Source organism: Folsomia candida, unplaced genomic scaffold (assembly GCF_002217175.1).
Source record: "Folsomia candida strain VU population unplaced genomic scaffold, ASM221717v1 Fcan01_Sc002, whole genome shotgun sequence".
Classification (NCBI taxonomy): domain Eukaryota; kingdom Metazoa; phylum Arthropoda; class Collembola; order Entomobryomorpha; family Isotomidae; genus Folsomia; species Folsomia candida.
In genome coordinates this window covers 16,538,852-16,783,030 of record NW_019091194.1, presented here as the reverse complement: position 1 = coordinate 16,783,030, position 244,179 = coordinate 16,538,852, and the positions used below count along the sequence as shown (strand labels likewise).

Sequence of the window (244,179 nt, the reverse complement as noted above, 5' to 3'; positions counted from 1 at the left end):
GAATACACATGAGACGAGCGTCGAGCGTGAGTGAGGAAGAGCAGCGACTCGGAACTAATAATAAATTACCCATTTAACTTGGAGATATACTGGGTTCAAATTTTCTCACCGTATATTTTAGTATGATATTTACTTCTTTTCTGGATTTCTCTACATTTGGGTCATGTCTTGTATGTAGTCACGGGGTCACTCCATGCCACACAATAAATAACGATAAATACATATATATCGTACAGTGCTTGGAAATATATATCATTGCCGTTTATTGATTACAGAAATCAGTCTGCCTTGTTCTTCTCCAACAATCGCAGCAATTAACTAATCGAAGAATTGCTGCTGAGCTAACCTATCGAGTAATCGATAAAATATGTGTGCGTGAGTCGGATGTCATTCAAAAGTGTTTAAATGCAAATTTACGACTTTCTACCCCCATTTTCACCATTGTTCTCCACGGGCTGAATTCCAGTCTTTCCTATGTATGGCCAAGCCCAATACATAGGACTAGAGAAATCTGGAGACATGCTTTTATGTGTTTTACCACACACGTGCAGAAGTACATGCATATGTACGTTGGTTAGTTTCCCACTTCAACTGAACATTGCATGCTTATATTATTGATTTAATGAACATCCACTTCTCCCACAGAACTTCATATGCACATGAGGATTATCTGGGTCGATTAGATTTAGCTCTTACGACAAGCGTTGGATGAATGCATGCTCACACAGAAGTGTTTGTTATTTTTTCGTCCTGCATCGCAAAATATTTAACATAACATAACATTAACTGTTTGAATCAAAGTTGCTTTACGTTGTCAGATGTCAGTTTTAATCTTTTTTGACGTGAGGCAACACAAGGTGCAGCTAATGTTAGCTTTACTTTCGCAAAGCTCGTGTTTCACTCGAATACAGAATGTTACGTAACTTTCTCCACCTTTCTGTGGTGTTTCATGACGTGCTTTGCTTACACGGTACGGCTAGGAAAGAACACTCTCAACTTCAACTTCAACTTTCTTATGTACCGGTGAATGTCACATTTTGAAGTCTAGTGTCTAACTCCGTCATTGGTTTATTTTTATCAGCTCTCCAGCAGCTTGTCTGCATAATTTAGGCTTGGACTGGAGTGGGTTAAAATAAAATGGACAAAAAAATAGTTTCCCATCGCAAGCTAACGTATGTTTAGCACAATAACGGAATTAGAGACGAGTTTGAAAATAAGTAGGATGTGAAAGCAGCTTATGTCGTGTCAATTATTTATCTGAATTCCTAAACTGCTCAACATGCTGTTTTCTTCAGTTTTCTATCTGCTTGGATTCACTCTCGATTTTTTCCTTCATTTTGATAATGTGCGGACCTCCGAATTGTCGCCTGCTTTTTATTAAGTTTTTCCTCGCATCTCTGTCTTTTTATTGGACAAGGAGAAGATAAAGAAACGAGAAAAATGAAGAGGAATGAAACTGAAATTGGAAGAGTTTAGCTGGGAAAAGGCATATAAAACTTTTCTCACTTCTTTCTCTTATTGTGTGATACGCGTCTCATATTGCGCAATTTACGAGACCAACACTTTCCAAGTTTGACATTCGGAAGGATTACCCGTCGTGGTCGGAGCACTATACGCCAAAGTAAATTAGGGTTTTTACGGTTTTGTCAATTCCATGACTTTAATTTGCTCACTGGTGCCAACACTGAATCGATGCGTTGAAACAAAAAACGGAGGGTGTAATAATTCCAGGGCAAGTGATAACTTGTTTAATACGGCATGGTTCTGCATAAATAAATAAATATGCATATATTTAATACATTCAGATAAATGGAATCGCAGGGACATGTATGACGAGAGTAATTGCAACGGTGTGGAATATCTGGCCCTAAAAATTGAATAATATTTGCATACATGAATGTCAAATTAATTAGTACAGTATTTTGGCCGGGTCTCGTTTGGTGGAAATATTTGCAAGGTCAACTGTCTATCTATCACCACATAAAAAGTAATTAACGGAAGCTTCAAAATTTTCCCATAGGATCGAATATTTATTTAGAAAAAGTGATGTCCCCGAAACCCAATTTATTTTCCGTGAAAAAGAAATGCAGAAAATGAAATTTCGACCCATTGAGCCAAAGACGTTGAAATGCTTTCTAAATAAACCAACCCAGGCCAAACTTTAGAGTTGTTGTCTCCCGATTGTATCAATTTCGCAGTGCTCTTTGTTTCTTAAAGTTTAGAAGGATGCTGGAAATCAAAGTTTGTGTTTGGCAAGAAATACATTCATTGAGTCGAGCAATAAATTATTCATTCCGTCAAGATGTTCATACATTCCACTCAGATTATGTGGGATGAAAGTTTAACTTTTAGCTACGGCGACGATGAAAAGACAGCGACGAACTTGTGCTGAGCAAAGGACAACTGAAAATCAACATGACAATGATAAAAGACTTGGAAAGAGCATTCCTTGGAACAATGTGAAAGCAGAAAGTTGGTTAAAACGACCTGAATAATTTTCTTCATCAACTGATTCCCATACGAAACCTTTGTCTCAAAGTTTGGCTCAAGATGGTAAAAATAGGGCAAATAAAAATAGGGCTGGTTGCTCATTCTCAATAAGGAAACGCGTGGGAGTTGATATGAACGTAAGTATTCGTGTACTTACTTAATGGCTTAGGCAGGAGGTTGACACATGAAACTTTTCTCATTAAAATCAATGGCTGTAATTAATTGGGAGTCTTTATTAAATTCTTCAATAATGCTTCAATACGTACGTACATCAATACTTCAGATACATTGATGGGCTGGATTTCAATACTTGCAATACTTCCCCCACACATTTCTTCTTCAATTTGTGTATGTACTTATTTATAGGCTTTACAATGCCCGAAAAAGTTACACTATTGCAGTCTACCAAGGAATAGTATAGTTTTGTAATATCTCATTTTTTACCTTAATTTTACTCTGTGAATACATTTGCAACTCTTTTGGTATGCATGCATGCTGTTGTCATTTATATTGCGGTGCATGGTTGGTTGTGCTATTATTTAAGTGATTCCAAAGTTATAAGTAATAATAACAATTATAGCATTCAATGGTACTTGCACAGGTTAAATATAAAAGTTAAGGATGCATTATTGCGTTCAATTTAATTGTGGGAATTATGTATTAAACAGACAATTAATCCAAACTGGTCAACTTCAATTAGTTGAGTAACATATTGTGTAAGGTACGAGAAACATCAACATTGAATTTGGTGTCACAGTTTTACAATAATATTGCAGGTGGCTAATAATAATAATAGTGTAGGAAAGTTAGAATTTATATAGATTTATGTTCACATAAAATTTGTAGATATTTGAGAATTACACACTCGTACATATTCACATATGTAAGTCACTGTACCCAAATTGATATAAATACATAAGCCTTGGATGTGTAAAATATTATGAGGCTAATCAAAAATTCAAGAGAACGTTATTCGTAAACTCAGTTTTATCAGTGCAAGATTCAGGATCAAGTTACGACTTATTTTTTTATGAACCAACAAAGCCAGGGGAACAATCATCTCCGAGCCTCAATCGTGCCGTACCTCAGATAACGCTATTCTTCATGTGAGATGACATCATATTTCGCCCAGTGTGTTTATCTTTGTAACGTTTTGTTTGAATATGTGATAATTTCAATGGCATTTTTGTAAGGTAATAAGTAATTTAGTTATGTATTTAGAATAGTGGTGCATGAAATGACGTATCTTCGTACATGGTGAGGCTTAAATAACTTCAACAGTATGTAGTAACACGGCTTTTCACTTTTCTAGATCTACAGGTAAATAATATTAATTGTGTGCACAATTCATTCCCAGCTTGTGAAATACACTTGGTTATCAAGGTGAGTTTACAAGGAACGCGTAAACTCTTGAGTGGTGATCAAAGAAAGATGAGGAGTCTGTCCCAGTTGTTTTTGTTCAATTCGCATAAAATAGTTCTATTAGAACTACATCGGCTAAAAGATGGCTCCGATTTGCATTGTTACTTGTTTTTCTCCTTGACGTTGGAAACCAACCTGAAATTAGAGATTCAAAGTTAACGCACAATCACATAATTAAATAATCGATAATAATAGAAAATCCATATAAGAAAGACGCGTAAAAAATAACAGGGTGGCGCCTCAGGAAACGTACTTACATCCGTCAAAAGACAATAAGTCATTGGTAAAAATCGGCAATAGCACTTCCGGACACCAAAAATCGATAGGTGATAAAAAGCTAAAGGAAGATTTGTGTGTAGCATTATGGATTTCAGGAACCACTTTTTAAAAATTAGTTCGTGAATCCACTGCTTGCCCCCAAGTTGTGTAACTCGTGTAAAAGGCATCGTAAAGGGAGAAAGGATCTCCTGGCCTGTGGTTTACTTTCAATTGTACCACACGCTTTCTCAGGACAACATCCATGCAGCTAATACGTATCTACTTGATCCCATAGGCTCCCATCTTCCCTATGTGTATGTGTGTAGCTGTCGTTATTTATGGCATAAATTGACACGCTCACTCAGCTCGGCACCCATTTACGATCTGACTTTTCGCGTGGAGAGGTTGATATTTCAATTCCAAAATTCCACTATTCCTACTTTCTCCAATACAGCTTTTCCACTTTTCCACACCATCATGAATGCTCGGTTGGAAGTGCGTCGCCAATTTACCAATTTATCCAGAGAATTTATTGCCCAACTTCACCCCAATTTCTATCCTATCTCGTTCAACTCCATTCAAGCTGGATTTTGCAGGGGAAATGAAAACTAAGCCCAGATAGCAAGTTTGACATCAGTTATTCACGGGATGTGTGGCTGAGATTTAAAGAGAATGCGAATTCGTCAGAGAGAGGTGTTGGTTCAAGGTTCTATTTTCACTGCTTTATCTCCTCTTTCTCTCGCCCTGGTCGAGGAAGATGGCTGCATGGAATTCAATAAGTTAAGAAGACGCGTCTGCCCCTGCCAATGGAAGAAATAGACTCAGCACCTAAATTCACACGAACAATAGGCAAGCATACATATGTTCCACTCGAATGCAGCATTCTCACCGAATTTACTGCATTGCCATCTCGACCTGAAGTTTATTTCATGACTTTGAACGTGGACGCAGCAATTTAGTGGAAGGTCTGCGATATGCATATGGCACTGCTTACATATTGCATTACAGTGTCTTGCGTAATCCAACGCTTCTCAATACGTACAAGTGGGTAGAGGAATCGGTTTCGTGACCTTTCCTTTCTGAATTGGACACATGAATATTTCATCCTGCGTAATAGGAGCATTAACCTTGAGACGATTGGGAGATTTTAATAAGTTACACGTAATGTCTAGTTCCCCACATTTTTAGAACATTGTTTCCCTATTCGTATGAAAGTTGATACACATTTGTATATTTTTGTCGTTGTCTGTCCTGCACGGTGTGTGGTCGGTTCAAACATATGAGTTTTCGCCACAAGAGCACTTTCAGTTTTCGATGGCATTTTCCATTATTATTTTGAGTAAAGGGAAACCTTCAGCTTGAGGTGACACCCGGGACCTAATTCTGTCCACCGTGTGATCGCTTTTGTGGGTTGGAGAGAGACGGGAGACACAAATTGTAAATTGGATCCAATATCGAGTATCAGTGTGGGAAAAGGGTTTTCCATGTCCCGTCGCATCTTCCGTTTCATTATAACAGAAATCACTCTGTTCTCTTCCCTTCCTTCGTTCACCTGCCCAACCCAACTTTCACCTACTTTCTCTGCAACAAGGACTTGCCAGGAGCAAAAATAGCCCTAGTTTTTCCTACGTGGAGTCACAATTGGAATTAATTGATTACAGACGCGATACGGTGCGATTCTCAAAAATGAAATGCTATTTTCGTGTCGGAACAAACTTGAGCACCTCCAGAGCCTGGGAATATTTTGTGGAAACAACCCCTTTAATTTCTATTCGAGATAAGATTTATCAAAAGGAAACTAGCGACCTGGGCTGAAAACTAATTAAATGTTAGTGCAAAACTTTTGAAAATTATCCCCAGTGCACAAACTCGTCTTCATGTCTGGCTGTGCGAAGGCTCTCATCTGCAATTCAGCGTCATGCCCATAATAATTATATAACGCTTCCATTTATGTACGTGCGAAACTATCTTTTTCTACGAAGGCGGAAATGTGACCAAAGTGTGTCACGCTATCCTGATAATTTGATAATATTCTTTTTAGAGATTATGCTGGGCGTTCAGTTCTCCGGGTAAAAATTCCGGGCTTAACTTGGAGAAAGAATGTACATGTTGATACATTTTCAAAAATATGTTTCTACTGCCACGCAGAAGAGAATGATACATATGAAAGAGAAAGCTATTAATAGCATGCATATGTATGTATGTAGAAATGGTGAGAAGAGCTCAAATTCAGCTTAATTTAATAAAGGACTGCACAAGAATGGATAGAAATGGAGAGAAAAGAATGAAAAATGAGATGCGATGAGCATTTAATGTGATAGTTGATGGTGGTGCGATTTACCAAAGTTGCATGTCGAGGACTTTCGCACATTTGACTACTATTGGATCGATGATGGTGGCTGTGCTTTTATTTAACCAGATTATCCCAGAAGAATTGAGACAGGTGGTGGGTTTCAGTCCATCCCATTCTAATGGAATATTGCTATTCTACCGACAGTAGTGTGGATTTGCGTCGTGGACAGCTCAAATAATTATCAAAGTTCATCCATCTTCTGTCAGTGTTATGTACTTTCGACTCAAAAAATCCAGACTTTCGAAATTCAAAAAACAAAATTCAGCTTTCTCTTTTATGTTTCGTTATCATACAAATATTCCAAAAATGCTATTGCATTACCAGCAGCTGTACAACATTTACATAAGCACCCATTACATATCCTCAGTATAGACGTGTAAGAGCTTATCTCCTGTGGATAACTTGAATCTTGATGGTAAAAAAGCATTAACATAAATACTTCCTTTCCAACATTTGCCATAATTTTATTTGAAATCAGCAGGGAAGGGATCTTGCTGAGCATACAAAGAGCGTTAACATTCAGTGCCAAAGCAATTTCAGCATGATTTAGTAACTGCATCATTTTTGCATACGAAGCCAAGTACGTGGTTCACAGCACAGCTCCTCATTTCACTGGTGGTGAAAAGTCCTTCTTACGGCCGTGGCTTCATACCCTCAGCAAACGGTTCGAATAAATGCAGCCCTTTCTGACTTGTGCCACGCATACGTACGATATTTATGCTTATGTCTGTCGTATATTGAATTGCTAATAAAACGGGTGCTTTCACAGGAACGAGCAGAACAAACAGCAGTGAGGAGTTTCATTTCACAATTTATGCCGACTACACTGTAATGCATATAATGTAGTATACGGGAAATTGGTGGTGGTGGTGGTGGGAAGAATCGGGATGAGATGAACTCAAAATGTTGTCACTAGAAGAGAAAGCTGACGCACAACTGCAGAACGAGGTTTTGTAACGATTTTCCCTGCATATTTCCTTAGCTGGGAAATTCGCTCGTCAGACTGCCTGACAAACTCTGCTGGTAGTTTAAACGAACGAACGGACGTCGTCTGAGATAAATATATCCGTCCTCATTAAAATCCACCAGCATGAGTCGGGATAATTTGAGACAATGCACCTCCATCAGTGGCAAGGGGATAATTATTACGCTGTATTTATCTATGTGTGGTTTGGAGAAAGATCGTATTATTATTGTAAAGAACCTTTCGTTTGACATTCATATGCCATGCTTAAATTTTAATTAAACTGTAATGAGTTGGACGGAGGGAGAGATTTTGTTCGTAAGCAAGAATAACTTGGTTCTTTGTCTTGACAGTCTAGCTGGGTGAAAGATTTATTAATTTATAGAGTACGTATATATGTAACTGGCCTAGATTTGCACCATTTTATGACTTCATAGAAATATGTTTGAGCATAAGAGACTGGCTGAAACTGTATTACCCTTTTAAAACTCGTAGTCTTATAAATTTTGCTATAATTAAAGAATTTTGAAATGTGCTTCACCTGGAAATACATTTCTTGGCTGGTCGGGTTTTTGCACCAAGGGGATCAGGATATGTGTAGCTCCTTGGTGAAAAAGAATTCATCTGACGTCACCACCAAGTTGGAATTGAGGCTGTGACCTGATTCCTGCATGTCTTACTTTCTCCACAAGGAACTCGACACGAGCTAACTAACCTAATCTGCCTATGGAATGATAATGGGAGCATGTTGAGCTTCCCTGTGTGTGGAGTGATATGTCCCTCCAACGAAAATCTTGGAACCACTCCAACGCTTCTGTATTCCTTCCACTTTTACTTAATTATTCCTCTGCAGTCCTAAGTCAACTTCACGAAGGAGCAGTGTCCCATTGCACAATCCTCCTCGACTGACAAGACGTCTCTCCCTTTCTCTCTGCCTATTCCATAGGTTAACTACGACCGTTCTAACGAGATGGATGGCACAACAAGACTGGGGACAGATGAGATAAAGACGGAGCTCAACTAACAATCACTGAAGCCTCCGAGAAGGAACATACTCCGATTGCGTATCTGAATTGGATTGGATACCCGTAATTTGCATGTAAGCAAACAACCAGCTGCTACGTGACTTGTGGGATTTTAATCGAGGGATCAAGGGGAATGGAAAACAATGTACTTTCACCCACAATATATGCTCAGCTATTTTAGTGTGCTTGTAGTATTAATTACATAGCAGGTCACATTTGGGAAGGACATAATTATGTATAATTTCGCTCATACAATGCGAGCACGAGCTAATAACAGTCCTCGTTGGAACCACCACAACCTTTGTTGTGAGACTGTGTAGTTTGTGCTTAAGAAAACAACATAAGTACGACAAGCACGATGTGCATGAAATATTTATCTGAAGTATTGCAAGTTCTTTTCTTACAAAAATTACATTTTGTTAGAAATAAACCCTTCCTCTGAATGGTATCTTGTTTAGCATATTCTGCACAACACTTTCATACGCTTATTATTTGTGAAAAAATGAGCCAGAGGGAAAGCTGACGTAATTATGTACGTGGGCAAAGAGATTTCCATAAAAGAACTTCAAAAATAAGCTTTCTCCTCTCCCACTTAGTTTGTCCTTTGGTTAGGAAAGTTCCTAGATTCCTGGAAACTACAAGGTTAATTTTCCTTCGAAATTTAAGTACGTAAACTGTAAAAGTTTTTTAATAGAATTTCATGCCTGCGGTTCTCGAGTTTCCCAATTTGCGTTGAAAAAACCTGGTTTCATTTTATTCAATTTTCCAAATGAGATTTATCCAACAAATTGGGCAATTAATTAATATGCACAAGAACTGGCAGGAAGAGTCGTATAGAGAGCTAAATGCTGCATGTCTAAAAGCCGGGACTAATAATAAGTACGACCATTCTATAAAAATTAACAATAGCAGTGTGATGCTTATCCAATTAAAAAAAATCAATAATATTGCTTCGTGTCGCAGTAATAACGAATGAGATTACAAACTTTTAGTTCAGTGTCCCTCAACTCTCTAATAGCAAACTTGCTTATCTAGCAACTTCCGTTCGTCCCACACAAAAGGAATTCAATAAATCATGCTTTCTTTCTCAGTAAATTGGATAAATCCTTCGTCTTTGTAGCATCTGTTCAAAATGTCACGAAATTAGGACTTCCCTGATTTCAGTATTACGTAATAAATACGAATATGTATGCACCGTGAGCTTCATAATGTATTTTTAGCACCACAAAGGCCTTACAACAGTAGCGAGGAGCGTGGGCGATACTTTTCTACAGTTAATTCTGGTCTGGTGAAAGACAGTCCAAGTATAATAACGGTTGCGTGACGATGACCAAGTCCGATGGTTAATTGTGATTGGTGCAAAAACTACAAAGGAACACGAACCCAACATTAAAGCAGATAATTTCTAACATTAGCTCAATTATGTATTATTTAGCAGCGCAAAACTACATTGTTTTCTATATAAAGAAAAGAAAAAATGCTAAACTTTGTGATCATTGTAGTTTTTGGTTATCTTACTAAAAACAGAACTGGCATTTCCCTGTGGTGTTCAATATTACGCTTATTCAAGCTAGAAACCCAGCTCACAAGTCAAGTATGCATGCAAGTACACTGGACAAAGTGGTTTTGCAAAAGACGGAAATTTGTATTTCCATCAGGTACACATTTTGGAATCCCATGATAGTTCGATTCCGATGTTTATTCCGTGAGTCAAATTCTGTGTGGAAGGTTATTGAATTATTTGTGCCACATAATCTATCGTGCTCGCCTTCACGTCTCGTTCTGATTTTGATTTGTTCTGGTGTATGTATGTCGAAGCTGATGTCAGCCAAACAAAGCTTAGGAAAAACAGGCACTAGGAAAAATCCAACCTAAATTATTCCTGAGTTGGACCAATACGCACACTTTTCAATTCCACCTCATGAATGAGAATTGGAACTGGATTGGGATTAGAATTGAGAATGAGATTACGTGGGACGGGCAAAAGCAGGGAGAAAGCGAGAGTGAAGCCAGGAAATTCCCTCGTGAAATGCTCCCTTCTTATTTCACGTGTACATACAGTGACTTTATAGGAAGTAGATAAGTAAATAGCTAAGTAGTACCGTAATCAGGTTGAACTTTCTCCAGTTCCGTTTAAATAGGCGCATGTTTATATCGAAATACAATTTGACTAGTAGCGCTGGTGTCATTACGCATATTTATGGGCATCTCTTACTGATCGTATAATATTTATTGCACAGATAAAATTTGAAGGCTAAAAGCCAGCAGTTGAACTTTATATACAAGGAACGAGTAAATGTGACAACTTTTAGTCACGAGGACTTACAACCACAAAATGGGATTTGCTTTGGAAGAAATTAGATTGCGGAAGTTGTTTTCTCTCGAAATTTGTCAATAAACTGAAACCCGCAAATCGTCTGTTTTATTCTCCAACGTTGAGTTCATTGTGTGGGGAATGCGAATGGACGTTAATTAAAACCATTTGGCTTTCGCAACTTTCTCCGTTCGCAAAATTGCGCTGTTTGTAACTCCGTCGATTTATGGACTGTTCATTGGCGTTATTGGTACCCATTTGCAGGACGGATGGGGAAATGAGTGTCGATTCGTTAATAATGCGGAACTCAGAGTCAGTTACAAATTGCACTGCATCAATAAATTGTTGGATCAAGTGATTGCTTTAATATAGTTGCAATGATTTAATGATTATTGATGATTTTAATGATTTGCAATGATTATGAATGTTTTAGTAGCAATATTTTTGTCGTTGCCCATTTTTTGTTGAGACGTTATTGTTTTGCATAGGTACATATTTATTAATCGATACTTTTTCATTCCTACTCAAGTACAAATACGTGAAATAGTTAGGGAAAATTGTAGTTAGCAATGTACATAGCGCGACACATGTACCTTTGTGTATCATTTATTTGCTACTACACGATGGGGTACGTGACCAAATAAAAAATCTGATAATTAAATTTCATTTCGGGCTCGTGATAGGACTCTGGATAAGTATCGACTTGATTCCCTCCGTAGAAAATGAACGTATGCATTATAAGATGTAATAGTTGTAAGTACTTATGTATCTCTCGTAAATGAACTAAATAAACAACTTGTATCAAGATTCATTGAATGAATTTAATGTTGCAGAAAATTAGATGGAAATACTTGTTTTAACCAAATGGACAAGTGGCTAGAACTGTGCACGGACAGAATAAGAAGACAAATAAATATTGACTCGATGATAAGAGGAGCAAGTTCTGGTGCTGTTGAACAAATTCACTGAAAATGGCCGGCACTGAGTCTGTTGGTGACATTAAGGACAGGAAATGTCAGGAGCAGTAGATCCGAGATAAATATGTATGTGAACAATGATGCTTTATCAAAGAGGTTATTGTGAAAAATTAATTGGAGTTATTATCTGGCTCCGCTCTTGTTCTATTCTGTTCCTTGATGATACAATGAAGATTACTTGATATATAAAAGTATATATTTTTGCGCTAAGAAGGCATTTACAAAAGGGGCAAAATAAATGATGAGACAATAAATAAAAGAAATGTGAAATTGCTTACCGAAATGATGGCGAGGACTCCAATCTTAAGGTCACCCATCATGTAATGTCAATCTTGTTTCCTTCTATAATAATCCTACGATTTATTGCAGCTAAGTATATCCGTGCTAGAAGAAGGTGCTTATCTTATGGATAGAGAGAAAGAGAGAGATCGGGAAGGATATTGCAGAATTGAGTGGTGGTAATATTATGGGGGCTAAGAAGTGGGACTGGGTGGAACTGCGGAAATTGCTTCGGAGCATGGTTTACATTACGGAGTATTGGATCAATTGGAAGAGGGCTCGTCCTTGGTTGTCAATGTCTTTCTAACCATGTGCCCCTTAAACTGAGCTGAAAGACAATTTATTAATGCAAGAGATTAGCATTTACTGTTATTCGTTTGTGCACTATTTTTATAACGAACTGTAAGTCTATGTATGTGTACCTTGGATTTTTGTGGCAGCCTTGTTCAATTCTGGATCCGACAGGTCCGGCAGTTCTTCCTCCTCCTCGGCTGCCTGTTGGCATTCAAAAAGTTGATTAATTTATGCTCCTTAGAAAATCTTGTTTCTCACAAAGATCGTTTATTGTTATTAGTATTACGAGTATAAAACAACTGCATTCAAACGAAAGTAGACTGGACTTTGTGTGACGGCTCCTTAAATCTAAGTAGATTTGACCGTTCAAGCTCGATCATCCCCAACTCTGCTGGTTAGCATTCTTGGCAGAGGCTCAACGAAATTATTTGAACGAGTCCATAGCCGTGACATGTTGATCCAATTCGCGATATTAAATTTATATGGAAAAGACAATAATAAGAAGACAATTTAATGGAGAAAAGCGTATTATTCTCCGAATGTGGGCCACCAGTAGAACCATTCTCAATACCACAAAAGAGCATCCGCGAGCAAGTATTATGGAGAGAATTACATTGTTTTTTTCTTTGTTTTGTTTGACCAACCTCATCCGAAAGGGCATCGGGGAATAGTCTCGCCTGCGTTCTGCATCGTCCTCGACTTTTTTCCGTCGTGTCATGCGAAGAACAAGAGGAAATATGGCTCACAAGTGGTGGAGAGTTGCATGTATCTCGATTTCTTGTGCAAAAAGTTGTTCAGTGCTCAACCTGAGCTGAAGAAACGCTGCGGAGCCCTTCTCCCCAGGTGACCATAAGACAGTCCATGTAATAAGACTAAGTGAGATGTAATGCTGGGCAATAATGATGATAATGCCAACAATGAGCCTGGCCAACTTGACACACCCACTTTGTTCACATCCTCCTCAGTTCCTCTCCGTCCGCCAACAACACGACGGCGTAGCGAATATTGTCTCTTGCTAGTTAAACTGAGCTTTCTCTAATGCTCCTGCTGGTCTGAAACAATCTCGGAAATGAAATGGGACGTCTGCCTGAGTGCCTCCGATTATTTCTGCTCTTGCGATGCGATACCCCACTTTTCATAGATGATCTCGCAGCAAAACTGCGTCATCATCCGGAATTTATACTATTCACGCAGGGACGAGATGCTGCAGACTCGAAAAGTTCCATCTTGGTTGGAAATGTCACGAGAAATCTCTCGAGTCATTTTTATAAAGTTCGGATTACCAGGTACGCACTACATTTTCGTGCCCTAATTTTCTGCCGCATAAAAACCAACTCATTCGGAGTTCTTTCTGAGAGTAAAAGTTTAGGGTTTTTCCCAACCATGCCGCGACTCTTGTTTAAGGCGTGTTTTCCATGTACAACTGGAAGACTAGGTCATAAAGGAAGGATGGTCGAGGGTTGTTGTGTATCTATCCAATGCAGACGAAGGGGAGAAAGTGGGTGACGCTGGGTAAGTTTTTTTCTGATGACGGGTGGTTAGATGGGCAGGAATAAAATCTGGGTCCGAATGAAATGAAAGTTTAAGTGGCAACAACTTTTTTTGCTTCATTGGTTGTCGGCTTCTTTGCCTTTCGTGTATGTTGCTCGTGAGCTTTGTGAGGAGGATTTTCTTGGAGAAATACAGCGCTTGACAGATTACCTCCGCCCAGCAAACTGAGGTAGACAGTAAAGGGGAAAAGAAGACCAAGGAAAACCAACACATCCGTCCAGCTTAATTCTATAAACTTCTAAGGATAAAATATGTTCTGGGACCAAAGTAGACACAAACTGTGTGTATCCAACTATAAGATTGTATATGCGTGTATATTTTTCTGGTTTTTAGAAAAATGGCATATTGTTGCCCAACCACGACGTTTGTATATCCCTCCAATTTCATTTGAATGCGATAACGAAATATTTAGTAAGAAATATGTATTTGTTTACCTTCGTTTTTAGTTTCTCCATTTGTTGCGTAAGCTCCGCGTCTGCTTTAGCCTTAGCCTTGTCCGCCTTTTCTTGCTGCCTACGGTTTTGGTGGCCTCTAAATGATGCTTGAATCAATGCAGCAGCATTTCCGACCTCTGTACAAAAAATAATCCAATGGCTGATTAGTAATTAGTTTGATCAGTCGATATAAGTTCGACACTTAGAAGTGTGATGTACTAATTACATCTACGCCAATGTCATCTACGCCAAGTAGTGACATTCCCCCATGCAATCAATAACCATGCTGATGAAACATCGCCACTTGTTAACACGAGCTAAGGAAACCCTTGCTGCTCGAACTTATGTGTGTTGTAGTAGCCTTTCATCCATGCATAAAGCGAAGGAAGGGATGCATTCCTATTATTAGAAAAGTATTTGAGTGAATAGAGAAGTTGGACAGCATTTCTCAGCCTTTGAAGCATGACGGAGATAAGTTATTGTTGGAGCTAAGACAGGTCTAGTCTGCACCAAAGAATGTGGGCTCACTTTCACCTCAACCAAAATGTGTCTTGATTAATGATGTTCCTGTTGTAATCCAAACACCTTCATGTTTAAACCAACTATTTGAAAGCCATGAGGAACCATTTGAACCAACACTTTCGCAATTTCCTATTAATCACTTTAATCTGGCTCAGTCATAAACAACAAGTTACCCAAAACCTAACTATTGTTAGCAGTCGTGTTATGTTTGCATATTTTTGGCCACGAAACATGCAAACACTTGATGGTTTGAAAATTAATGATTTCTTGGACTAATAGAGTTACCCAGCGTGAAGCTAGGCTAAAAATTCAACAACATTAATCAATTTCACTGCGAAAAAATATAATGGGCATTTACTCCTGCATGATTTAGCGCTTTGTACACGGATGTACCAAGAAGGGAACAGGTACGTGATGTGTGGAACTCGTCAGGCTGTAACAGGAATGCATAACGATGTGTAACGTATTTAGAAGCAATGGAGCAGCAGGGTAACAAAGTCAAACAACTTCCTCTGTAATTCTTTCTCTCGCTTTAATCTCTTCTTACTTTTGACTTGACTTTATCCAACCACGACTTATCCAGCCTCTCCACAAACACGCCCTGACTCCCTTCCATGTGCACACAAATATTGTGTTCTACTTCTTTCAGGGAGAAAAGTGCTGGTCTGCCTGCCTGAGGTCCTGCCTCCGCTTTCTCCCACTTTCTCCAACAAACCCACACACACAACCATCATCCATCATGTTGAATCAGGTTGATAGTTGATGCAATGCAAATGGAATAAAAATCGTCCGCTGGTTGGCAAGTTTTTCTTCTTTTTTCCCGTCAAATTGCCTTCTGAGTGGGGTTGAGTGAGTGATTGTGAATCATGAATGGCATTTCAACGAAATGTGTTGTGTTTCTCATGTATACGAGTCTGTACATATGTATATCGACAGGCTGTGAGCATTTATTTGTAGGAAAAGTTACTACACATGTGTATAATTTTGTATGTATGGGTTGTCGAAAAAGAACAGTTTATTTTGTGTGCGAGAATAGATGAGTCGTGATTGACTGCCAACCTCGGAAGTTAGGCCTTCAGGTGAACTTTATTTAATAAATTAGGTCAGCCAAGCAATTGTAGTAACGTAAGTTTTCTTTGCCATGTGCTCAATTTTAACATATGAATGCGCCAACGCCAACCCGAGTTTTGCAAAAATGGTTAAAGAAATCAATGTCCTTGGAGGATTTCGAGAGTCAATCTTATTATGAAAAGAGAGAAAGTTTTACTGGTCTGGTTTATGGCAAAACATTTCCTGGTCGTGTTTCGTGCTGAGAGAAATCAAATTTGTATGATGCAAAATTACATGAACACATGTCGTGGTAATTACATTACGTAAATGAGTAACACTTTCTGCGAATATTATGGCATGCAAATTTCAAACTACATGCAATAATATTACGAAAATATGTATGTACTGTCCACAATCAAAGCAAAGTTGGATCGATTGTATGTAACAGTCATGAATTTCGCGTAACAAAAACTCAGCTGCAGTTACGTGCTGTTGAAGCTGAAAATGTACACGTTGTTCAATATATATTTAAATACACGACTACAGAGCAAATGTACGTAAAAGAATCTGCATGCATGAATTCACCTTCGCCGGTTGCTTAGCCCTGTAATTAAAGGTTTGCCATGCATTTTAGATTTTTCAAATTTACCTGGATCGTTGAGATCTGGCAGGCCTGAAAGAAGTTAAATGTGGTAATCAGGCTTATCAGGAGAGCAATGAGGAGGTGAACACTTGACTTTTAAACAACCCCCATTCACCAGAAAAAATCGAATCATGTTAATATTGGAAAGCGAAGAGTACCAAGGAATCCTAAGTAAAATTCCTTTATGACGATAATGGAAATTCCTTGCGAAATTTTTTTATTTATAAATTTATTGAATGAGTTGATTTAGAACTCGGTTCTGCACAATTATTCAAGTATCGTAATGAACATAAATTGCAGTTACACTCGATAAATATATGTAAAAATGGAAGAAAAACGAGTTATTCTGCGCTTACCTTCTTCCTCTTGGTTCGACATTTTTATCGTCTTTCGTGTAGTGTACCCTCGATACGTCGCCTGGATTCGTGTAGCTGCTTCTTCAAGCTCTGGATCCTGTAGGTCGATCCCGTTCACTCCGCCTGCCAAAAAAGATAAAAAGAGTTGTAATTTCCATAAATACTTTAAATCCGCAGGAAATCACTCTCCACACGACAATTTGCACAGTCAAGGCAAATCATGTTTGGGGAACGATAACAAAATTAATTGAGGTAAAAAAAGTAAAATTTCTCTTTCCCTTTCCGGCAGAAAAGTGACGTGTTGTTTCCAATTATTCGCGTGGGCTTTGTGTAATGTGTGAAAACATTAACTTTGTTCACCATCAACAACATCTCAAAGTTGAATTGTATGTACTTGTGTCGAGATCCATCTATTATGCTTCTGTTGGATTCTGTTCTGATGACATTCACATGCATTCAACTAACTTTGGCCAAGCTGGAGTTAATTTGCATGCGTTATATACCTCTACATGTACATGTCAGGAAGAGAAAGTAATAAATTGTTGTGGGTGAGAATTCAAGACTAAAAGCCCAAACTCAGGCAGCTGCCACACCTTCGTATGTATGCATGCCACACGCTTAAAACTAATTTCGCATCACGACCAATTGGCCAGGCGAGCACTCTGGAGAATGAGTGAAAGAGGAATTTGTGCAATCTTTCATTTTCGTCGTCGTCGTCGTCGTCGTCATTGTGGTTGTACACACGGCGAGAGAATAACGCCAAGTTTTGAAACATGGCCACACCAACCACCATGCACCGCCCATCCGAAGAGGAGGAAGAGAGAAAAGGGCTCTTAGTTTGATGCGAAAAGCTAAATCAAGGCTCGTGTTTGCTTTTGTTGGTTCCATAAGTTGTTTTCATGATCATTATGGGGAAAGCGTTTTCTCTTCTAAACGTTGTTTGGAGATGAAAGCCGAAATAAATCCCAACCTGCACCTTCCACCAACCATTCAACCGCTCGCTGAACCAGTTAGTCCACCAGTGAAGGATGCCATCATTTATGTGGCAAAACACTGGCAACATAAAGCTCAAAAGCTGGGGATGAATTTTTAATAAAGCTCAAAAATATCTCTGAACAACATAATATTAATGCATTTTAATATTAATGTTTGAGCAGTTTCCCTCATTCTCTCCCCTTCAAAGGCTTTCACTTTGCGAGCACACAGATACAAGGAGCACCAGACAAGGCGAGGTATAAATGGAGAACAAAAGGTTCGAGCGTACTTTCAAGATTGCCTACCCATCTGGACGACTAGGGACAAAGCAAGGGATGCATAACAGGAAAAGGAGAGCTGTACCATCGAGGAGGAGGCCTAACATACAATTTCGGAGAAAGTGAGAGAGAAAATTTAAGTGAAACAAGGAAAGAGAAAGAGAAAGAGAGAGAGGTTTTAGTTGTTAAATTATGAAGCAGAATTAATAGGAGGCGAAACCTGCTGGCTCCTCGCAGGATGGATATCTGGACCAAACATCCTCTTACAGATCTATCAGGTTTTTAGTATCAGCTTGGGAAAGCTGGACTACTTACTACAGCTGGATTCTAGTTAATTAACTCTTAGTTGCCATTATTATATTGGAAACGAGCCCCTCTGCTCCTCTGCTCCCTCGAGTGAACGAGACTGTGCCTTAATATTACTTGATATTATCTCCCGAAACTGTTTTAGCTCGCTGAACTTTGTAACCGCAGCTGTGGCAGCGAGATACATGGGTTGGGATGGACCGAGTTGAATTAGTGGTGGGTTTAGCCCGTCATATTTGTAAATCACAATTTAACAGGAACAGATCCATGTGTCATTTCTCCGTTTGTGGGACGTCGTGAAATATATTGGGCAAATCTCACTCCCATAAATGAGCATGGAAAAAGCAGATATTCCGTTCTCCTGGCTTATCTAGATTGTCATTGCGAAGAGAAAACTAGTGTAAGATTATGTGAACAGATTACTCGTAGAACTCGTGTTTTCCAAGAAATTGTAATTCAGGAGATTTTGACGCTTGAGCAGTTTGAGTTTTCGCTATCTTCGAAATTGCAGTGTTAGGAAATGAAATTGCACCTTTCACCATTTCAAGACGTGATGAGAGAGAAATCTCAAATGATGATCAAGAACTTTATCGAAGGGCGAAGGCACGGACCATACTAAGCTCTCACACGTTATCAGACCAGACCATGAGACCACCTCATCACTGCTCCTCCACACAATCCGAGTCGTCCTAACACACAAATGGAAGGAAAGCTAGGGCTGATTTTTGTTGATTTGGAGCTATCAAAACACCAGGCTGAACCTCAAGTGAACGAAAACAAAGGATTTCGGGAAATTAAACGAAATGTAGAAAGTGCCCATAAATAAAAATTGCAGTTCTCAGTGTTTGGATGGCAAAATGACAAATTGCTCCCAGCCTGTTTTGTCAATGAGACAAAATGCGAATGTGAGCTCAGCTAATAATTCAATTATATATTAATTACATCCCAATATCGATTCTTCTAAAATTGCTGAATTCGTTGCCTTCGTTTTCATTCACGCCTCCTGGCCAACATCGTATACTCTCGAAAGAAAGAACGCAGCTATGTTGTTAGCTTTCTTCACTTTCTCCATTATTACCCGCAAGTTGGATCTATTTATATACACGATTCAGGTCGGAGGAGGAGGAAAGTTACAAACGATGCAAGTCCTGGAGGCACAATATATGTGCTGCTGCTGTCAGGCAGTAATAATGCTGGATATATACCCGTATCTATTCAATTTTGACAGGTTCATTAGCTCCTCGATCTGCGTTATGTTTCATCCAAAGAAATAAGAGCTGCAAGAGTTCCAAAGCTATCAAACCGTGAAGCGAAACCCACCCCACCACATACGCCAAGCACATACATACATACACGTTGTACATGTGGGCACATATAAATGCACGCGTCGAGTGGCTGTTGGCCAAGTGGAAAGAAACTCGTTAGCTTCTGAGGGAAAATAAAGGAAGATGAAAGGGCATAAAAATATAGATTATGCTTCCTCACCCTCCACTTGTTTTCATTGATTGAACTTTCTCTTTTCCCTCGCCTTTTCTCTTGTACATCCCCATCGCACGTATATACGCGAGGTTATAGAATTTGACCAACCTTCGTCTCATGCAACGTGGTCCAGGGGAGTGCTGGTCTACTGGAGAGAGAACCACGGGAAGTTGCAATTGGGGCCAGAGGAAATAACTTGAGGAAAGTATTGGGTCAACTCCAATGTTGAGGAGAACGAATCCTCGATGGACTGAAGGATATATTGCATCAGACCAAAATGACTACTCCTGCCTTCATTCTGCCCACAAAACGGACACAAAATCGCTGGGCTCACTGTGCTCAGCACACTTTGATGCTCAGGTCAATCGTAATGGAACGCTTATTGCTTGTTTCGTTCGTGATCAAGTAGCCCACCTTGACCAGAAATGGAGGAGTAATGGAAAATCAACCACACCTTTGGTTAAAATCGGGCATACAAGGAAATGGCATTTACGCTGCTGAATGGAATGGAATCCAATCCTTTAATACGTGTGCAATATGTTCTACGTGATCGATTCAGCACTGAAAATCCGAAACAACGAGGAAGAACAGCATACGACCAGGAGGGAATTCAACACAGTTGATCAATGCGAAAGTGCTTTTTCATTTATGAAAGGAAAAACATGTGGGGTTGGATATGCACACAGTTCAGTTGGCAGCAGGGCAGGAGGACGCCAAAATTTGTTTCAAAGGCCATAATGCCGTGGGCCGTTGAGAAGATGGCTTATATCATAGATTCTTAATTCAGTCGTTAGTGGAGGAGATTTTACATCTGTGATTTTACATACGGAAAATACATACGGAAAATACATACGGAAAATAGAACATTTTGATTTGGAGCAAATTTTTGGAATCCTTCTGAACGAGCTTAAATATAGGTCGGAAAAGACATTAGGTGGGGTTTCTCAGGGACGAAATGTGCGTTTTAGGTGCTTCCAGCTCCTTAAATGGCTATCTTCCAGGGTCTCGAATCTATCCCATCCCATTTAGTTGGGTAATGTTAGTTTGAGGAAGCAGCATGTACTGTATGTGCGATGAAAAGAATAAATATCTGATGCCCAGACATTTGTTACAAATTCAAATTTTCACACTACAGCACCTGCTGTGCAATAAAAAGTAATCTATGAGGAAAAAAGCGATATTGAATGGGCGTCCAATTTGCACTTTTCTGCCCGTGGTAATCCAGAGCACAATGATTTATTCCACCGAAATAACCCGTTATGCCGTTCAAAATGCAGTATCATAAAAGATATGCGTCTAACAATTGCTACAAATGCTCAAGTCGAGAGTTACATTGCGTGGGTAAGAATGGAGTAATCCCAGGGTTGGTTTAAATTCGAGTAGAATCTCTGATCTGTGGCTGGTAATCGGGCTTTGATCAACAACGGAGGAAGGGCCGGCAGTGGATATTTAATCCCACGGAGCGAATAACATGATCGATCCCCGTCTTCCCCGAGTCCTCGATTACTTACACGAGTTGAGATGTATTTCGATCTCCAACCAAAAACTTTTAATGCTCTTTCCTGGTCATATCTTATCTCAGAGTCGGAAATTGCTACGAAGGAAAGCACTTTGAAAAATTTATTTTGTTTCCCTCGTCCCTCCATTTGCAAAGCAGGTGGACGTGTGTTAAGCAATCAGGAATGATGACGAGTGAACTCAACAATTCTATCCCTGCCCTGCTTCCAATTTGTGTCGTCCTTTCATTTCCTAACGAATTCCCAGTTTCCCATCGCCGGAGGTGACATTTCCGCATGTACAGAAAGAATGAGAATTTGTCTCGTAGCAGCAGATACACATTCAAGGATACACATTCCGAATCCAGCAGCAGCAGCAGAAGAGCATTGAGATTCCAACCCAAGAGCTTAAGGAAAAGACGAGACCGAAGACGGAGAAACAGGACTCTCAAGTGACGGAAATACCCAAGTGACCATTTCCATCTGAATTGCTACAGTAATGCCATGTCGAGGCTTTCCAAGTACCAACTCCTGCATTGTGTTGCATAACAAAACTCTTCTACCCCACCCACCGGACCAAGAGGACTGAAGCGCAGACTTGTATGAAGCCTGTCACCTTGTGAATAATTCCACAAAAAGTAAAGAAACGAGTGATTTTCTTCCTTCATATCTGACAAAAAATCCCGTCAAACCACTTTACGGTAGACATTGGACTCGCACTTTCTTTGTCCTTCAGCTCTTCCGTTTCGACATGGTAGGAATATTAAAGCAGCCCCTTTAGATATATTTTAGATTACAAATGCACCTCTCAGTTTGTAGTTTTGCAGTTGTAAACATTTTTAAAAACCCTCTTGAAAATACTTGATATGTTATAAGGTTGCATCCGTAATGCGATCCAGAAAACTTTTAAATTGTGAAAAATAACCGAAATATAAGGAAAACGTGGAACAGGGTACTCTTATGCAACGTAATAATTTGAGAGGATCGTATTAGTTAAGGGTACATACACATAAAAGTCGGCATAACTCTGATACAGACGACGGGCTAACCCAAGATTGTGAATAAGATAGGAGACGATGACGACGACCTATACCACTTCCTTCCTCTACTTTCTCCTCGTTTATGGGACTGATTTTGGCACGGGGCAGCCAATCCCTTTTACAATGTTTTACTCGGCTGTGCCCATCCCCCCAGTTCCCGTTCCCTTCTTGCGAATGAAGCAAAAAGAAATAAAAACGCTGGTTATGTGTTTTTTGATGATGCAAAAAAATAGAGAATGGATATGGAGGAGATTGTGGCCGCCATACAGATGAGAACATGTTTCGAGAATTCAGGAAATTGAGAATGAGAAACCAAGCAAATTGGTGTAATATGCAGTACACAGAGCAAGTGAAAAGTTAACTTTCTGATGGCACTGTTTTTGTTTCAACTTTGAAGATAACGTGTTATTAAGACCTCCCTGCCGTCCATTAAATAGTGCTACATGCCTGTGCTATCTTTCACCATCTGTCGGGTTGTCATCCTGTGGTTGTAATGTCGTACTGCTGTATTGTTCTTCTGTCACTCTCACAGTCGAACAAATTTGCGACAAAAAATAGAACGCGTGTAATGCGAAATGAAATGGGGCATGATTGTGTGTGTACACAATGAGAATGGCAAATTACCCATCGCGTGTTTCTCTCTGTTCTGTCCATCGCTCAACACTAGGCACTGCTGACTGCGTTTGTTCTGTATGGGCGAAAGCATCACTCTACTTACTTGTTCGGAGACATAAAAACAAAGGGAAAATAATAATGCCAAGATCAATTGGGAGTTGGGACCAAGTTTAATTTAAGCCAGTAACGAGGCGCTTAGCATGCAGAAAAGGACCCTGGTAACACCGTAAATTAGTCCGTTAACCGTTGGAAGCAGTTGGTCACACAAGGTGGCAATTAAAGTGGAATCCGCCTCGTCCCCCAACTAACGATGCCAAAAACGATGTCGAACAAAACTAATTAGCTGCAGGAGGATGATAAATGGAGAAATGAAAGCAAAAAACGCCACGGTGGTTCATGGTTGGTGCTTTGACATGCCAATAATGTTTGCGGTTTGTGAGTGAATGGGTTGTCATAAGCTTAATGGGAGAAAGTTGGCGAAGTGATGGTATGGAGAATGGTCAGCCACTTATTATCCCCCCTCCGACCGTCAAGTGAGGAGGAGAAGGTTTGTCATCGCCATTATTATTCTCCCCCCTTTGTTGAGTTAGAGAGCTAGAAAAAATAAATATTGGGACAGCAGAGAAGAAATACATGAGGAGCGAGGTGAAAAGGCAGGACAAAATCCACAAAACAGGTTTCTTGTCCAGATGATAACCCACTAAACCGACTGTGGCTTAGCAGACAACGGTCTACAGTTATCGTCTACCTGCTGGCTGGAGTTCCTCTGACAATGCTTCGAGTCTATTATCAAATAGACGGATGCACAGATACTTAGCTCAACCTTCAGGTAATGGTACGACCTCATTGAAATGACTACTTTGATCCTGCTGGTTAGGACAAAATGAGAATGGGGACAAAGCGGCCGAGCAGAGAAGTAGAAACGGTACAAACCTCAATCAACTGCTACTCTGCAGTGGCGTCTTCAACTCCTTCAACTCCTTTCAACGATGCAGCTCCCACCCAATTAAGAAGAACAGAGCCGCAGACAGAGCTATCAAATGTCAAAGTGAGACTATCTTCTCAGTCGGTTCGTGTAGTTGTGTAACCACGACCAACGGTTCCTCCAACTTCAACAGGAGAAGGATTGATTGTATCACTTTTGTACCCGGGCCAGTTTCCGGATGGTTGTGAAACAGGAGAGTGAACGCCTTTCCCTTGCACGACCAAAGGCTGGCGAGTGAGACGGCAACTTTTCAGAATGGATGAGAACGTCTGTTTTTTTCAGCGACTGCACAAACTGAAGCTGTTGTTCGAACGGATACCCCCAAAGTGTTACGTAACGTAGTTCTGGACAGGCTGGAGGAGTGGAGGTGACGCGTCGTTGAAATGTGAGGATATTGTGATTATATTTAATAGTAATAATCTCGAGAAAGGCAGGCTCGAAAGTGTGAGACGGTGCGAGAGAAGGAGAGACCACGACGATGTTGCGTCTGCACAGGATGGAGACAGAATGAGTGGTGGTGGTGGTTGGTCGGCCACGAAGTTTGGGATTGGGTATTGAGAAAGCAGGCAGCTCAGCAGTCCATGCAATACGAGCGACGGAGGAGTCGGGTGTGCAATGTGTGAAGCAAGACCAAGTACAGATTTAGCTTGGGCTGGGAATGGAATGCACTTTCCCTGGCATTTCTACATGGTGGTGCAAAATCATGTGTGTCATTCTCCATCTCAAATTTTCCTTGTTTCATTTAAAAATATTGTAAGTGTAAAATATTTTTTGAAGGGGTCGTCAATATGCGATGTTTTTGCATGTGGATGTTATTATTGAGTCCCTGGGTAAGACGGGCAGCTTTTTCTGCCTGCTTTTTTGGAGGGATTTATGTGCACATGTTGGTGGTGGGCATGTAGTGGATAGAAGGCCCTTGGAGGGACGGGAGCGTTCGGAGGGTCTACTGTGCAGCCTGTGTGTTGAATCCCAATTTGCTTTCTCCGTGTATTTCGCACTCGCGAATCTAGTGGGGAACGAGCTATGCCATTAGATATTGCGGGAGTTGGCGCATAACTCCTCCGTCCCGACCACCGTCTCTCTCTCTCTCTCGAGCGAACAACAATGTGAGTAGGAATGTGGCACTTGCGAGAGGTGCAAGAGATACAAAAACGTTAGGCTTGGATCAAAAAATTCTTAACGTCTCATCCTGTGAGTATCAACTCTGATCTGCTACAAATACTGCCACTTCCTTTATCAGTGTCATTCCCACTTCCACTCTGCAGCTCCAATCATACTGCTTGCACTTTAGGAAAATCGACATCTTGACATTCATCAGATATTTATACGGTTTCATATCTTTTGAATTTTTTAATGAATGGCATATTTTTCTTTTTCTCTCTCTCTCTGCATATTCTCAACATATTCTTCTATCTTCGTACGTACATGTATGTGGATGATGCAAAAATTCTTTGGAAACTGCACACGTCCATGTATGCAGATGATCGAGTACGTATGAAGATGAAAGTTATTTTGGTCGATATTTTTTTTTAAATATGTTGAATCAACATTTTTCATCCTAACTTGAAGGCCCTTTGTGCTTATCAGTCACTGGGAATGTCAGCCTGAGAGAGAAAGCAGATCAACTTGAACTTCTTAAGCTCAAAGTTAATGTTTCCATTTCTTCTTTCGAAGAAGAGAAATAATACTTTCCTTGCTTGCTTCGAGTAGAAAAAATCAATTTTAAAGAAATGAAAAAGAATTCGTCTTTCTACTTTTGCTCTTCTGTTGATTTTGTAGTCGGGTTGAGTTTGGCTGGAGTGGTTTGGTGTGCTCGGAGGAACAGTGTAGATATATTCTTGCATGTAGTGTCGTGGTGTGGATTTTAGGATGTAGTAAAAGTTGGTGGAAGAAACTAACAGGGGAAAAGTTGATGGTTGACTTGGTGCATGCAGAGAAAATCGTGTCGCCAGCCTTAGAATGCGAAGGAAAGGAAAAGGATGATTCTCTCCAGCACGGAGCGCACTATGGACTCCCAGAGGTCCCTTGGACGTGGACTTGGAATGTGTTCTGCTGGATCGATATCACATCACTTTCTTTCAACATTTCCACTCTTCCTCGTCTTCACAATTTCATATCACTCCGTTCCCATCGCCTCACCAGACTCATCCCCACAATGTTCCACCCAGTCTCGGAAGACACAAAAGTAATTAGCGAGACTGACCTTCAGCATGGGAGACGACTAATGTACAATAAAAGTTTAACGACGACTTTTCCTCAACTTCAGATGTACATACATAATTGCAGGCGAGCTGTTGATAAGGATTAACTTTGAGATGAATGGAGTGGGTTGATCACATATGTACGATTATGTAAATGGTTACATATCTACCAGAGATTGAAATATAAATTTCACTTTAAGAAAACAGTAAAAATTGAAGGTTCATTTAATTCAACAAGTCTGCATTAATGATTCTCGTATAAAATGTGAAGGCCTTTTAATCCTCTGTAAACTGTGCAATTAATTCAAACTAAAACAGAATTGTTAAACGTAGCTGAGGACTAGGATAGTCATAAAGAATACTTTACGAAGAAATGTTAAAGTGAGTATTAAGAAGTAGGTGCATAACTACAGCAGAGTCGGTATAACCAGTGAGAATGGGACTGAAACATGCATATACAATGATACACACAATGAAACAGGAGATAAGGAGAAAGTTGTGCCGTTTTAGTTCCAACTCATCTAACCACCCACGTTCCGGGAAGCTATGTAAATGTGTGAGAACTGGGTCGTAAGGAGTACGACGCAATTTTTAACCAAAGCTAAATCCCCACCACGTTCGTTTTAATGATATCTTAAAAAACTTGCAGTGTCCATAAAGTCCGAGACTTTATTTATTAATGTTTATTTCTGCATAACAATTGTTCAATATTTTTCGCGATAGCGATTCTTTTTTGTATCGAAAACCCAATTTACAAAAATCAGCATGAATCATTTGGGTGACAATCTGAGCTCCCTGCTATTTTATTACTCAGACTCAACCCGAGCCCCATGCAAATTTCAGCTTTCTGTGACCATTTTCCAAAACAGTAGGACAACCCAGCTGGGTATCTCGAAATGATAATTTTGCCCTTGTACCACTACGCTCCAAGTTTATTCCTAGCTAGTAAGTGCGACAAATGAATCGGAAAATTATCCGAATTTCCTTCTGCAAGCATTCAAAATATTCAAATATCCAGCAGTAATGTGCACTATTATCCCCAAACGGTCAAGCACTTGACCATATCGCTTGTCTTTAAATTCGCCCCTTCGTCTTACCCAGACTACAATTTCAATTCCATCAGATAATTTTGGAGAAATTATTGTGGGTGAGATTAGTAGATGAACGGACAAAATCGTGCCATATGCCTAATTATTAATTAACTCGAGCTAAAAATTCATAGTAGTAAATTGCATAGCACATCTGAAATTCTGAAGGTGATTCTCCAGTAAAACCACGATAATAGAAATGGTAATAGGAAATGGGGTGATGTGAGCATGCAATTTTACTGTCACCAGCATGAACCTTCTGAATTATAAGATCACATCCATCAATTTTGCAATTCTGTTTCTGTTGTCACTGAAAGAATATTGTATCAGAAAAATGACAAGTTTCAAACGCGTTGATAATGCTGCTCCCACTGGCCACGGTTTTATGTCACGCATCCATTGGGAAGAGACTCTCTCATCTGCCTTCCCAAGTTTCCCGTTCCCTGGGAGCTGCAGAGCTTTCTCGATCAGCATACGGTTCGCCGGTTGGATGGGCATATATTTGAAATTTGAAATTCATAAGCTTCCTGTTCGACATTCCTGAGCTTGTGTCAGTTTTCCTCCTCGGCTAATATGACAAGAAAATCTTGATAGCATTTATCTGTCGGTGCATCTCTCGGTAGAAATACCGTATTTATTTACGACCTTGTTGGTGTTTGACGTGAAGTTTGCGGCATCGAAATGCATAAGCAGCTGAAATACTTGGGGATTATGTTATATTGATCTGTGTAGCTCGTGGCAAACCAAAATATTTCCCGGAAATATTGTTATCGTTTTATTACTACAAAATTTTGGTTGGTAGTTGGTTTGGTGGAAATCAACAAACCACTTTACCCGAATGACGCATTACTGGTTTCTTTGAATAACATAGCGCCACCCACGTGAAGGTCCACCCACATGCAAACCAGTAGAAACAGAGGACTTATTACGGGATCATTTTAAGCAAATTTTAGGCTCGTGATTCAAAGAACCATACCGGCGAGCATGAATACTTGTTAAAAGCTTATTTATGTATTTGAAGGACACAAAATACTTTTGAGCATGCAGAACAAACAAATTGACAGGAACGGATTGGAAGGGGGGCAAATGTCGCGAGGAAGTTGTTGGTGAAAGCAAAGCACACAACAACGGATGTAAATGGCTATATGCTTCTGCCTGCCATGTTTAGAAGTTAGCAAGCAATGAGCAATCTTCTTTACTTGGCTAACCCATTTTCTATGTGCTACTCCCCATAACCTCGACCCGCAACTTTTTTGAGGTTCTGTTCCACTTGGCTGGGAACAAACAAAAACTTACTTGAATTGAGTACATGTGGATGGAGAAAAAAGTCAATATATTTCCTCCAGTCATTAAAAATGAATATTTATTCCAAGGGCTCAACTTCAAAGAACTTTTCAGATTATAACACATTTCTATTTAGACAAGAAAGTTATAAAACCATCTTGAAAAATAGCTCAAGCAATATTATACACGATATAATATGGGTTTTTGTGCATGTTATCCCACTTTATGTACATTTAGTACAGTAGGATTCCTGCCCTTGGCGTATTGTCATTGTATTCTCCGTCTTTATTATCAGAACAAACTCAACGAATCTGTGTAATTACTGTTTGATCAGCTTTGCAGATAGCTGGTCATAATCCCATCTCTTCGGAGCAATTGAAAACAGTCACAGGGCTTTGGTGAAAGTACTGAACAAATGCATGTCAGTTGCATAAGCAGATATTGACATGAACATAATTAACGTCAGTGTTCGTACCTATTCAGCAGATGGAATCAATAGAGTGACTCCCAAGCGTTACCAAATAATAATAATACAAACTTTTGTTCTGTTTCGTATGATAATTACTGGCTCTGCACGAATGAATATATTGGTCTGGGCTGACATAAGGGGAGTGAAAGTATAACAAAAAATAGTGGAACGATTGGAATAACAACTTCTTTTTGCATCCAAGGGTGAAAAAGCAATACGAGAAATTCAGAGAATCTTACCGTTGGCAGCCGATTTGCCGTTTGGCGAAGATGGATCCACTTTCCCGTTAGATTTACCGTGAGAGTTTCCATTCTGCGTCACCGTGTTGCCCAGCACTCCAGCAGCACTTTCTTTGCTCACTCCGCATCCCATTCCGATTTCATCAGAATTTCGATAAAAAGATCAGAACGAAATGAAATTACGTTTTTTTTCTCTCTCTCTCTCGAAGAACTCAAATTTGTACAACTCCTACGTGGTTGAACAAGAAGTTATTTTGAAACTGCGGAGCTCTGGGTCTGTACGTCAGCAACATGTTTTCAATTTTTTAACAAAAACACAATAGGCTTCACATTTTCACGAATGAAGTGAAGAAATCCAGGAAACAGACTGGTTCGAATCAAAACTCCTTTTGTGTGTGATTAAATAAACATGGAAGGTCATTTTAGTAAATGCATTCTCATACGTAATGAGTAATGCTTAATGAGAGTATGTTTTGTTGTCGCAATTTGCGACTCTGTAAATACGACTCTGTCGACTGGAGGACGAGTGCAAGTCAATGACTGTGATTTTACCCAAGGTTTGCTGACTTGGCTGTTGAACGGCGTATGCACATTTTATTTTCTTAAACAGCCGTCTTCAATTCACCATGTCACGCCACGTATGTAAATACAAGACTAAAATGTTACCACCTGAACAACCCCCCAACAAATGAATGGACTCACGAACCACTGGGTCATAGCCACGAAAGAAATCGTTCAAGAATATCAGTGCAGCATGAGCCAGTTCGCCCAGTAGTTTAAGAAAATGAGTGGATTCCACACTGTTTATCGCTTCTCACTTTCACCAGGGCACACATATGCACACAGGTACAAACGTATAGTATATCTGGTAGAATGAGACTCACCCAACACGACGAATATCAGTATCATGAGACAGAGCTTATCTGCGAGTTTTTACATTAAGGGTAATTTACATGTGTGCAGCCATTGCAGTCACTCTCGCCAGCCGCCCCCTTTATTAAGAATGGCTGCATGGATAAAAGTCACTAGTGCTTTACGCCCGATGGACTGACCGATGATGGGGAAAGTCACGGCGGAAAGTCTCACACAAATACCGATACGTGTGTGGTACATGTGTGTGAGGTTAGCTGGATAGTCAGGTGAGGTGCACACAGTCGTCTCTCATTTACCAGGGGTTTCGTACCACCTTTCTCTCTCTTATCTCACCCACAAAGGTATTCTCTTTGTCCTCCAACAAGCCATGAGCACCAATGAGAACAATTGCAAGGAATGTTAATAATGTTGCATATTATGCATGTATACAAATTAGCGTACCACGCAGCCACTCTCGACCCTCCTTTAATCAGTACTCTTTATAATTACTCGCATATAGCAAAAGTCTACTTTGGAGTCGATATGTCTTTGCATGGACACCCTCAACTTTGACTTTTCAAACGACCATAACGGAGTGGATCGTGAAATCGAATCACACTTCACACATTTCTATCTTACCCATTCAACATTTAAAGCAATGCTAAAAGTGAGTAGACGAAGTGGACAGAGTTGATTTTCGAGTGATGTAAAGGAACGACGACGCCGGGGAGAAAGTAGTGAGTGACCTGTGCCTGCTACATTATTTAGAACCATTCACGGACATGTTTCCTATTCCCTTCGATTTACGCTGTTCCCTTGTCGAATTGGTAATTACATATTCCGTACATGAGCTCCTTGTTTGCTGTCGAATGTTTGATTGTCGCAGATACATCAGAATTTTCACCTTGTTTTTCTTCACTCTCTCAACCAAGAGCTGAATCCGGATACAGTTCCAGTTACAGGAGTGGTTGCTGTATGTTTTTGTCGTACGGCTCGATATGCTCACTGGCTGAATGTCGATGTCGACGTGGGGTTGATTAACAACCGTCTCACTCGACGCTCTTGAGCAGAACTACACTTGAGGTTAAAGTGCAAGTTTGTCGACCCGAAATGAGAATTGTGACGAACAACGTCACGTTTTGCAAATGAGTTTTCTATTGTAATTGAAAAGTTGGGATTCCCATGACTTTGAAAATGGCTTATACGGTGGCTGAGTTATTATGCATACGAAGAGAGAGCTTATTGGCTAATGTTCACCAACTCTAATGATGAAATTCAATTCAATTCAACTAAAAAGGCTTACATATATTGTAGAGATTGTAGAAATCCACTCAACTTTAGATCTTGATTCATGCAGACATTTATGTATGTGAATTAGTTCTGACCAGGCTTACAAAGCACAATTGGATACACTCGCAACCTTAACATGAAAGTCAACCAATAATGACCATCCAATGAAAATAATCTCGTGTTCTGTATCCCCCTTTGTTTGTTAAATTTATGATGACACTAGATTTTTACCATAAAGTAAACTTGTGGGGTCGTGAGTTGGATTTACTATTTGGACGGTTGTCATTGGTCTAGAGTAAAACCAAAACTGAAATAATTTTCGATCCACCTCGGCTTATTTATAATGCATGCAAATATGTATATGCAAACTAAAAACACACTGAATGTTTTTAAACGAAGGGGAAGTATGCAAGCAGAACTCAAACCTACATACGGTCGCAAGAAATTAATGCTGATTAAGGGCTAAATTATGCAGTATTATCTGTAAACTAAATCGAACTAGGCAAAGGTTGTCAATGTTTATTTTTCAAGTCTAAAAAATATTGAGCAGTAGAAAGCCATCAAAGAATGGGCCCACCAAACCAATAAGGTTGATTTCTTCCATTAAAATCAATGAAGTCAATCAATGAAGTCCGGGTGAAAGAGTGTTTCCTATATGACGATAGAAATAGCATAAAAATTTCATTCTTACAAAAAGGGCAACCAATAAAATATTATTATTACAATTTTGATGCATTTGATGGTTTTATGTGCAAATGAAAGACTGGCTGAACTAACTGAACTATATTAAACTGCACTAAAGAAGAAATTTAATAGCAGTGACCTCGAATCGTTCTCTCTCTGTATGAACGCATTAAAGTGGTCTATAATTATTCCGTGTAGTAGCTGGCATGGGCTTTCCGATAAAATTTTATTACTCCCACAAATTGGATTGCTTTTCAAATAAAAAGGGAGAAATGTGTGCTACCAAAAGAGACATTAAATTACGCTCTGTGTTTATTTCGCAAAGTGCATTTATGTATAAACGATTGGGAGGTACTGGACTTTGGAGGTTGCGAGGTTGACAGTACCAGATTTTCATGTTGTAGTTGATATTTTGTAGTACTAGCTGACTATGAGCCTACTAAAATCTCAAGGTGGTTTTACTCCATGGCCACGTTTACGCCCACCACACCCACTCAAAAGGGCCAAAAACGCTAAAAAATTCCTGTTCTCACCTGTTCAAACCTTCATCAAAAACCCAATTTAGTGGTTATAAGGCCTTTGAAGGGGTGTGGCGCGCGCAAACGGGCCATGGAGTAAAACCTTTCTTCACTTTTCTACACTCACTCATCTCGGACTACAAAATATCCAAAGGGTATCAAAATCTGAGATTGCATGGTGAACCTCTCCTCCTCATTTTCAGTCGATTAGTACGAAAGCTATTGTCTAATTTAGTATATATGTAAGCAAGTTAAAATGTTTGGATTAGAATAAAATCCTGGCTAAACTGAATAAATCCACAACTGCACAGGAAGTATGGTCGCATTCATGTACATATTTAAAGGCGTCTGGCACACATCCCAAAAAAAGTTGTGTACAAAAAGAAAATACGAATGCGTGGACAAAATGAATTTGTAAACCAATTCCATGCCACGTGTATATATGTGCAAAATAAATATTTTAACCACAACAAAACTTAGGGTGCCATTTTCAGTCATTCCCTTGACCGACTTTTTGCAGATGTCAAGCAAAATTACTAGACATTTTCCTGTCACAAGTCCACATGTGACATGACATTGCTTTTCTCCTGACAAAACTTCAATAATGCCAGAAATACTTGTTGACAAACATAGAACATTTGCATGTATCATTGAATTGCTAAAGAAAGTTTTGCAAACTATGTAAAAACTATTGCACGCAACGGTATTTGGGTATTTGTAGTTATGCGTTTATTCATGTGTGTGTAGGTATATATGCGTCATATATATATAAAGGCCATGCATACCTATTGAGAAAAGTACATGCTTTTCTTTACCAAACACAGAAATTTTAGCAAGAGCTACTTTTAAACAAGCGATCATTAGGTGGAGACGATGACGATAAAAAAGACTCTGTGGGAAATGTGAGATAAGTTTTACTTTCGCCAACGACTTGATCATACGGCAACAATTAGATGCATGGCTTTTGTGTCCAGCTCTTCATATAAATTGTCTTGTCATAATCAATTTGTATTCAGTCAATAGTTATTCATTATGGGAAACTAGATAAATCTGTTTGCAGAATAGAATAATGAGTCCCTCTATTTTCTTGTCGTTTCCCTCGAAAGGAGAGTTTTATTGCATTGTTTCATCTTTGAAAGAGACAAAAGGAAATATGTAGGTTGATCAATATGTATGTCCAGGTAAGAAAATTTCATGGCCATTCATCATGACTTGAGGCGTCCATGACCTGACGACAGAATTTTGCTATTGTGTGATGTTACAAACTCTTTTACAGTTATCTACCACGATTAATGCCACATGTTATATACAAATACCTAGTACGTATTATGTATGTAAGTAGGGACAACAAAACAAAGAGTATCATTTTATGACATTGATTTACTTGCTGTCATCTTTTCATTCAAGTGGCCGTGAGCACAAGTAAAAGGCTCCATGTTTGTCGATAATCCACAAAAGTGCATTTTCTCATGCTTCATGTGGATAAAATACATGAATATTTATTTATTACTTCAAGGTTTGTGCAAACTTTCAGTCTGATTTTCGTTAATATAAGGATGAGTTTAATGAAATAGTACATATATATCTGTGATAACTAATTTGCATAAAGGGGAGAATTCAGTCAAAAGCGGAATAAATTCATGGGGATTATTCACACAAAACACGATGGGCAAATCACGGCAGTTTATCAAAGTGTCAAGCTCCAATTTTATTATGACTTCCTCCATGGCCTAGATTTCATCAGTCTGGTCATCCGCTCCGTTTGTGGAACAAGGACGGACATGAATGGGATGGGATACGCAGCATGGATACTAATAAAAACGCGTTATGGGGTATGGGCATCACTTTTAAAGAGATAAACATAACAACGATAAGTGTTTCAGGACACACTTTAGTAAAGAAACATAAACGTGTCTTAAATTACATATTACAAAGTAGTTTTGAAAAGTTTCAAACCCACCCAACAAAGGAATCATACTTGCATATATCATCTAAAAACCATATAACTAATCATACATAATCATAACTACTTGGGTTTAGCAGCGAAGAATTTAAATAATGAATGTGTCCCTTTAGCAGCCTTTTGCAGTTCCTTGTCCTTGGCTTTCAGTTTCTGCAAAAGATATATATGTAATTATAGGCACTGTGCAACAGCAATAAATAAATGGTTCCATAATCAAAGTAATGCTGACCGGATTGTTGATGTTTGATGGTGACGAGGTGCCATAATCTTCGGTAGGTTGAACACATTCTCCATTTACATCAGCCACTTTTAACTTTTTGTTGTTTGAACGATCCGTTTCCAACTCACTTTTTCGTTTAGTGACCACCTTTTCTTGAACAAATGGCAATCCAAGACTTTCAAATAGTTTCTTCTTCAAATTATCTGGCAAGTATTCTCCAATAATCTCCGATGCGTATCTAGTGTATTCCTCCCTATAAAAGAAAAAAAGGTAAAATCTTGTACTGGATTTGAATTTTTCAAATAAAACATGTTTGACGTTTGATGCTCACTCTTTTGTCTCAGTGGTGACACTTTTTGTGAAATTTGAAGAAACAGATGCCTCAGACCCTGTAATGTCCTCAGACTTTAAAAATTCTGACGTATTATGTACCTTAGACTTTAACCACTTCAACGCCTTATCTTCAATAAATTTATACGCAATTATATCGTCACAAACTAAAAAAACAAAACATTTTGAGTCCATAATTAATGTAACACTTGATAATTTACTATTATTATTATTAGACGTTAAAATTACCAATTTTATTAGAAATATTTTCGAGCTGATTTGAAGTAGATAAACGTGAAAATACGGCATCAATAACTTTCGGTTCTTTAATGATTTCAAGCAAATGGTCCTTAATTTGCATAGCCCGAGTTGTCTGCAATGTGCAAATTAATAATGATTTTTAATGATTTTATTTCAACTCATTTACTTGACATACATATGCACGTTAATGTATTATACCTTCAACAATGCAGGCAGTACCATGAATAACGGATCCATCGGAGTGCAAACATAAATATTCCCATCGGAAATAACTTGGTCGTCAATAAACCAACTCCTGCATACATGAATTTTGATTTTGAATTTTATCAGCTAAAATTGAAGGACCAAATCTTTTACATCGTTTAACTACCCACCTAGTATCTTGTTCCATCGTCATTACTTCAAAAATAAATGGAGCCGAATTTAACTCTTCCGAAGACGGGGTTCTTGTATCAACAAAATATGTACACATTTTTTCACTTTTGGGATGACTTAAAGTCACCTGCGAAATGTTTTCCCAGCCAATGTCTAAAACACCTGCGTTTCAAATAGTCTAATTAAAGTTATAACTATTTAGTATGAAATTGTTCAGTCATCTGGAATCCAGATTCTGGATGGGTACCTTTATGAGTCAATATAATCTTTCGAATAGCTTTGCTCGAGACGGGAAAATCTCCTTCCTCCTTCTCTCCATTATTGTCATGCATCATGTCGCTGTCATCTTCTGTAATTTCCTTCATGGTCTTGCGCTATTTTATTTAATACGATTGAATTAAAACTTGCAATAATTATCTGAGTCTGGAGAGATGTCGGCTCCTTTCTTCCCTCCTTCTGTTTGTGTTGTCTGGCGCTCAGCCATTCGGGGAACATTGCACGCGTACGCTGTGGTTAATGCCAAATGCAACTCGGCTGATTGTAGAGTCTACAATGTAGACTAATTATCTGAATGAATAAGACATGTGTTTTATGGGTTACTTACACCGTGTTTATTACATTATAATATCAACATAAAATCACAGCTGAGCTTTATGTAAAACACACTACACTTTTGAACTTCACAAGGTAAAAAAATAATACATTCCGAATTTCAGAATCTGAATCAGAATTAAAAAATAATAACTGGAAATTATTGGAAACTAAAAATAATTACAGAAATACTGTTTTAAATATAGAATTATTTAGCCTAATGGAACAACATTTTGTGAGCACGGACCACTCTGGCCGTCATTCCAGCGACTACGAGATCGTGGCAATGAAAAATGACCCCCAGAATAAACAACACCATAATGTGACAACTTCAACCATACAATTAGCAGGCGGGGGTAACTCGTCGTCATCGTCATCAAATGTGACGTTTGAAATACAGCAAGTCCCAACAGGAACTTTTTTGAACGAGTCGTCAGTAGGTGCAGTGATCGACTCTGGAATTGCTCCGTCCTTTTTCGATAACCTTGAGCAAAGTGGTCAAGTCATATTCAAAGGGATCCTGGACCACAATGGAGCACTTGTTCTGGACCCTGCTCAGTTTGCTGCTCTTCTTGGTGGTGTTCAGATAGAACAGCAGCAGGCTGTTGTGGGAGCACCGTCACGACACCGAGGTCTTTTGCCAGTAGCAGGACAAGTCCAGTCCGCCGTAAGTTAAAAAAATGATGTACGACGGATACACTCATATTTATTTAACCAATTAATATGGTCAATCTATTCTAGGTACCTTTGATGCCTCTAAGTGAGAATAATAAGATGTACAAAGTATCATCGTCAAATCTGAGTGAAACATCTGGTTCTACAGAGCCACCGCCACTAATTATACAAACCTTATCGTCCGTAAACTTAACGAATCCGAACAATTCCATTAAAACCTTGTCGTCATTATCGTCATCATCATTAAGGGGAAGTATTACAACGACGACTGCGTCCATCTCCAAGTTGATTTCAACAACAGAGATTAATTCAAATTATAACGACATTTCTGGAAATATAGCAACACAACAGGGAAGTAGCGGTATTAATAATGACAGCAACAAACCTCCTAGCAATGGGACGGAAATTGAAAATCAGCAGCCAGAATGTTTCACAGAATTGTCGACGGCAGAACCAATAAATAGAGGACCCTATAAGTGTCAGGAATGTGATAAGGTGTTAATTTCATGGTCTCATTTCAAACGTCACAAGTCAGAACATTTAGACGCCAAAGCATTTCAGTGCTTACTGTGTTCAATGTCATTTAACTTTGAAATTAATTTGAAACTTCACGAAAGTATACACGAAGCAGAGATCTCGGGATGTCTGGAGTGTCAAATATGTCCTGCAAAATTTTCAAGGTTGGCAAGTTTAAGAAGCCATGTTCGAGTTCATGAAAAAGAAGAAAATCAAGTGTGTCCGGAATGCGGGGATGAATTTGCTACAAAAGCACGACTAGATACTCATCTAGGTAAAATAATAATAAAGTTAAATACTAATATTTATAACTATTTTCACTAATTATTTGGAATTAATTTACTGTCTCTCTGTGGATGTTTTTTAGAGGAGCACAAGACCACCATCTCTTTGATTTATAGGTGTAAACTATGTGGAACTTCTTTTGCTTCTGCTTCACTTTTAAGAGTAAGTTTATATTGGGCATATCCAAAACAGGGACGATATAGAGTAAGCTTGTGGTTGTACATAAGTATATAATCCAATTAAAAATTTATTAAAATTTAAATATGTTTAGTGTCATTCCAAAGAACATTCTGCCGTCCGGAACCAATTGAAACTTCTAAACCCTAGGAGAAAACGACCCGTTGTTCAACCGCAGGTCAAGACTGGCTTGACAGAGACTACAGATAACCAGGAGAGTCACGAACCTAGTGCTGCTAGTAGATCATCAAGAATCAAGGACAAGAAAAAGTTGCATTGTTCTATATGTTCCAAGCGGTTTGAAAAACCTAGTCAACTTACCAGGCACATGAGGATTCACACTGGAGAAAAGCCTTATTCGGTATTAATAAATGATAAGTACTTACTAACAATGTTATTTAATTATAATTATTATGACCATTGTTCGTTGTGACAGTGCAACCAATGTGGCCGGAGTTTCAACCAAAAGAACACACTAGACAGTCACATATTATCAATGCATGAAAAGCTGAAACCGTAAGTACAGTATAGCCGTAATTATTATTTGTTTGCTGGATTTTTTTAGCATTACATAGGCCTAAATATTTTTTTTTGTTTGCAGCCATACTTGTCATCTTTGTAATTGTCAATTTAGTCAACGTGGTAATCTCCGTGCCCATGTTTTAAAAGTCCATATTCACCCAGGAAATGGAGAAAAATGCTTCGAATGTGAAGACTGTTCTTGCGTATTCAAGAAATTGGCGAGTTTGAACACCCACATTGCCAAAGTTCATTCAGTAAGGGCGCATAGACTGAGCATACTAAAATAATTTAATGCATGATGTATTATTTGTAAATTGTATAATTGTATAACAGAAGACAAAACAGCCCAGTGGTGAACTCATTGATGACAATACAGATTCGCCTAGAGTTATGTTTATTGGGATGCCGCCAATCCTCCCTTCATTGATCTCGGCATCATCGTCTGGGTCGCTGGAAGCTAAAGAACAACAATTAGTTTTTAATCCAGTGACAAACATTTCTTATGATACTCTGCCTACCATTTCCGAGGTCAGTGTGATACATGAGGCTGCTGGAATTCCACGAACAGCGTATAACGTTAAAGTTAAGCGAGTGGGTCAAGACAAGTTTCATCTTTGTCCATATGATTGCAACAAGTCATTCAAGAAACCGTCGGATTTAATACGTCACATTCGAATTCATACCCAAGAGCGACCATATGTCGTAAGTGTCAATGAGTTTTAATACGTGTGTACATATATATTTTAATAATTTGTCTTGAGATTAGTAACTGATTTTCTGTGATATGTGATAGTGCACAATTTGTAGGAAATCATTTTCAGTGAAATCGACATTATCCATCCACATGAAGACACATGCCGACCAAAAAGACTGGGAATGTCGAGATTGTCATAAAAAATTTACTGTCTTAACTTCTCTTCGAGCACATGAGCGAGTGTGAGTTGATTAATTGTTTTTTTTGCATTTCAAATCACGATGACCATAACACGATGAAGCATTTATGTATTTCCCTTTGAGTAAAATTTTATTTTGAATTTTTATCATATTTTCAGACACACGGGTGCCAAACCTTTTTCCTGCATTTCTTGTCACAAATGGTTTAGAACATCATCTCAACGTAGGGTTCACATGAGAGTGCATTCCCGGAATTCTCAAGGATTAACTGGGAAAAGACGTCTTTTGCGTATCGGTGACACTGGACCTAAAATTGACCTTTCGGACCCGTTAAAAATTACCTCCGCTGGGTTAATACCTGTCCCTAGTCGATCTATCCAGTCAGTTGTTACACAAGAGGCTGGTCAGGACCCCAAATGTCGTCCTTATCGTTGTTCCATGTGTCCTTCTGGATTTAAAAAATCCTCCCATTTGAAACAGCATCAGCGGTCACACACTGGCGAAAGACCGTATCAATGTTTCCAATGTTTTAGGTTTGTTTGCCATCATTTATGTTATCTTAGTATAATATATATTTTATTGTTGATTGGTCGTTATTTGTATTCCTATTTAGTTGTACGAAATAATGTTTTCAACTTCTTGTGCAATTGCAGAAGCTTCATATCTAGTGGTGTATTGAAGAATCATATCAAAACCCATGAAGGAGTGCGTGCATACAAATGTAAAGAATGTCAATTGTCCTTTACTACAAATGGGAGTTTAACTCGACACATGGCGACTCACAGAGAAGAGAGGTCATTCATTTGCCCATACTGCCACAAGGGTTTCAAAACTAGTGTAGCTTGTAGAAAACACATTAAGACGCATCGAAGTGAATTCGTTGCTCTCCATACCAAAAGGGATCCTGACAAGAATCAAGTCAACAACACAAACGATAACAACAACGGTGCTGAACAGATTAGCGTAAATCAAGCTCACCAGCAAAAAGAAGATGATGATTTAGCAAGTAACGAGGAAGAAAACATTTCCGAGGGAAATGGTCACACTTTTTCCAGAACAGGTGAATGTATGAATTATCTCAAAAGCGACAATTGAATAAATTAAATAATCATTTTATGTATATTATGCAGTTATTACACATATTATTTATAATATTTATCATTTTTTCTATCTTATTCAGGGGCGTCTAACATCCCAAACCGAAATGTCGAACCAGATGGTCGTACCAAACTGTTTGAACCAGTTCTGCCTCCAAATAAAAGTTCCTTGCCCTCAACAACCTATGAATGCATCACGGGAGATTTGTCAGACAACCTTTTGCATCAAGAAAAGAAAATCTACAGTATGTCATCTAATGTGGTTCATATGAACAACAGCAGTGTGCATTTTGGAGATGATCGCAACAGCAGAACTTCTCAACCTCTTATTCATTATTCCGTTTCATCCATTGACGACGCTGTGACTCATATATCACTCGCAGATGCCCAATCGTTCGAAAATTCTATCTTTACGCTGCAGGTGATACCACTTATTTTTTTACTTTTGAATTATTCGTAAGTACAATAGCTAATACAATTACTTTTATTCATCCTTTCTTAGCATGGATCCACCCACATTGATTTACCAGTAGTGTCGTTGTCTTCCCTAATTACTACATCATCATCAGCCGTACATACAGATACGCGTCCTACGGTTTTCACTCAACCTGCTACATTTGTCAGAGTAGAAGACGCTAATCATAATCCTGGCGACAAAAATAATGATGACGAATCAGATATTCCTCTTCATGTGGAAACTGTTCAAACTGTTATTACTTCAGAGGACTGTGATGATGAAATCAGCAAAATTCGAGACAGTTCTCGTCCAATATCACAACAAATATACAATGAGATGCAAACCGCAGCCTCAACAGAAGTGCAAGTGAATATGACAGAGCTGCTACTGAATAATTTTGGCGAGTTAGAAAAGGGAAAAATGAATATCTGCACGCATTGTGGAAGAGGATTTAAAAAACGGTAATAAACATTGTTTGTCGGATGCTTTAACTTAGCTTTGCATTGGGTTTTACAACACTGAGAATTTTCGTATGTTTATCTGCAGGTCTGATTTAGTTCGCCATACAAGAATTCACACTGGGGAGAAGCCGTTTAGGTAAAATGAAAATCTCAGTTATTCGATCATACTTATTGTTTTTTTTCTATCTGAATTTTTCCAATTCTATGTTTAATAGATGTACTGCGTGTGGAAAAGCATTTCGTGTCAAGTCAACGAGAGAAGCTCATATGAGGACACATGAAGGGGGAAAGACAGTCGCCTGCCATGTCTGTAACAATCTGTTTTCAACGAAAAGTAGTTTGCGTGTGCATCTTCGGCTACACACCGGATCGAGACCATATAAATGTATGCACTGCGAACGCACATTTCGCACTTCAGGACATCGCAAAGCCCACATTTCGTCACACTTCAAGACGTCCAAAGAGTTTAATAAAAATATTGGAGCTCGCAAACTTCCTACTTCCATACTTCCACCGGTACAAACTATCAAGGAGAAACTCGAAATTTCTGGGTCTGTTGATAACCCACAATCTCAACAACACCAAGTCAACCATGAAGATCACCACACAATATACACAGTAAATACACTAGAACAACAACAAAGCGTCGTTCATCAAGGTTCATCATCATCTACTATGCAAGACCCTGTTCAAATAATAGGAAGTCTTCAAGTCTCAATGGATGGCTCACAAGTTCAAAATATTCATTTGGGAGGCCTAGATCTTAGTACGCTTCAAATCAGCGAAGAATTACTTCAAAGTCTTGGAAGTGTAATATTTGTAGCTCCACACACCAACCAGATTATCACCGCTGCGGATCTGAGTAACGTTAACCTTATCGGACCTGGAGTTACAATTCACACCGACTCAGATATTGTTGAAAATCAGCAAGGCATGCAGCAGAACATGGATATTGAAGTGAAGCAATCCTCATCAACTGTTGTCACACAAAATCATCAAGTACAACAAACTTCGCTTACCTCAATTGTGTCAATGTCTGATTTGGAAACACTTATTCCTGCAAACAACAATTTGATCGGACTCGCTCACTTTAGCTCAAACAATGTTGTTGTCAATAATTCCCCAATGCTATCGTCCACCTCAACAGCAATTTCATCATCGTCATCATCGTCATTACCTAATAGCAACATCAAAGATGGCTCAATGATAACAACAACTAAAGAAATAAGTAATGGGAGTAATGATAATGGAGGCGATGCCAAAGATAACAACGTTGTGATGGTCTCTCAACCTCAGCCTACGAACAACAAACAATGTCCAATATGCGACAAGATATTCGCAAAGCCTTCTCTTCGCAATCGTCACATGACGGTCCATACAGGGATCAAGCCCTTCAAGTGTGACATTTGCAGTTGTACCTTTAATCAGAAAAACTCCCTCGATGTTCACAAGTATACGCACTGCACGGAGAGACCCTTCGTCTGTACAAGTTGTCCCTTTAAAACTGTAGCCAAAGGGTCTTTAAAGACACATATTCAACGAGCCCATCCAAATGCAAACATGGAGGAAATGTTGAATGCCTCAGAGGTCAAGTTTTAGTTTAAATTTAAGCAGACTTCACAATTGTTTTATAAATTTTGACAGTAACTTGAATATAGAGAAGAGTTGTATATTTTTATGAAATAAAGACCATATTCGTTTTTTATCAACTTTGATTAACCAAAATTTTAAATCCGTCTTGTTTTTTGATCCACTAAAAAATCTATTAAATTCATGACATGAAAATGTAAAGTTGAGCTGGCTGCATCATGAAAGTTGGTGTGACCGACTAGTGAATGGTTCATAGGTTGAGATGCAAAAATTTGGTATTTTAAATGAATGATTTCATCATGTAATAGAGAAATACAATAAATTATTTCTTATGCAAAACTTGAGGCAAAAATAAAAAAGTTGCATGAAAGAAAGATGCAAAAAATTTGGTTTGTGGTCTGACTATATTGTCGAGGCTGAATGATGGAGGCACTCTCAGGAGTCATCCCGCTGCTACTGAAAGCGTTGCCTTTGAGCTGCTGGTTTTCACCCCTGGCCCGATTCGGCAATCCTCAACCAACCTGGATACACAAGACTCCTCTCGTGCAACCATATTGACTCGCAGCTCAGCTAGGGCCCCCAATCAACGTAACCAACCACCACCCAGTTGTTCCCCGACTCAAGCCATCCACACACACCGGCCTCGAAGTAGCTCGATTACAGGAGTGCGCCACAACTCCCAGCCATTTGACATAAGGATTTTACTCCTATTTATCCCTCACCCTCCGTTCGAGCCCACCCGGCCCCAACTTTACACCTTTTTGCTCAACCCCCCCACCAAACCCCAACTTTCTGACCACACCACATCTTCCTCACCAGCATGGAGACCCCACCCACCAAGTTTGGTGCAGATCGGTGTGGGGGTGGCCGAGAAAATTGAAGTTTTCAACAACAGTCTGTCCTCTTATGCCTGCATGAACATGTGCAAGTGGACTTATGCAAAACTCTCTCATCATGAAAATCATGATAATTTAGGGTTACCAGAGGAATGAAATGTGAATATCCTTGCAAAAGTAAGTCCTCGACTTTTCAATTGTCTTTTTTACAGCACAAGGAGACGGCGAGGTGGAAATTATTGACAAAACATTGACTTTTATCTAGTGACGCTCAGAAATCGATGCATAATTCTTCCACAAACTGAGGTGAACAAAACTAATAAGGTTGTCCTAGATAAAAGGGTTAATTTACTTGCTACCAACTACTAATTATTAACTGTCACCTTGCTTCTTCTGTATTGCAGAAGCATGAATTTTCAAACTACATACCAAGGAGGTCAGTTGGATCGAGCTCTGGCCAAGAGTTTGCCATGTCTTCCAGGATACAGCTTCAATTTGAATGTAAGCCCTTCACACAGTGTATGATTTTTTAGAATGCACTGAATACAAAAATGAGTATGGATATGTATGTTCACAACAGGTTGGAGCGGACCGTTTCCAAAGACCAGGTCATTGGGGGTTCAACCAAGATGTCCGAATAATTAGTGAGGTCGAAGGGTATCGACCAAGAGCTGGGATAGGATTGGATACTCCCGAACCACGCACACGACCTGGAATTGGAGGTATTTTGCCACCACCGTGGGCCCCTGTCAGGACAGGACCTGACCATTCCGTCTTTCCCCGAGGTCACGGAATGTCCAGAAAGCCTACGTGGTTGGAGTTTGACAAGAAAGTAAGCATTGCTACAAATCTTACTATGTACTGATAGACAGAGTGAATAATATCAAATATGTACACATGTATACGAGTATATGCATGGATAAACTATGAAAAGTGGCTTTTGACTAAAATCATGATCTGACGTTTAACAGGTCCTAACATTCGATACATATTATCAAGAGCCTATCCCAGAGTCAGGGATGGAAAATTATCGGATTCACCAGTGTAAACTCTATTTTTTCTTGGAGGATGACACTGTACAAGTGATTGAGCCAAAAACTCACAATTCGGGAATTCCGCAAGGACAGATTGTTCGACGCCACCGGATACCACTTCCGTCGCCTTGCGAGGGCCAATACTTTACCCTGGAGCACTTCAACGTTGGCTGCGAAGTCACTTTGTATGGAAAAGTGTTTTTCATTTGCGGCTGTGATGGCTTCACTCGAAAATTTCTCAATCGGCTCGGAATTTCAGTGCCGCATAATATGGAACTTCCCGTGGACCCTGCTACAGAGAAACTCGTTGATGTAAGAAGATAATAAAAACATATCGTGTACCCTATTTAGTATAACTACTAAATTAAGAAATTAAGTTGGTAACCATTTTTTAAATTTAATTACAGAGAAAGACGAGCCAGTTTGCTAGGAAGCCACACCACGTTGTTGATACGCGTGGGCCGTTTATCCGTCATTCTGATCATGTTCTCAGATTTTGGTCGTATTGGGACGACCGCTGTAAATTGTATGGAGACCTTCGACAGTTTATCATCCACTACTTTTTGGGCGATGACACAATGGAAATCCGGGAGATATTGCGCCCTAACTCTGGATATGAAGCGTACCCATTATTTCTTCGGCGAAGCAAAATTCCAAAGGTACGTATACACACTGTAGTAAATATTAAGTACGAAAGTATGAACTGGTTATTGTTGCTTGGCTCATTTTTGGTTGACATTTCTTTTGTGATTTAATTTGATTTTATATTACAGAACCCTGAAAACTTGGTTGGACTTCCGGGAGAAAAGACCCCTTTGACAATTCTCAACGTTTTTGGGTCAATGTATGGAACCAAAAATAAAAAGGCACACTTTATGGTGGACAATTTGGGAAGTTCTTCAAATGACAGTGACTTTTACAAAGACAATGATTTGTCAATTGGAGCTGTCTTAAATGTTTATGGACGCCCGTTCATCTTGACAACATGCGACGAGTTTACTAAGCAATATTATAAAGACCGATACCAAGTTGGTCAGTTCAATCATATTAATACATACATAATTAATTGCGTGAACTGCAGTGTGGTCCAAATTAACCATGAACTACTTGTTACTTATCTAGAGGATTTTACGCCCTTGCAGTTAAATGAAGCACTAGAACGGGAAATTCCGGCTCCCAAACCACCTCCATATTTAGGTTGGGGTCAGGAAGATGATCTCGGGATGTGGAAGAGCCTGGAAATGAAAGCTCATGTAAAAGATTACCGCAAGCAAGCAGAATTTGAAAAGTGACCAAACAACTATCCTATTTATTACTACACACACTATATCCATCAGCACTATTTTTAAAAAGGTGTCATTTTCCAGAGACATTATTCGCTTTGAAGCCAAGTTTCATAATGCCTTGCAAGGGGTAAATAAGTCGCGTCGGTTCGTCATCAACTACTACATGAGCGATGATACTATCCAAGTATTTGAAAAAGAACATCCAAACTCAGGTGCGTATAAAATGTGTGTAATGCGTAATGTATGACGCTTTCTAAGTATTAGTCAGTAGTTCAATAATAAACATTATTAAAAAACTAACGGCTGTGTGCATGCAATTTTTAATTTGCTAGGATTGCCAAAGGGGAATTTTCTGCTTCGAAATCGCGTCAAGAAACCTGGTCATCAACCAGAAATTGGCAACGACCCAGAATTCTATGCGCCTAAAGACCTCTATGTTGGCAACATTATAAACATCAATGGATACAGTTTTCAGTTGATTGATGCTGATGAATTTTCTTTATGCTACATGGAAGCCAACAAGCACCTCGTTAGTCTGTTTATGTATAATAACTGGAGACATACATGGTGCAAGTCCAAGTAAATATGACTGCAAATAATAGTGTTTATGTTTCTATTCCCGTTCAGTTTCCCCACGCCAACATTTGCGTTTGTCTGGAAAAATTCCGAGAAGCGATTGGGCCTTTGCAAGGAGAAGACGTCCTGAAATGCTTTTCCGAGCATGATACTTGCCTTCAAGGGGTGATGGATACCAGGAACTTTCGATCCCTTTTGCTTCAAATTTCAAAATGCGGCCTGAGTGAACATGAACTTTTGACGCTAACTCGATGCTATGCTGCCAAAAGTGAACCTCCCGGAACTGATTTTCAAACCCTTCAGTAATTACATGATCCAATATTTAAAAACAAATTATGTGGACATTCTCGTAATTGAGTACATACAGATAGTAATTTTCTTTCTCTCTCTCTCTTGCAGAGCCGTGGCGCAAACGGAACTGAGGCGATTCCACTTTGACAGGACACTCTTAGCCAGAGTTGAATATACCCTACGGTATCACGACCCTTGTCGGACTGGGCGAGTTGACAGAGAGACGCTAAGAGCTACGTTGAAAGGAGCAAAATTGCCACTTTTCAAGGAATTGTTGGATTACATGGTGGACAAGTATGAGAACTCTATAAATAATTTTCTAGCATATTAAATTAGTGTGTAGTATATCAATCGTATGCATATTATAAGGGTTTCTCTGTAAAGGTTCCCTGCACCGGACGATGATTTGTGCAACCGTGTTGATTACTGTCAATTTCTAAAATTCTTGGACTGGGAAATGAATGCTGCCCCAATTACAAAGCCTGCAGCTAATCAAGTATGTATAATATCCTCGGAGTATTTTTAAGTGACTTGATATTCCTAATTATTTAACTGATTTCAGTGCGTCATGAAATGGGTGGAACCGAAACCACCCATGAAAATCCTGTGCGTAAATTATCGAGCCTTTTTGGACGACGTATGTCCCAACATCAAGTGTTCCTTGCCTGCCGTCTGTTGCTGTTGCAACGAGAACAAAGCTTGCCCTCAACACCCTCGACAAACAGAGGATGAGAACACAAACTATTGTCCGCAGCCCGACCAAAAATGCAATCAACAAATGGAGCCCTGTGGTCCACAAGAGCCTGTCACCGTTTACGTTCAGCCTTGTAGCATCACTTACACGGAGGGGAATCAGCACAAGTGCGCACCAGGAGCGCAAAAATGTTTCGCTAATCAAGGCGAGAATAATGAAGATTGTGGAGAACCAATACCAACTTTTTCGTGTGCTCCTTGTGGAGGAACTAATTGAATTTGATACTGAAATTCCAATCTTCCTCTCATCTCTAGGTTAATTTATTACGACTGCTTATATGAGGCTGTGATGATGGGGTTTGCACATTTGTAAGTCATGTTAAGAACCAAATAAAATACACATACTACACACGCATATTATTATTCAATAGTAGTATTCATTTAATTTTGTATTACTATCATATCATACATATTTTTAAAAAAACTTCAAACTAAGAAACTCTCCCGAACATTACTCAACGTTTACTTTTACGAAGCATATCATGGGCCTTGCTTCCAGATAAGATCAAATATGCTGAATGAGTTTCCTTTTGTTTTTGTTGCAAAAGTTCGACGGTCCTCAATGGAGTATCCGTAGAGTTCATGTGTTGCATAAGCTTCTCCTGCTCGTTCTTTTTGCGTTTTTTATCAATCTTATTCTTACCAGAACCTTTTCCGTGGAATTTGTGCGACAATAAACGAAAAGCTTCCTTTGCTGAAATTGGTTTCCCATCCTCGTCATTATATTCCAACTTCACTTCGGGCTTATAACCGTCTTTTTCTCTGAAATCGGACGTAGGACCAAAGTACATGTCTCGCTTGCTAACTCTTTCCTCTTCATAGTTCTTGTCTTCAATAGTGTAATGCTTGGCTTCAAGATGTTTCATTGTCGTAGCTCCAACTCGCTTTACTTTCTCTTGTTCTAAGAATCCTTTCTTGTGAGCCAGTTTCAAGGCACCGGCAAGACCAACGCCAACATCAGGCTCCTGCTCCAAGATTGTTACTTCCTCTTGATCGGGTATACGGGTAATGTCCACTGGTGTCTCGTCTGCAACACAATGAATGTTTAACACAGTTAAAAGTTTGATATAACGTTGGTTTTTAATAAATCATATTGTAAACTAAGACTTAAAAATCGTACCAATATCGACTTCATTCCAAGCTCCCCGTTCCTCAGACACAGATTGATACTTTTCTTCTTGCTCAAAATCCTACAAAAAAGCATACCCCGATTCACAATAAGCATAAGTAGATAGATGGTTAAAATAAAATAATTCAACATTTGTGGTTTGATACCATTTCCTCGTCCCCGTATAAGTCCCCTGCATCAACACTTGGAATATCACCCAAAGTACGACAAAATTCAGCAGTAGCGTGCAGAACAATAGATCCTGCATCTGATTTCTCTGCTTCACTGGCTATTTCCAGTTCTCGCAATAGTAATTCTCCAACCTATTAATTTCATTAAAAACACATGAGCAACTAATCCAAAATTATCAAACGAAACATACAAGTAATTTTTATCACAGCACAATATGTATATGTCGACTTGTACTCACATTAGCCTTAGGTTTGGGCTTGGCCAGTTGCTTTTGTTTCATTTTCCTGGCCTTGTGCAATGCGCGTTGAAAGTCAATGTCAGCTTCATCCTCCAATTTGACATCTGATATATCAACCTCAGTAGCTGTAAATATAAAATTTGCATGACATGTTTCAAATGCTTCTAATATAGTACATATGTAGTAGCATCTTTGATATTCGGTACTATTTTGTATTCACTTACGAACTGCAAAGTCGTCAATTTCTAAATCAATTTCCATATCCATTGGTTCTTCTTTCACTGCTGTAGCAGCATGTGATTTTTTATTACGCGATCCCAAGTCGCGTTGGTTGATAACGCCGGCTGGTGCTTTGTTTCCATCCGCATCCAATTTCAGCAAATCATCAGCACGGAGAACTTTTCGTACTTTCCTTACCTGAATAAAAAATGATATGTTAAGAAACGCCAACCAATTAAGTGTTTTTCTTTACAAACCTTCTTTTTTGGCTTCTTGAAGGAAACCATTTCCTCAGGTGAATAAAAATCTGACATCACTTTTAAAGAAACACTGTCCACTGACTCTAATATTTTATCTGCTCTCTTCATTTTCTCTCGTATTTGTGCTTTTCTGGCTTCTTCTGAAATATTTTGCCCGATTACGAAGCTCTGTCGCTCCGGTCCTCCAATTTCTTCATCATATTTCCCAAGAAGACTTTTTGTTTTTAAGCTTCCAGACTCGTCGTATTCAATTTCATCGAGGGCATTGTACCCATGTAATTCTGGTCGTAATTGTTTATTTTTGACATTCTGTAACACATACATATTAGATGCATGTAAATGTTACAAGCTTATTATAATTTCGTGTGATATATATATATATATATATACCTTGTCATATCGCTCATCATCAAGCATATTGACATTCACCAGCGTATCATCTTCCTCGTCCAGCACACCTTTATCCTTCAATGTCAAGATCACTTGACCACCGTCTTGAATTCGAGACTATATATAAAATAATTGGAAACATGACGCAATTGAATTCCAAAGGCGGAATTTGAATGCTATAATTAAATACCTAATTAACTATTATTACTTACCTGATCGTGCAAAACTTTCATTCCTTTCAAATCCTTCTCTGTGTAAGCTTTGTTTTTATGTTTAACAAATGCAGTTTCAACCACTTCTCCAAGTCCAAACTCTGTGTCCAGCTCATCAAGTTCCTTTGCCTAGTAGAATGAACCATATCAAAAGTTATTATAAGATGTAGCCAAATGACACTACAACTTGTGTTATTTGGATTTAATACTGGATTCAATCGCGAATTAGAAATTTATAATGAGTATGATGCGTACCCTTTTTGCTGCTAGAGCCTTTTGTTCAGCCAATGTTTTCTGTTTCAAAACCCAAGCATGGGCATCATCATCCTCATCCGAGTCAGCCAATCCTTTGGATTGTAACATTTTGGTCTCCAACTTGCGCTTTTCTTTCATAGTAGTCAGTTTATCCTTCAATTTGTCCGACTTGAGCCTTGCAGTTAAATTTTCAGCTGGGGCGTGAACAAATTCTTGTGTTTCTTTCCAGAACGTTTCGCCTTCCTTTTCTCTTTCTGCACGAATACGGCGAAGTGTTTCTTCGTCAAACTCCTCTTCTGCTTCACCCTCTTCCACATCCTCTGGCTTGCCTGACCTTTTCTGGGGTGGAGGTTGTGGCCTTGGTGGGGGTCCGGAATCTACTTGAAGAGGTTTCAATCCCAGTTTCGCTCGAAGTTTATTCGTCTCGTGAATGGAAAGAACCGATCCATCTCCTGAAGGTTTCTCGATAGGAGACGGTGACCTTTCTTCATGTCTGGATGCTTTGGACAATGGGACGTCAGAATCTGAAATAACCAAAACATGTCACAATTTAGCATCGCAAAGTGTCGATTATAATTTTCAAAATCTATAAACTATGTACTTTATAAGCTATAAAATATGTAAGATGCAATGCAATCAGAGACTGGCGGATTAAAGATATCGGGATTAAGGATTAAGATTGAGGATTAAATTTTAAAATCTTGGGATTGAGATTGAGGATTAAGGATTAATTTTCAAATTTTGGGATTAAGGATTAGGATTAGGGATTGAATTTAATCTGGGATTGGGATTAATATGGGATTAAATTTTGGGTAGTTTTCTGGGATTGGGAATTAATTTAGTCCTGGATTAATTGTTTGCATTAAATTTCATTATGACAGATTTTTAAATTAATTAAATGAATCTGGACTTCGGAACAAGAAATATGTTTTAAGAACATTTCCCATGCAAAATTAGATCGTTTAGTAATAAAATTTTTAACAATTAAATATTTTTTGCACTAAAAATTATATACGGGAAAGATGCTAATTTTACTCTAGGTACTATTTTTAACGAAAAACTTTGACCAGATTTTGGAAGAGCACTGACATTTCTTTATAAGCCCACGTCAATGTTGCATTGTGCATTGAGGATACCACGTTACGAGTAGTTTTGCAAAATGATTTGTAGTATTTTAAATATGTGAAAAAAATGAACGAAATGCAATCAATTTTGGAAAAGGAGCGATCTTAAGAGAAGTTTGGCTTTTCGATTTTTCAGTCATTGTAAATTTAATCCCATTTTAATCCCATTCTAATCCCACTTTAGGATTAAAGTTGACAGAGGGATTGGGGATTAGGGATTAAGGATTAAAATTTTAGAACTTGGGATTAAAGATTGAGATTGAGGATTAATTAATCCCCAATCCTAATCTCAATCCCTAATCCTTAATCCGGGATTGACCAGTCTCTGAATGCAATACACTAAACTGTAAGGCTTCTCGACCTTTGGCTTTGGTATTACACTTACCATCTGAAGATCCAAAGAACTGGGGAAAGAATTTCAAGTAAGGAGAAAGTGACAGGGCAGTAGGAGGTCCACCGGGTAATGAAACTCGAATTCTTTCCCCAGTAATCCGCATTCAAGTCCTGTAACAATTTAAAGAAATTCAGAATTAAACTGTTTTTATACTAAGTTGAACAGCAAGAAAGAATGGGACGCATAAATGTAACGAAGATCAACCCTCTAAACGTAATTGCATAATAATAAAAATAGTCGAAGGAATAATAGAAATCTCCATAAATCCTCTCACCTTCCGAGTCCCCTCCTCCATGTCTCCTCTTCTCCTTGTGCTTCCTCTTGCGACCGCGCTCCTTATCCTTGCCCGCTGGGGGGGAATCGTCCCCGTATGCGTGTGGTGGGGACGATGGGCTTTTTGACCTCGACCGGTGCTTTCTCTTTGAACTTTTCGACAAAGAGTCGTCCTCGTCCCCTCGATGACGTGACTTTTTCTCCTCCCGATCTCTCACCTTGTCCTTGTCCTTCTCCTTGTGCTTCTTGGAGGAACCCATACTCAAAGGTTGGCAATTTATTTAACTAATATTTAATAGTGGTTATTATAAATAATAATATTTCTGGGGATGCAGCAACTTTCTTTTCACGAGAGGAGCTAGCCTAACGACAGGGAGCAAGTTGGTTGGTGGCGGTTGGCTGGGGCAGAAAGTCCATGCATAATTACTCCTCTCTGAATCCACGTCGACTTTCTAGCTCTCTCTGCCTGGCTGGACGGCTGGAAGAACTCGGATTTGCTTTCTTGCTGCTTTGCTTATTAGAAATATGAAGTAGAAGAAAGTGGAAGAAAGTTATTGCCAATCTTCCTGGCTTGGACACATCGGGCTAGCGATTGGAATATAGTTTAGTAGGTAATAATAATATTTTGCATACTTTGTTTATTAAATTATTTGCACATGCAATGCATACGTGGTTAAGTTGGGATTCTTAACCTGAGAAGTCAGTAATCGAATTGTAAAAATGTTATAAACTATCAAATTTTAATTGGGTGGGGAATCAAATATCAGGCTCCAACTCAATCGGTATAATTTTACAGTGCTCTTGAAAGTTTAATTGAAATTGTTTCTCGATTTATTTTCATGTACATATTACCCATCCCCCCACTGACTCCTAGTCCTAGCGTCATTATTTAATTATGATAATGACTTTAAAATTATTCTCCTGTTTTGCAGAATAGAAGGAGTAAGTACGTAAACTTGGAAGCTTCTATAAGTGGGTGAGTGATTGCATTTTGTATGAAATTGAGTGCACGTAAGTGTCGTTATCAGTAATTTCGTATGTATGTAGTGACCTTGACAAATAACTCCTCCGAAGTGGCCACCAGTCAGATGTAGAAGCGAGTTTGAGATATCGTAGAAAGAGAGATCCTCCTCTGTGGTGATTATCGGATAATCATTATCCTGTTTCCAACATGCCGTCGGATTTGTGGTGTTTAATCTTTCTAAGCGTCGGTGCTTATTTCGTCACATGCAGACTTATTGCAAAGTTTCGTGATGTTTTCGTTCGGGCCAATCTCTTTGGAATTGATCTGTGCAAATCTACCGGAGCGGAAGTGTAAGTATAAAGCTGTTTTTGTAGCCCGTCTCCATCAATTTGACTTCATTAGGTCATTACCTTTGTTTAATCTTGGTTGCGTAAATTAATGGTGAGAGGCATTTATTAAGAGCGATCTATTTCATTCCGTAGACTGGAATATCTCTTATGGTTTCTGTGTCATTGATCAGTTTGTATATAATATCCTTGATCTAATATTTCCTCCATAGACCGGAAGCAGTTGGAGTTTTGTGCGGATGTGTGTATCTTGTATGCATGTTTCTGTTCATCCCAGCGAGATTTGGACAAGATTTCATTCAACAAAAGGAAAATTTTCCCCATCACGAGGTCAATTATTAATTTTAACATTGTTATATCGAAATGTCAAGCTGTATAATATATTGTTTGTACACTGTAACTAAAAGATGACTTTTGTTTGCGCACTAATATTAGTTGGTGGAATATATAACAGCATTACTTGGAGTGACGTGCATATTGCTTCTTGGATTTGCTGATGATGTCTTGGACGTTCCGTGGAGAGTTAAACTCCTACTTCCGGCAATTGCAGCGCTTCCAATCCTTCTAGTCTACTATGCAACGTTTGACACAACGTTCGTAATGGTCCCCAAGCCCTTGCATCCTGTACTCGGACAATCACTAGATTTAGGTGTGTACGTACTGTATGCATTATTGCATTTGTACTTCGTCCTGTGTCATACATATATTTCATATTTAAAAAATAATATATTACAATTTTAGTTTATTGTTGTAGGGTGGGGGTACTATCTCTATATGGGAATGGTTGTGGTATTTTCCACAAATGCCATAAACATATTGGCTGGGATCAATGGATTAGAGTGCGGCCAGTCAGTTGTGATTGCCATCTCAGTTTTAATTTTTAATTCTGTGGAAGTCTTCATGGGCGAAGTTTCGACACATCCACACATGTTCTCCATTCACCTACTGCTGCCGTTCATTGCCACGTCAGCCGCCCTTTTGCGCTATAATTGGTAATTTCCTACATGATAAATGATGTAAATATGTAAATTTCTTCTTTGTGTACAACGATCACGAATGTATTTTGATCAGAATATCTTTCTTATTTGAATGGTTAGGTATCCTGCTCAAGTTTTCGTTGGTGATACTTTTTGCTACTTCTCAGGAATGCTTTTTGCAACTGGTAAATCTCACTTACAATACCAAAAAATGAACTCACTATTCAAACAGTTAGAAAATAATCAAATTTTTTTATAGTGGGGATTCTTGGGCACTTTAGCAAAACTCTGCTTTTGTTTTTTATACCTCAGGTGAGTATCCAGCGGTTCGATTACGTGTGCTAATTGTCAGATTGCGTGTGAGATTGTGTTTGATGACAATCTTACAGTGCAGTACTGCTAATTTTTTCATGCCTAGTAGGCATTGCCTAGTATTTAGGTATTAGTAGTATTACTTACTCTCATAATATGTCAGGCATGTGACTAAAGCCTAAACAATCAGAGTTTACATACATACTACATAATACATACTAAAATGATTTGACTGTATGTTCCAGGTTATAAATTTTGTATACTCAGGTAATGACAATTTATTTATTGTGCACACGATATGACTAACAGATAAAATAGTTGGTATTTTAAAATCAATCTTATTAATTCTTGTTGTTTAGTTCCTCAAGTCTTCCGTTTCGTTCCATGTCCTCGACATCGCCTGCCAAGGTATGTACTATCATATATGTATGTGCAAGCTAATTATTAAATATGGGAGATTATGATTTTTAATTGAGTTGTATTTCTATTTGTTAGATACAACAAGGTGACAAATAATATTGAGATGAGCACCGTGAGGTTCAAAGAAAGCGACTTGAAGTTCCTTGGTCGGGTAATGAATAAAAACAAACAGTTGACAGTGTCATAGACAGTTATCATATGCAGAAATATGTTTTATTTTCAACAGGCATCTGTGAGTATTCTAGAGTCTTTGGGCTTGCTTGCAGTCACCAGAAATCTGGGAGAAAATAAAGATTTTATCGAATGTAACAATTTCACTTTGGTGAATTTAGTCTTGAAATTTTTTGGCCCGATGCACGAGCAAAGCACAACTATCATCATCTTATTGATTCAAGTATGATTATTAAAATGATTAGTATTTTGTTGAAACTAGAGTTTAATGATTGCTTTCTTTTTATTCCAGCTCCTTTGTAGTTGTGTTGCTTTTGCCATAAGATATCCTCTGGCCCGTCTATTTTATGATGTTTGATGATGATCGTGATGATAGCACCTGTGAATATCTAATCGGAAACTCCTGCTTGCGTCGCATACCAATTGCTCTACCGCTGGGATACACGTTAATTTTTAGATAGGCTTTAGTGAACCAATATCAATTCGTAATTTTGTTAATGTATTTTATTGTGAAGTTTTTTTCTGACTACTTTGTTTTAATTTTGTGTCCACTACCCTGTACAATCAATCGTGTATAATGATGTTTACATGATCCTTTATTATTAGTGATATTCTGTAGAGTTGTTATTGTGATGCAATTTGAGCTTTTCAAATGCCTCTTTTCTGCTGCAAATGCAGTTGACCTAATGATAATACATCACAAGCTTGTACCTGCTATTTAGACCATATATTTATATAATGAATGATGCGACCAATAAGTCACTTTCACCGAAACAACCACGGAAAACCCTTTTCTTTTGCACTTACATATGAATACCAAGACTGAGCACATTTATTTCAAATTAGTCCGAAAGTGGTATTTACTGTTACCCACCCAAAGAAATCCCAAAAAATTATACGTAACATGTATGAACTTACTTGTGTGTATGACAATGTTGTTTGAATTGAATAATAGTTATATATATATATGTATGTATGTATGTATGTAAATTATTATCATAGAATTAGTGGAGCTCAACCTGGCCCTTTGCTGCTAAACTAACTGCCATTTAAGGACGAATAAATAATAGCAATAATAAATACCATATTTTCAAAATTACTGGATATTTATTATTCATAGCGATTATCATAAAGTCTAAACTTTAAAAATTATGACAAAAGCACTTATCTAATATCCATAATATGCGCATTAAAGATTATGTAATATATTTATGACTCGATTCATTTTGAATTTTCCAACCCGTCTCCATTAATCATCCCACTGTTACAATTTTCAAGGGTTGATGAGTTTAATACTTTACTGTTGGGATTAGGATTTGGCAAAAACATTGGTAAGGCTGAGTCGCAAGTAAAATGATAATCCGCACCGTTACTGGATGCCACAAAACCAGAATGAATAACTTTACTTTTTAATGATTGTTGTTTTTTACTGGGAGACTGATGTTTGGGGGAGGAATGTTGTTTCTGTGATTTCGAAGTAGTTGAACCTGGAATCGAAACTCCAGAGGAGCACGAAGATGCGGAAGAAGAGTGCTTGGCGTCACTAGAACTAACTGAAGACTTGCCACTCTCACTGCTGCTCGTGGTGGTCACCGCAGCCAAAACTTTCTTGGGAGATTTTGATCTCGATCGAAAAAATCTTGCAATTTTCCGTGATTTACTCTTACTTGGTGATTTCCCATTAGTTTCAAGCAATTGGATTGGAATTACTTCCGGGGACAAGGATTGGGGGGGAGTTGCGTCGCTGTGGTGGAGGCTGCTATGAATGCTGAGAGTCGAAGAAGCCGATCCATTTAGTGTTGATGACGATGCATTTGTGTTATTCAGATTGGATGACGACAAGAGTCCACCACTACCAGTTCCATTATTGATGTTTAAAGTCTGGTCATTTTGACGATGATTATGATCACAACTGACGTGGTGAAGATGGTGTACCGATAGCTTTGGTTGGACCTTAATTGGACAGTTATTGTCCATAGGATGGCAATTGTTCTTGATCTGATTCACGTCCAAAAGGTCCATCGGAGGGATGCTGATTGCGTCCTGCTCCGCGTCACTCAAGTCCTTTCCCCCCGTCGACTTCCGGCTGTGCACTGTTAGTGATGAAATACGAGGTCGTGTTGGTGGACCAGGACTCTTAACAAAAACAGTGGCGTCGTTGCTGCTCAGGACTGGCGGCTCTTTGAGGATCAATTTTCCTGTGGGAGGTTTGTGTTGCAAAGGTGGTTGATCTTCGTAGCACTTTGTGTGAGGGCCATTTGGTTGCGGTTGAGATAATGTGAAGGGGGTAAGGGGCATGCAGAGGGGTTCCAAGGGGTAGTCATTCAGATTGTCCAAGGACATTTGTGACAATGTCACCAAATTTTTGCATAAGCCATGACAAATTTTCATTTCATGATTATCTTTGTGATTAGCATCGTGAAAGCCGTTGTTACTTTGCCAGAACCTTTCCAAATCGCCTCCACTTATTGACAAGGAGTCTGAAATCCGTTAGAATTATTAGTTTGTTATTAGAACCAAGTTAAGTACATTATTGATACGGATTGTGGGTGCTACCTGTGAATGTGTCCACCACAGTGAGACATTCCTGGCTTAAAACACGGAGTGGGTGGTCAGACTTGTCAAGGGTTGGAAATGATGAGCTAGAAACATGCTCGGGGCATTCAGAGAAAGATGCACTTCGAAATTTGTCAAGGAACCCTCCCGAGCTCATCACATAATTCTGGTCAGATTCCGGAAGTGGATTTTCTCTATTTTCTAATAGGAAACTTAGCGCAATATCTTCTTCCGTCACCTAAAGAATAATAATCAGACATTTTTTGGTGGAGGTACAAATTCACTTTTTGGTAAGATATTATCCCGTATATGTGCACATTAATTTAGATTTGCCTGCATACCTGAAGACAGACATCATTAGTCGGAACCGGAACTTCCGGCTCAACCACCTCGATGAATTCAAATTCATATCCGTCTTCATCTCTTCCTTCATCAGGATCCTCCTCGTCGCACGTCTTGAAAACGGTGAGAGCCTTATACTCAGGTTCCGGGTAGAAGCTATTAAAATGTGCGTCCCCGCTGCTGTTGCTGAAAAAGTATGGAATATTTCCACCAATCTTATTTTGAAGAATTTGGGAAGGTGGTCCACTGAAAATGGACCCAATTTGACTAGTTCCCCCAAAGAATGAGTCGTCCAATTTTGAAATGTCGTCAAAGAAAGTGGGCGAGTGGGTTTGGTTGGAAATCCATTTTTGAATCATTTCAGCCTTCGTGGAAGTCATGAGACAGGGGTCGGAAGATGGTGAAGCATTACTGCAAGATCCCACTGCTGCCAGCCCCCCTCCACCTCGACTCGTAGCTTTCTCCTTGGCTTGGTTGACTGACTTTTTCGGACTTGGAAAGTTGTTGGCTTGATGATTAACTCCTGGCCCGTCGATCTGAAACAATCATTCGCCCAGAAATTGGACACAAATCACTATTTGTTTTACGTTGAAATTATGGGGATATATGTACAAGTCCAACAATAGCCAAGTATAGATTAATGACTAGAGGTCAATGGTGAACTCACCCATGTCTCACAACCGCCGCCCTTCTTTTTAGGAGAGGATGGTGGCTGAAGGTGGTTCTGTAGCTGACGATGGTACTTTGTAACTTTAGGACCGTCAACCCATTTCTCTTCGGACTTGTTCCCACCAACTCCACTACCATTCAACCCAGAAGCAGCAGTGGCGACGAAAGAAGAGCTGTCCGGCAAAATTTTATTTGATGACTTTGGCTTTGGACTTTTTGTTTTTGGATTTGGCCCATTCACAGACGAGCCGTTATTCAGTGGGGGACATTTGGATGGAATGATTTTCATGTTGCATCCGCTGAAATAGGAGAAAAAAAAACATTAGGATTGATTACGCGAGTGATAGCTGCGCATTTAAGCTATTATTATTATGAAGCACACGAAAAGGAGAGAAGGGAAAGTTGGGGAAAGTCGTGACTAGTGGTGCTGACTGGGGTTGTGAAACGCATGGTAGTGCAGCACAGCGTCTCTCTCATCCATCCCTCTCTCTCCCTCTTCTGCAGACGTGTAAATGTTCCACTTTCCCCACTCGTGCCCAATCCCTTATGCGATGCAGTATGCAGTTTATCCACCCATTAATCGCCCGATTTTCCAAACGCTTATTTTCAAACAACTCATTCTTTTCAATCATTATCATAAATAAGAAATAAATGTGGTGAGTGCAACGACGGAGGAAGGAAACAAATCTGGATGGGGTGGGAAGAGTAGGGTACGACTCGACATGGAGAAGTTTTTCCAGCCAAACCACCAACTATTGTCATCTTACTTTTCAGTGGTCTCCAGCGATGGGAGATAGACTGGGTAGGATGGAGGGTGTTCCCCGTCTGTAGCCTCGTCGATAGATGGTCCTAAATAAATTACGGTATCACATGACTGTTCTGATGAAGAGGGGTCAATATCCGAACTGGTTTCGCCTTCGCCAACTTGATTAGTCGTCCCAAGCCCGTTCCGCATTTCTTCACCTGATCCTCCAGAACTTCCACCAGAGCCCGTCCCACTCCCAACGCTTCCCATCTAAAAAAAGTCAAACCAAACAGGACACCAATTTAGTATCCTGTTCAACTGCCACTCATACATACACACGTGTTTTTTTCGCTTTTGTTCTCTCTCTCTCTTTCCCTTTCTTGACTTTTGTCTGACCGGAATAATAAATCAGGCAAGATCAAGACCAACATGAAAACAGAAGGAGGAAACTCCAATCATCAATTAGCTCTTCTCTGACCGAGGAGACTTTTTTTGTTTTCTGGGATTTTATTTGTGGCTCACTCGCTTCCTGACTGACTCGACTTTCTCCGTCTTCAATCATTGTCCAACGCATCTCAATTTTTACGCATTTTCTTCACATTCCTCTGACAGCAGCCTGACGACCAGAAGCAGAGTACATACTGGTGAGGCCAAAACTCTATTTCATTCAACCATGCTTTACTATTTGGCCATGGTTAAACTGATCTCGTATGAGGGCTGTCTGCTTGTTTATCTGTAGTACGTGCGTGGAAAAAGCAGCCTCCTTCAGTCCATCTATTATTCTTCCATTGTCAGAGGACTGCATGGAAGGAAAATGATAATACGTCTTTCATCGAAATCCAAGCAGGCTCACCTTCAACCTCCGGCTTCGACGAAGACGATGGACCCTCGAACCCAATTGTAAGGCTGCCAGCGTCTCTGCATACCGGGAATGCGAGTTGGAAATGTGAATCATCACAACCGCTCGACATGTCAAGGAGCCCAGACCTGTTTTACATATTAACAACATTTGAACCACCACTCCACATAATATGGAACCCATCTTTAACTAATAATTCAATGTAAGAACTAAATCAATTCGAATAATTTTTGTCTAGTAAACTTGATTATTGTCGTTGATTATCTATTGCATAGATGAAAATGTTGTAGATTTGGAATGTAATGGAATTAAGGACTTACATTCGCGTAAGATAGCACCCAGTTTGGAATGATTGCTGAAAAAATAGATATACCATCGCGAAATTAGTTGGCATATTCATCAACGCACGAAGCTCTATCAATGACGCATCAAATTCATCCATCAAATCTACGGTTTTGAGGGAAATGGGAGAATGAATGAGAAAACCTCACGGACAAAAGTGGTTACGGTTAGTTGGTCGTTCAGAAAACGACGGCGTGAATGGTAAAGGTTATTCGGATGGGTTTTATGGGCAGATGACTTTTACGGATAATAATGAGCTGTGTGGGAAGCCCTTTTATCGGGATAGTGAGCTGTTGAAATTCTATATCCATTTTAAGTGAGGGTTTTGTTATACATGAATAATTCGTGTCTACTATTAAATTTTAAATGCCATTTGCTTTTATTTGGAAAGTGTCTCAGCTTTTTAGTATATTAGCGAAATAGACTGGGAAGTGGGGGTAGTTGGTTGGTTAAGCTCACAAATGACCGGATGATGTGGAAGTTTGTAGGGAAATTGGTATTCTAATTCAGGCTTAACTTCATTTGGCAGTCAAAACCCATTTCAGTTCAACTTTGTCGCTTGAATTTACAACATGAACACAACTCAACTTTACACGAATTTGTCTACTAAAGAGTAGCAGTTGGAGGGAATGATTGCCCAAATTACAAGGGCCAAACTGGTCGAACTTCCTACCTGGAAGGCAAATGACGCTGACCATTGAGGACGGCCAAAAGGAGTCCACTCAAGACCGAGATCGAAGGAGACCCATTCCCGAGAAGAACACAGTGCAATTTGCTTCTCCCTCCGACAACTGAAAAATTTATAGAAATGGTCAATGGATGATGGAACCGAGAACAAAATAAAATTTCAAAATAAGTGCGAGTGAATTAGCTCTTTTGTTCTGTATAATAATAGCCACACAAGAGTACAATGAGGGACAAATGGAAGAAGTGAAAGTGGCAATAAACACTGCATGGCTATGTATTAGGTATATACGGTATAGAAAGTTAGGAGTGTGTGAGAGGGTGGTGATGGTGGCAATAATGGTGTTGGTTGGCCCAAAAAGTGATGAGATTGAAATGGGAATCATTCAACTGGAACAATAAGACCATCAAAAAACGATTCATCAACGGTTTCCGTTCGAGCACTTACTCATTGGCCACTCTTCTGACACCAATCAAATCAAACAAAACAAATTTTCTGGTAGACCAACCATACATCTAACGACGATAGCGATAATACAAACTTATGTACATTCAACTATCTAAACTATCGTAAATATACAAACACAATTGGCTATCGTAATTCTGCCTGAATTAATGTGCAATGGGATTGTAATTTATTTTCAATATTGTAAAAACCTCTGAAAATTTAAGACAAAGATCATCACACACAAATACGTATAAACATGTGTAATAGCGTATCTTTGTCTTGTGCAGAATGTAGGAATTTCGTCTACATGATCGAATCCTATATAAGTTCATTTCAATTCATGCTCATTCCAGCAGCCACACTACAACAAATATTGTTCACTGATTCAATCCATCAGTTTTACATTGAGCCCAACTTATTCTCACCCTCTCTCACAATGGATATAAGAAAGACGGATAGTTCGTCTTTTGACGATGGGCTGGTCTTTCTGGGCGGATTGAATTACATTTTATTTGCCAACCAACTGATATGTAAATTGAATCTGAGAACGCAATTGACGACTCACCGCCCTTGCCATTCTTATCGATGGAGTATTGGTAGACGTGAAGGGTGAAGACGATGTGCCCGGCTCCTCCACTTCCTCCTTCAGCCTTGGCGTTTATGGCGTCAAGAGCAGAATCCAAGTAGTATCCAGCAGTTTCCGGATTGGGGCTTCGCACTTCACTCACAGAATTGAGAACTGGGGCCGTCACACTTTTGGCCAAAGTCGACCCTTTGTGTCCGTTGACAGCACTTCCGTTCCCATCCAATAAATACGCTCCGGGCGGCTGATCTCCGTCTGCAATATCAAAAAAGAACAGATAATCAGTTGCCAATTTAGATAGCATAGCGAAAACCAAGACTTGGAAACATATAGCAAAGAAATAAAGTGGATATTTTGGTATCATGTGTGTAGCAAAATTTAAAATGAAATCAAACACAGTATTGAAGAAAGACTTGACATAACCAAATCAATCGAGATCGGTGATATTGCATTTGAAACTGATTTGCATTCAGAGCACGAGGGGATCGACGTGGAGAAAGGTAAATTGGATTTATAGAGAAATAGGTTCGCATTATTATGTGTGTGGTGATTGAGACATTCATTCCATGCGTGGTTCGAGATTCATCTGCACGTTGTGTATCATTATATGGTGTTGCGCTCATTATTACTGTCACAGATTCCTTGAGTTACAATGATTGCATTGGGTCATAGTTCTGCATTGCGATGTAATAACTCTGTCAAAAATCTGATCAGTTTCCACAGATTTCCTGGTTTCAAATGTTTCCAACGTGCTGCTACATATATACATAGGTTGTCATTCATATATGCTACATCTACATGATCCATTTGTAAATATATCCACGCATATGCGTGATCACGTTTTTCTATATAAAAGTACCCATATTTTTATATTGGTATGTAATTAAAAAAATATATATATACTTTAGAAACCTAAACAAGTCTTAAAAAAATTTGAAATACTAAGGAAGCTCAGTAACAAACAACAATGGAATCACCAACTGTGAGTCGAGACGAGGGTAAATCCTAGTTGAAAGCTTGAAGAATTAAAAGAGTAGTTGGTTGAGAGGGCTGTAACTTAAATTGGGTCTTTGGCTATACATACAATGTACATGCATACATAGGCACATATGTATTCGTATAACAGATATGTACTTATGCCAGTGTATTTTCATGCCCAGTTGTTATTTAGAGTTTACGATTGTACCAACTTGTCCTCAACAACCACCACTTTCACTGCTTTCACTTAACTCGGTACATATTTTTCAATAAATTAAGTGCTTTCACTTTCTTCCCTGCTTTGTTCGTGGATCAATTTCTTCAATGCGTGGAATGCAAACCTCACACGCATTTCTAGCATTACTTGAATTTCTTGGCTTTCTCCTTGGAAAGAAGTCTGCGTGTCGTCGCATCCAGCCTCGTCTCTTGGAAAACAAGTCTCCGTTCTCATCTCTGGAGTGAACGGTGGTGGGATTCAATTGGAATCGTAATCGGGAGAGGAAATCTTTCCCCACATCTTCCCGTCTTAAATGAACCGGAGAATTACCCAGCTCGGCCTAGAACGATATGTAACACCGGAAATGCATCCTTTTTCTCCGGTTGGTCTCAAAAACTTTTCTTCCACTTTTAAGATGCAAACTCGTGCATGCAACTTTCACCATCGTGAAAATTTTGTCTCTTCTACTTGTGACGAAATTCTTCTCAAGTTGGATCAGAGCAAAATTACAAATTAAAAAAGTCTTACCGTTCACGAAGGGAAGAAGTAAATCAGTGATGGTTTCATGTACGGATCCCCCAGTAACTTCAAGAGCCGAAACGCGGACCTGTGTTTTTAATTGAATTTATAAAATTGTAATTTAAAATTGGGACCATAAAGATAAATACATCGGATTCCTGCCAAAGTGTAAAATAAAAATATAAAGAATAACTGCTGCGTCAGAGCGGTTTAAAGTTTTGATGAGACGAGTTATTATTGCCTGGTACGTCAGGATTCATAATGCATCATTTTTTGTCAGGAATCGAATACGCATTTGCAAATAAATGATGAAATTTAATAAATAAATCTACTAACCGAGAAACGAGAACCAGTTTTCTGCTTCTGTTCCTGAATGGATTTAAACAACCAGGAAATCGCTGTTGGAATCATTCCTAGCTTTTGGGTGGAAGGTTTTCCAAACATGGTCTGTTTCTTTCCTACATAAATATGTAGAGTTAAGTTCAGTTACGTTCAATTTTGTAATTAGACCATTCTTATAAAACACATGCACAATGTGTGCATGGACGCGTGTACACATGGATCTTTGTTGGACGATTACCAGCAGTTAAAGATGGTTGAAGAGAAAAATGAGCTAACTCGAGTTTAATGGATTAATGAGGAAAGACAGTTTAAGACAGCACGACGACGTCTTGTCTTCCTACTCCCAGATGAGTTTAAGATTTCAAGGAGTCATCACAATTAAGGGGAGTGCCAAAGCTGTCTTAGCTTTCTCCGCCTAACTTTTAGCAGCTTCATTAGCATTTATTACCCTTGTGCACGAACGACAGAGCGACGATAGCTCGACCCTCTCATCGCACATGTATTTATATATATCGTAGGAGGAGGAGGAGAAGCTGCATAATCTGTTGTTGACTGTTCAAAGGAAAATAAAGCTGCATCCTCCTTTTTTCGCGAAATGGAAGCTTTAATTATTATAAATACGAAATAGAGCTCTGGATGGATAAGCTCAGGTCATGAATAAGTGGATAAATGGGGTTTAATAAATTTTTGCTGTAAAAGAGAACCAACCTGCGCTGCAGTATCCTAATGCAACCAAACATCCATCTTCTCCACTGAAATACATACGTAGTAAGGTTAGTTTGCTTAATTTTGTAATATTTTCATAGTTATAAATACATGGCTTAATAAAGGCCAAAATATTTGAATTTACCTGATGACAGACGCAACCAGCTCTGCAGCAGCTGAAGCACATATTTCCGCCTGTTTTGCATATTAAGAACACTTGTTACATTTTCATATTATAATTCAACTTCACCAACCACAGACAAAGCAAAGTTTTGACAACAATTAGTTACTCAGTTGAAGGAATAAGTAGAGCATTTTGCTTCGCTGGTCTTCTTAGAAATCTACTTTCACCTATCTTAACATTAACGCGATCATCACGAATGGATTTGTGTTTTCAGGTGAAGTTAAGTTCTGGTTACACTGGATATATGCATGTATGTATCTGTATCTGTATCTGTATCTGTATGGTTAATCTACAATACCATAATGTGTATGACATATACTTAGGATCAGTAGGTAAATTTCATGGAATATTAGAAATGTCACTCATATTTTTTTCAATTCGACACGAGACCAATCTTTCCCAATCGCTGCTGCATTATTTCTTTCGTGAGCCATTGTCCTAAGAACAATGAAAACGTGGAAAACGCGTGCAGTTGAGTCATTCGGAAATTGCAACTACAACACTCGTAATCCGGAAGAGGAAACCGGAAAATGGGACGTAAAAATTTTGAGTGGGCTTCTTTTTCGCCGTTCGCAAGCTGTAGGACGGGAGAAGGAAAGAGTTGGATGGATGGGCGGAGAGGGGAAGGAAGAAAGCAAGTCGGACCAAATTTCTCTCCAGATTTCAGATGGTTCATTTCTGCAGCAGATAATGGAGCACCACGCCACACATTGTCTTCCCAGTGAAAATTGCAGTTCGGAAGGAGGCAAGTGCAGGAATTACGATGCAACTCACAAACTTGTGTGACGACTTTCCCCAGAACTCTGCTTGGGTTGGAAGGGTTGGTTGGACAAAGATGAAGTCGGAGCAGAAGTGGCTGCTTGGTGGCTGGAGGTAGTTTATGATTTGGTGCAATAATCTGTCTCTGGAGGACAATATTATTCGTAATGAATATGCGAAGGACACATCACATATTGAATCGGGACAGGAGGGGCGGCCCCGAGTTCATATCTTTCTCAACATAAATCATGCCCAAATTGTTCCGTGTCGCATTTATAATTTGTGAATCTTGGGCGAAAGTGGGATGTAAAGAAATTGTGGTTGAATATAAAGAAGAATGTCGTGTCATAATGTGGTGCTTATCTCAGAAGTATTTTAAAAACACTTTTTTATTCCCATCTTTTGTCTTCCTATTTTTCCCAAGTGCGAGCATAAATTGCTGCCTTGCTGGGGTGGGATTCAGACGGGCCTTGCACTATGAGGTTGAACTTTGGCCTGTGAAATGCAATTTAAGAGTAGTCCTCGATCATTGCGTTGGATGGATGTGTCGAGTGCATAAGGTCGCCCTCGCTCTTTATACATGTTGCAATGTCCCTATTAAAAATGGAAATCGTTAGTGTTCACTTTTCACTTCCAACGTATGTGCATGTGCTGGCCCTGACCCTTCACATCGTCGTCAGCTTGCACTAAAAGACTATAAAAAATGCGTGCGTCCAGCAAAAGTCGAGACTCTAATATCGATGTCACGACGGATATTGAAAGTTATAACGAGGGAATGAAAACCATCTATTATTTGGTATACGTATGCACTCATCTTTAGGGGATGATGATCAGGGAAGGAAGGAAATGATTGTGCAAATACAGATCATTCTTTTACTGCTTATTGGTTTCCGAGCACAAATTGAATATGACGAGACAGCCAAAAAGTGAGCACAAGAAGTTGAAGATAAACAAAGGAGATCCAAATACTCCGTACAACAATAAGACAATGGGAGGAAATGGCTGTGAAGGCACAAAATAATGGGCAACAAGCTCCAAACTGGAAAGGAGGAGATGAAAATGGAGATTTTGCAGTTTGAATTGTGTTGAGACAAAGGGATGATGGGAGTAAAAGCAGAGTGATTGAAGAGTGAGAGGAGAGAGAGCATAATAATGGATGGGAAAATGATAAGCGGGATTTCATGTGTCATAGTCATCATTTTGTCATACAAACTGGGATTGACTTGCTTTCTCCCTACTGCCTTCGCTTATGGGGACTCCAAAGCGAGAGGTGGAGGCGGAGGTGGTGGTCGTGGTATCAACCTTCTCTTAACCAACGCATGCATAAGTAAATGCAAGGACGTTTCGATTGGGAAGGTGGGTGGCATGAAGAACTTGCACGGACTAAAAATGCCTTAAATAAGGTAGAGAGCAGTAAAAATGGAACCCCATTCTTCCCGTCTTATGCTGTTTTATATACTTTATGACATTGTGTGGAGAGGAAGCGGTAGGAATAAGAAGACCACGTTATCAAATGATGAGGATCTGACTCGAACGTAAAATCGAAAATGGTTTAGTTTACGAGAGAGAGAAAGAGCAGAGTCAGAAGAGAGACATTTGAGATTTTGGTTTTGGTAAAAGTCAACGGTGACGAGGAGTAGCAGTTGTCAAGAAGACGACGACGACGACTTTCCCGTTTTATCATCTCTCATGACTTCAAGTTATCCAATCAAGTGGGATTTCGGGATGACGGGGAGCTATAGGGCTCCACGAGACCCAGGGACACGAAATCTTCTTTTTGTTTAAGTTAAACCTACCTACGAAACAAACTCTCATCACTCCCGTTGCTGCAAAACTTGGCATTTCTGATATTGTATCGGGACCGGCACAGGTACTTTTGATGCACATAAATAATTCCTTCTTCCCCAGCCGCGACGTGTTTTTAGAACTTTACGAGATTTATCAAAGTATCGACTTTGTGTCTCTCGTGATAGAAAATGATAAATGTCACAAATCCATCCATTCATCTAATAATAAATCCGACTTGTCCTCCTCTCCCTCCCCGAACTTGTGTTCATTGTAATGTTGTGATATGTGCTGATACTTACATATACGTATATCTACGTGCTTATAATATTATTAAATTCACGCAGTGATTTACGAGTCACGTGGACATGATGCGCTGCACCATTGGGGGCATTAGTAAATACGGAGGAATTAAATGTAGCGAAAGATTTGGGAAGACGGACCTGGTCATCATCTTCACTGAAAATCCCGTCGAATCCGAACATTTTTGGGGCCGAGACTCCGACACGTCGTTCCTCTGGAGTAATCCCATTAGGGCCCGTCCCCCCTGGGTCGATCAGGGTCACCTATAAATTCCATTAATATTTATGTACCAAATTACTGTTGGTATGATGTGGACAATGCTTAAGCGCATGTGCCGTGTTATATAAATATTTAATTTTTAGAGGGTTATTGTTTCTTTAATTTACAGGAATTATTGTCTACTTTAAAGTTCAAACTTATATTCGAATATGTAAGGTCCACTTACTTGCTTGCGTCGCTGGTCCACGCCCAGAATTCCAGGCCCACTCGCTTCCTCTGGGTTCTCGCACACTCGAAGCATGACTTTCACCTAGAAACCACAAATATGTCGTAATCATTAACGTCATAGTCTTATCACTGAGGATGAGATGTCGTCCATGCACTTTCATTGACAAAATTGGTTCATGTGTGCATAACTGCAGAGCTGCATTTTCTTATAGTACCACTCCATCCATGCAAATATCAATTAACCTGATCTTAATTAATGCACTCCATTACATCCTTCGCTGCGATTTAAATAATTTAGCAGGTTAACTAAGCCAAAGATAATCTGAGATTCAACTTGCAGTCCAAAAACATATTTCAACCGGGATGAAGCGGGTCGAGATAACAAACTAAACAACCAGCAGCAGCAGCGTCCTCATGACGTGCACTTAAATTCCCTCTCCTGCAATCCACTTCCGGAAATGCCCATCTCGCTCAACCAGCAGTGCATGCAGTACAAACTACACAGGCAATCAAATGTCCCATTCGAATGCCACCAGACTGCAACCCCTGAGCGAACAGAGTGCAAGACACAAGTCACACTGTTTACAGAGAGACAACATCAGCAATAATAAGCATGCCGGCATCGGGAGGAAGGGAGCGAGGGAGTAACAACCACTTTTGAAACTTTCACCAGAATTTACGCTCATGGCCACCATCGCATTGAATTGAGTGTCTCATTATTGATTCTAATGATCATCGCAATCCTCCCACCAAATTGAATGAAATGCTCATGAAGTGAAATGGAAAATGTCCAACGGAAACATATCTACGAGAGGACAACGGAATCCTCAAAATGTGACAGCTTTCTCCCTTCTGCCATGGATTCGACCCTGGAAATGGCGACTTTCACTTGTGATTGCAACTTTCTGCAAACAGATGCGTTCACCGCACACACATTTCCTCCTCAACTAAATATGTAGTAGTTTGGCCCTTAATGGGTTCCATCCACTTGTACCGGAGAACTCATCTAAAGGGTGTTAATAAAGTCCGATCCCATGCATTTTTTGGAGCGTGGTTGTTACAAATTCAGCTGGAACTTTTGAACCAGTGAAGTTATTTATTTCAAATTTTTACCATGGGAGGAACAACTAAACGTGTAAGTCATGAGCATCTTAGAGTTGAGATACAAACATTGTATCAGCAGGGGCTTAAACCTACAGAAATTGTGCAAAAATTGGGCTGCAGCCGCAGAACTGTTTGGAAATGGAAGAATAAAAATTTTGTCCACGACAAAAAGCGACCAGGGCGACCCAGAAAGGTGTCACCTACCACAAAAAGAATGATTAAAAACAGACTTTGCAAGAAAACCGGTAGTTCATTACGTAATTGAGCAAGGGAGTTAAATGACTCAAAACGCTATAAAGAGAAGAAGAAGCAAATTAACTGTGTGACCGTGCAAAAATTTGTGAAAACTACGAAGTGGGGTCACACAGCTTACAAACTAACCAAAAAAACCTCTCATGTCACAAAAATATATCGATGACCGTCTGAAATTTGAAGAACTCCTTCAGAAAAGTGCCCATTTGAGTGAAAAAAGACTTGGTGAAGAATTGCGCAGTCACATCCTTTGGACTGACGAATCTATTATTGAGCTATATCCAAAATTGAACCAACAAAATGTTCGTTACAGGACAGAAAACAAATCGGATGTACCATCAAGAGTAGTCCCAAAATTCGGGCTTAAAGTTATGGTAGCGGGTGGATTTTGTGCACGTGGCGTGACTCCTCTACATATCATACCAAAAGGCCAAACAGTCAATGCAAAGTATTATATGGAAAAAATATTACCTATCTATTTCGATAGCATGGGGAACAAGGAAATATTTCCGAATGAAAGAAAAATAGTTTTCATGCAGGATGGTGCTACAGCCCATACAGCAAAAGCGAGTTTGAGTCTCATCAAGACGCAAGTTTCAACGGTCTGGAGCAAGGGGGTGTGGCCCGGAAACAGCCCAGATTTGAATCCCCTGGAGAACCTGTGGTCCATACTTAAGGAAAATGTATACAAAGAACCACAACCCCGGACGAGGGAAGAGCTAGTAAAAAAAGTTCAAGATGTATGGAATTCGATTCCCACAGACACATTGGAAAAATTAGCACAGAGCCTTAAACAAAGAGTTGAGGGCATGGTTAAAGTAAATGGTAACAAGACCAAATACTAAGGTAAATATGTCGAACATTTTTTGTAAGTATCACGGGTAGTTTTTTTTATACTAGCCTTCACTTTTTTATAGGAAAAATGGGATCGGACTTTATTAACACCCTTTAGTGCAGCGTTGGCTTTCCAAATAATTGTAAAATCGGCTCGACTTCAGCAAGTATCATCCCCTCGTCTTCTCCTCCTCCTGCTTTCTCCACTTTGAAGTAACCTAGGATTTGTCACGTCTGGCGGTGTGCTCGTTCCTTCCGCGTTCTCCACTCGAAAGTCAAAATACATTCCCCATTTGGTCATTGCTTTACTGTGGAGAGATTCAGATTTTACTTTGATGGGGCTAGTCAATTTGATTTTCGTCCGTGAATATGGAAAAATGGGGAGTAATGTTGTGATCATCAGCGACGAAAACTTAAAATAAATAATGATTTAGAGAATCTTACAGATCTTATGGATCTTATGAACGACATTTAATGATGACAAGTAATAATTGTCATTTTTTGAGGATTATATACTATTTGGAAAGCATCCCGTCTCCAATATTTCGGATAGTAATAGAAACGAAACAAGAGAAAAGATATAAAACATGGCACAAACTATTCTCCAATCATTTTGGACAGGATTGGACAGGAAATCAGAAACCGAAAACACGGATGTGACAGGACGCGACTGCAATGCATAATGTGTCACATTCGTCACGGAAGCAAGAATTCTCTTCTTCGGCGAGATTCACGGCCTCCTCGACTCAACTTGAGATCAAATGTGGCCCAAGGACAAGAAACTTTGGTTTGTTCGTAAATTTCCCCCTGGAAGATGCAACTGCACTTTAGTGCGCTTCCAGCCTAGAATTTACTACAACTGAATTGGAAACAATGTAAGTTGAAATCAAAACAAGACCGCAGGGAACTGCTAAAGATATAATATAACGCGGTGGAAGTGGGAGGAAAGAGCATCATGCACCAATGAGATCGGCATCAGATGGTGGAAACAAAACCCAAGTGTGTACTTGTGCTGTTCTGTTGTGGAAGAGACGACCTTGTGTTCTGGGATGCACTTTCTGATCCAAAAAATAATAATAATAAGACAAACATTTTCCCCCTGAGCAGAAGAGATTTCAGGAAGATGCCTCCGTTTCAGAGGTGTTTGGGTCCAGCGGAGGGATGAAGACGAAGAGAAGCTTAAGCAGTTTGTGGAGGCCGGACGGGAATAAAAAGTTTCAATCTGAGCCCATAAAATGGAGACCCCCCGCTTTCGAGATTACGACCATCTGCGACCCACCACCAGAAGACCAGAGGAGGAGGAGAGTTTGATGACGGGATGCAGCTTACCCACCAAGAGATGCAACTTTCAAAGGGACAAACATGGTGCACCAGCTTTCATCTCGTCATCACAATATTCGCTCATCGTAACCATCGCGTGCATTAGCATCGTAGCTCCCACTCTGCAAACCTTTTTAAAATGTTTCAGAAATCATCAGTTCCTTTTTCCGATATGTGAATAAGGCTGAAAAGATTTGAACCATCTGATATTTCTGCCGACAATTTCTTGGCAATTTGAAGAACCAATCACGCAGACTATGTGAGCCGGTGCATTTTACGAATACGCTAATACATGATGGCTCTCACCATTTGTAGATATGAGCTGACTGGTTATTTATTGGCGTGCTAGATACTTCTTCACAATTCTGATTTGCTTTTACTATTTTGTGCATCTATAATTTCCGAATCGTTCGAAAATGAAAGCAATGAAAAAATAGGTTAACACTTTCACCAAAATTGCATCCATCTTACTCAAAGGACAATAAACACATTTTCATAATTCATCACACATCTACATATCTCTCTCCTATCTGTATGTCCGTAAGTGTATCAACCAAAGTTCTGCCCCATCATTGACATCGACAATTGACGCTCAGAAGAGTGAGCTCGTAAAGTGAAAAGCGTAATTTTTCTAAGTAAACATAAACAACAAACTCAACGCACCCCAAACCCCACTTTACACCAGATGAGAGAGGAGTGAAAATGAGAAATGATCCACAATACGGGAGCTACGGCGTGGTGCACGTAGGGGAAAGTTTGACGCGATGCAAGCGATGCATTTTATTTTAGTGCCAATTCTTCATCATCTCACTCAACTTTGTGAGCAGCAGCAAGTCATCATAACTTCGGACCCCAGTTGCAGTTGGTTACAGAGAGAGACGTGAAAATGGGAGGATGAAATGTCTGACTGGCTGCATAGGTAATGCAAATGCAAGTCTTGCCTGCCTCGTCGTGTCAAAATATTTCAAATCCAACCCATTCAACTTGAGCACATCGTTGCCGAGTGAGAGGCACAGTTTTTATTTTTATTCTAATATTTCAATTTTTCAGCTACGCCACCAAACCACGATCCTCACACTCGCTGTTATGCTTTCACTTGCGACGAATGCAAGATTGCATTGTGCTTTCCATCCGTTCTAAAAACCATTGTGAAATTTGAGTCTCTCCAAACAAACCAAAGGCAATACGTGTCTGCTGCTCCCTTCTGCGTCTGGATTAGTTGGAGTTGGCATTGCTAAATTGGACGCGAATGGTGCTGGGTATTCTGGAGTGAATTGTACTTTTGATTTTGAATGGTGAAAACTCCTGCTCCCATTGAGGTAGGATTCCTGATTCATTTTGCAGAGAGAGAGAAAGAGAGCGTTTCTTTCGGCTGGCTGGTGAACAGGGTAGTTTACTTTGTTGGACAGGAATCACCATTGAAGAATATGATTCATCTCTCTCCATTCAGCTGTCATCCTGCAGTTGTAGTTCAGAGAAATGACGGAGAACCTAAATGTTTAGATTGGGCAAGTTGGAGTTCGAAAACATGGGATCCAAAATCTCAACCCTTTCCTACCTCGCACTTCCAGAGAAATAGAGAAAGCGATGGTTAAAAGACGGCCAAACTCTCAAACCATCAAATTCACCATCACTCACTCGTAAATTGCATGTTTTATCCAACCGGCAGTATTTTTTTCAAATTTTTGAAAATTATCCATCAAAATCCTAGAAATTTGTCTCATCCCAACACATAGCTAGTTACATATAACTTTTCTTATGAAGAGGAATTGGAGTGTCTGTGCATACATAGTAATTCATTTGTGAAGCTAATTTTAATTTTACGGTGAGATCATGCCTGATTTACAGCTGATGAGTTCCTAATTTATTTTTCTCCTTAGAATCACACCCGCATCGAAATGACTTGCTCTCTCCAAACGTAGCCAGAAAAGTTAATGTACTGTGATAAAACACATTCTGCATTGCCACGCTGCACATTGTATTCCCCAGTAAAACAGGTGGAGGGAGGTGGGTACGTGCATATTCGCCTTGGTTCCCTTTGCGTAATACATATTAACTCGGCAGGTTTTGTTTGAGTCTCTCTCCATGGGCTTTGGTTTCACTGATTATCTTTGGGACCAAGGAATGCACACGAACTATCTAATCAACGCCCTTGTCTCCAAAACCATCCTCGCCACCACCTCCTCGTGAGAAACTAATAACATGCTCAAGAAACTATGAGCCTTATAAACTTTAAATGCATATCAGCTCTGTTTCCTTCATCCGCATTTTCACGAGTTCTTCTCTTCAAGAAACTTTCTCCCCTTGTCCCGATAATGTCTAATTTAAATTGGATTCCTATTTCGATTGATTGAGTAGAGCACTCCTCGCTTGGAATTTTATCAAGATTACCTGCTATTGTATTTTACAACCTTATGTATTCACCGACCAGGCAAGCTGCTCTATTACCTGATCCCGCCTCGGTGAAAGTAATATGCATAATAAGTAGCTGAAGGTGCATGCCTGTAATCCCGACAAAAGGAAAGCAAGGCGACGCAGCAAGCGGTGGAGCAATAACGGTGGAAGAAGGAGGGATAAGATGGCCATGATTTTGCTTATCCTTGCACAGCCAAGTATATTAAGCATGCAGGAATTTGTGGTGGGAACCCAATCATGAAATGGGGGAAGGTATTTACACTTTAAATGCAAAGTCATGTCGCACCAAACTTGTATAAACTTTCGCCGAGTTTGATAGAGTTTTACTCCCATTTTGAGTAAAGTGCATATGCATTTTGCATATAAAGAATGGCTCAACGATGTCACGAAAGGAATTTTACAGAGTAAATTTTCAACCTCAGCAAATACGTGTCACTCTATTTTCTGCTCAATACTTTCATAGTTCGATTATGTGCTGGTTGCATATGCTACATTTCCGAGTACCGTGAATAATGTGCCCATAAGCGTAACTGGTGTAGATACGATTTTGGATATATCTATAACCTGACGTTACGGTTTCTGGAAAAGAAAACAGGTGCGAAAGTTGTTCATGCTGGCTGTTAAATCGAAAATGCATTGCGTCACATTTTGTTTGACATATGGAACAACTTTCTCAATGGGATATGAATTTAAAATATGCAGCTCTCACTCTCAAGAAAAGTCAGAGAAAACTGTGAAAACGCAGGAGAGGAAATTCAAGACAAACGCAAGATTTATAGGATTGGGAGCAAGCTTATGTTTTACGCACCGGGCAGAAAGTAAATCCTTGGATGCATTTCTCTGGATTTTTATGGGATAAAGATGCAATGCATTTCCACTACGCGTAGTTTTTCCACTCTTCATGTGTCCCTGAATGTTTGGAGAAGCTACGTCTGTTCGGCTACACACTGTTGGCAAGAAACACCACAATTCTTTCCCCATTGAGACGACTGACTTTCTTTTCTTGAAGGTTTTGTGTTCAACTTTTCTGTAAGCAGTGGCTCCTTCGTATGTATTTCTTGGTTTAGATTTAAAAGCGGTAATAGACTTCTGTCAAACTTAAAGAAGGAGCTCGAAAGGGACATAAAATAAAATGCAGTTAGTCCCAGTGCAGGGAATAAATGCTATAGACGGAGCCAACTCGTGTGCTATCTGCGATATATTTTTGGAGCTGTAAACGCTCTAGAATTTTAAGTAGGCATTGTCTTGAGTACTTATGGAGTTGATGTCGATAGAGGATGAGGACCGTCTCTTTTTCTCTCTGTGCGTCGCTTTCTGCCAAAAAAAATCCGGATCCAAAACTCGGAAGTTTGAATTTAGACAAAGAGTGGAAATGAGTTCTTTCTTCCAACGTATAAAATGCAGTGCTGAAGTAGAATGCAATGCAGGATTGAATACAAATGTGCAACGCCACTGAGACAGCAGGGAAAACCAAGTCAATCTCAATCCTGAGAGTTGGTTAGGCTCCACAGAGAGGAAAAGGGAATGAAGCTAACCTCATGTTTACGAAATGAATCTCATGAATACAATATTCTACAATTTCTGTCTATTTCGTTTAGATTTACTTTGACTGTAGTTGGACTTATATATTTGCACACACACACACGCACAGGTCTTCTGGCAGACAAAGTCAAATGTGCAATTACACACTCTGGGGAACACACTCTGAACTCGGAATTGCAATTCGTTTGCATTGCACCACACGCGTAATATTTATCCATCCAATCCTATTCTGTCCTGATGGGGTTGAGAGATAAATCTGCACAAAAGTCACGTTACAGGTACGTCCGGATCTCATCATTGTGAAATTGTTGTTGTAATGGAGTTTCTGATTTTTAGATCAAAATCTCGTACGCCGTTGCATACTGGATGCTGCCAAGGGACTTATGAATCTTTCTCTATGGATGGAATTTGATATTCACCAGGCCTGAGAAATAAATGACCCATGCGAGTTAGAATTATAGCTGACCCGACTGTTTCAGCTACCATGAGGTCGCACATATGTACTTATTACAGCCCAAAAACCATTCATCATCCTCATGCATATGTACATATATTCACGATGCAATTGACCTTTTCTCTTATGAATGGATCAGCCATATCCTACAATTTACGCTAAATTAGCAAATGTAAAATCATTTTGTAACTCTAAGCAAATTCCTTTGAAAAAATTAGGATAAAACCCAAGGTCGTTCTTTGATCAAACTGGTTAGAAAACAGGACGAGACACCTTTCTCAGCTTTCGTCTCAGAAGCAGAGGTAAAGTGCAGAGGACGGCAAAGTGGATTTCCACATTCCGAGTAAAAAGTGGTAAAAAATCTCGACAACACATCACATCACATTACTGCACTCCTCGCCCAGATGAAGCACATTTCAAACATTTCCTGCATCGGGCGTGGTGTTGTGGGGTGAGTGATATGATACGAATTTAATAAGACGTGGAGAAAGTAATTCAGCTTTGCAATTGCACTTTCCTCATTCCCCTTGACTTTGGTGGTAATGGACCTTTGCAAACCAAAAAAAAACCCAAACTTTTCTTGTGATCTCTCACAAAGGCAGGCACGACCATGGCATTCACCAAAATGCACTACACAGATTTGAGCATGCCATGCCACAAATGATACTTAAATTACCAAAGAAGAATCATCCATAGTTTATCACTTTATCTGAAGAAGCCAGCAAACTTCTGCTGCTTCCGTGCTTCACTATTTCGATCTGCTCAACATCCTCTTCTCCCCTCTTATTTCTTATTCTGCTTATGGTGATCACTATCGCCATGAGATCACTGCCTCCCTTGCCTACAGTCCTACTATGTAGAGGGATGATGGTGGTGGTATATCGGGGGTATTACGGTATTGCCCCATGTTCTTAAAATGACATTGAACCGAATGTCAGCTCAGAGGAGTTTTGTGATGTTTGTTATCTACCCTTCCTAATTTTACGCTCCTATTCATTCCACAGTCTTGAGTGTAATGGGTTATGCTTGAGACTTAATAAATTTTTCAGGGAGAGAAATGGTTTTATGGGAGGAAATAAGGTGGAAGGTGGAGTAAACCTGATGCGGATAATCATCAAACTTTTGAATTTTAAATGTTGAGCACCAGACGGAGCACCCCTTTGGCCTTTATTTGCGCTAATAAAACGAGTCTATCATGATATCTAAAGTGCTCATCGTCAACTATTCTGTGGAATCATCAACATTCAGCATTAAGATTATGCGGTGCTTATCCTTCTTGCTTGCATACTCTTTCCTACCTCGCTTGAATATTATATAAATATGTCGCTATTATTTTTTAATTGAAAATGGAGGCTAACGATTATTTCGTGTCATAAACAACGACATACACTCTCATTATTGCGATATTACCTTGTTGTTTGCAAAATTACAGAGTAAATGGCAAAACGGACATAACCTATTTTTTATAATTTGCATTTCACAAACGTTGTGCTCATATCATACCATGAAATGTCTGTTTATCGCCACGGATTAATGTCTCGCCATTTGCTTGTGGTGGTTGGAGACAAAATTTTGATATCGCAGGGTATGTTATATGCAAGTAGTAAATTGACCCCATGGAATAATATAATGTTAGTTGGTCCTCTCTGAATAGTTAGTAGTTAACTACGCTTCACTGAATCTGCTCATAATAATTCGGGAGAGTCGTCTGAGTGCAATTTTACCACCGATGCTGGCAGGATGAGCATTTTGGTGAATTGTCAGCCTTTGAGCCTTCGATGACTCACGAGCGACTGTGTTATCGTCATCTCATCCAACTTGCACACAAGAACAACACATGAGTGACACATTCCAGAATCGCTTCAAAATGATTATTATTGTGCTCCCCTCTCGCAAACCCTTGAAATTGAGATCAGATCAACGGATGAGCAGACGCATCATGACGACGACGACGACTTCATAAAATGATGTTGGTATTTGCAAATTTTACGAGCGCCATAAAAATTTTGCGAAATCTGGGGGAGCCTTTTGTACAGATTTCATTTCTCGGAAGACAGCTCGACACAACCCGGTTTATGTATATCACTTCCCCGTTGTCTGTACGAACTCCCCAGACATTGGTGCGTGAGTGGCACACGCAAAGTGTACTTAATATACGAATAAGTCGTAAAACTATGTACGTCTATTGTCCCAGGTTTAATATTTGCCAGAGTTTGGTCCTTACATAGAAATGTTGACCATAAAATGCACAATCAGGTTGATGATTTTTTGTATGATCACGATTAGCTTGACATTTTGGATCCACGAATAGTATTACGAGTGGATGGGTGGATGGAAGGGACTGATTTGGAATGACGAAAGTGAAAGCAATTTACAACTTCCTTCCGACTGTCCTCCCAGTCTCCACCCCACACACTAATAAAACAGTTCCCCTGTTTCAATTAAGAGACCACGTCCACTTTTACCAACGTCTTTAAAACAATCTTACATGCTCCAGATTCTGTATTGTATTATGAGGAGGAATACAAATTGAAAAGAAATCAAAAGTTCTGTAATTTCGCGATTATTAATGCAACATCCATTTTGAAAAAGCAAGGCAAGATTTTTCAATAACTCACCTTTCCCAACGGAGATTCTGATGATCCACGTCCCAACTTTCTGGAGAGCGCAGGTGGAATGGGGGTCGCATTCGATTTCTTCAAAACTGACGCGAAATCCACACGACCGTTTTGGGAGTTGGCCAGCGAATTGCTTTTGTTACTATTGCTGCCGAGGCTGCCGTGGCCGTTATTGCTGCCTCCCTGGTATGAGGACGACGACATGACGGCGTTGCTCATCATGGAAAGTCTGATGCAAGACGAGGTGACAGCTGCTGCACAAGATCTGGAACCAGTGATGAAAAGTCATTAGGAAAACACAAGTCTCCAAAAACATTCCAACTTTTTAACAAATGTGTTTCTCATGCAGCAATTAATGTAAATGAAAGTGTGGAAAGTCTGGATGTTTCCACGCGATGAATGAGATCCTTACCGAGATGTGACATTTAAAAGCGGCGAGACAACATATTTATTCAAGAGCGTTTCAAACATTTTGTAAAATTTAAATTGACTGCTTGCAACCATTTAACTGTGGGCTAGTAAATAGTGCAGTCTTAGTCGTAGGTATGTATGTATGTAGTAGCGTTACGTAACTGGGATGGAAGGGGTCGATGTCGATCTTGTACGGGATAAGTTGGAATGAAGTGATTGCACCACATGCGGGCTCGAACCCTTTCATCGACATATTACTCCTTGGAGAGTGGTTCAGTAGACAAAGTGTCTCTTATTTCACAGTAATTTCAAACTTTTACAAAGAACATGGACAAAAGTGACTTGTTTTCAATTTAGTTCAGTTGAACATGGCCATTTATTTTGAGCGTGTAGGCATGTCGAAGAAGAGAAGATGGACGATTTCTATAAAAAGACGCAAGAGTTCCAGTGTAATAGTGAGATGAGTAATTAAGGCAATGTCCACGTGATCAGTGTATTCTACTTTTGTTGTATGTACATATTATAGCAAAATTCTTTAAAATACGTATTCCATGAGTGAATGGTTGATTTGAATAGATTTAAAATCGGATCTCATCCCAATTTCGAGCATCAATTTAAGAGCAGAGAACGATGGGAATGACAGATCAAGATAAAAGACTTCTTCTTTCTCTGCAAAATCCTTCAAGCACCGTGAAATTCTCGAGAATTGTACAAAATCCTCGCAATCGCAACTCAGCTTAACCTACCAACCTGAGAATTTTAGACTTTGGAGAAGAAAAAAATCGTATATCGTAAAGAATATGCACACATTGCCTTCCAACCTAATCTTGATCCCCGATAGTTAAATGTCTTTCTAACCAGTCACAAGCAGAATGCTGGATCGTTGGATATTCGGCATTTTATCAAAATGTCAGTCCTGAGACCATAATGGGCTGAAGGATCAGGACCATCAGTCAACCCAAAACATTATTCTCCATGCGGTTTGGATCAGTTGTCATTCAGTTTGGGTCGAGAAGCATGGCAGACAATCGCCAAATGTAGAATACGGGTAGATACTCATACGCATATGCATAATCTGCTTGTAACCAACCTGTCCGGGTGACATTTTCTCGGAGTTGGGTAGTGGCAGTTGGTTTTTTACACTGCGGAGAGCGATGGGATAAACCTGATTGCCCAAACTTAATATGGACAAATGTCGGCCTGTGTCAGAGAAATCGTAAGTCACATATTACATGAGTGGATTGTGGGGTGAGTCAGGGTGGAGGTGCCCTGCATGGCATTCAAAGGTTGCTTTTTACAAGATTCCGTCTTGGGTTCTGAGACCAAAGATTTCAGAGCGGAAGGAAGAATACTCCTCTCAAAGGGAAGATTTGAACAATAAATTGTGGTTTCGATTTTGCATCCTGCTGCACCACACGCATATACCAATCCATTCCTCCGTCCGTCCGCATGTGAATGTACGTACGTGGAATGTAAAATGCAGATTGTGACAAGAGCGGAATCCAAATCCAATTTAACAGGGCACGCATGAAGGAAAGACAATGAAATCCAGATGCCTTTTCTTATGTTCGATTCTACCACTGGTCATTGCACAACAAATATTCATAGCCACATCACAAACTCCGACATGAACAATGGGGGAGCAGTCAGAACTCGAAAGTAAAATATGAATTGTATCGGATTCGGATTTGCGCCGTCCCCTCCTTTTCCTGCACCATCAAAATCTGAAGACTTTTCAATCCTCCAAATCCCTCCGTCCATTTGTATGCTTGACCACGGCCGTGGCTTTCCAGACAATGCATGTGCTTGTACATATGTGTGTAGTACCACTGATGCAGGAGAAAGGAAGAAAGGTGAGGGTAAGCAAGCTGAATGGACAGTGTATGCGACGCGACAAGTATATTTCAAACCGCATGACAATGGAAGCAACGTACGTTTCGTATAAAAACGACGTGGACAATATTTCCATTTGAATTCAAATTCGAGAAGATAATGACAAAATGAAATGAAACCCAAATGCAATTTCCACAAACAAAATATTTTTCTTTGTCACTGTCGCTGAATTTGGAGGAGAGAAAAGATGGTTTGAAATAGATGCAGTGCATCCATAAATACATATGCATTCACAAAGGCTGGTGAAGTTTGATCCGAAACTGCATGTGAAAGTGGGAGAGGACAGGAAGAGGAGAAGAAGAACCGCCGATGACACCCCTTGGGCACACGGGGATTTGTAACAAAGCTTTTGAACGTTTGAATTTAGGGTGAGTGAGTGAACGGGTGGGAGCCAAATAGCTTTTCCAGGTCGGAGTGTCGATGTCGAAAGAAATCTCGGATTTGGAAAACGCCACGCTGAATTGCCACCAGTGCGCGTACATTCGCCGAGTAAGTTGGGAAACTTTAAGGGCTGAGAACTGAGATCATCCTGTGAAGAGTAATCTTTTCTGCATAAGTTTTCGCTTAGGACGGTCGTGGAGGGTGGTGGTGAGTGGGTGAGTAAGAGATTCAGAGAGAAAGCTCAGACTTTCCCCCGTCCTTCCCACTTATTTTATTCATGATGGGTTGTGGTGTTTTTGATTACGGAATAATCATTAATCCAAGATTCTTAAAGCATAAAAAATTGTAAAAATAACAAAATAGTAAATAAATGTAAAATCTGCTAAAATAATCCCATCATTTTTGTATGCGTTATGAAATTTTGACAGCACACAAAGCATTCCTTACTCAAGAACTGTAGATATGCATATTCTCCGACTAATGAATTCCGTTTCAAAGGGATGTACTTCAAAGAATGGAACGCACAGTATTCTTAAATCTATCCTGATTCATCTCATACCACAGCAAAACGCTCCAAAAATGCAGAAACTATTCCGTCAGCATAGTTTCATGTATGGATCTTACTCCTGCCTGCTCTTCAGAACTGGAGCTACTTACCACCATCGACCAGCCTCTCTGAATATAAAAGTGAATAGCCTTAGCTCCTTTTTGCTTGGCTGAGACTAGTTCATAAAGAAGCCATAACAGATAAAAGGCCTTATTAATGCATTAAATGGCTCTCCATTTCGGAATCAATTCGTTAGGATTGAGGAAATAAGCAGCTGTTTGTACTTGAGATATTTTTCGTCAAGGGGAAGGTTAACAAGATGGCTTGGCTTCGTAATTATATAGTCAACGGCAGGTACCGCAAAGGGCTTTGTGTATTCTAGCCATGATTTTTATAATCCCACCACCACCAGCTTTTCCTCCTCCCTGGTCCACCAGATACTAGTTTTCAAACTCTCCGTACTTTCTTTCTTCCTCTGCAGGAGGAGATTGGATTCCAGATCTTGAATTTTAAAACTGTGGATTCTCTAAAGCTCCAAACTGCAGGTTTAAACGTATCCAACGTGGTCGCACCGATTACAAACATAGCAAAGGCCAAATCGACTTTCTCCGGCTAGCAAAAAATTGTGCAAGCTTATTTAACGACATAAGTCAGCCACGGGCAAATAATGAGCAGATTTCATTTCACAATACTCAATTCGTTTTCCAAAAACCAATCTAAATTTAGAACTGAGGAAATAATATCCCGCAGTATGTAAGACATAGAACTGCGACTGTTTGGGGACCAACATCGACATCGATATGATTGGCCGTAAGCAAAAATGGCGAACAAACACCACTTTGGTTTATTCATGATAACTGCAACCGACAACCGAGTTTGTCTATGAAATGTTTTTGGGCGTGCAATTCAGATTTGGATACAAAGATTGAGAGAAAGCGAGTGAGTGACTCTTATGCAGAACAGTTCTTGCAAACCATGGCGCATATTGGATGGTGCCTTTTTTGTTCAATATCCTTTGTCTCGGCATTATTGCTTCTCTTTCGCTTCTTGGCAAATCTTAAATGTCAACTTTGGTTTCATGGTATTAAGAAAAATGACAATGGTGTAATGTTGATACGTAACCTTAAGCCAGGATAAGGTTGCTGAGAACATAAAATAAAAGTAGATACAAGCAGATACCTTAAATAGAAACATCGGCATGCCTTAATGGCCAGGAGCTAGTAGTCGTGTCTGCTCTCTACATGCATCTACGTATGAACTACATTGATATGGATGGGCGAGAAAAAACCCAGCGAGAAACTTTGAGCTTTATCTCAGAAGGAAGGATGAAAGTGACGACGAGGACAATGCGAGATTGTGACATTTTAGGACAAAGTTTCGTTGCATAAATGCGTAATACATACTTATTGGTGTTCATACGCAAGTACATACGCACTGATATGATCCAGACAAAGTTTAGCATTTTGGTACAAACTTTCCGAGGTTTTGGCACTTGCAGAGATTTCCTCGATGATAAGGTAATGCATAAGGATGAGCTTGGTTAGCATTTCAAGTGATGCAAATATCGTAGCTACTTTTTGTGAAAAGTGTTCAGATCTGACGACGACCAGCACTGCTTCGCCTGGCTTTAGACTTTCTCCCACATGATAATTATCGCCGTAACACTGTATAAGGCATTAGAAACATCAGGACAAAACTTGAGAATTTGGAGCACAGGACACCAAGAAAAATAAAAGGCTGGATCGAGAATGAGACGAAAACATCAAAATCCCATTTGTGGAAAAGGGCTAAAAGGCATTTTTGTTTTATCACGAATTTCCATTAGAAGGTCGGAACCAGGAACACGTTTTTCTTAAGGGCAGCGAATCAAGACTGAAAAATAGTGTCAACAAATTCAATCAGTTTCTGAGAAAACTGTTATTTGGAAAGTGAAAGTTGGTGGTTGAGTCCCATTCATCCTCGAAAACTGACCTGACAGTATTTGGCAACAATAGTCGAGTTTCTTTCTGCCACATTTTGCACTTGATTCTATTCTCAGCTGAAGTGTTTAGAAATGAAATATGAGAGGTATAAAGAAGCCGTGTCAAACTGTTCCGGCACAACCACCATAAACCGATAATCGCTCCAATTCTACAACATCCCTCGTCATAAGTATGTACAAAAACTTTACGGATGGCAGGCCATAAGGAGCGGCTGAGTTTCCACAAAATTCGGTAAAGTGCCATTTATTTCAGCAAACAAATAAATCCTCTCAAGGAAGACAAGTGGGCTATGTTCTGGAGGCATTAAAGTCGCCGCAGCTATTCGCATTATTATTTGGACTAGCACCAGCAGAAGCATGTGGCGAGCAGCTCGCAAACTTTCTCTCAATTCGGACAATAGACTTGGTGGAGTGGTCACTATATATTTTAAGACTTATTGTATCCACTCCTTCGCAATCCAACTCCAAATCCTGTGTAACTAGAGAGAGAGAGAAAGCGAGTGAAAAAATTATGGTTTAGATATCCGAGAAAACTATCAACTGACCAGCGCCAGTGTAATAACGCAATTCAACCCGGTCTGCATTGCACACTTTCTCCGTAGTCTCATCTAAACCAGAGTTTACAATGATATGCCCATTACCAACCACCACCAAGCAAGCTGTCAAACTCTCACCACGTTTTGCAGCAGTTGTTGTTTGTTGACCACCCAACCCGAGCACCCGACTGGTTTCGCACTGGTCCTCCAATGACCATTGTCACATCACATCACACTAAAAATACTTACTCGTGGGCCAAGTAACCAACCGAAGACTATGCTCAGGCCACAATGAGACCGCAAATTCAAACTGCTTATAAGAATTTTCACATGTTTTAACGCTTATGTGCATGTTAGACGGAGGTATAAAGAGTAATTTTAGCTGGGAGGTCATCACTTCGAAAAACATGGAAAAATTCCTCCCAGACAAATATATTATTATGCACCTGTATGCAATACTAATCATCGGCGTACCATATTATGTGTAAATATTCTCAAATGAACTTCTGTCTCTAAAAATAGGATCGCCAATTACATGAAATTGTTTGGGCTTCATTTTATTATTTGAACAATTTTATTATCAGGACAGGACGTGCGGAGTGAGTGAGTGTGTGTGGTCACCAAATTGCTCCATGCACACATTTATGCCTTCCTTCACATTATGCTCGGCTGAACATGAACATTTGCTCGCTCACTACTCGCCCCATATTTTTATCCATGAGGAATTCACTTTATTGCAGATTTTTCCTGCGAAATAACTCCATTTATGTCCCCATATGATACCACAAAGTAAGATGTGCACACCATAATAACTAACAGCCATTCTTGAAACATGTCGGTCGTCTCGGCGTGACCGTTTTTTACTGAGGAGATAAACAACTTGGTCTTTGTTCTTCTACCCGGAATGAAATGAAAGAGCCCGGTTCAAGTATACATTTATAAATAGGAGGGCTGCTGCAAAGGGAAAGAATGCATGAAACTATTAAACCACATTTTTAGCACAAACGACTCACATAAGGAGAAGAATTATCTAAACGTGTCATTCTCCGACTTTTGTTTTACTGCTCAGTCGTAAATTTAGGACCACCTCCGCAAAAAAAAACCTTATTAAAAAATTCCGAAACAACCCATCATTAATTTTTATGTCAATACAAAACCAAAATCAACTCCTCTGTCTAACTCTCTAATTTTCGAAAGAGATACATATGCACATGGATTGGAGAGAGCAGGGTGAAGGGGACGCAAGGAGGACTTGGACATGGTGTAAATCATCATTTGGAGGAAATGTGAAAACTTGTTCAAGAAGAGGAAACTAATTGGAGTGGCTCGACAAATTAACTCAAAAGTCGTGTCACCTTGTCTCCCGTTCAATTTAGTAAATAGCCCAAAACTTCTTCTTCTTAACTTCCTTCGAGTCAAAGTTTTAAAGTTAGTCTGAAATGTCAAATGTTTCAAGTGTGTTTTAACAAGATATGCCTCCACGAGGAACAAATGACAGTTTAAGGATTTGTAGGAAATTCCCCTCGTCACATATTAGAAAATGAGTCGAGTTTTCTTGAGAATGCCATGCCGGAGATGGAGTGGATGGAAGCCATGGTCCACTAATAGGATGATGATGACAGAGACAAAAGGTCAGCAGATCTGGGAGTTTGTGTGCGAGACTTATGAGACCAGACCAGATCATGAGCCCCGAGTTGCCTGGCAGGGGAGGAGAAAGGAGCTTTTGTAGTTAAGTTGTACAGTTTAATCTTATCATGATAAATTCTGGGTTAAAATAGCCTTATTTATCTTCCGGATCTCCTTCATCTGCAGTTGGGAGACGCGGAGAGGGAAAAGCTGCGAAAGATCCGAGAGAGGCCCAATTAAATTAATCCAGCTATAAAGCCACCCTGTCAGTGCAGTGTTTTTCTATGTGGGCTCCACACATTTCTGGCTGCAGGACGCTGTGCATATTATGAGTTTGGGCCCATCCTCTAACAGAGATAACACATTTCTAAATTAAATGATGGTGAGAGCATAGCTGAATTGCAACATGTACATACCAATGTTGGTATTGGACCTTGCGATGGTGTTTAGGAAAAGAGTAGGTTTATCTATCAGATCTATTTACCATTAACCATTTTCTCCCTCTCATTCTGGTTACTTAATGTAATGATAATGTCGGTAATCGTCATTATGCTGGGATGTACCTCAAAGTCTTTGTTTGATTTTCGGCAGAGTTTCTCAATTTCATGGAAATTGTCCAGCTAATAATAAGTTCGAGAATTCGATGATGATGATGTATTATTTTGTAAATAAATATTTCATAAATAATTAATACCGCCTTGTACAAGCGGAGGAAGGATAATTTATTTATTTCCTTCCGTTTCCACCATCAAATCTCTGCAGTCCGTCACCCTCGTCGTCCCCCTCGCCTCCTTTCTTAATGCTAATGGCATACTCTTGTCTATCTCACATCAACAATGTGGCTTTGAAATTCGGGCTTCAATTATCAATCATTCAATCCGCACTTCAAATTTCTCCTACAAACCACAACCACTCATTTGAATAGAAATTATTCACAAGTATTTTGTATTTGATAATTTCGTATGTTTTAAATCACACTAATTTTACTATATATGATAAGTAAAACTTGTATATAAATTCTTACCTTCAATCAGAAAATTCCGCTATTTCTCTCATTTTTCATACACCGTTATTATTACAGTTTTTACAGGATTGTTTATTTTCGGTGTATATTAGTCCTACTTTTCCACGAGTCCGATAATGTTGTCAAACGCGACAGACCAAGCCCACTACTAAACTAAATACAGTGTTTCTCTGCGAAACTGTGATTAATGAAAGTCTCAATTTCACAGACTGTTGGTTGGCTGAAACAACCAGCAACTACACTGAACAGCTTTATTTACATGGACTGAGCCAAGTTAATCTTTGCAGGCGTCAACTGTCCCATCACAACAAGCCCGTGATTGTGATTATGAGTGACGTTTGATATTACTGACACCCGTCAACTCGTCTCCCAGTTTATTTGGGAGGGGAGCCAAAAGCAATGAATAAATGCAGGTGCTTTCTCTCCTCGGAGCAGGAACGTCGTACGGGCGGAGGTGAAATGAGACACATAGAAGATTGAGACAAAACGCGTGTTTGGGTAATATTTCTGAATTCCGGAGCAATTCCCTCAACTGCTACTGACTACCACCGGTTGTTCTTAATGTTGTTAACGTGGGCTGGTGACAGGATGCAAATTCTAGCGAGGAAAACGTGAGAATTGGACACTGAAAAAATTGTCTCCACATTCGATGTTCTCGCAGAGAGAGAGAGAAACTAGAGGAGAGAGAGAATTGTCTCAGAAGACGGCCAGATATGAACAGAGAGAGGTTTGGAAGTTCTCCCTGCTTTCATAAGTGCTTTTGCTCTGCCAAAACAAGCGCATGGCATAGCTCGTCACGAACCCAAGCCTGGAGTTCGTAACTCATGTTTACGCACAAACCGTGCAACAAAACCCGGGTTATTTCCCTGCACTTACAACAAGAGTATTTAAGAGCATGCATCGATGTAATGTTTCAAAATGAGGTAAGGCAAGCTGGAATGTAAAACGGGTGCCGCAAATAAGCGCAGTTTTATTCTGCTTATTAAACATATTTGCTCGAGTGTTTATGGAAATGCGGAATTGCTACAGGAAAGGTGAAAACTTTCCTCCGCAATGGAGCAGTCACACCCAAGCACGCATATTAGCCGACACGTCCAAATGAGCGGAAAGGTGCGTGGTCTCAAATGTCAAAGAATATTTACAAAGAGAAACGACATAATCCGTTTAGTTGACGTTCCACACAAAATGTTTGCATTACACTTCGACTCGGGCCCTCAGTTGACAGTTCAGAAACATGTGTGACAACTTTGGCCGTGTATGTGCACGTCTGTAATGCTTAAACGCTTTACACTCTTATTGTTACTTGTACAACACAAACAACAGACTTCCTTCCTTCCTCCTACATCTTATGACGTGTGTGTGTGTACCCTGCCCTCGAGTTGACTTATTCTCACCCTGCTGAAGTGAATTTAATTACAAGTCTTTCTGCCTTGCAACTTCCCCATCTCAACTCCATGGTTTAAACTTGTACGTACGTATTTATATGCGTCGGAGACAATTTTGAGTTATTTTATTACAGGTTTGGTTGGTGCATGAGACGCAAAACGAGTTAATGAATTAAATGTGCAAAGTAAAGTTGAAAGTAAAGGGCGGCTGCACCTCTCAATTGCTTCGTGGAATGAAAACAATCCTAAAATCCTCAAAGTTCTCTCCTCCCAATTTAATTTACCAAGTTTAGTGCAAGACGAATGTGCGGCATCAGGATTACTTTAACTTTGCATTATCATAGCAGAAATGTGCAAGTTTTAGTGAATGCGGTATGTCTGGCTGACTGGTTTGGTGAGGGTTAATTTAGAAGATGCAAAATTTTATTAGTTTATCGATTTTATTTTATTGTCGGAAATTTACAACTTAGAAATAGTTCCATTGCATTAAAGTCGTATAAAATGTAAGGAGCCGTCGTAAAACCTGGACTTTGCACATAGTTTGCTAAAGTACATGCATGCACGAGGAGAAAGTGAGTACGAGGTGTTTTGCTTGGATGCTAACGAGTGATTAGCCAAAAAGGAAATTCGGCTTGAATTCAATCTCACAAATGTTAACGAATAGCTACATATGTGAAAAAATAATATACACAAATCCTGAAAGCAAGCAACAATTTATATAAAAGACCAATTTATCTTTTTATGACGAGTATCATGTTTTATTGCAGTTTCATATTTTATGAAGGGGACGTGTTGTTCTTACTTCTCACACAATATACAAATTAATTGCAAGAAACCCGCAAAACGATAAGTTACACGAGATCCTGCAAATTGCGAATGACGATTATTTACATGCGTAATTTTTTAAATTCTTCTTGACTTTGATTTGTTGCTACTGCGTTAGCATAAAAATTCGTAAACCGATTCTCAAAGTATTTGATACAAACTTTCTTGCACAGAGAAACAATTCCAGAATTAAAACAAACAATGGGCAACAGAGTCAGAAAACTGCAAAAAAGTTGTATTGGTTTATTTTTCTCTAAAAACTTGCTCCCACATTTTGTGCTGATGAAAAGTTAATGCCAAACTTGGTTTCAGATGAGGAATGCAACAACATGCAGTTGAAGCAATGGAGTGGGTGGCAGTAGCCGTGGATTGTGTGTGGTGAAGTTCAAAGTCAATTTGGATCATTCGCATCCCTCTCTCCATCCATCCAACTTTCTCCCACTTGCATCTCACGTCCGTCCCTCACGTTCCTCTGCATCGGCACAACTTTCAGTTTCTTCGCTTCAAATTTCCAATAGAACTTCAGTCAAGTAAAAGAAAAAAGTCTCCGTCTGACAACACAACAAGGAATCTGTCGGTTATTGAAATTGTGCAGTCAGTAAATTGCGGTTCTTTCTTTAGCTATTTATTTCAAATGTCCACAAATTTTAAACTGACCTGGAGCAAGTGTGAACCAGTTGTAAATAGTACTAAAATATTTGGATATTTTATTCATCATTATTATGTTAGTTATTCATCATTATAGGTCTGAAAGCAAGACATTTTTCTTTTCTGTTTTCAAGAAATTTAATGGAAAAACCCAATACGCGAGATGAGATCGTATTGTATGCAGAGAAGAGAGAGAGACACTCTCTACTTTTTGATTGTCAGTGCCCATACTGAATTCGAATCACGTAGTTGGTGGGAGGTAATAAGATGGGATAAGATGGGATAACCCTTCGCTTCACTCTCCGTCGTCGTCTCCGTGCCGGCCAGGGAGTCCAATACCATCTCTCATCTCTTTCTCTCCATTTTCCTCCTTCAAGTATCTCGAAGAAGGCGAAGGAGAAAGAAGCAACAAAGGACGAGGGAAGACTAAGAATTTTTCTTATTCATCATCCCGTGTTCATTCTACACCAACTTTTTTAGAAGAAAGTTGAGGCCAAGCGCATTACGATGTGTTCTCTTAATGGAAAATATACCGATGAAAGCATGAATTGACCACAACATAATTTTGCAAATATGTAAGGACTCCTCATCCATTATTCGAAATAATTTATTTTCGGCAAATACACACACATTCGGGAACATTATACGAGCAAAATACAGATACACGACCAGTTATGTGAGTGGTTCTCCCACCGTGCATTGCATTAGCCTCCCCACACGGTGGCGAATTCTCCTGCAGTGTCTGTCTGGCCAAACTAGATCAAAACACGGGAAGAGAATGCATGTCCAGCGGATCCTGAAAGGTTCGACACTCATCTGAAGAGAAAAAGTGTGTTCTTGCCGTGATAATGAAATGTGAAGGCCCACCAACTGGAGGAGGAAGATGCAGTGCGGGCACTTTAGATGAGATGAGAGGAGACTAATAATCTATCATTTCTGTCCAGTTCATACATGTCGATGGTGGCCACACAAGGCAAGAAAAAGACCAAGAAAGTTGGGCCAAGCCAAGCAACACAAAGTTGGTCGTGGTCTCTGTGGAGAAAACCAGTGCTTGGTGCAAATGACGGGATGCACATACTTGCTCACGCACTTTTACCATTATTGTTTTTCCTCATCATCATCATCATCCTCCTCCTCGCACTGACTGACCAACTGCAGCGTGGTAATCTTCCCTTGTTGCTGGTGTATCTTGATTATTGCCTCGATGATGAGTAATTTAGCTTATCTCCCCACTTATTAGTGCAAGCTGCACTAGGCGAAGATTGCTCTGGGTTGTGGGTGTGTAGTGTGGTGTTATTTTTATGATTGGATGAGAGGGTGGCTGGTGGAGGGAAAGAACTATTCATTGATTAGTATCAGATTTTGTCCCTTACAAATAGCTTTCACCCACCACACACACTCTCACTGATATTTATCAACGGGAGATTATGTACGTGTGTGCTCATGCGAACGTCGCGATGAAAACTAGGACCCGATAAAAATGGTCGCTTAAATTTTTCGTTAAATGGCTGCAGAGATTTATACATGGATAAAATTTGGAAAAAAATCTAGGCCAGAATCAGACTTTCATTCCAGAAGCGACCGCTGCTTGAGGGCACGGCTCCCTAAAATAAATTACAAGTCAGTGTCAGTCCGCTAATAGATCTCGATCCTGATCAGAATCAGGATGGGACGAAAGCGAGGCACCACAAATATTGGAAAACTTTTACCAACTTTGTGGATACCCAGTTGGTTAAGGGAATTTGACCCAGCGCATTGATAGTGAAAATGGTTGTGGTTGATTTACTGAGAATTTCGGTCTGGAAGAACGGTGGCTGAGAAGAGAGTGTGTCCTCTGACTAACTAGTGGGCATACTAATAATGCTCGTTTTCTTTCAATCCCGTCGCTCGCCGTAGTATTTTTGTTCCCTGTGATAATTACATTGATGATATTGGCCACATGCCAGCCAAGTCGGGAAGTATGTGAAAAAAGTGTGAACACAAGTTCGTAGTTTCTCCATCTGAATGAACAGTTTCTTGTCGCAGGAATAATAATGTCTTATCGAGTTTACGTCCTTGATATGCCTCGATTGTGTCTTTGAAACGAGAGTTCACACAGATACGCGGTATCTTTGCATTCTGCATTCTTAACGTGCATCTTTGTGAACTCATGTATAGTCTGATGTCAAAAAAGTTCCCGTTTGTAACATCTTTTCTCTCTCCCGAAATTGTCTTGAGGAAAAAAAAACCCTCTGGAGACTCGTAGCCTTGATCGAGCAAATAATGCGTGCAACTGAACCTGGAGCACATCTGGAGTTTCGGAAGTCTTTGGGAAAAATTGGTGATCTAATTAAGGTCCCTCCCACTCCGTTTAGCGTTAGGACGTACGTCGAGACTCTACATACACAACCTGAGCTGGGTGAAGGTTAGCGAGACCGGTAGTGTTCTGTGCTCTCTATGTTTACTTGCAGTGTTATATCTTTCCCAGAGAAATCAATCAATCGATGGGGTCACATTTGGGAGTTGAAGAGCTGAAGGCAACATCCACCTCCGAAATTTGTAGTACTCGAGTTGTTAGCTTCCGTTCTTGTCTCATCGTCAAATAAGTGCGGAAGGCGACCGAGGCAACAATCAACGGTTCGACTATTGACAGTGACAGCCCCTCTGCCAACAACCAACGTAGTTTAGTTTAGTGAGGGGACCCTCAGCGTTGACTTGGGCGATTAGTCTTAAGCTACTTGAGCTACTTTGGAGGTGGGATGGATGTTGATGGCTGATACAGCAAGAAAATAAAATTTCTCCAAAGTGGAGAGGGATGTTCAAAGGGTTGGATGAATGAAATGTGTTGTTACTGCGGTTAGTGCTGGTGGATTTCTAGATTTTGAGACAATCCTCATGAGATTTTAGGCAGCCAGCACAGGCGGAGAAGGAGAGGAGAACACTTGATTTGCTTTTCTGTTGTGTTATGTTATGTCAGCTCAGCTATTCTAAGTGCTTTATTTACTTTGCTCCCACCGAGAGCAGGCCAATATCTCCACCCCAAAACCAACTTAAATTTCCAGAGTCCAATCCAATCCTTTACTTTTTCTCTCCTCTCTGTTGATCTTTATGAAGGAAAGGAATGAGATGGATGAGACGATGTTTGGAGCAAAAGTGTGGCATTCAGCCTCCTACTACGAATTGTACAATTCTGGAAATGAGACTGACATTGAACGAGATGTGAAAAATTGTTCTCAAAATCATGACATTCTCTTAGAAAGTAAAATACAGTTAAGGTTTTAAGAATTGTCAATTGTCCAGGAATAATCTTCAAAATCTCAATCTACCCACAACTGAGGAGTGAGTATTAAGCAGGGTGAGAGGATCTGCATTTGTGCATTATGCTAAATAAAATTAGAAACACTTAATTTGTTAAGTGTCAATTTAAGTCAACTACCAAAAACTGATACGATGAATGTGTCAACATAAAGGAGGAGGACGAGGGGAGCTCTGAATCGTCACTTTGCTCTTGCCCTTGCTCGCACCTAATTAAAAAGTTAATATGCAAATCAAGTCCAGTCAATTAAAATTCCTAAAATGAATGCAGGAGAGGAATAAGAGTCTCACAGGAGAAATTTTCAATATCGCACACGTTGAGTTGAGTGGTTGTTTTGTTTTTGAGTGCATGGTTCGCCTGATGAGTTGGAAATATTTCAAGAGCATTCCATAGAATTTTAAGCAGAATTATGGAAATGAGTCGTGAGGGGGACGGAGGACCGTCGTCACTTATTTACTTTTACTTATCTTATTAATAAATTCCTGTGGGATACGGGGAGCAAGATATTTTGATACCTTATTCGCCGTTGTCTGATAAAATTAAACGAGAAAACCAACAGATCCGAACCAATTGTCATATTCTCAATTTAATTACACAGGACACGAAGAACCCCAGGTTTGGATTAGCAGTAGTGTGACTTACAATATTCATCAGTCTCACGTCTTGTGGGAGGTCGTTGGAAGGGGTGACGAAATAATTGTTCCATAGCTCACACCTTCCCCCCAAGAACATGGGAAAGGACTTCAATTTCTCCAGCGAATACAGATCACTATATGATACCATGATCATTGCAATTTCTCACCACCACCTGTCTACCCCTTTGTGAAGTGCGTAAAAAATGGTGGTGAAGTAGTGCTCAGCTCTTGACACGGAATGAATGAAGTCATAATTTTTCATGACATTTTGGAAGTCAAAAGTCGCTGGAGTGCGAATACTCAGGACGAGAACTCCAACCCTTCCATTCAACACCCAGATGATGCATTCGAGTTGGGGTCCATAGTTCGCATTGTCACTCTCTCCTCCTCTTCTCCTTGCACCACAGTTGCTCATTTCTTTCAGCATCATGTTCAAGCATTTCCCCTTTGCATCTCAAAATCGAGCAGGGTCTTATTCTCGAAACCTGAGGTGTCCTCAACAATTTTTACAGAAATACATGAAACATGATTGTATGAAAATAAGTTGTAAACCATATTAAGTTTTATAAGCTCAAATATGGACAATGATTAAAATCTAATTTGAAGAAGGTACAGATTTCAAGAAAGGTAGAAGAAAGTATGTCTTCGTTTTCTCTCAATTCGGGCTTGTTGCAATGATAATGGGGAAATCGTTGCCAACTTGCTACACATTAATGCACACCAACTTTAGAGGTGGAGCTAGAACTATAGTACAAATTGCATAACTCCAAATCTCTGAATATTACTATGATGCATTACTTAATAGGAAATCTTTGGATTAATGTAGAAATGGAGAAAGTTTACGAGTAAATTAAAATGTGTGTTTAATACTAAAGCCGTTCATCTTGCACCTGTGTTCATTTATTTTGTCCACATCGCGCAGTAAAATTGCAGGGGTGCAATTATATATTTCACTATTGTTTGCTTTCTCCTTCTCCCACTGCACAATGCACACCTAGCCACCCACAAATCCCCTCTGCAATAATGACTGAATTAAAAGGCATCAAGACAATTGTGGAATTGCTGTTTAAATTAAAACTGTATTTTTAACCCATTTCAATTGTCATTATGTAAACTTTACTCTGGGGAAGAATTCTTTCTCTGTCTCTCAATGTTTTCTTTGTGCTTTTCTTGCTTAATTCCACTGCATTTCCGGCACCTTCTACCCAACCCGATTTTTTCGTCTTAAATTCCCTTCAAAAAGTGCATCGGGGAGAGTGGGTTGCACTGCATTATTATCGTGAGCTGCATTGCTGGGAAGGGAAGGGTGGAGTGTCATTTAAACCGGAGACATTTAAGGAATATGTAGCAAACCATTCCAAGAACGAAATGAAATGTGCCGCTACATTCATCTCGACTTCTTTTCCTTTCTCTGGATGACAATGCACCGCACCTTTCTGTTCCTTTATTCTTCAGAGATTTTTACGTTGGTAAACCCGGCAGCAGGCACGGAGAGGAAGTTGATGTTAATGTTATTGTAATGCAGAGAAATCTCCGTCGTTGGGGTGCGCCATGCAGCCGAGCACAGGCAACGGCCGTGACGATTTCCTAAAATCTAAATCAGCCTCCCCCAAAAAAAGCAGGAAAATTTGTGAGATGACAACACAATGCGGGCTGTCAATGGAGCATCACAAATCACAGTTCCTTGTTTTCTTAATGGAACTTGTCGATTTACCAAGGATCGAGTGTTCCACCCAGAAACACGACTTCATAATTCAATTAAGAATGGGAATGTCATCCACGTTGTTTTCAAAGCATATTCCAAATCACGGGGAATTCTCGTGACTGTGCGGTGATCGTCGTATGCATGTAAGCATTAACTGTTGACATTTTGCAAAATTCACCATAACTTGGATGGAAGCGGGTCATTAATAACGAGGGCTAAATCAAATTAGGATACCCTACAGTATCCGGAGGAGCAGAATGAACGAGTAGAAGGAAGTGGAAAATTTCTCCCGAAAAAGAAATACGAGATATGTACCCATATCCACAGAGAGAGAGAGAAGAACGGAGCCAAAAATAAGTTGACCGTATAAATTCAGTTTTTCCTTTAGCTCATCCGGAAGCCGTGTATCTGCTTGGCTAACTACGCATTGTATATCCCAAACCTTCACCCGATTCAGTAAGCCAGTGACTTGCTCAAATCTGAATCTGTGTGAAATTGCTTCCAAGAAGTGTACTTCGCAGAACAACTTGCACAGGAAATAAACTTTTTTTCCCTCTGTTCTTCCAGAAAATGAAGTAACTTTATTGCCACGTTTAGTTCACTGGCTACCAAGAGCAGAAGCAGGAGGAGAAGAAGATCGAGAGCAAAAAGTGAATCGTAGGTCAATATTGCCACCATAAACGAACTAAAATTTCCAGAGTCCACCCCAATCATTCACTTTTTTTCTCCTTTCTGTTGATCTTTACCAAGAAATGAGATGAATGAAACGATGTTAGAGGTAAAATGTGGTATGTATAACTTCTGGATGCAGAATTGTGCATAGGTTTGGATTAGCAGTGGTGTGACTAATATAATTCATCTGACGTCTTATGGAAGGTCGTTGGACGAGGTGACGAAATGATTGTTCCATGGTTCACACCATGGGAATGACATCTTGCACCGGTGCAAATATTAACACCGAATTGACCGTTAATTTTTATTTTTTCAATTAGTTGGAGAGAGAAAATTAAGTATTTTAACGTCAGTCAGGAAATAAGAAGAGAACTTCTGAATTTAAAATGAGCGGGCTCAAACTCAATGATTTTTTTTATCCAACACAAAACATGAGACCTCTGAACTGACTCATGCGGCTTGACTGACGCCGTTTCGAGCAAACAAGTTCAGACTTGTTTTGTTGTGGAGTTAGTCGAGTACCGACAAGTGATAAACGTTCAATCATTCTGAGTTTGTTATCCGAAGGATCCAGTCGACAAGAAAAGTGCTCCAGAAAATAAAAATTATTACTCGAAAATCAGATCTCAGAAATATTTGTGTGAATAGCGAATATGGAGTCGGACGCCAACTCAACAAAGTCCATCAAGACGTAAGTAATCCCCTCTCTTCCACCCCTTCCTTTCATATAATTACTTAAACTATTATTAAATCTTGACCGGTCAAGTTAATTTGTAAGCATGTACATTTACACCGTTCAACTATGTTGATTGTAGAATAATTTTCATTTTGCTTTATACATTTTCAGATATGTAGACTTGTCGGACAGTGACGACGAAAACGTGTTTACAGTTTGCAGCCGGAAGAGGAAGGCGCTTCCAATTGTCTCTTCAGATGAGTCAGAGTCAGAAGATGAAGAAGACGATGGTGATGATATTCTGGACCGGTCCAGCCCGGATCCTCAGCCTGAGTCATCCAGCGATATGACCGCGGACTTGGACCTCCCACAAAATTTTCATCTCCGACGATATGGAAGGGTAAATTAGTTATTGTTTTATTCTGTACTTTGTCCAGTATGAATAAATGCAAATAACAATCATTTGAACCGGTTCAATAAATTTGTTTACATTTTAGCTTTCATGGAATCTCCGGGAATTGGAACGTCGTGAGGAGTTAATCGATTGGTTGAAGGAGGTGGAGAAGAATCCATCAGCAGGTATGGCAGCATTTGATCCACGACGTGAGGAGCTTGAGCTTGCAGCAAATTGGAGGCAAGAGGACCGAGAACATAAGGAAGTGTATTTTGATATTCATATAAAAGGTAAGAAAATCGGCTTGATATTTGTACTTTTAATTGAACCAGTTCAACAATTTCGCTTTTCTAGGTTCACGAGTAAAGGGTTACTGGGTACTAAAAGCTGATGGAAAACGAAATGTATTGTCGTCTTATTATGGACTGGTCATGAGAGGTAACGTTTCGCAAACTACAGACAACAAGAATGCCGAATATAGGGATCCGGAACACCCTCTTCATGATGTAATTAAAGACAGTAACCGAACATCTAACGAAGCTAAGCCCCCTATGGACATCATATACGCAGCATCGCTAATTCATCCGGATAACATGGGTGTTGATTTGTGGGAGACTATTAAAACAATTGAATCGGTTCAAGTTGGGAATAAATTCGAAGATTATATTGGGAAGTATAACGGGGATAGAGGTCATTTTTCTATTAGAACTTCGAACTTTTCCCCGAAGGGAAGTAACCAGGAAATTTTCAACCGAACGGTTGATAGCAACGACCCATGTTATTGTATTGAGAAGAAGGTGATCCTATGCGACTCCACCTACACAAAGGAAATTGGGGAAGGATTCCTTATGGTATATATCATTTATTAATTACACTGCTCTCAACGTTAGACCGGTCTAAATAAATATTAATTCTTTAAATCCAGGCATACGGACAGAAATACAACAAAATCCATGGAGTCGAGCGATACATCATAACGGAAACCTCAACCCCACCATCCGATCTGATTAAGAAAGCGCATAAGTATGTCGTCGATGGAGTCCCGATGTTCGAATTCGTGGAAGATGAAGATCTGGACCGGTCCAGCCCACCTCTTTGGGCTACTCTCGACCAAGTGACCACACTCCCATACACCATCTGTAAAAAAGATCTGATAATCCGATACGATCCAAACTTTCCTGATGACAAGCGTCACTACAAAACATTCAAAAACTTTGATCGACTAGTTGAGGAATTTGGGTATCCTCCTGAAGAGTATTTCGTGACCGTTGATGGTTCTCGAGACCACCTCCGATACTAATTTTATAAGATGTGTGCAAGACTTTCAAACCCATCAAATGTTTTTTTTATTTTTTATGAACTATGTTATGCAAATTAAACATTTTTCTGCTCTTAAACTATGATTTTTTGTATAATAGCAATAATAATAGTAATAATGCAAAATATGATAATATAAATATAAAATAAATTATAATATAAAATAATAACCGTTTAACTATCACTTTATTTGGATGGTTTGGTCGCCCTTTTTACTTCTTTCGCTTTCTTGGCATCGGAATCTTTTGGGGTGGCTGTTACATACAAACAGTAAGTCACCACTACCGCTGTCGGGGTTTGGACAGTAATTACCCCTCCACAAGTCAGATGATTTATGAGTCTCAATAAAGAGAGAAAATTTAATAGAGTTTGCTCCATTAATTGCTATCAATTTGGGAAATACCTTTCAACATAGTCCACTCTGTTTGATTCTGCACTTGATTGGCTTTCACATTGACATTGCACTACTTACCAATGTTCAACTGCGACTACTGCACTACGATGCTATGAAAATAAAAGAAAAGTGAGACTGCATGCAACTTATTGAGCCGAGTGTTGGTTTCATAGCAGTAATCCTAATATTCAATTGTGGGGCCTCACTGGGGGATTGCTATTCTTGGGATGAGGAATAGAAAAGTTCAACTTTTCCATCAGAAGTGCAGCCGACTTATGTTTATTGCCAAGGAGGGGAGTCTACCAGCAATCATCGATTGCCCTGCTATTAAGTCGCCATTTATCCAAACGGTCGGACCACTGGGCAGCCCCATTGCATTGGAAGGCGAATGAAGAACCACCACATCTCACAATAACGGAAGACTTTCCAAGATGCAGAACTAATAATTTTTTGTGATTCCAAAATTATCAAGCAAAACATCCCACGAGAGAACTTTTATTATGAACTGAATGAGTAATTTGAGCCCAAGACCACCAACCGAAATCACTAAATTACAAAACAAAACCCAAAGGTGAAAGTTTGACAACATATGCAAATAGGTTTTTGGGAAGGGCAAATTGCTCATAAAGCAGTAGGTGGTCTTTGTACTGTATTTTGACGTGGGCATGCAATTTTGAAAATAAAAGGAATGAACTCGAATTAAAATATAAAAAACAGCAATTTGCATGTCACTTCTCATTTACCACAATAATGATTTCCGTGCCACCGTGAAACCTGAGCCGGGAAAACTTTCTCTTTTTTACCTCTATTTTGAACGGTATTAGAAAAAATAACATGTTCAAATACATTACAAACCATTCCTCAGCACTGAGCAAGCCCTCCATGGCCAAGAGTAAGCAGGTTGGCATTCGAAAAAGGTAGTCACAAAATGTTTTCTGGATGGACGAGAATGTCACTCAATTACGGGGCCGTTTCGGTTTAAACAATGGCAATAATGATAACTCATAATAATTCGTGTACGAATGAACGAGTGGGAAGTTAAATCAAGAGATAAAAGTGTTGAAAAATGGGCTGTAAACACGCCAAAATTCCTCTGGCTAGACACAGACATCCATTATAATTCCTACGCACAACATGCATGCACAAATGCACTTCATTAATACGCACTCTCTTCTGCATACATACGCACATTGCTGATTCCTAAAAAAAGAACTTCTAAACACAATGTACACACGCACAAAAAAATTCTCACGCGTGCCCTCTCCACCAACTTTACAACCTTTATGGTTAAAAGTATCCCATAACAGTCATGTAAATAGGCACGAAACGAACCATAAAAATTGAACACTAAAGATTTGAGATTTCCAGCCCCGGTTTTTGCTTTAATATGGTGTAATGCATGCTATGAAATCCAAATGAGCACTTTACTTAATTTATTGATGGGAAATAAAGGGCGTGTGGGCGGAATTTGCGGTTCATTGCCTACAGTATGTAACAAAAGTATAGCTACGATGACATATTTTTTATCTCGACATGATGCCGTAATATTTCAACTTTGAAACTCCGTACAAAAATGTCAAAACTATCTGCCGACAATTTCCTCGTCGCCGATTTTTAATGTCGCAGATAGGTCAAAGGTCAGGATTATTTTTCTAAAAAAATTTGAGGCGTCGAAAAAAAAACTTCGTGGGTAATTTTTTTTGAACTTTGCAATATTTTTTACTGGATGCGGCATGCGTTTTGAAGAATAATGAGCTTTGGTCGGACTGTGTACGATTTTTTTGGCGCCCACAGGAATTTTTCGCCCAGGACAGGTTGGAGGTCTAAAATCGCCGCCTTGGCGAAAATTAAAAAACTGAAATATACGTTTGCATATCCGGACCCTCTATATGCAAACGTATATTTCAGTTTTTTAATTTTCGCCAAGGCGGCGATTTTAGACCTCCAACCTGTCCTGGGCGAAAAATTCCTGTGGGCGCCAAAAAATCGTACACGGTCCGACCAAAGCTCATTATTCTTCAGAACGCATGCCGCATCGAGTAAAAAATATTGCAAAGTTCAAAAAAAATTATCCACGAAGTTTTTTTTTCGACGCCTCAAATTTTTTTAGAAAAATAATCCTGACCTTTGACCTATCTGCGACATTAAAAATCGGCGACGAGGAAATTGTCGGCAGATAGTTTTGACATTTTTGTACGGAGTTTCAAAGTTGAAATATTACGGCATCGTGTCGAGATAAAAAATATGTCATCGTAGCTATACTTTTGTTACATACTGTATATATTTACTCGCTGTAGGAGAAGTGTGGGTATTGCTGAGAACTTTGGCTGCTTGAAACTAGGTGATGATTTTGGTCGTGTCATCATCGTGGTGTGATTTCAATGTACGAAAGAAATGGATTAGCTCCATTAATTTTATGACAGTTTTACTTTTTTGTGCAAAAGTTTTGGATGCCTGGTTATGTGCAACATCTTCCCTTTCAACGTCCAGGTGCCGCCTATGCTACTTGTCCCGAGTTGTTCTAAATATGCGACATGTTTCGACTTTTAAACTTTTATACATGATCCAAAGTAGTCGTGTTCATGTGGATCGCTAGTTCTCAATATATTTGGGTGTCATATTGTTTGATATTTGATGATGCAGTCTCATGCATGCATTCCACCAGTTCCAATTTGGAAATGCAAGGAGCATCACCTCGTCTCGAATGCGGATGATCAAAATGCAGTGCGCATACCTGTTTTGAGAAAAGACAGCCGTGGCCGTGGCAGTTGTCGTCGTCGTTGCCAATGCATCCGAACTGTGAAGTAATTTGTCCACAAAGTCAACTCCTCCAACTTCCAACACTTGGCTCCTTCGATGATGGTGATGAATTCGAGCTTCTGAAGTGAAGACGAACGGCGTCGGCACTCTTTCACAAGGGAATGACGTGCTCTCCATCTAAATCATTGCACAATACAGAATCCAGCATTAGAGAAATAAGGCTGAGGCGACGATGAGCAATATCTGAGAGAGAAAGTTGGATAACTTTCTCTCGCATGATGCGTGACTTGCTTTCTTCAGTCGCTTTCACCAAAGAAAGCTTTGCTAATCTGACTCTCAGGAAAGCCGGTTGTGGATGCTGGACATGTTGTAATTAAAGGGTGTCAACGGGGGATGAGAGAGTTGAGAGTGGGAATTAGTGAATTTTCTTCTCCTCCTAATTACTTTGACGGCGGCTAATTGCGTAACCAAAATTTGCAATTATTACGAGAAACCCAACAGCTGGATGCATAGTCAGTGCTAAATTAGTCGCAATATCCATGCATCTGGTTATATCTGGCTATTGCATATTGGTGGGTAAGTCTTCTACAGATGAGTGATCTCCATTTCTGTGAGAGGTGTGGGGACTTTGGGTACGTGTTGGCTTGTGTAAGCTGATCATAATCTAATAAGGAGCCGTAGAATAGAACTTTAGCACCCATAAGAAAAGAAAAGTGCATTAACTGGCTTAAGATGGTCATTCAGAACGCACACACTGCGATGGTCAGTCGTTCTCATATGTAGACGTCCAATGCCACTTCGCTGTATGAATGTACCCTTTAGCATCATACGTATTAAAGAAAGTTGCAGCTCTGCAGAATCTATGTGGCAATGAAAACGATGATAATAAAACTCTAGTTGGTTTTTACTGCTTCAGCTCAAACTGCATTCAATTGGTGCATATGGTCTTGCCATCAAAATCATTTGAATTGACGTACAGAGCCAATTGAAGGAGATATAAATTCCTACGGTCAAAAAGTGAGTGAACAGATGCCGCATATCAACAAAATGTGCACATTACATTATGTAACAAAGAATAAATTATAGGCAATAAGGATATAATCAAAAGCTACTTCTGACTTTCTCGTGTCGTACAATTTTCAGTGTCACACTGATGACAGTCAAACTCCGGTATGTACTCAACTACTTATGTTTCCCCAAAATATAAAATTATGAAACCTTCTGCTAATCCAATGTTGAAAGGATAAAGATTTAGTTCGGGTAAATTCATGTAGGTTTGTCTGCATGTGAGAAATTGCGTCTATACGTAACCATGCTCCTCGTTCTTTACATAAGTCAATAAGGAAGGAAGCTTTTGTACTTGCAGTCATTCTGTGTTTGTGCGAAAGGGAGAATAATAGAGAGAGAAAGTCGGATCCGAATAATGCAGTTCTTTATTTCCGTCTCTAGTTTACTCAGCCAGTCGTCGGTTCTGGGGAAGAATCGGTTGCAACTCCCCCAGGAAATTGATGAAATGTCATGAAAAATTATACTGCATGAAGAAGTAATAAAATGACAAGAAGGGAAATACCGGAAATATCCGCGGTTTGATGCAGTAGTTCCGGACATTCTCTTCCAGAAATCTTGTAGCCAATTCTGCTACTGACAAAGAAGAAATCCGTGGCCGAGATAAAGATTGAGACGATGACGACGACGACAACAGCAACGATGATGGTGGAAGAAGTTGAAGGCTTTTGTTGAGACTCGACGGATTGGAGACCATTATTGAGGGTGACGACTGCTGCTGCTGCTGCGGATTCTGAACTTGGTAAGACTGGCAAAAGTGGTGCTGTTGCTCTTGTTGAATTCGTTGCTGCTGCCCGTGAATTCTTTTATAAATTGCAGTTTTATTTTTATTATTCGCCGTTGTTTGAGCTGTTGTGTGTGTGTTGAGTGATATGTCCGACGACATTTGGGATGGAGAACCACTTCTGTCCAGATATGAGGGCAATGAAGAAGGCTTAAGTCGTCGGAAACCCAAGCCATTGAGAGGAGAAAGTTCCTGCTGCTGTTGCTTTCTTATCGAGATTGGGCCGGTGGGGATTCGAGATCTTGGTGGAATTGGTGGACGCGTTTTCAAGTTTATTATGATTTCACTGCCCATTTTTTTTTTATATTTTTACAAAGTAATTCCTATTGATACAAACTGTTATAATGTCCACAGGGAAATAATTAGGTCACGATCCAATGTTCACTGTAATTTAACTTATTTTTAAGCTAGCATAGGAAAGAATCGTACTCTTCAGTTTGGTGAAACCTAGGAAAGAACACGTCCGACCAATTAGTTTTTACAGCATTTCTGCTCATTTACCCGAAACGACAACACGTCCTTCTTACTTTCTCAGGAGAGGAGAAGAATAAAATAACACAATAACAATACTTATTCCAGGACTCTGGAAATGTTTGTAGTAAAATTCATCTAGAACAAATAACCATAACTCACACTGGTAACGAGAGGGGAAAAGGGCGATTCTTTAATTCTTGTACACAGTTTTGCAGAGTTGTGACATTCGTCTCAACGTTTGAGCGTACACCTGTCAAACTTACGTTTACACCGAAGCAGAAAGTGAAGTAACACGGATGATGAGTTGCTGTGAGGGTCGTAAGTATTATTACCAACACTCGAATATTTTTAGTTAGTTATAGTTCACCTCATTAATTTTCACTGCTCCAAGCCGGACACTTATCTACTTGTGTGTATGTAAATATGTATGTAGACTGATACCCACACCACTACTCTCCTACTTTTAGAATGAAATGTTGCTTCATGTCAGAACATTTAAAAGTCCAAAAGTGACAACTCTGTTGCCATTATGTTTGCACTCAATGAATGTCTTTAATGTTTCCACATTTGGTCAAGAGCATTTACAGAAGCAGCAGGACTTGGTTTTCTCTACGACCGTTCACAGCCTTTCACAGAATGATGACTAAAGTTAAGCCTCCAAAAATTATCTTGACTCCCTACTGCCAGCCCGGCCGTTATATCTTCGTGGGGATTGCAGAATAAATAAGTACAGAAAATGCATCAGAATTAGAATTAGGGAACAAGTGCATAAAAGATGTATTGAAATGGACGCATAAAACCACGAGGGTGAGCCGGTTGGGCGATCTCTGATCCATAATATTTACAATGAATCTCCTCACAGGGAGATTGCATTACACATTTACGTTTCGTCCCTTCCCTGTAAATGATAAGTTTCAATAACATAAACACGACATGATCATCATAAGGATGTCCCTACATACATATATCGAGGAATACGTATTATTTGACTTTCGAGCTAATCTCATCCTCGTACAAAAAGGCCAATCGATCCACACACTTGTGAAGAAGAAAGAGTACGAGATGACATGAAATCATAAAATGTGCATTTAAACTGAAAGGCCCTTTTCTTGCAGGGTTTCGTATGTTGTTCCCCTCAGGGGTTGCATACATTGGTCGGCAGTTTATATTACACAAGAGGGACTCCCCACACATTTGGGATTGCTTTGCTGATGAGAAGAGACCAATGCAACGATGTGATGAGATGAACCGAATGGATTTCCTTGTTTAGAAAGTCAACCCGACTTCATAAACTGCTCAGAATTCATGGAAATAAATGTTGCATGATCGAAGCAGCCGTATTATATTTAGAAATGAATGGAATTAAACCCTCGTGATTGCCCTTTATTTATGTCGTTTCACAGCTTCACTCAGTTCACTCCGTACTGAAGCTGCACAACGGAAGGGGTGAAAACTTATCAAAATCCACATGCTGGATAAAATATGTCACGTATTTCTGTGCAATGCATTCGATTTTACGGGGGCAAATAAGAATATTAGTTTAAAGTTTGAACTTTAGACACAGCTAATTTGAGCAGGATTGCAATATTACAGTTTATGCTATTAAGTTTTTGTATGTGTGTATCTGGCCAATTACAATTTTAATTGTGTACCCTTCCTCACAGCTGAATAAATTGTAACGAATCAAATTACGCTCACGAATGAATGAATGCACAAATTGTCCCTTGCTTCTTTTGACAAAGGGACCGGGATTAGGAATTTGTGCGATGAGTTGTCCCTTCCTTTATCTGAAGATGATCTCATTCCTGGGATTATATGCAACTAATCGGTATATCCTTCCGTCAGTTCTTTACATCTCTACATCGCAGAGGTCTGCAGGACGAACATATTTAATATTTTGTACACTTTGCGACTTTGCCCATGCTTCCAGTGAGGAAATAAATGAATCTGTGAATCTATGAATCTAGATGAAACGCAATGACAAATGGCCAGTCAAACTCCAACTGTCGCCCTATTCTCATGTCGCTCCCGTCCCTACAATGCACTTGCTGCGCTTGGTCGTGTAATATTTTAATGGTTTTTGCATACAAAATCACACACATCCACCACTACGAACCACCCCAACGGACCTTTCACTGCACCAACACACACACCATCGTTCCCATTTCTTGGATGGCTATGATTACGCTTCGGCACTGCAGGAAAGTTTGTTTGGTTGGGTGTAAACTGTAGCAGCCTCTGGCTCAGTAAATTGTTATGCTAATAAATCATAATGTTTTCTTTTGCATTTGCTGCACCAACTTGAACTCTACCTAACAACTTCTGGTGTTGATGCATTTGGGGGATTGCAGACGAGGACGAGGACGAGAATTAACCTCTCCACTTTTCAAACTGCTCCTTGTGCGACTTGAAAAGTTCTGATCTCGACAGAGCCTCCGGATCATGTAAAAGTGCATATGCACCAAAGTGGGGAAGCCCTGCTGAAGGTGAAGTTGAGACAGATTTATTTGTCAAGATTTAATAATTTTCACGAATTTATTAAACACGAGAACCTTTATTCAGCTTATCGTCCATAATAACGGGAACATATTATATTTGCACTACTAAAGATAGAAAGGTGCACGTCGGCCACAAACAAATCCTAATGTTGAAACCACGGTGTTGATCTGAAACGTATAGCAGAATGTGTACAATATTGTAATTACATTGTAGGACAAAAGTCATTATGTCACGACACTTCCGTCCCAAACCGCACTGAATGGAATCGTGTAAAAGTCACCCATTGTGTTCATTGGATTTGTTTAATGTTATTTATGCACATACACGAGAGCAAAGAGGTATTTGCCAAGATCTTGCACATTAACTTTCTCGGCTGCATAGCCAAATATACAGATCTGCGGATACACAAAATCTCACTCGAGGAATTTCTTACTACTTGTGTACATCATTAAATTATATTCAAAAGAAATGAAACACACATATATCCAGCATTTGCACACTGTTTTTATACACAAAGAATTTAGATTAAATGGTTCGGGATCAAAAAATAACTGCTGAATGATTGCAACATGCTTGCAGACCCAGAAGAAGAAGAAATAACTATGATTTAGATTTACTCTTTGGAAATTATGAATGCTTATTAGTGAAGGCGTCAAGCGAAACTGAAACTGGAAGGGAGCCCATGCATTCAGGAAACACAGACTTTGGGAAGATTTATGTGCGTACCTTTTGCTATTTGCTTATTGACTTTTTGACTTTATTTCTTTTAGGCCTGAACTTGTTCATCATGTTTGACTCATCTCCAGCGTTTAGTTGGAGGAAGCGTTTTTTCGAGATTGAGCCTCTTTCTTCCAGATACCACATGTCCATGCCTGTCTGATCCCTGTTGTAGCAAAATGTCGTGCACAAGCTTCTTAAAACTATGCAATGCATAGTGTGCATGCATGTGCGTAGATGTATGTGTGTGTGTAATTGAGTCTGTGTGTGTGCTTCTGCTAATATCAGAGAGAGAGTTAAGACTGGAAGAAGTAAGAAGAATCATAAAATTAGGAGGAAACCGGAAGATTCTTTTCTTCGTTTGTTTTAAAGGAAGATTTGTTACGGGGCTGGGGACGCAGTCTTAAATAACTGGCAGAGCTATTAGTCGCAATAACAATTTATGGGGAGAACAATGCTGCATGACATTCGGAAGACAAATGCATGAGAAATGATATTCTCTTCGGGAGAGAGACGACTCGAGACGTACTTGGGTTTCAAAATGTGTAACCTGAGAACTTGGTGTGCAATTTACTCCAGCCATGTTTCAACCCATTATGTCTTATGGGTGTCATTCCCATATTTGTAAACTTGACCTACCCTCAAAGTTTTAACGATTTTGTAATTCTTCTTAAGTTACCAAATGAGTAACAAGGTCGTCAGTTGTTAATAACGGTGTACACGTTTCACACAGTTTGCACGTCTACAAGTTTACCACTCCTCTGTTGAAATGAGAAGACAACAACGATACCAATTTAATATACTGATTCAGAGAAGGAGCACATTGCAGTTATAAAGTTGGGATGAGACTGTTGCAACTATTTTGAGATTATGATGATGATGAGGTGCCAAAGGTGCTGAAAGTGTTCACACTCGAGCTCTGTCTTCGGTACAGTTTTTTTAGAACTTGGGGCTTGGTTGCATATAAAATTACTTCTTATTTGTTCCTGTGTATGAAATGTTCCATTAGCCATGATGTGTACAACTTAATACGCAAGATTTAGTAGTACAAATGCAAGCAAAGAGTTTGTAAAGTCAACCCTTAAAAAAAGTTGTAAAAAATTAAAGATTTTAGTACAAATCGGTATTAAAATTGAAGGTGTGTCAATTCTAAATGTCATAAATTAAACATCGCTTAGATATTCGCTGGATATCGACCCATTGCAGTGGTGCAGGAAAAAAGATAGTTAGAAAGGAGATGCACATGTGTGAAGGATTCAAAAATTAACGGAACGCTGTCTCCACTTAATTACGACTCCGTTTTGCTCTTTATTAGTAAATAAAAAACATTTGTAATGGAACTGAATGATTCAGTCTGAATCAGACTTGTTTTGTATTGAGTGAACTGCATTAAAGTTGGTCGAACGTAAAATCTCGTGATCACACTTGAATAATTTTGCACATATGTACGAGCTTATAATAAACTTATCCTCCAGTTCTCCATGATATTGCAAAAAACTTTCAGATTTATGATGCAGAAAAGAAGAATAGTTTTTCAATAATCAATGTACTTAGGTTTTTATTGGTCATCAAATTATTCTAAAATAGTTGTTTTGAAGGTTTTTATACTATTGCACAAAATCCGCACGGAATAAAATACATTAAGCACGAGGCTAATGGTTTTACATATGCAAAAGTGTCAGGAAGACAACCAAAACGAGAGTATTACTTAATGAGGCAAAGCACATGGCTAGGGATACAAGATTGATTGGCTATTCCGATGATTTTTCAGCCTCGCTTTCCACTTTCTTTTCATTGTAAAAAGTCTCTTCTTCCGACCCTGACTTTTCTTCCGCAGAAAGAAATTCGTCAGTCAATGACATTTGACTAGAAAGTACTTGATCCGCCCCCCTTATATCACGACTCTCTTCTTGTTCCAATGCCACAGGGATTTCTATTTCACTCTTTTGAGATGCTGATTGGATTTCAGTCGCGGTAATGTCTTGATTGGAGTTTGAACAGTTATCTTCACTGTTTGGCCGGTCGCTGGAAGATCGTAATTCTGTGGTGGTGGAGGTGGGTGTGACGGGTGGAGGTTCCTTATTAGGTTCCAAATTGACATCTTTGACCAATTTACTTATAACCTGAAATGGTTGAATTATATGAAATGCATGCATGTATACAAAATTGGGATGATGCTATCGCATTCATTTCTACATCATCATTAGCATGGTAAATGAGCCATGATTAAGAAAGTTTGTTCGTGAAGTGAACTCACTCAAATCTACCCATAAAGTAGGATAGAATATGCACAAAGTGCATCAAAGACTTAGGAGGAGGAGGGGGTGAACTATTCTTATGTAATCCACTCTAGCTGCAAACTCAGAATGAGTAGAAAATGATAATACATGGCAATGTATATGCAATCGAGACGAGTTTGTGGACCGGATAGAGTTTTAGAAGTCGGGGCTTAAATTGAGAAAGTACATGCAGGAAGAAAGTGCAAGCAAGGCTAGTAGATTTAGGGATAGACTGATACAAGGGACAGGAAACGGGAAAACCGTCTTTCTTAATTGTTGTTGCAATCTTTAATTTAAGCATAAGCAATATCCTTTGTTAATTTACACAGTCGATAAACTTACTACAGGCTGTAGTGGTGCCGGGAGAGAAGGTTGGCTCGAGCAGACGTCTTCATCATCAATATTTGTTGGGACCTTTCTCAGCTTAAACGTTAATGGAGTCCTCTTCAAAATCACATTCACTTGCTTCGAAACCCATTCCTAAACCAGATTACATCCAAACATTAAATCTCACGAACTGCATGGATGGATTAATAAGTTTCTAATCTAGATAAACTTTATTAAACTCGCAGTTTATATACATTGTCTACCTGTTTTTGTTGCATATTTTTTCGTAGGACATCCACATTTCGTATAAAGTCGTCATGCCGGGATTTCATTTCAATTAAATCATTCGACATTTCCTCCATTGAATGCAGAGATTCAGAAAAATAGTTATCCCAACTCTCAGAGGGGATAGTTCTTCCACTAACATAGTCTTCAAATTCTTCTTCTGTCATTGATAGAGATTCTCCCTTCATGTTTTGAATGAAGGAGACAACACAACACTGTAACAAAAACAACACATAGAATTATTTACTTTCGAAAGTCGAGGTCAAAGACACGTAAAATAGAAATATGAAGTTCCAACCAAATTTGTAAAGAAGTAGCCTGATTCACCACTCATTAAACGAGAAGCATTGCAGAACCGAGTAATAAAGTTGATATTACTCTGCAGCCGGGTAGGATTTGCTTTAATCACAATATAAATGAGGGTTGGAAGAAAGTCATCAGCAGAAGTTGGAGCTTGTTTGGACATCCCTAGCGCTTCCAATATGCGGTGACTACACTGCGTTATACACAGCAACTTTTCTTGCGGTGGCTTCACAGAATCCATTCCAATGATAGCTAATAATTACAACCAAAAATTAAATAATAGCTTAAACAGCTCCATAGGAGGGCACAAATTAAAGTTAATGAAAATATGTAATGTACCATTTATAGACTGAAAGACGTAATCGCGAACTTGCTGGTCTCGCTCATTGAGTATAACATCTAAATGTTTGCAGGTGATCCAATTTAAACTTCGAATTCTAAAAAATATACATAGTCATAAAAATATTGTCATTAAGTATTATTTTCAATGGTCATTAACCTATTTTGCAACAGCAAATCCTTATCTTCGTCATCCGTCGTGGTATTTATTGGACTAAAAAGCTCTTTATATAGACTAATTGTGAGGTACCTAATGGAAAATATACACAAAATATATTACGTGGCTAATTTTAACAGCCAAAAGTAGACAGCAATGATCAATGACTCACTTTTCGATTAGGTCCATTAAAAGTTCTTTGTCATCCGCCGTCATACTTTGATAACAAGGAACCATGTCCACTTTCCCTTTGAAATTCCGGTAAAAGTCTTGAGCAATGTCTGAGATCTCTTGATATATGAACACAAATTGATTATAAAATTAAACTCAATTATTTTGCCTTCTGCAATTCAACAGAAGATCTCTAGTCCGACATTATTTTATTTCTCATAATATGTTCGTATTTTTATTGTTACCTTCAACGGCCATGTTGCTTGTCCTGCAAGCCCGTGTCAACTCTGCTTCACATTGTTTAACCTTTACGACAACATCGTGAACAATTTGCTTGGGAAACTGAAGGAGAAACGTGTTTATCTCATTTCGAATTTGTTCCTTCTCCGTGTCTTGCGGTCTCTGGGGAGACATTTTAGGTGAACTGGACCCCAAATGGTTGGGTGTAGAGGATGCAGAACTAGGCCGCTCTTTACTGCTAGTCGCCTTTAAATCTGGAGACTTTGACGGAGATGGGGTCGGACTTTTTCGAAATACTGAACGAAATGATTTTGATTTGTGACCAGCCTGATGCCTTTTTTTCTCTTCAAACTTTGCAAAACCAGACAATGGCGAGGAAAGACTGTCAAATGATCTAAAGCAAACAAAGAATCCGGTTTTTATCCATTTCAGTTTATATTTATAATTATTTTAGATATTAAACTACAGAGAGAAACATGAAGACAATCAAGATTCTTACAATTTTGCAGCTTTTGGAATGGTAGCAAATCCTGATGAGATAGCAGACCTTCCAAATATATTAAATGAATCATTATCACGTGGAGACTCGGCATATTGCTGTTGGCGAAGTTGTTGTTGTTGCTTGTACAATTTGTAGCAAACGGAACAATAGCCTTCTTGAACTTCGTTTCCATAATGTCCACAATTGTTCTTACACATTAGATCTTGAGCACTGATTTTCAGTTTAGAACCTCGAGAGTGAGATATTGAGGATGCGGCCTGGTTATTGTACGGACCACCTCGTCCTCCATGCCCGTACTGGGAATTCATTGCTTGCTAGTTCTGCTAGTATATTAATAGTTTGAAATTATACGAGAGAATTATAGAATAGTTAATACTTATCCAAAACTCAAGAAGGTTACCTTAAACCTCTCAAAACATGCCCACCACCCTATGGCAAATTACAGATTGCACTCGACTGTCTGCACATACAAAAATACAAATTTTAAAATAAATTTTTACAATTTCTACAACCGGTTAAAGATGAAGAACATGGATAAAACTCATCCTTTCTTACCTTTCACCTTTGTCTATCACGATCTGGCTCTTTTACGAGGTCGAGAGAGTAGCAGTAGAGAGTAGCTTTCCCAGAAAAAGTGGTCAAAATCAAAGGATGATTCGATTAAAAAATGGTGAATAATTCCTCTGTCACAAAATGATTGATAAATGTGATGACTGATCAGACCGATGCGAATAAATAATCCACTTTGCTGGGTGTGCAGCTGATTGCGTTCGTGTTATTGGTGGGCGGGGGCAAATTGAGAACTCTGACCTCACTGAATGATGCGCTGTCGTTTGTTATTGCACAGTCGGCACGTAAAAGAGCAAAGGAAATGTGAGGGAAAGCTTCTTTTACTTACGCTATTTCTATCTGGCTACTTGCTACCCCACCGCAATACGACAGCAGACGTTACAAGAGACCATCTACTATTTTTTCCTTTTGTCTTCGCCCCCCTCCCGACAATTTGCTGACTAAGGAATTTTGGTAAGTTCCGCTCTGACAGCTGTTTGATTCTGACTTTAATGTAAGAAAATGTTTTGATCTGTCGGTGATTGTGTGTGATCAATCAAAACTGTTCAGTATTTAAAGAGCACAGTTTCTAGTTTTTTTGATAATTTTTTTTCTAATGATGATACCCTTTCAGATGATGACTGTTGTTGACCAATGAATTGTGACTTTGTTTATCGATATTTGTTGTGGTGAGTTGTGAATGTGATGATTTAATAATGTTCGGCCTTGGCGATTTACTTATTGATGGTCGGTTGGATTTTTGATAGGAGCCTGGACATAAAATTGTTCGCCGCCCGATGGACTGATTTCATTTACTTGTGTTCATTGATTTCAGTTCAGGAGAAAGTGACGAAGATAATGTTTAATATTATGACTTCAAGGAGAGTGAAATATAAAGTACTGACTAAATTAAAAGTGTGACATTAATTGTCTTCTAAAATAATAATAATCAATATAAATTCACCACTCGACAGTGACAATTAATTAATAGTAATTTGTAATCAAGTGTAGTAATTATATACATATAACTCAACATGGCGTCCACAAGGTCACAGTCGACGCGGAGTACGAGAAGCAGTAAACCTTTAACAACCCCGACAGAAACGTCCATGGAAGTTGACGAAGTCGTCAGCGGCCTTCAACAGTTGGCGAGAGGAGCCACAGATTTTAGCAAATCCTCACCGACGGATCATCAAAATAATAAATTAAAAGAAACCAAGGGAGGAGATAGCGGGACAACGCCAGGAGACAGTAGTGCCACAACGACAACGACGGCCGACTGTTCTTTCCCAAATAATTTACTCGACGCGGCGGCCAGTTCGACAGCAATGGAGACAGACCCCACTGTAGAGTCCTCCTCTGACTCGAGCAGTTCTGACTCTAGTGATTCCTCTGACTCTGAAGATACCTCAGGTATTAATTTCTGTAAATTTGTATCCTAGTTTGAGTTTTTGTACCGTAAGAGTCTAATGGTATTAAATCGGATATTTATTTCCAGAAACTGATGAGGAAACTGCAGCAAAAAACAAATTGCAAGACCAAGATGATCTTCAAATTCTAGAAAAGATGTTTTTATACACCAGAGAACAGTAAGATATGAGGACTTATTTTGCATTCATGTAGCGACGTAATTTAATCGTATGTTTATTGTGCTGTACAGGTCCTATGACGAAAAGATGCGTGCTGTCAATACAAAACTAGAAGAAGTTCACTCGGGTAGGGCCCAGGAATATTTGAGACCGTTGGAGCAACTTCAGAAAAACATGATGGTGAAAATAGAAATAGCGTCCCAACGGAGAAGGTATCGGATTAGTAATGTTAAACATAAATCCGAATCTGAGAAATTAGCTGCACCTCAGAATTTAGAAGTAAGTTACTCAATTTAATCTAATCATATTCAGTCATAAAAATTTGGATTTTACGGGTAAAAATTATTTACATGATTTTTTTATTGCAGAGTGACACCCAGCTACTTTATGATAACATTAAATTAGATTTAGAAGATAATATGCGTAGATTAGAAGAGGATCGTCATAATGATTTCTCATCTGATTTCTGGTATGAGGGAATACTAAAAAAGAAGAATAAAAAATCTATAGACCTTTTTGGGGAGAGGAAGAAAAAGCCCTGCAATGTCAACGGTCCATATATCGTGTACATGCTAAGTGACGTAGATATTATGGAAGATTGGAGCGTAATTAAAAAGATCCTTGCAGCTCCCAAGAGAAAATGCATTGATCCTCTTGTTTTTTAACAAAATGATTGATTACTTTGTAGTTAGTGCGTCGTGTATTTAAATATATCATTTTATATTACATATTAAGACTTGTGACAAACAAATTTAGTTTATAAGGTTGTAATTTTTAGGATATAATTTTGAACTTATTCTTGTAATATCACTCAAAAGATCATGCTTCCTGTGTACCACACAATACATTGAAATTAAATTGTGTATCTGAAAAACTGTACATGCATGTAACTGTGTCACCACACATTCATTATTCCTAACTTTTCAGTTTTAGAATGCAATGCCTTTATTTCTGAACTAATGAGTTTCTAACTCTTTCAGTTCAGTCATTATAATATCCCGATTCGACAACTTTCCGTGTAACTTTCAGTGAACTTAATTAGAGTGCTAAATAAAGATAAGACTACGTGATGGGAGACAGTGGAGCAGAGTACGCATTCTATAGCATTTTTGATTTCACAATAGCTGAGCGTAATGCGAAGTAGAGAATCGAGTTTGTTTAATTGGAAAAACATTTTTTCTCTGCAACACTATGCAATCGTTTGTCTTTCTACAATAATGACCTTGCGGTCCGTATTATTAAACCTATGCATGTGTATTACTAGGTGGTTATGCTAATACGTATAGATAGACATCCAGCAGATGTACGGGTGTAAATCTCTGTGTGTATGTATGTAACTATATTTATCTATCGGGTAAGTGCAGTCAAGTTAATCAGGTCGACCAAGCGTTAGGTGTAGTTTATATGCATCATGAGCAACTGCCTTGTCACGTTCCAGGGGCATGTTAACAACCCTAATGACATTTAAGTTATCATTTCATAATTAGGATATTTTTGGAAATATTGATTGTGCTTTTGTCGGACTCATTTGTTTGCTTTTATAAGTGTGACTTCATTCGTGCAGCATTATTATGCTAATGAAGTGCTGAGATTAGATACTAATTTATCTAGTGCAACGGGGCAAATTCATGCATGCATGCAATCAGCTCAGCATAGGTTTTCCTATACATCCATGGTTTTAGAAGAGAATGATTGTATTTAATTATGGACGTACATATGTACATATGTACAAAAGTCGATTGTATGCTCGTACAAATGACAGAGAGGAGAGCAGAATTTCCGCAATATATTTTGCGATAGTATGATATGTGAGATTTTATTTATATGGATATTTCAACAGGATGTCATTTCATATCTATCCGTGAAATATTCTTTGGTCCTTTGATAACAGAAACCCCGCAGGTGCCAGTTAGTAAATCGACCTATGAGATCAGTTTCCGAAACAGATGGAGAAAAGATTATTATTTCCTCGAATTTGAACCACGAGAAGCATCTTTTTCAGGGTCATGTCGTTTTACGATGTCAGATGGTGACATTCCCATCTCATGCGTTTCGAATCAAAAGTAAAGTACACAAGAGGTGTGCTTACTCTCTGTAAAAGTTCTCATACATGTGTACACAGTAGTGTTCATGGTTTTGTGGTAAAATAAACCGTAGCTGGGTGTCCTTCTGGTATCATTGAATTGGAAAGCCTTCCGGATAAATGAGAAAACACTTCTCGACTATAAAGACTTCTTGCAATGCATAATTCCAAACTTGCGCGTGTATCCTAAATGAAATTGTCATGATAATGATACAGCCCACCTATGTTCATTCGGGCTATTAATGTAAAGGAATATTATCCCATCGAAAACCAACGTTTTTAAATTTTGGTATAGTTTTCTGCGGTGTTCCTCGTAGTCAGACCGACAAAATCCATCCATGTTGTCCCGGTTCTATAGGATTCGGATTAGAGTCGGGGGATTTTATATACTCAGAAGATCTCGGCGTTCCATACCGTCCCATGTCATTCTCCTGATCCACATTCTATCCACATCTCTCTCTTTCCCTCTTCGCTACCAAATTAACGCCAATACTGACTCTAGAGTTTCGGATAAAGGACGTAGCAATGTAAACTTGAACTAAAAACACATGGAGTTTACCATCAGAAGAGAACACAAAAAACCTATATGACAACTATGAAGAAAGGGGTTCATGCGAAGGTTACGTTCGTATGAAAACTTGTCAGCAGTGTTAATGACGAATAAAATAAGGAGTGGCATTTACATGGAGAAAATCCTCCATGAACGGGTGACGAAAGGAGCAGTGGACAGGAGCGTGCGAAAAAAACTTGGGAAATGACTCAAATAAGTACATATGTAAAAGCTGTAAACTTTCTCCAAGGAGAGGTTGGTGAGCAGCAGCCTTGGGCAACCTAATGATTATAGGGTGCATGTAAGTAATAAGTATGCAAGCCTGTAGGAAACTAGGAATGGCTAATGGCAGAGGTGACAAGAAGGGTGATAAGCCCTCCGCAAGCAAAAATGCACTTGTTCTCTCATCGTCATAGTTGATACATGTGTATGTACGTCTGGTCTTGGTCTAGATCCCTACAACTCGGTCTTTGGTGGTCGGTCATACTGTTGCTTTCGGCATATCAATAGCAAAGTAGTCTCATTCTCATCAGTCGGGGATTCGTTGGTTCGAGTGCTGTATGTGAACACAAGTCACAATGAACAGCAGTCCAATTATAAAAGTTTTGACACAATTTTTCACCACAGAGTGAGTGAGATGTGTGTTCGTTCAACACTTTCCCTTCCATTATTTCATCACTTTGACACCGTCCTTCAGCGATGATGATCAAACACACTTTCACTTCCAGAGAAAGATAGAGCATGTTTCCCTTGTAAGTACATACAATCAGTAACTCACGGAGTGTGTATCCAATCCTTGCAAAGGAGGAACATGCTAATTGAGACGACAGAACAACCTACGGTCACGGTCTGGTATGAGCCAAACAATGCTCATCACACAAATCCATTAACTGTGCAATGGATTTGAGGATCTTCAAACAGCAATAATCGACATATGCATAACGTGGCAGCAGGTATGTTACTTAACTCTTGAAATGTTTTCTAAGCCATTATAGATAATTGTTATTATGCTAAAGCCTGTCATCATTATCCTCGTAATTATATTACCTGCCCGTGTATCTATCATCATTGATCAGACGATCATTCATGGCCTGTCTATGACATTTACAAATACATATATCGAATGTCGTTCCAGGCAATTAAGTTTGTAGTCGACAATTCGACATGTGTGTACATATATTGATTAAATAAGGCGTTCTTTTGCTGATTGTGGTGTGTGTTGCAATTTTATTGTGTACCGACAAAAAGAAAGCAGGGCAGAAGTTGGCATTTTGAGAGCACGAAAAGTGGTGAAAGCAGGAGGGAGACTGCGAGAGAAGGACTATGAGAAGAAAAGTTCAGTGAGTGAGACGAGTTTTGTGGGAAGAACGACCACAAGACAAACCTCAAATAATTTTTGTCGCTTGAACCCAAATTATTTGTGTCCATTATTCACACCAGTTTTATTCAGCAGGGGTTTGAAAGTGGTCGACAATAAAAATTAGTAATCGGTGAATGGTAGATGGTATAAAACGTTGAAAGTATGAACCTTGCATCATTTAAAACAGTTTCTGTTGTATTTACTACTATCTACATGTGCTGTGCCACATATTCAATATTATATTTTGTATTCTTCTATTCTAGGTATGTCACCATCAGTGTCTTTACATTAATCGAGCCGTGGTTAAGAACGGGTAAATTAATTGGTGAAGCTCACTCCTCATCCGACATCACAGATCATCACATCTTTCGATTACTTATTTTGTAGTTATCACAATTTACTACAATTCTGCTGAGCTGTCGTCGGGTCCTTTATCATTTGTGTGTGTGCCTTGTCATCAATTCGGCTGACAAATTTTTAGTGACAAATAATAACCAAAAGTGAATTAGTAACGCAGTGAAATATAACACAAGTTGTGACATAGTGGGATTGGATATTGGAACGACGTTGACTTTGGACCTTTCAATGGTCGATACTTATTCAACTGTATATTTCCGTCAACTTTGTGAGTTAATTGGTGGAATTAACCTTTCCTTCCGAACCCCACAGTTCGCTATGAGTCATCACCGCGACGGTGGGCTGGTGAGACCAAGAAAGAAAGTTTGGTAAGAAATTCTGGAAGAACATTTAACGAATCCTCATGCAAGGTAATCCATCATCTAATTTGCACTGTAAACTGCTTTCATGTGGCTGATGTGGCGTCACGTTACATTATTTTTTAGAAAATCCTAACATTGACTAACCATCAGACTCTTTGTCCACAATGAAACATTTTTATACGTCTCCTCAATGAAACTTATACGTCCACATAATGTGCATAAGTGGTAAAGTTGAAAATTTGTTATGAATTTGCAGGACACCTTTCACAATTTAATTGAAATACTCAATACCAACATCTCGTCGAACTTCAAGTGTACTCAACTAAAGAGCCAATTTCCACTCATCCATCCATGCGGATAACTACTAGTCAATAGGAATGAATCAAATCTGATTTATCATCATCATCACTATCATCTTGTAATATAATCTGTCTACACAGCATTTTGTAGTCGGTATGTTGAACCCAACCAGACTCAACCTTCATATCGTATCAATTTAGGATGGTGAAAAAGTTAAATGTAATGTGTGCTAAATATGTCTATATAATATCTTGCAGGTAGAGGAACGTCCTCTCATTCATCACATCATCACATATTGAAATTGTGAATCACATCACTACCAATTAGCAGTACCAACCTACAACACAGGAGATTTATTCAGTCAGCTTCCTTTTTCATCACTAAAACGACTAAAACACACACAACTAAACTACTACATTTGGTATTGTTCTTCTCTCTCATTGAGAGATTGACATAGTATTATCGGGATACCCTGCTGCTGCTGGTGTAAAAGTATTATACCTGAATCTGAATCTTGTCTGGAGTTTGCCAACTACATATATTTTAATCTTCGCATGCAGCAGAAGTAAGTATTGCTAAAGTTGATTCATTCATATTCAGCTCATTTGCAATTGAAATTAACATCATCTGTAATCTGTGGCTCTTTTTGTTTTTATTATAGGAATGGGTGTCGAATGCAGAAGGAAAGAGAGTGACTTTTACTATGTTTTGCACTCTCGTTATCTAACCATTTTTACTTTATTATCAGTTGAATTTTCTTCATCTTTTCCGTTTTGTATAAATAAGACTAGAAATTCAGACAAGTTTGATCAATTAATATTTTGGTGTTGATTTAATTAGATATTTAATTTAATTTGTTTTTCTTGGAGTAATTTTCCTTAGGAATTCAGTTTAGTTTTTTACGGATAGCATCGTTGTGGTTTATAATTTATGTCATTTAATTATTATACTCCAAGTTGTTGATTTTTAAATTACATTTTGTGTCTCGTCCATTATTTATCTCTTGTAAATTCAAAATGAGGGTCGTAGCTTTAATTAGTGGTGGTAAAGACAGTTGTTTCAACATGATGCAGTGCGTAGCAGGCAAGTAATTCACACCCTTTACATTCACCCATGACATTAAATTTGACCAAGTCATTTTTTTCTAATTTCACTGTCTAAAATAAAAATGTTTACTTGTAGCTGGTCACGAAATTGTAGCACTTGCGAATTTACAACCGGCGGCGTGCAACGGCAAAGGTGAGGAAGATATTAAATTCTAATAAATAGTCGAAACTAACTCTGCGTTACTTGCAAATTAAATCAATGCGTCAATAGAGATGTACAATAAACTTGTTTTTTTTCTAGATGAGATTGATAGTTACATGGTAAGTCCAAAGTATTTTTATAATTATTATTATTATTAGTAAATGACACAAGTAAATGATAAAACCCTTTTTTATAGTACCAAACGGTGGGTCATGATGGAATAGATCTATACTCTGAATCGTTGGGCTTACCACTGTTCCGAAGAGTGATTGCTGGTAATGCAGTTGTTCAGGACAAAGAATACTCCCCAACCCCAGGTACTGATTACTTTTATTAGCATTGAATTATTATTACCTTGGGTTTACGAATTGCAGGAGATGAGGTTGAAGACTTGTTTGAATTGCTGGCTGATGTTAAGGTGGTTTTAGTAGTAGTAATAATACTGGCGTGGCGTAATACCATAGTGGGAGAGAGGTATTATAGTACTTAAATGACTCTGAATGATTTCGTTTTTTAGAAATCAATTCAATACGATGGGATTGCTGTTGGTGCTATTCTGTCGGACTACCAAAGAATACGCGTAGAAAATGTGTAGGTTACAATTTGCTATACAATTTCTGACTTAACTAGAGCCGTATAAAAAGTAAACTATTGAAGATATTGTATTTTTTATATTGCTCTCTTCTTACAGATGTAAAAGACTAGGATGTGTTTGTCTGGCATATTTGTGGAGAAGAGATCAAGTGGAACTACTCCAAGAAATGATTGATTGTGGAGTTAATGCAATTATAATTAAAACGGCCTCATTGGGTCTGGACCCAGATGTTCACTTAGGACAATCGATTAGTGAAATGCAAACGCATTTGTTAGAATCTGTGCGTTCTTTTATGTATATATTTACAAACTCCATGTATAATGCGTACACGTACGCGTATCACATGTTAACACATATGTCACAAAAAATTATCTTACCTTTCAGAAGGGAAAGTATGGAATTAATGTTTGTGGTGAAGGTGGCGAATATGAAACTTTCACATTGGACTGCCCTCTGTTCAAGCAAAAAATTGTGTTGTAAGAACATATACTTAATATTGTCTGTGCTGATTTCGGTTGGAAAAAATTGAAATTTGCGTGACGAACGCATATTTGCAGAGATGACTATGAGAAAATTATTCACTCAAACGATGCCTTCGCTCCTGTGGGCTACTTGAAGTTGAAAAAAGCTCATCTGGTCAACAAAAATGTAATTTTTTGCTTCCTTACAAGATTTTAGTCAATAATGTTTTTATAATGTTTTTATTCCATACTTGCAGGATGAAGGGGAGAGTGTTTCCCCCGATTCTGAAAACCGTGTTTCTGATCTGAAAAAAATGTACCAAAAGTTTCGCCTTAATGGTAGGTCGGAACTTCGGCTTTATCTTATGTTTTTAATATGTAAAACGGTGTCTCATTAACTTCTATTAGGACTACCTGTAAAATCACCTTTGGATTATCTCAAGGATTTAATAGAATGTACCAATGCTGATTGCTGCGATGGACACGTTGAGCTTTGCACTTTAGAATCTGGGGATAAACCTCATGGGCTTTGCTGTAAATCATTAGACACTCATCAGGACGAAAAACATTTATTAAAAGAAGGAGAGTCTCACAACAACGGAGATTTAAGAGACGTTCCTATCCCTGTGCCGCACATTGTACCATTGTGTCAGCATGTCAGACAAACTCTTCCATTTCCCGAGAACACCCTTCGTGTCACTGGTAATACAGGTGGATGGTTATGGGTCATGGGAATACAAGGACGTAACACAGAAACTAATGCACCAATGAAGGATGCGTTGAGGTCTTTGAAACGTAAGATGATGCAGACTCTGATATTTTATGTACAAATTGTTTTGCCGTTGTCCAGTAGTTAAAGTTGGTAATTTTGTTATTGTTCAAACAGACATTATTGAAAATCGCGGAATGAGCTTGGCGGATCTTATTAGTATTTGCATGTATGTTTCCGACATGGACGATTATGCTCAATTTAATTCAGGTAATACAATACGCAGCATTATATTTGTACATACAAACAAAGACTTGCCATGGTCAACTCATATTCCAGAATACAACGAATTCTTTGAGTCTCAACCACCTGTCCGAGGTATTTAACACAATTGCAATTGACAATGATTAATTGTACTAAGTAATAATAACAACAACAACAACAACATTATTAATGATAATTTTGATTTTTAATCAGTTTGCGTTGAGGCTTCTCTACCAAAAGATATCCCAATTTTGATGGAAGCTGTTGCGTATTCAGTTCAACCAGGTAGTGATGGAAGTATGAGACAGTGCATGCATGTTCAAGGTAGGTTTCTGTTTCCGTTTAATTTTCTCTAATTTCCATTTAATACCAATTCAAAGTTAATAAATAATGTGTGCAAAACATATGCAGGCATTTCTCATTGGGCACCTGCTAACATTGGACCATACAGTCAAGCTATTTGGGTAATAATAAGTTTATGTAACTTCTTTCAAATTTCGCTTTCTTAATTTAGTCAAAATCCTTAGTAAATAATTATTCAAATATTTTTGCCTTGCAATTTATTTAGGTGGGTGACATTATTTACGTCGCTGGCCAAATCGGTTTAGTTCCTGGTAGTATGACGCTTGTCCCTGGGGATGCAAAGATGGAATGTAAACTAGCTCTAAGAAGTTTGAACAGGCAAGAATATGAATTATTATGTATCATTGGATCGTACCCAGATGATGTAATTTAGTGAACTAATACCCAACGTTTTGAACAATAGAATTATTAAAGCTACAGATCACAAAGTTGAACTGAGGGATGTTGTTCAGGTAATGCTTCCATATTCTATAATCTTGTTGATAGTTAAGTTAAAGATCGTGCGTAAATACCGAGAAAATTATAATTATTTAAATTAGTTAGACTTTACTTAACTTGGCTTCTGGTTTACAGGGGATTTGCTATGTCACGGATGTCAGCTACATTGCAGACTGTCGTCACGAATGGGAAAAACTTACGAATAATGCTATCGTTGAGTATCTAGTGGTGCCACGATTGCCTAGAAATGCTAAAATAGAATGGTTTACCTGGATCCATAAGCATAATGCTGCATTTGAATATGAAGAAACGGGGTGCTATGTTGGCAGTGGTATCAAAATTCGAATCATTCGACGTTGGAATTACGAGAACAGGGTTTCGGCTATTGTGTGCAGAGCAACGATAAGTAATGAAGAATCTGTTTTTGGACGTCAGGAATTGAAAGAAATGATCGAGTATGGATTAAGTAAACTTCTTAGAGATGCGGAAAAATACGTCGAATGTTCTGTTAGACTATTTTACAAAGCTGTTGATCCACGTAGAGCCGTTGATCCGTCTGAAATTTTTAATACACTTGAAGAAGAATGTTCTAAATATTCAATTGCATTCTCAATTTTGCCAGTTAGTTCATTAATGGTGGAAAACACCCTAGTGAGTCTTTGCGGCGTTAGACATTAATTTGCAAAAAAATATCTCACGTGCAAATTATTTTCAAGTTCCGATTACGTAATTAATATTATATATATATAATATAATATATATATGAGAGGGTGATATTGTGAAAAAATATATAAAACCTTTTGTATGCATGCCAAAATCCGAGTGAAATTAAGGCTGAAGGATATAATCCTGTGAATCATTTAAAAAATTATTTTTCAGTTTGTATTTTCTAAATTAATTAAAAATACCTGCATAATTTTTTGGAAAAGTTGATAAACTCATTATTTGGATTGTTTTGAGTGTACGACGGTAGTGAATATCGATAATATTAAAATGCTGCCGATCTACGTTGTCGATACTTATCGTTAGGCCCGCTCAATATGTTCCGATTAGTGATACGATATTTACATATATAGTCAATACAAAAAAATATATGTACCAAAATAATCAATGTACTTTGAAATCAGAGTAATCAAATTTTCACCTTTATGAAACTATTGAAGTGACGTGAGTGATGTTAATAATTCATTCACTACAAGATCGTGTCACAAGGATTTGCCTTGAATAATTGTGCGGTGAATTTGGTGACGACGACGTGATCATCATGATGATTTCCGAGTGAAAGCCTGCTGTGCTTGGCTTGCCATTGATTCATATAAGAATTAATAATATTATGAAGGTTATAATAATTATATAAATTTAATTGCGTATGATGCCAAATTGTCAGTTAATTCTCCGTCAATTATATGTTGCCGAGTGTTGTTGAAACTTAACAAGTGCCTTTACTGATTTTACACCACTTATAAAAATGCCAGAAAACTCACTCTTTCTTTGTTACTTGAGATATGGCTTTTTTGCTTTTCCTTTTCAACTCTTATGACCCTCTGGGATTCATAAAAAGAAATAAACTTGTAGTGAAAGGATGAGGTGTCACGAATGGCGTTGGTCTTATTGATTTTTGTGGTTTCAGACTCACTATATTACGCAATCATGACCAAACACATACAGCGCATATAGTATGCAGATACGTTTTTGATTCTTCATATAAACAATCACGACTTACCAAATATGCTAAAAAAACTATCTAGCAAGTTATTCAATCATCATAATGCACGAGTTTTACCCACCAGGATATTTGCAATTATTGTAATTATTGGGCAAACCTGTACACACCCTGGTCCTGTTTGAATGCCTCTATATAGCTGCATCAAGTGACCACAACTTAGGATAAGTGCATATCCTTATTTCCATATGCATCAGTACCAATAAAATCTGTTGCAAATATCCACACTAATTCATTTCTTCATTTGAGTTTGGCATCATCAGACGTAAAAAAGAATGTCAGAACTTCATCTGGATTTATGTCGACAAAGCACGAAACACCTCCACGACACCATCGAGTCCATAAAAGACAACTTACGACTGCTGGAAATTTTCGTAATTTCTGGCTTATCTGAGGTAAGACGAGGCTATAGACTGACATAATTTATATGCTTACTGTGCACCAGATTATCTCGGTTGTGAGTGTAGGATGGGAAGAGCAGTGTGGCGCTGACGAACAATGACGACTCACAAGACAGCGGGGGAGAAAGACGGCAAGGAAAGGATGTGACGACCGCATCAACTTCTGAGGAGAAAGGTCTTCACAAGTTCAACCGTCACAAGCAGTGCTGTTGCATGTGTCCGGTCAGACTTGGCGGAAGAGGAGTCGTCTGCTGCAACTCGGGTTATCATCATCATCGTGGGGTTTGCATTTCACCTACTTCAACGTCCAACAGACGTAGTGTTAGTAATTATAAAAAATGCTTAGGATACGATAGATGTTTGTATATTTTTATGCCTTTTGTTCCATTGTATCGCAGAGACCAGTATCGATGCCACGTTTAAACAGAACAGCAAGTTTGAGACGGGAAACGGCATTGGAAAGAGCATCCAGAGTTAGTACCACTACAAGATGATTTCGAATAAAATGCAACATTCATGCACTTTTGATAAAATTCTCGTTTGTTCGTGTTCAGCGTGTTCATTCTCAACTATGCATACATAATTTGACTCGTGTAATTTACAATGTGCAATAAACATTTTCTTTTTCAGAGATTGGGCGAATCTTAAAACTGTGGTTCGCCGTTGATGATTTTTGTATACAAGCAATAATTTAGCATTTGTAAGTAATGCAAACCTTGTATTCACATTTTGCAATTATTTATTCAGATTAGACGCCTAGGAAGGAACATTGTTAACGCCTCATCCGAGGAAAGAAATGTATTGCTTTCCTCAGTATGTCAGTTATTCACTTGACAAGATTGAGTTCCACATTGAATGAGCACTGGGACCCCTCTTGACCGTTTGACCTGTTGTCACTGCTGGGTGTGAAGAGCCATCCTGTTCTCACCTTTCCCTACATATTTCAAAAATAATATAAACATGTTGCATCCGACCTAACGTTCGTCCGCACGAGCTGGCTATGATTACTATCTAGAATCGCACTGTTGTCTCTTTGTTGCCGACAGTCCTCTGAAGTTTGGGGTCAGCATATAAGGTGGACTTAAGGGTGTAACTCTGATTCGATGGACACTCACTCCCTTCTGAAAAATCCTCGCATTTGATCCCATCTGAAGTAGCCAAATTGGTTCCATAAACTCCATGGCCGGGAACATTCCAGTACGGAGCAAAGGCGTTGAGGTCCACGTAATCTATCGTTTCGGGGGCTGTGAAACTGAAGTCAATTTCGAAAGGAAGTTTGGTTCCTTTCTTCAGAGTGCATGGTTCTCTCTTACATCCTTGAATTCGAACCTCTGAAATATTTGCTCGCGAGCCTATGTAAAAAGTGGTTCGTCACATTACAATTCTTGATTTAATAAAATACGATATTCATGCATCTAATAGTAGTACTACATTACATATGTATGAGTTAGGTATTTCTGTTATAGCTGCTTACAAAAAATGGGTTTCCCTTGGTTAACGACTGTAGCTGATGCCATCACTACAATGGTGACGATAGGGCAGAGAACGATTGCCATCCGATTGCTCATTGTTTTAAATATGTTATGGACAGTTAAATAATTATACAATGTCGAAGGTGAAATTTGTCCCAATCTGCCTGGGTTATATAGTCGATGTTTTCCCATTAATCAGTCAAGACATGTCTTCATGACACGTGGCGAACCTACTCATAAATTCCAAAAATTCTGTGCACCTGTTGCTCACTACATTTTGCATAAGTAGACGTAGGCACATATTGCCTATTTATGAGGGTTATGGAGCTATAATTCGTTAATATTGACCACAAAATAGCGACAATTGAAACAAATTCACAGGAATTATTACATATGTAAAACATGTGGGCATTATGAGCACATATGTAATAACATACTATGGAAGACAACGTGCGGTTAATTAAATTTATTAAGTACATTCTCATTATGTATTTGTAGAGACAGTAAAAAAAACTTCAGTGAATTAATGTGGAGAAGTTGGGGGTTTATTGGTAGTAGCTTGTTCGATAGCATTAATTTTTTCTTCAAGCGCTGAAAATGCGACGCGAAGGGATTCAGTTTGCATAGATGAAGGCTGCAATGTTTTCAGAACGGTTTCCATTCGAGTTGTCCCCAGTTTATGACACACGTTGTAGACCAGTCGAAGGAGATGTTTCGTCACATTTTCTTGTGGAAGTCCAGGACATAAAAATTCGTCAAAAACAACTGTACAGAAATCTTCAGCAGCAAACTCATCTTCGATTCCGATTAGTAGAGAAATCTACAACAGGCAATAATTTATTATTATCAGTCGTGGTACGTCAATTGTGCCTGGTTTATGACAAAATGTATCATCATCTTACCAGTGAATGTAGATAAGGATCGTCATACGAATGACTTCTATACGAAGTGGATAAGCAACCCAATACCCGCATCAAACCGACCTTATCCTTTTGACGAGCTAGTTGTAAGGTGTAGTACATGGCCAAAGTAGCCGCAACTCCAGAATCATTGACATACGCCTGGAATGCATCCGGTGGAGGCCCTAAAACAAATGTAATGGATGCTATTGATGCGTATGTACATATTAAGTATTAAGCAATTAACCGATAAAACAAATCAGGGGACGCACCCGAATGTTCAATAATTGCGATGGCGGATTCACGCTCGTCAGGAGGTAGTTTGGCATTCAAGTTTCTGACTTGATCATCCACCATAAGCGACAACAGTGCAGGAAGAAATTTGGTGACTATTTGAGAATCAAATTTGGGCTCCTTAAAGTGCTGAGTAGTCAAGATGTCAATGGCGCTTAGTCCCAATGACAGCATACGAAGCAATAGGATTAAAACATGGTTTTCTCTGGGATAACTTTCATTGATCATAATGGTCTATGAATAGAAAAATATGCACAAACATATCAATTGCCAATATGTATATTTACAATAATTTACATAAAGGACGATAAGATTAAAGTAAAATTACCTGCATAACTTTCATTGAAGTCTGAAAAATAATATTGAAATACACGGGTTTTAAATTTGATTCTTCTTAGTTATTTATTGTCATAATAAAATAAGCATTTGAGATTTACCGTTGCCAAAAAGTGGATGGCAAATGGATCACAAAGAATTACAGACAGATCTCCAAGAAGCTTATCTTCTCCCTTTTTGATGCTATCTAGAAAACCCTGCAATTCCCTGGAACGTTTGGCATCCATATTCTTCTCCCTGATACAAGCGTCCATACACCACGTAAATTTGTGGCACGGGTCAACAGACATAACCTCCTAAAACACGACAGAACAGCAGTGATTTAGTACATATTTAACAAGGCGAAATAAGGTTGGTACACTATTCTCGCAAAAAAACATACTTGAACTTCAGCATCGTGAAGTGCCATGAGTAGTTCCGCACGGAGAGAACAATAATGAACATTCTTTGTACGTACGAATAGTGTTCTCAAAAATTGTAGAACCATGTCATATAATTTGACATTGTTACCAATCATGTGCGTCAACTTCTTTACAACTTCACCTTGTCTTCGAATCTGTTGCAAAGGACAATATTTTTTACATTGTTATTGTATCACAAAAATGCATAAACGTTCTGCTATATATTTATACCTTTGGGGAATGAGTAAAAAACAAATTGACTTTGTTCTCATAACTGAATAAACATTGCTCTTTCTCCTTTGTGTATTGTGTAAATAGAGGAGTGACTTGATCCCCGTACAACGTTTGGTTATCCTTCCAAATCTGTCTCTTTACCTCTGTGTCGCATTGCTCATATAAATCTTTATCGTTGAGAATAACGTCTAAATATTTGTCGTTAATTGTGGTCATGTTCTTTAAAATTGATAGAACCTGCAAATCAGCAACATTAACACCTACCAATCAATGATCCATACCTGTGACCTGTTGAATCAAAATTCTTACCACTGGTCGTAGTGGTTTAATTTTGATGACTGGAAAGCTTTTACTCAAAAGTTCCTTCAATTTTTTGTCCTTCTCCTTCGGCTCCCATTTCGTACCAATTTCATTAATCTTCTTTATCAAGGTGTCTCTCAATTCCTGTTAAAACGAGGACAGGCATTTTAGATATGATACTCACATACAAGCCTTATTAAATTTACAAGAATTTGAGTACCTCCATGACGGCTACATGAAAGTCCAGCCTTGATGTTCCATGTAAATCTAGCAAAGGGAGCATGGGTCGAAGGGACGGCAGTAGAATTTCATTTTCAGACTACAAAATATAACAAAAAATTACTACCGAATCGATGTCGAATTGGCATTGACCTAATACTCGCAATACAAACCAACCTGAAATTCCTCGATTGCTTTGAGTGGGTCGGAACAATTAGTCAGGGCTTCACGAAGATAATCTCGTCCAGGTATCCCGATCTCCTCCAAACCAAACCCGGTTCCCGTCGACATCTCGAATTAGTATTTTTATTATAATATTGTTTTATTTGGCACCGTCAACCGTTACCTCACGTAAATTCTTCTTCAAATTATGTATTTGATGATAACCAATACACGTGTTTTATTTATTTATTTATTTATTTATATGCACTCATTATTTTTCCGTGAATAAATATTTTTATTTTATTTTACCTCAAGTTTTCAAGTTCCACTTGGCGGTCTGCTGGCCAACACACCGCCAACTCGGCTGCTCAAAATGATTTTCGAGAAAAATTCACCTGTTGTTTTTTAAATTTATTGTGCTAGTCGAAATTCAAAAATGGTGCTTTTGAAAATACTTCGAAAGTTGAAGCAAAAAGAGAAGGAGGTCCGTGTCTTAATGCTGTGCGTGACTTATTTTGCATTTTTCCCTTAATTTTACTTGTTATTTTCTAATAATTATGCATTCAGTAAAACAATATCTTGTTTATTGTATCAGAGGTTTGGATAACGCAGGAAAAACTACAATTTGGAAAAAGTTCAACGGTGAAGACATCAATACAATTTCTCCCACGTTAGGATTTAACATCAAGACTTTGGAGCACAACGGGTAATTAATGTGTAATTGCGGATTAAAAGCTATACCGTGAAAATGATTTTCAAATTTCAAGTGAACTGGAGCATTTTTATTTTTAGTTTTCAGCTAAACATTTGGGACGTTGGGGGACAGAAGAGTTTGAGGTCAGTTAAATGCTAAATTCAAGATGCTGACGTAATTATATTGCCAATTGCTTAATTTGTTCTCTAGGTCATACTGGCGAAATTACTTTGAGAGCACAGACGGACTCGTGTGGGTGGTCGACAGCGCTGATAAAATTCGACTAGAAGATTGTAAAGCTGAACTGCATAGTTTATTGAAGGAAGAGGTAAATAGCATGAATAAATAGGAGAGGCATTTATGTAAATGAGAGTCAGAAGACTAATTCGTGTCATTTGGATTCGTAGAGATTATCTGGAGCGACTTTACTTGTTTTTGCAAACAAGTGTGACCTCCCAGGCGCTCTGAGTGCTGAGGAGATAAGAGATGCACTTTCTCTGACTGAAATTCAAACCCATCACTGGCAAATTGTTTGGTGTAGTGCTGTGACCGGCTCTAATTTGTTGGAAGGAGTCAATTGGATGCTGAATGACATTGCTGCCAGAATTTTCACGTTGGATTGATGGATATTTAACAGTGATTTGTTCGCTATGAATTATACTAGTTTTGATAATCACACTAATCAAGTAAGGCCTTAACTTGTTATGGCATGATTGATTGCTCTTTTAGTATTTGCCGATTATTTTTTACAAATTTATATTAATGATGTCGAAGAGATACCAGTAAAGTGAGTAAAAGTTACCAATTGATTATTATTTTTACTAAAAAAAGTTTAATTGTCTGACATTATTATTACAAAATTATTTGCCTTTCTTGGCTTTAGTCTTTGGCTTCTTCGAAGCCTTTTCTTTGGCACCCTTGCCACCACCACCAGCCGCAGTTTTAGATTTCGATTTGGCAGCTCCCTTCCCCTTTCCTTTGGCTTTTCCTCCCTTAGCTCCCTTCTTCTTTTTCTCCTTTTTGACTTCCTCCTTCACTTCACCCTCAGGTTCAGGGTCTGGAATTACCCTCTTGCCCGGATACTCCTTGTCAAATGCGGCTAAAATGGCTTCACCGTCAACTTCTCCAGAAGGAGTTGCAAAGACGTTCTCGAAGGCGTCTGTTAAAGATTTATCCTTGTACAGGTTGCACTGTTTGATGAACTTTCGAAATGCCGTCTTGCTAAGTTTTTTAGGTTCTTTTGCAAGTTCTTCCATGAGCATCCTACATAAATATGCATTTACTAGCTAAGTGAAATCTGCAATTCAGCATTGTTAAATGTATGCGTAAATAAGTTTCCTTACACAAGTGGAGTTACAAAATTTTCGCACACAATGTTTGCCCGTCTTATTACGAGAGGTTTCTCATCCGGACCTTTGGCTTTCTTCAAACCGTATGGTTCTCCATGTATGATTTTCATTTCGGGATGAGCTGCTAACGCTCTGTCTCGTGCCTAGAAAACAACACATTACAAGTGTTGCTTCATTTGCTTTATATTTGTTGCATGATCTACTTCCATGATTTGTAATTGACGATGAGCTTACGTTAAGAAAGCTTTTGTGAACGTCTAGCATCCACCCAAAGTCAACGAGCTCAATGGGCATCATGTTCTTCCTGTTGCCCAGAGGTCTTAAAATGGTTCCGGCCGATTCCTGGTGCCACCATTGCTGTTCCACGTGAAGCGTTTCCAGGTCTCGTGGGGCTCCAGTGCCCAGACCACGAGCCAAATTGGGTCCCGCTCCCTCTTCCATGCTTTACACATTTTACAGATACATTTTTTGGCGCAGGATTATTAATTATTTGCAATTTATGAAATTACATGTTAAAGGACAGATCAAGGTTTTGGATCCTATCATTTTTGTACAAAATTCTGGAAAATCCATTCGAACCCTCATTTCGGATTAAATTGTGACTAAAGTTTAATACTCTGAGTTGTGGATGAGTTCCACAAGATGTGAAGAAGCGTGCGGCTCCTGAAATTAATTTTTATTCATATCCATACAGCAATATAATGAATTTATTAGTATAAATATACTCACGATTTTCTCCTCTAATTTTATTTCGTGATAAATCAATTTCCAAAATGGATTTATTTTCAGAAAGTCCAACACCAAGCTCTGCCAGACCTGCATCACGAATCTCATTTGATCCCAAGAATAACTTTTTCAAAGACTGGTTTTCTGCAATCATGTTCGAAATGGGACTCATGTCTTGATCAATGAGTTCATTCTGAAAAGAAACGTAAAAATTTGTACGCAAGAAATGAACATGTTCCATGTACAATCTTGTTCACCTTTGACAAGTCAATGCTTATCAAGCTTGTGGTGAGACTCACAGCCTCACATATCTCTTCAAGAGACTCCAAAATTCTGAAAGAAAGATTCACAAGATAATCTTAAAATCTGGATAAAAACTAGAAATTAGCTGCACACGAACGAACTCTGTATTTGCCAGACTTAATTCTTCAATCGTGTAGTTATCCTTTATCATCTCTGCAATTGCCAACCCTCCAATTTTTCCACAAGCATTTCCAGACAGTCGACAAATCTCAATGTGTTTATCATTGCATAGGGTCATGCATATGGCTTCGATCTCCTTATCGGATAGACCATGATTCTATAAGTAGATTATGTACATCGAATAAATGTTAATGCTACAGTTTGAGCGCATAAAAAATTAATATCATGGTGAAATAACTGTCAAATCCAAAATAGAAGTCCCCAGAGATTGAAGAAATGTTGGATTTGGTTTAAATCCTGCATTCTTGCAAAGTTCTTTGTATTTGTCCCTTTCCGCATTCAAGCCCTTGTGATGTTTTCCACTCCTGCGAGAACTTTCTCCATCTAATTTTGAGTCATGTCAATAAATATAGTACAAATTTGAAAGTAAATAGTTGCTAAATACACGAGAGAGCTTAAAAAAGTATGTGCACCTAAATGAGCAGGCACCAAGGCGTCTTCAAGCTGTGGATCGTTCAACTCCAAAAATGAATGTGTGCCCAACAAATATCGTCTGTCCTTCCGAGACTGGAGGTCAGACTCTTGAAAGTCTTCCTCGGAAGGATGATATGCAAATGGGGATTCCTGTAATTCCTCTTCTGACAGAACATCGTCGCCTGTACACACAACGATAAATGGGTACAAATTGTTCTTCATGACAGACAAATTGGAACCAGACCACTGATAATTACTTTCGTCATCATCATCCGCATCTTCTCCGTCTTCGTCTTCTTCATCGTGGTCACCTTCTTCTTGACCATCAGCCTCCACTACTTCATCGCCTTCATTGGCTTCATTATCAAGTTCCTCTTCGTCAATCTCTTCGGATTCTGTGATTTCTTCTGTGATTTCATCCTCCAATGGCGATACATCGGTGGGCACTTTTTCATGGAGACACAACGGTCAATCACGTGGATTCATCTAACGAAAATTGAGTACTTATTCATACCGTTGGTAGGGTCACTTTCATGTATAGAATTCCTTTGATGTCTCTCAACAGCAGGCTATGAATGAGGATGCACAAAGGACAAATTTTTTGATGTTTGTGGTCTAATGTATTGAATATTTTTATCAGGCTTACGTCGGTGCCAGGCATAATTCGTTGTTGTTAAAATAACTAACGGTAAGCTACGATGATCACGGGAGATACTGCAGGTTGATACAATTTTGATACAAGAGTCTATTTTCCTGGAGATTAGACCGGATGACAAATCGGGTACGGTCATAATATTTTATCTGGGACACCTATAGTAACAATTTGATAGTATAGATTCTGGTTGGAATTGTGCATGATTTGTCAGAAATTCGACCGTCAATTGGTAAATTACGGCCATTTTCTGCAGATATGACCGGGACATGGCATTTGCAGAAGCTTGGGATAACATTCTTGCAACAGCATCAGTTTTTCAATCACGCAGATAATAATAATGTACATAAATCAAACTTAATTACTTATTTGTATTATTCAGTAAGAACGTAGATGTTTATTTTCCTCTGAAAAATGAACCATAGCAAGATAATAAAATCATGTACCTGACTGGACGGATGAAGGAGAGAGATACATATGCATCGTAATATTAACTTTCTATGTAATAAGCAGATAAAATAAAGTAACGGAAGCGAAGTGACGAAAATCCTGAGTCGAATAAGCTACAATATTGAGATTATGAAATTTCATAAAACAGATTTAATATCTTTTACAAGCGTCCTTGTAGATTTATATGGTTTGGTACTAAATAAATACGAAAATTAGGCATACATTTTACCATTTAGATCAAGTTCTGAAGTCGCATACCCTCAAATCTTTCCGTAAAACTTGGAAATCAAACTTCGACATCTTTTGCCTATGACTTCTCCACACTGTTACCGGGTCATGGCAGATCCCTACCACCTATGAGGTCGACAAACGAATTTCCATCAGGAACCTCACCTTCCTCAGTCCTGACCATCTAAACCAGTTGATTCGTTTATCATGCTGACGACGGACCAACGGTCGCAGTAAGTGCATAGTTGCTCTCGCTACTTAATAATAAATATCTGTTTTAGCTTCATTCGAGATCCATGTCCATTCATCATGCACGTAAACAAATAGACTTCTTTACCGGACACAAAGCCTACGTAAAGGGTAAAGTCTTTTCAGTTTTCATGACGCATTATCCGAGGGGTTCAATTTTGCCTCAAGCGGATAACATTTAACACTCGCACAGAGCCAATGGATGGGAGAGGACCCAGCAGATCAACCCTTTTTAGGGGACAAACCACTATATCTAGATATAGGCCGTATTATTACCGTACGTAGAGAACTATGTGGAGCAACTTGCTCAAACGCTTTAATAACGAGGCTGCGTTCATGATGATGAGGGATCATTCAGTTCTTTTGAAACTTTTAGAACCATAAAATGCCAAAGTAAATGTGAAACATAGCCAACGAAAACCTGGAACGATGTTTTTGAGATATGTAACTATTACGAGACTCGATTAAAAACTCTGCCGTGGAAGAAAGTTATGCCGTCATCTTTTAATAGTTTCTTAAATGCAGTGCTACTGTAGCATTCGATTAAAGACAATAATGGTTCATCCCTCACATAAAACCAGACATGCTGCATGCATTCACCAAATAGCTCATGTAACAGCAGATGCCCGTGGTGCATATGCATGTTAACTGGCATTTTATGATTATAACTTTTACACCACCATATCAACGAGTATCCGTATCTGGCTTAAATACAGCACCACAGCGGTATCATATTGGAAACAAGTTGAAGAAAGACGAGGTTTTCTAATGGTTTCGTTGGGTCTTGCTTACGACGATCCTCTTCTTTATTCCTTCCTTGGTTCTTAAATGCGGGGAGCGAGTTTTGTCAGAGAAAGAAGACCAAGGAGGTATTCCAACATCTGAAGAAGAAGACTTGCCAGATATTGGACAAGCAAGACTGTCGTTACTTAACAGAAGGCAGTCTTGAGTTAACAGCGCAGAGATTCTTTGGTCTCTCGACGCTCTTTGTGAATTTGAGTTACTTACTTTGCATCAACTCCAGTTCCCGTTTCACTACTGCTCCGAGGAATTGAATAAACACATTATTTTCGGAATTTGAAATGCAAATTCAGTTTATAAAAAACAGATTATACAAACCAACGTAACAAGGTAATCGCAAGTTCTGTATGACCGATGAACAATGTGGAAGGAAATTGCAATAAAGTTGTATTGTTAACTTAACGAGAACGCTACTACTCTTATCAAAATAAACGTTAATACCATAATTGAGGAATGTCTGAGATAAACGGTTGGGTTCAGTGAGGTTGTAAATTGTGAAAATGAAGTAAACATGTTGTAAAGTTAGTCGTGAAGAAAAGTAATAAAAGACGCCCGGTAATTGGATTACAATGAGAGGTAAGCTGAATTATGAATGACTAAATTTGGCTAAAATACGTGTCTTGCATAGGTTAGAATGATGCTATTTTTGTTCTGTTTGAAATCCAAAATATGAAATGTAATGAATTCTTAATGAAGTACTTTATCAAACGATGGGCATATCTGCTGGTAGTGCTGGTCAATTGGAATCAAGCTATTAGGTTGCAGAATTATTGCCAACATGTTATCACGACGTTGATTCGTCATAGAAGATAATTTGTACCAACAAAAATTGTCGTATTACTGAAGACAAATATACACTGGATTTGGCCAAATTATAAAAAAATGAAAGTTTTCACTGCTAACAATCTGAAATCATGAATCTATTAGATTTGCGTATATCTTATATTCTTATACACACGTATATAAGTAAGTACAAGATTTAATAACTTTAGTCTATACTAAAGTAATTGTAAATTTTTGTCGCCTAAAGAAGTTTAAGTTGCATAATACATATTTTCGCTCCCATATCTATCGTCAAGTTGTGAATCGTCTGTACCCCTCAGCAATGTTTCATAAAAATGCTTCGTAAAATTGAGTTGTATGTGACGTGCTGAGAATTGAGAATGTGGAACAGTAACAGGACTGCTAAAACTGACAAAATCCGACAGATTGCAATTCTGTTGGATGAAGAATGTAGGTAATTAATTAATCTTTGTGCTCAACACTACAATGGAAAGACACTTCTCCCATTCTTTAACTGATGCTCTCCACATTTCAAGTAATCAAAGCCTTGGAAGCAAATTCTTTTGAACAAATCGCCAAGGGAAATGAATACGCCATCATTTCCTCAATTGACGAACATATTATTATCGCGTATTTAGTCAATGTAAATTCTCTCTTTTTTGCATAATAACCAAGCTGTTGCATTGCCTCCTCCCTCGAGTTATTTAAGTCCTACCCGTAACGTAATACATGGTTTTCTTCTATTACGTTTCTTTCACCTCGCATCATTAGGATCAGAAGCGTAGAATGTAAATAAATTCGTGATGCTTCATGAATGCAAAAATTATTTCATCCTCACTTTTAGATACCATTTGGTCACTTGAGTAAATTAATTCTCATTTCAACTTTAATGCCTTCCTTCAATAGCAGCAGTATGTTTGGTATTTGGATTGGTAGTAAATGAAGAAGTAATAAAAAAGCGAGAACTAAATGCGTCGTGTATCAGAGAGAGGCATTGATCGCCCGTTCTATTTCAAACCCATCTCCATACGTACAGGTTACACTAGATCCGTTGCTTTTGTAAATTAAACGGAAAAAAAATATTTCGTGCATTACTTACGAACGTGTTGACGTGAACGAGCAAAGCAAAGTTTTTGTAATGGTTGGTTGGTTGGTTTCCATCAGTTCGACATTTGATTATGCCATGTCGGTGTCTGTGATCTTGGACGGAGCGAAGATGAGCTGGTGATAGTTGATTGTTCCCCGGTGATAACACCACAGTCACGTTTATATTGCAGAGATTCAGCATAAATCCAATGCCTCAGCCCTCTGTCCAGCTAATAACCAGCTCTCAATTAACCTTCATCCTCTTAATAAATTAAATTTTTGAATTGAAAAGGAATTCCTGGCAAATTCGGCCGTCTGTCTGTTAAGTTATCTCATCCCCATCATCTATCTCCCACTGCTGCTGGGTTATTGTTATGCATTCCTTCTACTGCAACGTGCTAATTAGCAATATGTGTGTGACGTGACGTGAAGTGATGAGCTTTTTCATTAACATTTGATTGTCTTGGGATTTGAGAAGGGTTCAATTCAATTTATTTGCAAACTTTAATCCTCTCACAATTGGCAGGCAAGCATTAAGCGGATGTGCACATATTCGTTTGGGGCCAGTGTGTAATTAAGGTCGGGTATATTCGTTAGGGGAGAAAAATACAATCATAGCATGGTAATCCAATCAACTAAATTCCTTGAAGAAATGAAGGTGGGGTCCACAGGGTACTGCTTATATAGAGAAATGTCTTCTTGTTTGTTTGCCACTTAAATTCGACATATCGACAACATTTTGACCATCCATTACGCTCTCAGCATACAATCAAAAATCAAATAAACTAGGAAGAAATTAATTTAACGCCGCCAAAAATTACATGGTGGCTGATGGCTTGGCATTTGTTAGCTGAAGGGCCTGACAAATTGTTGTGTGGTATTATGTATGTAAAGTTGTGCTGTGATTCACAACTAAGTTTCATGAACTATGATAAGCTTCAACGGGTTTGAAGGAGAAGAAAACAAGGGTGTGAAACCAATTTCATGCAACTTTTTCCATATAAAATTATTAGTTCCAATTTTAATTGCATCTTGGGAGGAATACGTTGATAATTTGGCAATTTAAAATCTAACCACTTTCACACTTTTGTACCACCTTCTTCGTGCTTCCACACATGTTCGAATTAAGTCTTCTCACAGCGAAATGCATAATGTATAAAGTAATGCAACCAAATCACCACTTGATAATTCCTGCATGACATAACGGGCATTTTAATTTAATCTGAAAACGAAGCTGGATTGTGGATGAGTTGGCGAGCATGGAGCAGATGCACGTAACATGACGGTGGGGAGAGTTTTAGTTGTAGTAGTGGTGCAAAATTACGATTTATTGTTTGCCTCGGTGGCGTCTTCTGTCCGTCCGTCCGCCGTTCGTGATGATTATTGAGGGTGTGGTTTCGTTACGAGATGAACGAGACGAGTCTAATTCCTTTGAGCTCTTGGCTATTTTCTTGTGAATTTTCCATCGAGTTGGTTGGTTGCTGCATGAGAAGCTCGAGGGGGATTTTTTCGTCTCGAGAGAGCAGAAAATAATAATAACAGCAACACCAGAAATATTAGTGGAACAAAATCTGCTGATTTAAACGTTCGAGTCAACAACATGTCGAGTCAACGCCGTTTTTCGTTCCTTGTCGAGAAATTATTACAAAAGTTGTGCTGCTTTCTTTATTATTGGTTAATAAACGATGTGTACTTTGGTCGATGAACTAGACTCATTCATTAATAAATAGCGTGACTGCAATAATCAGGCCTGATTCCGTTTGAACAGAAATAAGTGCAATCACGGCTCATTAATCATTCTCTGACTTTCCCAGGAAGATTACAGAACGTTAGTGGCTTGTGGTGATGGTGGGATCTTACTTAATTCTCGCGTTAGTGTGTGATGAATGGCTTTCATCATCAAGAAAAGCTCTTAATGGATCTTCCAGTTTTCTAGTTTCAAAAATAATAGGAGAATCAATAAAATTGTTTCTTACTGCTCGTGGCTGAAACATTTTAATATGGTCGAATTTTATTAATGCAATGAAATCTGATAACATTTTCTGACAAACTTGATAAATGGTGCGTTTATCAGGCTTTTAAACTTATCTCGCCGTGTGTTGTTGTTGGTGTTGGTATGCACATAAAAGAGGATGGCCGACACTTTTACACGTAGCTCAAGAAAATGCATTAAGATAGCGGAGGCATTATGGCAACGCCTTGCCCATGTCGTTTGTGGCCATTCAAATTTTATTACGCTTATTTTTTATTATTCATATCATGTCTGATTCTGCAATTAGCCGGATGATTAGGTGGTGGCAAATTAGCTTGTACTGTAAATACATAAATACATTTATTTACGATGAGAACGTCTTCTTCTTCATGAAGGATTGCATTAAGAAATAAACCACGTTTATACATACACATGTGCACACACATACAAGAAGCCTGTGCAGTTTCTTGCAATGAGATAACGGACATTAGTCAACACTCTGTTGATTCTCGACAATATAAATAAATAAACAATCGCAGCGTTTTATTATCACCAATTGCAACAGGAAAGTCGAGACGACACATTACGGGCTCTCGTCAACAACAATCCTACACACATACCAACAAATAACAACAATCTATAACTCTATGCACACCTTCTTATTCAAGCAAAGAATAAGAAAAGCATTAGCGTTATTTAGCCTTTGGGTTCAATTTATTGTACGACAAGTCACAGACTTGCCTGTGTAAGTACATGCGTCTGAGTTAGCCAGCAGTGTGGGTTTTTATTGCTGTCCTACGTACGTACCACTCGCTGTTCACTGGGCGCTTGCGGAGCTCAACTCTGGGTTTATTTTATAGCGTCGTTTAATTGTTTATTGTGCGAAAGTTTAGTTTAAGAATTCCGATTCAGTGATAAAATTTTAGTTGAGCAAGCGTGTCATGGGGAAATAAATGCTCCATGATACAGGATTTGCACCATCAAGATATTGCTCGACAGGGAACGACGGACGACGACGACCAGGGTTGACAGGACGAGGCGACAGACTTTCATAATTCCAAGTAATTTACGAACCTGCTTCTTCATTTGATCATCCTGTCGCCCTCTTAAGCTTCAAGTTTACACAAACTGTGCAATAGTTTGCAGATTCCTTGGGCTTGGGAAAAGTGTACGAATCCTAAGTATTTGAAAATGCTACCCAATTTACACCAATGCATAACACGCAGATATGTTTGCACAATTCGTTCACCAACAAACGCCGACTTTTCCCATTAACAAGTACACAAGTACAACTCTGTACATGTGCTTTGCATATATTTTCATGAGCTAAAGTACAACAGCTATAAATATAAATGTGAGAACGAAAGCGACCGTTTCTGTTGTGGGAAATGGAATTTTGCTAGGATAAAATAAAAATCAGAAAGATTCGCCACCGCGATTATGCTAAACGAATTAAAACAATCGTCAGTTCCAACACATTTCATGCTTTTATGTAAAAGTTGCTCTTACTCAACCAACCTCTATTCAGTGACAAATTGCGACAGGAGACTTAGCTGGGAAGCTTAGTTGAAGCAATTTGTATTCACAACCAGGTTAATGAATGGCCATTACTCTCAGCGTCAACCTCAGTGTCGTCTTCGTTCGAGTTAACTTTTTAAGCCGTATTGTTTCAGCTACATACGTACATGGAGGATGTATAACTACATAAATAAATACGACAACTAACTCACTAAAATCTACGTACAACATTGCATCCTGCGTTTAATCTGAAATCTCACCCAGCGAGGGGAGGACTGCACTGGGTTGTTGATGATGATATTGCAATTTTATTTATTTCGCTTTATCTTATTTCAGATTCCTGCACAGCTTGACGACGAGTTGGATGTGCAAGTCTAAAAGGCAAAAAATGAAGATCAAGATTAAATGAACAATTCAACAATCACTTCTCTGTATCAAGTTAAAAGTTAACAATTGCCACAATCAAGGATTAGCCATTGTGCGAGTAAACGATCCGGGGCGACCATAACAGCTCGTCGTCTTCTTTTCCATTTTCTTCGTCCTCCTCTGTGACACAAAGCACAATCCCACCCATTCTTATTCTTCCAACTATTTTGCATAAGAAATACTCGAGTCGAACCAAAAAAAACACTACTAAATTGCATCTATAGTCCGTTCAAATCAAATCAAAACAATGAAAATGAATGCCAAGTCGTCTTCCCTTTTGTGGACCTTGTCCATTTTTGTACTCTCGAACTCGGTGGTGCACAGTTTTTCCGCCACGATGCCCGGTGCGGGTGGTCGTGACCGCAGTGACGTGGAATTTGGGCATCACCACGATCATTCACAAGGTTCAAAAACTGGAGCGAGATGCGAAGAAGTGACCATTCCAATGTAATTTAACTGTTTCATAATAAGGATTTCCAATTGACAATCGCAATTTTGTATCTCTTTGTTGATTTTGTAGGTGCAAAGACATGCCATACAATAAAACGGTAAGGCTGGTTATTCTCTTGATCTGCAAACAAGCAAAATATATACTTATATAAATCCCCACAAGCGGTCCTAAGAAGTTTTTATTCATGTGGACAGATTTTACCCAACTTGATGGGCCATGCCACACAAGAAGAAGCAGGTTATGAAGTCCATCAATACTATGCCTTGGTCAAGGTAATAATAATAATAATTCATACCGAGAGCAAAACAAAAACCTACAATTTTGCTTGCATGACGCCAACGGAAGATTGCAAATCCACCCAATTTGATATCAAATGACAACGACCAGCACGCTAGAGTAGCCGGCTTTGTTAGCCCGTGAGAGATTTAATCGAAAGAAAAACACTTTTTTCTTCTTCCTTTGAATGTATTGCTTGTTGGCTTATCCTTCGGATCAAACATGTTGTAACAGTAATTGCAACTACTTACTCTCAATACATTACATATTTCGTGTTTTAGTTTCAATTCACTCCAGTTTTTTTAAGACTTTTTACTCCATTTTTCCCTTTACATGTAATAACAATAATTTCTCGAGTCGGTTATTGGTTTGCTTATCTCTGGAAAAGATGAGATGAGACAAAAAATGCATGCATGCAATATTTATATATTTCTGCTGTTGTTGGGAAAGAGTCATAATTGTGCAGATTGTGAAGGGATATATAGTGATTGAAAACTGTAGACTTATGAAATTAAATTATAGGTTCAATTTTTTTATAGGTTCAGTGCAGCCCGTCTTTGAAGATATTCCTCTGCTCACTGTTCTCGCCTTTCTGCAATATTTTACATGAGGTAAGTCTTCTGGTCACGCAATCCGTTCGTATTCTTATCAATTTCTCGTGATACATACATATTTACAAATGTACCCAACAAGAAAAATAATATTTAGACTGGGTTCGGTGAGATAAAAAAAACCATTGGAATTCTTCCACAGGATTCCTTGTTGGTGCTAATGATTGCTTCTCATGTTGCAAACTACATAGTGGTCTCTCAGAAAAAAAAGTGTTGTTGGCACAAAGGGAAGACAAGTTCCAAATTTGCTCGAGAATTCATCAATTGAATTCAAAATACCCATTAAAAATGAAGAAAAGATACCAATGCGACTTGTTCGGCTCTTTATCAAAGCTCGTTATAATTCCATATAATCATGGCTCATGATAAAATCCATCATAAAAATTCAGAGATGAAGTGTTAATGGGATCGAATTTCACTGTGGTAAAAAGCTGACCCAAGAATTCGAAACAGGATTATTCTAATTCGTAGTCAAAGTCTAATTTTCATGTCATACTTGTAACTTCTGGTCATTATTGATAAATCGCTGTTGCTCACAAGTTGAGAATTGTAGAAGTTGGGGTTACCCACCTGGAAAGCATTATACTTTTTAGTACGAGTAAATATCTAACAAGAAGCTCACCGAGTCAAATACTGGTTTCATTACCATCTCCAACCCCTCCAACCAACCATCCATCCATCCACAACAATAATGAGAGCAAAAAGAAATGAGACAGATTTTAGCAGATCGAGATAGTCAAGTATGTACTCGAGGTTTATTCTTTTGTGGTGGTGGTGGTAAGTACTTATCTGCTTTAGTTTTCGTGAAACACAAACAGGAAGGGACCTGCGTTTTTTACTGTTTGACTGTGTACAAATTATAGTTTTTTTTTCCTTTTTCACATTCGCAGCAAATTATCGACATTATACATTTGCCACTGATTGTTGGTGTATTGTGGTGCAGCAGAAGCAGTAAAGGTGTAGCAAAAAATGGATGGATATGTAGTATGAGGAGGTGATGGGACTTGATGGAAATTGTGCTGGTTGGTGGTGGAAGATTTTTTCGGACAGATCAAGAACAGGTTTAGCATTACACATTACACAGGACGCTACTTAAATACTACTGTTTTCAATTGTATAAATGTAATGTTGAGCAAAGAACATGGATTCATTTGTATCTGATTGATGACTGCACGGAGGGTAAAGCTGTAGAAAGCAACATGTTCCCACTGTTATTATTCCCACGCTGTCACGCCACAGCTTCTTAATCAGTTATTCCAAGTTGTTCTGCCCAAAACTTGAAAGTGGTATGCAATGCACATGTATATGCACGCATGTAGGCAGACAAACGTGTACTACGGCAGAATAAATGACAACTCGGATGATGATGACGATGATGATAATGCTAATGCCAGTTCCAATCTGATTGATAAAGAATCACTTTACTCCATTGTAATTGGGTGACAGTGACACGACGGAATCTTCTTAATTGAAATGATTTTGACTGTAGCCACTGCCTCCTTGTCGAAGTCTTTGTGAAGCTGTCCGAAATGGATGCGAACAGTAAGAACACCCACAATTAACCATTTTAATTTAAAATTATTTATTTTATTATTTATTTATTTATTTTAATTAAATATTTTAATTTACATTAACGTGATATTATTCGCAGTGTCCTCCTCACCTTTGGACTTCCTTGGCCAGATTACTTTGACTGCTCTCGATTCCCGTTGCACAATGAACTCTGTGTCAATGGCGACATCCCCCCGCAAATCCTCCCACCAGCCGGGTCAAATGACTCCTATAGCCATCATGCCATTCCAACGACGGATTCTCCGAGAGGCTACTCCCGTAAGTTCATGCCTCTCCAATAATGTGCATATATTTGTTTGATGCATGCACCGTAGACAATGTCAAGATTATCAAGGTTTAAGCAGAGTAAATATTAAAATTCTATAGCTCAACATTTAAGTTGCCCCTCTGACTGGTCTGATCCTGAGCATTCTATCTCATCTGTGGGTCACGAGCTTCAAGAATGCGGGCCTCCCTGCTCCATATTTACTCCTCATCAGAAACAAGTCGCTAGCTACGTTGTGGGAGTGGTTGCAAGCGTCACCCTGATTTCATCACTATTCACCGTTTTCACGGCCATTTTGGACCCCACTAGATTTCACTACCCAGATAGAGCAATCGTCCACATTGCCGTTTGCTATGTGGGTCTAGGTAAGTATTTCCGCCTACCAACAGCATTAAACTCTTAAATCGTGTCTTATTTTCTGGAAAATGTGAATTAACAAATCAATAATTTATTTTATTTATTTATTTCTTAGGAGTCTGCTACATTATCGGGGTAAGTGAATGACATGACATTTCATAACAAACTCTGCTGCTGTTTGAATATACAGTTGGCAAATAAATTTACCCAAAAGCGAAATGAAAGAAAGCAGAAGACAAGTCAGTCAGTCTTCGCTCTCGACCCATGTATTCATCTCTAACCTATTTAACGACTCGTGTTTATTTGTCTTCACAGGCGTTCGGAAGCAGTGAGATTAGTTGCAGCAAAGGATTCATTGTTCTTGGACCGGGTTCTGCCTCCTGTACGCTTCTTTTCATGTTCACATACTTTCTGACGTTTTCTTCTCATATTTGGTAATAAAATCCGCAATTTTATTTATTCAGTCTTATCTGCTTCGTTCCGAAAATAATCTGAATGTTGTTGCCCCCAAATCATGTGGTTCTCCTTCCATTTTTTGCTTTAGGTGGGTGCTGCTCTCTCTGACCTGGTATTTGTCGGCCGGTCTGACTTGGGGAGGTGAAGCCATTGCAGACTATTCCCTCTACTTTCACCTCTCTGCCTGGGGTATTTCCGCCTTCGTGACGATGGCTTCGGTAGCTCTGGGTTATGTGGAAGGCGACCCACTTGCCGGACCGTGTTCACTTGGAGTTCAACGGTCCACAGAGCTCCAGTATTTCATGTAAATAATTTCATGCGTATAATTAATTTAATTTAAGCGATATCAATATATTGCCAGGAATAACGTGTTTTTAATTTCTCTCTTTTCAGGATGTTTCCACTAATAGCTTTAATTGTTATCGGGACAATTTTCTTTGTACTTGGATTTTTTGGGTAAGTTCAGATGATTAGTTAGTGGATTATATGTAGAAGGAGAATTGCATAAAGATTATGTACGATGAAGTTGATCGAATAATAATAATAATCTTCGAAATAGAGATTCATTACTTATTACTATCCGACAATTTGAATAATAATTAATGTTAACGATGACGCGATGTCACATATAACTTTTAATTTTGATTTCAGTCTCTTTCGCATCCGTGGTGAAATCAAAAGATCTTCCACCATCATGTCCACCGCTAGTGACAAAGTCTTCGTGGGCAGTGCTGGTGGTCAACGGTCCCTTTTGGGATGGGATCAGCAACATCAGAACATCACAAGTGAACAACCCAGCCGAAGAGGACCTGCTGCGGGGTTTGAAATATTAATGGTATAATGAATGGCTCATAAGAGATTTGTTCCACTGCCAATAAATACTAATGCTAATAAATAAATATGTTATGTGCCCATTTTAGGCGAGGATTGGAGTGTTTTCAGTTTTCTTCCTCCTAACATCGCTCGCATTCCTCGTAGCATTATTCTATATCTCGACTCCACTCTCGGAAGGTAAGACAAGCTTTGACTAATTTGTTTGTGGTAGTGACCATGATGAAAAATATAAAAATGTTGATGCAATTTTAAATATGAAGGCGGAGTATTGATGCCCATCATTGGATCTCAATCTCACAGAGACAATCAATTATTGTTTATTATGTACCTCGTTAGGTAAGTCCAGACATGTGTACATATTTATCTGTTGTATAAATGTGTATGAAAAAGTTTCTGTTGGATGTTTAATTTCATGGCTGGGATTCGTCTTTTTGTGTTTCAGGTACATTGCAAATCTGGGGTTTGGCTGTGCCCTCATAATTTGGGTTTTGAGCTGGAAAACTCTGATGACGTGGAAAAGAGCGATATGCGGCCCAACCGTTAATAAATAACTTTAGAAAAATACAGTTAGACCATAACTGTCATTTATAAAAGACTGCTCACTCCAATTGCCATAATTTTTAATGTGTATGTGAGTTAGAGTAAGTTAGTTAGCTGTGAAGCCCCATGGGTCTCAAGAAATTACGTATATATTTACTTTGTTAGTTGAGATTTACGATGAAGAATCAAAAAGCAGCTACAAAACCCATAGTTAATGTACAAAGTGATAACTTGTTGCCTTATTATTGTTATTATTATTCTTGGCCTGATACTTATATTCCACTAATCATGTGTTCCAAAATATAAAATTGAACTTGTTCTTCCATCTTGTTTGTCATCTTTTAGACACGTTCAGTTTTGAATCATGTAGTTGAAGTAAAGATTGTACATTTTATAAATTTAGTATGCAGCTAAGATTAATTTTTAGGATTTTTATTTATTTATTGTCAGTATGGGCATGCGTAGCCATTCATGTTGTAAAGTATAAATGACTAATACTTAATTAAGTAACAAACAGAATATTTTTAGATAACATTAGAATAATAACAACAACAACAATGCTCTTTTACTTATACACATATACCTAACTGAAATAAATCATAACGATGATCAACAGAGCAAATGTTGACCGTGATCAAAAAATATAGACTGATTTGTTTGCTATTTTTAGATTTGGCTTGGGTTTGAGGATCGTAAGGCTTTTTCTCTTTTATCATCTCTGCGTCGTCCAACCGCATACTCGAAATAACTCAAGTATCCGTCCTGCAATTAAAATTGATTGACCACTTGCATTTCGCAAAGTAAAGCTTGTTTTCTGCGCATAAATTACTTTGTTAAATATGTTAAATAAGCTTACCCTGTTCAAATCATCCTCCTCAAGTACTCGATCAATTAGCTCTGCAAACATTGAACCAACGCCATGCGATAAAGTTCAGAAGCATTTTGTGTTAAAGAAAAAAACAATATTTTTTAAAGCTTACCAATGTAATAGTTAAAGTCATCGTCCGTTTGTTTTTGTCTCTCTTCTTCAGTGGTCATTCTTTTTTGATTTTCTGCATTGATAGCTGCAGATCCTTTGCCCAGGTCCACACCATCCCCATCATCAGGCATAATGTGAGAAATCGCTTGTAAAATTTCGAGGCCGTCGAGCAGACTGTTGTTGTCGAAGTCATGCATCCTGTAAGTTTATGACCAAATTTTAATACTCCAATACGAAGCTGAATTGAAGTTAATTGCTCATTATTGTCCAAAAAACTGGACCTGTGGACATGTACACTCACTTGAAATAGTGAAACTCCATTTCTTCCGGAGTCATTTCTTTTCCATCAGCGGTCACCCATTCCCCGAGATCTTCCTTAATATGTCTGTGGCCAAATTGAGTGTGAAAACATCAGAAATTAGTATGCAATTAGCCATATTACTTGCGTAAGCATGTATGTACATAAAATGTTATCCCTAGTTGTGAGTTCTGGTAAAATGGTTTACATGCATTACGTCAATTGCTTTTAATTAAAAGTAGCGAGTCCGCTTTCCAATTTGTAATTGTCATTTTGATGAAAAAATATTTACATTTGGATGCATCAAGTCCTGGTTGGTTAATCCGTCGTGCTGATGCCGAGGCTAGTGTTTCAAAATGTGTGACGAAACAAGTCATCATCATAACAAGAAAACTTGGGCCACCAACCAACCAACCAGAACCAGGTTTAGCAAAACTTTGTGAAACCAAATCAAGTCGACTGCTTGTTGCTTGGCCTGTCTGACCTGTGTAACTTATTACCCAGTTTTCTCGAGGCAGCACTTATTTATTTATTTCTTTACGTTTCTTCTCATTTCACGGCCAGTGAGCAGCAGGATGGTTATTTATCTCCCTGTTGTATGACTCAATTGATTAAAGCAGCATGCATGAAATTGTCGAGAGTTTTTAAGTGAGCGAGTGGACGGAGGGAGAAAGGTGTGAGTTGCATGCAAATTAGACAACTTTTTCTAAATCCTGTTTTTGCAAAGGGAATGGATTGTCTTAATTTTGCATAAATTGTTGCCCTCATCAAACCCAAGATTATCTCTATTCCCAAGTTTGGCTTGCTTTTTACATAATTGTAGGAAATTGTACAATTAAGTTGTACCCGTTGACCCAGGTATACAGGATTTTATAATGATATACTTAAATATGGGAGATGGACATAGGTACATAAATAAATGAGTAGTACAACGATAAGCATTATTTACTAGGTTATCATTTTCTTACTCTTGATCGTGAAGCACGTTCTTATCGTGGGTGAGGATGGGGGCTGGCTGGTCCGGACTAACGCGGGGCACGTAATGGTTGTGTTGCTGGCCGTGGGTGTGGCCTGGACTGACAACTTTGGGACTATTTCGTGGGTGGTGTGGTCCGCGCATACCCTGCACAGTGTTCGGACACGACGTCAACAGCCCCAGAAGCAGCAGAGCTCCAGTGGACAGGTTGACGAGGATCTGCCCCATCGTCAAAGTTGATTAGAAAAAAATTCTGAAAAACAGTTTTCCAGAAATATTTTGATTACAGCCTCTCTCGTTATTGCCACAATTTAAGAGTATTTTCCATGTGCTCATTAGTACTACATGCAATTCATAAAGGGCCATAAATTTTTTGGCAGTGTCAATTTGGTGCGAGGGATGTGACTTTGCATTATGCCCATAACAAAGGTCAGAAACCTGACTGGTTATTGATTTTATTGGAGATTGCACGATACCATCATCGGCAGCTCTGAGGCACTTATTTGAGACGTCTTGTTAAAATGAGAGAGATGAGTTATGACCAATTATGACCAAAAGAACCAGATCAGACCCAGTTTATGTGGCAAATTGTTATAAAATGTGACAGCTTCACTGAAGCACAAATATGTATTGCAGGGAAGCTTTTCTTTAGTTTGCATATGCACATATATACATTACGCTCCTTTACTAACTAAGTATTTCTGCTGAGGTTGTTCCTTTTCTGTAAGCATGTCTTATTATCTGTATCTGTTTATGCATGAATAATTTATGTGATGAGTGCTGGCTCCTCTAACCGAAAACCTAGCCTATTTGCCAAAACAACGATGTAATGATTTCTTATCTCATCATAAAATAAGTTTGTTAATTTTTTCAAACTGCTTCATTTGGCAGTGTAGGTTCGTCCCTTTTGTGATATTTGCCTGCCTTCAAGAGCTCATTAGCTCTTATTAAAAATCTGGCGGAGGAAAATGCCGCATGGAAAAAAGGATTGCAATTTGTATCGTATTTTTCAAATCTACACTTTATAAGCACTCAGGATATCGCGCTTATCCTTGTGAGGTCATGAGCACTTGTGTTGAGTTGTTTTTGACCACGTATTAATTGCGGGTATTATTTCTGCTACTTTGAGTTAAGAATCAGTAAATGTTGACGAAACATTTGGGTTGTGATCAAGATCTACTACATATTTATCCTCATCTCTCTTCCACATCTCTGCATATGCACATGAACGGACTATGAATAACTGCATGCAATGACGGTTTTGTCACAGCAGTTGTGCATCCCAATATGCCAATTGGACCAAAAGACAATAAATTATTCCGCTCCATTTTACTGTTCGATGGTGCAAATTATGTATGTATACAGTATGAGATTGTCGTTTCGTTTGCTGATCAGGATTCACGATGCGTTGATTGATATACGTTAACCACGGATAATGATCATCATCAGTCTCTGGCTGGACCTATTGAGTTTCAAAAGGGTGATGGAATCGGATAATAATTGAATACAAAGCAGGCAATCCGAATCCACTTGTTCCGGTGCTGGTATACATGCATATGTATGTCCATGAAGAACCAGAGATTTGGTGGGGTGGGGATATGTAAGTATGTAAAAGTGCAGTATGTGTGTTTAAGGTTGTCAATGGGGTCCCTCCAGGCACTCGGCTTTGTCAACTTGTCACCATTAGAGGGCTTTTAATGGACTTGTCCCTTGTAACAACTCCATTCAGATAATCTTTCTATCATCATCATGATCATCATGGGCATTGCGGATGAGTTTATTCATAGCACACATGACGAAGACCTAAACATGAGTCATTGGAATTGTGCTAAATTTTTCATTATGCAAAAATTGGTGACAGTAGAATATCTAATGAGCAGAATGACCTACGGAAAATTCTTTGATTCTACGATTCTTAAATTCCTAGAACTACGATTTTGATGACAAATATTCACATGAATTAGTCCATCAAATATGAACGCTGAAAAGGTGTGGCAAAGTAAAGCTCTGAGGAGGTAGTGCTGTCCGCCATATGGCTTGACACATAGGGAAAGCTGTAATTCGGGTTTTAGCATGGTCGCCATATGTCAATGCGATCATCTAACGCCAACCTCGTATTTAGCAGAAAGAGAGAGAGACTGACAGATTTCCAGTCTTTGATCCACTTTCATTTCATGAACTGCTCCATTGTTGGACTTTTCTATTGTTGCTGTCTCACACCTTCTTTGTTCACTTGTCCCAAGTGCATAAATAAACAGGGATAAAAATTTGTTATCTTTTGTCAACATTTGCTTGGTTTCGGAAACGGATCTTTTGTCCTCTAAACTAACATTTGTAGTATTACAACAAGTTCGAGTGATTTATTCAAGAAAGTCTACACATGCAATTTATGAAACATTTAAATAAATACTGATTTCTTACCTTTTTCAGTCCTGAATTTTTTGCACCTTTCACAATTATCCAGAATATTATAATCTCATTTCAGTCGGAAGAGCAGACTTTATTTGTCCAGACCAGTAATAAACTACCGGTTAGAAACGATCACAGACTTTGTAACCTAGTATTAGGATCTGTACATATAAACCCAGTCACATGCACATGGAGATGCACGGATGCGTAATCTTAAACCATTATGTTATCAACGAAAATAATTTAGTAGCTCTTGAGCAGAACTAATTTGATGATTGTCAGGAGAATGAGGAAATATGTCAATGATTTCAGGCTGAGATGGAAACGCATCGATCTGAAGCATGTGGTGGGGCTGCTTCTCGGTTCCCCGACTCCTTCCATGCCGGAGAAAGCTTCCGACACGGGGACAACCGGTGAAAGGAGTCTGCTCGAAAGCAGCAGAGATGGAGATGTGACTTCCAAGAAGATTGGCCGCATTTCACTCTCTTCTAAATAAATCCCTTCTCGAGGACAAATTGGTGAGCTTCTGTGAATGGTGACACTTTGCCCCACAATTACAAAATCAAGAAATTTACTAAGCTACATTTTAGGAACATCATTTTGGTAAACTTTTACTTGCACTTCTATTTATGATAAACATATATGCAAATTTTTAGCAGTATGCATAACGCGAGATTCAAAAATTTGGATAAAGCATAATTATTTGAGACCGACCTGGATCAGTTCGGCACTGATCATGATGATGAACCCATTTTCTACCCGTTGACTGAACCTAATTTCAATGTCATTTGCAACTGAATACAATTCTGGGAGTAATCTAAATGCATGTTCATGAACATTTAAATTAGTTTTGCATAACGAAGTCAGGCTGACTCTTTTCATACCAAGATGAAGAAGGTTGAACCCATAATTCAAATTTGTTGTCCCTGTAATTCCACAAACTCGAGTTCAACTCATGTCACCTCTGCCGCTAAACGTGCGTATCTAGTTCCTAGAGAACGGTTCTACTTATGCAGTTAGATTTCCCAACGACTCTGAATGTGCACTCAATTTGTGTGGATTACTTGCACACCAAAATGGCATCCACTTGTGTAATAGTTGGTCGCACTGGGTAATCAACTTTTTCCCCGAGCTGAAAAGGAATCAGGTCGGACGACGGAATTGAGTCGAGATTGAAAACTCAATGAGAATGAAAAATGGAAAAGATATGATTTTGAGAAGATAACGAGGTTTCTTCTCCCACTTTCAACCAGTTTCAAGCTCCAACCAAGCATTTAGTTAGATTTATTTACTCCTCCTCCTCCGTCACTTTCTCTCCCATCAGCCGTCCACCCCAAAAATGAGACAGTCAAATTGAGACATCTCTCTCTCAGCCTGGCTCTCTCTCGTCGCAGCCAGAGATTGGCAGGAACGGACCCCTGCGGAGTTTAGAGTCGGAGAAAACATTTTCATTTTAAAAATTGATTCTGTTGCTCCGGATCCACCGAGAACTCGAAAAGGTGACCCTCGCTCTCCGAATATATGTGCGACGTCTCCTCTTCGAGTGGATGATGGGAGAAAGCGTTGGGTGGATGGGAGATGGGATGCAAGAGAATATATAAACCTTGGGAAGAGAATCTCATTTCCTGTCAATCTGCCTCAAGTATCAAATCTGGAGCCGCAACTAAAACGGTCCTCGCAAATAGCAGCGGAGGAGAATATTCGGAACAGCGTGAGTGAAAAAGAAAGAAAGAAATGCAACTTTGATTGAAAATGTTTCAAAATAGAAAGCTTTTTTCTGCTCGACACAATTTCACTTGAGAAAAATGTAGAGAGTATACTTCAGACGTGCACACATATATCCAAAACTAATGGGTTTTGGAAGGTTACATGTACAGATTGTCATTTAAGGAATAATTAAAATTCCACTGCCAAGTTTCATGCGCAATTTTCTATCCCTCCATCGTCAACGGTGTAACTTTATGTGTATAGGAGGGAGAGGTGTGTGATAGGAGAAAGCAGCCGCCATCCAGAAATCTCAACCATCTTCTGAGTCTACTTTTTTGGTCGGTTGCCGTTGAGGACAAATTATGATTTGGTCTTTTTCTTCCGTGGTGGTGGTCTTCAGCTTCTGAGAGATGGGAAACGAAATGAGGATCTCGGATCTCATATCCTTTCTCATCAAAAGCAAGTTAAAGTTGATGGGATCACTTATCTTTCTCATTTTCAGAAATATAATGACATCCTTCTTCTCGTTTGTTCATTCACCGCTCGTCCTCGTCGTCCACGCCGTTTCAAGGAGATATGTACGAAATAAACGAGCCGCTCCTACGTGTGGGAGTACAATAATATGCTGGCTATTATCACCCTCAAGGAACCAAAGTAAATATATCTGCGCATCATTTTCTCCAGTATTTTTTAACTACTATGTATTTACTTGTGTCGATTATTTAGTAATTTTTTTTACTTGCGCTCGGCTACATTTCATTCGATATGTAAAATTGTACGGATGAGAATACGAGCGTAATTGGTAATGAAGTACACGGAACGGGGCGGAGAGATGGAGAGAATAAAAAGGGAGACAGATGACGATTCCTGTGTGATCTCCTCGTGTCTTTGTGATGCTCCCCTCTAACCGAACCTCGACGGGCAGAAATGTGGATAATATTTGTATTTTGAAGAGGGGGTGTCCATAAATTAGCCTACAAAGGACTACTCCCTTCCGAGTCCACGCAGATAAAAGGAATATGGCCTGCCCACCGCTGTGATCATTCCTTTAAGGGGAAAGCTCGGCTCGTACATAATCCCATTCGCATAATGCATATGTATCCTCATCTTCTCCAACCCATCGTCCACGCTATACGGATGATGCGATGGTCAAATGTACCAATTTTTGTCACTGCCGCACACTCCACCTCGAATAATGTGACACTCGCTTGTCATCCAAGACTGCTGTATAAAATGTGGGAATTTGGGTAAAATATTCATGAAAAACATTGTATTAGACTTTTTTTTCTTACTATAATGCAGTATTCCGCCATGCACCATCTCCTTGAAGAATATTAGATCTGAGAATACACTTTGTTGCTGGGAAATCTTGGGGAAGGACAAATGTCGCATTCAAAACCAACCTCACCTTTGAGAGATTTGATGAAATTTTCCAATTCCGATAAATCCAAAATTGAAAAGGTTCAAACGTGTCTCCCATGCAACTCGGCAGTTAAGTTTCAAAATGAAATTGGAAATTGGAAACTGATGTTGATCAAATAAGATTTTTCAAAAGTCCCGAAGGAGGCTCAAACATTCCCTGAAAATATATGTGCGTGCGTATGTGATGGCTGATGGGATGTTGCATTGGATTTCCACCCTTTCCTTCCAATATTTCAAATTTTAAAGTGCTACCTGGATTGGATTTCTCTTATTCCTCTCCTCCACCGGTTCTCATATGTGCACTTGTCTGTCACATTTTATCACATCGCACACTCAATACAAAATCAATCAGCTCCACTCTGTGCAGAAGAACAAAGGATGAGTGACGGAGAGGGAAGGGACATAAAAAACGGTTTTATTTCCCCTTTAGCCTCCTACATACTCGTGTAGCATCAAATCAACGAGCATGACATGCAGTGTGTAGGGAGATAAAAGTGTCTTCTTAATGGGATGTAAATCGCGCCCCTCTTGGGACTCTTTCACTCCAAGCAAGACGACCGACCAAGAATTGCTGCTGCTGGTAAATGTCGAATTGTAATTTGGAAATGGTTGAATTCGATTGGAAAAAGATGACGGCAATGATGACGACTTACTTATTCGTGAAAGGATACGTTTCATCCTGCCGAATAAGATGCTCATGTGCGTGTTGCTGCTACAAGTGTGATATTCTTTGTCTCTTTTGTGCTCCCTGAAGAGTTCAGTCTTTTAACTATTGTCTCATCTGACTTTGTGCATCAAAAGGAAGCCATTCGTGTAGAACATAAGTGTATTTTCATTTGCAGATCTAACGTATGCAAAATTTGGAAAAATACTTAATATGATATGAACTTTGACGGAATTTTAAACAATGTAAAAACTAAACTTTAATGATGAATGGAGAAAAAAACTTTTATATTTCGTTGAAAAATGATTCTGTGGACTTTCTTTTTATTCAGAACAAATTGAGTGGGGGCCCTTGGTTTTTGTAAAATTGTGCATTCAATGAGTTGGGCGAGTTGAAGTATCTGAGGATGGATCTTCATCATATTTGAATGGGCTGATTAGCCTCATAAGGGCTCTTCTGCTGCACTTTCATCAAACCCTGATTCAAATCTGAATTCGCTTTCAGAAGATTCCTATCGCAAAATAAAGTAACAATATGTATACGTATGTATAAGCTATCGAACTTATCTACAGATATATCTGAGTGGAGACTGGGTTGTGCTACAGTGTTTGTGGATATGCGTATAAACATGCCTGACAGTTGGTGACTCGGTATTAGAACTGGACACAAAATTGAATCAATTTCACCAATTCGAAATAGACAATCCACATCCATGCGAAACCATGTCAAGCAAGCAGATAATATTCAACTCGGTTAGTTAGAGCTGACGTGATTTAATTCCTTCTCGGTTTCTCGTTTGGTTTCCGAATTTAGCAGGAATTCAAATGTTGGAATATTCAGATCGGGATGTAAAATCTAATATGGCACTAGCTCAACCATGGATAAGTCCATTATGTGTGGAGGGATAAGCCATTTATTTACCTGATCTGATTTATTTCGGGGCACATTGAGATTTATGAGGTGCCTGTAATTTGCGGCCCATCACTTGTCTTGTACATACGTCTCTATTAATTTATGATGAGCATGATAATGTTGTCATGCTGTGTTGAACTTTGTGACAGGTGTGCCAGGGGGAAATGGTGGCATAATTTGTCACTCTGGTCATCGGAGCATCGCCCATTGAACACTGACAATTGGCACAGCAGGAGTCGATTTAGAGCAAAGGATCAATGCAACCGTTCGTAGTCTCCCTTTTAAATTTACTCTGTTCCATAAATGCTGCGTCTGTCATGTGCGTATTCAATACGTGCCTCTGCGAAATAGGATTTAGCATCTTCCGTGGTTAGTTTATCATGATGACTGATTCGTTCTGGTCCAGCATGATTCAAGTTTTACGCCAAATTGACCACAATCGAGTGCCATAAGTGTGAGGAGAAGCCACTTCTTGTTGTTCCTATGAATCCTACCTACGCACGCAGGCTGCTTGTTTATCTGTCGACTCCGCGTTGTCTTCTCGCCCCACGTTGAATCACTGCATTGGTTTCGTCCCAACGAGTCCAATGAGCTGTGAGATTTTTGGACACCGGATTCATAAACTAATGGCACGATTTATATGTGTTGTAGGCATTGTTGTGAGGTCTGTACAATGGGAAATCTCAAAAATGTGTTATAAATTGGAGCATAATGTGGGACGAGATGCAACGTACCCGATGGTTACGAATAATAAATTTCGTTTTAATGAGATAATCACCAACATTTAACCCAGGCTAACATTTAAATTACTCGATCTGATTATTATAATTTCGACGTATTTATTTTATGACCAGAATCGAAATATGGTTTGGTTTCTGGCTAGAATTCGACGGGTTTGAATCAACTACATGACAAAACACACGTGCTGCGTAAGTGGGAGTCGTTTGTTGAAATACGTGTCCTCTAATTGACACTCTTATACGAACACACGCAGACCATGTTGTCACTACGACACTTGCCCATCACGTGTAGGAAATTAACCAACAACACCACCCATCATTTTAGATGTTTAAGTTTGGGGTGCAGAGTCTCATTGTTGAGCCACGTCGTCGTTTATTTATTTATCATGAGCAGGGATTACGTATTATCCTTGTAAATAATAAATCGAATTGACTCACTGTACATTTATTTTCAATATGCGCAATAAATTCCACTTTGTTTCTGTATTCATAAAGGTTCAAGAGTAACAAGTTTGATTACGGAAAATGTAATAATTCTAATTCCATCAAACGGTGGGTGATGGCATCACAAATAAACTGGGTGAAGATTGAGTTTGAGAAAGGAAAACTACGTAAAGTGCATTACACAGATTGAAATTATTGAATTACTTTATGAGTGAGTGAATGAATGAATGAATGAATGTGCAGCACGGGTTAAGTTTGTATAATTTATTGAAACTGAACTGATTGAATTATTCCCGTGAAACACCGTGAAAAATGCGCTTATTACAAGTCACAAGTGTATGAAAAGAACTGGGATAGAAGAGGACGAACGACTCATAAGCTTTCTTCCTACTCATCCTCGCACTCTTTATTTGTTGCCATCTCTCATCTTCCGCCGTGCTGATGGAACTAACTAATCCGATCTGCATATCATTTCGACTTTCTTTACAAAAATTTAAGCTCTCACGAGTTCAATGGGATGCATTCAGTCATTCATATATATACTGATATCCAAAAAATTACACAAATTCAATTTCCGCCAAACAAAGGTGCTACTCAAACCTGTTTTGATTTGCAAAATATTTGGCAGCATTTCATACCCAGCGTGGATGGGTTATTATTGTGTGCGAGGGATAAAGTGGCAGAAAAGAAGTTTTGTGTGGATAAGTGAGGAAATTATCAGAGGCAGAATAAAGAGATCGTCGTGGTGAAAAGAAGTCATGAAGGAGATGAGATCAAAGTCGTTTCCAAGTGAAAGTCCTTTCTGTCGGCCGTGGTGATGGTGAAGACGAGGCAGCGTGGAAGTTGTTGTAGGAGAAATAGTGAGAGAGAGAGTGAGTGCTGGGAGAAAGTGGAGAGTGGAAAACGCAGGCGTTTGGCTCCCAGAGCGAGGCGAGTGGCTGGTGGGGGAGTGGGGGGAGATTGCCAGGGAGACGACGGGGCTGGGAGAGGATTGGTTCTTGGGAACGGAAAGACGGGTGCGAAGGGAGGAGGGTGCTTTCCCCACCACGACGAGGAATAAGCAGACGGACCGACGAAGATGGACACATCTTCCTCTGGAAAAAGCAGAGGGACGCTTTTGCCTTATTTCTCCCGGTATGCGAAAAGTTATGGTCTTGGTGTGATGTTGTAGACGGCAAGGAAAGAAGCGGCATCGGTGGGGGAGATGCAGAGATGAAGTGATAGTTTTTTGCAAAAGTGAAAGCAACAAAAAGTATAATTGTGGTATGATTGCGATTTAATGGCACTACTCATTGCTTGTAAGCTTGCATGTTTTAATTGTGGAGAAAGTAGTGTAAAAATGAGCATGGGTCACAGGTAGGATTTACTAGAGCTGCCAACAAGCTGTGGACAATCCGTCCCAGAAGGTGGCTGAATATTGTCATGTCTTTTCTTTGTATACATATTGGAACAAAGTACCGAGATGCATATCAAGGCACTAGCACTGCTGGCGTTTAGAGCATGGAATCCCTCGACTGCTTGCATGGAGTGCAAACCCTGTATTTCAGACCTTTCTCTGGTCTGAAACTGCTTTGCCGTGTCTGTTCTGAAGCTCGTCGTCTGCTCCGCGGATCAGCACAGAGTCAGGGACGGTGAAAGCGAGGGATGGATAACACAATTCCCGAAAAAGGATCTCCCAGTGCGCACGGAAAATCTCCCTTATAAACCTGTATCTCTAAACTAACCTCATTAGTCACCTTTCGTTTCGTTATCGCTTGTCACGAGCCAAAAAAAATTCACACATTCCACACTCAAAACTCACAACTCACTTTGATTGAATAGGTGTTACAAATTGGTTAACATAAATCACTCCTCATGAATACAAAGTAGTGGTCCCCAGCCTGCTCCTCCATTTTCAGCCCGTCTGAACCTAATCCTTTCTGGTCCGTCGTGGTGTCGTACGCCAACAAAATATTTTCCCCGTCTTGCCGAGCCCACGACCGCATTATCATTCACACATATAGCCCATTCACTCCACGAGGGAGAGGACAGTTCGCAGTCACCTTTTGATAAATCAAGTCAAGTCCGAGAAAAAGTTTAAAAGTGAATCTCCTTATTCAATTCCCTTAATTTAACTCCCCTGCTATACTACACCTGATTCAATATTGGTCTTTTCGTCGCTCTCTTCCCAACACACCGGTGTCCGGCAGCCTAAACCGACCGCCATCCAGACCGTTATACATCCCAGACTCCAACAAACCTATACAAGTTACCATAATCAGTTTGCTTGCGAGTCAAAGTAATAAATTGGAGCAAACTTGTTGATCTGTCCAATCTGATTTTTTCCATTTCCCGAATGCACACACGTAATAATAAATAATACGCGACGTGTGTATGAATGAAGAAGGAACAATTTTTCACTGCTACATATTTACTTACCAAGATAGCTCCAAGTGAAAGTGAAAAGAAGGACTGAAGCCGCGTTAAACCCTGCGAGCATATTTTATCGGGTGAAAGCGCACTTGATTTTATCAGCAGCGACACGAAACTACTATAACTCGATAGAAAAACACTAGCGAAACGAGCTGTATGAAGCAAGTAAATAAATCTAATGCATTTCGGGACTAAGTTAACTAATCCTAAGTGAATAAATGGCGAAGATAAATATAATCAACTTGAGTAATTTTGTTTCGGTCGGAAGAAAGGATATATGCACATCCACGTCTTAAACTATAGCATCACAGCACATACTTTTGCTACGCGCACATATACGGCGGGAGGTATACTCGTATATCTCTGAAGCGGCTAATTAATTGAGTTTCCCAGAGTTTAACCTGCTTACGTACATTATCTAATTGAGTTCACTCCTATTAATGCAAGTGTCACGACTCGTCTCAATGTTTGATACACGTCTGCTGTGTGCATACTGCTGTTTTACGTTGTCATAATGCGTCTAATCCCTTAAATGAACTTGATTTGAGTAGGGAACAAGTCACGATTGACATTTCAAGTGGGACTACTTCAGACTCATAATTTCGCACAATTTTTCACAATATTATCATTCAAAAATGTTAAGCCAAGCTTCCTTTGCCAACGCAAAGATGATGGAGGACAACCGATCCATGCACGAGGACCGGCTGGACATGAAGCGTGGGGGCGGCGGGGGTGTAAAATGCGAGGACTCGTTCGCCACCCTCTACAGCCTCCACTCCTCAGACGCCGCCTTATCAGCTGCCGTCGGAGGGCCCGGATTGTCCAGAACGCTTTCAGACCACTCTGGTAAGTCCAATTCTTTCCATTCACATGTTATCTGTGCGTGTTGCATGTGTGTAAGTCAGGGAAAAAGTCAACTACTTTTTGAGCACATGTTCCCCTTACCAAATTAGCCTCAGAGCCCTTGACACTCTAAAAACTTGAAGGATTTTAAAAAGGGAGTGAGGATTGGAAAGAGATTTTAATTGTAGAATCAGCAGGTAGCGTTTTTCATTTATTTGAATGCATGTAAAAAATGCTTGGAACCTCTTAACTCTGCTGCATACTGAACGGATGGATAGGGCAGGTTGCATTATTATTGTGATTTCAAGGGTCACTAGCTGTACATATGTCAAGCTACATAAAGAGCTGGACAAAAGGTTACAGAATTGTCATCACCCTGAAAATAGATTCTGCCCACAGCAACACTTGTCACCATTTGAGTTTTAAACATGGTAGATTAGCTGTCCTTACACATGCCGAATCGAGTGGAGGAACCCTTTATGAAATGTTGGGGCTGGAGGAACTGAATGGGCGTAATCCTTTAAGGCTCCCTTTGTTATCCCTGCTAACCCACCCGGTAGGGACTTGCATTGTTTATTGTCACTCGCAACACGTGCCCTTACCACTTCAAACGCTCAAGCCGTCAAACCTTGCCACACTCGGGCATTCAATCAGTAGCTATTGACTGCTGATCATTGGCTCCAAGGGCTCGTGTCCTTTCTCCGCAGGTTTCCTTCCCGACAGTCGTGCCTTGTTGTTGGGATCATCTTTATGTACATAAATCGGGAAGAAAAGTTTTGTTGAAGAAAGTCATTCACTCATAAAGAAGAGAGTAAAGAAATGTAAATCGAAAGTGACATTTTATAAATTGATCCAAGATTTGGCATTCTTTCTTTTGTAGCAGTTTGATTTGATGATCATCACTTTCAATTAGTTTAACAAGTGTTGTGAGATTGTGGGTGGGTTTATTATTAGTCCTTGCAAGTGAGCACACGCACATATAAATACATATAGGCATTGAGCAACTTTACAAGTTGCTTGAACAGGATTTCGTCTTATCCAGCACGGTAATTGTAACTTTATTTGAGTTTGATTTAAAATTCTTGGAAATGGTAATTAAGCCAGAACTGGACTGTCGCTCAGAGCCACTTTACAGCCACTCTGAACCTGCTTGGACTAATTGGAGAACAACAAATACTGAATCAAACTATTGGCTGTGCATATTTATACGTATTACTTTGTTGCTAAATAGGTAGCTGCTGGTTATTATTGCTTCAATTGCCCCATTCGACCTAAAGTTGATAACTCTGAGCTAATTAGTTCCTTTTCAGCGGTGAGTGCAACTTGTAATTGCATTAATTAGCACCACTACCAAACGGAATATTGAGTTAAAACATTGGTTCGCTTCTAATTCAATTGGTTCATTATTTACCTCATCCCAGGAACGTCTTGAGAATGGGACGAAATAAAGTTGTGGACAGAAATAGGAGTAGTTTGTTTTTAAATTTACGAGTTTTTGGTTTGGGGTTGGAGATTCGATAAAGCAATTATAATTAGGACGCGGCCCACCCCGTTTGCCATCCAATTGTGGAGAAATGATTTAATTTTGATTCACCAGGACAAGAAATCGGTGCTTTCAAGAAGTTGAAGTCGGAGAATTCCTCAGGCCTGGGAATGGGCTCAGGTGGGGCGAACCACAGCCATACTCCAACGTCCTCCACCTGCCCGACCCCTGCGAGACGAAGGCATCGAACGACTTTCACCCAAGTATGTCCTCCCAATTTTCACCCTTTTCACAATACCGAGAATGAGCTAAAAAATGTGATTAATTTGTTTGCCAGGAACAATTAGCCGAATTAGAATCTGGTAAGTTTATTTATGAGAAATGGGGATTCAAAGTTGAAGGAAATTCTTTTAATCTAATCCAATGTGGTCTCTTCCCAATATGCTAATAACTCTTAATCTGTTTCAAGCTTTCTCCAAAAGCCATTACCCAGACATTTATTGCCGGGAAGAGCTTGCTCGGACCACGAAGCTTAATGAAGCCCGGATACAGGTAATTAACAACTGCTGCTCATCCTGCTCTAGCTCTCAATATTTATTAGAGGTCAATAATGGTAATAGTCAAGCATATGCATGTGCATATTCTACAATAATCAACGTTGGGGAATTTTGAGACTTATTACGATGGACTATGAATAGAAACAATGTTGCAAGAGTTTGTAATGTACATCGTAGTCAAGTTGGGAGAGAATATATAAATATTTGACGTTTGGCTTAGAGAAAGGGGCATTATGGAAATAGCCTTATCGAGCCTGTTTTGTTCTTCGTCTCACGTAAACTGCTAAATTAATCTAGTGCTGACTCTGACTCGTATTAAACAAATGATTTCCATACTTCCATTATTATGATTATGTCTCTTGATAACTAGGGATCCTCCTTCCTCCACTTATCATTATTATTATTATTGCTTGAAAACTCTTTTGCATCTCATTTCAAATTCATGGAACAATTTCACATCGTCCTTTCGGCAAACTGAGAGAAAGAGAGAAAGCACAAGTAAACGAACAATTGCTATTTGAACATTCAATTTAGAATTTGCATATGGATTATATGATATGAATCCAAAGTGGGAGGAAATATGCGCAATCATGGATTCATGGGTTTCAAAGACGAAATGGATGTCGTTATTTATAGAGGACGACGAGGCCTCCCGTATTATTTTGCTGCATCCTTCACGGCAGGGCGTACAATTTGGAAAAAATAAACATTTTCGAGCATATCCAAAAATGGTAAAGCTTTCTCCACATTTCGCTTTAACAAGGCATTTCCCAAGTTTATGTAAACCTTGTGTAAAATTTTAAGCGGAAGTACATCATTTCTCTGAGCTGCATACGTAGACATGTAAGATTTCAGGAGGAAGATATAAAGCGGAGATCCCTCCTCCTCTTCAGCATTTACCTGCAATTCCCCCCAGGCTTGAACGTACTCACAATTTACATCCTTCAGCTTTTGTGAGTGCAAGATGAGAAACCGCAGGTAAATTCCTAAATTGTATGCTCTGGGAGAGGAAATTTAATATAGTCACGACATACGGGTGGGTAGCAAAGCAAGAAGCAGCGGATGAACTTTCAGAAATAAAAGCCATCTCCCTCTCTCACATATTACTCCACTTTCACCTCATAAAAAAAGGAAGATGGGAGACGACAAGGCTGATTTTCTAAGATCTTAAAATTCTTATGAAATGGAGTCTGGTAAAAGTGAGCAAAAAAGTGTGGGAAATTTCTACTCTGTTTGAGAGGCCTTTCTTCTCTCCACCGCTGTTACCGTTATTGCAATTTAAGTTTAAGTGAGCCTTCTTCTTATTGATGTCGAAATTTATGATGGAGCAGAGAGATGTTTCATTTTTGACGGGTTATGTACATGTAAGGAGAAGAGGAAATTGGGAAATATTGAGGATGTGTAGTGTAGCGAAGCTCTGGAGGAAATTGTAATTTGGGTGAAAGCAGGACAACTTTCTTTGGTTATTAAGTGCATGTCATCTGTACAACATGTTTGAAAAATCTGAGATCGTATCTTCCAGACTCCTTGTTCCTGAAAATGATTAAATTCTTGTGTTTTCAGAAAGAGTAAATTTTTTCTTTGACATGCCAATTTCTGAATGTTTTTAGTTGGCTCTTGGTGGTTATTTCGAGTTGACATTTCTGCTTATCAGAGTAATAACCTGGCATGTGGCTACACATGTCAAAGTGAGTCATTGCGTCCTACTCATCATTTTGGATTTCGGTGTCAACGCAGGAGTTGGTTTCGGTTTGAAATGCTAAATATGCTGCTGCTGGTAGGTAATGGCAGCCTTGGTTGGTTGGTGGGATGGATGGATGGATGTGGAAATTCTGAGTGGAAAGTAGAGAGTAAGAGGCTTTCATGTAAATCTCCATTATTCCTCCCAAATCTAATTTGCCTACGTTAAAAGCCCTGCTGGAGAAAGATGAGGCTTGAAGTTGGGTTGGAGATGGGCAGAGTGGAAAAGCTGATGCCAGGCAGTCATCTTTGAAATACACACTCACACGTAAAAACATGCCAGTTTGGTTTGAATTCAGCCAATACAAAATAAATGCAAAATAACATGTTTCGAAACAGGCTCATCTGCAAGGTACTTAGGAACATATAAAATAATGCGAGATTCATGTTCTTTAATAAAACTTGGGAAAAAACTTTAAACTTTGCTAAATTATTTTCTGATTTTTATAAATTGCTCGTACTTCAAGTTCGATTACATCATATATTCCTCCACAAATTCATTTTCGAAGTTCCATAACACATATGTACATGTATGTATGTGCATGAAAAACAAGGGAGTAAATGTCTCCAGTGTCGGGGATTCAAGGCTATTACCAGACCCCAACCTGGCTGCCAATCATCATTAGTCATTTGAGTCTCAAAGTGGTTGCTGGTGCTCAGAGTCAAAATATCTAGTCCGTCCCCGTCGTCTTGTATTTGACGATCGTTCGCCATGCTGGCTGGTGGACAGTACAATTGTTGTGAGAAAATGTGTAAAGTTTGAGGAGGAACAACTGACAACCCTCCTCGCCGTCGTCGACGGTCTTCCCATGTTTCCTCGTTTTCTCTCTCCAACTTTGGCATAGCACACATCAGGCAGTTTGTATGTACTATTGTTCGGTACATCCGGGCAGAGTTTGCTTTGAGCGAGGGGAAGTCACTCACGACTCCAGCAGGAGGAGAGGATTGCATATTAGCAACAACGAGAGAGGGAGGCCACCCTCTCTCCGTCGTTGTAGAGCTACAGAGCTGACTTCCCGTCAAAGTCAAGAAGACTATGAATTGAATATGCCAAGTTACATTTCATGAACAATGGCGGAAGCACCCACACGGTGTTGTAGTCGTAGTCGTGCTAGTTGGCCAGTTAGTTTCCGCCTCCATGATTTTCCGGTTGGTGCTAATTTCCGTTGTAAAGATTGGGAGAAAGTTTGCGTGTACTTGAAGGAGTACAAACTTCAAGTCTGATACGCCGAGTCTTATTACACGGCCACCACAAAGAACTATCAGGATGAAGGAGTGGGAAGAATTTTCATTTAGTGACAGAAATACGAAAGAGAAAGCGAGAGGAAAAAAAAGAAGTGTAAAGACGGTGGCGATAATGATGATGATGAGTTACAGTAGTCATTCGACTTTTGCTGCTGATCTGGTCTCTCTCCTATAGTTATTGACGTTTCCTAACTTTGGGAAAATTTGAGATGTTCGACTTGAGCCGGAGTTGGATGATGATGATGATGGCACCGGAATTACAAGAGACTTCGTTTAGTGGTGGACACATCATGCGATGCATGTACATACGTACGTACGTATATCTATATAAATACGTATATCTATCAGAGATCCGCGATACATAACAGGAGGAAACTCGCTTTTCGTCACATTCCCTGAAAAACGGTGGACATCAAATGCATCAAATGGAGTCTTTGATACTCGCCAGCAGAAATATCTCTCTCGTCGTCGTCGTCGTCGTCAGTGGTGGTGGTGTCTGTCAGTTTTGTATTATTTTGGTGGCTTGCTTTGGATGTTGCTGTTGGCTGGCACAGTGAACAGTGATAGGACACATAATTCAATTAGAGCTTCCATTTGACGGTGTGTTTCCCCAGAGAGCCCAACACGGACGAGTTGGAAAGTTGTTCAAGAGCTGGGTTCGCTTGGGATTCTTCTCTTGTCGTCGTCACCAGCTTTGCCATCGATATTTGCTGGGGAGGAGAAAGGACGCGATGACATTATCCAACATTTTCACAATTTGCTCCTCTCCTCGGCTTTGGTTTTCCAAAACTATGATGAGCCAAATAGAGGAAGATATTTATATATGGATAGATAGCAATGTGAGTCAGACCAATGTAAAAAGGCCTCCTCCTCCGACAATGAAATCTGTCCAGTGCTTTATATCATCCGTCTGAAATATTTACTAAAATACCAAAATAAATATTATTGTAAAACCCAAAACTGTTCCGTCATCGTGACACATTTTCCTTAAATCAGTCACGGTCTCTGCAACATGATAAAACCTGACACAAATAAATGGTTAGTTAATACAGTTACTTATTAGCAAATTGGGTTGATTGGGTAAGTTGCTGGTAAATGGAACAGTTAGGAGAAACAGAGATGTTTGAATGAAATGAAATTACAAAATTTGTTCATCCAGTTTCCCGTTCCCATTCATTGTTGGATGGAAGGCATACATATAAAAAATAAGATCACGGAGGAGGAGGAAGAGGCAGCCGAAGAGAGAGGAAAGACGGAGAAAGGAAGCTCTTAATTCTCCATTGGGATGTTCAATTTAAGATTTCCACAATGGAAACTGATATTATTGCATTACCTGAAATTATTTTACAGGCATTTCAAGCTCGGTAGAGTTCAAATTGTGAAGGTAATGAAGAAAATAAATCAAATGAACATCAGAGTCATCAGATTAGGATGGATATGTCATATAAGAGGAGGGCGAGCGGGTGCTATGCTCTTATATCTGGAGAAAGTGCTCCACATTCTACAGGGACCAGGTCGTCGCTTTCTACTTGCGTCCCAACAGAGTTGTTTTTCAAGAGATTAGCTCAGAAATGTCGTGATGAGGACGAGTTTCCCAGCTATCTAGGAAATTATATCTGTACACAAGGATGGCAAATTTGTAAACTTTCTCCCACCACGGCCTCCATTCTCTGTGAACACTCCTCGCCCCGTAACACTAACTCTCCACAGATTCAGCAATGGAAGCAGAAGAAGAAGAAGAGGCTCACTCGGTCTCAATGGAGTGAATGCGAAGTAGATTTCTTCTTTGTATACTTCATCAGCAAGAAGAGAGTGGAGAAAAGCAAACGAAGTAAACGAAGTACTTGCACGTACTTCAACTGAGGAGCACGACTGTCGGCAAAATGTTGGAATTTGGAAAACGTAGAAAATAGTTCCGCTTCTTCTCAAGTCGAAACTAGTTCCTCTTCCTCGGATACTTTTTTATATCCTCTCGAGGAGCCCACACACCAAGTTCTGTTTCACATCGCGATGAAATCAGTCATTGTAGATCGGTATTTTTGTCTAAGGCTGAGAGTAAAATGGAAATTATTTAGAGGTTCAATTTCGTTGAGACTTTTGTAAATCTTAAAAGTCAGTGATAAAGATAGATCACGAAACAACGGGAAACGACGGGGTAAATAAATGCCCGATGATGATTTTTATATTGAAAATGCGAGCTTGTTGGGTAAGAGATTCTTCATCGCTTGGCTGCTTGGTTTTCCACTTTGAGTTCGCTCTGCTGAAGTGCACAAAGGAATTCACACAAGTTGAGCATGATGTGCATATCAGTGTGTACAAGAGTTGAAAGTTGTGGAGGAAGGGGAAAGAAGAGTTGGAACTTGCTCCTTCGTGATGATGAGAAAGTGGACGGAGATGCATTAACAAACTGTGAATGAATCTGAAACTTATTTTCTCGGATAAGCACTCCAGAAATGGGGATGAAATCCTGTTTCCGGAGGCATAAAAGTCAGCAGCTGGGTAGTCTTGCCTTATTCTTGCAATAATTTCAAATTCACTCGGAAACGAGGGTGCTGAACGTAGCTTTGTGCATATTTAGTTGAAAAAGGTTTATCAAAATGGAATGATTTTGATGACAAATGGTCCTCGGCTAGACTTTGGTTTTTCACGGCAGCTTTTCATACGTATTTATTTGACCAACATTTTCAATGAAATTTTTAGGTTTGGTTTCAAAATCGTCGAGCCAAATATCGAAAGCAGGAGAAACAGCTCCAAAAGGCGCTGGCCCCTTCGGTCCTCCCTTCATGCAATGGGTCGATGATGCGAAATATATATCCCACAGCCAGTCGTGGATACCAGCACTACCCACATGCTAACATCAACTCCATCAACACTATGAATCGCTACCCTCAGGTAATTTTTTTATTCTATGAAAACACTACAACCACAAAAACAACGCATAAATACTTCTGTTTTTAAAGAAAGTGGCAAATTTTAAGGTGGAATACAAAGTTTGCGAATGAATAACCGTGCAAAACTGATGATGCACAATGAATTTTAATTTTTTGCCGGCTAATAACATGTAGAATTTATGAAATAATAATCTGAATGAACAAGTAACCAATTTGGCATCTCGTTATTGATTGCGAATCTTCTGCCAAGCGACTCATAACTCAGTTTGCCAAGAAAGAAAACCTGCATTTCAGTATTTGATTCAAATGAATTTAGTGAATTCAACAAGACTGCATGTTTAAATTTCCATAAAATTTCTCTTAATATTTTGCAAATTAGTCGTATTTAATCTTAGATATTTTTTGCGGTATGGATGTTATTAAAGTATCATCAAATTCTGATGAGAATCTTGATTTTCTAGAGCGACAACCTATTTCGGCAGATGACGACGGGAAGTGGTTATCCATCCATGGCCCATTCTGCTCCTTTCTCGATGCCCCACTCGGCCAGCAACATGTCCTCCGTGTCGGGCATAAGACAAGATCCCATGGGTAAGTTAACACATTCTGATCAGGGGCGTTTTGAACCAGAACCAAAAATTGGACGCCATTGGTAAACTGTTTTAATAAAATCTCGAAGCTTGGTTTACATGCAACAGGGATGAACCCGGTGGAGGAAGAATGGTACATCAACAAGAGCCTCTCATCTCTCCGTATGAATACTTCTCATCATCATCCAAACTTGGCAACCACCCCGATGTTACAATACCAGACATAAGTCTCCCTCCCAGCTACGCCGCCATCGCCGCTGCTGCCGCCGCAAATGTTTCCGGAAATGGAGGGGGTGTGGGTGGTGGGATGAACGGTTCTGTTGGCACGAACGGCAATGGGACGTCCTCGTCCTCCTCCTCCTCCACAAATCCAGTCCCAACCTCGGCCACCGGAGGCTATCCTCTCTACTACCACGAGTACTATTTCAACAAAGAAGACAGCTCCACGTCCCCACCCAACAGCAACGGCAGTGCAGCGTAATGGGCTACAAATCTCCTTATCCAAACTACAGATATGCTAATCTTAAGGGCAGTAAAAAGAATAAAAGAGTAATGTATCGGCAGGATTTTGTAAAGTGTGTGGTGAAATATATAATTTAATCAAATTGTATTTTAAATATGACAACCTCCTAGTTTGCAAAATGACAGCGTGTGTGAGTGTGATGTGATTTTTCGTCAGCAAGTGTAGTGGAGAATATGTAACTAAAACTAAGTATTTAAACTATAACCTCTGATCTTTATTACGATTACCTCTTGTGGTACTAGTCCTCACTTATGTATTCTTCTATTCTAGTCTAAATAGTCCGACGAGTGACAATGGTTTCAATTTTAGCAGCAGCAAAACTACAAATGCATTTGGTTCCGATTCACATCTTTTTATTTATTATTTCCTCCACGTTTGATAATAATTTGATCACCAACAAGGCTCACATGCAAAATGTCATGTCAGCCAAGCAGTGGACACTGAAATGGTGTGTTACGTCGTGCGGTGCGAGTGATGCACAAACGCTTCAAGAGAAATTTTGAAAGTGAAACCTCTTCTTTTTTTGCAATTGATTGGATTTCGCCTCACAATCAAATTCCTGTATCTGCGCATACGTTGGAAAGTTATGAATTTTTGAATGGTGGAGTAATGGAATGTATGTAGACAGATGTTTGTCTTGTTCCTGTCTACAACTTCTCAAAGATCAATGCTGTAATTTCAGCTATTATTTCATGATCAAGTTTTATTGGGTAAAAACAGGAATGGAGTCACATAATAGATATGCTCACCCACGATCTCAAATCCTTTTAAAACAACCAAGTTTCTACAGTATTGCATTATTTATTGTTGTTTATTTTACAAAACTACTTTATGCTAAATGAGCCATATTTTAGTAAAATTGAACCAATGGCATCAGGTCACAGTCAAGCTAATTTCCATCCTGGTTGCCAAATATTTGATGTTTGTAGCAAAAAAATACGTAAAACTTACTTAATATATAATGTCCAATGTGTAATTTTTACTGGAAAGTTAAGATAAAAGAAAGTGAGGATTTGCAGTTGAAGACATTCAGTAAGTGTAATAATAACTCTGTAATAGGCGTAATTTAAGGTTTTACTTTGCCGCGTGGCAAAAATTTTCTAATAGGTTCTGCATTTCCTTAAGTAGTATCTAATTATTCAATTGAGGCATAATTAGCTCCTAAGTTATTGTAATCTAAGGTACGTGTAATGTACTTAAGTACTAGCAATAAGTGAATAAAATTAATATTGCCCAATTATTGGTATTTAAGTTTCAAGCTTTAATTGAGAAATAACCACTGCATACTTTTACGTAGATAAGTACATTTGTAGGTATCTTAAAAAATGTAGACAAAACAACCGGATATTTGTTGAGGAGTAGACTATCGATGATAATGCACCCATGCAGAATACTAATCAGTCTTTTTTTCTCTTGGCCAAATATTCCATTTGATTTATATGCAGATCTGATTGTTGTGTGAATTTAATGAATGTTGCAAATTTCCATCTGAGAATCTTGTGTCTTGATTCAAGTTTTACGACTCAAGATATGATTAGTCATTACCAAGTGTGGAACACCTGAAATAATTTTACCGATTTTAATTTTGTACTACATTTCATTTTATCCCTAACTTGCATTCAGAGAAAGTGCAAAAAGCATACTCGAGACCATATATATAGCAGAGTAATACATACATAATATATACGCATCTTCGGATATGCATACAGGTACATATTTATGCATGTCGAAAATGTACATGCGGATAATTTTCTTAGAAATCAAAACCCCACCCACAAGCCACGATGTTTGGATGCATGTACGTGACCTACCTCTACGCATAAAGAATATAAAGATGTTGCACTTTGGGACGATTCAATCAACTGGTTCAAGTCCCAAATCGAACTATATTTATCCGTGGTTGTTGCAAAAAAGAAAATTATAAAGCTCATGTAAATTAGGCACGCTGATTACACTTTATTATAAATATTGGGTCACGTATGTCATGCTTTTGGAATGTTTCATTCATTGGACACTTGTGTGTATCCGCACTCGGTCTATCGAAAAAGCTAAACAACCACATTCAAGACAATTCATTAAGTTGTAAATATCACTGTGTTGTGGACGGTGCAATTCAACTGGTGGGCTAGTCAATCATCCCAATAAGATACAGTTTAGGTTTAAAAGTCGCCCTGCAACTTTATCTTCCCTCTTCGTGTGTATTAAATAAAATCGTCCATCTTGTTGATCCGACTGACCCATAAAAGCACAGGTGAGCAGTAATAATAATCAGTGGTGGTCATTCATATAGGCAAAATATCTTGAAAATCTTGCTCCTATGAACCAAGATGAAGATCCTGTCCGACTCTCAATCTGATGGTGATGGTGATGACACAGACACAACCAATGTCAGCACGCCGACACATACACAATTTTTAGTTTGAAACTTGGCAAAAATGCATATTCATCAAGGTATAAATTCCTGTTTTTGACTTGTTTAAACGGTTGATTGTGATTACAATTTCATTTCATTGCAGCTTCATATTTTCATATGACGCTTTGCATTGCACATATTCCACCAGGGACTATCATCATCATCGTTGAACAACAAATAGTGATGATGAGCCAATGACCCACAGAATTATATACGAACCCCAACTACATATATGCATACAAGTAAATTTCAACTTTTTAATTATAATTGCGAAATTATGCTGTGCCGGTAAATGAAAAGAGTGAAATTATTATGAATACAGAGAGATTATTGCAGAAAAGAAAAGAAAATTTTTAAACTCATGTTTTTTTTTATTTTTAGCATTTTAACACAACGTCCTTTGTACAAAGTATGGAGTTGAAGAATACATTATCATTATTTATCATTTACGGTCAACAGAATTACTTGAGCTTTCACAACCGAATAACAATGTTATTATTTTGCAATTTAAATCTGTAAATTTTCTCTTGTTTCTCGTTTTTTGGTGCAAGTGTAATAAAGCAAATTGTGTCCAGGTCAATGTGTCAGAGATAAATTACAACAAAACAAAGGTACAAAAATAAATTTCATAAATAGATACAAAAATCAACAGATAACAACAATGAACAAAAACGTGGAACAATTTCGAGGTGTTTTAGGTTTGCAATAATTTTTCTGGGAGAAAAGATTGTGTGCTCTGGACAATTGTGACTTTGAAAAATTGCATTTCTTATTTAGAAGGTGGAGACTGCATGCATGGTGTAAAATACTTGTGTTGACTTTCACCTCTTCGTACACGTACATAGAATATGATTAATGACCTCGGAGGCAGGCCCATGGCATTTTGAAAAGCACAAACAAATCTCACACAATGTTGTATTGTAACTGGCTTCAAAGAAAAAGAGAGGTAGGGAATAGTGTAATAATAATAGGACCCCAAACCAAAATCGTTCCCCAGTATTCATAAAAATAGTTCTCGTAAACTTAACGCAGTATTTAAGAGGAGAAATAATTTTATGCTTACGTGATCATTAAGCTACTTAAATTTTCTTGAATTAAAAGATATGAATCAACAATTACATTCATCCCACACTTTTACTAACTACTTATATAATGGAGGCCCGTAATATGGAAATTTTGTCTGGAAACATTTTGAATTTTGAGTAAGCAATCGCACTGGTAGTGTCTCAGAACATTGACGTTTTCTTCTTATTAAGTGCTAGTCAGCCTGATGATTACAAATTGGGGACATCCGAACAGGTATATCGGGCCCTGCACTCTCCGCCATTTTTCTTGTGGGCGACGGCATCATGAAGTCCTCTCACGACATCCTCGTATTTGGGGTTGTACGACAAGAATCTGCAAATATTCAAGAGTTTTCATTAGACTCAAGTCGAAATTCGGACATAGTATTTATCTGCATACACCAAATTTACAAAAATGCTAGGGTCAAATGTATCTGAACTGTTGTACATATGTAAATCATATGCAAGCATATGAATAAAATTTAGCGTGATGATAATTGTGGTGAATTATCTGACTTACTTTACATCGCCTACTTAATGCACATGCTTATGAGCTGAATACGGGTGAAATGATTGCAAACGAAACCAAACGTTTTTCTGGCAGAGTTTGTGATATTTGTTGGAGCACATTCTGGTACTTCCGACTCTCATCAAGTGAACGTGAACCTCGTTAAAATGCTCTCCCAGTTAATTTCTTAATTGAATTTTCTTTCATGTGACTCACTGTAACATGGAGAAAGTTATAACGGAAAAATGCAATTTATGATGGATACATACATTAAATGCACAATTTGAAATATGCTTAAAATTCAGATGTTGTGGTTCACCTTTGAAAATGTAAGTCAGCAGATCAAGGTTCACACAAAAGTGAGTGAAGTAAATAAATACCCAATTTTTTCATACTGTACACCCAAATACTAAACTATCTACCATTCATCGTGCTCTACTCCGAGTAAGGTTTCTGATCACACCGAGTCCGACGTGTATGTGAAGTCGACGAATAAGTAGAATAGCGTAAACCTAGTTTTGTGATTTAGAGGGGGAAGAAAAAGTTGTCAATCCGGCTTTTCCAGGGGGCAAACAACTCTCTGTATCGATATCCACACTGCATTCAAGCCTCGCCATAGAAAGAATTGGGTGATGCACACTACCACAACAGGAAGATGATGAACTGACCCTAACGGACCACCTTCCAATGATGCAGGATGGGATTCAATGGCGTAATATGCCGACCTAAAATTCAAAATCAAATCCGTCGTCCACTCCACACCTTGCAAAAGATGGCCACCATTCGAACCTACCACGACCGATCGTTTCACCAAACAGTTTAAATGGTCAACATACATGCATCGATTCAACTCCTCCAACAACCCATTTTCGACACCAAAAAGTCGGCTGGTGTGCATCCACTTGACCACAAAACTTGTATTCCACATTTTATCAGACAGAGCTCACTCGGTGGTTCAATCTACATTTCGTAATGTTTTACAAGCAAATGACCGACTGACTCTCTACAGTTCACCATTTATGACTATCCCTTTGGCATACATTAACTCGTTGGCCAATATTTATCTTTCTTTAGCTGTTTAATTGTCTTTGTAATTCTTTAAATTAGTCAGGTAAAAAAAGTCACTAAACGATTACCGTATTCTAATATTTTTACAGAGATTTACTCCATAATTATGGAATTGCTAATCATTAAAGATGTGTCAAAAAATGCAAACACTGAATATTATTTCCGACATTTATGAATCTAATAGGTGCGTGAATATATTCAATAGGTAGACTCATCTGCAGGCGTCATTATGATAATTCTATCGAGCGAGTATAATTATGGTAATTTTATATTTGTAACAATTTAAAAATTCGACGGGGAATAATGATGCTTTTCACATATATGGTTCGGATAGGTGCATGGCTGTGAGCATATCGTGGGAAAGTGGCTCTCAACGCATTCCGGAAGAAGAAGGAGACGTATGTGTGATGAGAGTGAATCTATAGTTTATGTAGACCGACAAATGAGACAGAGTTGAGAACTGGGGAAAAAGGACATGTGATGTGGCTAGAAAACGCAAATCTAATCCCAACAGTGCCTGCATACGTATTAAACTGTTACATATGAGACATGAACGATGGCTGTGACGCGAGGCATGTGAAAGGCTTTATGCAGATATTTTGCATGCAGGAAGAGGAATAAAGTAAGAGTAAAACTCACTTTTTAGCATATTTGGCACCCTTAAGCAGCATGTTGGAAGCATTCAAGTAGTCCTTGGCCTTAGCCGGATCCTCACAGGCTACTCGGTACATGCAGTCGTAGTTGTCTGTGGAGGACCCCAAGACGTAGGTGAGCATGAGGAGGAGTTCACTCTGGGTCATGATGGAGGATGGGTTCTCTTTGCCCTCCAGGGAACGGCCCCACCCATGACCGTGGTCGTGACCTCCCTTGAAACTCACTCCACCAAAGTAGAACAACCCGATGCCAAAGATGATGGCTTTGAGCACAACGAGAATCAAAAGGTTCGTCAGATTGAGGGTGAGCACTTCAGACGTCGAGTGAGAGCGAGCCAAGGCTTTGGCCGTCTTGATGAGCGCTCGGGTCGTGTCAAATTGAACTTCGTTGTCCTTTGGATTCACATTTTGAGTTTGGGAAGAGGAGGATTTTTCAGTGAAAACAGGACTTTTCGATTTTAATCTGCGAACTTTGTTTCCGGTCTGAGTTGGTCCGGCGAATGCACATGCCACGATGCACAAGGTCACGAAGAGGGTCAGGCCAAGTCTTTTGTTCATTTTGAATTTGATATCTGCAAGAAAGAAAGAACAAAAATGAAGGTGATGACCATTTCGGTTTTGCGGAGTCTAAAAATACGAGAATAATGTGAACCCAGTAATGTCCACACAGCGGGATAGCAATTTTACGATTTTCATGGATTAACAGAAACATTTTTAGGCTACGCGTATAACTTTTTCATTCTGAGGGCAGAGAAATGAGATTACAACTTGTTGACAAGACACGATCTGACCGATCCACAACAAGATAAGAACATAGCGTTGTTTATGTGTGTATATCTTGGCGAATTTCGCATGCTCATGAATCACAAATCTTAAATAGATTTCTAATTGGCGAATCTACGACTGTAAATTCACTACGATGGATAATGCAAGTGTCTTGGTGCATAATTGCCTGTCAATCCCAACATAATGACCGAAGCATATTAGTTCGTCTTGTTACTCTAGAATGATAAAGTTTTCAGTCGACAAGTGTGCACCACACTATTCACTCGTTACCACAGGTTCAGAAATTTATGACCATAAACCGATTATAGAGAGATAATCCATTAAAACTGCCTCTCACCTATTCTACGAGGGAGTAGTGTTGTGTGCGTGTGTAATCCGACTTAATGTCAACACGACGAATCACTTTTGATTTTTTTTTGTCAGAAAATAGTCCAAGAAACTCCGATTTTTGAGATGCCCACTTTTTTATGACCACCACTACTTGCGTATTCGTATTCTAGGTTATCCTCCCAACCACGACTGATCCTGGTGAACTGAAAAGGTGTCCACTCTGGGTTACAAAGTATGAGGAACTGAACTTTAGTCACTTTAATCAAAGACCGGTTTCTTTGCAAGCCTCCTTTTTCTTCTTCTTCCTACGTGCAAAATATGTGAATGATGGACGGTGACCAGGTTATCACTGATACCCAAAAGCACAGTTATCTCACGTTAAAGGCAGACAGGTTGCGGCAGTGTTACTGCGACGACCAACATCAACAATCAGAGTCAGTGAAGAACAATAAGCGAACCTGTATTTGTAGCTTTGAATTGGCTGCTTGGTACTCTTATTAATTCCTCAGCGTCGTCGTATAGTCCTCTTCTCAGCAAATTCCCAGCAATGAAAAAGTCGCCTTGACAGTGCACTTACACATTGACTTGTCGGAGGAAGTTTGACTTGTACTCCGTACTACTCATACATTCGTACATATTTACATGCAGCACATCGCAGAGAGACCTTGCACTCTCCCCCAACTAATTGTTCTTACCTAGACGGGGATAACTTGTGCAAGTGTTTAAAACAATTCAAAATGCAAATGGTGTAAAGATAGCCCCTTCTACCCGTGAAGCTCTGGTGGTGGAATTACCTGAATATATAAGTAATTCGAGTCATTCATTAAATTTTACGATGCCTGTGCCATGCCATAATCTGCTGGGTATATGTGCATGACCATAATTCAGTGCATTCGCGTTACGCTAAAATTATGCAGGTTATACGAGTGGGCAGAGAAAAAAACTCTATGAAATGCTATAAACTGGGCAGCTTATTGCTATTGTGTGGGGTTGCCTCAGAAGTGCAACTTTTCCTTTTCAGGTTAATTTGATTGAAGTTATATCAATTGCCGTTAGTCTCTGTTAGCCTTTGCCTGTAACATGTGTGCATATTACATATATGAAATCATCCGTTTATATGATTGCATCCAGTCTGAATAACCTGACATATTTTTCATAGAATTAAAGTACAATTATTTCTTGAAATGATACTATTTGACGATTTAATTTTTTTAAACGAGCTAGCATCCATTTACAAAGCGAATAAATAAATCCATCACTAAATAGTCGGCACCTTTCTAGTCATAATTTACTTCTGACTGCTGGCTCGGTTTAATCACGTCGAGTTCAACGATACATAATGCTCTCTTGGACACACGCATGGGTGAAATTACGGAAATAAAAGTAAGAGTGACCAATATTGGAAAGGTCTGGCCACTTTACTGACATAGTTCGGTGACTCGAGAAAAAATTCCATTGTGCATCTGTCAACACGCATCACTTTTGCTACCGATTATTACGATCATAATATATGACAGCAATTATTGAGGTGCCGCTAAAGTTATGGGCATTAAAAAGCATGATGAGGGTTTACAATGGGAGAAGACATGCTTGGCTGCCTACTACATAATTGCACGTCATCATAATTTGTCGAGCAAATTCATAAACGCCGAGTTCAACAATGTCAACCAACAATACAAAAATTTATTATATAGCGCACAAGACATTGTTACAGCATGTTTTGAGAGCATGACATCGTTGACTCGACGATGCAGTTGGGTAATTAAGATTATCAAACTCAGGAGAGTCATGGGTTGGATCACTTATTGTATCACAATTAATTGTCTAATATCACAAAGTCATGCGAGTTTCCTTTGTTTCCCTTTTTGATAATTTTGAAGCGATTATGAAAATAAAATCTCTAAAATAATTTATTTAGTAAACTATATGCATATGTGGTTCATGTTGGAAAATATAAGTTTGATATTATGTGTACACGTGATTTGTAATTTTCTATTCTAAGAACTGTAAAACATTAGTACTTCTTGAATTTAATACTGAATTTTAATATTTTATTCATCTCAGAGTATCATATGAATAATGCCAATTCATAGAACGTAAACATTTCATCGCCATGAGCAAACTATTTTCGTTGAGCAATTGGATTAAATAATAGCAAAGCCTTGGAGTAGTTCCTTAATTCCTTTCTCCTTATGTGGGCAAGGATGGGTGATCCTTAATTAATTTTCCACTACGTGCTCCTTACACAATTCACAATGAAAACGAAAGTTGGCATCATGGTTTCTTTTTTGAGCAGTAAATATAAATAAATAAATAAATAAATGGAGTTGACTGCCGGAATCATAATTGTATTTTTGCAATTAGACACACTTACACCGTGATGAGGACTGACTTGCAAATGCTTACTTAATTCAATCCAAGCTCAACCAGCCACAAAATCATCCCTCCCATTCTTGTTATTTATGAGGTTGCTAATTGAAAAATATTACCAGATCACTCCGTAGTAATAATTAGCTGTTGGAACACTTATTCCTTCTTAGATAAGTATCGTCACAAAAGGCATTGTTAATTGTCGCTTCCAATTCACGGGGTGTGAATATAAATGGAAGGAAATGCAATAAGGAACCATTTCATAAACTCAAAAAATCTCCACCTTCAACATTGCGCAATGTTGATAAAGGAAATCCAAAAAGTTGTGGAGTATGAGTCTAATTAGAAAAAAATGATTTTGTAATTGTTTTGCTGGTTGGTGAAAGCTATGATTCGATATAATTGTCTTGTAGTCCAACTATAATTGTATGGATCAAACTGCCAATATGCACAAGTGATGTAACTCATCTCGATGGGAGATGTTGACTTATTTTTAATAGTTTGATTGATATAATTACGAATAATATGTACATCAAAAAATGGCAACCCAGGCGAGCCTATAATCACTGTCGGTGGTAATTGTACGCTATAATGCTACGCTAGACCGTTAACTTTCGTTTAGCCTATTACGTAGGAAATTATGGAAATTAAAAGAACAACCCATTAGTCAATCCATAGTGGGTGGGGATCAATTATTGTGTAGTAGCCGTCAAACGATTAAACTATAAAAAAGTTCATCACATTCCTCAAAGTTGTTTCGTTGTGGTTTCATTGTGGTTTTGAGACTGTTGTAGGTGGGTCCAACAACTTCACCTGTTATGAATGAATGAACTGTTAAATCCCGTTAACTAATTGAACAGCTTGATCAATTCTAACTCTGACCTTCCTTGATTTTAAAGCATTTAAAGTTTCACTAGAACAGGAGAAAGTTTCCCTGCCTGCGGTTGGAGGATCTATGTATTTGTATACACATGCATGATTTGTGTGATGAAGCCTTCATGCAAAAATAGAAGCGCTGAATATACATATTTATATAAACATTTATGTGTATATAGATTATTTCAGTGGTAGAAACGTCATTGTGCTCTAAATGATTAACGCTTTTTAAATTGGCTTCTTTTTTATAATACATATTCCGTCAAGTCATAGGGCGCATGAAAAACTCGACTTTTTTCTCCTTTTCACACTCAACCTTGATATAATTTTTCTGAGAGTGCAATGATATAATGGACTCCTAATAAATATTGCTACCATTAAAAGGTCGATTGATGGGAGGTAGGATTTTGGCAGGATAGGCGACCAGTAAAATCAGCGGACATTAGAAATAGAACCCCCCATTACCAGGCATTTAGTTTAAATAAATGAGCTATGAAAGAGAAACTGAGCACAAACTACGCATATTTAAACCAGTCACAACAACGGACCCTCTCATCAAGACGATGAGCAAAAGTATAATTTATTTGTGAAATGCTACTACATCATTCTTGACATTTACTTTACTCCCTCACCCCAATTCATTGCATTACAAAGGTGAGCATTCCTTGACTACCTGCGACGAGGAGAGGATTATGCGACTATCATCATCGATGTATTCAACTTTGCAAGGACTTTGTGAATATTATTATTATTGATCGTAATCATAAGCTAAAAGATGATCAGCAACATCAGAAACATGAGAAATCACAACAAGAAACGCACACGAAATGTCGATTTACGTGCTCCCTAAACTTTCTCACATTTGCTAAAAGGTAATGATTTCAAGACTGTCGTTTTTACTGGTTTTTTTAATTTTTCTTCTTAACTGCAAGTCTCGAAATGTGGTGGAAAATTAATTTATTATCTTTTCATTAATAGTTTTATGTTGCACGCCTTCACAAAATCAGGAAGGACGACTCATCATTTCAAATAGTACATATGTATAGTAAACTTATTTCAATGAACGTCTCTCTCGACAAAGTTGTTCTCGCTGAGAAACTTGTTGCAAGATCACTTCAAATCAGCGGAAAGAGATTTCTCTCGTAACTCGCAATAAATGCAGGCAAATTTCTGGTTTTAACAAAATGTGCTCAAGTTATAACTGATGATGCCTCTGGGATATGCAGTTTAGACTCATTAGTCCTTAAAATTCAGTCAGGGTATAAAATAATTAGCTACATTTTTAGCCTGAACCATGGCTTACGGAACCGCCATGCTCATCTGTTTATTTGCAATACGAGTGTAAAGTTATAATGATCAAACTGTTAAGAAAGGCCTTGTAGGGTGACCCCCCTGGTTTTCAACAACGATCGTGTGTACAATGCTAAAAGTTGGCTGCGCATACGTATGTAAACGAACTACATATGGGGAAATTAATGGGAAATAAAGATTATTTTTTGCAAAATAGGGATAATTTCGTTTTCAAAAAGACGAAGAACATGACTGGCTGCACTGTCAACTGTTTTTTCTAAGTAGATGAGTCATTCAATTTTTTAAAAATTTGAATGGGTGAACAGGAAATGATGAAATGCACTTAATGATGACATCTCAAAAGTACATAAAAATTGCTTGCACATATGCAATTAATAATACATATATGTATGCAAATATGTCGTAGAATAGGAGCAACTGTAACACATAAAGCCATCATGCTATATGATTTATCAACCGAATTGAAATAAATAAACATGAATAAACTAATGCATCCACGCCAAATCCAGAAATTACAAGGATAATCCATTCCACTAATGGACTTTTCAAGATAGTGTCAAATGTGGCCACCAATATCAGAAAACTCTGCGAAAACATATTACTCATCCGCAGGGTATACTACGTCAACGTGGAATGGAAGCATTTCCTACTCATGATAATTGTGCTACAATTTCTACTATATATTGGCCAATTTTTATATGTATCTGTATGTGCGTTAATGAGATTAAGACAATTCAATTTCTAATGAAAGTGACAACAGTTAATCCTTGCAAAATATATGCGTAACACAACACCCTTTTACCCGTTATCAATCTAAAGTACCTCCGAATGTGTGTTAATGAATGCAATTGAAAGTAATTTTTGATAAGTAAATGTTGTTTGGCATGCGAGATTATTGGAAATTAGTACTTAAGGTCATACAGTATAGAGTGTTGAAAATGGCGAATAAATCCACTTGTAAAAAGCCCACATTATGCAAAAAATATTGTCTCTTTATTGGGATAGTTTCAAGAACTTTTAATTTGTTGCCATCAGTCTCAATGGACAGTCAGGCAGGAGGAAATTGAAGTCGAAATGCATTCGAAATTCATTCAACGTAATATCCCTGCAATCCTGCTCTTAAACATTGTGTTTTTGTTATTGGTGAAGAAAACAAGCGGCGAGAAATCATTATTTGACGAGGTTCCCTTAAACGGGGCTCTTTCCCCAGCGGATTATAATTCCGTAGAGTCGGAAAGCTTCAGTGATACCAAACTAGAGACTACCACTAAAGGTCCTAAACCATCATATCGACAACATCAGAGGAAAAAGGAGAAAGCTTCGTTATTTGACGAAATTCCGAATCAAGGTGCATTTCCTGAGGAAAGCAGTGCAAAAACACGGACTCCGCGAGACTCTATTGATTTCGAGGTATCGCATATAACTCCCACAAATGAGTTTGACATGCCGTATTGGGATAAGCGTTTCCTTGTCCCCATTGTGAACTCTATTGCTGGAAGACCTACTTCACCGGAAGAAGTTGTCGTTCCCTCTTCAAGATTTCCCACTCTGAATAATAATTTCAACTCTCAACGAGGTCCTCCACCGTTTCCACAAAGTCCAAAAATCCATTATGGCCCACCTCCAAGAAGGAATCAATACCCCAACCACCACCCCCGTCAACAACAGCCTTATCGACATGGTTGGGATCACTCTGCATCATATCCCGCTAAACGGGATGACGAACAGCAGCAGCACGCCAATAAAACGCTTCACGTGTCTGCAAACTCTGGAGGTCCCACGGTCATCGTTTACACACACCCAAAAAAAGATGGACCGACTCATCCTCAAAGAGAAATTCCTGAAACCACCGTAGCTCCACCTAAAAATGAAATTCACTATCATTATCACATCCAAAATGAGGAATCCCGACCAAAACCCCCACCGTATGGCCGACCCCCCTTCCCACCACCTAGAAGAAGACCACCCCCACCACCTCCCTTAAAATCCTATGGAGTTCCACCCCCAAGTAGTAGTAAAGGAGGAGGAGGATACCCACCCTCCGTCATGGTACAGTCCAACACATATCACAACACAGACTCAGAAAAGGGCTCTTTTCGTTCAAGCTTTAACGATGATGGGCACAACAACCAGCAGCAAGAAGACACTGAAGATGATTTTAGTCGACGGACCTTCGTCACCAAAAGTAGGACACCTCCATCAAGTTATAATCCAGCAATTGACTCTTACTCTAAGCCTCCTTCAACCTCATACGAGATTCCCCCTTCATTCAATGCCCCCAGCAGTTCCAGCTACGCTACGCCACCTCCTTCCTCGTCACAATATGGTCCAAAGGGTCACCATCATCATCATGAACCGGAAACCAGCTACGGACCGCCCCCAACGTCGCCGGCAGCCCCTCCAGCTCCACCTCCACCACAATCGGACGCAGGAGGAGATCAATATGAAACCACCATCACTTTGCAAACAATCCCCATAACTCGTCAAGTAACAGAATTGGTTCAGGTGCCGAACGTGGTTCATAAAATCTCTTCAAATCGTCCCGTCCAGACCGAACAATCTTCCTTTGCAGACGATTTTGTCCAACAACCTTCAAGCGCATACGGTGCTCCAGCACCACCTCCCTCACGAATTACAATAACCACTCCGCCACCCTCACGAATTCGCGATGATAACAAGGAAAGACCTTTCGAGTCTCATCTTTCCCAAATTCTTGGAGTGAATAGCAACCCAACACCTGCCCCACAAAGGGAATCTAGCCTTCTTCAAGAATTACTTTTAGGTCAAGCTCGTAATCCTGGATATGACTTAACTCTCAACGACCTCGAGTTGTTGAGTTTATTACAAGGATCGAAAGGCAGTGGTGGTGGAGGAAGTTCTGTTGGAATCCTACAACCACAAAATACACGATTAAATCTGTTTGGGGGGTTGTTGGGAGGTGGCAGAAGTCAATTTCCGCTCTCTTCCTTTGGTCAGCAAAACCTTGGGTGGGGAAGTGCTGGGAGCGATGGTCTCACATCATTGCGAGAAGCGTTTCGAGAACAAAGGTTACAAATTGCCCTCCAAGATTTGAGGAAGCAGGTGAGAGAACAGGGTCGGGACAATCAAAGAGAACGGACGGGTTATCGAAGTCTCTTTACGAAGGGCGCCATGCTTCTCAGTGCACTTACCCTCATCCCTGTAAGTTGATATGTTTGTGAGTACACGAAAAACGTTGACCTATTTAATAATCCATCCTATTTTTATTTTAACAACATAGTCAATGATGAATCCGATGACAGCAGCCGCAGGGTTATCGGCTTCGTCCGCAGCAACTGCATTTCCAAATTTTATGCTCCCCGTCACAGCGGCCGCAGGAGGAATGGGTCGAAGGAGACGAAGGTCACTCCATAGCAAACAGGGCCTTCCTTGGGAACACTGTCCAGGGGGATTTTACTACCACCCTTCGCAACAAGAACAGCAGAACACCACTGTCACTTCTCCCCTTAATACTGATAGCTATCGAAAGTGGGTGGAATGTTCATTAACAAGGTCGAATCCTCAGGATGTCCACTTTTCAAATGATTCTTCTATAATCCAGCCTACGAAAATGAACAGCATTTTCAAACCCTCCGACCTTCGCATAGTTTCTAGCTGCATCCAAAAAGATTTTTGTACCAACATTTCGACGACGAACGCGAGAGAACGAGACATCCTACTTCACGAGTTCTCATTGTAAGCCTAATAAATGGTTTATCTAGTAATCCCGACAGATCTACATAATAATTGTGTTTTTCTCCAGATTGTTTCATGATTTGAAGACGAATCCGTGGGTTCAAGAGTCCATTCGAGCCGCAGAGAAAAATCAGTGTCATAAATTTTCTTGTCCACTGAAGGCAATATAAAGTCGAGCAATATAATAATTCTACTCAGAACTGTGTTGGTTATCCAATAGAGCACTGTTATATATTTTTTAATCAATAAAACAAGTAAACTCCACTTAAAAACTGAACCTACTTTCAAGATTGCTTGACAATTTATCATAATACAAGGTTACGACAGTTGCTTCGATAGCCTCAAAAACCTCCATTTTTGAAGTGCTAATTATTTGGGCCGTCGCTAATGGTAATTAAAGCACAAAAATTTCTACCATAACGCCGAAATAGCCGATTTCACATTTACAACTGCACTGATTCTTGTATCCATGGTTAAAAAATTAATTCGTGACAAGAGTTACATGAATTTATGTCAACTTTTAATTTATTCATAAATTGCTACCAAACCCAGCCTTATATTTGCAGCTTTATAATTTTGCATGTTATTTTAACATAATTAATTGGCACTGTGTCCCTTCCCATGATGTCGCAATCGAAAAACTGACCTCGGATTCGAAATCAGCGACCAGAAAACTATAAGAATCAACATTTTCCCACCCCCAACAATGCTGATGTAATTAATTGAATTATTTGTAACAATTGTAAACACGGAACATGTGAGATGTTCCTATACGCATGTTAGCCATACCCCACCCCCTCGTTTTGAAAACCCCCACTGACCTTTTTGAAACTTTTAATGCACAAAATGCAACATCATACTGCCCTACTACCAAAAAATAGGCTGATTTGACCAGTTTCAAGTCCGGTCATTGAACCATTTTCTTGCAAAAGTGGCCACATTTAGTGATTAGGGGGACAAAGTTGCCTAGTACAAGTCTCGTTCCGCAAATTTTTTAGTCTGCGGGAGGCGCTCGTGGGGGACGTGTCCCTGGGTGAGCTCCCCATTGCAGCTGCGCCCTTGGACCGCCCTGCCTCTCTGGGGAGTCGGGTCCACCCGTGGTTTGTCCCACAGCCCCGACTCTCTTCCCGTTGGAGGGGTGGTCCGGGGGAGCAACGCTGCAAGGGGAGAGCCTTACGGGAAGGTCCCCCCTCCAATGCTCCTCCCACCCAGCAGACTCACCGGGTAGGGAGCCGGCGGGGCTTGCCAAAAGTGCGGGTGGCGCTTGCCAAGTGAGAGGGGCTCTCTACCTCCAACCCTTGGGTGACCGGGCTCTTTAGCTTGCACTCCCCTTGGGGCCGACCGGGTTCCCGAGTTCGAAGCCTTAATGGGGGCCGATTTACGGGTGCGCTCCCACCTCGTAAGGCGAGGGTCAGACGGGCCCCCTAGGGGAACCCGGTTGCAGAGGCGGTGACGTGGGCAGGGCTTTCCCGGTCGGTGGAGGTAGACCCCCCTTGCGCCTCAGGGCGCAAGTGGGGGCCCGCCCGCGTGGAGCACGAGGGAGCGACGTCCTCGTCGTGTGCTCTGGAAACGCCCTTCTTAGGGCGGCTAACAGCTCCCCCCCTCATAAATGCATGGCATGGCGACAACCTTTGTCGCCATGCCATAACTTCGCCATTTCGCGTCCGATTTGCATGACATTTGGTACAATGCTTCTTATTGGTGTAGTTGACATGTCGCAAGGTCCCATCCGACGCCACTCCCTTGTTTTCGACAAATTTCGTCGCCATGCCATAATTTTGCCATTTCTCGGCCGATTTGCATGAAATTTGGCACAATGCTGCTTATTTGTGTTGTTGACATGTCGCAAGGTCCCACCCGACGCCACCCCCTTGTTTTCGCCAAATTTCGTCGCCATGCCATAACTTCGCCATTTTTCTTCCGATTTGCATCAAACTTCGACAGAGACTTCTTTTTGGTGTTATCGACGTGTCGCAAGGTCACACTCATCGCCACCACCTTGTTTTCGCCAAATTTCGTCGCCATGCCATAACTTCGCCATTTTTCATCCGATTTCCATCAAACTTCGACAGAGACTTCTTCTTGGTGTTATCAACATGTCGCAAGGTCAAACTCATCGCCACCACCTTGTTTTCGCCAAATTTCGTCGCCATGCCATAACTTCGCCATTTTTCGTCCGATTTGCATCAAACTTCGACAGAGACTTCTTTTTGGTGTTATCGACGTGTCGCAAGGTCACACTCATCGCCACCACCTTGTTTTCGCCAAATTTCGTCGCCATGCCATAACTTCGCCATTTTTCATCCGATTTCCATCAAACTTCGACAGAGACTTCTTCTTGGTGTTATCAACATGTCGCAAGGTCAAACTCATCGCCACCACCTTGTTTTCGCCAAATTTCGTCGCCATGCCATAACTTCGCCATTTTTCGTCCGATTTGCATCAAACTTCGACAGAGACTTCTTTTTGGTGTTATCGACGTGTCGCAAGGTCACACTCATCGCCACCACCTTGTTTTCGCCAAATTTCGTCGCCATGCCATAACTTCGCCATTTTTCATCCGATTTCCATCAAACTTCGACAGAGACTTCTTCTTGGTGTTATCGACATGTCGCAAGGTCACACCCTATTGATCATCAATGGACGATCCGGATAGCACCACTCGAGGCTGCCCAAATCCTTATCAAGCAACATTTCAGTAATCAGTCATCGTTCCTAAAACAAGAAAGAAATGAAATGGTGATGTTTAACGCCAGTTACAAACTGAAGAATTATTTTTTAGCATTATGATAAAGTGTGTAAGGTAAACTATCAAAGACAACTTGACCTTTTGACCCACCTACCGCGTATTATTTTATTCCTTCCCTAACAAATCAAGTTTTATGTTCCTTCAATTTTTTGTCGACAGGCTCGTAAAAACCCTTCGATAATTTTTTTTAATTAGAAAAGACAGTTTTCTTATTTTCTTCTAGCAGTCTTTCAGTGAGGAGAAAAGACATTTTGGTCTTTTCTGCTCACTAACTTTGAGTGCAAGATTGCTTGACAATTTATCATAATACATCCATGATTAAAAAATTAATTCCAGAATCGAGAGCACGAAATGTGAATGTTGACAATTTTTGTGCGGTTTGTTTCTGGGCGACAGTTTGTGCGACGCACACTGGTTCCAAAAGGTACCAGGGTTTTCGAAAATTGAAGTTTTTTAGGCGTCGAAGCAATTGTCGCAACCTTGTAATTATTACTAAAGTTGTCAAGCAACCTTGACCTACTTGCACCCAGAGCTGGGAATCAATCCGGATTAGTCAATGTGTTTAAATGGCCAATCCCAATCCCCAATCCCCAATCCCTCTATTCTTTAACATTGAGTAATCCGGATTGATTCCCAGCTCTGCTTGCACCCTCACAAAAATTTCAACTGCAAAGGAAATAAATTCATAATGGATGAATGAGTGAGGTGAATGACCTCAGTAAAATTTTGTCTCATTTTCTCCCCTTTCGCCTTCGTTTCCTAGGTGGTCATCGTTGCCTCGTTTCGGTATTTTAATTTTCAGTCCAAGTCTCCCCTCCAGCTGACCGCATCAACGCCCTCCTGATTGAAGGTTATCATCATTTAATTTCAAGGCTTATCGACTCGTGAGACTCCTCTGCAACATAGTTCCTGGACCACGGTAATGCCTGAGCACTTTTGGTCTGACTGGTTTTTAAGGTTTCGCATTTTTGCAATTTCTTTGAGCAAATTTTGGAAGGTCAAGGTGGAGTTAAACATAAACATGGGTGGACCACTGAGGGAAGAGAATTTTGTTGATTAATGTAACGTTATTATTTTGATACACATTTATTATAGGCCGCTTGTCACGTAATTGGGAATGGGAAATCATCCAAGTGCAACTTGTGATGAGCCAAGAGAAGAGGCAAAAATGATGAGACGAAAGGTGATATCTCCCCATCGAATCGAGGGTGATGGAGAAGATGTGGAAATTCCGGATATTTCCGATAGTATCAGTTCCATTGATGATGAATCACCTCGCCGAGGTTGTGGTGACCTTTTCCGGTTAATGGACAACAAGAATAAGGAAGATACAGACGAAGAGCCGGCTCCACAAGTTCCAATAAACTTTTCTTCACCAGCAGCAACTACGTCCATTTCTAACACAACTGTGTCCCCCCGGATGAAGAGCAAAATTACGCCTTCTGTTTCTGCATCAACATCCTTTGATGAACGGTACAAGTACAAAATTTCAATCTACAGCAAAGTGAGTGTTGCATCTTAATTACTATTCTTTATTAATGTTGTTGTACACCAATTTATTTACCAATTAAATATTTATTTACAGGTCAGTGGGTGTCGAATGACGAATTTGCCAGATTATACGGTTGCTTTTAATTTTAATCCTTTAACTTGACAAGTAAAAGTATAACCACTTTGAAAATTTTGCAGATTGTTAAACAAGTTCGTGTAGTGAGTTTGCAACATATCACAGACGGGGATCCAGTTGCCGTGCTTAACATCAAGTTTGCATATGAAAAAATGAAAAATGGAGGTTTGCAGGTAATCACGGATGATAAACGTCTAGCTCATGCTCTCAGTGGACTTGGCTACTTTGCGACGGTAATAAAACTTTGCACAAAATGATTACAAAATGATTTAAACGTTACCAATCTAACAATGTAGATACCTTGCAAAATGACATTCCCCAACAGCCCCAGAGTTGTCGGATTTGTTAAGGACTTGCCAATAAATATGGAACCTGCTGAATTAAAGCGTGAAATTAGAACAACCTTACCAGAGGTAAGGTACTTTTATTAAGGAATCTGCACCTAGTGATTTTACCGTCTGTAATCAGTATTATTTGTACTATTATTTGCTTTTCTTAACGCAAAAGCCCTATCTCTTTTGAGTTGCACTTTCTCTCGGCGCAATTCTTCATTCTCTGACTGTAATGTCGTGATGGTGGTAGTGGCGTTTCCTTTCTCTCGGCGCAATTCTTCATTCTCTGACTGTAATGTCGTGATGGTGGTAGTGGCGTTTCCTTTCTCTCGGCGCAATTCTTCATTCTCTCGGCGCAATTCTTCATTCTCTGACTGTAATGTCGTGATGGTGGTAGTGGCGTTTCCTTTCTCTCGGCGCAATTCTTCATTCTCTGACTGTAATGTCGTGATGGTGGTAGTGGCGTTTCCTTTCTCTCGGCGCAATTCTTCATTCTCTCGGCGCAATTCTTCATTCTCTGACTGTAATGTCGTGATGGTGGTAGTGGCGTTTCCTTCTACAATATTCGGAGTTGGACTTAACGCCAGCTTTTTGGGGGGGAATTTGATTGTTCCTTGGACGTCCGGTAGGTTGGGCCGTTTGAGAGAGAAATTTGTTAAATTGGAAAAGGGCAGTTTCCGAGGGAGGCTGCCAGAGGCAGATTCAGTTGGGAGCGTCTTGTTTTTGGTAGAGGAGGTCCTTTATTTAAAAAAGTATAATTACAGCATATACCTTAATATAATGATCGCGAAAATAATAATAAACATGTTCACCTTCGTCGTGGCCCAAAAGACACTTTTCCTACTGCCTTCCCCGTTATTGCTGGGCAGATAGGTTGGTGTCTAACCATACTTCCCTTGGTTGTGAATTGTGCGGGACACCCTGGGCACTGGAACGATACCTCTTTCGTATGAGTGTTTACATGTCTAGACAAAAAATTAAATTATCCTCTATATTATATGGGTTTTGAGAAACGTAAGACGTCAATTACGTTGTGAAGTTCCATGTGTCGGAGGTAGCAAATGAACAACCGTTCACTTTGCATCTATACCGCTTAGGTCGGGGCTTTGATGATTCCTTTTTGGGAACAATCGTCACTACCAATTCTTCTTCTTTCTCCTTCTTGACATGTGTGAGTAACCCATTCAATTTTCCACTGAAATGAATATTAACAACCATACTCATATATTTTCGTCCAACACATAAATTTCATTGATTAGAAATTATTAGTTTCTTACTCGATTATCTGATTGAGTTGTGGAGCAATATTTTGAAATACTGCGACTGTCGCTTTGCTTTGAAATGATCCAGGAGATCCATCCTTTTGCCTTCGATACTGTTTGAGCCCAGTGGCTGATTTAAAATTTACAGCAAAAATAGGATACACCACGTGATCAGTCTTAACGGCTGTGAAACTCGGGTCAATTTTGTCCCTACGAAAAAATGTACACATTTACATACTTGCATTATATATACGTGTAATAGATTTTAAAGTTTATCAACAATGCTTACAAAATGGAACAAGCTCCTGAATACGCATAGTGTATAGCATTATTCGCGGCAACGAGAGGGTCACTGTACACTGACACACCAAATGTTATCTCTCGAATCCTGCGATGGGGGTCACGCCAGAGTAGAGCGGTCATCGAATGTAAATCAACGGTGTCAGCTAAAAAAATGGAAACTTAAAAAGTTCAACAATGTTTACGTTAGTTTGCTTGTTTTGCTACTAACCAGACATATTCATGACCTCTTCCTTCGTAATTTTTACAGCATACAATTTACCATCTTTCCTTCTTGCAAATTGAAGATGAAATCACGGTGGCTTAAATCATCTCTCGAAATGTGTTTAGATGAACTTATCTGGATTTATTTAAACATACAAAATTTACTATTTGAACTTCGAGTATGACATTAAAAAATGACATTATTCGTGGCTGTGATACTTACATGCGAGCACACCTCCTTGTGCAGTCTGTCCCGCAAATCTCTGACCTGAACGATAGCCTCAACTTTTATATGGACTTGTTCCCTTCCTGCAAAAAAACAACGAATATTTAGATATTTATTTATAATTTATTTATAATATTTTCTTACAACGGCAAAGTACTTACCTGTACTTTCTTCCAACAATTCTTCCTCCATCTTACCATCACGCAAAAGAAACCGCCGAGACATACCGAAAAATAGCACCGACAACTGACTAGGAATTGTTTTTCTTCAAATTAAATATTTTTTTAATTCCACCATGTGACTAGTATTTACTATCCAAACGTCAATGTTTGCTGCAAACCCAGTTCATCTGGTTCGACTTGCCCCACATGTCAAAAGTTGTTAATAATACTAATAGTACTTTATTTGTACTTTATTATTCAGGTTTACAGTGTGAGGTACATCACGGAACGGTGTGCAGGAAAAAGTCGGCCTTCTCAACGCCCTTGTGCCTTTGTCTCCTTCAATTTACGGTACCTGCCTGGATTCATTCGGGTCTATGCAAAAGATTATGAAATTCTGGTACATATGTCAATAACAACAATTAGTTATCATTGCGCCTATACATAATTCAATTTTATTTAAATACGGGATTACTTGAATATTTATTATTACTTAACAGGTTCCTAATCCAATGCAGTGTACGAGGTGCTGCAGATATGGACATCAAGGAAAACAATGTCGAGCGGAAATTCGATGCCCAATTTGCGGAAAACCTCATGCCAAGCAATACTGTAACTCTCAGATTTTTCGATGCGTCAATTGCAAAGGTGTGTATCTCTATATCTATACGTAATTGTCATTTTTTTGGGCTTGTGAATTAATGAAATATAAATAAATCAGGTGGTCATCCTTCCACGTCTCACGAATGCTTAGTTTGGCAACAAGGAAAGCTGATGAATGAACTACGGTATCGTGGTGGACTTACTGCAGAAGAGGCAATTGACGTTGCTAGCAATGGAACAATTCAGCACAAGAAGCACTCCTTCATCGCCCCTACTAACGAATATTTCGGTAAATAATATTATTAATTGTCTATCAAATTAACAATTAGAACTACATAACATAAACTATCATATTTATTTTCTGTGCAAAACTTTTTTGTTATATGTATGTATTTTACAGAAAACTTGGAAAGCTTTTATTTGGGAAGTGGAAGTGGAGATGGTAGTGGAGAAGAAATTGATGTCAACTCGGGTGTTGACTCATCTGCAAATCCGATGGTCAACGTTTCAGACGATCCACACAACAATGATTGTCACTACAATGAGGAAAATGTCGTCTTCCATCCGCGTTTCATAGCTGGTCAAGAATTTCTTGACATTATGACGGATTTCTTCCTCAAGCTCGCAAATCCTACAAAGAATTACACTAGTGCAATGTTGATGCCAGGATTTGAAGAGGACTCTGTTGTTCATCGTCGTACGTTCTTGCATTTGGAAAGTTTTTTGTGAAAACTGGTGATTACCATGTTTCAAGTTTTTAATAATTGCAATTGTTTGTGTTTTAGTAAACACTTGCAGGTTAAAGAAACCTTCACGAGTGGCCCAACAATTTAAAATCAGCGTGTTACAGTCACTGGAGGAAGATGAACGCAAAAAACTTGGCGAAATGGAACATGACTAAGGCCACCGATAACTTCATTAAACTAATATTATCTTGTTGAATTCGATATATTAATATTTGATTATTAGTAATAGTATTAGTCCCAGGCTGAGACCTGGTAAATTTCAAAATTATTAGTGATGTCAATTATAGTTGTCTTTAAAAATCTTTTGCTAAGAGATTAAGCGTATTGTACTACTGTTGGAGTACACGCCGTTGATGTACATAAGTAAATGTTGTGTGTATTATGTCGCAATTCATTAGAAATGTCAAACAAGTTTTACATTGCACTAAAAATAAATATGTTGTGTTGCCCTTCAAAGAAGATTAAGGGGGTAACCGTCTCCGATTCGTTTTATTTTTAGTGTAAAAATTATATACATTATTATCTGTTCAACTTAAAATTTAATGAGGATCGTAATGACGCAAATTATCACTATCCAATCCCTTATTAGCAGAAAATTAATTATTCCATTCATATGGACATTTTATTCATCCATTATATTCTTAGGCATTATCATGATATTAGAGCTACTCTTCGATTGACGTTCGTATAAAATAATCTACTTTGAATTGTAAGCAGCAACCTTATCCTTATTCATGGGATTATCCGGGCTCTTTTTCCATTCCTCAAATATCTTTTGTTTTAACTGAGTAAGACGCAAACTTGGATTTTCGGCCTTAAGGATGGATAATCTTGCTTCCTCAAATGCGTTGTAAGCGGCTTTCACTCTTCGTTCTGGGTGACGATCAATCCCATCTCCATCGGCGTCATCACTAACAGTCAACATTTTTAAAGCTTCATCCACCGTAGTAGCTTCTTCCACGGCTGTTGAACGATTGAGATTCTCGACCAATGGAGCCACTTTGGGGATGGAAGCATTATTTTTTGCTGATTTTCTAGCTGCGGCTTCTCGCCTTTCTCTTTCAGCCTGTACATTTAATTACCAAGAACAATACTAGTAGATAGATACATAGTTTTGGAAATGGTACCAGACTCATTGCTTGCTGACTAACCTCAATCTGGGCCTGTGTGACCTTCTGCACTGCGGGAGTTTTGCTGACTACAATGGATTCTTTTTCTTGTTCTTCAAGTGCTTTACTTTCATTCTTGCGCTGAAGTTTCTCCAGTCGCTTCTTTTCTTCTTCTGCCTATTTTCGGGGGCAAAGAATCATAGCATTAATCAGCAGTACTTTGAGTACGTTCAAAAATGTAGGAAATACCTTTCTATTTTGTTTTCTAGCCAAGTTCCTGTCATTATCTTCCCAACTCGCGTCCTCTGCAGCTTTTTCTTTTTTATCTTTAACCTGCTTGGCAGCCTCTGCTTTCCTCGCCTTTGCCTCCACTGCCTTGCTATTCTCACCCTTCTTTGGCATAGTCCTGCTGTCTTTTTGCTTGACTTATCTATAGCAAATACATTATTTCTCAATTGTCTTGTCTTTTCCCTTTGCAATCTTGCAAATAATAGGTACACACAATGACTGATTAAGTAGTTGCAACTCGTATCTGACTTGTAAATGTGTTTATTGACGTAATTGCTAGTATTATCGAGGGGATTATTTTTAGCTAAAAATATTTAGGAAGCACCTCATTTGCAGTATATTTGCAAAATATATCTCTTGCAAAATATGTGATCGTCGTTTGTTACATTGTGCTCCGCCGTGGGAAATCATCATGGGGCAGCTTGGGAGGTCGTAGTCGTATTTCATTTCGCAGGATTTGATGTCATTTGGATTTGTTGTAATACTAAATACGTGACCAACAGGAAAGGGGATTTTATTCCATATTTCCGCCCGCCACACCCACTCCTCAAAGAGGCGAAAAACACGAAAATACCGTTTTGGCTCTCGTTAAAATCTTCACGAAAAATCCAATTTAGCATGAGAAACTCTCAACTCGCTTTGTGGTGATGAGTGATTTTGCTTGATATTTTTATTACACCTAGTATGCAACTTGAGATATTTTTCTAAAAGACTAAACTATTGCGGTTCCACAATTTATGAATGTATGAAAATAAAAACGCTTGAAACCTTAGTTTTGAATCGATTCCTTCAACATATTTATTTGTGTCATTACTTTTTTATTTCATTGAATCGGTTTGCTTCTTTTGTCATTTTTTGCGTGGTAGCCAATCGTCTATAGCTTTTTCAGTCAGTAATAATTCATTTTGTTTTTTCAAAACAATAATTTTCGCTAAATTGAACAATACAAAAAACAAAACAAATGGAATTAGAAAACAACACCTACTACACGGCAAACGTGCCTCTTGTCTATAGTCTATGTTTTTTTAGAGAATATTAGCATTTACATAATCTAAGATACTCATCGTCGTGGGGTTGCTTTGCTAATCAATTTTCAGTTGAGTTCCGTTATAATCACTAACTACACACATAAATAATTACTCACATGAGTATACATACTCGAAATACAAGAGGTGACCAAAGTCGGTCTCGTATTTACCATAGTCTACACATTTTACAATAATGACGAGAAAAGTGTTTGTAATTTTTCAAAAGAAACGGAGCGTACATAATAGTGCTGTAGTTAGTGTAGATATTCTACATAAAAACAGAGAACAACCCTAAAAACGACTTGATACAACTAACGGAAATACTTCAATTGAGTTGATTAAACTGCAGACTAATATTACTTTAGAGGAGTAAGTAATTAATCACATCAATTTGGTTTACAATAATTGATAGAAATTCATTGAACATTAATCGCACGTACATAGACAGACAGACAACAATCAGCTAAACTCAATCGCACACCCCCATTTACATCATCGCCTTATATGAGAAATTAATCTTGGACAATTGTGAAATGAAATTAATTGTTCGGGCTTGGCATATTGGCTACTAAATAATTTATGGGATAAGAATATGTGCGAATGTCATCGTCTATCTCTATAATATGCTATTAATAATGCCTGCGAATTACACAAATTACCACCATTTGTAACAAAGCCAACGTTTGTGCGAACAAACAAACTCAAAGTTATATCACAATTTCATTGAATTCCATTTGAATTCTAAAAACAATACAGTTCATCTTTAATTAATTTGATTGTTTGTTAAAAACGATTTCGAATCATTTCTATATATATACACAGGAATATTTATGTCTACCCAATGTACAATATTAACCACCGACAACCGGTATCCTCCAATAAAATCAACCTATTCGCGCAGCGTTGTTATTACACTACATAAATACACATAGTGATATAGTATTAAAATGGTGTAGTTAAATTATTAAAAGTTGTTGTATGATCTAAACTGTTTCGATACTTGTACAATTTGTATGAATTAAATTTTCATTGAATTTTAAAAAGCTTGGTTTACTACCACTATATCTACGCTTGATTCTCTATACTGTACAACAAATAATAGTAATAAAACTTTAATACGTTACGTAGCGAATAGGTTTGATTCAAGTACTAGATTCTTTATCGGTAGCACTAATTGTATATTTAGTGGTAGTAGCCTGTAGTAGTAGTAGTAGTATGGTGAACGTGAAGTGCATTATTAAATTAAATAAATAATGCATGACTATTAGTTCTAGTTTGATTTGTCCCCATCGGCTTTAAGTTCATTATTGATAAGGGTGGATGGAACTGACGAAATCATTGGAGTTTGTTTGGAATTATTTGTTGATATTTGTTGGAGCTCATCATCAACTTCCTTGTCCCGGGTGATAACTTCATCCACTGCTGAAGAACAATTCGAGGAGCTATCGGATGACGATGATGAGGTGTCGCCGTCCTCATCGTCATCTGGATCATAGATTTCCTCAGCACCTTCGAAAATATACTGTCGTTGCCTCCAGCTCAAGTATGTATCGGCTAAAATTAACAAAACATAAATTATCCTTATTTTTCAATCCACTTTTGTAGTTTTTCCCCTTCATATTAAAGATACGGAGGTCAGTATGAACAAGATTTGTATATATTATGACTATATAAGGTACTCACATGGCAATCGGTCGACCAACTTTTCGTTGGTCTTTGGTTCCCAGCATGCTTTCAAAAATGAATGCATGTCGTGCTCTGATGTTGGGTCCTTTATGTCACCATCAGTCAAATTAGCTCCCTTTGGCAACTTGTCAATTTCCCTGAGTTCTGGTCCATCAGTCAGTTCCGTGAAATCTGATCCAATCATTTTGCTCAATTGGGCTAGGATGTGGTCACAATTTCCTAGTAACTCGACATCAAAGCGACAATGTGGAAGGGATTCACGGTTAATTAAAATCTGTGGTACTTCAGGTGGGACCATTCCTGGAATAAGGAAATAATACATTGCATTTAGTATACTATTTGTGAATAAATTAATATCTTGATGTTGTATAATACAAGAATATATGTATGTACAACAAATCAGAAAATAAATATATTTAGCAGGCAATTGGAATCGTCACATATCTCAGACGCAAATTAAAACATCATTTTAATCTAGGACTTTAACTAAAATATTCATTTCAAAGTTTGGCATAAGTTTTACCAGGAATCAAAGAGACTGGTCGAACCCTCAAGGATGATCCAATAACAAGCAACAGGTCACAGTTTGGCTTGTCCAGTTGTAAATTGTTATGAAACTCGTCTGGAATAATGCCAAGTAATGTAATCTTATTTCTTGCACGGGCAATACAATTCTGAAATGAAACGTTTATTGCAAAAAATATATACCTGGAAGATCCTCGCCAAAGAATACAATGTCAGGTTTGACAACTGGAGGCAATGGAAAATTTTCTCCAGTTGGATACATCTCTTCATCATCGTCTTCCTGTTGAGGTCCAGCTCGAGTTTCCTCTGAATCGCTATTGGGTGTTACAGGGGATACTACAATAGGTGGTTGTCCCAATGGATATTTAATTTGACTCGTCTCCTCTTCAGTGGAACAAACTTTGCAATATGGGATTTCGCCAGATAAAACTTTTTCTTTGATTTCATCCGCAGAAACTTTGTGTTGACATCGAAGACATGTTGCAGTAGCAAAAGAGCCATGACACATGGTGACATTCTGAATTCCAGCAATTGTTTCTAGTGTGTCAATATTCTGTGAATAATTGCGTAGTAGTTGACCACGTGATTCCAGCTTGCTAATGAATTTGTGAGAGAGTGAGGGTTGAAACTGGCCAGGATAAAGTTCTTTAGCAGTGAGGAAAAATGGTCTCGGATCCTTTCTAAATAGTCGAATATCAAAGACGCTTTGTGGGTCCCTTAGGTCTGGGAATACTTTAGCTACACGAGAATACAAGCCGTCCTTTGACCGGAAGTCTAAATAATAAACAATTCAACAATAGAGTAAATAATACAACATACTAATTTATTTATTTTTAATAGGCACATGCCTGGAATTCCGCATGACACAGATATTCCGGCTCCAGTCAACACCAAAATTTTCTTGGAACATCTAAACATCAATGCAATGATAATGAAATTGTTTCGATTGAAGACGAGTCGAAATGTTAAATTTATGTTTTGCAAGCATACTTCAATAGACGTGCTGCATCCTGGATCGACGTTACATGTCGCAGTCTATGTCGCGGAGGAGCGAATTCTGGGCCTGAGAGTAAAAGGGCTAGGAAATGTTGGAGTTGTGCATCATTGGGGTTGCTCCTCAAATGGGAAAGGAATCGTTGCATCATAGCAGCTCTTGAAGAATTTCCAGAGATTTCCTTCGTATTCAGCACTAGGTCGATAAAATTGTCGTCAATGGGTTGAGATGTGTCATCATCTTCTTCTTCATCATCTTGGTCATGGTTATCATTGGCTGACGACGACCTGCTACTGGATGAGCTGCTACCTCTGCAACACGGTTCACTATTGCTGCTCAAATGTCTTTGGGACTCTTCCGGTTGTTTACAAACATTCTCATCATCTTCTTCCTGGAGAGCAGTAGGGGATAGTTTGCTTAATTCTGTAATATAATTACACTAAAGTCAGAAACAATGTATATGTATTATAAATATGATATGACATTAGCAACTGTTGGATGTTTTTCAGTCGCAAAAAATAGCAGGCAATTTGAATCGTCACCGAAATTCGGACGCAAATTATAAATCATCATTTACATCGCATAATTTGTACAAATCTAATTGAGTCTATGAATTTATGGAGCCGAGTAAAAATAATAATAAATAATAATAAAAATCTCAAAATGCCCCACACCACAATGGTAAATATTAATTGAACAAAGAGAATTTATGGGCAAGTGGGTTATCTAGCGGTGGTCGGAGAACTAGTCGAGGTGGTGCAGCGAGGTGCGGAATTTGGGGAAGAAGCTGGCCCCTGAGCCGCTCCCTCGTGGGGCTTCGGGCACGAGCCGTGGCTGTGGACCAATGAGAGGAGAGAACGAGTGACGATGACTCACCCGAGCTGGCCAACTCGAAGAAGGAGGACACTTCCAAGTCGCCATTTTCCCCACCACTCCCCAGAGACGACGAATTCGAAATGGAGGGCAGGTCACCAAAACCCGAGTCACTGGGGTCCTCAGCGCTGAGGTCAGAGGCGAATCGGATGCAGCGCTTTTTGGGCTGAGGTTCCTCGCAGATCTGGTGGCCGTGGTTGCCAATGATCCCGTGCTGGCTGTCCTCCATCTTTCCTTTCTTCGCAGCAGCAAAGTGAACGGAGTGGTTGGTTGAGAGGGACTCGTCTGTAATGTTGCACTCACTCACACTCGCAGCAGGCACAGCATACAGACAAGACGAGAACTCAGCAACTAACTGAACACACGAGCAGGAGAAGACACAGAGAGAGAGGATATTATTTGTATGGTGGTGGTGGTAGCGGAGAATGCGCCTTTTCACACGAACTCTAGTTTTCAGAGCTGAGCAGGTATTCCGAGAGCGATGTGATGTGCGTGTGGCAAGGACGGTAGTGAGAAACTGACAGGGAGGTAACACGAACGACGCGAAAATAAAGGATGAGAGAATCGAGTGGAAAAATACTCATGAGTCAGAGAATCTTTCTGTGTGACGCAAAACGTGAGAGAATCGCTGACGTGGACTTGGCAATTCGACCGACTCCGCCCAGCTCCGTGGCGGATATACAGGGCTAGAAAATATCTAAAATCTAAATAAATGTACTAATATTATTATTTGCGTGATAACTCGCATTAAGGGTGGAGCTTAAATAGTGAGAAACCCTGGTCTTAATAAGAGAGTAAGGAGGCTACCGGTTTATCACCATTTAGCGTCTAACCACGCAAAATATAACATACCCAATGCGAGTAAAGCGATTTAGTTAGGTGCTGTGCGCCTGTGCGGCTGAGAAAGCAGTAGCCTCGCCTCAGTTTTTCCAGTAAAGCTGACGTTTGGTACTGGTTCCTCGCTATTAGGCCCCAGCAGCACAGCACCTAGCTAAATCACTTTGTTACACGGAAATTTTAGTGGGGAAACTAAGAAAAAACTTACTTTATTTGTAAATATTTCGAATGCTATCTGCCAGTCATTATCAAGACATGCGCAGAAAAAGATGAAAATTATAGTTGATGAGTTATTCTAACATTATTGTCCCCAAATAACAATTTGTTTTGAATGTAATCATTGAGGTCAAATCAGCTAGTAAATCGTGTCAGTAATTGACCTGCTTCGTCGGTAGTCTCCAAAAAATCGATGATGGTGCGAAGCCTAAGATATTACTAGGCTGAATTTTTTAAGCACAATTTTTAGCATACATAATTACATAACTAAACTGATTAAAGTAATTAAAGAACGTTCTACAATGTGATCATATGATTTTTTGTCGAATATGTTTAATTTACAATTTGTTAGACCCTGAACAGTAAGGGATTGGAGGGAAATGAGCCATTCAAGTTCAGTGACTCGCATGATGAAGCGATTGGCGGCGAAGCTCCGCCTCTCCCTTCGGCCACACCTTTTCGAAGATTTCCGCCCGGCCACGTGACTTTTTCTCCGCCAAACCCAAAATCTCCAGTCTAATTGTTATAATCGTGTCATCAAAAGTTTTTAATTGTCTCATAAAGTTTATTTAGTTTTATGTAATTCATAATCTTGATATGCAACGCAGTTTACATTGTTAAGAACTAGTTTATAGCCCAGCAGTTGCATAATATGACCCGTATTATTGACCGATTCTAAGATAACTGTGAACTATTAATTATATTATAAGTTGCCCATTTAGTCATTATTCATTATTCGGGAGTTTCGCAGACTTATATAAAGTAAGTTCGTTTGCATGTTGGAATATCAAGGTACGTTAAGTCATGACCCCGAGTTGTCGTCGCCATAGAGAAAGCGGCACTAGTGACTCAACGTGTCTTGTTTAGTATTTTTTTGCAAAAATTATAATTTTTCATTCAGCTGCTCAGCTTTTGTTCAATTTTGTGAGCGAATGTGGCACTTATTCTTCCAAACAGTAGTATAATTCTAATCTTGTCAAAATGCTTTTCAAAATTCGAGCAGGTTGCTCCTTCTTCTTATTATTATAACAGCACTATGAAAATAGTCATAAGTTTATATTTTTGTTTGTTTTTTTAGCCATGGCTGACGACTTGGTACTAGATCCAGATATTCGAAGCTGGGTGTTTGTCCCAATCATCATAATTACATTTCTAGTCGGAATCGTGAGACATTATATCTCGATTCTTTTATCGTCACAGAAGAAAGTAGAAATTCTGCAGGTTCAAGACAGCCAAGCAATGATTCGAGCAAGAGCGCTGAGGGAAAATGGAAAATATTTACCAGAGCAAAGTTATCAAATGAGAAGATATTTCTTCAACGATGATGACACTGGTTATTTCAAAACACAAAAGCGTCAGGCTCAACAGCCAAATCCAATGTCCGATCCAAATATGATGACGGAAATGTTGAAGGGGAATGTAACCAATGTCCTTCCCATGATCCTCATCGGTGGTTGGATCAATTGGACATTTTCAGGATTTGTCACGTCAAAAGGTACTTTGCTTATTTCACATTCAGGAATGACTATTTAGGTTTACCTCTTTATACTCTTTTGTTTTCATATCTTTATCTAGTTCCCTTTCCGTTGACACTGAGGTTCAAGCCAATGTTGCAACGAGGGATAGAGTTACAATCACTGGATGCATCATGGGTGTCTTCAGCGTCATGGTATTTCCTCAATGTATTTGGACTACGAAGTATTTACACTCTTGTGCTTGGAGAAAACAATGCTGCAGATCAGTCCAGAGTGATGCAGGAGCAAATGTCAGGAGCTGCAATGGCAATGCCACAAGATCCTAAGGCCGCATTTAAGGCCGAGTGGGAAGCCTTAGAAGTTGCAAAACACAAATGGGTACTAAAGAATTTAGAACAAAAGCTCATAGGAGGTGGATCCAAAGTGAACAATGGAGATTCGTCAAATAATGGAGGAGGATCAAAGAATTCTTGATGCTAGTATGGAAAAGAATTTAAATGCTAAAAAATTAATAATTAGTTCTCATTTTAAATTTCGCTGATTTTTGTGTAACAATAGAATGATTCAAACTTGTTGAACTATACCCATATTATATTGACTCCCGTATCTGCTTGAATATTGAAAATGTTGCCCATGTCACCATTGTCACCTCTGAGTTTTCGCATGTTGGTGTTAATTATATAATGAAATCCTGTCTTTTTCACTGTCTTTTCTCACTCCCTAATAATGAAATAATTAATGCGAGTGAGTAAATTAGCTTAATGCAGTGAAATTTCATTTGTGATCCTCATACACTATATTAAGTGTAAAGATAAAATATAATGAATGCGAATTTGCTAATAAACCACCAGTACACTTCCTCAAATAGTAAATATTTTGGTAAATTCTTTATTCGTTTCTTAGAGTAGGAAGGAATACTTTTAAACTTTGTGCAAGACATTTTTATTTCAATAACATAATTGTAAGGGCACCTGCAGAAAATGACTAAAACTTTTTATCACTAAGAATAAGTACGTTTTAATTAGACTTATACCCTCCGACTTAGATTCTATCATATTATTATTGCACTTTGTTTGGCTACCCAGTATAATAAGCCATAAACTATACTCTCCAGCCACCATACATAATCACAGACGGGTTTCCTATCAAAAAGTACCCAACGTTTCCAAATACCTCTAAACCGTTGTACGTTATATTCCTACTCATATAAAAGCTACTTTCACTTGTCCATAAAATAATGTCATGCCTGAATAATAATGCATAATTTCTCTAGTTAAGGGAATTTCGTTGCGTCATTTGTGTGTCGTAGTAGTAGTATGCAGGTGTATCGTATGTACTTAATATGTAGTACTTTTCACATCAATTTTTATAGCTCAGCTGCTCTGATATCTTCTTGAAAAGTTTTTGTAAAGTATTCTCCAGTTTTTGTATCATCACTTCCAGTCATGGCAGATTTGTCTGATGATTTTATGTTGATATGACTGCTAGTAGGATCTTCTGGTTTTGTCATTTCAACAGAATACTTTCCCCCAGAATAAGAACTGATGTGGAATTTCAAAGCTTCCAAATCAGACTCCGCCTGTAAGAAAAAATAAATAAAAGGTTAATCATTCAAAAGTTCAGACTTTCAGATAAATTGCAGCAACTATATATCTACCTGGTGTAAAATTTTCAAAGCTGACATTAATATTTCATGCCACTTTTGTAGCTCGATGCGGTGTAGAGCTTCCTGTTTTTGCAAAAGTAGCAACCAATCTTGATGATTTTGTGGCATCTCGCTGGAAAATAGTGAATACTTTCAGTACACGTATTATTCGCGTAATTAATAAATACATGATTATTGAGATTCAAGATCGAGAATATCGAGATGGGGTCGACTTGGCATATGTATAAATTGACACGTACCCAGGGAGTGTAAAGGAAGGAGGAGGAAATAATGAAGACATAGTTGTAGAACTCTCCAAGTGGTTGAGTTTAAAATATAGAAACGCATTCAACAGCAGTAACGCACTTAAGATGCACACAATTATCTTGAGGACTAAAGAACTATCGCTGGCAAAGGGAAGCGTCGTGGCTACCGAGGTTGATTCTCGTACAGTAGCGTCAGGTGCCTCATTGGTGACCATTCCTCCTCCTCCTCCCCCTATTTTGTTAGATGGAGTGACCCCTATAGGAACGGGGGGCGCTCTCCCCTTATTTCTAGGAGGTCTTCTTCTTGTGAGAGAAGCTTCATGTTTTGGCGATGGGATTGGAGATCCCCCTAAAGTCATTTTGGTGCATTCTTCTTTCAAAGCTCGTTCCATGTGAGAATAAAATTCTTCCAGTCCAGCCTGGTAGTTGAACAAAACAAGTTAAAAGGTATTTTGACTATTTTGAGATACATCCGAAACAATAATAAGAAAATAATAACTTACCCAAGCATTTTTTTCGATGATGGCTGCAAGGTTAGTTGTGACAAAAAAACATTAATTAAGATATGGCGTACTGGAGTTTGCTTACTAAAACGCTATCAAAAAATGGCAAAGCTCACATTTTGTAATCCCCCAAACTGATTTTCTATACTTGATGTCTGCAACTGCCACAAATCTGCCACAAACATTTTTCCTAAATGCGAAACATGAACCAAACTACTGCAATAATATGTAATATAATACCTCGTCTCTGTCGCAGATATTCGAGAGAGACAGAAATGCACAGTTACATAAAACGTGTCGGCGTAAGGAACCCCTGCATTGACAGACTCGCAGTCAATGCCATAAAATAATCCAGGTTTGCTGACCGTGTCCATGACTTGGGTCTCTGTTATTTGTGAATGCTTTGGCCCCATCACTGCATTCAAGGATACCTACATTCAAGTACATCTCATGAATATTTTCCAGCCAGTTTGAATTTTACTCTGATTTCCCATTAATAAAGTCAATACAAATAATATGTTATTACAATTTTTCATCATAAAATGCCCAAACTATACATACATACCGTCATTGAGACTTGTCGAGTCTTCTTTTTATCTTTTCCAAACTCCCAAGGCGCTTGCTGAATATCTGTTTTATAATTTATATACATAAAAACAGCGCCTTTTCAATATACCATCATATTTGCACAACACAATTTCATTAAATAAGTACTATTAAGAAGCATATATGTACCACATACTGAAAGTTTTTCTGGAAGTATGAAAATCCAAGTAGAATTTGGAGCTGGTGAAGAGCATGGTGAAGAGTTGATCAATGCTGCAAGAAATTGCAGTATTAATTACTTCACGTCCTTCGGTATGCGATGCAGGACAAACTGGAATTTCTCTCGAGTCCAACTCTTCCATTCCTTCCGCAGCTTGGAACTCTTGGTCTGAATCACTAGAATCGCTGAGATCTGAAGGTTCCATTCCCACGCTTGATGTGCCATTATGAAACTCCTCATGAATTTTAGTAACTGGTGGACTCGAGTTGTGTGTGATAATTATTGAAGGGCCCATTTCATTCCCATTGATCTATGAAAATAAAAAATATAATTCATGACACATATTACTTTCGCCGGTTGACCATCTATTGCATATGCAAAATCGTATGTAACATACACTCCCAATTTTTTTTAACAAAGTCAACAAACCTCATGTTTTTTTGACGATGACGATGATGAAATAAATGAATCTTTAGATTTCTTTTTAGATTTATTATGCTCCCGTTTTTTTGAGCTAAACACTGAGCTAGTCTCTGAATTCGGAGTGGGAGTCGTCGTTGTTGAAATAGTGCTGTGGGTTCGCTTGGAAAATGTTTTCTTAAAGAGATGAAAATCTGGGGCTATTGTGTCTGATGATATACCACCGGATAAATCTAAATTGCTTTTCGAAGCTCTCAAATTATTTGCACGTCCATTTGCAACTTCCAAGTTTAACTTTAGGTCCTTGCGTTTTCCACCACCGCGAGAAAATACGTGTCCAAAAATGGTTTCACTTTTAACCCGGGGGGTTGGTGCTGCTGGGGTTGGGTCAATAGTGGGTGAAATTTTATTGTCCTCAATTTTGTCATCACTGTCAAACTCTACGCATGAGATACTCCGATTCATGCGAGGATTCTCCACCCAACCAGAGTGGAGTTGATTGGACAAAAACTCGGATTGCTCACGTTCTGAATTTGTTGGAGATGGCATTTTGTTTCGAAAATTATTACAACGAGCACATTATTAACTAGTTAACCTACAATATGAATGACCCTGTAGACTTATCACAGCTTGACAATTCACTAAAATTTGCGTATAATATGCGAATCGAATAAGATTTTGATTAGAAAGTCAGCCAATCAGTAAGGTCAGAGGGTTTCTTGCAATTAAAGTTATAATATTAGACCTAATAAAACACAATGATATGTAAAACCATAATGCTCTATGCATTATCCATCGAAGAAAATGTCACGAACAACAATAGGCCGAGTTGGTTTAGTGTTGATAAAAATTCATGGTCACATGCAAACAAGCCACAATTCAGACAATTTGGCCAACTCAATGCACACTTGACTTAAAGGTTTTCCAAATGTGTCCAATTCACATACATAAGTGAGCCATGTTCATGATAAATGTCGAGTGATGCAATGAAAGTGTTTATCTGAATCTTTGTATGACCTACTATATACACACCTGTGGTATCGATTTATGATAAACCTCTAACGATAATTCATGCTCCACGGATATATTTATTTATCTTCAGTGGTAATATGGCACCGGATTGCTAATGTACTTAACTAAAGTATGTAGTACCGACCGATAGTACAACCTGCTTCGTATATTTATAAGCTTCCCTAGTTTAAATCAATCATGATTCACAATTCATGTTTTTGCATGATGCGATGGCGATGGGGTAGATGAGAGTAGAACCTAACCTACATGCATGCATAACTCAAATATGTTCCGCATTTCTACTTATACAACAATCTATCATATAAACGTTATTGTAATGATACAAAATAATATGAATTGCCGTGGACAGGTGTTTAAACAATTCAGAGGCACAAATAACCACTGTTACATATATTGAACATATTATGTGCATATTCCATCAGTATTTTGAAAAATGTAATAGCACGCAGAATTGAAATGAGTAAGTTAGTCTATAATATACAAAACATGTTGTGCATATGATAACTCAAATAAGCGTCCAGATTGATAAGACCTTGTAAAAAATCAGTGTCACAGAGAGGTCAGCAGATGGAGGACAAAAACCCCCAAATTTGGATCTCATGTATATGCACTCGTACCCCATTACGTTTAATTAAAGTGGCAGCCTATGTATATTGACATCCCGCGACTTACACCCTCCACAAGGGACTCCAACAAGCTATCAACAAAGTCAGCCTTCTCCCAACTTTAAATTATTATCCAAATGAATAATAATCCGCCTCACCTTTGTGTCGTTGCTGATTAGAATAGGTTTGCTTTGTTCGAATTCAGCTGCCATTGACGGATTGTCCGTCAAGTCACCCACAGCGATAGATTTACAGCTCAAACTCTCATCAATCTCGTCATCGCTGGTGATTACCAACTCTTCTCCATATGAAGAGTGGATAAGGCGTTGAATTTCTTTGGAAGGCATTCCCTAATCAAAGTAAACAATAAAAATTATTCCTATTCATTATTGTTGCCAATTAATTTGAGGATAACTTACATCTTCTAACAAAGCATTTTGCCAAAGTTTGAATAGCATTAGGTACGTTGCGTCACGGGTGACAAAACTCGTAAAAAATAGTTTATCTCCACAATCGACAATGACTTGAATCGCATTAGGAATCACAAGAGCAGTTTTCTCCTTTGTTATAGAAGTAACGTCGCGAAGTCTAATTGAAGTTTGTGTCTGTAATTTAATATATTTATGCATATAATATTCATATGTACTTGTGGCTACAGTTTGTTTAGTGGTATAAATAATACATGTAACAATATATTTCTGTATATTTAATTCTTACCTCCCATCCAAAGATATTCGCATGGAAAGATAAATAACCCTGTGACACGTACAAAAAACACAGAAATAAGTTTATTATCGAATGTGTGACGATATTTTACGGTGTACGTAAATATAAAGGTTTTACCTGTGACACGTACATTCTTCCTTGAACTAATATTTCCTTCTGCAGGGCACAAGAATAATCTGAAAAAATTAAAATGGAATTATAACTCCTTATATTTTAATAGTCCAACAAGCAATGACTGGCAATGAGTTCAGTTAATTTTAATTACCTACTAGCAACCTTTCTTTTATAGGCAACTCCTTAAACAATTTCTTGAAATCTCCACTACGACTCTTATACGAAGCACTAAAAATTTGCTGATACCACATTCGCTTTTTAGCTGGTTTCCGAGCTAGTTTGGCAGCCTTTGCCAATTCCTTTGACGTAGGACCAACGCCAATACTTCCTTCTTTAGAAGCATTAGATTCTGACGAACCTAGCTCGTTCATATCAATTCCCATAATCTCAATGATTCCGGAGAGTCTTCGATCTTTTTCCGCCTTGCCATTATTAATCTCTTCTCCTAGGGTCGTGGCAAGAGATGTAGATGGTTTAAGTTGCTGGGACTCTATAAATTCCAACGCCTCGATGTTTGGAACCCGGTTAACAAGTTCGGCAAGATCTTTCTTCACATCGGCACAAGTGGTCGACGAATCCAAAGTAACATCGTGCCCTATTTTGTTGTTGGTAGCAAGGTTGTTGGTACTACCACTTTTTGCTTCGTCCCCAACACGCTGAGACTCTGAAGAATTACTCTGGCTGCGTGAAATGCTGTGCATGGACGCACTTGGAGTGTGATACGTATCCGGATTATGATGATTATGTTGACGACGAGATTCATTCATGCTGCTTACGCTCGTTCGAAGATCTGCCCCACTGCTAGAAAAATTTTCCTTGTCGCTCCCCCCACTTTTGCTGCTCTCTATACTCGCACTGCGTAAGGCACCCCAGCTTTCAGATCTACGCACGGTGGAGGCTGACGTGGTTGATGACGAGGACGAAAATGTGGTACAAGTCGCAAATACAGGACTCCCTTCACAACCAACAGTAGTATTGTCATTTAATTTTTGCTTCCTTTTCTTGTCTGCACTACTTTCTCCGCCGGCACTTTTTTCCGAACTTGACTTTGAATTTACTGAAGTTGATATTGATGCAGAGAGCGCTGAGCTACAATCTGTCGACGTGCTGCTGCTGTAATGACATGAAGCCGACGAAGAGTTGGAGTCACTAGAAGAAGTGGAAATCTGGCTCGAGTTTAAAACACTGCTCAAATCCATGGCAGAAACAAATGTGTCATCGCCATTATCTTTCGATAATCGTCTTTCATTGCTGGACGATTGTGATTTAAAAGGCGTTGTTCCATCCCCAGCCGACGACGATGGCGTGGTAATATCCTTGTCTTCACTGTGGTGATGCATGGTAACTTCGAATAAATGATCTTACGGTGATTTTGTTTAAATACAAACAATTGATCAAGTTGAGATTTAATAATTATTTTATCACGTGATCTTGTCCTAATAAAGCAGATCTGACTTTTTCTACCACTGCTAGGTTTCTAGAAAAATATGTCAAATATTATCGTAAAGTATTTTTTAAATAACAATGAATCAAAATGTATTAATATTACCATATAAATAAAAACTTACAACAGATCCATCAATTTAGGGAACAGGCAGTTGATATCTCATTGAATGACCTCTTTCAAATGAACACGGATGAACACGGAAGGAAGGAAGTAGATAACCTTTCAATCCTGCTGCACTCTGGAATATGAAAGACATGTGTTTATTAAATTTTTTCACAAAACACGTTTTCGACGAGCCGTTTCTTTCCTACTGGAAGTAAATATCTTACTACTTCCTTTTGTCTTTACCTAGAATGTATAACCAACTCATAATAAAATGTTATGCTAATATTATGGATTCAACAATTATAGTTAAATTTAATAAAAATTTGTAACTCATAATAATTCTTATAACTACAGAATGGAAATTCATGACGTGACGTTATTAACAATTTATCCATTCAAGTTCAATGCAAACTAGTTTTTGACCATACTGCTTATTATTTAGGTACCCACAGAAAAACCTGACCATGAGTCAACAATGAGGCACACAACAGAGTAATTAATGCTTATTAAATATAAAATATAAAATAGTATCAACTCGAATCAAACCATTTTTGATTTTTTTTTAAATTCCACTTCCATGTTATATTAAAAATAAAAATAAATGTAGCCACCCACCAGCCTTTCCCCAGCCATTAAAGATTAATCCAGCTTCTTGTCATCGTCTTCTTTCTGAGATCTAGGTTGAGTTGAGATGACTGACACTTTAACGAATCACAAATTATAATTATTGACTCGGAAAAAGAGGTTAATGTAATTCAATGCTCAAGTGTTTAAACAAAAATATGTATGAACAGCTGAAGTGACGGAAGTTGGTGAAAAACTCTGATCAAGGCAGTCAGTCAGTCTCACTCTGTGGTGGTGGTGCATGCTGGATGGATGTGCCTGCTGAAGTGAGACACGAGGGTATTGCGAGAATTTCTCATTTTGCCTCTAACTCCTTCCCATCACGTCTCATTTTTCCCGTCCGTGCTGCGTTACCTCGTGCAATTTTTTCTAGCTGCATGATTGTTCCTATTTTTCCATAATTCACAAACTACGTAATACATTAAGTTTGGTAGGCTTGGCGCAGTTGTTGTTTTGCCCATTTTGTAGAGAACGAGAACAACAGTTAAATTATTTATGCCAGAACCCGATTGGACAACAATTATAGAACAATTGATGATGCGTTCTGCATGTTTTTTAACGATATTTTATTCAATGACATACTCTTCAAGGGAAACATAATGGTGAGTGACTGAACCCATTGACACGTATTATATTAAACCGACTATATTTAGTCTGAATCAATATCATTATCTATTACATATAACTGCATTTTACTCGAGTGGTTAGTTTACGAAGAAAGAATGAAGTATAATATGAGACTAATGAGACTGCTTTTCGACAAGCCCTTAATTAAAATTAATGTTATCATTCTCGATGTGAATATGAAAAACATTTTTAACATTTTATTTATTCAACAAAGACTTGTTTAAACGATACCCATTGAATTGAATCAAATGGCATAACGAACATTGCGATATAACTGGATTAGGGCTGGAGGTGTGACTTTTGTAATTGCGATCGTCGCGTTGCTATTTCAACAGCAGTGCATATTACGTGATGACGATGATTGTCTGCACATTGTAAAAAATGATGAACTTGAATCCTGTTTTAGCATTATATTTGCGACGAGGGCAGTCCAAGTGGAACCAAAACAGAGCGAGTCTCACATCTCATCGGTGTCTGCAACTAATAAACTCTCCCAAACAACGAGAGCCACGCCGAGTGAGATTTCTTCACATGGAACCTAACGCCATGTACAGCCTCCACATTCTGGAAGGATGCATCACCACCAAACCTGCAGCCTTTTAAACATTGCTCGGAACGTACAACAACGACGATGAATTTGGAAAAACTTTCATGAAAGTGTACTGAGAGAGAGGCAATTAAAGGAAATGCAATCATACCTAAATAGTTACGTGATACTGACACTGACTGAGACAATATGCAATCTTACATTGGAGAAAGTTATGAGAATATGTGACTATCTCGAACGATTTCACACAGTTCTTCATGCACCAGTTTGGAATCATGACTTTGTATCAGCCAGAAGATTTAATATATAATGCTAAGATTTGGAAATTTCAGGAAAAACAGACAATGTCTAATATGTTTAAGCATGATTATTTTGCAAAAATGCAATGCAATGTAAACGGACTATGTAGAAAGACAATAGCAAACCATATTTTTATTTATAGTGCTAACTGCTAGTACGACTTCAGTCTATTTTAGTAAAAAGTACAAGCTCAGCAAGCACAAATATCACAAACAATTCACAATGTCGGAACCTGTCAATAAATCCATACGACTCATAAAAATTGATTGCAGCTCTTTTGCATGAGTGCCGTCGTTGGTGGGGACCGCCATTTGACGGGATGTGTGGACGGCCTGTGAGACAAGTTCATTTATTTACGTTGTCCGTTCCAAACAAATGGAGCTGGAAGAAAATGACGAGTCCACTTTTTGAGATCCATCCGATGATGATGGTAAATAAAAGTCTAATTGTAAACATACTGCTGCACTACTGCTACTTCAGAAATAATACATCCATCCACTCATAAATAATAATCACTGTAAACAAGAACTGCTTTAAAACATCCCGTACAATTAGGTAGCTAATGATGGTCCAGACAGATTATTATTCGTATTTAGAATAACGACCACCCTCCTCAAGGACCACTACATTTGGTTGGCGTACTTCATATAAACAAGTGACGTCCCAAGGTTTGTAAACATTTTGGTTATACAGGCTTTTATAAAAAAAAACAAGCACAATATGTGACGAGCAGCATCTTGTTTAAACGGATGGGAGCAGCAGCTATTACGACAATATTAACTGTGTTTCTGGATTTTTGCAGAAAATTTGTCGCGTTACATGCAAAGCAGATCATGGATTGGTCGTAGCAGGGACAAAAGGATAAACCAAAGACAGCGAAGACATTCAAAATTAGTTTAAAATTAGGAATCAATAATGGAATAGTTTTCGTATAAAAAGAAAGATTCTTCGTCGTAGTCTAGGATAAGTACATACAACAAATAGCAGTCAATAACGCTGGCCTGGACGTGTAATTATTATCGTATCTTTGCAAAAAAATATTATGGAACAAGTTAGTTTAGAAGATGATGGTCTCGAGTCTTTAGACGGCATGCTCAATAATTCGGACTTGAACGCGAGGAACCAGTACTCCTCACCGGATATGAGGTTACGAGGGGCTAGGTCAGTCAGTTGTGGAGCAAGTTCGCGAAGGTATGGGAAATTATATAACTATGTTATATTTAGAATGTATGTATGTACCATTTAAAATGTACTAAAAATAACTGACTGTATGATTTGTTTAACAGATGTGATTATCCGTCGACATGTTTCATACCCACAAAGGAGAATACCTTGAATCAGCATGGTGTTGGAAAAGCAATGTTATACTGCGCTGCCGGGTCAAATAAGATGCATTTCCGGAGGCAAAAACACCGTCCATCGCCCTATGATATCAACAAGAGGAAACCACTCAATAGTCTTTTAAATCCCATGGGAAGGTTAGGGTTGGCACATGGAGGAACTGCGGCAAGGGTCAGGAGTTCTGATTCGTACTCGGAGAGTAGTAGTGGAAGGGATCCAACGATGCCTCTTTTGTTTGTCGACGAGTATCACGATCTTCCCTTTCGTGATGGACTTATGTACAACAGCAAGACTGACAAGTTTCCTGTTCCAATTTTAATGTCTCGTTCAAAATCCCTGGAAGATCTCAGACAGTCTCCAAACAAGTCGGGGAGCAAGCAAGTTCGATTTAAGCTGGTCTGTTATGATGACAACAGCAATGGGACAGCGTCCAGTAATGGCAGCAACAGTTTGGAGTCTCCCTTGTCTGTATCTCCGAGAACTAGCTTTTTTAATGTCTTGAAGGGAGAGGCTAGCATCAAGCATGAAATTGATTCTATGTCAATGCTCATTGAGAAACTAGATGTTGCCTGATAGTAGGTGTTTAATTAGAAATTATTTATATATGTAATGATCATTCGACTTGTACTTTTAGTAGTCTATGCCTACATGTATAGAATCGATACCCCGCTCCGCTGCTGCGTCCCATTTCAAATTTAGGTAATCGCACTGCAAATTTGACAAAAGAAACATGCGTATAGTACACTGAAGTGACTTGAGTATTATTTATACATACACACAAACATGTCGAATGAATGATAACTTTTTCATAATACTACAATTAGTGTTTTTTATTACTTGATAATAATATTTTGGAGGAGACTTGTACTCTCTCTGTGTACATGTGTGGTTGTTGGCTTTAATTTTAATCGAAACTTTAAGTTCAAGATAATCATTCACTTATTGTATTCTTTGTATTAATGAGACAGACGAGACTTTTACGAGTTCTTTGGTTATTCGTATTTTAAAATTTGACATTCTTTACACATAAATTTGCATGTGTACATAAGCTGCATTAAGAAGTCACGATTTTGTTGGGATATTATCCAGTTATTACGGGGATTAAAGGAAAACATAGAAGGTTAAGGAATTGGGTTTTCTTATGACTTGTGATTTTGTGATATTTTTGCTCGTATAGTTTTTTAGCTGGTATGTTGAGATGTGTTATTATTATTTATCATTATTATTATTATTATATTGTCTCTGTCGTGTCATGTTATTATTATCTCATCTCCCAGGTCTCTCATTTTATCGTGCACATTTTGTCCATAGTCAATACCTCAAACATACGCAAATACGCGACTAACTGTAATTTCCCTTTTTCTTAATTTGTTAACTACACCAAGTTCAGAGGTATGCACACGCCTCAAAGCTTTGCTCCACAAAATATTGTAACCACTCATCGCTAATGATCATTCGACAAGATTGGTTTCTCAGAATTATTTTTAAATTGATAAGCAAAAGAAATCATAATATGATATGATAAGTACTAATGACTGAATCAAAACCTCTGCGAATTTCAATTTTCAGGTTCTTATCACCACAAATTGTGTAATCCACAGTGCCAGTCATTAGTGACAGTCGTTCGACAGTAATAACATAATTCATACAAATGTTCATGTCAATAATGTCAATGTTGTTTGTCAAGTAATAATCCTGTATACATATTTAGTACGACTCGGACGACTGAAAATTTATCTCCATGCTCCACTACTAAATTGTAACTAGATATATTTACTCGTCAAAAAAGAACTGGATCACTAACAAATTATTGCAAAATAGAATATTCATATTTCTATTTGCAATCAGAGTCAGTACAATAGAATAATAATCGTAATATAACCTCCAATCTGGTAATTTAATAATGTTCACCAATAATATACCAACTTATCTTGTTCTATGCAACCATAATTCGTTTAGAAATATTGGACATTCTGCGGATAAACTGGGCAATTGAACCTGCTGAAATGTCACAATATCATATATTATGCATACGTCAATAAATAATTGTCATGAAGTTGATGTCGTTAGTACAAATCTACTATGATTTTTTTGCGTTTAGCATATGTTGAGCAGTAATATTTTTGCTGTCACCAAGACCAAACCAAACATCAAATGAGACCTTTGAAGGGATGTTCGCTATTGTTTTAATATTACTGAACTTGGTTCTTCTTCGAGTCTTGCGATTGCCACGATTATAAGTATCACGTCCTCAATAATACCCGTTTGTGAGACAATCTATGTAAGTCAAAGCAAAAGGGACGTAGGTTTTTAAAGATGCAATAAATCGCGATGCAAAGCTGTGCAACTTCTTCCTCAGATGATGATTTTCATGAATCATATTATTTATTGTATGCAGTTGTGATCACATCACGCGAGTTCTGGGTCAGGAGGTTGTGGTCGAAGACGATGAGCGATTCAGTCAACATGACCCAATTAATTAGGCGAATCAGATAGTGCACAAAGAAATTCGGATTTACGTTACGATTTTTATTATATAACATTTCATTTATTTATTTATTTACTCGTCATCATCATTCGTTCTCGTGTCATTTGTCTGTTCCAATAACTCAAAAAAATAATAATCATAATGGCTTTACCGAACACAAGGCGTAACTATTATTCGTTTTTAAAATGTATAAAAATCCAACCTTCACAAAACGCATACGTTAATTTCATGCAAGTATTAGATTGACATTTTTCTCTGGAAAATTGTCCCTTAAATTTACCGTTTGTCCCAACTTTCATCAGAGTATTATTGCACTTTCACTCGTCACTCGTCAATGTGACACAATATATACTACAAACTAAGAATAAATACCAAGCACCAAGTAAATCTAGAGACAACCTCACAATGGCTAAAAATTAAAACTACACGTATAAGTGATAACATACCTGAGCAAATTACATAAAAATACTTATGAAAGTAAATTTGTTGTTGGCAATACAATTTTGTGCTAACCTGTTCTGTTTCCTATGCATAATTAAAATCTCCAAACGAGAGTAAACTCAGTCGAAATGCTAACAAATATCGTAATATGTATAAACTTATGTATAGTAAAACGCTTTTAAATATTAAGCATACATTTTTCACTTGATTTCAACCACAGTTCAGATTTATGCTCTTCTTGCTACAATCGAGCTACTTTTTTTACTGTAGAGCACAAAACGAAATGTGGAAGAAAGGAAGCAAGTAACTCGGCAAGCTAACAATTGGTAGTTTTTTCAAACACACAATTTCAAGAGTATTCAAGGAAAGTTCACTAAATATTTTTTTGTAAAAAATATTTTTTCCGATTTGAAAATAAAAAAATCACCCGTTTTTTATCTTGAATTTGAGGCTGAAGAATATTCCACTGAACCAACCCCACAGGAGAAAGCGGAACAATCCCTCTTCTCCACTGCTGATACGATTTCGTCAAAGCTTTCTCTCCACGACTTGGACACTGAATTTGGCAGCCTATAAAAAAAACATAAACATCATTAGCAAAATATTTCACTTGCAAAAATTATTGGGTAAATTGGTATTCCATTGACATGATTTTACTTTCTTAACCAATATGAAAAGTTGACTGCGATTCTAGCAGGAAACCGTTAGTCAACGAAACCGATTTTTGTATGTCAGCATTGGATGGCGTGTCAAGCCAATTGTTGACCACTGCGTACCATTCATGTACATAAGTCAACGCCAGCCAGTACATAATTTTGAAACCGGTTGTGCCATGTTCTCAGTTTTTTTATGTCCTACATTCTACACAGATGAATTGGACCGTGTAATACATTTCGCCAATGTCCACCAACAGAATTAAAGTTCTAAACATAATAGCTAAACATTTTTGGGTTCATTACAATTAATTTGCTAATCAAACCTAATTACAAATTTGGTGCATTTCGGTATCCAAATGTACAATCGGTCAAAAAAACAGAACAGTGCGGTAGTGCAAAAATTCAGTAAGGAAAAATCATTTGTATACGCATTCATAAAAAATTGTTGGATATGACTCTGCACCATTGTAATTGTTACGTTAGATTTAGGGAGCAATTTGCATTATGTAAATTTGGAAACAAACGGTAAATCAGGGAAACTGGTTTCGGGAAAAAAGAAGGAAAGGTTTTGAGATCAATGACGATTGGTGATCACCAAACCAAATGCTGCTAACTTTTTGAACTTGCACATCTCAACAAGAAATTTGCTTAAATTTCACGTAATTCGGTCACTCTCGGCATTTGCATACACGTTTGTTAAATTGTTTTGCTACCAATAATGCTGCATGTAATCGGATGGGTGGGAAGAAGATGAGACTAAAACTAATACAATGACGAGACTCATATCTCGTATCATCACGGCTAAACCTGAGATCAAACAAGTTTTGAAAGGATAATTTTGATAACATTTTTCGAAGGGGTGACTGTAACGTGTGTTGCAAGCATACTATTTGACAAATATGAGTAATATTGCAATTATGTATCTATTCTAAGGTTAAATAACAGACATTTCTTATTACTCACTGTTTTTGGTTACAGGTTAAAACTCGTTTTTTTAATGATAGTTAGCTTTGAGAAAATGCAATTTTTACTCCCGTGTAATTTCTGTGGATTAATTTTACTGAAAATTTGTATGAAGCCTTGGAGTCAGAAAGGAGCACTGCACGTTGTGTCATGCCGAGTAAATTCGTTTTCCTGATAGTTCTAAATTTCTGATCTTAAAATTATTTGAGAAAATTCCGAGTTACTAAAACCAACCAATTTTAAACCCATGCAACAAATCATGACCACTAATTTACTGCTTTTCTTCTCACGAACGAAGAGCACATAAAATTATTTTAATTGAATGCCAATACCACTGCCATCCTTACCAAAGCAAGGCTTAACGATGATGATGATGATTTTTGCAAAAAAGGAACCGCATCCACCAAAATTCATTTCGGCGAAGAGGATAGCAATTGGGTTGCAGTATAATTTGTACTCAACGTTGAACGTGCTTTACGTCTCCGCTTCCTAATTACTCCATTAAAAGTATACGCATACAAGCTGCGTTTCCCGAGATTAGAAAGTTTTGCTGAGTCGGTGGTTTGTACGTTCATAAATGTTAACGTAACAAAACTTTGCAACGTAACGTACGTATTTACTTAGAATGTGCAATGCCAATGACGATGTCCATAATTAATTTCTCGCTCGCCACATTTCTTAAATGCAAGGTTCCCTGCTTGCAAAAGAATGAGCGGTGGTTTGTGCGAGAATAGATATCGAAAGTAAGTAAATAAATCATTTGTGATCCATTTCGGGTGGAGACGAGACGAAAAGTGTGTAAACGAAAGCGAATCACCACAGAGAAAGTGAAATCAAATATCAATAAAGATTTTTAAAGGAACAATCTCGTCCTAAATTTCCCTCATGCAAAATATTTCTAATGCTGCATTGCTATACAATATTTCTCTAATCGATGCTGGTCACAGGATTTTGGTTGCAAACCAACGTGTAATAATATTTAGTTAAGGTACTTACATGTCAAAGAATGTTGTGACCTTCTTCTCCGTCGTCCTCAAGGTGGTGTCGTCTTCCGAGAGGAGAATTTCGCACACAAGTCGCTTGGAACATCCAGACTTGGAGTCAAAGAGTCCGACATCATGCAAACTGCTGACGATGCTTTGTTGCGCGTCTTCAATCGAAGTCATGATTGAGGACAGGAATCCAGGATTGTTTGTGTCTGGCTCATCCAAGTCATTGTATCCATCGGTGAGGGATCTTGGTGCCCTGAGATGTTTAAGGTGCGAGTTATTGAGAGCAAAAGAAGAAGGAATTTGGTTAGCACGTCCATTCTTTAGCTGCCGAGTGGAAGAGGTTTCTGAAAGAGAGTTAGCCAGACCTAGAGCAACAATCGCAATCAGCGCCCCGCCTGCAAGAACTCCTGTGAGTCCGGCATTCGAGATTTTAAATTCAAGATCCGATGTTTTACTTGTCTCTTTATTCATGAACGGGTGTGGCAAGAGACTTTTGGAGGTTGGGGCAGGCATTCGGTCGTAAGGGTTGTGGTGAATGGCAGTGATTGCCTTTTGGAGCCAGCCATCAGACAAGGCGGTGGAACCCATGAGGGAACGCTTCTTGCGAGAGTGGGAGGAAGGCTCGAGGAATGCGATTTCTGCAATTGAAAGTATCAAAATGAGAAAGCGAGAATGGAGATGAGACCCCGAATTTTAACATTTCTAAGAAGCAATAATTGCCCCAAAACATAAGTAAAACATCACTCGCCTCGATTATTTCCTGTCAAATACCAAAAGAAGATAAGTGCCGTAATGCTGATAACCGACAAGCCCAAAATCAAAGCAGGGATGAAGACTTTCGCAAAGTTTTTGGAGGATCCAATCGTGACAGCTCCGGATTTTTCTTGTGCATATGGCGTTTTTGGAGACTTGTGGTTGTCATAATACGAATCATTATCATCCCTATTTTGTGGTCGACTGATGCGAGAATTCTTGTTGGGGCGATGTCGTTCAGCTTCAGGTTCTCGACTGTAAACTGGGTCTTGTTGTTGGAGGTTGTTGTAGGCTGGTTCCTGGTTCTCATACTGTTGCTGTGTCTTTTCGAGAGACTGCTGTATTATAGATTGGAAAAATGTTGCTTGGTCGACTTCCTGGGGGTAATTGTTAACAGATGAGGCAGCAGCGGCGGCGTCTCTGCGGAATCTGTGGCTCGCTGGTTTTCCCGTTCGTCGCACAATTCCAACTTCTCGATTCTTTTGTGAAAGATACCATCCCGCAGCTAAGGCACTGAGACCCAGGAAAATTCCAGTGGATGCAAGAGCAGGGACGACCGCGGTGGTCGTGTCCATCCGTTCAAACCCCTTTTTGCTTACGTGTAACGCTTCCATTATTCTGTCTGCAAAGTTGTTGCGACTTTTTGCATGCGGGTTTTGTCTATAATTTTGTGGTTGGTTATGGTGTGGGTGGTGTTGCTGATGCCAGTCCTGCCGACCTGGTTGTTGCTGTGGTTGTCCACTGGCTTGGTCTGCTGGTACTGGAACGGGGATGGTAAAGGTTTGACCTCCCGGACCAGTTACGTAAGTCTGGGGTTGGATAACAAAACTGTTCTGCGATGCTGCTTGAACTGCTCCTGCTCCTGAAAAGGTATTGCTGCTACCACCACTACTACGACTTTGTCCTGCAGCTTGGAGTATGTACTGATTGCTGCCACTACTTGCTGCAGCGGTCAAAATGTCCTGAACACTTTTCTGATGAGCAGCTTGACCACCACTGACCTCTGACACTTGAGCACTGGGTTGTTGCACTTGCGACGGGGCTTGTCTCAGTTGCTGGATAGCCTGGACTGCAGCTTGAGCTTGCGAAATTTGCTGCTGCAGTTGTTGCGGGGAATTACTGGTCCCACTGTTCTTTTGAACTTGTGAGGGCGAAGCAACGGTTTGCTGAGATGACTGAGCGATCGTTGGTGCTGCTGGTTCACCACTTCGAGAACTGAATTGGCTTTGTGAATGAAATAGTTGACTTACAGGTTGTGCCTGGGTCTGGCCCGTTTGAACTGGACTGCTGTATTGCACGTAAGTATTGCCACCATCATCTTGCAACACATACATTTGTTGACCCGGTTGCTGTGCGTAGGTAAAAGCCGTCGTCTGACCACTTTGTGGCGATCGCTGTGCAGCTGAGGGCAATTGATACTGTTGGTATTGATGGGGTGGTTGAACAGGTTGTTGTTGAGGTTGAGGCTGATATTGCTGGTGGTAAGGCTGATTTTGGGCCAAATATGCGGCAGCGTTTGCTAGATCGGATTGGGTGTAAGCCACTGGTCGACCATGTTGTTGTACTGCAGTGTCCACGATGGTAGTTGCACCTTGGGCAGCTGCAGCCGCTGCTGCCGCCATGTAAGATTGAGGATCAGTGTGGACCACAACTTGTCGCTTCCTGTGGGGATTGGGGGCCCTGTTGTTGGGAACTAGGAAGTTTTTAATCACTCGGGCATTTCTCCAAGTATGGTGCTTATCATGCTCATCGTCCGGGACTCGGACACCTTCGATCGTTCTTACTCCGTCGGCATCATCCACTTCGCTAGAACTGCTTATTCCTCGAGACCTCTTGCCCCCAGTTTTATTCGAGTTGATGCGAATCGACTGGGAGGAGATGACGACGGGCTCTGGAACCTCGAGCCCATAGATGAGCTTCCGAGCTTGCGAAGAATGGACATTGGAATTTTGTTTGGTTACGAGATCAGGTTTGGGCGCTTGTATTCTGGGATCGGCTTGAGCAGATGGAGTTTGCAACGCTCGGACTAGTTGTGCAATGGACGACTTTAATTTAAGATCCTTCAGATCCCCTGCAATCGACAAAGACGCGGCAGGATGGTGGATTATTGTGTCAGAATTTGGTGCACGTTCCTCAAATCTAACTTGAGTCTCTAACCCATAGGCGACTGTACTTAACACACACAAAACTCCAATTAAACTTGGACTCCGCCGCATTGTGATTCCTTTGTGGAACTATGACCTGCACAACATGAACAAAAAGAAGGCCAAATTATAGCACACATTCTCATTATTCATTAATTATACATGTACATGCATAGTGCTTAGAACGCCATTAGAGACAAAAGAAACTAGATTTAACGGGATTCGTAAAATCATTTCAATGGATTATTTTATGAATCTCGCAGATCGTACAGACAGGCAGATGACGAGTACATGACTCATGCCTATAAAATTGTGTGCATAACAAACGCACAGAAATACGCAATCAACTAACTACGGTACTGAACGGGATAGTGTGCGTACCTCCGCCCCGTCTTCCTACCCATTTGCATAAATATAACACACAAACAACGGGCAGATAGAGTGGATACAACTCTCAAGTGTCTCGGTAGTGAGCGCAATAGCTGATTGTACTTCGTGTGTTAATCAAGTGGACGAGGCAAGTCGAGGCAAAGCTTCCTGGAACCGTTTTGTTCTACCCCACTTGATTAACACACGGAGTACAATCACCTATTGCGCTCACTACCGAGACACTTGAGAGTTGTATCCACTCTACACGATTTGTTGCGATTTGTTGCACCGGTTCCATGCAACAACAAGCGAAAGTGAACGAATCGTAAATATTTACACAGGTATTATATTAATTGAGATAAAATTCCTCTTTCCACCACCTGCGTAGATATTTTAAGTAAATTTTTATGTGCCATTAAGTTAATTTACCTGCAGATAAAAGTTCCTTTAACGCTGCAGCAGCCACACACACGTAACTCTCTCCAAGTGAATCTTCTTAAAGAGAGAGTTTTTCTCGCAGGTAGCACATTCGCAATTGGCGTTTGATTGCAAACTGAAAACGAAGTTGCCATTTCATCTTCCTTGGGTCGAACCCACCACAACAAATGTGTAGCAACATTACCATTGAATTTGTAAGATATTTAGTACATACATAAGTCATTTGGAACTAAAACAGTGGCTTGCATCGAAGAAGAGGTGAAGATGATTTGTTTGTAGGGTGCAGTCCGCCATAAGTAGTTATCATCGTCGAAAGGCAGCTATCTGAGCTATCTGAGCACAACCTTGTTCAATGTCAGTCTAGTGATGCCAAATTGGACTAACACATTATTATGAGGAGACCGGATGAAGAAAACTTGATTTCAATTCTGTGTCAGCGGAGCACCAAACCAAAACTTGCATCTTCTTTGGCACCTTTGCATGAAAGAATCAGGTAAAAAAAAGTCAGGAGTTGGTGGTGTGTGGATACATGTACGTATTATGCGGTGTAGTCGGTGCTACCAGTATCAAAATAGTGGCTGATACATAAGTAGTCAAGTGACTGGGATTGACCAGTGTCACTCTTTCAAACGAAGATGAATGTGGTTATTGCAAAATGTTGAGTAAATGCCCGTAAAATTGCGGAAAAAGCTGTACTTGCAAAAAAGTAGTAAAACCTGAGAAAAATGAAATGAAGATTTTATACGGTTTAAAATGAAAATGAGAAACAAGCTTCATTGGAGTAATTACCTTTATCTTAATTTACGTGCATACGTAAATACGTGCACAGGTAATAATATTATATGTATGATATGCCGTAAAGTTGGACTGAACGGTGGCATCCAATTTGTAGCTCAATCGATATCGGGCACATCCAAGAAGAAGGAAATGCTTTTAGCTCACTTGAGTTACTTAATACAATGAATTTGAATTAAATCGAGATCAAAACTTGTGTGGTTGGACAAGGTGGCGATTGGTGCAGCATATTAATAGCCAGATTAAGTATTTGTCAAGTCTTGAAGTCAGTCGAGTGCTATTATTTTCAAGGAATGCGGCCGTCCATATTGGTTAAATTATAAATACAAATAAAAAACAAGCTTGATGATTTAAAAAATATTCATTGTGGAGCAATTTAATTTTTTGGAATTCAAGTATCCGAGGAATTTGTCGATTTTGTATGACTATGTATTCTCTTCATCTCATAGTCTTTGCACAAAATTGTGTTTTATTGAGCTCAATCAGGATTGCCTTTTTGATTAGTTTGTACGAATGACTACTGGTTTAATCAGGAGTAATGAGTATACACATGTACTATCATATTTAGGACAATAAGTGGGAAATCTCCATTTTATGTATATGTTTAAAAGGACAAAAGTAAAAGACAATATTAACAAATTATTCATATGGTTAATAATACAAGACAAATTTAGAATCACTCTTGAATAACAATTTTGAACAATACACCAGCTAATCTTACACTTGGAGATCTAAATTTGGGCTAGAACAGTGGAAAACATCACAACTTCCCTTCTGAACAGCTTGGAAAATATCATCCAATTCATACAACCTACTGAACTGTTCTGGAACTCTGAAATGTCAAATAAAAAACAAAAGTAAGTGCTTTTCTCAATTTAAATATTTGTGATTGTATATTTTCTACATTTCTTCAGAAAACATTTATATGGCAATGATGTGTCCACTCACAGTGAAGCTAGCGAATACAGGAATGTCTCGAACTTGGTGGCAGTGGGGCTTTTGCCTTTTATGGCCAACTCGCATAAAGCTCTCTTCTGACAAGCCGGACTATCTTTGTCGTGTTGAGCATAACTGGTTATCAAACCCATGACGGCACCATCGGGGGACAAATCCACTTGCTTAGCTGATGCCTTTGCTGTTTCGTGATTTTCGACCATGCTCTTCACGTACTCGTCACCAAGTCGGAGGTTTCGAGCCAAAGCAAGTGCAGGTGGTGCGTGTGCTTTATCTTTAGAGTCTTGAACGATGTTCTCGTGTTTCCTAATAAAAGCACTTCTACTTCTTCCAATGTGCCCGACGCCGCTGGGAGATTGTTCAGACCGGATTAAATGGGATTGGAATTTATTAATGTCAGGAATTGATGCGAGTGAAGGCAATGCTGGTTCAGTTGGGAGTGGTCTGGACTTTCTCTTGTTTCCTGGTCTGACTTTCACCCTTGTTCTAGTTCGCATTTTCCGTTTTGGTTTTTGTGGAAATGAATAATCTATGGAGTTCAAACTCTCTGGAGCTGCTACAACTGTTGGAGTTGCAATTGACGACGGAGCCAATACGGAATCAGGGCTCGCAAAATTCTGATAAGACCTCATTCGATGGCCGTGGTGATGGTACAAATCATACTCAACAGGACTTTGTGGGCCTTGATTCATGTCGTTACTAATAAATCCAGATGTTTTGTGCCCATGTCCTTCATCCTGGTTGGCAGCCCTCTTGTACGTCGAATCCTGGTCAAAGGTAGGCATTGCAGAAAATTCGTTAACCAGGTGTTGTGGATGTGCCTGACCCACGAATCTTTCTCGAGGAGCACCAATTTCAAAGTTGTAACTCCGGTAGGCCGGATAAGCTTCGTCGTCCAAAGAACGGTGTTCGGGTTGAAGAATTTCGTTTATTTGACGCCCAGTGTGGTCCTCGATGGATCGCTTGCCACGAATATTGTTATTGTTCTGGTTGTTGTAATAACCACTACAGAAAGAAAAACACACTCGCTTAATATACAAATCTCGCATGCATTTCTACACATTAACCTATTTTTCTTGTTTAATGGAGGTCATACTAATCATTGGTTGGGACATGAATTCTAGTCGGGAAGACTGCAGACAATCCAGTGAGTAATAATGCCGATGGGATTAAAACATGGAGTGCTTTGCTTATGATCTCAGCAGCGTCGCGTCTGTCAATTAGTAAATATTTCATATTATTACCCACCAGTCGTGTAAGAATGATTAAAATTCAGATGCATACCTATGGAACGGACCTCCTCCTCCTCCATAATGTCCCCGTCCAAAACCATAGTCTTCTTGTGCACCACCTTCCTCAAATCCGTCAGCGTTCTCCTTGTGATCGGGTCCGTGATAGTGTAAATCTGGAGTTTGTTGAGCGGTATGGTCAGCCTCGCCATGAGTGTAAGACGGCCTTTCCTCCAAGTGCCTCGTGTCCTGTTCATACTTGTACTCAAACTTTTTCTTATTCTTGACGCCTCCTTTGTGAGCACGCTTGTTCTGGACGTAGCTTTTGGGGTAAAAATATTTTGGACTGTGGTCCCCAGGCGGAAGTTCCTGCTGATGCTTCCTAAGATGGGCACCCTCATCTTCGTCGGCAGCAGAAGTGTAATGGGTGGGTGGGAGAGCGTCGCCGTAATAAATTCGTGGATATTTTCCCCTCCCTTCCCCCTCAGAATCTCCAACCTCACCCGACGCCTCCCTCCTCTCTTTCTCGTCCAGAAGTTCCAAAACGACGGGATCGTCACCTTGCTCCCTGTCACCACCACCAGTTTCCTCTTGCGATGGAGATTTTCTCGCCGAAGTATCCTCGGGATAAGTTACGTGAGATGATTTGGTTGATGCAGCAGCAGCTGACGAATTATTTTTACTATTTTTTGTGCTAAGCTTCTTCTTGATCGTAGGAGATGGATTAAACCCGTCTTCTAGATTTTCTTTTTTGCTCGTAGCTGCGGTTCCTCGCCTCGAGGAGAATTCTGGATCAGCCGTAGTTGTTGCGGGGGATGCAGAAGGCGTGGGTCTGGGCAACTCTGCATTTTCTAATTTTGTAACGTTTTTCCCTGTAGAAATTGCAAACGTAGATGTAACAACGGCGAGCGTGACCAGAGCCAACCCAACAGTCCAAACACGTCTCATTTTTTGTGCCTGCTCTATAAAATTATAAACAGTTGCAGCATTTAATACTAAAACCAAAAAGCATTTACAAAAAATGGTCCAAGTCTGAACAACAAGTTAGAATACTTAAGGTTTTTAAGTGTCATTAAATGCATATGTCCATTAAAAAATTGAGGAAATTGCATGATCATTGCTCGTGTAATTATGCACGTATGAAATGTTACATGTTGTCACTTTCTTTATCCTCGTAATCATTTGAGATCATTAAATTTGATACGCCAAAACGGAATTTGAATATTTAAATATCATTCCGGCAATTAATACATACTTTGGCACGATTAAAACAAAAACATGTAAGTGCATGTGCAGACATTTTGGACATCTTAATAACCGAAAATGCACATCTCATAAACAAACGTCGTAAGCTTTTAATGCTAGTTTTTAGTGTTGTTTCCATTAATGATGCTTTAACACTGGTTTCGTTTAATGTAAGTGTTTGAAGTTGTGGGAGAAAGAATTGCAAATGTAGAGCAAGTCAAAATCAAAAGTGTAACGTATTGCTTTAATAAAAATAAAAAGTGCTATTTTGTGTCGCATCTGAGCGTGACATTTCAAGAGATTTTACGCCCTTTCCTGTTGTTTTCCTAGCAAAATAATGTCATCAGATCCTATGTATCACCACAATTCCCTTGACGGTGGTCTTCATTTTTCCATTTGAGAGAACAATTTCTGAACAGCAAGTGTCACTTTCTGTTGACGACCAAAATGGAGAAAGTTTGATTCGACGACATAACAAGTAACACGCATTTACATATCTGGATTGAGTGAAACGCTGAATTGATCAAAGAAGAAGTCAACCGTTTAATGTACTCTGTTACTCACTCCATAAAATAGTTGAAGCTAGATATTTCTAAAAATGTCTCGTAAAATGATCACTAAAAGAGCAAAATGGAATGATAAATCGAATACAAATATTTACCTTTGCGTACGTGCACCTCAAGTTTTCCTGTCTCACTATATCGATATAATTAGTGTTAGATCTGATAAAAGTACATGAACACGATCGATTATCTAACACCTAATCAGTTAATCAGTGGAAATTTCCGTATGATCTCAAACTTTACTAATTTTTGCACTTTTAATTAATCACACAACCACGAAGCAGTGTACATAAACTAATAACAATAAAACTCGAGATCAAAGTGCACCCATGTCAAGACTCCAAGTAACCAAAATTAAGAGTGGTTACCTTTGTACCTGTACCATTTAACTAAATAGCAACTCTTCGCATTAGCGAAAATTTCACCGCGTTCATTTTCTTTTTATATCGTTTATGCAACAGTAGCCATACACAAACAAAGAGAATGTGTGTTTATAATCCTTGCCCTAAAATATGTGCTTACTCATAACAATCATAACAATTCTTTTTAAGCTCATAATGCACCCAACCGCCGTAGATGCAAGTTAGGGAGCAATTACTTAAAACGATTCGTGTAATTACAGGCGTTGCAATTTGAGATAAGTTCAAGAAATCTCTGTTTAGAATAATATATAGCATGAACATACTTATGTACAAAGTATGCAATGTATCTACTAATAAAACACCAACGAGGAGGTCTTGGACTCTCCGCCTGCCTGCCTGCGTATGAACTTAAACAATGTATACCTACTCATGAAAATGATATAGTTTTAAAGATAATTTTGTTTATTATGGTTCTGTGATTAACATTTCTTAGCATTTGTGGGCGTGGAAATGATTAAAACTTTTAAGGTGACTTTGTTTCATTATCGTTGATTGTTTCGAGAAGTGTTTCGAGAAGCGGGGGGAGCAATACAATTTCCAAATTTCAACATCCGAGTTATGCGTATGGAATTTATCTATCGCATGGAATAAATACACAAATGGCCAAACTGACCAAATCAATTATATAGAAGATGCATCCCCTCTGGTGCATTTTTGTGCAAGTTGAAGAACCGTCAGTTAAAATTAAGCAATTTTAAAGTGTGCCCAAAAGTATTGCTTAATTATTGCGAAAAGTTGATGATGCTGTCCATGAGTCTTTAGAATTTCAGAATTCATCGGTACATATTTGATGTACATACATAACGTGTATGCATTTAGAATGACAGCTAAATGGCAGCCGAGGTTGAACATGGTATTATTTCTTCGTTGATTGTGAACCATTGATTTTGCCGACGGTTCACTTTTCTTCAGCTCAATCCATATCTTATCTTTCGTCGTGTAAGTATGAGATTTCTGTAGCTTAGAAATTTTCGGATAATTTTCCGACTTTTTGCTCGACCATAATGCTCCACAAATATGCAATTGCATTTGGCAAATCATCATTCATATATGTAAAAAACCAAACCCGATGCGAGAGATGATGTGCAGCATAAGAATTATTGAGCAAAATATTATTTATAATTCGACAGTTAATTAAATATTGTAAACCAACACTATTCTGTTAATAATCAATCCTTGAGGATATAATCTTCACAGGAGGAGTGCAGCCATGTATAGCATTTCTTTTTTACATGACATATGCACAGTAGGCAGCAGGTAGGCAGTTTCATTTGATGCCTGCTTTGTCAATTGTGCGCCTCACAATGGGATAAATTCGAAATCTCTACTCTAATTGAGCTGAAGAGTTGGCTTTGTCTATATATCATTTCTTGTGCGTTGGCATTGTATGAACGTATGTATGTACATGTGTTCAGCTGTAAGCAGAATAAGTATCGCGTGACACGTATCGCAAAGCCCATAAAATCACGGAACTTAATCTTGAAAAGTAAAATATTTGTAGCTTTTCTACTAAATAAATAATGTTGAATGTGCCCATACGGCGGCGCAAGGCAGGGAGCAATGCAAAATAAGAACTGACAAATTATTATTCAGTTGTCAATGCAGAACGGAGAGAAACTGAACGAGTTTGTACATATATTTAATTGGAATGAGTCAGTCAGTCGTGTTTAATTACAACTTTTCTCCTTCTTCCTTCAATTTAAGGGTTCATCTCTCCACTTGAACAATAGAATATGACAACAAAGGTTACAAAGAAAGTTGAGCAAATCGACATGCGATCCTACCCATGTCTCAATCTTCCTTTTCGGCCAGGACCCTGTCACGAATGAAATGATAAACAATGCAATAATTAGAGTTTGAGTATCACATCATCATTACGATATCTTTATCACTACTGCTGATCACCACTTTCTGTTTCTGCACGCGTAAAATTTGTCATCAATTTGTACAATCGTCATCACTTTTTTCGAGTAAAAATGGAATTTTATATTGACGGACAACTTTGGGCATCCAAAGTTTCTAAATAAATGAGCATTCCGATTTGCATGGTTGAGAATTTAAAACTAGATAAATAGCAAAGTTTTTAAGATACGTATTTACATATGTTTATGATTCAAGAAAATGTGTCATACAAATCCAGTGACATCGATATTCGAAATGCCGAAAGGGCCTTACTATGTATATGCGTCCTTTATTCTACTAATGGGCTATTAGTAATGATCGTAATATGTTGTCTTGTTGAATAAAATATACCAATCTGCCAAACCGAATAGAACAACAACAGAAATCTCGTCCGCTGCGACATCAATTATTAAAGTTCATCTTAACCTCACTCGCTTCATGAACTGTTTCACATCAAATTTATCAAGGAGCTTTATTTCTTTGTCATGAATCAATCTACTTACTGCTCCTGTTGATGCGGCACGCATTAAATACGTACATGTATGTCATGCCAAATGTCCAAGAATAGAATTTGGACACTCGCCGTGGTTATGCACAACATTTAATTAATTGCCAAAGTTTGTCATCTCATTTTTCGTATGTTTGGACTGTAATCAAAAGCAGTTATGTCATTTAGTTAAATGTCAAGATGAAGAAGCCGATGTAAGGTGTTTACGGCCAACGGTATCTTGCATTCTTGCATGTATTTAGTATCATCGGTGGGTGATTCCATGCTGTGTCCGCCATTTAATGGCTGCTACTTAGCGGTTGCATAACAATAAATTCTACTAATTTTTATGTATTTAAAATTCCCAGTAACACAGACCCAAAGCAGATAAAGAATAAGCCAGCCCATTGTGTCCGTGTGGGTGAATGATAGCCAGATGCATAGTGAAAATGCGAGGAGGAGACAATAATACTAAAATAAGGATGACATTTTATCCCCACTGACCAGCTTCTGTACTTTTCACGGGTTGAGGATAATTAATTGCTCCTGTATTATCTACACGACAGCAACAATGCAAACTGAGACCAAATGGTCTTCTCGTCGCCTTCAACTTATCATGCATAATATGGTCGTTTTATTACACCTTTTGTTATTTGGTGGTTTTTGGTATGCATATTTATAACGCTGAGTAAGTTAAATATGTACATGTGCGAAAAACTAAGGAAAAAGAGGGAATTAGACCCATGCAAATCACGGAGGGCTGATGAGTTGGCTACAATTTTGTCATGTATTGCAAAAAATAGCACATGCAGCATTTCCCCAACCAAACTTTTCAGAAAAACTTTGGCTTTATTCTCTCAATTCGTGACTAAATATGCGACTAATGATGATCTTAAACGGTACTGAATCGTAAAACTTGCATATATAAAGTAGTTTAGAAGAGGGAGAAAAAACATTAAACTTTTTACGGCAAACAGCGAGCATTTGCGTACAAAGAAAAACTTGAATATTTATTTATACAATATTCTATCGCAAAGTGCACTCTGCACACTGACAACAATTAAATTCTTAAAGAATGACGGAGGTCTGGAAATATAAAGGGCTTATACTTCTTGATAAGAGGCGTGAACTTGATAAAATCTTGGTCTCCGAATAATGGGAGTAAGATTGATGGTGCTAATATCCCACTTCATGCAACAGACGTATTAGAATCAGCATAATCCTTGCATGCTCTATTTTTTGCATTGTGAATATTATCGTGGTTGTTAAACTATTATTGAAGTGTTATTAAGACATTTCAGTTCACAATTCTCAAAACATGCAAACAGCGCAGTCTCACAATATTATGGATTTGGACTAAAACTTAAATTCTATATAAAAACCTTTGAAACGTCGTGCTCGTGTTCTTAAAATTATGAATAATTATTGTATAAATATTTTGCCCTGCCATGAACTGCTTTACATATTTAATCACCTGAAATAACCAGAACAAAGGGAAACCAAAAAAATGTTATTTTCAAACTCAAATTAGGTGAGGTTACCTTCGACAGCAGGGGAATGAGTCAAGCATAACCATAAAAGTACGAATTTCAATGGAGAAGATGTGTATGAAGTAAACGGCACGTGCAAAATCAAGAATTATTAAATATCTTAGAAAACTAAATTAAATATAAATTTAATCATCTCCCCAAAAATTGAGAATTGAGTCGTCAAATTTAACAATTAGGTTTTAACTCGGTTCTAATTTCACCAAGTAATAAATTTCACACTATTCTAGGCATATCTGACCGAGTTAAAAATAATTACTAAAAAAATGATTCAATTTAAGACACATCATTAGACTGCTGACAAAGACATGACACTCGACATAGTCTACGCATCATCATCATTTGTCTGCCTCAACAACGGGATGATTAATTATTTTACAACTTGTATTATTAAGCGAAATACTCATTAGCCAACTCTCATGTCGCCTGCTGCCTGCAGTCGGCCAGGCCAGGTCAACTTTTGCACTCAACTGATAACACCTGCCAAAAAAACTGCCGTCGTCGACATGCGCCGCCTTAAATAAAATGATTATCGGCTTGAGTTCAGTTATCTTTAATCACAAGTCATTCTTCCTGCTCCCGTATAGTCAAATCCGAGTAAAAGAAGTGCATCTCCGTTTCCTTGAAAGGCGTGCACGTCAGCAATCAGCTCGAGGTAAAAATGGACGCAACTGACCAAGCCGAGATTTTATATGCTACCGTTGCGTTGCTTAATGTCTCGCTTCATAGAAAATGACCGACTGAACCTGAACTACTCCCAAGATTTTTTTTGTCATTTTTCTAAAGATGGACACCAATGTCAACTACTTATTCTCAACCCGGATGAGAATAGTTTGTACTGATTTTTGACAGTTTGTCCACGACTTTATTTACTAAATGGATATGCATGTGCCTTAGATGTATATTTTCATATTTATCGTGGCCGTGTGACAGTTGTTTTGTGTGGGACCAACATTTGGCTGTCGTTCATCAGTTCAAACTAATAACAACTTTCCTTTGCCACGCCATAATGTCAAATCTCGACCAAATTGAAGGGAAGATGAAAGATTGAATTATTACTTTAATCTGCATAAGTCACGATACTTGAATAAGTGGGTACAAACAAACAGCCTCAACAATGTTGATCCCAACACCACTCGTTGCAAGGAGGGGAGCATTGTCCTCCCAGAATTTTTCTTGTTAACCGGAATCCCATCTTGATTTCACTTAATCATTCCACATTTAGATTAACGATGTCAAGATTTTAAGAGTCAAGCAAGCGCATGAGAGCAGAGAAATGCGCTTTGTCTGCCACGACCATTATGCATGTATTTGTACTCCCAAGAAACGCAGACAAGTGGAAACGAAAAGGAAAGAGAAAAACTTATAATAATGATGATACACTTGACTTGAAATCCGTTGACTGAAATGTCAATAAAGTCAATTGTTAAAGGCACCTGCTTTGCCGCCTCGTCGTCATCTTCTTCCCCTTCACACGCCACCTCAACAACTCTGCAGTCGGAAAATTGTAAAAATTGAAAATAGATTGAATAGCTCTTTATGCCTTATAATATGGACGTACTACGTATTTACGTTTCTCTTTATTGTCGTGCCGTCTATTTAGCTTGGCCTCCAATGTCAAGTGCGTGGCTCAAGCAATGCGTAGCGTTTAATGGGGTCGAAAATTACAGCGGCTGAGCTATATAAAGTTCATGTGCAAGATGAGAATTTCACTCGAAGTATGCAAATTCTCGAATCGGAAGTGTCGCTCTGTGTTTACTCTACCGACTCGTCGTTTTTGGTGTCACAAGCCGATCTCTAAAGTAAGAGTTATTTTTGCGTCTTACACGAGATACATTTTACGCCACTTGTTTGTAAATAGGACCGAGTGCACCTTGGGAGCAATGTTTTCATGCCAGAACGTCATGGCTGTAGGGACGTGAAGGAAAAGTGGATGCATGCCGATGATGATTATGTATGTGCATGTGGAGTCAAAGGGTCCAAATACTTAGGATTAGCATAATCACTAAAACAATCTTGAATTAAGATAATACGATTTAACTAATAGAATTAATGCAAAAAAACAGCAAAAGTTTGGTTTGAGAGAGTGCATGCAAAAGCGTTTTTATTTTCGTTTACCATAATTCTCCAGGTGTGACGGAATGCGACAGGGATCAGTTGATACGGTTTAAGCAAATCACCAGCAGAACCAGGGCACCTGCTCCTTATTCCTTCAACTTGTTCTAAGAGCAATAAATTGTTCAAAATCATCTTTGCCGTGAAAAAATTGTGGTACGGCTGCCATTCTCGTCTGTTGTAACTCTGCTGTGATGCAAATAGACGATTTTCTACAGCTTTGTGAGATCCTGCAGTTAACTAGAAATTTTTAGTTGTTGAGTGAATGAGATTCTTGTACACACTTTTGCTTCGTCACGAGGATTGCCAACCAACCATTTACCTGCTTGATATCTTTCTTTCGAATATGTATCCCTAATATCCAAAAAGAATCAACATCTCATGATCATCTCTCCTTCTTCTTCTCCTCCTCATCATCATCGTGCTTCAGCTTGCATCACATCATACTCGCTGTGACTTTGACTTTGACATTCACTTAAACTTTAAAAACTTTCTTTACCTGCCGTGTGCTAGGTCCTCCGTCCTCTAGCACGTTAATAATAGTGGACTCGAGAGCTAGTATCATGTAAAGTAGTAAACTCGTGCCAACATGCAAGCCTTCGAATCGCATGGGGCATATTATGGCGAACCAATATAGCAAACGACGGCGTGGTGGTACGAGTCATGTCATATCCTCTTTTGAAACTTTTTTCGAATCCTCTTCCTCTTAAAAGTTTTAATCGACAATTATCTCTGCACTCTTCTGCATTAAGATTACGGGAGCAGGCCGATTCCTTCCTCATTGCCTTTTTGCCAACACGCTGACAACCACGAACCAAAGTTGGCTCTCACCAGTGTCGAATATATATTCGCCAAGATTCACATGCACACAATTTCCACCCGATAATAGAGTTTCTTCAATCAAGAAAACCTAAACAGCAGCAGGCCAAAACCAAACAAAGTTTAAGTAACTGTTACTTGTACGAAATTCGTGAATGAGGAACACAAGCTGGACTGAAAAGTCTGAATCAACATCTTTACACACAAAGGTGATTTGATTTAGTTTGGTGTTTTGAGAAGAAGTAAACGCTAACAACAACCGTATCAAATACAAACAAATAGGCAACATAGTGTTAAATCATCCAACTTTAACGTTGCATATTTGTTAGGTCTACTTTAGCACTTTCAGAAGGACTCACCTCAATTATGCAAATGTTGTGACTTGTTTGTTTCAATAACGAGTTGCTCTGAATTCAGAGTCGGATTTTTCTCTCTCTATCAAACTTGGATTTCCTCGGAATTCAGTTTACAACAACTTGGTCCTGGATTACGTAAATACATTCCTTGATCTTTCGTAATTTATTCCTAATTGATTTATGTATCCCGCTTTTCATAATTTTCATGCAAGCTTAATTTGTTTCGACAGTTTTTTTCTCACACGTTGAACTGCAAAAAACGGAAATAAAATAACCTGTTCAATGATACCTAATTTACCTGAAGATTATTCAACTCCACAAAAATTCCCCGAAAGAAATCAGCCCAAACTCGCAACAAGGAAAGTATTCGGACATGTTTCTAATATTCATGAAGCGTAGATGAGGTAATGTACTCATTCGTGTTTCAGATATTTACTTATTTAATTTATGCAACTATCTTAAAATCGTTAACGGAGTAAACTATTATTTTTCATCGAGGAATTGACCACGTAGTATTACCAATTAGAAATGCTTATATTTAAACGAGTATAAATAGTTACTGGTCGTACTTGTAAGTGGTCATAAATGGGCAGCAATAATAATCTCTTAAACATGGGCATCTATAAACACGATAGGCTGTCAACCAAATCTGACGCATTTGGTCTCATGTAATCTCACAAGCCGTTGCTCATCACGAAATTTGCGAAATTTTCTCAATATTGAAACACAGAGGAGGCAGAACAAATGAGGCGTGAAGGGATCATGCGTAATAAATCACATTGAAAGACGGTTAAACGTGTGAACAATTGATAATTAGGAAACAGTTTGTAAATACAGATCCCAACAAAGCAGATGATGATGGATCTGCACGGCATGCGGTTTAATTATGTGATTTTTCTTCTTCTACAACTCAATTAGAACGTGTGCCAACGAGTTTCCCAGCACTAAATATTTTAGTGCGTACTCTATAACAAAATTTTCAAGAGCAATAAATCCGTAAAAAAAAGTCAATGATCCATGTATAATTTAGCATTTATTCAATAACAACTTTCAGAATTTGACATTAAACTTGAATTTTTGGAAATTATGCAAATGAGGTTTATTCTCAAGCGCGAGATTAGTGTGTGTCATTAAACGTTTATAATTTGGATTAACTTTTCTTTTTCTTTGAAAGTAGGTTGACTTTTGTTAATTGAGATCAACAATTGTGTGCATCAAATGCAAGGCAAGGTAAACGGCTGCTCCTTTGCTGCGACGAGGATGAGATGAGATCTCGCATTTAATTTAGCTCCCCCCTTCCTCCAACGGACCAAATGCACTCGCATACTTATCTTTTTCGCATCCTCCTCCTGCAATAGTTGGCCATCTCGATGCATTTAAATTAATGAGATGATGAGGGAAGGCATTGGTGTCGGAAACAAAGGCAACAGGTTGGCTCGGGCGAAGATAAACTGTGTTAAATAGTGGCAATCCAAGGAAAAATGCACATTTATGTATCTACTTATCTGCAGGCATAGCTATGTACGTACATTGAGGCACATGTAGCTACATACACACATATTATGTGTTGAGAGATGTGTTGCACCTTCACTCAAATTCGCCCTTTGCACTAGCCGAGATACCCAGTTTGCAAGTCTAGCTAATATTTGGAGAGAAAAGCCGAGATCCAAATAATTGCGTTCTCATTATTAATCTCAGTGTCAAGGCTTTTTTGAGAGTTGTTGTTGCTGCTGTACAAATCTGTGAGAAATGAGAGATGACGGTGCAGAAAGCGGAGTTAAATGGTGGTTCTTAATCGGGAGACAATGGTTTTCCTCGAAGTGGAGATCTCCAACCGTTTTCGTTTTATTTCCAGGTTAGACAGAGGAGAGGGGAAGCTAAGGGGAACCCAACAATTAAGCGTCATCAACACGGTGTCACAGCCATCAAGCTACTACTACGAAATCTGTGTGTCAATATACTGCGCAGGGGACACGGACGCCACCACCACGGTGGACGACTTGCTAAAATAGTTGCAGAAAAAGTGTGGCGTGGCTGCATTGATGATCTGACTGAGGCACAATTTGTTTGCAAATAGAGCAAACTCTCAACTCAATGGATTCCTAAAAGGAGAGAATTGGGATAATGTCTTAAAAGCAACAGCCTGCCTGAACAACTGCCTACCTTACCTCGTCATCGTCATTATCATCGTCAACTATTTTGCCACTTCAACAACAAACCTCAATTGGACTGTATGTAACATTTTGAAATACTTTTTCAGTATTTTGAAAAAAACAACAAACCGACATATTGAAGGAGAGGAGGACACCACTCGTCATTATATCCTCACATTCCTTCCATATTATGCTGTCATCTAAAAAAGGGCCAAGTGCCCATATCCTCATTGGTGCAATTTGCTTCCTCATCCACATCTGCGACTCTTCTCAAGGACACAAAGGGTGGAAGAGGGTGCAGACGAGGGATGCGCCGGGGGAAAGTACAAAATCAGGTCAAACGCCACAGAGCAGATTTCTCACGTCGGAGGAGGAACCAGGAATTTTACTGCCTGCGGATGACAAATACAATTTTGTGGGTCAAGATGATGCCACTACGGAGACGATTTGGAGAACTGGGAGGAGCTCATCACCGCTCCCACCAAGGACCATCGTGTCTACAAACTCTTACTCCATTCGTCCAGGAAGCAGTTCGAACAGTGGTGGGTCGACCTTCACAGTCAATGCAAAACCCGTCCCAATGGTCACAACTGGGAGCAGCTACACTGTCAAAACTGACGGAGAAAAGTACTTCCCGTACCTGCCAAAGAACAGTAACAAAAGCACCGTGTTTGTCAAGAACAACTGTTTCGGACATCGATGTCCTCCAGAGAATAGCAACGCTGACCGCCACCAATCTGGGGATGACGATGAATGGAAAAGTTATCACTATGTTTTGAATAAGGGAGTTAAGCACAATAATAATAAGCAGAGAAAAATGTACAACAGTGGAGATCGCCCATCGAGGAGAAATAACGAGGCGGACTCTTATTCAGGGTTGATGCATGAAATGTCGCTAAGCGTTCCTTTCAGGGTGGATCCCACAATATCCAAATATGACACTTCTTATCCGCACAAATTTGCCAGAAGAGTTCTGCGGACCACGACGCCTTCTTCGTCGTCGTCCATGTCCACCACGACACCAGGTTGGGTCAAACTCCAGCCCATCCTCCCAGACCAGTATGACCCGTTTACTCTTAAGAGCAACAAAAACAAGTTGAAAAATAAATCTCATCAAGAATCCAACAAGGTCAACCCAGCGTCTCAATTTGCAAATCGACGAGGCGTTGAGCTTGATCCAGATAGCTTTGCAGAGGTAAGAAATTAAAATAGCTTGGTTTTGTCAGATAAGAGAAAATGCAGAAATTTTGCATGCTGGATTATGGGAACATTTTTGACACGATTATGAATTGTAGTTGGTACGGGTTATCTGACAAAGATTTTAAAGTAGCCTATAGGGCTAAATAAATGCTGCACACTGTAGGTTTTATTTAATTAATCAGACCAAAAGTTCACATACAATAATCAAATCAAAATATGAATTGGTGTAAGGTGTAAGGGATGCTTATCTTTCTTGTCTGACAAAGCCAAGAGATTTGTTTATTTTCCTTGTCTGAGCGTTGGATGCCATTTAAGCAAAAATCTTATCTAATCCTGGAAATTTTCTACTTTTAGCGATGGGGTTGGGGTGATCAAAATAATGATAACAATGGAGGAGGATCCAGGTATCCAGCATGGCTCCAAGGAGTCGATAACAACAACAACAATAATAATGGAGCAGGAGGATCCGATCGGGATCGAGACTGGGTGAAACTTGAGCCGATACCGGTGGCTGCTGTAAGTTTATTTGTTTAATTCATTTGAAACAAATACATGACACGTAAGAATAACTACACAACAAAATTGATAACAACCTTTCCATCACAACCTTTCTCTAATTGACTAACTTCCTTCATGACCAGATTTGATTCAAACAAGAAAGAGTACGTAGACATGAGATCAACAACATTAATAGCACCATTAAAATTATTCAACTGCTTTGGAGTTCCCTTCACTAGCGCCCCTTTGTAGGTCTGACCGACCATCTCTCCAATCTTCAAAACTGAGTGAGCAAGGGTTTCATATTTATTGGCAGCCTCCTCCATTTTACAAAATTCCGCTTCTTCTGCTGGGCTGAACTTGCTACGTTTAGTAATGGACGTTACATGTTGCAACAACTTCGGGATAGGGCTTTGGAAAATGACCTGGTCTTCATCCTCTTTGAACGAATCCATCCCCGTTTCAGCTTTGATTTTATCGTGGTAGCTAGCTTTCGCACTAGATACTCGTAAACGGATTTCGCACTGAACCCCCGTGTAGAATTGACCTTTATCATTTCTTCCGAAGTAGACATACGGCAGAGAACGATTGACTTCTCCCGACACGCCTGGTGGAGTAGAGTTAACAGACTCTTGAAGTTGTTCTCCCTTTTCGAAGAGCACCCCGTTTTGATTCAAAAAAGACTTCACCCAGGTCACGTCAAACCCAACGAAGATAATTTTCGAATTCATCAGAGTAGCACCTCCTTTGATCATCACCATCAATGACACAGCCAACTACAATTACCGAAATATAGATTTTAATTAAGGGTGACAGTCATTATATATATGTGTAAACACTTACATATACAGAACCACGGACTTTGTTGTTGTCATCCTGAAAAGGCCACCGTCCTATAATCCGAAAAAAGTCTCCTCTTTACTGGCCCTTTTCCTTACAACATATTCAAAGAGCTGCATGTTTTGATTCCGTATTTCCGACCCCCCTCAATTTCTTCCCCTCCCCACAATTTTTTAACCCCACATTCAGCCAGTTTTGTTCGCATCTCGCTCTCAGTGTAGGGGTGAGTGGTGGGTTCAGGGCTTAACAAGGCCAGCACAGGGGAAGTAGCTCGCAGATCTTGAAGTAATAAAACTTGTCTGGGGGCATGAGTCGAATAGAACTTTCCACCCTACAAAGTAATACACATGTGTATTATCTCATGATAATTACAATTGCAAACATAATTATTAACGATCATGATTTCATTTACGTGACAGTTTGAAGTACATGCAGAAACGCTACACTTCTGCTGACGACCCCCCCATTTATTGAATTTCCACTCATTTCCAACTGTTTGCATTTTCACCACTTGTAGCAACCCATCCACCAATTGCATGGCAATCTTGTCCTTATTATAAAATACATCGATGGGGGTGTACTTTTCCGTGTCAGTCTTAGATTTCTTGACGTGATTAGCCCACTTATCAGTCAACTTCTTCCTCTTATCCGATCCCCAGAAAGACTCCATTGTCCCCTTATATCCACTATTGCCAATCATTCCCTGTAGCACAGCTTTCAGGATTGAATCCGCTTTCACTGTGGTCGAGGTTGACGGAGGTTCGTCTTCAATTTGTATAACTACAAAAAAATACATTATTATTATCATGTCATTGAAAAACAATTTCTACAAGCAGTACACTCACCGTTCAATTCAACCTGTTCTCCTTGAGAATTGTAGGTCATTAAATTAAAAGGGGCTTTTGATACGGGTATATCCACCAAAATCCTGACCCGCTTGACCGGGACTTGATTCTCCTATAAAATGAAACATTTTATTACTCACTAATAACAACTACATTAGAGTATCAACCTTACCTCCTCAGACTTATCCATTTTGTAAAGTTTTTAATTAAAAATATAATACTTTTTGCAAGGGGAGAAAGACAAACCGGCTGACTGATGAAAGTAAACGAATACTTTCTTACTTGTCCGGGGTTGACACCATGGGGTGGGATGATATTATTCATATGTGATGCTATACATAGATTGTCAGTCAGTGGCATTCTTTGCCATGAAAACCCACATGGAGCGAGTACGTAATACACACCTCTATTTCAGGTTACGATATCCAAATGGGTACCAAAAGGGACTCCAAACTCTGACCTACCATCAACAAATTGGCCTACTCGTGACAGAGTAAGCTCCTCCAACGGGATTGGTCAACAACCACCAACAAATACCAAGTGGTGGGAAATCATTGACAATATTAATCGACGAAACCAAAACCGTCCTCCTCAATATGACAATCGTCCCCCACAGTACGGTCCTAATCCTTCCGTATCGAATTCTTACGATTCGCCACCAAGAGGATGGACGGGTCCAAATAAAGCTAGCTCGTCTTCTTCTTCTCTGTCCTCATGGGAAAGAGACCGAAGTCCACAAAATTCTTGGGGCGACGTCATCTATCCAAATGGTCCGGCTTCTGCAACCGTAAGTTGGCAGCAAGATAAGGACATGTCCAAATACCCATCCTCCTTTCCCCCTTCGACTTCAAGCTCCCCTTGGCAGTCTGATATCCGCCGACCTTCTTCCTCTGCCACGGGGTCTTGGTCATCAGACAGGGACTCGTACGGATCGTCGTATGGGGGAAATAGACGCCAGGGTTCGGCCACTTATCCTGATCGACACACCACAGAAGACGATCCGCGATGGGTCCTCGTCTCGAACAGTAAAAAAGTGACAGTTAGCGCTTCATCGGACTCCAATCGACACCACCCATCGTATCCTGAAAGCAGCGGAATTAAATATCGGCCAGATTTTGATAAATTTTCAGATTTCCCGTTTTATGAGCAACCTCCGTACAAAAATAGAAGAGGCAAAAATTACAAGGACCTTGTGACGGTTACTAACATTACAGTGACCAAGCCCAGCAGCAACTACCTCGACCAAGATGCCGCATTTAGTAAAATTAATGCAACTTTGGCGAGTTTGACCCCTGTACTCAACAGAAAACGTGTGTATCGAGGAACCATCTCTGACTCCAAGAAAACTTCCTCTGCAGCACCTTCAACAACAAGTTCATCATCGCCCCCAAAAAAGCCAGGTTTCATGAAGCAGTATTTTGGAGATGGAAGAGGAAATAAGGAACCATCAAGCACGACGGTACTCGTACCAAGCACGACGGTACTCGTACCAAGCACGACGACTACGGTGGCGTCGGGGAACGTTGTCCGCAAAGGATTGAGCATTAACCCCGTCTATGCGGCTGTTGGCGCTGGCATGATCCCAGGTAGCATTAATCAATTTTAATGATTTTCACCTAAACACAAATACTGCACGTACATTGATTTGACTTAAATCGTTTTATAACTTTTTTGTTTAGCTACAATGGCTGCCATTCTTCCGATTGCTTTGGGACGACGACGACGTGACGTTCGTTTTCTTATTAAAGCACCATTCGGCGATTATGTAGATCAAAGCAAAGAAGGGATGTCGGAAGAAAGAATTCTTAAAGATTTCCTGTATTTTCAAAAGGACAATCACTTAAGATCAGGAGTCCCATTACCAAGAAGAAGGAGAAGTTTGGACTATCCATTATTTTCAATATCTCCTAATTCATTTTCCACAGAAAATCATCCAAATTCGCACTATTTAAGATTAATGATGGGCTGAACGAAAATAATGTATGTATATTTATTTATTTAGTTTATACTCAAAGATTTATTTTAAACTTTACAGATAACTTATTGTTTTGTAAGACAAATAGTAAATACGACACAATTTGTAAATATTGCTGAATATCGCGAGCTCTAAAAACTATGTAATGTATCTATTTATTGTTTCACAAGAAATAATATGAATCCGAATTTTTGGGAACGGCCATTCCGACCATGCACTATTGGACGATAAATGTTTCCTGTATATTAAATGGTTCCTAATTAGATAATAACTGGGCATTTTTTATAACGCCCGTTCTCCGTATGTAAAAAAAAGTAACTTGGACAAGTCCAAAGTTCTCTTCATGTATTCCTTTCTTAATTTTACGAGTGTTTCCAAAAAAATATATAATTTAACGTGCTATTTTATAGGTTACACAAATTAACCATAAACCTGAATCAGTATTTGTATTTATAGACGAAATCATGCTTGCCTGCTTTTGACTCTGCAGAAGCGCCTGTAAGTGATTAATTTTTTGGACTTTATTGTTCCTTAAAAATAATTTAATGAAAATAAAACAATACAAATATTTATTTTGGCATTACACACTTTCCAATAATTAGTGCTTAAGACACGACTGATAAAATGTACTATTGCTGTCCAATCGGAGGTAAAAAACAGGATCATTTGGATATCGTCTAAATTAAACTCCGTGATACAAATCAGCATTTCTCCTGAATTTTTATCTTGCTACTCAAATTAATTACGCGTTGATTAAAATGATGACAACAACTAAACTACTGGTCCACTCTTCAATCTAGCGTTGTGATACGTAATTATTTTGGTCATCAGCCAACCACTTTCTTCGGACGTTGATCCTTC

The 244,179-nt window shown here is 39.0% G+C and overlaps 32 protein-coding genes and 2 long non-coding RNA genes across 60 annotated transcripts; 17 read left to right on the top strand and 17 right to left on the bottom strand.

Annotated features, from left to right (window-relative positions):
* Window positions 1-2,699: 2,699 nt before the first annotated feature.
* On the bottom strand, window positions 2,700-30,290 carry LOC110843654. Of its 2 annotated transcripts, XM_035847795.1 has the most exons (7): window positions 29,388-30,276; window positions 16,933-17,055; window positions 16,583-16,606; window positions 14,362-14,498; window positions 12,505-12,577; window positions 12,082-12,410; window positions 2,700-4,047 (listed from the first exon to the last, which is right to left on the bottom strand). In XM_035847795.1, the coding sequence occupies exons 1-6, from the start codon at window positions 29,518-29,520 to the stop codon at window positions 12,346-12,348; spliced, it is 555 nt and encodes a 184-aa protein (XP_035703688.1). In that variant the 5' UTR covers window positions 29,521-30,276; the 3' UTR covers window positions 2,700-4,047; window positions 12,082-12,345. The 2 variants fall into 2 exon arrangements, with proteins under 2 accessions (XP_035703688.1, XP_035703689.1); XM_035847796.1 differs by lacking the exon at window positions 16,583-16,606 and having other exon boundaries at window positions 29,388-30,290.
* A 3,899-nt stretch (window positions 30,291-34,189) lies between these two features.
* On the bottom strand, window positions 34,190-36,354 carry LOC110843636 (ribonuclease H2 subunit B). 2 transcript variants are annotated; one of them, XM_035847473.1, is made up of 7 exons: window positions 36,128-36,354; window positions 35,880-36,042; window positions 35,704-35,800; window positions 35,494-35,617; window positions 35,246-35,303; window positions 34,924-35,167; window positions 34,190-34,844 (listed from the first exon to the last, which is right to left on the bottom strand). In XM_035847473.1, exons 1-7 carry the CDS (start codon window positions 36,243-36,245, stop codon window positions 34,758-34,760), a joined length of 891 nt encoding a protein of 296 aa, XP_035703366.1. In that variant the 5' UTR covers window positions 36,246-36,354; the 3' UTR covers window positions 34,190-34,757. The 2 variants fall into 2 exon arrangements, with proteins under 2 accessions (XP_035703366.1, XP_021945314.1); XM_022089622.2 differs by having other exon boundaries at window positions 35,246-35,411; window positions 36,128-36,353.
* A 72-nt stretch (window positions 36,355-36,426) lies between these two features.
* On the top strand, window positions 36,427-43,280 carry LOC110843621 (zinc finger protein 236). The gene is made up of 15 exons (XM_022089604.2): window positions 36,427-36,567; window positions 36,678-37,138; window positions 37,213-37,936; window positions 38,030-38,109; window positions 38,219-38,485; window positions 38,561-38,640; window positions 38,726-38,900; window positions 38,980-39,348; window positions 39,440-39,582; window positions 39,699-40,073; window positions 40,194-40,600; window positions 40,721-41,058; window positions 41,140-41,555; window positions 41,641-41,691; window positions 41,771-43,280. The coding sequence occupies exons 2-15, from the start codon at window positions 36,692-36,694 to the stop codon at window positions 43,152-43,154; spliced, it is 5,256 nt and encodes a 1,751-aa protein (XP_021945296.1). The 5' UTR covers window positions 36,427-36,567; window positions 36,678-36,691; the 3' UTR covers window positions 43,155-43,280.
* Window positions 43,281-44,389: 1,109 nt separating this feature from the next.
* LOC110843537 (EF-hand domain-containing family member C2) lies at window positions 44,390-48,290 on the top strand. Its single transcript, XM_035847655.1, has 12 exons — window positions 44,390-44,482; window positions 44,562-44,813; window positions 44,953-45,327; window positions 45,423-45,674; window positions 45,789-46,047; window positions 46,138-46,303; window positions 46,383-46,513; window positions 46,634-46,830; window positions 46,929-47,179; window positions 47,277-47,462; window positions 47,553-47,664; window positions 47,731-48,290. The coding sequence occupies exons 1-12, from the start codon at window positions 44,390-44,392 to the stop codon at window positions 48,136-48,138; spliced, it is 2,682 nt and encodes an 893-aa protein (XP_035703548.1). The 3' UTR covers window positions 48,139-48,290.
* On the bottom strand, window positions 48,279-52,972 carry LOC110843034 (U4/U6.U5 tri-snRNP-associated protein 1). 2 transcript variants are annotated; one of them, XM_035847261.1, is made up of 11 exons: window positions 52,588-52,729; window positions 52,305-52,423; window positions 50,796-51,319; window positions 50,541-50,669; window positions 50,329-50,445; window positions 49,936-50,247; window positions 49,684-49,876; window positions 49,460-49,584; window positions 49,197-49,352; window positions 49,042-49,111; window positions 48,279-48,948 (listed from the first exon to the last, which is right to left on the bottom strand). In XM_035847261.1, the coding sequence occupies exons 2-11, from the start codon at window positions 52,414-52,416 to the stop codon at window positions 48,377-48,379; spliced, it is 2,310 nt and encodes a 769-aa protein (XP_035703154.1). In that variant the 5' UTR covers window positions 52,417-52,423; window positions 52,588-52,729; the 3' UTR covers window positions 48,279-48,376. The 2 variants fall into 2 exon arrangements, with proteins under 2 accessions (XP_035703154.1, XP_021944636.1); XM_022088944.2 differs by lacking the exon at window positions 52,305-52,423 and having other exon boundaries at window positions 52,588-52,972.
* An 80-nt stretch (window positions 52,973-53,052) lies between these two features.
* On the top strand, window positions 53,053-56,859 carry LOC110844589 (UDP-N-acetylglucosamine--dolichyl-phosphate N-acetylglucosaminephosphotransferase). Of its 3 annotated transcripts, none has more exons than XM_022090829.2 (13): window positions 53,053-53,193; window positions 53,519-53,562; window positions 53,634-53,900; window positions 54,110-54,227; window positions 54,333-54,546; window positions 54,652-54,889; window positions 54,995-55,059; window positions 55,134-55,186; window positions 55,432-55,453; window positions 55,546-55,594; window positions 55,682-55,757; window positions 55,833-56,000; window positions 56,070-56,859. In XM_022090829.2, exons 3-13 carry the CDS (start codon window positions 53,758-53,760, stop codon window positions 56,133-56,135), a joined length of 1,212 nt encoding a protein of 403 aa, XP_021946521.1. In that variant the 5' UTR covers window positions 53,053-53,193; window positions 53,519-53,562; window positions 53,634-53,757; the 3' UTR covers window positions 56,136-56,859. The 3 variants fall into 3 exon arrangements, with proteins under 3 accessions (XP_021946521.1, XP_035703156.1, XP_021946520.1); XM_035847263.1 differs by having other exon boundaries at window positions 53,053-53,197; window positions 53,524-53,562; XM_022090828.2 differs by having other exon boundaries at window positions 53,053-53,197.
* On the bottom strand, window positions 56,285-107,202 carry LOC110843535. 2 transcript variants are annotated; one of them, XM_035847259.1, is made up of 18 exons: window positions 104,459-107,202; window positions 102,863-103,065; window positions 79,784-80,048; window positions 69,243-69,326; window positions 68,938-69,060; window positions 65,912-65,961; window positions 65,770-65,813; window positions 65,056-65,177; window positions 64,729-64,807; window positions 62,988-63,260; window positions 61,964-62,081; window positions 61,269-61,303; window positions 60,943-61,076; window positions 60,112-60,359; window positions 59,343-59,643; window positions 58,675-59,211; window positions 58,334-58,571; window positions 56,285-58,257 (listed from the first exon to the last, which is right to left on the bottom strand). In XM_035847259.1, exons 1-18 carry the CDS (start codon window positions 105,029-105,031, stop codon window positions 56,999-57,001), a joined length of 4,686 nt encoding a protein of 1,561 aa, XP_035703152.1. In that variant the 5' UTR covers window positions 105,032-107,202; the 3' UTR covers window positions 56,285-56,998. The 2 variants fall into 2 exon arrangements, with proteins under 2 accessions (XP_035703152.1, XP_035703153.1); XM_035847260.1 differs by lacking the exons at window positions 102,863-103,065; window positions 104,459-107,202 and adding an exon at window positions 88,183-88,886.
* On the top strand, window positions 97,171-99,809 carry LOC118434259. Its single transcript, XM_035847262.1, has 5 exons — window positions 97,171-98,038; window positions 98,195-98,423; window positions 98,521-98,707; window positions 98,772-99,268; window positions 99,343-99,809. Exons 1-5 carry the CDS (start codon window positions 98,001-98,003, stop codon window positions 99,715-99,717), a joined length of 1,326 nt encoding a protein of 441 aa, XP_035703155.1. The 5' UTR covers window positions 97,171-98,000; the 3' UTR covers window positions 99,718-99,809.
* Window positions 107,203-109,957: 2,755 nt separating the features above from the next.
* On the bottom strand, window positions 109,958-113,798 carry LOC110843149 (rab5 GDP/GTP exchange factor). 2 transcript variants are annotated; one of them, XM_022089086.2, is made up of 11 exons: window positions 113,586-113,798; window positions 113,431-113,490; window positions 113,028-113,353; window positions 112,534-112,922; window positions 112,290-112,407; window positions 112,121-112,210; window positions 111,961-112,058; window positions 111,617-111,873; window positions 111,297-111,533; window positions 111,049-111,186; window positions 109,958-110,550 (listed from the first exon to the last, which is right to left on the bottom strand). In XM_022089086.2, exons 3-11 carry the CDS (start codon window positions 113,336-113,338, stop codon window positions 110,179-110,181), a joined length of 2,010 nt encoding a protein of 669 aa, XP_021944778.1. In that variant the 5' UTR covers window positions 113,339-113,353; window positions 113,431-113,490; window positions 113,586-113,798; the 3' UTR covers window positions 109,958-110,178. The 2 variants fall into 2 exon arrangements, with proteins under 2 accessions (XP_021944778.1, XP_021944779.1); XM_022089087.2 differs by having other exon boundaries at window positions 113,028-113,350.
* A 107-nt stretch (window positions 113,799-113,905) lies between these two features.
* On the top strand, window positions 113,906-116,243 carry LOC110843120 (breast cancer metastasis-suppressor 1-like protein-A). 2 transcript variants are annotated; one of them, XM_022089050.2, is made up of 6 exons: window positions 113,906-114,053; window positions 114,214-114,268; window positions 114,347-114,992; window positions 115,078-115,168; window positions 115,240-115,447; window positions 115,537-116,243. In XM_022089050.2, the coding sequence occupies exons 3-6, from the start codon at window positions 114,614-114,616 to the stop codon at window positions 115,831-115,833; spliced, it is 975 nt and encodes a 324-aa protein (XP_021944742.1). In that variant the 5' UTR covers window positions 113,906-114,053; window positions 114,214-114,268; window positions 114,347-114,613; the 3' UTR covers window positions 115,834-116,243. The 2 variants fall into 2 exon arrangements, with proteins under 2 accessions (XP_021944742.1, XP_035703653.1); XM_035847760.1 differs by having other exon boundaries at window positions 114,214-114,992.
* A 2,073-nt stretch (window positions 116,244-118,316) lies between these two features.
* LOC110843893 lies at window positions 118,317-125,841 on the top strand. Of its 5 annotated transcripts, none has more exons than XM_035847672.1 (23): window positions 118,317-118,754; window positions 119,425-119,474; window positions 119,549-119,928; window positions 120,137-120,333; window positions 120,438-120,745; window positions 120,842-121,263; window positions 121,363-121,419; window positions 121,528-121,547; window positions 121,625-121,745; window positions 121,803-121,846; window positions 121,946-122,019; window positions 122,120-122,303; window positions 122,408-122,499; window positions 122,581-122,671; window positions 122,742-122,823; window positions 122,893-123,279; window positions 123,371-123,463; window positions 123,533-123,571; window positions 123,671-123,781; window positions 123,869-123,921; window positions 124,026-124,138; window positions 124,224-124,272; window positions 124,394-125,841. In XM_035847672.1, the coding sequence occupies exons 6-23, from the start codon at window positions 121,197-121,199 to the stop codon at window positions 124,934-124,936; spliced, it is 2,220 nt and encodes a 739-aa protein (XP_035703565.1). In that variant the 5' UTR covers window positions 118,317-118,754; window positions 119,425-119,474; window positions 119,549-119,928; window positions 120,137-120,333; window positions 120,438-120,745; window positions 120,842-121,196; the 3' UTR covers window positions 124,937-125,841. The 5 variants fall into 5 exon arrangements, with proteins under 5 accessions (XP_035703565.1, XP_035703563.1, XP_035703566.1 ...); XM_035847673.1 differs by lacking the exon at window positions 118,317-118,754 and adding an exon at window positions 119,159-119,321; XM_035847670.1 differs by having other exon boundaries at window positions 119,425-119,928.
* Window positions 125,842-125,961: 120 nt separating this feature from the next.
* Window positions 125,962-127,015, top strand: LOC118434360. The gene is made up of 3 exons (XM_035847676.1): window positions 125,962-126,376; window positions 126,449-126,703; window positions 126,781-127,015. The coding sequence occupies exons 1-3, from the start codon at window positions 126,257-126,259 to the stop codon at window positions 126,874-126,876; spliced, it is 471 nt and encodes a 156-aa protein (XP_035703569.1). The 5' UTR covers window positions 125,962-126,256; the 3' UTR covers window positions 126,877-127,015.
* An 83-nt stretch (window positions 127,016-127,098) lies between these two features.
* LOC110844871 lies at window positions 127,099-128,009 on the bottom strand. Of its 2 annotated transcripts, none has more exons than XM_022091197.2 (3): window positions 127,857-128,006; window positions 127,406-127,734; window positions 127,099-127,316 (listed from the first exon to the last, which is right to left on the bottom strand). In XM_022091197.2, exons 1-3 carry the CDS (start codon window positions 127,948-127,950, stop codon window positions 127,209-127,211), a joined length of 531 nt encoding a protein of 176 aa, XP_021946889.1. In that variant the 5' UTR covers window positions 127,951-128,006; the 3' UTR covers window positions 127,099-127,208. The 2 variants fall into 2 exon arrangements, with proteins under 2 accessions (XP_021946889.1, XP_035703568.1); XM_035847675.1 differs by having other exon boundaries at window positions 127,102-127,316; window positions 127,498-127,734; window positions 127,857-128,009.
* A 296-nt stretch (window positions 128,010-128,305) lies between these two features.
* On the bottom strand, window positions 128,306-131,021 carry LOC110844284 (negative elongation factor B). The gene is made up of 10 exons (XM_022090453.2): window positions 130,715-131,021; window positions 130,539-130,637; window positions 130,328-130,462; window positions 130,016-130,255; window positions 129,766-129,939; window positions 129,485-129,679; window positions 129,376-129,396; window positions 129,026-129,281; window positions 128,757-128,938; window positions 128,306-128,674 (listed from the first exon to the last, which is right to left on the bottom strand). Exons 1-10 carry the CDS (start codon window positions 130,826-130,828, stop codon window positions 128,378-128,380), a joined length of 1,713 nt encoding a protein of 570 aa, XP_021946145.1. The 5' UTR covers window positions 130,829-131,021; the 3' UTR covers window positions 128,306-128,377.
* A 4-nt stretch (window positions 131,022-131,025) lies between these two features.
* On the top strand, window positions 131,026-132,223 carry LOC110844285 (ADP-ribosylation factor-like protein 2). The gene is made up of 5 exons (XM_022090454.2): window positions 131,026-131,200; window positions 131,295-131,405; window positions 131,492-131,536; window positions 131,604-131,721; window positions 131,801-132,223. The coding sequence occupies exons 1-5, from the start codon at window positions 131,136-131,138 to the stop codon at window positions 132,014-132,016; spliced, it is 555 nt and encodes a 184-aa protein (XP_021946146.1). The 5' UTR covers window positions 131,026-131,135; the 3' UTR covers window positions 132,017-132,223.
* LOC110843534 (leucine-rich repeat-containing protein 74A-like) lies at window positions 132,020-140,118 on the bottom strand. Its single transcript, XM_022089499.2, has 13 exons — window positions 138,628-140,118; window positions 135,012-135,175; window positions 134,880-134,934; window positions 134,623-134,811; window positions 134,365-134,547; window positions 134,130-134,275; window positions 133,873-134,048; window positions 133,726-133,801; window positions 133,472-133,661; window positions 133,252-133,405; window positions 132,977-133,184; window positions 132,737-132,885; window positions 132,020-132,656 (listed from the first exon to the last, which is right to left on the bottom strand). The coding sequence occupies exons 2-13, from the start codon at window positions 135,024-135,026 to the stop codon at window positions 132,254-132,256; spliced, it is 1,944 nt and encodes a 647-aa protein (XP_021945191.2). The 5' UTR covers window positions 135,027-135,175; window positions 138,628-140,118; the 3' UTR covers window positions 132,020-132,253.
* On the top strand, window positions 136,751-148,536 carry LOC110843937 (frizzled-1). Its single transcript, XM_022090002.2, has 16 exons — window positions 136,751-137,321; window positions 142,441-142,977; window positions 143,051-143,078; window positions 143,176-143,253; window positions 143,797-143,868; window positions 145,358-145,410; window positions 145,520-145,698; window positions 145,807-146,070; window positions 146,178-146,197; window positions 146,378-146,496; window positions 146,607-146,822; window positions 146,912-146,974; window positions 147,170-147,353; window positions 147,439-147,529; window positions 147,613-147,688; window positions 147,795-148,536. The coding sequence occupies exons 2-16, from the start codon at window positions 142,778-142,780 to the stop codon at window positions 147,901-147,903; spliced, it is 1,752 nt and encodes a 583-aa protein (XP_021945694.1). The 5' UTR covers window positions 136,751-137,321; window positions 142,441-142,777; the 3' UTR covers window positions 147,904-148,536.
* On the bottom strand, window positions 148,309-152,976 carry LOC110843938 (multiple coagulation factor deficiency protein 2 homolog). Of its 2 annotated transcripts, none has more exons than XM_022090003.2 (6): window positions 152,567-152,976; window positions 150,138-150,398; window positions 149,173-149,256; window positions 148,873-149,069; window positions 148,749-148,789; window positions 148,309-148,654 (listed from the first exon to the last, which is right to left on the bottom strand). In XM_022090003.2, exons 2-6 carry the CDS (start codon window positions 150,371-150,373, stop codon window positions 148,559-148,561), a joined length of 654 nt encoding a protein of 217 aa, XP_021945695.1. In that variant the 5' UTR covers window positions 150,374-150,398; window positions 152,567-152,976; the 3' UTR covers window positions 148,309-148,558. The 2 variants fall into 2 exon arrangements, with proteins under 2 accessions (XP_021945695.1, XP_021945696.1); XM_022090004.2 differs by having other exon boundaries at window positions 150,138-150,364; window positions 152,567-152,970.
* Window positions 152,977-161,345: 8,369 nt separating this feature from the next.
* Window positions 161,346-171,965, top strand: LOC110844641 (short stature homeobox protein 2). 2 transcript variants are annotated; one of them, XM_035848321.1, is made up of 7 exons: window positions 161,346-161,701; window positions 163,296-163,444; window positions 163,519-163,543; window positions 163,651-163,733; window positions 169,424-169,615; window positions 170,076-170,205; window positions 170,294-171,965. In XM_035848321.1, exons 1-7 carry the CDS (start codon window positions 161,491-161,493, stop codon window positions 170,683-170,685), a joined length of 1,182 nt encoding a protein of 393 aa, XP_035704214.1. In that variant the 5' UTR covers window positions 161,346-161,490; the 3' UTR covers window positions 170,686-171,965. The 2 variants fall into 2 exon arrangements, with proteins under 2 accessions (XP_035704214.1, XP_035704215.1); XM_035848322.1 differs by having other exon boundaries at window positions 170,313-170,564.
* On the top strand, window positions 162,341-163,280 carry LOC118434546. The gene is made up of 3 exons (XR_004834100.1): window positions 162,341-162,744; window positions 162,930-163,010; window positions 163,120-163,280. It is a non-coding gene; the product is annotated as an uncharacterized LOC118434546 (long non-coding RNA).
* Window positions 171,966-172,758: 793 nt separating the features above from the next.
* On the top strand, window positions 172,759-173,466 carry LOC118434444. Its single transcript, XR_004834029.1, has 3 exons — window positions 172,759-172,978; window positions 173,055-173,178; window positions 173,244-173,466. It is a non-coding gene; the product is annotated as an uncharacterized LOC118434444 (long non-coding RNA).
* Window positions 173,467-173,488: 22 nt separating this feature from the next.
* On the bottom strand, window positions 173,489-177,991 carry LOC110844568. The gene is made up of 3 exons (XM_022090796.2): window positions 177,557-177,991; window positions 176,420-177,005; window positions 173,489-174,538 (listed from the first exon to the last, which is right to left on the bottom strand). The coding sequence occupies exons 2-3, from the start codon at window positions 176,989-176,991 to the stop codon at window positions 174,415-174,417; spliced, it is 696 nt and encodes a 231-aa protein (XP_021946488.1). The 5' UTR covers window positions 176,992-177,005; window positions 177,557-177,991; the 3' UTR covers window positions 173,489-174,414.
* A 5,064-nt stretch (window positions 177,992-183,055) lies between these two features.
* On the top strand, window positions 183,056-186,097 carry LOC118434621. The gene is made up of 3 exons (XM_035848544.1): window positions 183,056-185,286; window positions 185,366-185,820; window positions 185,888-186,097. Exons 1-3 carry the CDS (start codon window positions 183,181-183,183, stop codon window positions 185,988-185,990), a joined length of 2,664 nt encoding a protein of 887 aa, XP_035704437.1. The 5' UTR covers window positions 183,056-183,180; the 3' UTR covers window positions 185,991-186,097.
* A 2,264-nt stretch (window positions 186,098-188,361) lies between these two features.
* Window positions 188,362-194,513, top strand: LOC110843091. 2 transcript variants are annotated; one of them, XM_035848138.1, is made up of 10 exons: window positions 188,362-189,419; window positions 189,665-190,073; window positions 190,155-190,193; window positions 190,259-190,429; window positions 190,493-190,609; window positions 192,944-193,081; window positions 193,182-193,329; window positions 193,403-193,573; window positions 193,685-193,981; window positions 194,070-194,513. In XM_035848138.1, the coding sequence occupies exons 2-10, from the start codon at window positions 189,687-189,689 to the stop codon at window positions 194,183-194,185; spliced, it is 1,584 nt and encodes a 527-aa protein (XP_035704031.1). In that variant the 5' UTR covers window positions 188,362-189,419; window positions 189,665-189,686; the 3' UTR covers window positions 194,186-194,513. The 2 variants fall into 2 exon arrangements, with proteins under 2 accessions (XP_035704031.1, XP_035704030.1); XM_035848137.1 differs by having other exon boundaries at window positions 188,362-189,488.
* Window positions 190,081-192,868, bottom strand: LOC110843090. 3 transcript variants are annotated; one of them, XM_035848140.1, is made up of 9 exons: window positions 192,682-192,868; window positions 192,518-192,603; window positions 192,302-192,430; window positions 192,080-192,236; window positions 191,806-192,000; window positions 191,559-191,723; window positions 191,341-191,493; window positions 191,082-191,266; window positions 190,081-190,934 (listed from the first exon to the last, which is right to left on the bottom strand). In XM_035848140.1, exons 3-9 carry the CDS (start codon window positions 192,312-192,314, stop codon window positions 190,648-190,650), a joined length of 1,155 nt encoding a protein of 384 aa, XP_035704033.1. In that variant the 5' UTR covers window positions 192,315-192,430; window positions 192,518-192,603; window positions 192,682-192,868; the 3' UTR covers window positions 190,081-190,647. The 3 variants fall into 3 exon arrangements, with proteins under 3 accessions (XP_035704033.1, XP_035704032.1, XP_021944698.1); XM_035848139.1 differs by having other exon boundaries at window positions 190,108-190,571; window positions 190,639-191,266; window positions 192,682-192,866; XM_022089006.2 differs by having other exon boundaries at window positions 190,108-190,568; window positions 190,639-191,266; window positions 192,682-192,866.
* A 99-nt stretch (window positions 194,514-194,612) lies between the features above and the next one.
* On the bottom strand, window positions 194,613-195,819 carry LOC110843092 (coiled-coil domain-containing protein 124). Of its 2 annotated transcripts, none has more exons than XM_022089010.2 (4): window positions 195,642-195,819; window positions 195,389-195,569; window positions 195,182-195,316; window positions 194,613-195,096 (listed from the first exon to the last, which is right to left on the bottom strand). In XM_022089010.2, the coding sequence occupies exons 2-4, from the start codon at window positions 195,539-195,541 to the stop codon at window positions 194,728-194,730; spliced, it is 657 nt and encodes a 218-aa protein (XP_021944702.1). In that variant the 5' UTR covers window positions 195,542-195,569; window positions 195,642-195,819; the 3' UTR covers window positions 194,613-194,727. The 2 variants fall into 2 exon arrangements, with proteins under 2 accessions (XP_021944702.1, XP_021944703.1); XM_022089011.2 differs by having other exon boundaries at window positions 195,753-195,768.
* A 380-nt stretch (window positions 195,820-196,199) lies between these two features.
* On the bottom strand, window positions 196,200-201,021 carry LOC110842942 (NAD-dependent protein deacetylase sir-2.1). The gene is made up of 7 exons (XM_022088819.2): window positions 200,537-201,021; window positions 199,657-200,083; window positions 199,515-199,576; window positions 198,850-199,440; window positions 198,665-198,763; window positions 198,139-198,441; window positions 196,200-198,009 (listed from the first exon to the last, which is right to left on the bottom strand). Exons 1-7 carry the CDS (start codon window positions 200,760-200,762, stop codon window positions 197,726-197,728), a joined length of 1,992 nt encoding a protein of 663 aa, XP_021944511.1. The 5' UTR covers window positions 200,763-201,021; the 3' UTR covers window positions 196,200-197,725.
* Window positions 201,022-201,962: 941 nt separating this feature from the next.
* Window positions 201,963-203,926, top strand: LOC110843664 (ER membrane protein complex subunit 3). Its single transcript, XM_022089671.2, has 3 exons — window positions 201,963-202,348; window positions 202,665-203,081; window positions 203,162-203,926. The coding sequence occupies exons 2-3, from the start codon at window positions 202,667-202,669 to the stop codon at window positions 203,533-203,535; spliced, it is 789 nt and encodes a 262-aa protein (XP_021945363.1). The 5' UTR covers window positions 201,963-202,348; window positions 202,665-202,666; the 3' UTR covers window positions 203,536-203,926.
* Window positions 203,927-203,933: 7 nt separating this feature from the next.
* LOC110843533 (protein Aster-B) lies at window positions 203,934-211,514 on the bottom strand. 3 transcript variants are annotated; one of them, XM_022089497.2, is made up of 15 exons: window positions 211,306-211,514; window positions 210,707-210,823; window positions 209,290-210,615; window positions 209,142-209,200; window positions 209,016-209,054; window positions 208,718-208,903; window positions 208,457-208,648; window positions 206,218-206,551; window positions 206,041-206,105; window positions 205,716-205,906; window positions 205,592-205,647; window positions 205,476-205,498; window positions 204,967-205,391; window positions 204,719-204,839; window positions 203,934-204,640 (listed from the first exon to the last, which is right to left on the bottom strand). In XM_022089497.2, exons 3-15 carry the CDS (start codon window positions 210,476-210,478, stop codon window positions 204,428-204,430), a joined length of 3,093 nt encoding a protein of 1,030 aa, XP_021945189.2. In that variant the 5' UTR covers window positions 210,479-210,615; window positions 210,707-210,823; window positions 211,306-211,514; the 3' UTR covers window positions 203,934-204,427. The 3 variants fall into 3 exon arrangements, with proteins under 3 accessions (XP_021945189.2, XP_035704028.1, XP_035704029.1); XM_035848135.1 differs by lacking the exon at window positions 211,306-211,514 and adding an exon at window positions 211,237-211,261; XM_035848136.1 differs by lacking the exon at window positions 211,306-211,514 and adding an exon at window positions 210,934-211,077.
* Window positions 211,515-213,182: 1,668 nt separating this feature from the next.
* On the top strand, window positions 213,183-216,489 carry LOC110844343. Its single transcript, XM_022090522.2, has 3 exons — window positions 213,183-213,456; window positions 213,591-213,979; window positions 214,075-216,489. Exons 2-3 carry the CDS (start codon window positions 213,831-213,833, stop codon window positions 214,700-214,702), a joined length of 777 nt encoding a protein of 258 aa, XP_021946214.1. The 5' UTR covers window positions 213,183-213,456; window positions 213,591-213,830; the 3' UTR covers window positions 214,703-216,489.
* Window positions 216,490-216,637: 148 nt separating this feature from the next.
* LOC110844142 lies at window positions 216,638-223,482 on the bottom strand. Of its 2 annotated transcripts, XM_022090276.2 has the most exons (5): window positions 223,365-223,482; window positions 220,418-222,663; window positions 220,125-220,307; window positions 219,674-220,013; window positions 216,638-217,628 (listed from the first exon to the last, which is right to left on the bottom strand). In XM_022090276.2, exons 2-5 carry the CDS (start codon window positions 222,636-222,638, stop codon window positions 217,493-217,495), a joined length of 2,880 nt encoding a protein of 959 aa, XP_021945968.1. In that variant the 5' UTR covers window positions 222,639-222,663; window positions 223,365-223,482; the 3' UTR covers window positions 216,638-217,492. The 2 variants fall into 2 exon arrangements, with proteins under 2 accessions (XP_021945968.1, XP_021945967.1); XM_022090275.2 differs by having other exon boundaries at window positions 219,674-220,307.
* Window positions 223,483-224,614: 1,132 nt separating this feature from the next.
* On the bottom strand, window positions 224,615-228,536 carry LOC110844013. The gene is made up of 5 exons (XM_022090093.2): window positions 228,258-228,536; window positions 226,407-227,313; window positions 226,219-226,335; window positions 225,117-226,127; window positions 224,615-225,000 (listed from the first exon to the last, which is right to left on the bottom strand). The coding sequence occupies exons 2-5, from the start codon at window positions 227,297-227,299 to the stop codon at window positions 224,886-224,888; spliced, it is 2,136 nt and encodes a 711-aa protein (XP_021945785.2). The 5' UTR covers window positions 227,300-227,313; window positions 228,258-228,536; the 3' UTR covers window positions 224,615-224,885.
* A 6,542-nt stretch (window positions 228,537-235,078) lies between these two features.
* Window positions 235,079-243,890, top strand: LOC110844632 (myb-like protein A). 5 transcript variants are annotated; one of them, XM_035847788.1, is made up of 7 exons: window positions 235,079-235,660; window positions 235,869-235,942; window positions 236,038-236,211; window positions 237,663-239,155; window positions 239,515-239,676; window positions 241,759-242,929; window positions 243,023-243,890. In XM_035847788.1, exons 4-7 carry the CDS (start codon window positions 238,151-238,153, stop codon window positions 243,310-243,312), a joined length of 2,628 nt encoding a protein of 875 aa, XP_035703681.1. In that variant the 5' UTR covers window positions 235,079-235,660; window positions 235,869-235,942; window positions 236,038-236,211; window positions 237,663-238,150; the 3' UTR covers window positions 243,313-243,890. The 5 variants fall into 5 exon arrangements, with proteins under 5 accessions (XP_035703681.1, XP_035703682.1, XP_035703679.1 ...); XM_035847789.1 differs by having other exon boundaries at window positions 235,869-235,965; XM_035847786.1 differs by having other exon boundaries at window positions 235,781-235,942.
* On the bottom strand, window positions 239,648-241,642 carry LOC110844633. The gene is made up of 5 exons (XM_022090879.2): window positions 241,516-241,642; window positions 241,344-241,455; window positions 240,911-241,278; window positions 240,502-240,829; window positions 239,648-240,434 (listed from the first exon to the last, which is right to left on the bottom strand). The coding sequence occupies exons 1-4, from the start codon at window positions 241,531-241,533 to the stop codon at window positions 240,593-240,595; spliced, it is 735 nt and encodes a 244-aa protein (XP_021946571.1). The 5' UTR covers window positions 241,534-241,642; the 3' UTR covers window positions 239,648-240,434; window positions 240,502-240,592.
* Window positions 243,891-244,179: the final 289 nt, after the last annotated feature.

Bases quoted from the DNA above. Each gene is read 5' to 3' on its own strand.
- LOC110843654 (XM_035847795.1), bottom strand. From the start codon at position 29,520: ATGGGATGCGGAGTGAGCAAAGAAAGTGCTGCTGGAGTGCTGGGCAAC. The intron at 17,056-29,387 runs GTAAGATTCTCT...CTTTTTTGGCAG, and splicing joins CGGCAAATCGGCTGCCAACG to GCGGAGTGAACGGGATCGAC. The intron at 16,607-16,932 runs GTAAGCGCAGAA...AACTTCTTTCAG, and splicing joins GTCGAACCAAGAGGAAGAAG to GCCTGCCAGATCTCAACGAT.
- LOC110843636 (XM_022089622.2), bottom strand. From the start codon at position 36,245: ATGAAGGAAATTACAGAAGATGACAGCGACATGATGCATGACAATAAT. The intron at 35,801-35,879 runs GTGGGTAGTTAA...TCATGTATGCAG, and splicing joins ACGATGGAACAAGATACTAG to GAGTTGGTTTATTGACGACC. The intron at 35,412-35,493 runs GTAATTTTAACG...TTGTTTTTTTAG, and splicing joins AAATATTTCTAATAAAATTG to TTTGTGACGATATAATTGCG.
- LOC110843621 (XM_022089604.2), top strand. From the start codon at position 36,692: ATGGAACAACATTTTGTGAGCACGGACCACTCTGGCCGTCATTCCAGC. The intron at 41,556-41,640 runs GTAATAAACATT...GTTTATCTGCAG, and splicing joins GGAAGAGGATTTAAAAAACG to GTCTGATTTAGTTCGCCATA. The intron at 41,692-41,770 runs GTAAAATGAAAA...TATGTTTAATAG, and splicing joins ACTGGGGAGAAGCCGTTTAG to ATGTACTGCGTGTGGAAAAG.
- LOC110843537 (XM_035847655.1), top strand. From the start codon at position 44,390: ATGAATTTTCAAACTACATACCAAGGAGGTCAGTTGGATCGAGCTCTG. The intron at 46,514-46,633 runs GTGCGTATAAAA...TTAATTTGCTAG, and splicing joins AAAAGAACATCCAAACTCAG to GATTGCCAAAGGGGAATTTT. The intron at 47,180-47,276 runs GTAATTACATGA...TCTCTCTTGCAG, and splicing joins ACTGATTTTCAAACCCTTCA to AGCCGTGGCGCAAACGGAAC.
- LOC110843034 (XM_022088944.2), bottom strand. From the start codon at position 52,846: ATGGGTTCCTCCAAGAAGCACAAGGAGAAGGACAAGGACAAGGTGAGA. The intron at 50,670-50,795 runs GTACGCATCATA...TCATTCTACTAG, and splicing joins AGGCTCTAGCAGCAAAAAGG to GCAAAGGAACTTGATGAGCT. The intron at 50,248-50,328 runs GTATATATATAT...TATGTGTTACAG, and splicing joins ATGATGAGCGATATGACAAG to AATGTCAAAAATAAACAATT.
- LOC110844589 (XM_022090829.2), top strand. From the start codon at position 53,758: ATGCCGTCGGATTTGTGGTGTTTAATCTTTCTAAGCGTCGGTGCTTAT. The intron at 54,547-54,651 runs GTGTGTACGTAC...TTATTGTTGTAG, and splicing joins CGGACAATCACTAGATTTAG to GGTGGGGGTACTATCTCTAT. The intron at 55,758-55,832 runs GTAATGAATAAA...TATTTTCAACAG, and splicing joins ACTTGAAGTTCCTTGGTCGG to GCATCTGTGAGTATTCTAGA.
- LOC118434259 (XM_035847262.1), top strand. From the start codon at position 98,001: ATGGAGTCGGACGCCAACTCAACAAAGTCCATCAAGAC. The intron at 98,424-98,520 runs GTAAATTAGTTA...TTTACATTTTAG, and splicing joins ATCTCCGACGATATGGAAGG to CTTTCATGGAATCTCCGGGA. The intron at 98,708-98,771 runs GTAAGAAAATCG...TCGCTTTTCTAG, and splicing joins TTTTGATATTCATATAAAAG to GTTCACGAGTAAAGGGTTAC.
- LOC110843535 (XM_035847259.1), bottom strand. From the start codon at position 105,031: ATGGGCAGTGAAATCATAATAAACTTGAAAACGCGTCCACCAATTCCA. The intron at 69,061-69,242 runs GTAAGTGGACCT...TGGAATTTATAG, and splicing joins TGGACCAGCGACGCAAGCAA to GTGACCCTGATCGACCCAGG. The intron at 65,814-65,911 runs GTAAATTCAAAT...TATGTATTTCAG, and splicing joins CTGGTTGCGTCTGTCATCAG to TGGAGAAGATGGATGTTTGG.
- LOC110843149 (XM_022089086.2), bottom strand. From the start codon at position 113,338: ATGAATTCCCAGTACGGGCATGGAGGACGAGGTGGTCCGTACAATAAC. The intron at 112,059-112,120 runs GTTAATGACCAT...TATATTTTTTAG, and splicing joins GATTTGCTGTTGCAAAATAG to AATTCGAAGTTTAAATTGGA. The intron at 111,874-111,960 runs GTACATTACATA...TGTAATTATTAG, and splicing joins CGTCTTTCAGTCTATAAATG to CTATCATTGGAATGGATTCT.
- LOC110843120 (XM_022089050.2), top strand. From the start codon at position 114,614: ATGGCGTCCACAAGGTCACAGTCGACGCGGAGTACGAGAAGCAGTAAA. The intron at 114,993-115,077 runs GTATTAATTTCT...ATTTATTTCCAG, and splicing joins TGACTCTGAAGATACCTCAG to AAACTGATGAGGAAACTGCA. The intron at 115,169-115,239 runs GTAAGATATGAG...TGTGCTGTACAG, and splicing joins TTTTTATACACCAGAGAACA to GTCCTATGACGAAAAGATGC.
- LOC110843893 (XM_035847672.1), top strand. From the start codon at position 121,197: ATGAGGGTCGTAGCTTTAATTAGTGGTGGTAAAGACAGTTGTTTCAAC. The intron at 121,548-121,624 runs GTAAGTCCAAAG...CCTTTTTTATAG, and splicing joins ATGAGATTGATAGTTACATG to TACCAAACGGTGGGTCATGA. The intron at 123,572-123,670 runs GTATTTAACACA...ATTTTTAATCAG, and splicing joins GTCTCAACCACCTGTCCGAG to TTTGCGTTGAGGCTTCTCTA.
- LOC118434360 (XM_035847676.1), top strand. From the start codon at position 126,257: ATGTCAGAACTTCATCTGGATTTATGTCGACAAAGCACGAAACACCTC. The intron at 126,377-126,448 runs GTAAGACGAGGC...TTGTGAGTGTAG, and splicing joins TAATTTCTGGCTTATCTGAG to GATGGGAAGAGCAGTGTGGC. The intron at 126,704-126,780 runs GTTAGTAATTAT...ATTGTATCGCAG, and splicing joins CAACGTCCAACAGACGTAGT to AGACCAGTATCGATGCCACG.
- LOC110844871 (XM_022091197.2), bottom strand. From the start codon at position 127,950: ATGAGCAATCGGATGGCAATCGTTCTCTGCCCTATCGTCACCATTGTA. The intron at 127,735-127,856 runs GTAAGCAGCTAT...CTTTTTACATAG, and splicing joins CCAAGGGAAACCCATTTTTT to GCTCGCGAGCAAATATTTCA. The intron at 127,317-127,405 runs GTGCGATTCTAG...TGAAATATGTAG, and splicing joins TCGGCAACAAAGAGACAACA to GGAAAGGTGAGAACAGGATG.
- LOC110844284 (XM_022090453.2), bottom strand. From the start codon at position 130,828: ATGTCGACGGGAACCGGGTTTGGTTTGGAGGAGATCGGGATACCTGGA. The intron at 129,940-130,015 runs GTATAAATATAT...CCTTTGCAACAG, and splicing joins TTTTTACTCATTCCCCAAAG to ATTCGAAGACAAGGTGAAGT. The intron at 128,675-128,756 runs GTAAGATGATGA...TGCCTGTTGTAG, and splicing joins ATCCTTATCTACATTCACTG to ATTTCTCTACTAATCGGAAT.
- LOC110844285 (XM_022090454.2), top strand. From the start codon at position 131,136: ATGGTGCTTTTGAAAATACTTCGAAAGTTGAAGCAAAAAGAGAAGGAG. The intron at 131,201-131,294 runs GTGCGTGACTTA...TTATTGTATCAG, and splicing joins GAGGTCCGTGTCTTAATGCT to AGGTTTGGATAACGCAGGAA. The intron at 131,722-131,800 runs GTAAATAGCATG...TTGGATTCGTAG, and splicing joins ATAGTTTATTGAAGGAAGAG to AGATTATCTGGAGCGACTTT.
- LOC110843534 (XM_022089499.2), bottom strand. The intron at 134,548-134,622 runs GTAATTATCAGT...TTGTGTGTACAG, and splicing joins TGCGGATGATGATGACGAAA to GCGACGATGTTCTGTCAGAA. The intron at 134,049-134,129 runs GTTATTTCACCA...ATCTACTTATAG, and splicing joins CTTCTATTTTGGATTTGACA to AATCATGGTCTATCCGATAA.
- LOC110843937 (XM_022090002.2), top strand. From the start codon at position 142,778: ATGAAAATGAATGCCAAGTCGTCTTCCCTTTTGTGGACCTTGTCCATT. The intron at 143,079-143,175 runs GTAAGGCTGGTT...TCATGTGGACAG, and splicing joins ACATGCCATACAATAAAACG to ATTTTACCCAACTTGATGGG. The intron at 146,071-146,177 runs GTAAGTATTTCC...TTTATTTCTTAG, and splicing joins CGTTTGCTATGTGGGTCTAG to GAGTCTGCTACATTATCGGG.
- LOC110843938 (XM_022090003.2), bottom strand. From the start codon at position 150,373: ATGGGGCAGATCCTCGTCAACCTGTCCACTGGAGCTCTGCTGCTTCTG. The intron at 149,257-150,137 runs GTAAGAAAATGA...ATTTGGCCACAG, and splicing joins AACGTGCTTCACGATCAAGA to ACATATTAAGGAAGATCTCG. The intron at 148,655-148,748 runs GTAAGCTTATTT...TTTTAATTGCAG, and splicing joins AGGAGGATGATTTGAACAGG to GACGGATACTTGAGTTATTT.
- LOC110844641 (XM_035848321.1), top strand. From the start codon at position 161,491: ATGTTAAGCCAAGCTTCCTTTGCCAACGCAAAGATGATGGAGGACAAC. The intron at 163,544-163,650 runs GTAAGTTTATTT...ATCTGTTTCAAG, and splicing joins ATTAGCCGAATTAGAATCTG to CTTTCTCCAAAAGCCATTAC. The intron at 169,616-170,075 runs GTAATTTTTTTA...TTGATTTTCTAG, and splicing joins CTATGAATCGCTACCCTCAG to AGCGACAACCTATTTCGGCA.
- LOC110844568 (XM_022090796.2), bottom strand. From the start codon at position 176,991: ATGAACAAAAGACTTGGCCTGACCCTCTTCGTGACCTTGTGCATCGTG. The intron at 174,539-176,419 runs GTGAGTTTTACT...GAATATTTGCAG, and splicing joins GGTGCCAAATATGCTAAAAA to ATTCTTGTCGTACAACCCCA.
- LOC118434621 (XM_035848544.1), top strand. From the start codon at position 183,181: ATGCATTCGAAATTCATTCAACGTAATATCCCTGCAATCCTGCTCTTA. The intron at 185,287-185,365 runs GTAAGTTGATAT...TTAACAACATAG, and splicing joins GTGCACTTACCCTCATCCCT to TCAATGATGAATCCGATGAC. The intron at 185,821-185,887 runs GTAAGCCTAATA...GTTTTTCTCCAG, and splicing joins CTACTTCACGAGTTCTCATT to ATTGTTTCATGATTTGAAGA.
- LOC110843091 (XM_035848138.1), top strand. From the start codon at position 189,687: ATGGGAAATCATCCAAGTGCAACTTGTGATGAGCCAAGAGAAGAGGCA. The intron at 193,330-193,402 runs GTGTGTATCTCT...TAAATAAATCAG, and splicing joins TCGATGCGTCAATTGCAAAG to GTGGTCATCCTTCCACGTCT. The intron at 193,574-193,684 runs GTAAATAATATT...TGTATTTTACAG, and splicing joins CCCTACTAACGAATATTTCG to AAAACTTGGAAAGCTTTTAT.
- LOC110843090 (XM_035848139.1), bottom strand. The intron at 191,494-191,558 runs GTAATTGACGTC...TTTTTTGTCTAG, and splicing joins GACACATGGAACTTCACAAC to ACATGTAAACACTCATACGA. The intron at 191,267-191,340 runs GTGAACATGTTT...TTTTAAATAAAG, and splicing joins TCTTTTGGGCCACGACGAAG to GACCTCCTCTACCAAAAACA.
- LOC110843092 (XM_022089010.2), bottom strand. From the start codon at position 195,541: ATGCCAAAGAAGGGTGAGAATAGCAAGGCAGTGGAGGCAAAGGCGAGG. The intron at 195,317-195,388 runs GTATTTCCTACA...CCCCGAAAATAG, and splicing joins CTAGAAAACAAAATAGAAAG to GCAGAAGAAGAAAAGAAGCG. The intron at 195,097-195,181 runs GTTAGTCAGCAA...TTAAATGTACAG, and splicing joins TCACACAGGCCCAGATTGAG to GCTGAAAGAGAAAGGCGAGA.
- LOC110842942 (XM_022088819.2), bottom strand. From the start codon at position 200,762: ATGGAGGACAGCCAGCACGGGATCATTGGCAACCACGGCCACCAGATC. The intron at 199,577-199,656 runs GTATGCTTGCAA...ATTGATGTTTAG, and splicing joins GATGCAGCACGTCTATTGAA to ATGTTCCAAGAAAATTTTGG. The intron at 198,764-198,849 runs GTATATATTTTT...GCATTATTCCAG, and splicing joins CTTTGGCGAGGATCTTCCAG to ACGAGTTTCATAACAATTTA.
- LOC110843664 (XM_022089671.2), top strand. From the start codon at position 202,667: ATGGCTGACGACTTGGTACTAGATCCAGATATTCGAAGCTGGGTGTTT. The intron at 203,082-203,161 runs GTACTTTGCTTA...ATCTTTATCTAG, and splicing joins AGGATTTGTCACGTCAAAAG to TTCCCTTTCCGTTGACACTG.
- LOC110843533 (XM_022089497.2), bottom strand. From the start codon at position 210,478: ATGCATCACCACAGTGAAGACAAGGATATTACCACGCCATCGTCGTCG. The intron at 209,201-209,289 runs GTAATTAAAATT...TAATTTTTTCAG, and splicing joins AAAAGAAAGGTTGCTAGTAG to ATTATTCTTGTGCCCTGCAG. The intron at 205,499-205,591 runs GTGAGCTTTGCC...CTAACCTTGCAG, and splicing joins AGTTTGGGGGATTACAAAAT to CCATCATCGAAAAAAATGCT.
- LOC110844343 (XM_022090522.2), top strand. From the start codon at position 213,831: ATGGAACAAGTTAGTTTAGAAGATGATGGTCTCGAGTCTTTAGACGGC. The intron at 213,980-214,074 runs GTATGGGAAATT...TTTGTTTAACAG, and splicing joins TGTGGAGCAAGTTCGCGAAG to ATGTGATTATCCGTCGACAT.
- LOC110844142 (XM_022090275.2), bottom strand. From the start codon at position 222,638: ATGCGGCGGAGTCCAAGTTTAATTGGAGTTTTGTGTGTGTTAAGTACA. The intron at 220,308-220,417 runs GCGAGTGATGTT...TTTCAATTGCAG, and splicing joins TTTGACAGGAAATAATCGAG to AAATCGCATTCCTCGAGCCT. The intron at 217,629-219,673 runs GTAAGTACCTTA...TTTTTTTTATAG, and splicing joins GTCACAACATTCTTTGACAT to GCTGCCAAATTCAGTGTCCA.
- LOC110844013 (XM_022090093.2), bottom strand. From the start codon at position 227,299: ATGAGACGTGTTTGGACTGTTGGGTTGGCTCTGGTCACGCTCGCCGTT. The intron at 226,336-226,406 runs GTATGCATCTGA...ACTAATTGACAG, and splicing joins GGAGGAGGTCCGTTCCATAG to ACGCGACGCTGCTGAGATCA. The intron at 226,128-226,218 runs GTATGACCTCCA...TTCTTTCTGTAG, and splicing joins CATGTCCCAACCAATGATTA to TGGTTATTACAACAACCAGA.
- LOC110844632 (XM_035847788.1), top strand. From the start codon at position 238,151: ATGCTGTCATCTAAAAAAGGGCCAAGTGCCCATATCCTCATTGGTGCA. The intron at 239,677-241,758 runs GTAAGTTTATTT...CCTCTATTTCAG, and splicing joins AGCCGATACCGGTGGCTGCT to GTTACGATATCCAAATGGGT. The intron at 242,930-243,022 runs GTAGCATTAATC...TTTTTTGTTTAG, and splicing joins TGGCGCTGGCATGATCCCAG to CTACAATGGCTGCCATTCTT.
- LOC110844633 (XM_022090879.2), bottom strand. The intron at 241,279-241,343 runs GTGAGTGTACTG...ATTTTTTTGTAG, and splicing joins AGAACAGGTTGAATTGAACG to TTATACAAATTGAAGACGAA. The intron at 240,830-240,910 runs GTAAATGAAATC...ATTACTTTGTAG, and splicing joins CATGTACTTCAAACTGTCAC to GGTGGAAAGTTCTATTCGAC.